The sequence below is a fragment of the Pseudorca crassidens genome, chromosome X, assembly GCF_039906515.1.
Source record: "Pseudorca crassidens isolate mPseCra1 chromosome X, mPseCra1.hap1, whole genome shotgun sequence".
Classification (NCBI taxonomy): domain Eukaryota; kingdom Metazoa; phylum Chordata; class Mammalia; order Artiodactyla; family Delphinidae; genus Pseudorca; species Pseudorca crassidens.
Genome location: NC_090317.1, coordinates 117,546,435 through 117,834,792, shown reverse-complemented (window position 1 = coordinate 117,834,792; position 288,358 = coordinate 117,546,435). Strand labels below are relative to the sequence as shown.

At 42.7% G+C, this 288,358-nt stretch overlaps 3 protein-coding genes and 1 long non-coding RNA gene across 8 annotated transcripts; 2 read left to right on the top strand and 2 right to left on the bottom strand.

Annotated features, from left to right (window-relative positions):
- Nucleotides 1-50,675: 50,675 nt before the first annotated feature.
- Nucleotides 50,676-81,609, top strand: LOC137216966 (pyruvate dehydrogenase E1 component subunit alpha, somatic form, mitochondrial). 3 transcript variants are annotated; one of them, XM_067723091.1, is made up of 12 exons: nucleotides 50,680-50,752; nucleotides 57,652-57,729; nucleotides 71,623-71,682; nucleotides 72,255-72,428; nucleotides 73,222-73,348; nucleotides 74,030-74,121; nucleotides 74,952-75,044; nucleotides 75,861-76,016; nucleotides 76,274-76,345; nucleotides 78,616-78,683; nucleotides 79,838-79,946; nucleotides 80,452-81,609. In XM_067723091.1, the coding sequence occupies exons 2-12, from the start codon at nucleotides 57,721-57,723 to the stop codon at nucleotides 80,614-80,616; spliced, it is 1,125 nt and encodes a 374-aa protein (XP_067579192.1). In that variant the 5' UTR covers nucleotides 50,680-50,752; nucleotides 57,652-57,720; the 3' UTR covers nucleotides 80,617-81,609. The 3 variants fall into 3 exon arrangements, with proteins under 3 accessions (XP_067579194.1, XP_067579192.1, XP_067579191.1); XM_067723093.1 differs by lacking the exon at nucleotides 57,652-57,729 and having other exon boundaries at nucleotides 50,676-50,752; XM_067723090.1 differs by lacking the exons at nucleotides 50,680-50,752; nucleotides 57,652-57,729 and adding an exon at nucleotides 61,342-61,528.
- Nucleotides 81,610-88,372: 6,763 nt separating this feature from the next.
- Nucleotides 88,373-121,205, top strand: PDHA1 (pyruvate dehydrogenase E1 subunit alpha 1). Of its 3 annotated transcripts, XM_067723095.1 has the most exons (12): nucleotides 88,373-88,525; nucleotides 95,424-95,501; nucleotides 111,213-111,272; nucleotides 111,845-112,018; nucleotides 112,812-112,938; nucleotides 113,620-113,711; nucleotides 114,542-114,634; nucleotides 115,451-115,606; nucleotides 115,864-115,935; nucleotides 118,208-118,275; nucleotides 119,430-119,538; nucleotides 120,044-121,205. In XM_067723095.1, exons 2-12 carry the CDS (start codon nucleotides 95,493-95,495, stop codon nucleotides 120,206-120,208), a joined length of 1,125 nt encoding a protein of 374 aa, XP_067579196.1. In that variant the 5' UTR covers nucleotides 88,373-88,525; nucleotides 95,424-95,492; the 3' UTR covers nucleotides 120,209-121,205. The 3 variants fall into 3 exon arrangements, with proteins under 3 accessions (XP_067579196.1, XP_067579197.1, XP_067579195.1); XM_067723096.1 differs by lacking the exon at nucleotides 95,424-95,501 and having other exon boundaries at nucleotides 88,380-88,525; XM_067723094.1 differs by lacking the exons at nucleotides 88,373-88,525; nucleotides 95,424-95,501 and adding an exon at nucleotides 99,140-99,299.
- Nucleotides 120,930-270,148, bottom strand: MAP3K15 (mitogen-activated protein kinase kinase kinase 15). The gene is given in 30 exon segments (XM_067723097.1): nucleotides 120,930-121,422; nucleotides 122,207-122,283; nucleotides 122,365-122,474; nucleotides 123,376-123,488; nucleotides 125,185-125,410; nucleotides 126,354-126,459; nucleotides 127,094-127,279; nucleotides 128,042-128,216; nucleotides 128,653-128,815; nucleotides 129,485-129,668; nucleotides 133,128-133,261; nucleotides 133,264-133,284; nucleotides 144,900-145,005; nucleotides 145,221-145,351; nucleotides 147,332-147,459; nucleotides 149,696-149,829; nucleotides 151,388-151,475; nucleotides 156,727-156,822; nucleotides 159,026-159,075; nucleotides 167,373-167,480; nucleotides 168,940-169,090; nucleotides 172,032-172,191; nucleotides 172,423-172,535; nucleotides 177,461-177,631; nucleotides 214,002-214,108; nucleotides 216,102-216,270; nucleotides 219,758-219,951; nucleotides 235,559-235,582; nucleotides 237,836-237,975; nucleotides 269,684-270,148. Coding segments are annotated over 30 exon segments (4,014 nt in total). The 5' UTR covers nucleotides 270,045-270,148; the 3' UTR covers nucleotides 120,930-121,334.
- Nucleotides 270,149-286,284: 16,136 nt separating this feature from the next.
- LOC137216423 (uncharacterized) lies at nucleotides 286,285-288,099 on the bottom strand. Its single transcript, XR_010939767.1, has 3 exons — nucleotides 287,644-288,099; nucleotides 286,942-287,076; nucleotides 286,285-286,355 (listed from the first exon to the last, which is right to left on the bottom strand). It is a non-coding gene; the product is annotated as an uncharacterized lncRNA (long non-coding RNA).
- Between the last annotated feature and the right edge of the window lie 259 nt (nucleotides 288,100-288,358).

The following is a 288,358-nucleotide window of genomic DNA, read 5'->3' as shown; positions in this document are numbered from 1 at the left end:
TTGCTTGCCCCACTGCACATGGATACCTTTTGTGTCAAAACCTGCTAGAAACCCCTTAGAATGGCTAAAATGAAAATGACTGACAATTCTAAGTGTTGACAAGGCTGTACAGCAATTAGAATTCTCATAAGCTGCTAGTGGGAGTATAGAATGATAAAACAGTTTGGAAAACTGACAGTTTCAATAAATTTTAACACACATGTATCTTTTGACTCAGCAATTCCACTGCTAGATATTTATTCAAGAGAAATGAAAAAACATATGTTCCCGGAAAGATCTGTACAAGAATGATCATAGCAGCCTTAATCATAATGGCCAAAACTTAAAACAGCCATGTGTTTTTCAACAGGAGAATGGATAAACAAATTGAGGTACATCTATACGATAAAATACTACTCAGTATTCATAACATGGGTGAATATTACATTATGCTGAGTGGAAAACACATGGACACAAGAGTACATATTGAACAATTCTGTTTCTATGAAATCCTAGACTAGGCAAAACTCATCTATGGTTATAGGCATAAGAAAGTGAGGTAAGATAAATTTTCTATATCTTTTGCTGGGTGGTGGCTACATGGGTGAATGTAATAGGAAAAAACTCGTTTAGCTATGCACTTACAAACTATGTATTTTATTATATGTAAATTGTATCTCAATTTTTATAATCAGAAAAAGAACCACCCCAAAATATAACCTGCTAGGACACATTTGGACCTTAAAACGAGTCTTTAACCCCCATAGGGGAAAAGGTGGGAATTAATTTTTGGGTTTTGCTGTGTACCAGGCTCTGTGTGAGACCCTTAACATAAAATAAACAGACTTCCCCCTGAAATACTAGGTAATTCCAGGAATCGAATGCAGTTCTGTGACATTTCTTATCAGGCCCTTTCAAGAGTAAGCATTTCAGGCATTTTAATGGCAGATGGAACTTTTAAGGAATTTTCATTTCTAAGTGGACTAATAGTTTTCCCAGTAGTTTATCTTGAAAATGATGGTAATACCCATCCAATTTACTACTACAGTAAAGAAAGTATTTCTACATAAATACCTGATGAATTTTATTTGTCCCAACAAGATTATATTTGTCAGTTGAAGGGTGTAAATTGGGATTGAAATGCTAAATTTACATATGACAACTGTAAGTGTTCCACCAACTTGAAAGCACACCAAACAAAATAATAAATTTTCCTTTGAACCACAACAAATCTTTTAATAAAATTTTATTTCAAGAATATAACAATCCAGGAAAATTCCAGATGTTCATTTTAGAAAGCAAAAACGAAGAATAGAACAGGAATAATCCAGAAAACAGAAGTTGCTCTTCGGGAGACCGAAAAATGAAGTGTTCAGGCAAAGAAAAATGGATTTAGGTTTTCTTAAGAGATAAACAGGGCTTCCCTGGTGGCACAGTGGATGAGAGTCCGCCTGCCAATGCAGGGGACACGGGTTCGTGCCCTGGTCCGGGAACATCCCACATGAGCCTGCACGTCTGGAGCCTGTGCTCCGCAACGGGAGAGGCCACAACACTGAGAGGCCCGCGTACCGCAAAAAAAAAAAAAAAAAAAAAGATAAACAGAAGATGAAAGGCTGTTGGTGAATAGAATCTATTATCACTGTACTTGTTGACTACGCAGATATGACCCTTGGCTCTTTAAATTAGTGCAAAAAGACATTTGTGATTTCAAGGAATTTACTTTTTACTGTCATTCCATATTTATATGATATCTTTTGGAAAGAAATTAACAATTCTTTACTCTCAGCTGCCAGTACTTCTCTTTTGTCCATAAAAGGAAGTCTAAACTTTAAGCTTGCTATTTGAAGTTTTTTATAATCTGACCCAGAGTTATCTAACCTTTATCTCCTACTGCTTTTCTATGCTTGCACTTTGGTCTAGCCAACCCTATTTACTTGATGACTCCAGAGTGACTTACTGATTCTCACCTCCAAATTTTGCTCATGCGATTATTCTTGGTAGGGTGGAAGCAGAAGGAGCATGAATTAAGTTATCATTCCATACTCAGTTACTAATTAGCCATGTTATCCAGTCATTAGCCATGTCTGTAATCTTGGGCAGGTCTCTCAATCTTCCCTAACATCAATTTTCTTATCTCTAATATAAGAGTACTATTATCTACCTCTATTTTGATATTTTAGTACTCTATTTTGAATATTAAATGAGATGGCTGATGTGACTGACACATCATACATAATAAACACTACTTCCCTATCAGGTTTCATCCTCACTTCTGCCTAGAATTCATCACCATCTTGATGCTTTCCTAAATTCTATCCTTCCTTCAGCGTCCAACTGAAGTCCCACATCTGGAAAGCTTGTCAAACCACCCTTTACCACTCAATTGGCCCTTAATACCTTACTGTCCCACATTGCTGAAAACTTCCCAAATTTGATGAAATACATGAATATAAATATCCAAGAAGTTCAAGAAATTTCAAGTAAAATGAACTTAAAGAGACCCACACCAAGGCTAATTAGAACCAGACTTTTGAAAGAGAAAGGAAGAATTTTGAAAGCAGCAAGAGAGAAGTGACTTGTCACATACAAGGGATCCTCAATAAGATTATAAGCAGGTATCGCCTCAGAAACTTTGGAGGCTAGAAGGCAGTAGGCCAATATATTCAAAACGCTGAAAGAAAAAACGGTCAACCAAGAATCCTATACCTGGCAAAGCTTTCCTTCAAAAGTAGGGGAGAAATTAAGACATTTCCATGTAAACAAAAGCTAAGGGAGTTTGTTACTACTACACTTGCCCTGCAAGAAATACTCAAGGGAGTCCGGCAGGGTGAAATGAAAGGACACCGTATAGTAACTCAAAGCTGTATGAAGAAATAAAGATCTCAATAAAGAAAAATACTTGGGCGATTATAAAATCTAGTATTATTGTAACAGTGGTTTCTAACTCCACTTTTTTTTAACATGATTTAAGAGACTAATACGTTTAAGAAAAAACAACTATTGGTCTAAAAATTAGTATTATTGCACTTTGGTTTGTAATTCCAAATTTTGTTTTCTACATAATTTAAGAAAGTAATTCATTTAAAAGAATTATTAATTTATGTTTTGGGGCACACAATGTATAAAGATGTAATTTTGTGACATCAACAACAAAAAGGGGTGGAAACAGCTGTAAAGGAGCAGAGTTTTTTAATGTTATTGAAGTTAAGCTGGTATAAGTTCAAATTAGAGTGTTATAACTTTAGGATGTTACATGCTATTCCCGTAGTAAGTATGAAAAGTACCTATAGAATATACACAAAAGAAAATGAGAAAGGAATTTCAGCATTTCACTACCCCAAAAAATCGACTAAACACAAAAGAAGACAGTAATGCAGGAAATGAGGGAGGAAAAATCTATAAGCCATATAGAAAACAAATAGCAAAATGATAGAAGTCAGTCCGTCTTTATTAGTAATTACTTAAATGTGAATAAATTAAACTCTCCAGTCAAAAGATAGAGATTGGCAGAATGGATAAAAACACATGATCCAACTATACACTGTTTACAAGAGACTCACTTTAAATCCAAAACCACAACTTGAAAGTGAAAGGATGGAAAAAAATATTTCATGGAAATGGTAACCAAAGGAGAGCAAGGGTGGCTATACCAATATCAGATAAAACAGACTTTAAATCAAAGTTTACAAGAGACAAGGACATTATATATTAATAAAAGTTTCAATACAGGAAGAAGATATAATAATTATAAACACACACCTGATGACAGATCAACAAAATATATGAAGCAAAAACTGACAGAATTGAAGGGGGAAATAGACAGTTCTACAGTAATAGTTGGGGACTTCAATACCCCACTCACAATAATGGACAGAACAACCAGACAGATGGTGAATAAGGGAACAGAGGACGTAAAGAACACAATAAACCAACTAGATCTAAAAGACACATACGGGGGCTTCCCTGTTGGCGCAGTGGTTAAGAATCCGCCTGCCAATGCAGGGGGCACAGGTTCGAGCCCTGGTCCGGGAAGATCCCACATGCCGCGGAGCAACTAAGCCCGTGCACCACAGCCACTGAGCCTGCAAGCCACAACTACTGAGCCCACGTGCCGCAACTACTGAAGCCCGCGTGCCCTAGAGCCCGTGCGCCGCAACAAGAGAAGCCACCGCAATGAGAAGCCTGCGCACCACAACAAAAAGCAGCCCCCGCTCATCACAACTAGAGAACACCCGCACGCAGCAACAAAGACCCAACACAGACCAAAAAAAACAAAACACCTAAAACGACAACAACAAAAATTACGTTTCAATAGATTTTTCAAAATAGATATCATATGACGTATTTTCCCCAACTCCAATGGGATGAAGTTAGAAATCAGTTACAGAAGTAAAACTTGAAAATTCACAAGTTTGTGGATATTAAACAATACACTCTTAAACAACCAGTGGAAGACAGAAGAAATCACAAGGGAAAATAGAAAATACTTAGACAAATGAAAACAAACACACAACATACCAAAATTAATAGAATGCAGCAAAAGCACTGCTAAGGGGAAATTTAATTGGAAATGCTTACATTAAAAAGTAAGGTTTTGTGCTCACTTCAGCAGCACATATACTAAAAAAATAAGATATCAAATCAACAACTAGCTTTACAATTTAAAGAACTAGAAAAAGAAAAAGAACAAACTAAATCCAAAGCCAGCAGAAGGAAAGACATAATGAAGATTAGAGCAGAGAAAAATGAAATAGAGAATAGAAAAACAATAGAGAAAATCAATGAAACCAAAAGTTGGTTCTTTGTAAAGACCAACAAAATTGACAAACCTTTAGATAGACAGACTAAGAAAAAAGATTGAAATTACTGAAATTGGAAATGAAAATGGGGACATGTAGTACTGATTCTACAGAAATAAAAACGATTATGATTACTGTGAACAATCAAATGCCAATACATTTGATAATGTAGAAGAAATGGATAAATTCCTAGAAACAAAAAACCTACCAAGACTAAATCACCAGGAAATAGAAAATCTGAATAGACATATAACTAGTAAGGAGATTGAATAAATAATTTAAAAATCTCCTGACAAAGAAAAGCCCTGGACCTGATGGCATCACTGGTGAATCCCACCAAACATTTAAAGAAGAACTAATACCAGTCCTTCTCAAACTTTTCCAGAAAATTGAAGAGGAGCACACACTTCCTAGCTCATTCTATGAGGCTGGCATTACCCTGATACTAAAGCCAGACAAAGACACTACAGGAAAAGAAAACTATAGGCCAGTATCCCTTATGAACAGTGATGCAAAAATCCTCAACCAGGTACTAGCAAACTGAATAGAGCAGCATATTAAAAGGATTATACACCACGACCAGGTGGGATTTATTCCTGGAATGCAAGAAATGGTTTAACATACAGAAACTGATTAATGTAATACACCACGTTAATAGAATGAAGGAAGAAAACCACATGATTATTTCAATTGATGCAGAAAAAGCAATTGACAGATTTCAGCATTTTTCATGACATATTCAACAAACTAGGAATAGAAGGAAACTACATAACAAAAGCCATGCATGAAAACCCCACATCAAACACCATACTCAATGATGAAAGACTCAAAGCTTTTCCTCTAAGATTAGAAACAAGACAAGGATGCCCGCTTTCACCACTTCTATTCAACATAGTACTGGAAGTTCTAGCCAGAGCAGTTAGGCAAGAAAAAGAAATCAAAGGCATCCAAGTTGGAATGGAAGAAGTAAAATTATCTCTGTTATCAGATAATATCTAATATGTAGAAAACACTAAAGATTCCACACACACACACACACACACACACACAAAAACCTGTTAGAGCTAATAAATGAATTGAGCAAAGTAGCAGGATACAAAGTCAACACACAAAAATCAGTTGCATTTCTATATGACAATTAAGGACCTGTCAACTTACTATCAGTCGAATCCACCAAGGTTTGCCGGGAGCGGGGGGAGGTGGTGAGAAGAAAAAAGAAGAGGAATAGGGCAAATTCATACCATATATTTCATGCAAAATCACATCTAATTTTAAATATAAAATTAGCTCCTGTGTGGTCATTATTGAAGGTTAAGGTTATGTAATCCAGAATCCTGGTATAACCCTGGACCACATGTGATTTTTCAGGATCACCATGAACTAGACCTAGCTCCACATGGGGATTTTTGTTTCCAGTCCCATTTCCCTCTCATATCCATGACAGAAATGGATGGCATGACATATATGGCCATTCACTGCCCTGCAAGATTATTTCTATAAAGGTTTCTAGTAGGGTTAACTAACAGTTGTTTTTGGAAGTCTTAGTTGGAGATTGCTGTCACTGTGTCTACCTTGTTAGAAGGGTCAAGTACCCAGAAATGGGTCCTTTGATCCTGCAAGTAAAGGCCACAGACTCTAGCATGGTGTGTATCAGATCAGCTCAGTTCCAGTTTCTGGACCTGACAAGATCATTACTCAAGAAAATGATTTTATATCTGACTTACAGTGATCCAGTGATTGGACCAAGATGGTAGGCTGAACCCACATGCCAGTCTCCCCGCTTCCATCCTCAAAGCTGTTGAAATGACAGAAAAGATACACGCACACAGTTTTAAAAATGATTAATGCATGTCAGTGCTAGAGAATAGGACTCTCTAATCTGAAAGATTTCAAGCAAATGAGTCCAAATAGAAAGCAGAACACAAGAATAAATTAGATATTTTAGAAATGAAAATTTTGGTTGTTAAAATTTTCTGCCCTGCATTTCCTGGTTACTCATAAGAAGTCTTGATAGGGGAAATAAAGGGTCCCAAGCCCTATGTTCCAAGCAACAGGTACCTCGCAGTTAAAAGCACAGAGAATAGCTCTTTATAGATGAAGATAAAGATCAAGTAGAATCATTACCAAAGTTTGGATTTGGAAACTGGCAGTTCTGAAAGAATGAGGCAGGTCTGACCAATTTGCTAGCCCAGCAGGAAACAAGATGTTACTTGTATAGTGCTTGAGTGATTAGCAAATCACACCTTCCTAGCAATGAAAAAAAACATCATGAGATTCCATACAGTCCAAACAAGACTTAAATTATGACAAATGCCAAAACTATATTGGAAGCCTTGAGAGAACCACCTGACTTTTTCATACAGTTAGCAGTCCCTAGGCTTTTCAAGTCTTAGCTGGAAATACTAGAAACAGAATTTTTTCTGGTGTTTTGAAGTTTGCCTACCAAAATCACAGAGTGATTCTGGTGCTTAAAAAAAAAAAAAAAAAGTTTAAATGTGATCCTATAAAACAAAGCAGCGTGTAATGAAATGATTTTAAATAATCTAGTAAATTCATTATCTGCCTGCAATATTTGGCATGATTACAACAAAGCTGCCTTAAAATGCAGGATCTATAAGAGAAATATGGAATGGTCAGGATTCAGAATTATCTAATTTCTTAATGAAGAATAAAAGGGCATTTAGTTGGTTGAGAAACAACAGTTCCTTTGAATTACAAATTAACTCAATATTAGCTTATTGTGGTTTTAGTGTATTTAATATTTCATCACAGTAGGAAGTCTACCAGGCTTGAGACAGGAAATCCGAATTCTAATTTTGGATCTGTTGCTACATACGTCATGACTTTGGACAAATCAGTTAATCTCTCGGAGCCTCAGTTTCCTCATGTGTAATATGGACTGGGCTAAAATATTCTCAAAGGTTTCCAGCCCTAAAATACTGTCGTCCTGTTTCTTCCCTCACTCCCAGACCTTTTTTTTTTTTTGCGGTACGGGGGCCTCTCACTGTTGTGGCCTCTCCCGTTGCAGAGCACAGGCTCCGGACGCGCAGGCTCAGTGGCCATGGCTCACGGGCCCAGCCGCTCCGCGGCACGCGGGATCTTCCCGGACCAGGGCACGAACCCGTGTCCCCTGCATCGGCAGGCGGACTCCCAACCACTGCGCCACCAGGGAAGCCCCTACCCCAGCCCTTTTTGATCCCCATACCTCCCTCCTCTATTTCAGGCTCCCTAAGCTACTCCTGCTGCCTGTACTTTCCCAACTGCCCAGGGTTATTCTCTGTGACATCTGCCCATCCAAGACAACAGCACCTGCCCCTGGCTTCTTCCTCAGGGACACTAATCAAAAATTACTCTCATGTGTCCCAGAGCCATGCTACCTATGGATGTAAACGAGTGAAATAATTCTGAGGATTTGAGCTACCGTGGCCAGGTCAGGGTGGGGGAAGGATCGAGCTCTGCTGCCTATTCCGCACTGCCGTAAGCCTCCTCTTTGAGAATTGAAGCTTGTGTGCTTGCTTCCAACGAGGGTCTATCTGTAAGGAGGGGTCCTGGTGGTTTGAGAGACTAGGGAAGGCGGATGCTTGCCTTGCTTTGAATAAAATCAAAGGGAAAGACTTTCCCAACATGCATAAAAATCATTCTATCCAGCCGCTTCAAATTTTAATTTACATTTATGGGAATGAGACAAAGTATATGCAAATGCGTGTATGTACATAATTGTCCATTATATAGAGTATTATAATACATAATTTATACATCTATACTTACAAAAGCAACTAAACACACAACATAAGTGGTTTCTTTTTTATTTTTGCCTATGGGGGTCTCAGCCAAAACCCTTCTGTGTTTGTCTAATTCCCTCTCTTAGCTTTCTTCTCCCCACTGGGGGCTGGGAAGGGAATTTGCTGGGCAGTGAAGACACCGAGACATTAACAATAAAAATTACTTCATAATCCCATATATTGTCCCTCCTCCCAATTCTCATGAGTCGGTGGGCAGATTTATCCTATAACCCTGCTGCCACGACACCCACCCTGATGTGACCCTGACGCAAGGTTACAAAAGCACCATGTGTGACTTTCCCAAGCTCTCCTGAAACAAAAATCTTCTCCCTCCAAATACCGAATTACCCTGAGTATCTCTCTCCTGGCTGGATTGACATGGTGGTAGCTCTTGAAAATGTAAATGTCAGTGTGTACTTGTGCACGTGTGTGTTTATCATACAGCCTGAGTGATTGCATCTTAAATGCATTTTTTTTTTAAGATTTTTTTTGATGTGGACCATTTTTAAAGTCTTTATTGAATTTGTTACAGTATTGCTTCTGTTTTAATGTTTTGGTTTTTTGGCCGCAAGGCATGTGGGATCTTAGCTCCCCAACCAGGGATCAAACCTGCACCCCCTGCATTGAAAGGCGAAGTCTTAACCCCTGGACTGCCAGGGAGGTCCCTGCATCTTTTCTTTGAACACACTTAAGTGAGAGATGTCTCTGGCATATAGGCTAAAACTTGATTTTCCATTTTAACCAAAACCCTATCTCTCTCCTGTCAGTATCTTGGCCCACGTGGTGTTCTTGCCAAGACAGAAATACTGAGTCGGAGAAAAACCAAAATCAAGGAAATTCTGCGTCGTCTCCTTTGGAACTCTGCCTCCCAACCCCCACCCCCGTGTCTAGACATTGCCGCAGGCTTCCCAGTTACCACCCTTTTTTCCCGCCACATTTCATTAATTGTACGAGTCAAACAATAGCCAATCTGGGAATTATGCACAAGTTCAAATGCTGGAACACGTTACCCTGCGTCGCCTGCCAAATCACACTAAAATTTGGATCAATGAAGGTGCTGAAAGATTTTTCAAGTTTGTCCTGCCTTTCTTCCTGCTTTTGGGGCAGACTTCTAAAAGGACCTGGAGTTAGTGGTTCAAAGAGCACGTCAACAACAGCAGCATGAAACCTGTCTCCTTGTGTCTGTTTTTCATAGCGAAACCAGAGTCTGAAACCCAGTATCTGGGGGCAGGGAAGAAAAAAGGGGAGTGAGGCACAGAGTACACACACCCCGAGATAATTGCATCAGAGTGAAAGAATGAGCACCACACCCCGGGCAGTCAGCTTTCTGGGATCATTTAATCATGCTCTGTACACCTGTGCTATGAGGGCAGTGCAGCTGCAAAGACAAACGCTGTTGGGCTGAGAGGCCAATGTTCCTGTTCCCCCCTAGATTTATCTACTTCCAAATGTCCAAGATTAGCTGCAGAATTTTTGAGGAATGAAGTAAAGCGGAAGCAGGACTGAGTCTGCTGTGTGCTCTTCCAGAGTCAGTCTCGGGGCCAAAGCTTGTCTTCCACGCTCCTCCAACCTGTGCTCGGGCTTCCAGCTGCCCACAGGACCTCAGCAACCCGTGGCCGTGGTGTCCTTCAGATCCTTTGTGCATGGGGTGAGCTGCATAGACAAGGGTCTCCAGTGGCCTCCAGAAGTGCCTTCAGAACTCAGATTCAGCCCCTAAAAACAGCATCAGCTCTGCCCATACCTCCTCCTCCTGGGTTTCCTTGCTTCCAGTACTCCCAGTAGATATTACTAAGAGGCGAGAACATGAACACCTGCAGGAAGCAGAACATCATTCATTTCTTCATGACTGATTTCCCTGGAAATCCTGGAGAAGAAAGAGAAAGCAAGTCGACTGAAGGATTGCTTTAGGCTGAAGTCGGATTCTCATGAAAGTTCAGTCAGGGAGACCTTAGCAGACAATCTCAAAGGCCAGTTCAGACCTGAAATGCTTCAATTCCTTGTCTTCACACCTGATTGGGCTTTGGATGTGGATTGGGAGCAGGATGTAATATACCAGGGCCATGCTGGGCGCCGTATGCAGGTGATGGAGCCTGGCTGCTGAACTCCTTGGGTTCAAAGGACATGGTTGGTTGCTCGTCTCTGCAGAGATTCGGTCTACCTCACAGCTAGAGGCAAAGGCTCAGCATTTGAACAGGAATCCTGGGCTGGTTCTAAGATTGGCCTCGATGATCTCAAACCTACCAGAAGGACCCAGCTGTCTCTTCTCTCTAGGGCAGTTAAACAGAAGAGGGCCTGGGGCTGGCCTGGAACCTCTGAAAGCAACTACCGGCAGTATCCCCTTCCCTCATGGGAGTCCCCTTCGATCTTCACACTCACCTGTTATATCTAATACACTCTGTCTCTTCTTTCAGTGGCTTTTTCTCTCTACAATAGGAAAAGCATGACATTAGTGGGTAAGGACACAATGATGAAGAGAACATGAACTTTGTACCCAAAGACCTCAAAGTCCAGACAGTAACAACCACCCTAAAGTGTGACAAGTCTATAATGGGGGTATGAACAAAGTGCTGTGGGAGCAGAGGAGGAAAATTACTGACTTGATTTGGAAAAGACATCATAGCAAGTCCCTCTCTTCCTACAAGCTCGTACTTATCCTTTGAGATTAATTCACCTGTTACCTCCTCAGTCTCTTCTCCCTTCTATCACTTTCTGAGGCTCCCTCAGCCCTATGCAGAATGAATCCAACCATGGTCCCGCAGCACACCTTTTTTTTTGAAATAATGTCTATCGAGTTATTTGAGTAGGAGGAAATTTCTGCAAGCTAGTTGAAGTGGGAGTCGGGCCCACCAGACGCCTGATGCATGCTGGCTAAGGAGCCTCCTGAGAGAGAAGCTAATCTTGGACACAAAGAACTTGAGCCAGTGGGAAACCTTGGTCCAAGAGCCAAAGGATGGGAAGCAATCCTGAGTACAACATGATGTCTGTCATTCAGATTTCCCTACCTCCAGACTCCCAGTGGAAACTCACAGCTTCAGGAGCTGGAAGGCCATAAATAGAAGCTAGAAGAGTTGCTTCAGTAAGAAGCTTTAAAGGATTCAGATATCAGCTGCATGCTTTGGAAGCCTTCTAACAGACTGAAACACAAAGGGGAGACGGGCATTCTCCCCTTCACTGGACCACAGCTCTGGAACCACAGGAGCTCTGATAAGCCTGGCTGACCAGCAGTGGCTGCTGGCAAAGACCTCAATGCCTAGAGTAGAGAGACAAGCACCCCATGAGACAAGATAGCTCCGTGGGGTAGCGTTTGCCAAATTGTGGGGCCTGATGCATTCGTGGGTCATGAAATTAATTTGGTGGGTCATGACCAGCAGTTTTTTGATAGGCTAGAATAGGATGGAAAGCAGCGTAGTTCCTCACAAGTAGTAAGTTTTACCTAAGTATGTATATATGTATATGCCAGTGTGTGTGCATGTGTGTGAGTATCTGCAGCTATGTCCTGGGTCATTATGTAAAATATACCTCTTCCTGTGGGCCATGGTTTAAATCACAAGGCTTTGTCTGTAGAGCAGAAGTGGTATCTAATAGAGTAGTTATCTTCTGTTTACGTTCTTGAAGATTCCCAGATGTAGTCAAGTAGGGCTTGCAAGGGTTCATTATGGTAGCCACTAGCACATGTGGCTATTTAAATTAATTCAAATTAAAAGTAAAAATTCTGTTCTTGAGTCATACCAGCCACATTTCAGGCACTCAGTAGATACCTGTGGCTAGTGGCTACTGTATTGGACAGTGCATATGTAGAACACTTCCAACATCTCAGAAAGTTCTCGTGGACAGCACTGGCCTTGCTCTAAACCTAGTGGATCAGAATTCTCTGGGATGGGCATGGAAACCTGTATATTTTTAAAGTTCTACAGTGATTGTGAACCGCAGTCAAGGTTGATACCATTCTTGACCCCAGGCAGCAGAAAATACAAATATGGAGCTTGAGAAAGAGGTTAAGCTGGAAATTTTAGATCTGGAAGCCATCAGCGTGTCGACGGTAGTTGAAGCAAAAGGAATGGATGAGCTCACTCCTGGAGATTGGAAAGCAAGAAAAGAGGACCAAGCACAAAACCCTAAGATGGAAGGAAGAAAAACTAATGAAGGAACCTAAGAAGTGGAGGTCAGAGAACTAAGAGGGAACATTAGGAAGCATGTTTTTAAACGCAACCAACAGAATATCCTTGCTCACATCAGCTTAAACAATAAGGAACCTAATTATGTCATGTAACAGGAACTTCGGAACTAGCATGGACTCCAAGCATAGTACATTAGGGCTCCAACTTCACTTCTCTGTAACTTGTCCAGAACAGTGTTGGCTTCCTCCTCAGGCAGGAGGGGAAAAGGCTGCAGAATTTCTCAAAGAAAACATTCGTTGTTCAAGAGAATAGAACCACCCTGATTGGCTTAGACTAATCATATTTCGGTTTGAATGAATATTGAGGTGTCCCTGTGACCATGACAAAAGAAAAGCAATAGAAATGAGTATGAGAAAAGCCAAGGAAGAAAGTAGGGTGCCGAGTAGAGTCACAGTGCTGCCTTGAGGTCAGTGTGTACCTCGCGCATAGCGGAACTGAATGATTTTTAATAAAGCGTATTGTTTGGTGGTTGATCATGATGAATTCACCTTATCCAAGTGGAACCAGCTCAAAATTCTAGCAGGTCACTCAAAAGCAAGAGATCAGGAAGCAAAGAGGATCATAGTAAAAGAGGACAGGAAAAAAGAAGGGAAGGTCAACAGCAAGGAGAATCAAAAAATGCCTTGGGTTGCCGTTAACAACATAGAAGGCATCCCCCACCATAGCCAAGAAAAAAAAGTGAAAATAAATCAGCCAGGGAACATAGATTCCAAAGATACAGAATTAAGAGCAACTGTAACTTGGGACTTAACGGTAAATTTAAAGAACTTCAGTGTTTTGTTGTACTTAGTGTTGTCAAGGCAACCCCATAGCCTTGAGAACTTTGGCAAAGTGCCCCTTGGCCAACAGAGAAACCATCTCTCAGAGGCCTCAGTTGGCCGTTGCCTATTGTGCAGATCTGTTCCTTGATGCTATTCTCAGAACAAATTTTCCAGCAGATGCTAAGTCAATGAAAACACACTGAGAATTGTAAGATAATCTATTTTCTATCTCTTTTCACCTGTACTCAGTTGAGAATACCAGCTCATAGCCGAGGCAATACATTACGGAGGCCAGGGGCTCCTCCACCCGTATTTCATAAAGTACCTGTGGTGCCAGTTTTAGCATTGCAGCTGTAAATAACAAGACCCTAGAGTCGTAGGAAGTGATCTCATCCTCTGACACACATCCAAAGTTTACAGAAGGCTAGTGTGTCCTTATGGATCATTATGTTACTGATGTTGCTGAGCTCACCAAAGCTCACGTGGTCCAGCTTGATTTCCTCAGGGCTCCTCTGTACATGCTCCCCGCCCTTCTCCATCTGAGAATTGCATACACTGTTTCCCAGGGACCAAAACCTGAGAACCATGCACTAGGAAATTTGGTAAGAAGAGGGGGAGCCACATCATCTCCACTGACATAATCAGGTAGTTTCGTTGTTGGGGAAATTTGACAGCAAAGCACACTGGAGGCATGAATTGAGAAAATTCTCCTTCTTAAAATCTGTCAACAGCTTTTCATGGTCTTTGAAATAAGGATCAAATTTCTAACCTGGCTTCCAAAGCCCTCCGGGTCTGCCAGCCCCTCCAGCACATTCCATGCTGCTCCCACTTCTCACTGTCCTCTGTCCTCTGGTTCCTTTTGCCAGAAGAGGCCCAGTTCCCTCTGTTTGGAATCTTCTCTACCTCACACCCAGTCTTGGTTTTTTGTTTTGTTGTTGTCCATGCCCCACGGCAGGCGGGATCCTAGTTCCTGGACCAGGGATCCAACCCCAGCCCCTGCAGTGGAAGCGTGGAGTCTTAGCCACTGGACCGCCACGGAAGTCCCACACCCAGTCTTCATCTAGTTTATTCTTACTAATCCTCAAGGGCTTCCCTGGTGGCGCAGTGGTTGAGAGTCCGCCTGCCGATGCAGGGGACGCGGGTTCGTGCCCCGGTCCAGGAGGATCCCACGTGCCGCGGAGCAGCTGGGCCCGTGGGCCATGGCCGCTGGGCCTGCGCGTCCGGAGCCTGTACTCCGCAATGGGAGAGGCCGCAGCAGTGAGAGGCCCGCGTACAGCAAAAAAAAATAAATAATAATAATCCTCAAAAGCTTAACTCAAACATCACTTTCTCAGAGTAGCCCCCCTCCCTTCCCAGATTAGACTGGGGTTCTCCACTATACCCTTTCCTACTATCTGTATTTTTCTCCTAGGGCATTTACTCAATCGTGTGATTAGTTATCTTGTGTGTTAGCGCACTCACAGTACTATGAGTGTGGTGACCATGCCTGTCTTGTTCACTATCCTCAGCTCTCAGCCCAGACCTGGTACATAGTACCTCAATAAATATCTTGCTAAGCAAATAACCGTGGGAGTGAATTGCCATTCCTTATATTGTTAGCGCTAAGGCGGGGTGATCTGTTATATATCGAAATAGAGCAAAAGTTTTTTCTTACGCTATTTTCTATCCTATTTCTCCCCTTTGTTCAAACACTTTTTAATAACAGTTTTATTGAGATACAATTCACATACCATACAATTCATCCATTTAAAGTGTACAATTCAGTGGCTTTTGGTATATTCACAGTTGTGCAACCAACACCACAATTTTAGAACATTTTCCTCACCCCAGAAGGAAACCCTGTAGCATTAGCAGTCACTCCCCATTTTCTCTCAGCCCTATGCAACCATTAATCTACTTTCTGTCTCTATAGAGTTGCCTGTTTCGGACATTTTATATAAATGAAATCCTACTACATGTGGCCTTTTGATGACTGGCTTCTTCAATTAGCATAATGTTTCAAGGTTGTAGTGCATACTGATACTTCAGTTCATTTTTATCGTCAGATAATATTCCCTTCTATGGATTTACCACACTTTATTCATCAGTTGATGGACATTTGGGTTGTTGCCACTCCTTTTTTTTTTTCCAATACATTTATTTATTTATTTTTGCCTGCGTTGGGTATCTGTTGCTGTTCGTGGGCTTCTCATTGCGGTGGCTTCTCTTGTTGCGGAGCATGGGCTCTAGGTTCATGGGCTTCAGTAGTTGTGGCACATGGGCTCAGTAGTTGTGGCTCACGGGATTAGTGGCTCTGTGGCATGTGGGGTCTTCCAGGACCAGGGCTCGAACCCGTGTCCCCTGCATTGGCAGACAGATTCTTAACCACTGCGCCACCAGGGAAGTCACGGTTGTTTCCACTCTTTAGCTATTATGAGTAATGCTCCTGTAAACATTGATATACAAGTTTCTGTGTGGACATATGTTTTTATTTCTCTTGGTGCATACGCAGGAGTAGAATTTCTGGGTCATATGGGAACACTATGTGTGACCTTTTGAGGAATCGTCAAACTGATTTCTAAAGCAGCAACACCATTTTACATTCCCACCAGAAGTATATGAAAGTTCCAATTGCACCATATCCTCAAAGAACTTGTTAAGATCTGACTTTTTGGTTATAGCCATCCTCATAGGTGTGAAGTGGTATCTTATTGAGGTTTTGATTTGCATTTCCTTGAAAGATAACGATGTTGAGCATCTTTTCATGTACTTATTGGCCATTTGTGTATATTCTTTGGAGAGATGTCTGTTCAGATCCTTTACCCTTTTTTTTTTTTTTGCGGTACGCGGGCCTCTCACTGTTGTGGCCTCTCCCGTTGCGGAGCACAGGCTCCGGACGCGCAGGCTCAGCGGCCATGGCTCACGGGCTCAGTTGCTCCGCGGCATGTGGGATCTTCCTGACAGGGGCACGAACCCATGTCCCCTGCATCGGCAGGCGGACTCTAAACCACTGCGCCACCAGGGAAGCCCTACCCATTTTTAATTGGGTTATTTTTTTATTGTTGAGTTGTAAGAGTTCTTTATGTATTCTAGATGCAAATCTCTTATCAGATATATGACTTGCAAAATTTTTTTCCCATTTTGTGGGTTGTCTTTTCACTGTCTTGATGCTGTTTTTTGAAAAACAAAAGTCCAACTTTGATGGGACCAAAATGATCTACCTTTCTGTTTGTTGCATGTGTCCTCACATGGTGAAAGGGACAAACTGGCTGTCTGTAGCCTGTTTTATAAGCGCACTAACCCTAGGCATGAGGGCTTTGCCTTCACGACCTAATTGTCTCCCAGAAGCCCCACTTCCTAATACCATCACCTTGGGCGTTAGGTTTTCAACATATGAATTTGAAGGGACACACATACTCAGACCATAGCAGCTGTCATTCTATTTAGTCCCCTCTAATACGGATCAGTTCCTCAGCATTTGTGTCTTAAGATGTTGACATTTTAAAAGAATACAGACCTTTTTCTTTTTTTTAATAGAATGTTCCTTAGATTACAGTTATACCTTCCCATCCAGGATACTATAAGTGTTGTGTCCTTCTCAGGGTATCACATCCATCTGATGTCCATCTGACTCTCATTTGTGATGTCACTTCTGATCTCATAGTTGAGGTTTTACCCAATCCTATTTAGTTACTAATATTCTAAAATTTTAACATGTATCTTTCCTCTATTCTAACTGTATATCTTCAAGATTTTTCTCTGTCAATAATTTGATATTTCATCTTGTGTCAATTCTTGTTGTTTCTAATTAATTTATTCAACTTCTAATAATATTGTTCTGGTCCTCAAATTGTTTCCTTAACTTTGACATCTCTCTTTTTAGCCACATCTGCTGTTTTAGCGTTTCATCTTGGTTTTTTGTTTTATTTTCATTTTCTCATTCTCTGTTGCCAGCTGTCTGGACCTTCTGTTTTCTTTGACATGTACAAGTGAATTTTTACCCTCTTCTAACTTACCTAAAAGTCATTTATCTTCCTCATATAGCTCGAGTTTGAGGTCTAAATATGGTATTCTATATACTTTTCTCTATACTGATGATAAGGTCATGGGGTAGAGGTAGATGGTTCAGCTGGAGTTAGGTGCTCCCTTTGTTGGGGGACATGAATTCTCTTTAAATAATTTCTTCTGTGTTTTGCACTAAGAGTTCAGACCTTATGCTTGGAGACATAACCAATTTTTAACATGTTGTATCCTTAGGCTTGGAATTATGCCCCCAATTTTTTTTAACATCTTTATTGGAGTATAATTGCTTTACAATGCTGTGTTAGTTTCTGCTGTATAACAAAGTGAATCAGCTATATATCCCCATATCCCCTCCCTCTTGCGTCTCCCTCCCACCCTCCCTATCCCACCCCTCTAGGTGGTCACAAAGCACCGAGCTGATCTCCCTGTGCAATTATGCCCCCAATTTTGTATGAATCCATAGTAAATGGCACACTCAAGATTTTCTTTTTTTTATCTCTGATGAAACACAGGTCTTTTTGTTGATTTTTCCTAGGGTTTCTTACTTTCTTCATCAATTCACTTCTGTCTAAACTGAGAGTTACTGCTGAGAATTTGGGTTTTTGTCGATCACTGTATTCTCCCCCTGTACCACTTCAGGTGATTGTCAGTGGAGGTGGGAGTGAGGTTAAGAGCAGTGGTGTGGTGGTAAATGTTTGGCAACTGGCTCTCAGAAATAAAAATCCCTGATGTATAGTGTATGCCAATTTCCATAGTATAAATACTCCCACCATAGCCAATTTCAAGCTACCAATATGACATTACTGAATGTGGAATTGGAACACATAGCATTGTATAGCATAGCACATTATACAGTATTTCCACCATATATAAAAGGTACGATAGATGCAAATACCCTCAAGAGCATAAGTAATAATAAAATGAAGTAAAATAATTAGGAAGTGATGTTTTTGAGTATTTGTGAACTTTGTTTTAAATATAATTTACTTAATTGTAAGTTTATATCATTATATAATTTAATTTTTTTAAAGCATTTATTTATTTATTTTTGACTGCTTTGGGTCTTCGTTGCTGCCTGCAGGCTTTCTCTAGGTGCGGCGAGTGGGGGCTACTCTTCGTTGTGGTGCGTGGGCTTCTCATTGAGGTGGCTTCTCTTGTTGCGGAGCACGGGCTCTAGGCGCGCGGGCTTCAGTAGTTGTGGCACATGGGTTCAGTAGTTGTGGCTCACGGGCTCTAGAGCACAGGCTCAGTAGTTATGGCACGATTGGCTTAGTTGCTCCGCAGCATGTGGAATCTTCCTGGACCAGGGCTCGAACCCGTATTCCCTGCATTAGCAGGCGGATTCTTAACCACTGTGCCACCAGGGAAGTCCCATATTATTTAATTTTTAAAATTTGCTCTGTTTAATACCTGGCTTGAAAAAAATCCTTGAAAATTGAGCTATCAGCTCTCGTAAGCCACTGTGAACTTGCTGCAGTACATCACTGAGCCAGAATAAGAGCCCCAATTATCCATTTCTTCCTCTGACCACCATTTCTTTCTTCTCCTTTTTCTTTGGAAAAGAGCAGGTAATACCTCTTTTCTTCTATGATTGATTGCTGTTGGTAAATTTTTGCTATTTTGAAAAAATCCCTTTTTGTTCATATTAACGGAAAGAGATTCTATGATTGGTTTCATCCTGCCACCTTACTCTAGCTCTCTCTCACTAAAAGTTTCTTTGGGTCTTTTTAGGTTTCATGTATTATTTAGAAGAAGATAATAGCATCTTAGACAGTAGCCATAAGTCTTCCTCTAAGTACAGACACTACTAACTAGAGTTGGAAAAACAGTAAGTAAGCACTCTTTTGAGGAAAGTTAACAAAGAAACAATTGTAGAACTACACAATTTCAAATAGATAATATTTGAGGATAATAATAGAAATAATTCACTTTGAAGAAAGACTGATGTTCCAACACATGGCACATAGCTGGCCTCTTATACATTCCTTTGAAAGGAGACTTCAAAGGATCAGGTTTCTTGAGAGGTGTTTCAGTGTACCGAAGAACTTAAGGGAGTTGCTCAAATAGATAATGTATTTCATGTATGTGTGTGTGTGCATGTGTGTGTATATACACATATATAATTTTTTCAAAATTTCATTTCCAGGCATTAAGGGCGTTTTAAAATGATTCCTTATTAAATGATTTCTTACTGAAACAAATCGTAGAATTCTAGTCAATATTTCCAATAATGCAGTTCTTCTTAGCTCTGGCTGGACATTAAAATCACCTGGGGAGATTTTTAAAAACACAGATGCCAGGATCCTACTCCAAAAAATTCTGGTTCAGTTGGTCTAGGGTTGGGCCATGGCATTTAGTATTTTTGAAAAGCTCCGCAGGTGATTCTAATTGGCAGCCAGGGTTGAGAATCCCTGTCATCATGTAACATTTAGTGTCATACTAATACTCTAGAGAATCTACTAAAGTAAATATATTAACCCCCTAAGATGGATGGTAATGAATAGGAAGATTTGTAAAGTTCCTGAAGATGTTTAAAGAAAAACAAGATAATAATCACAATGTTGTCCAGGTCTTTTTTGCTTGTGCCTCCGAATGTTATATAATTGAAAACAACTATGCAATGATTTATGGAGCAAAAGTTTATTAAATGCAATAATACCTTGAAGCTGAAGAGTAAAAAATATTATGTTTTCAGTTTTTCTTTTGGGAGGTCAGGATTGTCCATGATTGGGGTATCAGCATGTCCAATTATTCGTCAGGCTGAGAAAGATATAATGAGCCTTCTATAATAAAATCCCATTGATGTGTTTTAGTTAAGATGGGAGTCATAATGTATCCTTTCTGAGGAAACTATTTCTCAGGAGCACAAATTAAAATCATAAATAAGATCTCTAAAAGATTTAAGCAAATAAACTTCCCCCAAGGGATTGGCTACAAGGGAATTAATTAGGCTTATCAGATGCCATAATTATCTAATCACTGAAACAGGGTCCCTGAGGATCTCTTCTACTTTCTAGCTTACGTTTAATTATTGCATGTATTTAAAATAATATAGATCTTGGACTACCCTGGTGGCGCAGTGGTTAAGAATCCGCCTGCCAATGCAGGGGACATGGGTTTGAGCCCTGGTCCGGGAAGATTCCCCATGCTGCAGAGCAACTAAGCCCGTGCGCCACAACTACTGGGCCTGTGCTCTAGAGCCCATGAGCCACAGCTCCTGAAGCCCATGTGCCACAACTACTGAAGCCCGCGTGCCTAGAGCTGGTGCTCTGCAGCAAGAGAAGCCACCACAATGAGGAACCTGTGCACCGCAATGAAGAGTAGCCTCCTCTCACCACAACTAGAGAAAGCCCGTGTGCAACAACAAAGACCCAACGCAGCCAAAAATAAATAAATAAATTTAAAAGAAAATAATAATATAGATCTTTTTCTCTATGAATTAGGACCTTTTCAGTTGCAAATAACAAATCCAATTAAACTAAAGTTAAGGAGAAAAGGAATTTATTGGTCAAATAACTGAAAAGTCCAGAGGCTGACTTCAGGCAGGGCTTGATTTAGGGGCTCAAACGATGTCATCAGAAATTGGCCTTGCTCTTTCCACCTCTCTCTGTTTTCCCTCTAAGTACACTCCATTCTCAGGTGACTGTCTCCTCATGGTAGGAAGATAGCTGCCAGTAGCTCTAGGCTTTCATACAACTGTTCAGCAACCCCAGCAGAACACCCCTCCATCCCAAGAACTCCAACAAAGACCATGGAACTGAATTGTATTGGCTCAGATTGGCCAGACTTTGGTCATGTGCCTTCCTTAAACCAGTCCCCATATTCAATTGGGTGCATTACTCTCACTGGCCAGGCTTGTGTCACATGTCCATCCCTGGTTGGTACTGGAGTGGGGTCAGCTGTATCTGAATTACAGGGCTGAGGGTGGGGTACAGGGTGGTTACCCAAGGAGAGTCAGATTGTTATCAGAGGATTTGGGGATGGATGCTGAGCAAAGAAAAACAGGCTTGCCACAGTTTAGGAAAACCATTTCAAGTTAAATTTCCCTGCCTCTCTTTCCTCCAATTTCTCATTTACCTGTAGCCAGTGACGTTTTATGGTATCTTAGAAATTATCTCATTTTTCAAAAGTCAAACATATTATCGTATAGCATTTTTGTATAGTGAATAAACCATCTTCTGATAAGAGTTAGGCACTTAAGTAATAAATGCTGTAAGGGTTGTGCTATTAGTAAACTTCAATATATTATTACTTTTTTTTTTTTTTTTTTTGCTTCAACCAACACTATAAGTTATTTGGTATGAGAAATGCAAGTTTTTAAAGAATAAAGTGACATGGCTGAAGACACTGCTCTCTGAACACTCTGGCCACGGAGACAAAAAAGCCCTACGTCCAAGTTTCCCTTGAACCCAAAGCAGATGTCTTGAGATTATTTTCAAACTAAGAGAACCCCTTCTGAATGAAGATATGAAAATATACTCCTTCAGGAACACCATCAGCTTCCACAGTTCTGAAGTGGACTGTTAGAAGTGAGTTAGTGACCAGTATTGAAAAAGTTCATGGTTTGTGTTTTGTTAATCCAGGTTGTCATGGCAACCAACTGGTTCTGCATAAAGCCCGAAGCCAGCGGACTTGTAATGGAATACATTCCTCCGAGTGAGTCAAAGCCTTGTTGAAAAGGAAGCAAGCACACAGTTATGGAAATAAATTATAAACTCCTATGAACTGCTCAGGGTTGAAATAAGCAACTTTTTTTGGAATCACATTTCCCCCTCTTCCTACATATTTGTGATGATAAGTAACTTGGCAATGCTTCATTTCTGATGGGACTGCCCGTCACATCTTTGAGGAGAGGCATAGTAACATGTGACCTGCCTACCTCACAAGGTTTCAGTGAGGATCAGTTGAGAAAGTGTGTGTGAAGGGCTGTGAAAACTTCAATGGACTGCACTAAATGACTAGTGCAGTGGATTAAGAGTCCTTAACATTCAAAAGTGGAAGTTGCAGATATTATTTTAACCCACCCCTGAGCCGTTAGAGGTTACTTCCTATGACACACATACCAATATTTTGTTCAGTCTAAAAACCCGAATGATGAAACTTCCGCTGTTCCCCAGGCATCCTACTCCACCAGAGGGCCAGAAGTTTATGCCAATAGAATATAGTGTTTAATAGCTTGGACTTTGGAGTCAGGCAGACGTGGATTCATATCCCAGCTCTGCTGCTTTGTAGTTACGTGAACCTGGGCATTTACTTCGTCTTCGCATCTCAGATTCTCATCTTCGAAATGGGGGTAATGGTATCTACTTTATAGAGCCGTGAGGAAGATTCAGTACAATAATGTTAATAAAATCCTCTAGCGATTTCTGGCCCAGAATAAGAGGTGAATAAATGTCAGATATTGTCATTAGCTTTATTCCCATTGGGGCATGACCATCGTTACTTTCTTGCTAATCCTTCGATTAGTTGCTACCATATTAAATTCATTTTCCTACTTGATCTAGTCTGTTGCTTTCAGATGCTACTTCAATACTTCCTGCTACTTTAATCCCCACCTTTTGTTATCTCTTTGATTAGGATAAACCACTGACTGGTTTATTTTCAAAAAGTAAATTCCATAATAAAGATTGTTAGCATTTGTAGATACTTATTATCCACTATTATTATTAGCTCTGTTGGGCCCAATTCACCACCATCTTCTTATAGGACCTCATGGGCTCAAAACTGAGAACGTTCTTAAAGTATCAGTAGGATAGCCCGCTTCTGACGGGCTGTATAGTAGGGGTTAGCTGTGACAGCCACACCCTTCCTCGTACCCTCACCTGGCAGGGAGCTGGGCTTGGGTGGTCCACAAAGCCATGTTGCACAACTTTGGCCATGAGTTTCATCCGCTATTTATCCATCACTTGAACAACCTTGTTACATTCCTGCAGTCTGAGCCTATCTGAGCTCTTCATCATTTTAGTGTTGTCAGCCTGAGCAGACCAATTTCTGCTTCTAGGAATGTTCCTTTGAAGAGCAGAAATTTCAACATACTCTCAAGTGCTCTTCAAACTCCAGAATTGCTGAGGCCCTTGAGCTGATTCTTCTAATAGACTCAGAAGAATGGTATTTGGAGCTGCAAATTTGCATAGGTCAGTTTTTCCAAGAAACGTGGTCCTTCTTTTGGATAATTAATTTGGAGAGGTTGGCATTTCCTTCCACCTGGCCACATTTGTTTTCTCCATCTTCTTGGAGACTGACCTTAAAATAGTTTCTCTGGGGGCTACCCTGGTAGCGCAATGGTTGAGAGTCCGCCTGCCAATGCAGGGGACACGGGTTCGTGCCCCGGTCCGGGAGGATCCCACATGCCGCGGAGCGGCTGGGCCCGTGAGCCATGGCCGCTGAGCCTGTGCGTCCGGAGCCTGTGCTCCGCAAAAAAAAAAAAAAAAAAAAAAAAAAAAGGTAGTTTCTCTGTCTCCATCCTTTCAGCATTTTTGTCTATGCTCTTCCAGCTTCTTCATTAATTTTAATACCAGGGTGATTTTTCTTTGCCATAAAAGGCTTTTAGCTTCTTTAATAGCTCTTTGACTCTTTCTGAACCTGCTTCCCCAGCACAGAGTAAGGTTTAACAAAAGGTCTTTGTTTGTTTGTTTGTTTTTAAAACAAGCACACCATGTTCCTTAGTGACAAACAGTGTAAGACACTCTTGGCCTCTTCTTTTACCAGCAAACGTCAGTAGTTGGGGGTGGCTAACAGTAGTCAATTCCCAGAACAGATTTTTTCCTCCTTACTCGAGGACACCTTGAGAACCTCATGTTCAAGCCAGAACTATTTTGGGTGGAAAGGAGATAGGACATCTGATACCTTTGTGTCTGGTAAAATCCTTCCCACCTAGCACTAGCTTCTCATCTCTTCTTTGCAGTTGCTAATGGTTAAGATGCTAGTTCTACTACCCTCTCCTTGGTCTGCACTCTGAACCTCAGACCACTTTCTTTGGAGCTGGGCATCTCTTTAGTTAGAACCACAATCTGAAGAGAAAATGCTTTTGATTAGAGAAGCACTTTTAAAAAAAAGACTCCATGTGCTCCAAAATGATTTTATTCCATCCGACCAACTAGCGTGGTTTCTATTTTGAAAAATGTTGGTTGTAAACATAAAAATGCAATAAACTTGCCATTTTCAAAACACCACAAACTCTAAGGCAATAATATATATATTTTTAAAATGTGATTATTTTACTATAAGCCAGGCTGCTGTTTTGTTTTGTTTTGTTTTTTTAAATTAATTAATTAATTTTTGGTGGTGTTGGGTCTTCTTTGCTGTGCACAGGCTTTCTCTAGTTGCGGTGAGCGGGGGCTACTCTTCATTGCTGTGCGTGGGCTTCTCATTGTGGTGGCTTCTCTTGTTGCGTAGCACGGGCTCGAGGCACGCTGGCTTCAATAGTTGTGGCACATGGGCTCAATAGTTGTGGCTCGTGGGCTCTAGAGCGCAGGTTCAGTGGTTGTGGTGCACGGGCTTAGTTGCTCTGCGGCCATGTGGGATCTTCCCGGACCAGGGATTGAACCTGTGTCCCCAGCGTTGGCAGGCAGATTCTTAACCATTGCGCCACTAGGGAAGTCCCAAGGCAATAATATTTAATGAGCGATTTATATGATATTGGTAAACTAGGGGTACCTAACTTCATTGGAGTGTGGTTTTCATTTTATTTTATTATTATTTTTTAAAATATTTACTTATTTATTTACTTTGCTGCGCCATGTCTTAGTTGCGGCACGCGGGATCTTCAGTCTTCGTTGCGGCATGCGGGATCTTTTAGTTGTGGCATGCGAGATCTTTAGTTGCAGCATGCAGGATCTAGTTCCCTGACCAGGGATTGAACCTGAGCCTCCCGCATTGGGAGCACAGAGTCTTAGCCACTGGACCACCAGGGAAGTCCCTGGAGTGTGGTTTTTATTAATTTATTTAATAAATTTATTTGTCTATTTATTATATTTTTGGCTGCGTTGGGTCTTCGTTGCTGCGTGTGGGCTTTTCTCTAGTTGCAGCGAGCAGGAGCTACTCTTTGTTGTGGTGCATGGGCTTCTCATTGCAGTGGCTTCTCTTGTTGTGGAGCACGGGCTCTAGGTGCTCGGGCTTCAGTAGTTGTGGCACGTGGGCTTCAGTAGTTGTGGCTCATGGGCTCTAGAGCGCAGGCTCAGTAGTTGTGGCGCACAGGCTTAGTTGCTCCGCGGCACGTGGGATCTTCCCGGACCAGGGATCAAACCCATGTCCCCTGCATTGGCAGGTGGATTCTTAACCGCTGCGCCACCACGGAAGTCCCTGGAGTGTGGTTTTTAAATTGCAAAGTTATGAAGATTATTTAGCGCTAATTTCCTTGCTAACAGAGCTGAAATTTTAATGCAGAGAAGGGTTTCTCAACCTTGGCACTATTGACATTTGGGGCTGGATCATTCCTTGTTGGGGAGGTTGTCCTGTGCACTGTGGCGTGTTTAGCAGTATCCCTGGTCTCTCTCCACTAGATGCCAGTAGATTCCTCACTCCAGTGGTAATAATCAAAAATGTCTTTAGACATTGCCAAGTGTCCCCCGGGGGGGCACAATCACCCCTGATTGAGACCACTGATGTAGAAGACCTGGTGGAATAGTTTTTCCCTTGCTTGTTTTTCTGGACTATGAAAATCTTAGAGGCCAATGAAAGATGAGAACACATTAGGTCTTGGAATGTGCTGTTTTGATTCTATTATTATAAAATCCTTAACTTTTCTCAATTGAGATTTTGAGAAAAACAATTAAATTTCCAAATATAGCTGCAATATATAAACATAGGCCCCTGGCACGTCTCACCTCTCTGCTAATGGGTCAACAAGAACAACATTTTTCATGAGGTTTTCCAAGAGTTTGCAGGGCCCCTCTCTGGCCTAGTTCACTGAGGGCCAGGGTAAGACTACTCATTAGCACAGTGACTAATGCACAGGCTTATTAGTTGAAATAGTCAGCGAGGGGAAAAGGAGAGTAATGTTTCCTGTGTACTGTTTTCTTTTTTAAGGCAGAATATGCAGTAGTCTAATGAGTGGCCATATCCAAGTTGGTTTTGCAAATTAGCAAGTTGGGTCTTTGCTGTCCTGTACCTGCTTCCAGACTCATCAGGATTTCCACAGACCCTAAAGTGAAAGGAAAATGGTGGCCTTCCAGGCATTCTCTCTGCTCTGATAACTGCTCCCCTCTTTGCTCCAGGGAAGCAAATGTGAATTAGAATCACCTGGAGAGCTCTCTACCCCACACAGACCCACAAAACATCTCACCCACTCCCCACACCAACAGGGTCCCAGCTGGAAACAGGAGGCACACTTAATTAGGAGTTGAGGAGAGTTTAAGGAAGGGACCCTTTGCAGAGATACGGTCAGGGTTTAGGGAAATCCCAAAGGAGAGCTCCATACGGCAGGGCAAGTAACAGCAGGAAGCCGGTACCACTCCTCACGCAGGAAGGGCAATGAAGAGAGCAGTAACCAGAGGTCGGCAGTGGGAGCAGCCATCTTGTGGGAGCTGTTTCTTCCACCACACAAATCAGCAAGCCAGGTTGACCTGGAGAATAAATCCCCCAACCTCACTCTCCCCCGCCCTCCAGCTTCCTGCCGCTACCTCCCTGTGGCTGAAGCCAACCAGAAAAGGGAGGGCGAGGGAGCCTGGTGATGTAGTCCACACGGGCATAGAGCAGGGTCGGGGTGGATGGAGGATGGATCTGGGGAGCAGACAGAAGATATCCAGCCTGCACTGCCATCACAAGGAACATCAGAAGCCCTTAGAGTGGGCAAAGTTGTCATTTGAAAGTTCTCCCCAGTAATTCCTCTATATCCCCTGGGGTTGAGATCAGCTGCCTTAAAGCGTGATGGGCCTTTTCAAAGCTCTCTAATCTCCTCCAAAGGGTTCCATTGCTGAACCACCCGGAAGTAGACCCAACTTCTACAATCACCATTGCATTCCCTGCCTTTTCCATTGTTCTGATTTCTACACAAATCTGCAGGGAAATCATCTGCCAATCTGTTTTCTCCTCACTTTAGTGTTCGCAACCACTTAAACTCCATGTTGTAATCTTGTATAAAGCAAACATTTCATTTTGCACTGGAGGTCAAGAATAGTCCTAGGGTGCTTCCAGAACAGGATTTGGGGAGTGAGCCTTTCCGAGTGAGAAGCGGGCTGGGCAATGCTAGGAGTTGGGGCTGGGTAGACAAAGCCAAGACTAATGCTCTCACTGTCCATCTGCTTCTTAGAGAAGTGCATCATTAGCATGTGAGCAAACTTCGTGTAAGCTTCTGGGGGTTCTTTTGTTTTTGTTTTTGTTTTTTTTTGACAAGCACGCAAAGTCACACCGTCTTCTGGAAAAGCTGCCATTTCACATTAGTAGCACTACAAAACTGTGAAACCCTAGAGAACAGGAGAATTCCACTTCATATACCCATCTAAATTTGAAAAGTGTCTCCCAAAGCATCTTCATTATTTAGAAATATCAGTGACAATGTGGTTCCTTGCCAGCTAGTAAGACAGTTTTACAGGGCGTGATTTATTACCTAATTTAAATACATCAGTCTTTCCACATAGCAAAATAAGTAAATCTCACAGAGAAAATGGATGTGGGGAACTAGTGTTTGTATCATCAAAACACAATAGAGAAGAACAACGGGGAGGGGTGTATGGATCACCCTTTAGTTCACACTTACATTTACAAAGGTACTTACCTTGCGATGGTTATACCTAGGTGACTCGTTAGTGTCCATAAGTAAAGCATTTATTTGATATGCATATTTGAACTTTACAGCTATTGTATTATGTGTAAAGCAAGAAGCCAAGTTTACCCAACTTCAACACCTTCAATTTTCAAAGAATTGGAACTAACAAATATAGAGAGACCATGGAGATATTGCAGGTTCAGTTCCGGACCGCCACAGTAAAGCGAGTCACATGCCATTTTTAGTTTCTCAGTGCATATAAAAGTTATGTGTACACTACTGTAGTCTATTAAGTGTACAATAGCATTATGTCTAAAAAAAATAATGTACATACCTTAATTAAAAACACGTAGACTAGACTCCTTCTGTTGTCCCTTCAAATGTCAGCAGATGATGACTCTTGGCCTCTGGGATCAAGTGCTATGACATTTGCAGTCATTTTAAGTTTGGGATTTTCGACATCAGCCCTAGAGACATTTTATTTCTTCTGCACCACTGCCACTGTAAGGAAACAGAAAACAGCAATGCCTGAGTTCAGAAGGTGGATTCCCTCAGGTGCAGACAATAGAAGTTGGTGGGGGGGGGTGGGGGGATCACACCCTTCAGTCAGTGGAGGATTTTCTCTAAACCTGAGTAAATCTCCAGTAATCACTATTATAAAGCTGATTATAATTTTCTTTCAATGGAAACAGCCTAAACAGCAATCAACAAGTGATTGGTGAAGTTATACATTTCTAGGCAACCATTAAATATTATTAGGTTTGGACAGCTTTATTGACGTGGAAAGTTGACATAATGTATCATGGAGTGAAAAAAAATGGGAGGTTACACCACAGCATGTTCGTATAGCAAAGAGTATATACACGAGTGTTGGTATTCACAAAGAAATGCCTAATTTTCTTTAAATGGAAACAACCTAAACAACAACTAAATGCAATGCCTGACCGTAGACTGCATCCTGTGCTAGAGGGGAAAAATGCTATAAAAGACATTATTGGGTCAACTGACAAAACTGAAACGCAAATGGTAAATTAAATAAAAATATTGTATCAACATTAAATTTCCTGATGTCGATAACTGTACTATGGTTATTTAAGAGAATATTCTTTTTCTTAGGAAATACACACTGAACGTTTCTCCAAGTTTAAAATGATTTCCAAATAAAGAAAAAAAATTTAAGGCATATTTAAGAAGTTCATAGAACCTCTGTGGGGTGGGGGGACTAGGAATGTTGCCCAAACGGCCAGTGGTGTGCTGCAGCCAAGAGCGGCTACTTCTCAGACGGACCCTGCAGCTCCCACAGGTGGCAGTGGGCACTGGGTGCCCCAAATTCAGCCACTGCTGCCTCCAAAGAAGGTGCCAGAAATTGGGTTCCTCATATCACCTGCTCCTACACATCACTGGCTTTCAGATCCAAGTCTTACCCAGGTGCATCTGGTCGGGGGAAAGTCACTGAACTTTGGGAAAGCAAATGTATGATTTCAATCTTCAAAGAGTCCGCATCCAGGGAGGAAGTTTTCCAAACATAAGGTGGGTGTTCAAAAGATGCCAGGTGGCCACAGATTACACAGATGTTGCCAGGAGAAAAAAGTTATCCTCTAATGAGAATGACTTTTGTGGAGTCACCTAGCCTGTGTCTGAGAAGACTTCCTTGTGCTCATCTGGTCACTTCCTTACAGAAGCAGCTGCCTAAGGCTGGCCCTGACACAGCAGCCATGACCTAGTCACTGTGCACCTCAGATCTATGCCAGAAATGCAGAGAGAGCTCAATGAGACATCACTACATAGCCACCAAAATGGCTAAAGCATAAAAGGAAGGCTGACATACTAAGTGATGCTAAAGATATGGAAGGACTCTCTCACCTCTCTCACACTGTTGGTGAGAGTGTAAACAGGTAAAACCACCATGGAAAAGCAGAATCTATGTACACTCGATGACTGAGCACTCCTAGTATCTAACCAACAGCAATGAGTTCTTACGTCCACCAGAAGACAAGCACAAAGTATTCATGGCATCGTTATTCATAATAGCCCCAAACTGGAAACAACACAAGTGTCCATCAGTAGTAAAATGGGTAAGTATTGCAACATGTGCAAAATGGAATACTACACAGCCATCAGGAAAAGAATGGACTACTCTTCCACACAATAATATGGATGAATCTAGCCAAGAATGTTGAGAAATAAAGGGCAGACGCGAAAAAGCACCTGATCCCGTTTGCACGACGTTCAAGGACAGATAGACAAATATATGACAAAGTGTTAGAACAGCAGTTAACGTGAGGGTGAGAGATACTGAGAAGGGGCATGAGGGAGCCTTTTAGGGTAACAGAAGTGTTCTTTCTGTTGATCTGGGTGGAGATGTTATGGGTGTTCACCCATAAAATTCAAGCTATGGCCTAAGATCTGTGCACTTTACTGTGTGGAAGTTACATCTCAAGTTTTGAAGAAAAAAAGACTACAAAAATAGAATCACAGATTTTTAGAGCTTTAAGAGACCTTTCCTATTAAAAAAAAAGAAAGAATCATCATCTGAGGAGTATGAAGTCTGGTAAAGCTCTGACGTGACTTTGGTGTCACGCTATGATCTGTGCCGGGTTCAGCTGTCGACACCATTTTCCTGACTCTGCCTCACCCCTTTCCATCCCTTCAGGAAAGTAACTTTTTGCAATTAAGCCCTAGGAAACTAGCTGAAAATGGGTGTATGGAACAGTCCTGCATATTTGCACAGTGCTTTGCCATTCACAAAGAATAGGGAACCTCATTTGATCGTTGCAACAACCTTGGCAGGCAGGCAGGGGTGAGCGTTCATCTTCATTACCGCATGAAAGATCTGGAGCTTAGAGAGGTTGAAAGGTCATTTAGACTCAATGCTTCTGACTCCTAATCTAATGCTTTTTAGTGGTGTTCATAAGTGCTGATTACTATACGATAACTAAATACAGCAAGTCATCCTGGATTGGATCCTGGGAAGAAAAAAAATGCTATAAGGGACATTATTGAAAATTTTTTCCTGTAATTTTTATTGGCATATAGTTGATTTACAATGTTGTGTTAGTTTCAGGTGTACAGCAAAGGGATTCAGTTATACATATACATATATCCACTCTTTTTTAGATTCTTTTCCCATATAGGTCACTACAGAGTATTGAGTAGAGTTCCCTGTGCTATACAGTAGGTCCTTATTATCTATTTTATACATACTAGTGTGTATATGTCAATCCCCATCTCCCAATTTATCCCTCCCCCCCATCCCCTGGCAACCATAAGTTTGTTTTAATTTTAGTGAAATTTGAATACAGACTATATGTAGAGAATAATATTGTATCCACTACTTTTAAATTCCTTGATTTTGATAATTATATTGTAGTTTTGTTTTGTTTTGTTTTGCGGCACGCGGACCTCTCACTGTTGTGGCCTCTCCCTCTCTGGGCACAGGCTCCAGACGCGCAGGCTCAGCGGCCATGGCTCACGGGCCCAGCCGCTCCGCGGCATGTGGGATCTTCCCAGACCGGGGCACGTACCCGTGTCCCCTGCATCGGCAGGCAGACTCTCAACCACTGTGCCACCAGGGAAGCCCCTATACTGAAGTTTTATAAGAAAGTTTATAAGAAGTGCATGTGGAAGTACTCAGGGTGAAAGGTCATCAACTGGTCAACAGCATGTCTACAACTTACCCTCAGATGGTTCTTTAAAACTCATATCTATATCTCTATATCTAGAGCGAGCACAAGTGTGTCAAAGTGTTAACAAAACGTGAATATGTTATAGGGAAGAACAAAATCTGACTACGTGTTGGATCTGTTTCTTTTACTTTAACCTGTGCTTCCCATTGCTTTGGTTCACTAAAAGGATACTGTCTATACATAATGGCTGCCTCAGGGAACCCTGTCCCTCTGCCTGAATGTTAAACCGAAGTGCCTTTGTTCAGGGAAGCATCCTGACCCTGTCCACCTGTGAACAGCTGCAAAAAGAAGAAATTAACACATCCCCACCCCGAGGGTGGCCATTCCAGGAGATATTGCAAGACTTATGGCCTTTTTACTTTACTTCCTCACCTCCTCCCCCTCTGTGTTCTATAAAAGAAACTGGCATCCAGTCCCTGATAAGATGGTTCTTTTGAGACACTAGTCCGCCATCTTCTCCCTCTGCCGGCTTTCTGAATAAAGTCATATTCCTTGCCTCAGCACCTCGTCTCCCGATTTATTGGCCTGTCGTGTGGCGAGCAGAGCGAGCTTGGACTCGGTAACAAATGTAGGTGAATGGTGTATAAGGATCTGTTGTACTGTTCTTGCAACTTTTCTGGAGAAATGAAAATTTTTTTCTAAATTAAAAAAATCTTTAAAAATTCAAGAAAAAAATATGTCTTTCAGGTAAAATCAAGTTGTGCCTTCTGTTGTGCACACCCCATTAAACCACGGTCATCTTGGGCAGTGCAGAAGAAAATGACAAAATTGCACCCCTAAAAGATTTATTCATTGCTTCATTTCATCACCACACAAGCAAAATAGCCTTTCTCTGATTAAGTTAGCATAGTCTATGGGACTTCCCTGGCGGTCCAGTGGTTAAGACTCCATGCTTCCAATATAGGGGACACGGGTTCCATCCCTGGTCCAGGAACTGAGATCCCACATGCCATGTGGTGCAGCCCAAAAAAAAAAAAAAAAGCATAGTCTAGTGGTGAACTTAATAGAAGCACTTGCTTTGCTGGGCACAGGTGTAGTTTTCATAGAATACCTTAGAATATTCTATTATAAATCCTTGAGGGAGGGGAAGAGTCTGCAGCCTCCTGATCCTTGCTGCATTTGTTGATGACTCAGGAAAATTGCAAGCCCTTGGTACACTCAGGGACACTGAATCCCAGGAACAGGGGCTCCATGACCCAAATGTGTGTTGGCAGCTCCAGAACTGCTGAACTTGAAAGGGAGCTTGGACCCTGTCCAGTACAGGACAATGGCTGATGACCATGAAGCAACTGCACAGCCTAGAGAAGCCTCAATAATTGAGGTCGAATTTCCGTCCACCCCGGGTGTCCAAAACTGAATTTAAGTAAATAATAAAATGATGTTTTTATATTTGAATTTTTGAACTGAGAGTCATTGCGATTACATTAAGTAACATGTATTAAAACGGAAGCTATGCTAAGCACGTTATAATGACTATCTCATTTTGTCCTCACAACACCTCTATGATTTAGGTAAAATCATTCCTATTTTACAAATAGGGAAACTGAAGTTTAGAGGGGTTAATGACTACTTGCCTGAGGTTACACAGCAAGTAATCGGTGGAGCCAGCTGCCTGGCTCCAGGGCCTAGGCTTTTAGCCTCTCCATCGTGCTTCGAGGTGGCTATTCATTACCCATAGGGCCAGTCCATTGCCGGTAGCAATTCCCACTTTTAACTCCCAGCTTGCAGAATAGGGCCTGTGATTTATTAAAGGAAGATGACACTCTGTGGTGTAACAGAAATGTAAGAAGACTATTCCAGCCCAAGAGAGCACAAGAAAATCATTAATTCCATCCCTTTCAATAGGCAGCCCAACTCTCCACACTGCAGATGACTAAAAGAAGAGCTAATGTGCCCAGGAGGGTGAGACTCTACTGCTAAATGTCCTGGCTGGTTATGCCCTCCTCTCCTGCAAAGAGTGGGGTGCTTCCAAACGACAGTGGTGTTCTCCACTTCCCCCATGGATGTGTAACTTAGGTAAGCCTGTCAAAGTCACACATTGCACCTCATCCAGGGCCTGAAAAGAGCTGGTCCCCCACTAAAGGCAATTTGTGAAACATAATTAATTGCAGATTCCTTCTGGAGCTGCTTAAGCTCCTTGATGTCTCAGATGTGTGGTCAGGATGGAGCTCTCCTTGGCAGCTGGAGAGGAGGTCCAAAGACAGAAACCAAGGACATCACTCAGATTGAGTTTGGCCTTCCCAGGACTTGGTGGGGTGGACTCAGATGCATGAATGGGGCTTTGGGGAGCCTACCCTTCCAGGAGACCCAAACCACACAGATCACAGCAATCCATTGAAAGTAATGTCTTCCTGTTGAGCTGACGGAGCATTAGCGATAGTCTCCATTTGACTCAATGGCACGCTGGGTGGGGAACTGATGCGAAGGGCCTTTTCTCTCAGTAAAAGGGGCAACATGATAAGCAAAGAACATGTCCAGTAACCGAATGGGAAGGTTTCCCCAAGATAACATTTGCTTTCTGTTCAGAGAATCACATAAGCTTTGATTCTGCTACTGTACTGTTTCTAATTATATTTATTATCTCTTATTATCAAATCACGAAACTAGTATGGATAACCGCTATCTATAAATTTAATTCTCCCCCAAACCCTAAGACATGGCTGTCATATATCCCATTTTGCAGATAAGTAACCAAGTTAATGTAAGCCTGAAAGGATTTTAATTTTAATCAAGGTCAAATCAAACTTAGAAGCAGAGAACATCCAACAACATGGGTGAATGTCATAGATATTGAACCGAATGAAAGAAGCCAGATAAGAAAGAACACATACTATATGATTCCACTTATATGATGTTCAAGAACAGGCAATACTAATCTATGGTGACAGAAATCAGAACAGTGGTTACTTCTGGGAGGGTGGTATTGACCTGAAAGGAGTGTAAGGGAGCCTTCAGGGATGCTGGAAACATTCTAGGTCTTGATTTCAGTGGCAGTTGTATACAAATGTACAAATTCATCTAGCTGTGCTTTTATGATTTGAGCACTTTACTATATTTAAATTATCTCCCCAGAAGCGTTCACAATTTATGACAAAGGAGTCAAGAACATACAATGGAGAAAGTATAGTCTCTTCAATAAACGGTGTTGGGAAACCTGGACGGCCACATGCAAAAGAATGAAACTGGACTCCTTTCTTACACCGTACACAAAAGTCAACTCAAAATGGATTACAAACTTGGACGTAAGACCTGAAACCATAAAACTCCTAGAAGAGGGCTTCCCTGGTGGCGCAGTGGTTGAGAGTTCGCCTGCCGATGCAGGGGACACAGGTTCGTGCCCCGGTCCGGGAAGATCCCATGTGCCGTGGAGCGGCTGGGCCCGTGAGCCATGGCCGCTGAGCCTGCGCGTCCGGAGCCTGTGCTCTGCAACGGGAGAGGCCACAACAGTGAGAGGCCCACGTACCACAAAAACAAAAAACTCCTAGAAGAAAACGTGGGGGGTAAGCTCCTTGACATTGGTCTTGGAAATGAGTTTTTGCATCTGACACTAAAGGCAAAGGCAACGGGCTTCCCTGGTGGCGCAGTGGTTAAGAATCCGCCTGCCAATGCAGGGGACATGGGTTCGAGCCCTGATCCGGGAAGATCCCACATGCCGTGGAGCAACTAAGCCCGTGCGCCACAGCTATTGAGCCTGCGCTCTAGAGCCCACGAGCCACAACTACTGAGCCCGAGTGCCACAACTACTGAAGCCTGCGTGCCTAGAGCCCATGCTCTGCAACAAGAGAAGCCACCTAATGAGAAGCCCGCACACCACAAGGAAGAGTAGCCCCTACTCGCCGCACCTAGAGAAAGCCTGCCCGAAGCAACAAAGACCCAGTGCAGGAATGGGAGAAAATATTTGCAAATCATGTATCTGATAAAGGGTTAAGCAAAGCCCTGAACTGACAATCAGCCTTTATTTAGATAGCTGCAAGCAGATAGTTTTTATACCAGTTACCATAAAAATTCAGTTAATCCATACTTGTCCTATTTGTTGACTTCATAACATTGCCCTTAAAAAGAAAAGAACAGGGCTTCCCTGGTGGCACAGTGGTTGAGAATCTGCCTGCTGATGCAGGGGACACGGGTTCGAGCCCTGGTCTGGGAATATCCCACATGCCGCGGAGCAACTGGGCCCATGAGCCACAATTACTGAGCCTGCGCGTGCAATGAAGAGTGGCCCCTGCTTGCCACAACTAGAGAAAGCCCTTGCACAGAAACGAAGACCCAACACAGCCATAAATAAATAAATTAATTAATTAAAAAAGAAAATTTGTATCTTAATAAATGTTAAAAAAAAAAAAAAAAGAAAAAAGAAAAGAACAACAAAATCCAAAAAGTTTTCTAAAGCCTTGAGAAGTTTGCTTTAGTGGTTCCCAAGACTGCTGACTTGTAGACTTGGAACTGTCAATGTTTATTATAGGAAGTTACATTTGTTAGAATATTTGTTCACTTAAAATTGCAGCCTCTGATTGCTATGAATGATCTTATTCAACCTCCTTTGATTACCTAGATCACCATGGCTGTGAACTAATGCTAAATAATCACTCCAAAAAAGACTGTGTATTCCATGGAATTAAGAACATAGTTAAAGGCATTTCTCCTTGAAAGGACACTTAGAAGGCAAATGAAGTGACCAAATGTATTCTCCTAAAACACACAAAAAAATCTTGAAGCTGAGGGGTGAGATAATTACTCCTGGGTTGCATGATTGCCAAATATGAGAAACAGGCTGGAGCTCAGGCCTTCTGGTTCCTGACCTCATCATCTTTCCATTGTCTTGTGGCTCCTTGGATTTTTAAAAAAAATTTTATTGAAATATATTTGATTTACAATGTTGTGTTAGTTTCAGATGTAAAGCAAAGTGATTCATATATATATATATATATTCTTTTTTTTAATATTCTTTTCCATTATAGGTTATTACAAGATATTGAGTTTAGTTCCCTGTGCTATACAGTAGGTCCTTGTTGGTTATCTTTTTTATATATAGTAGCATGTATATTTTAATTGCAAACTCCTAATTTATCCCTCCCCCACTTCCCCTTTGGTAACCATAAATTTGTTTTCGATGTCTGACTGTATTTCTGTTTTTTAAATAGGTTCATTTGTATCATTTTTTTTAGATTCCACATATCAGTGATATCATATATTTGTCTTTCTCTGTCTGGCTTACTTAGTGTGATAATCTGTAGGTCCATCCATGTTGCTGCAAATGGCATTATTTCATTCTTTTTAATGGCTGAGTAATATTCCGTTGTGTATATGTACCACATCTTCTTTATCCATTCATCTGTCAATGGACATTTAGGTTGCTTTTATGTCCTGGCTATTGTAAATAGTGCTGCAGTGAACGTTGGGGTGCATGTATCTTTTCAAATTACGGTTTTCTCCCGGTACATGCCCAGGAGTGGGATTGCAGGATCATAGGTTTGCTCTATTCTTAGATTTTTAAGGAACCTCCATACTGCTCTCCATAGTGGCTGTACCAATTTACATTCCCACCAACAGTGCAAGCGGGTTCCCTTTTCTCCACACCCTCTCCAGCGTTTATTACTTGTAGACTTTTTTGATGATGGCCATTCTGACCGGTGTGAGGTGATACCTCATTGTAGTTTTGAGTTGCATTTCTCTAATAACTAGCAAGGTTGAGCATCTTTTCATGTGCCTTTTGGCCATCTGTATGTCTTCTTTGGAGAAATGTCTATTTAGATCTTCTGTCCATTTTTTTGATTGGGTTGTTTGTTTTTTTGATATTGAGCTGTATGAGCTGTTTGTATATTTTGGAGATTAAGCCCTTGTCAATCCCATCATTTGCAAATATTTCCCCCCATTCTGTAGGTTGTCATTTCATTTTCTTTATGGTTTCCTTTGCTGTGCAAAAGCTTTTAAGTTTCATTAGGTCCCGTTTGTTTATTTTTGTTTTTATTTCCATTACTCTAGAAGATGGATGCCAAAAAACATTGCAGCGACTTCTGTCAAAGAGTGTTCTGCCTATGTTTTCCTCTAAGAGTTTTGTAGTATCTGATCTTACATTTAGGTCTTTAATCCATTTGAGTTTGTTTTTGTATGTGGTGTTAGAGAATGTTCTAATTTCATTCTTTTACACATAGCTGTCCAGCTTTCCCAACACCACTTGCTGAAGAGACTATTTCTCTCCATTGTATACTCTTGCCTCCTTTGTCATAGGTTAATTGATCGTAAGTGCGCGGGCTTATCTCTGGGCTTTCTCTGCTGTTCCTTTGATTTATGTGTCTGTTTTTGTGCCAGTACCGTACTGTCTTGATTACTGAAGCTAAATCTATTTTATATTTAAAATGCAATTGTGCATGGAAAACAGGTCTGCTTCAGTGTAATAAAATTACATATTAACAGAAAAGCATGTCCCTCCCCAAAAAAGTTTCTCGTGTGGAAGTTTAAAAACACATTTTTCATTATTTCTTGGGTTATCCCACTCCGCCCCTGCTCCTACCCAAGACCCCTCCTCTGCAGCTACACAGGACTGGTCTTTGAACACTCCATGCTTTGTCATTCTTCAGTGTGCCTTTGCAAATGCTGGTCCCTCTTACAGGAATAGCCTTTTCACTCCTCCCTACCTGATGAGTTTCTATGGCTCCTTTGATATCTAGTACAATTATCACTTCCTCAGCAAGCCTTCTCCCAAGCACCTCAGGCGGAATTCAGTCCCTCAGCTGGGTTTCCTTGTACCTCTCTGGCTAGTTATTTATTTATGCTTGTCTCTCCACTGAGCTGTGAGCAGCTTGTCAAAGGCAGGGTCTGTGTCATGTTCACTTTTCTGTCTCTAGTGTCCAGCATATTGTAAGTGATCAATAATGTTTGTTGTATGAATAAAATAACTTCTTGAGCTGCCATGTTAACGAAGAATACAATCCTAAAAACAAAAACAAAAAAACACATAATCCTAAATATGCCCACTGTGGAGGGGCCATTATGAACTCTACACATCTGGGGGTACCAGAGCCATCTGGAGAAGCACCATCAGATCCTCAGGGTCCAAAACTCCTGCCCACTCCGTCCTGCTCTGTGATGGCAGGTCATGAAAGGAAGGCTTTCAGTTTCTTAGAGTAGAGCTTCAATGGGCCACATCAATCTTTTATTTTTCTAATATTGACCATCTCCCAAAGCCGACTTTGTATGAATTGAAATACCATGTTCCATCAAAAACTACTCTTCTTGGAGGGTGGACGATAGAAATAAGGGAGAAGGGCTAGGAGGAGAAAATCCCAGCCTTTCTTACAGAACACTTTCCCTACGCCTAACATCCGTGGAGATTAACAGGCTCTCATCTGAAGGTCCTTGCTAGGTTTCTTTGGGTTTTTTTGAATAATTTTTATTGGAGTATAGTTGTTTTACAATGTTGTGTTAGTTTCTACTGTACAGCAAAGTGAATCAGTTATACATATACATATATCCCCTCTTTTTTGGATTTCCTTCCCATTTATGTCACCATAGTGCATTAAGTTCCCTGAGCTATACAGTAGGTTCTCATTAGTTATATACTTTATACATAGTATCAATAGTGTATATATGTCAATCCCAATCTCCCAATTCCTTCCCACCCGCGTTGCTAGGTTTTTGAAAGTAGGAGCTACTGACATTTCACAACTGCAATTTGTCTGAAGATTTACAGTCTCCCATGCCCACCTTCCTGGCATTCAGAAAGCTCAGATGATTCCCATTCTCTGTAGCCCATAAGGCAGAGGGCGGGAAGGTGTTCTGATAGGAAACTCAATGCCAGACCCCTCTGGAGTCAGGAGCCACAATGAGGAAATCAACCCAGGTGGAGTTTTTTAAAGTTCACAAAAATGAGAAAGGGTTCAGAAAACATGACCTTCAAGAAAGGAAAAAAGAGAACCAGACAGGTGTCTTTGCATAACATCATTTCAAATGACTGTGGAAAAACCTCTGAAATAAACAGGTGTTGAGTTAAATGTCTGAGTCTTAAATATACTAAATTATTTTATCAGTCAAGATCCCGGCAGAAAACAACATGCAAACTGGGTAAGTCAAGACATGTTTAATAAAGGGTTTATTCATAAAGGATTGGGGACGCTGGTGGTCCAGTGGTTAAGACTCCATGCTTCCACTGCAGGGGGCATGGATTTGATCCCTGTTCTGGGAACTAAGATCCCACATGCCACGTGGTACAGCCAGAAAAAAAAAGAAGAAAAAGAAAAAAAAAAAGAAAGATTGGGAAAGCATTACAGAATTCCACAGGGAGGAATTCCGCAGGGGGTACTTACACTGACCCCACTCAGCCCCCATCTCTTGCTAGTGTCGTCCACTGGTTGGGCCCAAGAGGAAGCCAGAGAGCAAGGAGGTATATGGATGTAATGCATGCAGGTCAACTCCTGGGCCACGGGATGGGGAAGGATGGAGAAAGCAGAGAGTGGAAACTAGATAATCAGCACCGCAATGAACACACATCTACTGGGACTCAATTCCTCCTCTCCTTCTGCCCAAACCACCTGCTCATTTCCTATACATCTTACAACCCTTTATTTGTGTTTGCTGTCCAGTCTCTGGGTGTCAGTGCCTTTCATGTGCTTTGACCATTTGCTGGTATCTCCCTAAACTTGTTGATTGTGATAACCATAGGCCAGCGTGGCTTGGATGAGGAAGTGACGTTGGAGCCGAGAGAAGAAGGTATCTGTGCAAAGATCTAGGGGAGACCGTTCTATGCAGAAGGAAACAACAAGTGCAAAGTTCAAAAGTTCTGTCCCTCTGAGACAGATGGGAGTTTGGAATGCCTGGGGGACAGAAAATGCATCCCAAGGTCCGGAGCTGAATGCTTAGTTACTTGTCAATTATTAGAATGATCAGACCCTTTATCCCGCACGTAGGCACATGGAGTCTATCATCGGATGGACCTGTTTCATTTGTGAAGTGCAAAGCTTGACTGGGATGTTTCCGGAGCTCACCTCCTACTCTAAGATGGCTAAAATTGTAACTATCACAAACTCCTTGGGGAATTTTCTTGCATTGTTGCCTCTATGTGCATACATGGAATCAGTTAATCACTAAACATTAGTGACGTTAGTTTGTTTGAAAAATACTCGGTGGGCCTCTACTGTGTGTTCACTACGGGCCCAGTGTGGCTGACAGTGTCAGTGCACCAACAGTAATATCTTCGGCACTCACCATCCCCTTGCACACTGACGGCTTTGTCCTGCAAGCGCCTGGCACTCTCCCGCAGGGGCTCTCTCCTGCCATGGGAGCACACCCAGCCTGTGTGCAAGGAAGGCCAGAGTGGCACTGAGTTGTCCCAGGAGCAGCCCTGGGCCATGATGAATGAATGAGAGTGGGAGGGTCAATTCCCCAGCTTCTTCCCCCTCAGGTGGGACAACTCTGAGGTGTGCCGCATACATTCTTCTAGAGCTTCTCGGGTGTGAAGGCCCAGCTGTCCACAGAGGTAGCCTACTCTTGCATTGGCTTCTCTCCATTCCCTGTCTCACCTCCTCACTGCCTGACTGGTGCTTCTCCCAAATAAATGACTTGCACTTGAATCTTATTCTCAGACCAACTTCTGAGGGAGCCCCACCTAAAACAGCTAGTTACAGTGGGCGATACCAAGGAGTGTAAATATTTCCCCAAGCATAAAGAGCTCACCATGTAGTTACTAGTCTTTTATTTTTTTAACTAAGGAGTTACTGGGTTTTTTAAAATAAATAAATTTATTTATTTATTTATGGCTGCATGAGGTCTTTGTTGCTGTGCACGGGCTTTCTTTAGTTGCGTCGAGCGAGGCCTACTCTTGGTTGTGGTGCACGGGCTTCTCATTGAGGTGGCTTCTCTTGTTGCAGAGCACGGGCTCTAGGCACACAGGCTTCAACGGTTGTGGCACATGGGCTCAGTAGTTGTGGCGCATGGGCTTAGTTGCTCTATGGCATGTGGGATCTTCCCAGACCAGGGCTCAAACCTGTGTCCCCTGCATTGGCAGGCGGATTCTTAACCACTGCACCATCAGAGAAGCCCTGTAGTTACTAGTTTTTAAAAGTAGACATTGGAATTCCCTGGCGGTCCAATGGTTAGGACTCCGCCTTTCACTGCCAGGACCTGGGTTCCATCCCTGGCCGTGGAACTAAGATCTCGGAAGTCACGTGGCATGGCCAAAAATAAAATAAAATAAAAGTAAATGTTAAAGCCTTGAAATACAACTTTTGATCTAGCAGTACAACTTCTAAGAATACATCTTATGAAAATTATAGTTGGACAGAAACTTGGACACCAAAATGTTCATCTCTCCTCAAAGCATTGAAAATAATAGATAAAATGAGAAGATGTAAAGGTCCTCTGGTGGGGAAGTGAATAAATAAATAATGGTACATCCATACAACACAATACTATGCAGTCATTAAAAACCACGTTGGAGGACTTCCCTGGTGGCGCAGTGATTGAGAATCTGCCTGCCACTGCAGGGGACACGGGTTCGAGCCCTGGTCTGGGAAGATCCCACATGCCGTGGAGCAACTAGGCCCATAAGCCACAACTACTGAGCCTGAGCGTCTGGAGCCTGTGCTCCACAACAAGAGAGGCCGCGATAGTGAGAGGCCCGCGCACCACGATGAAGAGTGGCCCCCGCTTGCCACAACTAGAGAAAGCCCTCACACAGAAATGAAGACCCAACACAGCAAAAATAAATAAATTAATTAATAAACTCCTACCCCCAACATCGTCAAAAAAAAAAAAACACATTGTAGAATAATACTTAACAACAAGGACATGGTTCATGAGGCACAATTTAAAAAGAGTTACAAAACAATATATCCAGTACATACAATTTTTGTTAATATATGTGCACAGGAAACAAATCCTAGAAAGCTGAAACACCAGAGGATTAACAGTTGCCAGCAGCTTCTTGTCTCTGAGTTTATCTATATTTCCCAAAGTTTCTATAAATAACATGTGCTTTCTTACATAGTCTAAGACAGCATTTTGCAGTCTCAGCACTCTTGACATTTTGGGCTGAATCATTGTTGTGGGTACTGTCCTGTGACAACCAAAAGTTATCTCCAGAAATTGCCACGTGTCTCCTGGGAGCAAAAGCGTTCCTGGTTGAGAACCACTGGTCTAAGAGAATCTCAGATCAGAAAACAATGCTAGTAGTTAATGACCACGAAGTGAAATAAGATTAGTCAAAAGTTGTTTCAGATTTGCATGAGTTTTTTTTTTTTCATTTTGAAGAAACCAATGTCATGTCAGCATTTAACCTAAAGTAATATTTCTTCCAGAACATGGGGCCACTTCCTCAAATGTGTAAAAGAACAGCAAATAAGAGGTTCCACGGCATCATCTGTTCAGTTTCTAAGAAGTTTAGACTCTAAAAAGTTGAAGTTTTGCCAGCCTCATGGGATGTTCGTTTCCCATCTGTCCTGACACTGGACAAAGAACGTGAGATAAACAGAGCCCCCTGAAATGTTCTGTATCAAAGACTTCCTAAGTACTATTATGTTCCGTGATTAACTGTGACTCTACGTATGGCCACAGATGCAACAATACAAGAAAGTTCCCCAAGGGGTTTATGATAGTTACGAGTTAGCCTGAGTGGAGAAGATTCCATCAAGACATGCTCATTGAGCACCTACTGTGTGCCAAGCACTGTTCTAAGGCTCTGAGGATACAGAGGGGAACACGATGCTCGAGGTGCCGACCCTGGAGGGATCCCCCATTCTAGGGAGGGGGAAGATGATAAACACGGGCACACCTATGCCAACAAGCTAATTCTGGGAAGAGAACTAGATCCTGTGGAAGAGAGTCGCTGGGTGGCAGGGAGGGGAGAGGGTGCCTTTACCTGGTGCAGCCTATCTGAGCGGAGTGCAGAGGTGGTGGCATGTGTGCAGAGATCTGGGCCTAGATTGGTGAAAGCCTATCTCCAAAGCCCTGAGCTGGGAATGAGTTGGAGTATTTGAGGGACAGAAAGGGAAGCAGCTGGACCAGAGCAAACAGAAGGTGAGGGAAATGGGGGGAGTGGGAGGCCAGGTCAGGTGACTCCTTTGGAGGTCTTCACGGGAAGTTTGGGTTGCACTTTAGTTGGGAAGGTGCTGGAGGGTGGGAAGCAGGGGAGGGACAAGATCTGGTTTCTGCTTGGGGAAGATCCCCTTGAGCCCCAGCTGGGAATGAACCGGAGCAGGACAAGACGAGCCCTGGGAGCTCTGTTGTTTGAGCTCCGCAGGAGTCCAGGTGAGCCCAACCAGGTTGGAGGGGCGGAGGTGAAGCGCTTGGATTTGGAAGTTGATTCGGGAGAAGAGTTGGCAGCCTGTGTGGGCCTGGCAGCCCCGGTGCCCTGAGCCGGCTATGGGCGAGCAGAGGCCCGAGTGTGGAGCTGGGGTCTTGGCAAAGCGCTTGGGCTGCTTGAAGCTGAAGCTCCAGGGAATGAAGCAGTGACTGATGACAGACAGCAAGCATGGCAGGGCCTTGTAAACCCATTTTTATTTTCAAATAGGCCAACAGCCCGGAGGTAGGGCATTTTGTGACTTCCCTGGGGCCCAGAGCCAAGTGGCTCCAGGAGCTGCTGGCTGTGGAAGCAGCACAGAGCAGAGGCCAAAACACCGCCGGCTTCGGGGGAGATCCTCATATTCTTTCTCGAAGAATCCCCATTCGACGGCTGATGCCTGAAAGTCCACCATTTGCGATGTCTTTTGGGTTTAGGTTTTTAGTTCAGGACAAAATGCAAATTCCCTTCCAAAAGGCAAAGCAGAAGGCAGTGATGGAGACTGGGCCCTGAGGAGCAGTGTGGCCGTGAACTTCAGCGCTGTCAGAAGTCACATGGGGGCTTCCCTGGTGGTGCAGTGGTTAAGAATCTGCCTGCCACTGCAGGGGACACGGATTCGAGCCCTACTCTGGGCAGATCCCACATGCCGCGGAGCAAGTGGGCCCGTGAGCCACAACTACTGAGCCTGCGCGTCTAGAGCCTGAGCTCCACAACAAGAGAGGCCGCGATAGTGAGAGGCCCACGCGCCACGATGAAGAGTGGCCCCCGCTTGCCACAACTAGAGAAAGCCCTCGCACAGAAATGAAGACCCAACACAGCAAAAATAAATAAATTTATTAAAAAAGAAAAAGAAGTCAGATGGGACAGAAGATTTGTTCTGGGTTAGAAATAGCCTTAGGGCTGTGGCACTGAAAGTCCTGACGGTGACGGTGACGGCTGCGTGAGCCGGTTTGGATGGGGTGAGGGGAGCTCAGAGAGGAGGAGGCTGTCATTAAGGCCTGAAAGAGTTGGCGGGAGGGCAGGAAGGCAAATATGGCCACATTTCCTGAGGCCACTCTGGATTTCTGTGTCTGATCGGCAGTTTGGAAGGCCCTTACCTCTTCCTCCCGTGGCTGCTGATCCGGCACAGACTTGGGGCAAAGCAGGAAGTGCTCTCAGGAGGGTGAATCCTGAGGGGACCCTAACAGGAAGCTTTCCCAAGCTCCTCTGGGTGAAAAACGCCAACACTTAATTCAAAAACCAACTTCCAGAGCGTTTACGTGACTGAAATAGTTTCGACAGCTATTGAAAACTCAATCAAAACCATTTTGATAGGCTGTTAGCCTATTTAAAAAGAAAGTTTTCTCACTGAATTTTATCCAAGTAATCTTTGCTGATTTTTCTTCTCTTTTAATTCACTAACTTAAAAAAAACTCTCACCCTTGGAAGGCATTAAAATGAACATCATTGTCATTTCTGTCTCAATTACATTTTCTTCTACATTTCACTCTACCTGTCCAACTGCAGGATAAAGAAGCCCTGGGAATAGAGCTCAAAGAATCTAGATTTTTATTCTATTTATGTTTTCTTCCCTCCTTGTTCCCTGGCCTCTCAGTTTGATTCAGTCTTTCATTTAATAAATATTTATTGAATTCCTATTACGCACCAGCTACTGTAGGAGAGGCTGGAAAGGTAGAAAAGTTAGATATTTGGTCTCTGCCCTTGAGGACCTACTAACGGTGGGAAGAATGTACAAACAAGTAATTAAAAAGCAAAAAACAAGCACTATAATTAAGATATGGCCAAAGCACTTGAAAAGATATGTACTAAATTTTTATTTACACTTTAATTTACTAAGTAAATAAATCCTATGTTTATTGTCACCTATGTCATAATCTTTTTTGCTTAAAAGACAAAAGAATTCCGTTCACTGGAAAGCCAATTTTATCTATTTGTTGTGTTAGAGTGCCATCTAGTGGAAAATGTCTGAAATTACAACGCCAGCTCTTTTTTCTATTTCTTATGTTAGAGTGCCATCGTGTGGAGATATTATGTAATTGCAGAATGAATTTTTATTTTTGTGTTACAGCGCTACCCAGTGGTTTTATCATGTGTTTGCAGAGAATATACTTTTCTTATTACTCAGTTAAGAGTGTCAGCACGTAGAGTTTTTATGTAATTGCACACAGATATGTTCTTCTTATTATTCTGGTGAGAATGTCACTGGGTGGAATTTTCCTGCGGTTGCAGATAAATTTTTCATATTTCTCAGGTTAGAGTGCCACCGAGTGGAATTATCGTGCAATTGCAGAACATGTTTTTCTTACTGCAGGTATCTTCCGCTTTCTGAAAGTTATTCTTACACCACTTTGCTTTTATGAAAGACCTACATTAGTACATAATTTTCAGTAAGCAAAAGAAACCTGAAGAGGATTTTTGCTTTTACCCACACACACAAAAAAGGCATTACTGACTGTACTAATGTTGGTCTTTTGTTAAAGTGGCATAACTCTAACTTTTAAAAAGCGGGGATTGTCTTTGCTTTTCCCCATTTCTGCTTACAAAATGTTTCATAGGAACTTTACCTTCAGATAGCGGGGTGAACCTGTAATAGGGAAAAAAAGAAATACGTGTTCTGCACTTACATGATAATTCCACCAGGTGGCACCCCAGAACGCCATCTGGTGGAAATACCATGTAATTGCAAAACAGTTTTATTGCTGAAGTTAGGGTGCCGCCCAGTAGAATTTTCCTGCAATTGCAGAACAGATATGTTTTCAATTTCTCATGTTAAAGTGTTACCTGGAAAAAAAAGTTTTTATATTCTTGTGAAAGACTGCCACCTAGTGGAATTTGTTCTTTGTTACAAAGTAGGGCAGTGGTCCTCCAACTTGGCATCCGAATCACCTGGAGAACTTTTTAAAACAAAAATTTCCTGTCCCCATGCTCAGAGTTTCTTATTGAGGAGGTTTGGGATAGGGTGTGGGGATTTGCATTTCTAACAAGTTTCCCAGTTTATGTTGATGCTATTTATCTGGGACTGCACTTTGAGAACCACTGAAATACCCACTCCTTAAATGTTAGTTTCACACATAACTGGGATTTTTTTTTCCTGTATAATTTCTAGAATTGTTTCCGTTCTGAAGATCTGTAGGCATTGGAAACCTTTGCTCTCCTGAGTCTTTCCAAAGAACTCAGGATACCTGTTGACTAAATCTACCAGTTGCTTTTGATACCAGTTTTTGCAAACTTATCTAAGCCACTTTACAATGTGGGATGAATTCTGTTTGTTTTCTGTATCCCCCAATCCTAATAGAATAGGCTTTCCCTACATATCTGTTGGATGAATGAATGAATTTAGGCCTTCAGCATTGCCAGGTTGTTAGGATAAATGTGGCAGCTTCCCACAAGTGAAGTAGGAAGACGGTTTGTCAATTTCCTTCTCCACAACTTCACTATTATATTACAATGAAAGAAGCTGCAGACAGAAATCTGTCAAAATCATTTATTCATATGCAGGCACAAATCCTGCCCTACAGCCTGTTCCTAGAAGCAGGCAAGGGCCTGCTCTGGTTTTTTTTTTGTTTTTTTTTTTTTTTTGCTGTACGTGGGCCTCTCACTGCTGTGGCCTCTCTCATCGCGGAGCACAGGCTCCGGACGCGCAGGCTCAGTGGCCATGGCTCACGGGCCCAGCCGTTCCGCGGCATGTGGGATCCTCCCGGACCGGGGCACGAACCCACGTCCCCTGCATCGGCAGGCGGACTCCCTACCACTGCGCCACCAGGGAAGCCCCCTGCTCTGTTTTTTAGGCACTATAACAAGCTCCTTCCTGACGTGTTGATCCATGGCAGAGCCAATGAGACAACAGAGTCTCCGTAAGAGGCGAACACAGGACCGCTAGTCCAAAGGTGTTAGCCCTCTGGCTTGTCAGACGCTTATCCTCCGTTCATGCAAGGGGTGGGTTCCTCATCATTTTAGCTAATCACATGTTTTGAACACCACTCATTTCACCAATTAAAAAGTATTCCTTACACTTTTTAGGTGAATTATTAAGCTCTGGTGCAGATGGAGATAGGATATTTGCAGGTCCTCTAAAACATGGAATCCTTATCAGGGTCCTTCGAATGTTAATCACCTAACCTGCAGCGTGGCTCCCTGATTAGGGTGATTCACAGGTTAACTGACTGCCCCTCTGGTAGAGGAGACTAAAGTTAATTTACAGACACACTTATAGCACTTCATTTATGCAGAATTCTGTGAAAGTAAATTGCAGACAGTATAAATCCAGGAAACCTGAGGTTTTCTTCATGCATTTATTCACTTGCTCTTTATTAAAAGTCTAACATATGGGATTTTAGGCTAAAAGTCAGGAATTCTGAGTTCTGGTCTCAGCTCTGCCACCAACTAGCTGTGTGATCTCAGACAAATTACTTAACCTCTCTGGGCTTTAGTTTGTTCATTTGCAAACAAGAAACCTGAACTAGCCATTACTAAAGCTACCTCCAGCTCTAAAATGTCATGATTCCATTCTTTCAGAAAATGCTAGGACGCATTTGCAATTCCAGTTACCCTCCAGCCTTGCTTGGCCTCCGTGAGGATTAAACCCTGATATCCCAAAGCATCCATTGTATGTAATGAATTAACTTCTCTCTTATACTCCTAGAATAGGAGTTATGTACTCTCTCTGGCAGAATGGAGAAGATAGTCACTCCTATCATGTTCTGTGTTCTGTGGTCCAGATGAGGAACCTGGGGTGAGAATGACTTGCAAAGTCCTCTAAAGGTCATCCAGCACAGAACACCCAATGGGGTGCCACAGATGAGCTACAGGGATGCCAAGATACCAATCTGCTTGCCTTCAGTGGAGGCTGGAAGTCCCGCGGAGGCCCAGGTTGGTGTAAGAGCCGCCTGGCCCATTGATTCCACCGAGCTGCATAAGCAGCACTGTTTTCTCCCTGTGGTGCGACATGAAAAGTGTGGTAATCACGCCTCTGTCGTACAGTGCTCGGAAATGTGCAGTTTAGGCCACGGGAATCATGGTCCTGACCCTTAATGATGCCCGGCGGAGATATAAAACAGAGGTTGCCAAGCTGCTGAGGGGGAGGGCGGGCAAGTCAAGGGGACCTCTCCTCGCTCACTGGGGTGCCGTGTTCCCAATCTTTTCTCACTGTAGCAGACATCCGTCCTGTTTCTGTACAAAACTTGGTGGCTCAACACAGCAAACCTTTATTACTTCCCAGTTTCTGTGGCTTAGGAATCCAGAAGCAGCTGAGCCGGGGGTTGGGGGCTCAGGGTCTCTGGTGAGACTGTGGGCTGGGCTGCAGTCATCTGAGACGGGAGGAGCCGTTCCCAGCTCCCTGGCTTGGCTGCGGGCTCCACGTGGGCCTCCCCACAGGGCTGCTCGCCTGCGGCAGCCGGCTTCTCCCAGAGCCGCTGTGACCCAACAGACGGGAAAAAGCCTAGTGCCTTTATGACCCAGTCTCAGCAGTGACAGACCACGGCTTCCGCTGTGTGCTGACGGTCATACAGACCAACCCTGGGCCAGTGTGCGGGAGCAGGGCTCGAGAGTGTGGCTGCCAGGAGGCGGCGCCACTGGGCCAGCCTGGGGGCCACCGCACCTGTCTCTGCAGACTCGGGTGCTGCAGCCGCCAGGGGAGCCACGTGCGCATCACGGTTGAGAAGCACGTCCTGCCCACTAGGCGTATACCATCCTCTTGCGGGCAGGGAAATCTTGTTGCCCGCTGCTTTCTCCAATTCCTCTCACTTGCCCCTCTTTCAATATTCTTCTCTCCAGAGAAGTCACCACTTTCTCCCCTTTCCAGCCAGACCTCCCAACCCAGGCGCCCCTGTCCCTCACTTCTCTCTCTCTTCCTTTTTTTCTTATCTTCCCTCCACTTTCTTTTTCTTTCTCTTTCTCTCTTGTTTATTCATTTTCCAGAAAGCCCAGGAGGATTTAATTTTCGAAATGATTACCAGGAACCAGCCCAAGAGAAATGATGAAAACAAAAGTACTGTGGCCCTTTGAGACTCGAGTTCTTCTCTCTGAAAATACACTCTTCTTTTAGAGCAGAGGCCTCAAAGCAGCCCAGACGAGCAAAGAGCTTTTCCCAGTGAAATATTTTATTTAAGGCATGGAGGCTCATTTGGGGGAAATGCTGAGATGCGGGAAACTTGCGTCGCCGTGGCGAGTAAGCACAGCTGATTACGTTCCCCGCCCGCCTCCAGGAAAGGATTCACAGGCACCCTTCTATGAGGTAGTCCTCCACTGCGCTCTGTTGCCTTTAGAAAAGTGCAAAATTCCTTTAAATCCAGGCACTCTGGAAACTTCGCAAAGCTGAGACTGATAAATACTGCTCAGGCACAGGATTGAAAGCAGAGTTTGAGCTGCTCCCCTATCAAGCCGCATCAGCATCACCTGGGAGCTCTTGGGAGAGGCAAAGTCGGCCCGGCCCAGGAGACCCGGATGTGAAACCCGGGGGGCGGGACTACCAAGTCCATTGCAAGGAGCCCGCGAGGGAGTTTGGCGCGCGCCAAATTGGTAGAAGCACTGGTTTGAGAAAAGCATGGGACCCTGGCATTAATGGAGGGGAAAAGCGGGGAGACACCAGCAGGTAAGACATAAAAAATAATGGGATGTGACATGCTTAAATTTTCTAGGTATGAAAAGATACATGGGGCTGGCGTTCCCTTGCCTCGGACCGCCCCCCCTGCCCCCGCTTTCCGCTCCATCCCCCCTGCTCAGGCACCAGCACAGTAACGGGAACCAGTCCAGGTTGAGCCTGGGGGGTTGGGGGAGGAAGGGGTTATTTCGTTACCACATTTTGGAGCCAACAAGCTTTTAAACCAGAGAGCCACTGGCTGTGAAGCAATGCTCGAGTGCGCCACTAGGGGTCGCCAGCAAGTTGCCTATTACAGCCCAATGCCAGCTGCTTTTTTTTTTTTTTTTTAGTAGATCTTTATTGGAGTATAATTGCTTCACAATACTGTGTTTCTGTTGTACACCAAAGTGAATCAGCCATATGCATACATATGTCCTCATATCCCCTCCCTCTTGAGCCTCCCTCCCAGCCTCCCTATCCCACCCCTCTAGGTCTTCGCAAGGCACCGAGCTGATCTCCCTGTGCTATGCGGCTGCTTCCCGCTGGCTATTTTACATTCCGTAGTGTATATATGTTGATGCTACTCTCACTTCGCCCCAGCTTCCCCCTACCACCGCGTGTCCTCAAGTCCATTCTCTATGTCTGCATCTTTATTCCTGCCCTGCAACTAGGTTTATCAGTACCATTTTTTAAAATTTAGATTCCATATATATGCGTTAGCATATAGTATTTGTTTTTCTCTTTCTGACTTACTTCACTCTGTATGACAGACTCTAGGTCCATCCACCTCACTACAAATAACTCAATTTCGTTTCTTTTTATGGCTAATATTGCCTTGTATATATGTGCGTCTTCTTTTTCCATTCATCTGTTGATGGACACTTAGGTTGCTTCCGTGTCCTGACTATTGTAAATAGTGCTGCAGTGAACATTGTGGTACATGACTCTTTTTGAATTATGGTTTTCTCAGGATATATCTCAGGGGTTGCTGGGTCGTATGGTAGTTCTATTTTTAGTTTTTTAAGGAATCTCCATACTGTTCCCCATAGTGGCTGTATCAATTTACATTCCCACCAACAGTGCAAAAGGGTTCCCTTTTCTCCACACCCTCTCCAGCACTTATTGTTTGTAGACTTTTTGATGATGACCATTCTGACCGGTGTGAGGTGATGCCTCCTTGTAGTTTTGATTTGCGTTTCTCTAATAATTAGTGATGCTGAGCATCTTTTCATGTGCCTCTTGGCCACCTGTACGTCTTCCTTGGTGAAATGTCTACTTAGGTCTTCCGCCCATTTTTTAACTGGATTGTTTGTTTTTTTGATATTGAGCTCCGTGAGCTGTTTGTATATTTTGGAGATTAATCCTTTGTCTGTTGTTTCATTTGCAAATATTTTCTCCTATTCTGAGGGTTGTCTTTTGGTCTTGTTTATGGTTTCCTTTGCTGTGCAAAAGCAAAGGGAAGCCCTCTATGAGTTTTTTATAGTGTTTGGTCTTACATTTAAGTGTGTAATCCATTTGGAGTTTACCTTTGTGTATGATGTTAGGTAATGTTCTAATTTCATTCTTTTACAATGCCAGCTTTTTATAACAAATAGTTTTAAACACACTCTTTAAAATCCTGAAATGCAATTCATAGATAATAATAGTACCTAACTACACAAATAATTTGTAGACTTTTTAAAAGACTATAATATAACGCAGAAATAAAAGCAAAGTAATGTGTTACAAACTAAGATGTATGCTTGGACGACTACATTAGAGCCACAGTGAAGTGGTTGGATGCTTGCACCTGAACGTAGAATCACTGTGACTATGGCAGCTGCGGGTGTAGACTGAAGTGGGGTGTTAAATCACTCACTTGAATACCAGTAGCAGCATTGCCACTGGCGATACGAGTTTTCTGTAGTTGTAAACAAGTCTTGAAAAACCTGGAACAAAACACATTATTGACACAGTCTTTCCTCAGTTTACTAACTAAATATCTATGTATTACTGGAAGATTCATTCAAAAGCTGTTTTTTATTTCTCTGTAGAATGGAGGTAGGATCTAGTTCCAGATATTATATACAGGTTTTAGATGCAGGATTTCACCTACATAAATGTCCAGAGGAACGTTTGAAAGTCATGTGAGAAATAGAAAATGTTTCCATCGCACAGGGTGTCGGGAATCTAGGTTCAAGGGTATTCCCCCCCATCATTGTGACAACAGACCCCCAGCCGCAGAAGTGTCCATTGTAAGCCGTAGGGAACAGCTCGGCTCCCACTGAGAATCACTTTGAAGGGAGGAGCAAAGGCAAGAGAGGAGAGACTAAGGAAGGCACATCTAGGCTCAGGATGGGCCAAGGACCATAGCCATGTGGCAGATGCAGCGACCTGGGGGCCCACTTGGGCAAGGGCGCGCAGTGCTCTGTTGGCAGTGTGCCAGGGAAACGGCATTCACTTTTTGTCCAAGTCTCACTTTTTAGCCCCTCTGCCACCACCCTTGGAGTCAACAAAATATTTAAACATCTGGAAATCCTTTTTAAAAATAGATATAATGTTCTCTTTGGGCCCCAGGGGGATTCCTGAAAATGGATTTAACGCTTCCTAAGGGGCAAAGAGTATTATGAATCACATCCCTGAAATGTTTGCATATTGTTGGACCCAGCAATTTCACCTCGAGAAATTTGTCCTAAAAGAAATACTAATAGTTTGGATGAGGTGATAGCTACAAATATACTCAAGCATAGTTTATGATTGTAAAACTGGAAAGCCATCTAATTGTGCAACAATGACGGATTAGTGGAATAAATTATAGCTGCAGTGGAATATTAGGAATTACAAGTCAGGTTGTTAAAAATACTTACTCGCCCGTGGGCAGGGGTTACAAACTATTAGGTACCTTCTGACCTCGTTCCTATAAATTCTGTAAATGTGTAAGTGTGTAGCAAAAGTATATTGCTTGGGGGTGATATACTGACACTAACAGCCCTTTGTGTGGCTTGTATGGTTGTAGAATATTTTTGTTTTTTTTGTTTTTGATTTATCTGTAGTTTCCAGAATTTCTATGTGGAACACCTTTCTTTTGTAATAAGAAAAATGCTAGTTATAAAATGATGAGAAACTACTTTAAGAAAGAATCCTATTATAGCTATTTGGTAAAGTCCCTAATTGCCCCTCCCTTGTGTGTGGTAAATCCCGATTTTCGTTTCTTAAAGGTTGGCAAGTTTCTTAAGATTGGCAAGCTTTATCGATGGTTAAGCCAGTTGTGCAGACAGTTGGTGAGGCCTGGTGGATTTTTTTAAAATTAATTTTTATTATTGGAGTATAGTTGATTTACAATGTTGGGTGAGTTTCTGCTCTACAGCATAGTGAATCAGTTATACATATATCCACTCGTTTTTTAGATTATTTTCCCATATAGGCCATTACAGAGTATTGAGTAGTTCTGTGCTGTACAGTAGGTTCTTAATAGTTATCTATTTTATATATGGTAGCGTGTGTATGTCGATCTCAGTCTCCCAATTTATCCCCCCCTTCCCCCCTTGATAACCATGAGTTTGTTTTCTACATCTGTGACTCTATTTCTGTTTTGTAAATAGGTTCATTTGTACCATGGTTCTAGATTCCACATATAGGCGATATCATATGCTATTTGTCTTTCTCTGTCTGACTTACTTCACTCAGTATGACAATCTCTAGGTCCATCCATGTGGCTGCAAATGGCATTATTTCGTTCTTTTTTTTTTTGCGGTACGCAGGCCTCTCACTGCTGTGGCCTCTCCCGTTGCGGAGCACAGGCTCCAGGCGCACAGCCCCAGCGGCCATGGCTCCCGGGCCCAGCCGCTCCGCGGCACGTGGGATCTTCCCGCACCGGGGCACGAACCCGTGTCCCCTGCGTCGGCAGGCGGACTCTCAACCACTGTGCCACCAGGGAAGCCTCGTGGCCTCTCCCTTTTTTATGGTTGAGAAATATTCCATTGTGTATATGTACCACATCTTCTTTATCCATTCTTCTGTCGATGGACATTTAGGTTGCTTCCGTGTCCTGGCTATTGTAAATTGTACTACAGTGAACATAGGGGTGCATGTATCTTTTCGAATTATGGTTTTCTCTGGGTATATGCCCTAGAGTGGGATTGCTGGATCATATGGTAGCGCTAGTTTTAGATTTTTAAGGAACCTCCGTACTGTTCTCCATAGTGGCTGCACCAATTTACATTCCCACCAACAGTGTAGCAGGGTACCCTTTTCTCCACACCCTCTCCACCATTTATTGTTTGTAGATTTTTTAATGATGGCCATTCTGACCGGTGTGAGGTGATGCCTCCTTGTAGTTTTGATTTGCATTTCTCTAATAATAAGTGGTGTTGAGCATCTTTCCATGTGCCCCTTGGCCATCTGTATGTCTTCTTTGGAGAAGTGTCTATTTACATGTTCTACCCATTTTTTTTTTAAAGATTTTTTTGATGAGGACCATTTTTAAAGTCTTAATTCAGTTTGTTACAATATTGCTTCTGTTTTATGTTTTTGTTTTTTTGGCTGCAAGGCATGTGGGATCTTAGCTCCCTGACCAGGCATCAGACCCCTCACCCCCTGCATTGGAAGGCGAAGTCTTAACCACTGGACCGCCAGGGAAGTCCCCCGCCCACTTTTTGTTTGGGTTGTTTGTTTGTTTTTTTAAATTTGAGGTGCATGAGCTGTTTGTATTTTGGAGATTAATCCCTTGTCAGTTGCTTCATTTGCAAATATTTTCTCCCATTCTGTGGGTTGTTTTTTCATTTTGTTTATGGTTTCCTTTGCTGTACAAAAGCTTTTAAGTTTAATTAGATCTCATTTGAGGCCTGGTGGATTTTCATGAGTGGAGAACCTGACCCAGAAAGAAGCTTTGAGCTGCAGGATGAGTTCAAAGGCCGCTGAGCACCCCGATCACACCTGCCATTGGACATCTGCCTTTGTTTAGCCGCGTTGTTCAATTAATGACCTTTGGCTAAGTACTACACTGACAGAGGTTCTTTCTGTTTATGTAGTAGCTCTTGTTGGTGGCCCTAAACAGTAGTTAACTATTGACTATAAAGATAGCAGTCACCTCTTAAACCTGCTGAGTACCCAACCAAATTCTAGTAATAGTGCCTGTTATGGGTCAGGCACTGTTGCGAGTGCTTGACAAATACGAATAAGCTTCATAACAGCCCAATGAGATGAATATTGTCATTCCGTTCTTTTTAAAGATGAGCATGTCCAGGCACTGAGAGATTAGGCAACTTGCCCCAGGTCACACAGCTAGTAAGTGGTTGAGTCAGGATTTGAGACCAGATAGATTCCAGAGTCCAGATGCTATGCTGCCTCTCCACAAGCCTATTATTAGGTTTCCAAAGGCTGCTTCCGTTTGGAAATCAGCCACAGAAAATGACTGACAATAACTTAAGGCCACAGTAATCAGCCACGGTCTGCATGATGGGAGAACAAGGCCAGACTTAGAAGAATGTGCCCTGTGATGCAGTCTGTGGTTTAGTGAAAGCCAACCCAGGGCGACGCAACCACAGATGGAAGAAAAGGTTTGCCCTGCTCTTGTCAGGCCATGCAGAATAGATCAAAGGCAGCACCACAGTTGAACTGCAGATCTGGTGGTCCCAGCATTTCATGCTGAAATTCTCTTCACCTTGAGCACACCCACATTTCAGTAGGGAAGAGTTTAGAATCCTTTTTTTTTTTACATTTCTACATTGGCTATTAGAACGAAATGATCATACCTACCATTATTCACACATCTTACCATGTTTCAGGAAACCCATGCTTCCAAGAAAACACTCTGGCGCCTCTTTTAATGAATTTCCCTTGGGGTCCTGTCATGGGTAGGTACATCTTATCTTCCATATGTACAAAATGCAAAGCTAAAGTTAAAATCCTTCTTTGGCTTCTCACTGTTCTTAGGACGAATGTCTAAATCCTCAGTGAGCCTAAAGCAGGATGATCTACTGTCAATCTTGTTTCCATTTCTCAAAAGCACCTTTGACCTGGGAGTGCGCCGGGCATGCCCTCTTCCTGCCTCAGCTCAGCTGGTTACTCAGTGCAGCTCGGTTAGCAGATCACATCTGAAAGGCTTTTCCTCAGCCTTTCCCGATCACCCCCAGTCCTCCATAACACTCTTTATAATGCAGATGTGCACTATGTGTGTAATTTATCCATTCAATATCCATCCCCTTCTCCCCCAGACCCTAACTCCATGACAGCCATCATGTCCCTGTCACCTACAACTCCAGTGTCTGCTTTACAGGTGTTCAATATGTATTGTGAAATGAACGAGTATTCATAAATGTTTGCAATTGCCTGACATAAGCAAGCCCTTCTGTAGCTTCTATGCCCTGTAGCAAATACCAAAAGGTGAAACGTGGATTTTCTTAAAACAGCTAGAGAGAATTGTTCGACATGTAATCCCTGATGTCTGGCATCTATACTGCTCTTTTTGTAAGGAGTAGAGGGAAGAGTCCAAGGAACCCCTGTTCAGGCACCACCAGGTTAAACAATGATCAGCTCATGGGCCATCTTGTTTCCGCCAGTGTGGCCACCACTGTCACTGGTTTATTTTAAAGCTACTCCCAAGCATCATATCATCTCGACTGTAAAAACTTGAGTGTGTATCTGTGACTCTTTATAAAATTACTTTAATGACATTTGCATGCCTAAGCAATTCTTTAATATCATTACATCCAGTCAGTGTTGAAATTGTCCAAGTTGTCTGATAAACTGTTTTTTTCCAGTTGCTTTTTCTGGAATGCATCCGGGATCCACAGGTGGCATTTGGCTGATAAGTCTCTAAGTCTCGTAACATGTGACAATTCCTGCATCCACTTATTTTTTCTTTTATCTTGCCATTTAAAGACACTAGGCCATCTCTTCCGTAATACTTCTTGCCTTTTTTGATTTTACAGATTCCATCCTGTAAGCTGGTAGGAAGCCTGAAGGCTTGATGGGATTCCAGTGTGATAGGAGGCAAGAACATGCCTCAGGTGAGGAGGCACCTGAGCGTCTCTTGGGGCAGGAGCGTGGGCTGCTGGTTGACCAGATGTTCTCAATTTGATCCTACTTTATAAAGTTCCCCAATGGCAAGATCCATCATCTCCTTGAGGGTTGGAAGATGGGGATATTAAAACTCTAGGATTCCTTGTTAATTAGTGAAAACTTTTCAATAAAGCACTTTCCGGGGGTGGGGGTGGGGAAGGATGGGGAGAAGGGATTGTCAGGGAGTTTGGGATTGACATGCACACACTGCTCTATTTAAAATGGATAACCAGTGGACCTACTATATAGCACAGGGGACGCTGCTCAATGTTATGTGGCAGCCTGGATGGGAGGGGAGTTTGGGGGAGAATGGATACATGCATATGTATGGCCGAGTCCCTTTGCTGTGCATCTGAAACTATCACAACATTGTTAATCGGCTATACTCCAATATAAACTAAAAAGTTAAAAAAAAAAAAACTTTCCCCTATCAGCTATTGGTTTACCTTGAAATTCAGTCTGTATAGGAGAGGGAGGATAAATCCTCAATTCTTTCCCTTTACCAGTTTTCAGAGTAATTACTATTGGGTGGCTCTTTGCTTCTAGGTCTTTCCAGTGGAGACAGTTAGGATGTATATTTTTTAAGGGGAAAATAGTCATGAGTTTATACTGTTATTTCCAATTCAAAATCAGTACCACTAAGCTTCTTTTGCTTTCATTTTATATTTGTGTCTCTTTTGTCTCATGTTGAAAATCTTCGTTCCTAATGACGTCAACATAATTATATATTCATTTTATCTGTGTGTGTGTGTGTGTGTGTGTGTGTGTGTGTGGGGTCTCCAATAACAATGACACTGATAAAACAATTTAAGCCTTTTTTGGGCAGTTCTTTTTTGCTGGCTTTATTACTGTGTTGTTCAGGTCATTCCCTGGGGGGTTAGGTCCACAACTTCGTATATGGTTAAATTCATTTGTTGCATTTTGTCTCCATTTGTATTCCATTTTGTGTTATGGTTATGGAAAACATTTCTGTGGCTCGGAAGTCAGAAGAGCCCCTAGCCATAATCCTTCCAACAGGGAATTCCCTGGTGGTCTAGCGGTTAGGACTCTGCGCTTTCACTGCTGAGGGCCTGGATTCGATCCCTGTTCAGGGAACTAAGATTCCACAAGCCACGCAGCACGGCCAAAAAAATAAAAAAATAATCCTTCCCACAGCATGGAGCCTAGCACATCAAAAACACTCAAATATTCATTGACTTTTATGACCTGTATATATGATTTTTCTAAGTCATCCACTGGGGCGATGGCTCCCACCAAGAAAGCCCAAGGCATGGTAAGGACCATGGTTTGCTCTAAAGTTCAGCTTGATTGAGAGTTTTTAGGGTGCTTTGTAAAGGAAAGGTCAAAAGGCATATTTCAAGATCCCTAATCTAAATCCTCCGGCTTCACCCAGAGAAGCCGGTCATAAACTGGCCAGGCCGGAGTGCTGGAGAGAAGAGTCCCTCATCTCGTTTTACCCAAGCTCTGAAACCCTCCTCTCTTCTTTTCCTTCTTTTTTTTTTTTACATTATTATAGAGACTGTCAAAGTTTATTTTCCTTTAAGAAATGAAATGGATCTTTTTTTATTGAGGTATAATTGACATATTATATTAGTTATAGGTGTACAACATAATGATTCAATATTTGTAGATATTGTGAAATTATCACAATAAGTCTAGTTAACATCCATGACTATACATAATTACACATTTTTTGTCGTGATAACAACTTTTTAAGAGATCTATTCTCTTAGCAACTTTCACATATGCTCTATATTACATCCCCATGACATTTATTTTATAATGAGGAAAAAATTAATCAATAGTCAACCTAAGAAAGAAATGGAAAATTTCATTTGAGCCAACCTGAGGATTATAATCTGGGAGACAGCCTCTCAGAGAGCTCAGAACTGTTCTGAAGAGGTTAGGGGGCAGGGAGGCCAGTATGTCTGTGATTTTAGAGAAGGGGTACGTGCAGTCAAACACACATCTTGGTAGAAGGTTACTGATGTTCATGAGGGAAGAGAGGTCTTAGTTAATGGTTTTAGTGCTTTTCCAAGTATGGGAAGATGCAAGAAACTGGGTTCATAAAATTTTCTCCTGAAAATATCTAACTACCTGAGGGCCAGTTCTGCCAGTTTTCCCAGAGCACAAAAATGCCTCATCTTGTTCTTCACCATGAATTCCTTTTAGGGTATATTTTAGGTCAGTGACTGCAGCGGCTCACAACTTGATTCTTGTAGAACTGGATGGTGGGCAACAGTCTTTATTTTACAAACCCTTCCCTTTCGGTCTTAATTTAGACCAAGGTTTGGGAGGCATTTCGTGACCAATTTGGCCCACAACACTAGGAATGCTCATTCCCAGGTAAGGCCAGGATTTCATTGATAGGACTCTCCATGTGCTGTTAGTGGATTAGGCCCTGTTGACAGTAGCCCAAAGCCTCTGGACCGCCTGTCTTACTGGTCTGTTATGGTTCAGGAAACGGTTCCCTCTTGTTGCTTCTTCCCATAGCTAGAGTTACGCTATTACCATCATTGATCTTAAGAGAACTATATATCAATATTTGGTGAATCATTTCAAGTCACTTAGTCATTGTTATTTTTATCACAGGCTCAGTCACACATCTGGTAATGCAAGAAACAATCATTTTGTAAAATAGGCAGGATATAAACAATATAGCTAGTGACATTAATAAGGTTATATGTAAGTATTTAAGCTAAGAACTTCCATTAGCTGTGGCCCCGTATCTCCCCAGGTCATGTGACCTGGTCTGTTCTGTACCCGTCGCTATCTTTAAGGGAAATGATACATTGGCATTGTACATAAAATTCACCAAAGATGTATGCACATCCAAGGTGAGTGGTGGGTCATCGTGATCCCTTACAGGATTGAGAAAGGAATGTTATCTTCAAAGGGGTTACATGGCTGGCGCTAGAAAAAGAACAATTCATGTTTATGGTTGAGCAGGTATTTCTGCCATTAGGGAGTTCAGGTTAATGCATAAATGCAGATGCACAATGCACACGAGAGGGGAGGCAGGAGGCCCAAACGGGCAGAGTAAAAACAGTTTGTTTACATTTTTCTTGTCTTGCCTTAAAATATGAATTTTATTTCATCAAATCCTAGCTCACAGCAGATAGGGAAGACTTACAACTGTCACATGATCTCTAAAAGAAAAGTTAGCGGCAGAACCATTTATAGAAACCAGGTGTTCTGTCTTTCGGCCTCCCCCAGGGATATTAATCTTCACCATCTTGTGTATTGAGCAAAGGCTTCAAAGTTGCGGCACCGGCAGGGCTGGACGCTCAGTAGGATTGGCCTTGCACGATCGTGCGTGGCTCAGCTGGGGTGCAAAATCCAAGCAGGTCCTTTTCCCGCGGGGCCTGGAGGTGTGGCCTCACTTTCCCACGCAGGCACCCTCAGGTCTCCGGCGCCTCACCTGCCGGCTGCTTGCTGACGGAAAGATCCCTCAGCCTCGCCCTCTGGCTCTGACACCCAATGGGCGGCCGCGGGCCTCAGGTGGGCGGGGCACGCCCTGGGAGCCGTTCTGGTTGGCCCGCGGCCCGGCGAGGCGCGTGACGTTTCCGTCGCGTCGTGCTGGCGTGAAGTGGTAGCGTCCGCTCCGAGAACCTGAAGGAGACTTGGAGGCACCTGGGCCGCGCTGCTTGGGCCGTTGGGAGTCGCCGCTGCCGCCACTGCCCGCACTCCATGAGGAAGATGCTCGCCGCCGTCTCCCGCGTGTTGTTGGGCGTCGCCCAGAAGCCGGTGAGGTGGCGTGAGCGACCCGGGGTGGGGCGCGAGTGGGCCCGAGGCCGGAGGACGCCAGAGGGCAGGACGAGCGGGCTGAGTGGGCCGGGCGGGCCGGGCCTTGTGGAGCCGCGGGCCTTTGTCCTGCGTCCTCGTCGTGCGCTCCGCTCCTGGCCGCGAGGGGAGCGGTGGCTCGGCCCTCGGGCGCCGACTGAGGGAGGGGGAGCTTTACAAGGTCCGTGTGGAGGTCGGGCGCGGCTCCCGGTGCCGGCCTGGTCGGTGCGCTCTGGAAGGGCCCGTTCGTTTACCTCAGAGAAGGGGGCTTTGGGATTCCTCGAGTCTCGAGTTGACCGCCTCTTCCCAGCCCACTCATTTTAAATCTTCCTCTTGACCGGGAACCCGGAGACAGAGTGGCTCCATTCACACTTCAGTTTCACCAGTTACTAGCCCAGTGACCTTGAGTAAGGGGTTTTTGTTTTTTCTTAAAGATCCCCGTGCTCAGTTTCCTCATCTCTAACATGGAGATGAGAGTACTTACCCGTGGGGTTGTTTTTTTTTTTTTTTTTAAATGAGGATGAGAGACGGTGAGGCTTAAACGAGTGACAAATATGTAAACCTTTCCCGGTAGCACCTGGTACATAGTAGGTGCTACCTGTGTTGAACATTGTTATTATCATTTAGGATTTCTGTTGCCTTATTGATTCTCTGTATGGAAGTTCTGTCCATTGATGTGAGTGGGGTGTTAAAGGCTCCTACCAGTACTGTATTCCGGTCAATTTCTCCCTTTATGTCTGTTAGTATTTGTTTTATGTATTTGGGTGCTCCTGTATTAGGTTCATATATGTTGACGGGTGTAAAATCATTATATAGTGTTCTTTATCTTTCTTTATGCTATTTGTTTTAAAGTCTATTTTGTCTGATATGAGTATTGCAACCCCTGCTTTCTTGTCATTTCCGTTTGCATTCCCTCACTTTCAATCTTTGTGTGTCCTTTGTCCTAAAGTGGGTGTCTTGTAGGCAGCATATTTTAGGCTCTTGGTTTTTTTTTAATCCAGTCTGCCACTCTGTGTCTTTTGATTGGAGCATTACTGACATTTAAGATAATTATTGATATGTATGTATTCATTGCCATTTTAAACCTTGTTTTCCAGTTTATTCTATGTTTCCTCTTTGTTCCTTTCTTTTTGTGGTTTGAGGATTTCCTTTTATTTTATGCTTGTGTTTTCTTTCTGGTTTTTGTGAATCTATGTATGTTTTTGACTTGCAGTTGCCCTGTTTTTCAAGTATGTGAACCCCTTCCTGTATCTGTTTGCTTTAGACTGGTAGTCATATAGGCTCAAATGCATTCTAAAAAAACAAATGTACATTTTGTCACTCTCCTTCCCCACATCTTATGATTTTGATGTCTTTTTTTTTTTTTTTTTTTTTGCGGTACGCGGGCCTCTCACTGTTGTGGCCTCTCCCGTTGCGGAGCACAGGCTCCGGACGCGCAGGCTCAGCGGCCATGGCTCAGGGGCCCAGCCGCTCCGCGGCATGTGGGATCTTCCCGGACCGGGGCACGAACCCGTGTCCCCAGCATCGGCAGGCGGACTCTCAACCACTGCGCCACCAGGGAAGCCCTTTATGTCCTTTTGATTACATCTTCATGTTTATTCTTCTGCTGTTCCTTGTGTTTATCATCACTTTCACAAATAGGTTTTTTTGTTTTTGTTTTGATCTGTATAGTGGCTAATTTAAGTGATTTACTTTCCAATTGTGACTTCCTCCTTCCTATATCTTCTTTTCTATATAGAGAAGAACTTGGAGTATTTCTTTTAGGGTAGCTTTAGTACTGCTGAATTCTTTTAGTTTTTGCGTGTCTGAGAAATTCTTTATTTCTTCTCCTATTCTAAATGATCTTGCTGGGTAGCGTATTCTAGGTTGCAGATGTTTCCCTTTCAAGGCTTGAATATATTTTGCCACTCCCTTCTGGCCTGCAGCATTTCTGTAGAGAAATCAGCCGATAGCCTTATGGGGATTCCCTTGTAACTAACCCGTTGTTTTTCACTTGCTGCCTTTAAAATCCTCTCTTTAACTTTTGCCATTTTATTATAATGAAATGTCTTGGTGTAGGTCTGTTTGGTTCATCTTGTTGGGACCCTCTGTGCTTCCTGTATCTGGATATCTGCTTCCTTCTTTAGGCTTGGGAAGTTTTCAGTCATAATTTCTTCAAGTACATTTTCAGTCCCCTTTTCTCTTTCTTCTCCTTCTGGAATCCCTATTATGCGTAGATTGGCACACTTTATATTATCCCATAGGTCTCTTATATTGCTCTCATTTTTTTTCACTTGCCTTTCTGTCTGCTGTTTTGATTGGGTAATTTCCACTATTCTACTTTCGAGGTCACTTATTCTTCCTTCTGCATTATTCATTCTGCTGTTCATTGCCTTTAGCTCAGCTTTCGTCTCAGCAAATGAAGTTTCTAATTTTTCTTGGCTCCTCTTTCTAGTTTCTAGTTTCTTTTTACAGTACTCTGCATTTCTGTCGATAGCCTTTCTTAAGTCCTTCAGTATTTTCATTATCTCCGTTTTGAACTTGGTATCTACTAGACTGAAACCCTAGTTTCATTGTTTGTTCCTTCAGGGGAATTTTCTTGGTCTTTTAACTGAGAGTAGTTCCTCTGCTTCTTCATTTTGCTTATATTTTTTTTACTCTCTGAATTTAGGAGAAACAGTTATCTACTGTAGTCTTGGAGGGCTACTTAAATGCAGGTGCCTCCCTGCGTAGTTTGTGTGGGTTGAATATTTTTTTGGCATGAGGGCTGTTTTTGGTTTGGATTCTTGCCGTCTCTTTCCTCTGCGTGTGCTGGTCGTTATCCCCTTGATAGGGGATGTGCAGGTGCGTGGCCCGCGTGTGCTCCCGGGGAGGGTGGGGGCAGTGGTGGGTGCCCAGTCACGGGACCCTTGGCAGCTGCAGTGGTCTGCATCCGCCTCTGGAGTCCGAGATGGCAGTGGCGGCTCGAGTCCGCCCCCCGGAGCTCGTGTAGGTGGTGCCCTGCTGCCTGAGAGTGCGCGCACGGAGAAAGAAGCTCCTATGGCGGTCCCACCTCTCTCTTCGTGCACCCCCCAACAATGGCCCCTTGCCTTTCTGAAGGGCCCAAGCTTCTTCCCGTATTCCCTCAGTTATAGTGCACCACACTCCAGCCCCCTCAGGCTGTCGTCTCCACGTAGCCAACTCCAGTCCTCTCCCTGGGTCTGACCTCCGAAGCCCAAACCTCAGCACGCAGCCCTTGCCCAGCCCAGTGGAGGAGCTTCTCAAGCTGGGGAGTGCAAGGTCGTGGTACCAACCGTCTGTGTAGGTCTCTCTCCGCTTTGCTTTCCGCAGACCAGTTGCTGCACGCTCCTCCGAGGTTCCGAAGCTCCACCTCTGTCCTGGGTGATATCTCTACCAGTGAGGGGACTTCTCAGGGTGTGGAAACCTTTTCTTTTTCACAGCTCCCTCCCAGGGGCGCAGGTCCCGTCCTGATTGCCTTCTCTCTTTTTTTTTCTTTTTTCTTTTGTCCTGCCCAGTTATGTGGAGATTTTCTTGCCCTCTTGGGTGTCTGAGGTCTTCTGGCAGAGCTCAGTAGATGTTCTGTGAGAACCGTTCCACACGTAGATGTATTTTTGGTGTATTGATACTTGTGGGAGAAGGTGAGCTCCACGTCCTACTCCTCCACCATCTTGATCCAAATCTCCCTCACACTTCTTTTTTTTTGTTTTGTTTTGTTTTATTTTTATTTATTATATTTGTTTATTACTTTTGGCTGCGTTGGGTCTTCGTTGCTGCGTGTGGGCTTTCTCCAGTTGCAGCGAGCGGGGGCTACTCTTCGTTGTGGTGCGCGGGCTTCTCACTGCGGTGGCTTCTCTTGTTGCGGAGCACGGGCTCTAGGCGCACGGGCTTCAGTAGTTGTGGCACACGGGCTCAGTAGTTGTGGCTCGTGGGCTCTAGAGCACAGGCTCAGTAGTTGTGGCGCATGGGCTTAGTTTCTCGTGGCATGTGGGATCTTCCCGGGCCAGGGCTCGAACCCGTGTCCCCTGCACTGGCAGGCAGATTCCTAACCACTGTACCACCGGGGAAGCCCCGAAGCTCAGGTTCTTGATGTCTCATCGCAGAAAGAAGTCAGTGAGAGACAAAGTGATAGGTAAGAAGTGGATTTATTTAGAGAGAAACAGACTCCACAGAGTGTGGGCCATCTCAGAAGGTGAGAAAGGCCCCCCCCCAACTTCTGATACGACTTTTAGCTTAACTTTCGCTTAATGTGGCTCCTTTCACCCATTGTATCAGTGAATCTTACTATTTTTGAGATTCATAGTAATGAAATGGGAGAAAGTATCGAAGTAGCTTTCTGACAGTCAAAATCTTTGACCTTACCTTCTTGCTCTTTATTATGTAGAACTGTCATTGTTTCTTGTTAGGAATTTAGGATGGAGAAAGAGAATTTTTCCTTTTCTTGGTTACTGTTGCTTGCCTGGTTTGGTCGTTAGTTTTCAGTCTCCAAAATGCAGTTTCTGTAGTTGTATCTGGAGATTTATTTTTCAAGACAAGATATATATATTTCTAGCCCCCCAAAACCATTTAACTGTCAAAAATAACATATCCATTTCATGATTGCCGAACATAACGTTTTGTTTGTCACCTCATACTTCTCAACTTTTCTTCTTCCCAAATTTCTCAATTTTTTTCACTTATTCTTAGATGTATTGGACTCTCTCAATCTCTAACTTAACTGAAGCATTTGTCTCTAGCAGTTCAACTTTTTTTCTCCAGCAATGTCATGGTTTTTGTTGGCTTTATTGGATAATGGTATATTGATGGGTGAAGAGATCACTAGATAATAGCTTTCTGCCTGTTGGCTTGTACACTTAGCAGATCAACCTTACCCCTTCTCACCAAGATCAAGACCATTGCTACAGGTTGGATGGTAAGGTAACACACTGTATGAACATATCAAAAGTACTTTTTGTGGGGTCTGAAGAATGCTCTTCAAGTCTGCATGAGAAGAAGTCATATTGGTTTACGTATGCGTGACGTGGCAGAATGTGGCTAAAGTAGTTTTTTAAGGCTCCTGCATACTGTTCTCCATAGTGGCTGTATCAATTTACATTCCCACCAACAGTGCAAGAGAGTTCCCTTTTCTCCACACCCTCTCCAGCATTTGTTGTTTGTAGATTTTCTGATGATGCCCATTCTAACTGGTGTGAGGTGATACCTCATTGTAGTTCTGATTTGCCTTTCTCTAATAATTAGTGAGGTTGAGCAGCTTTTCATGTGCTTCTTGGCCATGTGTATGTCTTCTTTGGAGAAATGTCTGTTTAGGTTTTCTGTCCATTTTTGGGTTGGGTTGTTTGTTTCTTTAATATTGAGCTGCATGAGCTTTTTATATATTTTGGAGATTAATCCTTTGTTGATTCATTTGCAAATATTTTCTCCCATTCTGCGGGTTGTCTTTTCATCTTGTTTGTGGTTTCCTTTGCTGTGCAAAAGCTTTGAAGTTTCATTAGGTCCCATTTGTTTATTTTTGTTTTTATTTCCATTACTCTAGGAGGTGGATCAAAAACGATCTTGCTGTGATTTATGTCAGAGAGTGTTCTTCCTATGTTTTCCTCTAAGAGTTTTATAGTGTCCAGTCTTACATTTAGGTCTCTAATCCATTTTGAGTTTTTTTTTGTGTATGGTGTTAGGGAGTGTTCTGATTTCATTCTTTTACATGTAGCAGTCCAGTTTTCCCAGCACCACTTATCGAAGAGACTATCTTTTCTCCATTGTATATCCTTGCCTCCTTTGTTGTAGATTAATTGACCATAGGTGTGTGGGTTTATCTCTGGGCTTTCTATCTTGTTTCATTGATCTCTGTTTCTGTTTTTGTGCCAGTACCATATTGTCTTGATTACTGTAGCTTTGTAGTATAGTCTGAAGTCAGGGAGTCTGATTCCGCCAGCTCCGTTTTTTTCCCTCAAGACTGCTTTGGCTATTTGGGGTCTTTAGTGTCTCCATACAAATTTTAAGATTTTTTGTTCTAGCTCTTAAAACATGCCATTGGTAATTTGATAGGGATTGCATTGAATCTGTAGATTGCTTTGGATAGTATAGTCATTTTCACAATATTGATTCTTCCAGTCCAAGAACATGGTATATCTCTCCATCTGTTGGTGTCATTTTTAATTTCTTTCATCAGTGTCTTATAATTTTCTGCATACAGGTCTTTTGTCTGCCTAGGTAGGTTTATTCTTAGGTATTTTCGTCCTTTTGTTGCAATGGTAAATGGGAGTGTTTCCTTAATTTCTCTTTCATATTTTTCATCATTAGTGTATAGGAATGCAAGAGATTGCTGTGCATTAATTTTGTATCCTGCTACCTTACCAGATTCATTGATTAGCTCTAGTAGTTTTCTGGTAGCATCTTTAGGATTCTCTATGTATAGTATCATGTCATCTGCAGACAGTGACAGTTTTACTTCTTCTTTTCCAATTTGTATTTGTTTTCTTTCTTTTTCTTTTCTGATTGCTGTGGCTAGGACTTCCAAAACTATGTTGAATAATGGTGGTGAGAGTGGACATCCTTGTCTTGTTCCTGATCTTAGAGGAAATGCTTTCAGTTTTTCACCACTGAGAATGATGTTTGCTGTGGGTTTGTCATATATGGCCTTCATTATGTTGAGGTAGGTTCCCTCTATGCCTACTTTCTGGAGAGTTTTTTTTTTGTTGTTGTTGTTGCTGTGTATGATCCTTTTAATGTGTTGTTGGATCCTATTTGCTAGTATTTTGTTGAGGATCTTTGCATCTATATTCATCAGTGATATTGGTCAGTAATTTTCTTTTTTTGTAGTATCCCTGTCTGGTTTTGGTATCAGGGTGATGGTGGCCTCATAGAATGAGTTTGGGAGTGTTCCTTCCTCGGCAATGTTTTCGAAGAGTTTGAGAAGGATGGGTGTTAGCTCTTCTCTGAATGTTTGATAGAATTCACCTGTAAAGCCATCTGGTCCTGGACTTTTGTTTGTTGGAAGATTTTTAATCACAGTTTCAACTTCATTACTTGTGATTGGTCTGTTCATATTTTCTATTCCTTCCTGGTTCAGTCTTGGAAGGTTATACCTTTCTAAGAATTTGTCCATTTCTTCCAGGTTGTCCATTTTATTGGCGTAGAGTTGCTTGTAGTAGTCTCTTAGGATGCTTTGTATTTCTGCAGTGTCTGTTGTAACTTCTCGTTTTTCATTTCTAATTTTATTGATTTGAGTCCTCTCCCTCTTTTTCTTGATGAGTCTGGCTAATGGTTTATCAGTGTTGTTTATCTTCTCAAAGAACCAGCTTTTAGTTTTATTGATCTTTGCAATTGTTTTCTTTGTTTCTATTTTATTTATTTCTGCTCTGATCTTTATGATTTCTTTCCTTCTGCTAACTTTGGGTTTTGTTTGTTCCTCTTTCTCTAGTTCCTATAGGTGTACGGTTAGATTGTTTATTTGAGATTTTTTCTTGTTTCTTGAGGTAGGCTTGTATAGCTATAAACTTCCCTTTTAGAAATGCTTTTGCTGCATCCCATAGGTTTTGGATCACCGTGTTTTTCATTGTCATTTGTCTCTAGGTATTTTTTGATTTCCTGTTTGATTTCTTCAGTGATCTCTTGGTTTTTTAGTAACGTCTTGTTTAGCCTCCATGTGTTTGTGTTTCTTACGTTTTTTTCCCTGGAATTCATTTCTAGTCTCATAGTGTTGTGGTCAGAAAAGATGCTTGATATGATTTCAGTTTTCTTAAATCTGCTGAGGCTGGACTTGTGACCCAAGATGTGATCTGTCCTGGAGAATGTTCCTTGTGCACTTGAGAAGAAAGTGTAATCTGCTATTTTTGGATGGAATGTCCTATAAATATCAATTAAATCTATCTGGTGTATTGTGTCATTTAAAGCTTCTGTTTCCTTATTTATTTTCATTTTGGATGATCTGTCCATTGGTGTGAGGTGTTAAAGTCCCCCACTGTTGTGTTCCTGTCGATTTCCTCTTTTATAGCTGTTAGCAGTTGCCTTATGTATTGAGGTGCTCCTATGTTGGGTGCATGTATATTTATAATTGTTATATATTTTTCTTGGATTGATCCCTTGATCATTATGTAGTGTCCTTCCTTGTCTCTTGTAATATTATTTTAAAGTCTATTTTGTCTGATATGAGAATTGCTACTCCAGCTTTCTTTTGGTTTCCATTTGCATGGAATATCTTTTTCCATCCTGTCACTTTCAGTCTGTATGTGTCCCTAGGTGTGAAGTGAGTCTCTTGTAGCCAGCACATATATGGGTCTTGTTTTTGTATCCATTCAGCAAGCCTGTGTCTCTTGGTGGGAGCATTTAATCCATTCACGTTTAAGGTAATTATCGATATATATGTTCCTATGACCATTTTCTTAATTGTTTTGGGTTTGTTTTTGTAGGTCCTTTTCTCCCCGTGTGTTTCCCACTTAGAGAAGTTCCTTTAGCATGTGTTGTAGAGCTTGTTTGGTGGTGCTGAATTCTCTTAGCTTTTGCTTGTCTGTAAAGCTTTTGATTTCTCCACCGAATCTGAATGAGATCCGTGCTGGGTAGAGTAATCTTGGTTGTAGGTTCTTCCCTTTCATCACTTTAAATATGTCATTGCACTCCTTCTGGCTTGTAGAGCTTCTGCTGAGAAATCAGCTGTTAACCTTATGGGAGTTCCCTTGTATGTTATTTGTTGTTTTTCCCTTGCTGCTTTCAGTAATTTCTCTTTGTCTTTAATTTTTGCCAATTTGATTACTATGTGTCTCGGCGTGTTTCTCCTTGGGTTTATCCTGTATGGGACTGTCTGCGATTCCTGGACTTGGGTGGCTATTTCCTTTCCCATGTTAGGGAAGTTTTCAACTATAATCTCTTCAAATATTTTCTCTGGTTCTTTCTCTCTCTTCTCCTTCTGGGACCCTTATAATGTGAATGTTGTCATGTTTCATGTTGTCCCAGAGGTCTCTTAGGCTGTCTTCATTTCTTTTCGTTCTTTTTTCTTTAGTCTGTTCCGCAGCCGTGAATTCCACCATTCTGTCTTCCAGGTCACTTATCCGTTCTTCTGCCTCAGTTATTCTGCTATTGATTCTTTCTAGTGTTGTCTTCATTTCAGTTATTGTATTGTTTATCTCTGTTTGTTTGTTCTGTAATACTTCTAGGTCTTTGTTAAACATTTCTTGCATCTTCTCTATGTTCGCCTGCATTCTTTTCCCGAGGTCCTGGATCATCTTCACTATCATTATTCTGAATTCTTTTTCTGGAAGGTTGCCTATCTCCACTTCATGTAGTTGTTTTTCTGGGGTTTTATGTTGTTTCTTCATCTGGTATATAGCCCTCTGCCTTTTCATCTTGTCTATCTTTCTGTGGATGTGGTTTTTGTTCCACAGGCTGCAGGATTGTAGTTGTTCTTGCTTCTGCTGTCTGCCCTCTCAAGAAGCATTTATTTCAAAAAAAAAAAAAGGGAAGGGAGTTGTAGAGAACATCTTCCTTCTGGTGCTCTTCGAATCATAAAACATCCCTCAAATCTTTTGTTTTTTTTAAGTCAGGGAATGCTAAGTATCTTTTCTTTTGTCTTGTACATTTCTCACTAAGGTGTCTATCTCATGCTTTGTGTAGTTTAAAATATTTTTCTTATAGTACCGTTTCATAGAGAAGTGATTTGCCTGAAATAGGAGTTGAATCATAGTTTTATTTGAAGAACTATTCTGAAAGTAAAGCATTAGCTTGCTCAACGTATGTGGTTATGACTAAGAATAGCATAAACATAACCCACGGATTATCTGGTCTCTTCGATTTGGCCATTAACTTCATTACATTTTCACTGTAATTTCTTTGAAAACAAAGTGACTATATAGACGGGTTTCTGCAGTTTGCCTTTAGATGGGGGTACCATCATGTTTCTTTGGCCAAAGCATGGATTCCTTTTGGAGGACAAGATCCCAACACAGTGAACAGAATGGAAGATAAGCCCATGAATGTGTTAGGGCTCTTAGAGTTCTAGGACTGCATCCTGATAACTGATTAATAAGAATAATAACTCAAAAATAACCGACAATAAAAAGCACTGATATACTTGTATATTTTGATCTTTCAAGGCAAGCAGAGTGCTGGTGGCATCCCGTAATTTTGCAAATGATGCTACATTTGAAATTAAGGTAAGAGGTGTTTTGCTTCGTGTTAAATTTTTTTCCACAGGTACACTTTGATATATAGTTTTACCTCTGCAGTACAGCATTTTGATATTCATGTTTTTCACCATTTTATTCCAAATGTTCTAGAATCGAAGATTCAGAGAAGTTAGCAAAAATTAGAATTTACTCCTTTTGTGTAGCAGGTTTTTGGTAGTTTGGAGCAGGAGAGCAAGCTAAAAAGATTGAAGACCTACTCTAAGACTTGAAATGTGGTTTGGTAACATGTTTGAATAAGAAGATTCTTAGAATGCTTGTTTAAAAGTTTGTCTTTCAACCTGTAACTCAGTTGACTTCTAGGGGTTTTCAGTGAAAGTCATCTTAGAAAGACTTCCTTTCTCCAAAACCCCATCTCATTGCACAGTCAGTTTTATGAAGGAATCAGAAGCAATATGCAGCATTTCTGATGTGCTCGCCTGCTGGTTTTCAAGTTCAGTATTTGCTGGTTTTCGATTTAAATATTTCGAGTTAGATCTTAGAGTGGGTTGGCAGTGTTTACATTGTAGTGACTGAGAGATAACTGTCTGATTCCATTTCAGAAATGTGATCTTCACCGGCTGGAAGAGGGCCCTCCTGTCACTACGGTGCTCACCAGGGAGGATGGGCTCAAATACTACAGGATGATGCAGACTGTTCGTCGAATGGAGTTAAAAGCAGATCAGCTATATAAACAGAAAATTATTCGTGGTTTCTGTCACTTGTGTGATGGTCAGGTGGGTGGTAGTTTTGTAGTAAAACTGTGTTACTTAGGAATTGAAGTATGGTGTGTGTTTATCGGCTTTTACCCTGCTTTATCTGTCTGAAGGATTTGAGGCTGGTATTTTAGAATAAACATGAGAATGCTGAGACCTGCTAGGAAGCTTATGCTAAAGAATTGACTCCTGTATCATATTGCTGACTTCCTGTGCCTTTATAGCATTATGATCACCTGTACTGAGTATACTTTTGGGGGAAGGGTTTTTGTTTTGTTTTTTGTTTTGTAGGTTTAGGCCAAGGTTTATGAAATCAAATGCCTACCAGGGACCAGTTAGGTAGAATACATGAGTGAAGGCTGCCAGCTGTATGAAGTATCGAGAAAGGTGACAGGAACTAGTGGTGAAGTGGAACAGACGGGGCCCACCCGCAGGGGTAGTCATAACTGGCTGGTAGTCCAGCCAGTTGGTGCCATGTGGAAATACGGGGCTAATGCTTCCTGTTGCTGATGTCTTCGAGAGAAGACAGACGTCTCTATTTTCATGTGAAATTCCCCAATATTTTAATGTTCACATTTGATTCAGGATTTTTTCACATCACCATACAGGCTTAAAAGAAACGTATCTGTGCATTGCCAGTTTATGGCTCTGGCTTGGGCCTTACCCTCTACTCTGTTTCTGGTGTAAAGTAGAGGTACTTGCTGTTATTAATGAAGAGTTCTACTGGGCCAAATATTTCATAATAGTGTAGGAAACCTTTTAACTAGAAATGGTGTACTGTACTGACTCATTGCCACTTCTTCCTTGAATGCAGGAAGCTTGTTGTGTGGGCCTGGAGGCCGGCATAAACCCCACAGACCATCTGATCACAGCATATCGGGCTCACGGCTTTACGTTTACTCGTGGGCTTTCTGTCCGAGCAATTCTCGCAGAGCTTACAGGTTTGCTATTAATTTACAAAAAGGGGAAATTAAGTTTTCAGATCTCCTATTAAGATGCTAACCGTTTATAAGTTAACATTGAAACCTTTTTGAGGGTTAAAAAAAAAAAAGCTGAAACCAAAAAAACCTCTCCCTTTTGGTGCTCTGGTACCTCTATTGTGCTTTTGAGTAAACTGACCATTTTTTGAGGTTGTCTGGCCTCTCAGGTAAAGGTCAGCTCTATAAAATCAGAATAGTGTTTATCACTCAAGCATGCCAATAGAAATCTAGCAAAGAAAGTAAATTGAGTATAAGTATTTCATTGGGTAGAATCTTCTCAACAGTCCCTTTGTCCCCCTTGACTCTTATGCGAGTGTAGGAGAAATCAGATGTTTGTAACTGGCCAAAAAAAAAAAAAAAGTCTAGGGGACCACACTAACATCTGAAGAAAACTCAGTGATTAGAGAGCTGAAAAAGTTGGAAAGGTCAAGGACATGGGACTGGTCTGACCTTCATTATAAAAGGGCCAGGAGACAAGGAGGACTTGTCTAGGTATTTGCATAGAGGGGGACAGGTGCTTATGTAGTTGAATCGGTTTCTGAGTTCTAATGGTTGAGCCTCTACGTAAATACTCAGGGTGTGTTTTTGTTTGTTTTATATATTTGGTTTTGATGTGTCATGTTTGTGTGGTGCCACTTCTAGGACGAAGAGGAGGTTGTGCTAAAGGAAAAGGAGGATCGATGCATATGTACGCCAAGAACTTCTACGGGGGCAATGGCATCGTGGGAGCTCAGGTAGTTGAGGACTAGCATTGTATGATTTTCTGGATTTGGCCCTGGCCCACATCTGTGCAATATTCTGTACCCCAGACAACTTCCCTCTGAAGTACTTCAGTACTTGGGGGGCACGGTGTGCTTTAAATGACCTCTTGCTTCATACCCTATCATTTAATAAATAGATTTGTACAGTGATTTAAAATGTTTCCTTTTAGGTACTTGTTATGTTTTATAAGTAAGCAAGAGCCTCTAGCAGTAGAACTATACCTTTGCCGTTTAATTGATATTTAATTGCTTTGTCACATCCTCTTGGCCACACCTCTCTCCCTGCTGTAGACAGTGCTGGCACTGGTACCAGACCAGGAGAAGCAGGTGGTCAGGATCTTAAGGGCCTAGTTTGAATCTAAAGCCAGCTTCTGTGGTTATGCCGTCCTCCTTGTTCTCATCAGTTAGTAAATAATGGACAAGGAACAGCAGAAGATCGTATCTAGATTGTTCGGTTTACTTTCTAATATATTAAGGTTCTAGCATCTGGGTTTTTTGGTTTGTTTTTGGTATTTTTTTTAATCCTTGGTTTCTTTTTCTTTTTTTGGCTTTTCAGGATTAGCAGTTGAATCTCTGAATGCATAAATGTTATTGCTAAATGGTTGACATAGAATACGATAGTAGTTATTCGTGTTACTTTGCTAGTTTGTTTATAATATTGGGGGTAGGGTAAGCAGAGACAGGGTTGGGGTAGGGACAGTGTCATTTCTCTCTCACATTCTGGTCAGGAGTTAACATTCAGAGCATTAACTTCTTCCCTCACGGATTTCTGTGGTTCCTTTCTTGGTTGTCCTTAATATTAGGTGCCCCTGGGAGCTGGGATTGCTCTGGCCTGTAAGTATAACGGAAAAGATGAAATCTGTTTGACTTTGTATGGTGATGGCGCTGCTAATCAGGTGAGTATGTGTCTCTTAACACTGCAATAATGATTACAGTGTTATGTCCAAAGTGTTGAATATTCATAGTTCAGTTTGTGGTGAAGTAGTATATTGCTTACTAGTTGAAATGGCCATTTATCTGGCAAGCTAAAATTTGGTTTTGTGGCCACATTAGAGATTTACATCCTGGCATTGTTTCACAAGCGCTTTATATAGGTGTACTCCTAAGAGTACGCTCACCTTTGCTCTACCTCAGTGCTCCACAGACTCTGTGGGGAAGGACTGATTTACATTTTAATCCTTGGCAAACCAGTTCTTAAACCAGTACCGTAATGTACAGACTCATTCCCCTGAATGCCAAGGCGCTGTCAGACTCCTCTCCCTCTTCTGTCGTGGTCTGAGTAATCACCGGTCCGTGGCTGACACCCTGCCAGGCCCTGCTCTGGATGCCGATTCTCAGACACCGGTTCACTCTGGTCATCCAGAGGGTCTCATAGAATTTATAGTGAAGCACACAACTAGGCAGCCGTAGTACATTCTTACATGCCCATCTTTTCCCGTTGTATTCTCCGCTGCTGCCTTGGCCCTACAGAAGCAAGTAGTAGTACTTGGTTTGTCACTTCCTTAGCGGCAAAAGAGGTAATGGGTTTGCTGCGCTGTGCCCCGCTCCCCCCCAAGCGCACACACTCCTTTGCCTCAGAAGCTTAGTTGTGGGTGAGGCGTTTCATCCTATGGAAGCTTTCTCTGCTGGGTAGAGCAGCAGCTGTTGTGGATGATGAAGTCTAGAGAAAAACAGCAAAATGAAACCACTTGAACTTTTATACATACTTCCAGGGTCAGATATTCGAAGCTTACAATATGGCGGCTTTGTGGAAATTGCCTTGTATTTTCATCTGTGAGAATAACCGCTATGGGATGGGAACATCTGTGGAGAGAGCAGCAGCCAGCACTGATTACTACAAGAGAGGCGACTTCATTCCTGGGCTGAGGGTAAGGACACCTGTTGTAGAGCTGGAGCTACACCCTCAGGGCCTGCGGGGCCCAGGCACTCTGTCAAGTGCCCTTGAAAATCTCACAGAGATCAAAGAGTTCTGTTTCCTTAGTGGATGAACAGGTCATGTAAGATGAAAATGGTTTTAGGCAGTTGGATTTATGCTCTGCCCCTTTCCTTTTTATTTTTAAAATGTTATTGAAGTATAGTTGATTTACAATGTTGTGTTTATTTAATCTTTCCCATTTATTAATAGGTAGATGGAATGGATATCCTGTGTGTCCGGGAGGCCACAAGGTTTGCAGCTGCCTATTGTAGAGCTGGAAAGGTAAGATTTTTCTTGTAGGCCTCTAGGCTAGAGATTTCTAATGACACTTACCTGTCTTAAAGTTAAAAGAATGCCCCCTGTGTCTATTGTAGCAATATAGGAGTAGCTGCTAATTGAGGTGTAAAAGATAGAAGCTGGGTCCAGTTAAGCGAATCGGGTCCCTTCATATAAATAACATGGTCTTGATAGCTCACGTCTTGGGAAACATTCCATGTTTGCCCCATTTGGGGTAAATCTTTCCTTGCAGTGCTCCCTCAGCATTCTGCCTCTGTCTTCATTGTGACAATCTGTTTTGCCTTTTGGTTTGGTTAATTATGTGCTTCTAACTCTTCCACCCCCCGCCCCCCGCCATCAATCATAAGCCCCTTGAGTGAACAGACTGGGGACTCCTGCAGTGCCCTGCACAGAACTTTGCTTATGTAAAATAGGCATCCAGTATAAGTTTGTCTTTTGTAAATCAAATAATACGTTTAAATTATGTAGTCTTAGTCTTGCTGTTTCAGTCCTAAGAACCTTGACCCTTCCAGTTATAGCAGTGGAGGGAGAAGGGAACAGTGAGATTGGCCTAAAAAGAGGCTTACATGCCATCTGAGCTGGTGGAAAGATGTTCTTCTCCCTAAATCAGTGTTTCACAGCCCAGAAAGCAGGCCCCTGAGGTTTACCCTTCAGTGACTTCCCTCACGTACGTGTTTGGGCAGTAGTGCAAATAAGATTGGGCTGGCAGTGATGAAAATGGAAGAGAGGGTGAAGAGGGGAGGGAGCTGTAGAACGGTTGAACAAGAAAAAAATGAGATGACTGAGATGGCAGGTTGGTGGCAGTGGGCTCACTGGTCTGTATCAGGACTCTGAGACTAGGGGTCCACGCCCTGGGTGGTGGGTATCATCATCCCCCCCCTCCCAGTTCCTGAAAGAATATGTGGCATCCAACAGTATGTGGAAACAGGATCAGTAGTTTGTAGTGTGTTGACTGTCTCAGCCTGACCAAAGCCTGATCTTGGAATTAGGGGAGGGTCTGGAAAAACCCCTTTATCACCATCCCCTTAGCCTAACCAGCCGTGCTTCCAAATGGCTACGGGATGATTAACAATCAATAGGTGACAGTTATTGAGAGATGATAGGTCAGGCAATGTGCTAAGCACTTAGGTATTACCTTTTTTAATCGGCGCACCTCTGAGCTGGGTTAATTACTGTTTTGTAGATGAAGAAACTGAGGTATGTAGCTACTATAGAGTACAGCCAGAACTGGAACCCAAGCACTTGGATTCCATCTCCCGCCCTCTTTTAACTACTACACCAAACTGCCCAAGGATCCTAGATCCACCCCATCCCCTCTGTTCAAAGTTGTTTTCTAAAAGGGGGCTGGTGTAGCATGAGCAAGCTACCTCGTGGTAGCCGGGCTCTCCCAGTCGCAGGATCAGCACCTGCCAACTTTCTGTTACACAGTAGCTAGATCTCTGTGAAGCAGGATTGGTTGCTGTCCCCTACGAAACACTGCATGAAGTGGGTGTGAGGTAGAAAGTCATCTATCCAGCCTCTCTTCATGTGTGCATGGAAGTGGAGAAGGACGAGAGGACTAGAGGTTTGCTTTTCATCTTACGTTGTTAAGGTTTATGTTAGTGTTTTTCTCTAGCCTTGATCAGAATGCTTATAGATGATTTCCCCTGTGACTGGGGGGGAGGGGGGTGGGCAGAAAGACTAGCATATTAACCGTGAAGATAAATGCCATCCCCGCTTTCTGATAGGCTTTTCTTAATTAAATCTATGCTGTGCTTAAAGAATTATATATCAAATGCAATTCTGGTGAAATAGAACCCATTGACATTACATAAAGAATTGTCTGCCTTTTTGATTCAAAATATGCTGCGGGGGGGGGGGTGGCTTTTATTAATAAGTTCCTGTTAAAAATAAGGAGGATGGGGCTTCCCTGGTGGCACAGTGGTTGAGAGTCCACCTGCCGGTGCAGGGGACGCAGGTTCGTGTCCCGGTCCGGGAGGATCCCACATGCCGCGGAGCGGCTGGGCCTGTGAGCCATGGCCGCTGAGCCTGTGCTCTGCAACGGGATGAGGCCACAGCAGTGAGAGGCCCGAGTACCGCAAAAAAAAAAAAAAAAAAAAAAGAGAATGAAACATGCAATAAATAGGTAATAGAAATGAGAATCAACTAAGAAGAAACTCTTAACTCAGATCTGATGAAGGTATTTGATCCTGAAAGGACGTACATTTGAGGCTGTGGCCATTGTTTCACCTTACCTCCACTTGGTTCTGTTTTAGGGGCCCATACTGATGGAGCTGCAGACTTACCGTTACCATGGGCACAGCATGAGTGATCCTGGAGTCAGGTATGGTCATGGGAAAACTGAGTGTGGTGTCCGAAGTGGATGGGCTTTGAATGGTGCTACTTAGATGAAAAAGCAAAGCATTTCAGTGTGTGTTTGCTTTTGAAGCCAGACACCAGTAGTTGGCTTCATGCATTGATTTAGTAGTTAGTCTGAGCCTGAAAGCCGTGCCTTCCAATAAATTGGTTCCAATATAGAAAGCATTCTGAAAATTCCTCTAGTGTGTACATGCTAGTTAGCATGAGCACCAATAAGAAAACAATTGCAGAGAGGAATTGTTGCATAAAACAGGACTGATGGTAGAGTAGGATACTTGGGGGCATTTACCTTTTGTAGGCATTACTCCAGATTCTCATGGCATATTCCTCTTCTGGCTGGAATGGAGCAAGACCAAGTAGCACGTGGGATATTCCATATGTTGAAATAAATCAGTCAAAAAAAAAGGAGTTTTGTCACCTGGCAACTCCGGCATGTAATGCTGCAGTCCCGGAGTGTGGCATAATTAAGAGTAGATTTAGTCAAAGTAAGCCGTAATAAGTCTTTGAGTATAGAATGAAGGCCTAAGGGAAAATGTTATGAAGAGCAGCTTACATGGAAGAAAGCACTTGGTGTAATTCTGTTCTTAAAAAAATGGTAGAGCCTTTCTTTGCTTTTAGTGTTATTTCAAGTGCTGTAGGACAAGGGTCAGTTGTACAATCAAGAATCGGAAAACCTCCTCTCCAAGTTCTTGCCAGCCACACTGCTCTGTGGTCTTAAGGGAGAAAAGGCAAGGCACATTTTTTTTGTGCTTAGCCTTCTGCTGCCTCAAAGGTTATAGCTATCACCACAGAAAACCATCTCCCCTGCCTCCACCACTACCTTCACGCCCTACCTCTAGATCAAAGTAGCAAATAGAAACTTGGCGCCTGTTGTCAGAATGCCAGAGAAGCCAGGTGAATTGCCATTGTAGAGTTTTCTATAAAGACAGAGCAGCTCTTCCTTACAGAATATTAGGATGAGTTCTTGTATTTTGAAAGTATATAATTCTGCCCTTCTTACGGTGACGTGAGTACTGATGTGCTCCTTCGTCTCAGAAACAGACTGCTGTGTTTCCCAGACTGTCTCTGCTGTGCCGGCACTGTTCTTACCTACTTGTAACTCTGTTTCCCTCCCTCTAGTTACCGTACACGAGAAGAAATTCAGGAAGTTAGAAGTAAGAGTGACCCTATCATGCTTCTCAAGGATAGGATGGTGAACAGCAATCTGGCCAGTGTTGAAGAACTAAAGGTACAGTGACTCTTGATGGTTTAAAAGTAAGTCTGCCTTTGAAGGTTGGCTCTCCTTTTTGAGCAGTTTTTCTCTACACAAGAAGCTGCCACTCGGTAAATTAGGTAAGTAAGTGGGAAAGTACATATTGTATTCGGTTGGCCAAAAATTTTCCGAGCCATGTTGTGGGAAAACCCCGAAGAACTTTTTGGCCAACGCAATATTTTTCACAGGACATTAACCTCCTCCACCATCAGTTCTTCTTTCCTAAAAATATACTGTAGATTTCTAATTCATAAATGTTCCCTCGCCAGGGTATATGTCTTAATGTTGGTATCTGTCCTCCAGAATCCCCCTTCGTGGATCGTTGTGTCATGGTTAACCTAACATTTTCAGTAATAATAGGTATACTGCCAGTACTAGTAGAGAGTTAACAACTAGCAAGAGGTTCCCAGTAGAACAAGTTGGTACCTAAGCTGCTGTCTATTCAAAACATCTCTTGAACTGTAATCTGATTGATTTTTAGGAAATTGATGTTGACGTGAGAAAAGAAATTGAGGATGCTGCCCAGTTTGCTACAGCTGACCCTGAACCACCTTTGGAAGAACTCGGCTATCACATCTACTGCAGCGATCTGCCTTTTGAAGTCCGGGGTGCAAACCAGTGGATCAAGTTTAAGTCCATCAGTTAATGCGAGATGGTACACCTTCAGTTGGGTATTCAGCAGCAACTGTAAGGAATGCTTTGGGTTCTCAACTTTGTTAAAGAGGAAAAAACCCATAGAAAGAAAGTGTAGATTTAGATAGATAGATAGATAGATAGTGTAATTGCATGTGGTTTGTACAGTGTTGCATTAAAAGATACAACGTCTTTTAATGTTATATCTTAAGGATAGTATGGATCTTATTATAAAGGTTATTTTAGTTATATAGGTCTAAAATAGGTAATAAGAGTTTGCTTAACCCTCCTTCAAATTACTTCTTTAAAATAGTTCTATTTGGTTTAGTTGTATACTCGTTTAACAAATACTTTTTTAGTTACTAAAAGGAGAAACAATTCCTTATATGCCTGTCCAACTCTGCCACCTTTTTGTGGGGCGATCATTGTCCTGTCCCTCCCAGTGCCCAGCAGCTTACCTGGTGTACCCTAATGTGCACACACGCCCCCATTTGTGTGCATGTCGGTGCTGAAGCCTGTTCACACTGAACCATCATTTCTCCTTAATAAAACACAATATTTATTATAACCAGGCAGGGGTGGAAGGACAATTCGATTTTTAAATAAGACTACTTCATTTTAAAGGCCAAATAAGTTAGTTTTCTCCATTTATACATTAAGTATAAATATGAAGCTATTTTCTTAATAGTTTTCTATTTACAGTCATATCAAACATTAAATACAAGGCATATTCTTATCAATTTTAAGTGCAATTCCAGTTAATAGTAATGTATGGAATGTGTAATCTAAAACAGTGATTCCCAGCCTTTTTGTTATTTTAAACACCTGTTGTTTCACCTTTCCAGCAGATATTTTTCCATTGAAGTAAATTAAAATTCATTTTTAAGGATTCCCTAATACTCTGGGATGTCAAGACCAGGTTTTACAATCACTGTTTTCACAATACATACAAGTTCTACTCACCTTGAAAACATGTTGATAAATAAAAGGTTAAAATTTTTTCCATAATTCTTTAAAACTTCAAGTTCTTAAATTGTTCATTGAACAAGCGGTGTTTTCCTTGCGTAAGTGCAGCAGAATTCGTGTGTATGTTGTCCGCTCTTTGCTCCCTGTGTCCCCTGGCTTAGCTGATTGATTAAGCCTCATCTTGGGTTGCCGGGGCCCCCTGAGCCTGTCTTCTGTACTGGGAGACTGCAGTCCAGAGCCTGCAGAGGAGACCACCACTACGAAACAAACAGGAGTCTTCTTTAGAGAGTCGTAAGAGAAGACAACTTCAAAGCAACACAGCAGAATACTTCTTTAGGAGCCCTTACGGCAAAAGCTATAGTATATCCTTCCAGACTTGTCTAGATTTGTTGTCTAGTCTTAAAAATGCAGTCCCTAACTTGAAAACTTACTTAACTAAAACAGGAATATGTTCTCTTCACATATGGAGGTGACACTTGTGCCTTAGCAGGAGTGGGACATGGCCCGAGGGGTACTGTACAGGAGTGCTGCTGCATCTGTGCAGAGCAGACTATTTAAGATGACGTGGGGATGAGAAGGCAGGGTGCAAGTTAAAGAAAGAAGGCTTTGGGTGTAGTAGCCCACTAGCATCTCATGTCTCGCTTCACTCCACTCCCAGCCAGGCCTGTCTCTTGACTTTTTCTACTGGGCCTTTAGCTTCTGCCCCCTCTCAGCTTTTCCCCAACTTTAACCTTGAAAAACTCCAGAGTTTGGAGTGAGGTTGGTAGTTTTTTTCCTGACTGAGCCATAGAAAAGGGAGTTAACGTTAATGAAGGGGGGAAAGTTACGTTACCAGCACTTTGTTTTCTACTGCTTCACTTAAAAGCCTAATTACAGGGGCTTCCCTGGTGGCACAGTGGTTGAGAGTCCGCCTGCTGAAGCGGGGGACACGGGTTCGTGCCCCGGTCCGGGAAGATCCCACATGCCGCGGAGCGGCTGGGCCCGTGAGCCACAACTACTGAGCCTGCGCGTCTAGAGCCTGAGCTCCACAACAAGAGAGGCCGCGATAGTGAGAGGCCCACGCGCCGCGATGAAGAGTGGCCCCCACTTGCCACAACTAGAGAAAGCCCTCACACGGAAACAAAGACCCAACACAGCCAAAAATAAATAAATTTATTAAAAAAGAAAAAGAAGTCAGATGGGACAGAAGATTTGTTCTGGGTTAGAAATAGCCTTAGGGCTGTGGCACTGAAAGTCCTGACGGTGACGGTGACGGCTGCGTGAGCCGGTTTGGATGGGGTGAGGGGAGCTCAGAGAGGAGGAAGCCGTCATTAAGGCCTGAAAGAGTTGGCAGGAGGGCAGGAAGGCAAATATGGCCACATTTCCTGAGGCCACTCTGGATTTCTGTGTCTGATCGGCAGTTTGGAAGGCCCTTACCTCTTCCTCCCGTGGCTGCTGATCCGGCACAGACTGGGGGCAAAGCAGGAAATGCTCTCAGGAGGGTGAATCCTGAGGGGACCCTAACAGGAAGCTTTCCCAAGCTCCTCTGGGTGAAAAACGCCAACACTTAATTCAAAAACCAACTTCCAGAGCGTTTACATGACTGAAATAGTTTCGACAGCTATTGAAAACTCAATCAAAACCATTTTGGAAAAAAAAAAAAAAAAACCATTTTGATAGGCTGTTAGCCTATTTAAAAAGAAAGTTTTCTCACTGAATTTTATCCAAGTAATCTTTGCTGATTTTTCTTCTCTTTTAATTCACTAACTTAAAAAAAACTCTCACCCTTGGAAGGTGAGACAAAGGTGAACATCATTGTCATTTCTGTCTCAATTACATTTTCTTCTACATTTCACTCTACCTGTCCAACTGCAGGATGAAGCAGCCCTGGGAATAGGGCTCAAAGAATCTAGATTTTTATTCTATTTATGTTTTCTTCCCTCCTTGTTCCCTGGCCTCTCAGTTTGATTCAGTCTTTCATTTAATAAATATTTATTGAATTCCTATTACGCACCAGCTACTGTAGGAGAGGCTGGAAAGGTAGAAAAGTTAGATATTTGGTCTCTGCCCTTGAGGACCTACTAACGGTGGGAAGAATGTACAAACAAGTAATTAAAAAGCAAAAAACAAGCACTATAATTAAGATATGGCCAAAGCACTTGAAAAGATATGTACTAAATTTTTATTTACACTTTAATTTACTAAGTAAATAAATCCTGTTTATTGTCACCTATGTCATAATCTTTTTTGCTTAAAAGACAAAACAATTCCGTTCACCGGAAAGCCAATTTTATCTATTTGTTGTGTTAGAGCGCCATCCAGTGGGAAATGTCTGGAATTACAACGCCAGCTCTTTTTGTATTTCTTATGTTAGAGTGCCATCGTGTGGAGTTTTATGTAATTGCAGAATGAATTTTTATTTTTGTGTTACAGCGCTACCCAGTGGTTTTATCATGTATTTGCAGAGTATATACTTTTCTTACTACTCAGTTAAGAGTGTCAGCACGTAGAGTTTTTATGTAATCGCACACAGATATGTTCTTCTTATTATTCTGGTGAGAATGTCATTGGGTGGAATTTTCCTGCAATTGCAGATAAAATTTTCATATTTCTCAGGTTAGAGTGCCACCAAGTGGAATTATCGTCCAATTGCAGAACATGTTTTTCTTACTGCAGGTATCTTCCGCTTTCTGAAAGTTATTCTTACACCACTTTGCTTTTATGAAAGACCTACATTAGTACATAATTTTCAGTAAGCAAAAGAAACCTGAAGAGGATTTTTGCTTTTACCCACACACACAAAAAAGGCATTACTGACTGTACTAATGTTGGTCTTTTGTTAAAGTGGCATAACTCTAACTTTTAGAAAGCGGGGATTGTCTTTGCTTTTCCCCATTTCTGCTTACAAAATGTTTCATAGGAACTTTACTTTCAGATAGCGGGGTGAACCTGTAATAGGGAAAAAAAGAAATACGTGTTCTGCACTTACATGATAATTCCACCAGGTGGCACCCCAGAACGCCATCTGGTGGAAATACCATGTAATTGCAAAACAGTTTTATTGCTGAAGTTAGGGTGCCGCCCAGTAGAATTTTCCTGCAATTGCAGAACAGATACGTTTTCAATTTCTCATGTTAAAGTGTTACCTGGCAGGATTATCCAGCAGCTGCAGGAAAAAAAAAGCTTTTATATTCTTGTGAAAGACTGCCACCTAGTGGAATTTGTTCTTTGTTACAAAGTAGGGCAGTGGTCCTCCAACTTGGCATCCGAATCACCTGGAGAACTTTTTAAAACAAAAATTTCCTGTCCCCATGCTCAGAGTTTCTTATTGAGGAGGTTTGGGATAGGGTGTGGGGATTTGCATTTCTAACAAGTTTCCCAGTTTATGTTGATGCTATTTATCTGGGACTGCACTTTGAGAACCACTGAAATACCCACTCCTTAAATGTTAGTTTCACACATAACTGGGATTTTTTTTTCCTGTATAATTTCTAGAATTGTTTCCGTTCTGAAGATCTGTAGGCATTGGAAACCTTTGCTCTCCTGAGTCTTTCCAAAGAACTCAGGATACCTGTTGACTAAATCTACCAGTTGCTTTTGATACCAGTTTTTGCAAAGTTATCTAAGCCACTTTACAATGTGGGATGAATTCTGTTTGTTTTCTGTATCCCCCAATCCTAATAGAATAGGCTCTCCCTACATATCTGTTGGATGAATGAATGAATTTAGGCCTTCAGCATTGCCAGGTTGTTAGGATAAATGTGGCAGCTTCCCACAAGTGAAGTAGGAAGACGGTTTGTCAATTTCCTTCTCCACAACTTCACTATTATATTACAATGAAAGAAGCTGCAGACAGAAATCTGTCAAAATCATTTATTCATATGCAGGCACAAATCCTGCCCTACAGCCTGTTCCTAGAAGCAGGCAAGGGCCTGCTCTGGTTTTTTTTTTGTTTTTTTTTTTTTTTGCTGTACGTGGGCCTCTCAGTGCTGTGGCCTCTCTCATCGCGGAGCACAGGCTCCGGACGCGCAGGCTCAGTGGCCATGGCTCACGGGCCCAGCCGTTCCGCGGCATGTGGGATCCTCCCGGACCGGGGCACGAACCCACGTCCCCTGCATCGGCAGGCGGACTCCCTACCACTGCGCCACCAGGGAAGCCCCCTGCTCTGTTTTTTAGGCACTATAACAAGCTCCTTCCTGACGTGTTGATCCATGGCAGAGCCAATGAGACAACAGAGTCTCCGTAAGAGGCGAACACAGGACCGCTAGTCCAAAGGTGTTAGCCCTCTGGCTTGTCAGACGCTTATCCTCCGTTCATGCAAGGGGTGGGTTCCTCATCATTTTAGCTAATCACATGTTTTGAACACCACTCATTTCACCAATTAAAAAGTATTCCTTACACTTTTTAGGTGAATTATTAAGCTCTGGTGCAGATGGAGATAGGATATTTGCAGGTCCTCTAAAACATGGAATCCTTATCAGGGTCCTTCGAATGTTAATCACCTAACCTGCAGCGTGGCTCCCTGATTAGGGTGATTCACAGGTTAACTGACTGCCCCTCTGGTAGAGGAGACTAAAGTTAATTTACAGACACACTTATAGCACTTCATTTATGCAGAATTCTGTGAAAGTAAATTGCAGACAGTATAAATCCAGGAAACCTGAGGTTTTCTTCATGCATTTATTCACTTGCTCTTTATTAAAAGTCTAACATATGGGATTTTAGGCTAAAAGTCAGGAATTCTGAGTTCTGGTCTCAGCTCTGCCACCAACTAGCTGTGTGATCTCAGACAAATTACTTAACCTCTCTGGGCTTTAGTTTGTTCATTTGCGAACAAGAAACCTGAACTAGCCATTACTAAAGCTACCTCCAGCTCTAAAATGTCATGATTCCATTCTTTCAGAAAATGCTAGGACGCATTTGCAATTCCAGTTACCCTCCAGCCTTGCTTGGCCTCCGTGAGGATTAAACCCTGATATCCCAAAGCATCCATTGTATGTAATGAATTAACTTCTCTCTTATACTCCTAGAATAGGAGTTATGTACTCTCTCTGGCAGAATGGAGAAGATAGTCACTCCCATCATGTTCTGTGTTCTGTGGTCCAGATGAGGAACCTGGGGTGAGAATGACTTGCAAAGTCCTCTAAAGGTCATCCAGCACAGAACACCCAATGGGGTGCCACAGATGAGCTACAGGGATGCCAAGATACCAATCTGCTTGCCTTCAGTGGAGGCTGGAAGTCCCGCGGAGGCCCAGGTTGGTGTAAGAGCCGCCTGGCCCATTGATTCCACCGAGCTGCATAAGCAGCACTGTTTTCTCCCTGTGGTGCGACATGAAAAGTGTGGTAATCACGCCTCTGTCGTACAGTGCTCGGAAATGTGCAGTTTAGGCCACGGGAATCATGGTCCTGACCCTTAATGATGCCCGGCGGAGATATAAAACAGAGGTTGCCAAGCTGCTGAGGGGGAGGGCGGGCAAGTCAAGGGGACCTCTCCTCGCTCACTGGGGTGCCGTGTTCCCAATCTTTTCTCACTGTAGCAGACATCCGTCCTGTTTCTGTACAAAACTTGGTGGCTCAACACAGCAAACCTTTATTACTTCCCAGTTTCTGTGGCTTAGGAATCCAGAAGCAGCTGAGCCGGGGGTTGGGGGCTCAGGGTCTCTGGTGAGACTGTGGGCTGGGCTGCAGTCATCTGAGACGGGAGGAGCCGTTCCCAGCTCCCTGGCTTGGCTGCGGGCTCCACGTGGGCCTCCCCACAGGGCTGCTCGCCTGCGGCAGCCGGCTTCTCCCAGAGCCGCTGTGACCCAACAGACGGGAAAAAGCCTAGTGCCTTTATGACCCAGTCTCAGCAGTGACAGACCACGGCTTCCGCTGTGTGCTGACGGTCATACAGACCAACCCTGGGCCAGTGTGCGGGAGCAGGGCTCGAGAGTGTGGCTGCCAGGAGGCGGCGCCACTGGGCCAGCCTGGGGGCCACCGCACCTGTCTCTGCAGACTCGGGTGCTGCAGCCGCCAGGGGAGCCACGTGCGCATCACGGTTGAGAAGCACGTCCTGCCCACTAGGCGTATACCATCCTCTTGCGGGCAGGGAAATCTTGTTGCCCGCTGCTTTCTCCAATTCCTCTCACTTGCCCCTCTTTCAATATTCTTCTCTCCAGAGAAGTCACCACTTTCTCCCCTTTCCAGCCAGACCTCCCAACCCAGGCGCCCCTGTCCCTCACTTCTCTCTCTCTTCCTTTTTTTCTTATCTTCCCTCCACTTTCTTTTTCTTTCTCTTTCTCTCTTGTTTATTCATTTTCCAGAAAGCCCAGGAGGATTTAATTTTCGAAATGATTACCAGGAACCAGCCCAAGAGAAATGATGAAAACAAAAGTACTGTGGCCCTTTGAGACTCGAGTTCTTCTCTCTGAAAATACACTCTTCTTTTAGAGCAGAGGCCTCAAAGCAGCCCAGACGAGCAAAGAGCTTTTCCCAGTGAAATATTTTATTTAAGGCATGGAGGCTCATTTGGGGGAAATGCTGAGATGCGGGAAACTTGCGTCGCCGTGGCGAGTAAGCACAGCTGATTACGTTCCCCGCCCGCCTCCAGGAAAGGATTCACAGGCACCCTTCTATGAGGTAGTCCTCCACTGCGCTCTGTTGCCTTTAGAAAAGTGCAAAATTCCTTTAAATCCAGGCACTCTGGAAACTTCGCAAAGCTGAGACTGATAAATACTGCTCAGGCACAGGATTGAAAGCAGAGTTTGAGCTGCTCCCCTATCAAGCCGCATCAGCATCACCTGGGAGCTCTTGGGAGAGGCAAAGTCGGCCCGGCCCAGGAGACCCGGATGTGAAACCCGGGGGGCGGGACTACCAAGTCCATTGCAAGGAGCCCGCGAGGGAGTTTGGCGCGCGCTAAATTGGTAGAAGCACTGGTTTGAGAAAAGCATGGGACCCTGGCATTAATGGAGGGGAAAAGCGGGGAGACACCAGCAGGTAAGACATAAAAAATAATGGGATGTGACATGCTTAAATTTTCTAGGTATGAAAAGATACATGGGGCTGGCGTTCCCTTGCCTCGGACCGCCCCCCCTGCCCCCGCTTTCCGCTCCATCCCCCCTGCTCAGGCACCAGCACAGTAACGGGAACCAGTCCAGGTTGAGCCTGGGGGGTTGGGGGAGGAAGGGGTTATTTCGTTACCACATTTTGGAGCCAACAAGCTTTTAAACCAGAGAGCCACTGGCTGTGAAGCAATGCTCGAGTGCGCCACTAGGGGTCGCCAGCAAGTTGCCTATTACAGCCCAATGCCAGCTGCTTTTTTTTTTTTTTTTAGTAGATCTTTATTGGAGTATAATTGCTTCACAATACTGTGTTTCTGTTGTACACCAAAGTGAATCAGCCATATGCATACATATGTCCTCATATCCCCTCCCTCTTGAGCCTCCCTCCCAGCCTCCCTATCCCACCCCTCTAGGTCTTCGCAAGGCACCGAGCTGATCTCCCTGTGCTATGCGGCTGCTTCCCGCTGGCTATTTTACATTCCGTAGTGTATATATGTTGACGCTACTCTCACTTCGCCCCAGCTTCCCCCTACCACCGCGTGTCCTCAAGTCCATTCTCTATGTCTGCATCTTTATTCCTGCCCTGCAACTAGGTTCATCAGTACCATTTTTTAAAATTTAGATTCCATATATATGCGTTAGCATATAGTATTTGTTTTTCTCTTTCTGACTTACTTCACTCTGTATGACAGACTCTAGGTCCATCCACCTCACTACAAATAACTCAATTTCGTTTCTTTTTATGGCTAATATTGCCTTGTATATATGTGCGTCTTCTTTTTCCATTCATCTGTTGATGGACACTTAGGTTGCTTCCGTGTCCTGACTATTGTAAATAGTGCTGCAGTGAACATTGTGGTACATGACTCTTTTTGAATTATGGTTTTCTCAGGATATATCTCAGGGGTTGCTGGGTCGTATGGTAGTTCTATTTTTAGTTTTTTAAGGAATCTCCATACTGTTCCCCATAGTGGCTGTATCAATTTACATTCCCACCAACAGTGCAAAAGGGTTCCCTTTTCTCCACACCCTCTCCAGCACTTATTGTTTGTAGACTTTTTGATGATGACCATTCTGACCGGTGTGAGGTGATGCCTCCTTGTAGTTTTGATTTGCGTTTCTCTAATAATTAGTGATGCTGAGCATCTTTTCATGTGCCTCTTGGCCACCTGTACGTCTTCCTTGGTGAAATGTCTACTTAGGTCTTCCGCCCATTTTTTAACTGGATTGTTTGTTTTTTTGATATTGAGCTCCGTGAGCTGTTTGTATATTTTGGAGATTAATCCTTTGTCTGTTGTTTCATTTGCAAATATTTTCTCCTATTCTGAGGGTTGTCTTTTGGTCTTGTTTATGGTTTCCTTTGCTGTGCAAAAGCAAAGGGAAGCCCTCTATGAGTTTTTTATAGTGTTTGGTCTTACATTTAAGTGTGTAATCCATTTGGAGTTTACCTTTGTGTATGATGTTAGGTAATGTTCTAATTTCATTCTTTTACAATGCCAGCTTTTTATAACAAATAGTTTTAAACACACTCTTTAAAATCCTGAAATGCAATTCATAGATAATAATAGTACCTAACTACACAAATAATTTGTAGACTTTTTAAAAGACTATAATATAACGCAGAAATAAAAGCAAAGTAATGTGTTACAAACTAAGATGTATGCTTGGACGACTACATTAGAGCCACAGTGAAGTGGTTGGATGCTTGCACCTGAACGTAGAATCACTGTGACTATGGCAGCTGCGGGTGTAGACTGAAGTGGGGTGTTAAATCACTCACTTGAATACCAGTAGCAGCATTGCCACTGGCGATACGAGTTTTCTGTAGTTGTAAACAAGTCTTGAAAAACCTGGAACAAAACACATTATTGACACAGTCTTTCCTCAGTTTACTAACTAAATATCTATGTATTACTGGAAGATTCATTCAAAAGCTGTTTTTTATTTCTCTGTAGAATGGAGGTAGGATCTAGTTCCAGATATTATATACAGGTCTTAGATGCAGGATTTCACCTACATAAATGTCCAGAGGAACGTTTGAAAGTCATGTGAGAAATAGAAAATGTTTCCATCGCACAGGGTGTCGGGAATCTAGGTTCAAGGGTATTCCCCCCCATCATTGTGACAACAGACCCCCAGCCGCAGAAGTGTCCATTGTAAGCCATAGGGAACAGCTCGGCTCCCACTGAGAATCACTTTGAAGGGAGGAGCAAAGGCAAGAGAGGAGAGACTAAGGAAGGCACATCTAGGCTCAGGATGGGCCAAGGACCATAGCCATGTGGCAGATGCAGCGACCTGGGGGCCCACTTGGGCAAGGGCGCGCAGTGCTCTGTTGGCAGTGTGCCAGGGAAACGGCATTCACTTTTTGTCCAAGTCTCACTTTTTAGCCCCTCTGCCACCACCCTTGGAGTCAACAAAATATTTAAACATCTGGAAATCCTTTTTAAAAATAGATATAATGTTCTCTTTGGGCCCCAGGGGGATTCCTGAAAATGGATTTAACGCTTCCTAAGGGGCAAAGAGTATTATGAATCACATCCCTGAAATGTTTGCATATTGTTGGACCCAGCAATTTCACCTCGAGAAATTTGTCCTAAAAGAAATACTAATAGTTTGGATGAGGTGATAGCTACAAATATACTCAAGCATAGTTTATGATTGTAAAACTGGAAAGCCATCTAATTGTGCAACAATGACGGATTAGTGGAATAAATTATAGCTGCAGTGGAATATTAGGAATTACAAGTCAGGTTGTTAAAAATACTTACTCGCCCGTGGGCAGGGGTTACAAACTATTAGGTACCTTCTGACCTCGTTCCTATAAATTCTGTAAATGTGTAAGTGTGTAGCAAAAGTATATTGCTTGGGGGTGATATACTGACACTAACAGCCCTTTGTGTGGCTTGTATGGTTGTAGAATATTTTTGTTTTTTTTGTTTTTGATTTATCTGTAGTTTCCAGAATTTCTATGTGGAACACCTTTCTTTTGTAATAAGAAAAATGCTAGTTATAAAATGATGAGAAACTACTTTAAGAAAGAATCCTATTATAGCTATTTGGTAAGGTCCCTAATTGCCCCTCCCTTGTGTGTGGTAAATCCCGATTTTCGTTTCTTAAAGGTTGGCAAGTTTCTTAAGATTGGCAAGCTTTATCGATGGTTAAGCCAGTTGTGCAGACAGTTGGTGAGGCCTGGTGGATTTTTTTAAAATTAATTTTTATTATTGGAGTATAGTTGATTTACAATGTTGGGTGAGTTTCTGCTCTACAGCATAGTGAATCAGTTATACATATATCCACTCGTTTTTTAGATTATTTTCCCATATAGGCCATTACAGAGTATTGAGTAGTTCTGTGCTGTACAGTAGGTTCTTAATAGTTATCTATTTTATATATGGTAGCGTGTGTATGTCGATCTCAGTCTCCCAATTTATCCCCCCCTTCCCCCCTTGATAACCATAAGTTTGTTTTCTACATCTGTGACTCTATTTCTGTTTTGTAAATAGGTTCATTTGTACCATGGTTCTAGATTCCACATATAGGCGATATCATATGCTATTTGTCTTTCTCTGTCTGACTTACTTCACTCAGTATGACAATCTCTAGGTCCATCCATGTGGCTGCAAATGGCATTATTTCGTTCTTTTTTTTTTTGCGGTACGCAGGCCTCTCACTGCTGTGGCCTCTCCCGTTGCGGAGCACAGGCTCCAGGCGCACAGCCCCAGCGGCCATGGCTCCCGGGCCCAGCCGCTCCGCGGCACGTGGGATCTTCCCGCACCGGGGCACGAACCCGTGTCCCCTGCGTCGGCAGGCGGACTCCCAACCACTGTGCCACCAGGGAAGCCTCGTGGCCTCTCCCTTTTTTATGGTTGAGAAATATTCCATTGTGTATATGTACCACATCTTCTTTATCCATTCTTCTGTCGATGGACATTTAGGTTGCTTCCGTGTCCTGGCTATTGTAAATTGTACTACAGTGAACATAGGGGTGCATGTATCTTTTCGAATTATGGTTTTCTCTGGGTATATGCCCTAGAGTGGGATTGCTGGATCATATGGTAGCGCTAGTTTTAGATTTTTAAGGAACCTCCGTACTGTTCTCCATAGTGGCTGCACCAATTTACATTCCCACCAACAGTGTAGCAGGGTACCCTTTTCTCCACACCCTCTCCACCATTTATTGTTTGTAGATTTTTTAATGATGGCCATTCTGACCGGTGTGAGGTGATGCCTCCTTGTAGTTTTGATTTGCATTTCTCTAATAATAAGTGGTGTTGAGCATCTTTCCATGTGCCCCTTGGCCATCTGTATGTCTTCTTTGGAGAAGTGTCTATTTACATGTTCTACCCATTTTTTTTTTAAAGATTTTTTTGATGAGGACCATTTTTAAAGTCTTAATTCAGTTTGTTACAATATTGCTTCTGTTTTATGTTTTTGTTTTTTTGGCTGCAAGGCATGTGGGCTCTTAGCTCCCTGACCAGGCATCAGACCCCTCACCCCCTGCATTGGAAGGCGAAGTCTTAACCACTGGACCGCCAGGGAAGTCCCCCGCCCACTTTTTGTTTGGGTTGTTTGTTTGTTTTTTTAAATTTGAGGTGCATGAGCTGTTTGTATTTTGGAGATTAATCCCTTGTCAGTTGCTTCATTTGCAAATATTTTCTCCCATTCTGTGGGTTGTTTTTTCATTTTGTTTATGGTTTCCTTTGCTGTACAAAAGCTTTTAAGTTTAATTAGATCTCATTTGAGGCCTGGTGGATTTTCATGAGTGGAGAACCTGACCCAGAAAGAAGCTTTGAGCTGCAGGATGAGTTCAAAGGCCGCTGAGCACCCCGATCACACCTGCCATTGGACATCTGCCTTTGTTTAGCCGCGTTGTTCAATTAATGACCTTTGGCTAAGTACTACACTGACAGAGGTTCTTTCTGTTTATGTAGTAGCTCTTGTTGGTGGCCCTAAACAGTAGTTAACTATTGACTATAAAGATAGCAGTCACCTCTTAAACCTGCTGAGTACCCAACCAAATTCTAGTAATAGTGCCTGTTATGGGTCAGGCACTGTTGCGAGTGCTTGACAAATACGAATAAGCTTCATAACAGCCCAATGAGATGAATATTGTCATTCCGTTCTTTTTAAAGATGAGCATGTCCAGGCACTGAGAGATTAGGCAACTTGCCCCAGGTCACACAGCTAGTAAGTGGTTGAGTCAGGATTTGAGACCAGATAGATTCCAGAGTCCAGATGCTATGCTGCCTCTCCACAAGCCTATTATTAGGTTTCCAAAGGCTGCTTCCGTTTGGAAATCAGCCACAGAAAATGACTGACAATAACTTAAGGCCACAGTAATCAGCCACGGTCTGCATGATGGGAGAACAAGGCCAGACTTAGAAGAATGTGCCCTGTGATGCAGTCTGTGGTTTAGTGAAAGCCAACCCAGGGCGACGCAACCACAGATGGAAGAAAAGGTTTGCCCTGCTCTTGTCAGGCCATGCAGAATAGATCAAAGGCAGCACCACAGTTGAACTGCAGATCTGGTGGTCCCAGCATTTCATGCTGAAATTCTCTTCACCTTGAGCACACCCACATTTCAGTAGGGAAGAGTTTAGAATCCTTTTTTTTTTTACATTTCTACATTGGCTATTAGAACGAAATGATCATACCTACCATTATTCACACATCTTACCATGTTTCAGGAAACCCATGCTTCCAAGAAAACACTCTGGCGCCTCTTTTAATGAATTTCCCTTGGGGTCCTGTCATGGGTAGGTACATCTTATCTTCCATATGTACAAAATGCAAAGCTAAAGTTAAAATCCTTCTTTGGCTTCTCACTGTTCTTAGGACGAATGTCTAAATCCTCAGTGAGCCTAAAGCAGGATGATCTACTGTCAATCTTGTTTCCATTTCTCAAAAGCACCTTTGACCTGGGAGTGCGCCGGGCATGCCCTCTTCCTGCCTCAGCTCAGCTGGTTACTCAGTGCAGCTCGGTTAGCAGATCACATCTGAAAGGCTTTTCCTCAGCCTTTCCCGATCACCCCCAGTCCTCCATAACACTCTTTATAATGCAGATGTGCACTATGTGTGTAATTTATCCATTCAATATCCATCCCCTTCTCCCCCAGACCCTAACTCCATGACAGCCATCATGTCCCTGTCACCTACAACTCCAGTGTCTGCTTTACAGGTGTTCAATATGTATTGTGAAATGAACGAGTATTCATAAATGTTTGCAATTGCCTGACATAAGCAAGCCCTTCTGTAGCTTCTATGCCCTGTAGCAAATACCAAAAGGTGAAACGTGGGTTTTCTTAAAACAGCTAGAGAGAATTGTTCGACATGTAATCCCTGATGTCTGGCATCTATACTGCTCTTTTTGTAAGGAGTAGAGGGAAGAGTCCAAGGAACCCCTGTTCAGGCACCACCAGGTTAAACAATGATCAGCTCATGGGCCATCTTGTTTCCGCCAGTGTGGCCACCACTGTCACTGGTTTATTTTAAAGCTACTCCCAAGCATCATATCATCTCGACTGTAAAAACTTGAGTGTGTATCTGTGACTCTTTATAAAATTACTTTAATGACATTTGCATGCCTAAGCAATTCTTTAATATCATTACATCCAGTCAGTGTTGAAATTGTCCAAGTTGTCTGATAAACTGTTTTTTTCCAGTTGCTTTTTCTGGAATGCATCCGGGATCCACAGGTGGCATTTGGCTGATAAGTCTCTAAGTCTCGTAACATGTGACAATTCCTGCATCCACTTATTTTTTCTTTTATCTTGCCATTTAAAGACACTAGGCCATCTCTTCCGTAATACTTCTTGCCTTTTTTGATTTTACAGATTCCATCCTGTAAGCTGGTAGGAAGCCTGAAGGCTTGATGGGATTCCAGTGTGATAGGAGGCAAGAACATGCCTCAGGTGAGGAGGCACCTGAGCGTCTCTTGGGGCAGGAGCGTGGGCTGCTGGTTGACCAGATGTTCTCAATTTGATCCTACTTTATAAAGTTCCCCAATGGCTAGATCCATCATCTCCTTGAGGGTTGGAAGATGGGGATATTAAAACTCTAGGATTCCTTGTTAATTAGTGAAAACTTTTCAATAAAGCACTTTCCGGGGGTGGGGGTGGGGAAGGATGGGGAGAAGGGATTGTCAGGGAGTTTGGGATTGACATGCACACACTGCTCTATTTAAAATGGATAACCAGTGGGCCTACTATATAGCACAGGGGACGCTGCTCAATGTTATGTGGCAGCCTGGATGGGAGGGGAGTTTGGGGGAGAATGGATACATGCATATGTATGGCCGAGTCCCTTTGCTGTGCATCTGAAACTATCACAACATTGTTAATCGGCTATACTCCAATATAAACTAAAAAGTTAAAAAAAAAAAAACTTTCCCCTATCAGCTATTGGTTTACCTTGAAATTCAGTCTGTATAGGAGAGGGAGGATAAATCCTCAATTCTTTCCCTTTACCAGTTTTCAGAGTAATTACTATTGGGTGGCTCTTTGCTTCTAGGTCTTTCCAGTGGAGACAGTTAGGATGTATATTTTTTAAGGGGAAAATAGTCATGAGTTTATACTGTTATTTCCAATTCAAAATCAGTACCACTAAGCTTCTTTTGCTTTCATTTTATATTTGTGTCTCTTTTGTCTCATGTTGAAAATCTTCGTTCCTAATGACGTCAACATAATTATATATTCATTTTATCTGTGTGTGTGTGTGTGTGTGTGTGTGTGTGTGGGGTCTCCAATAACAATGACACTGATAAAACAATTTAAGCCTTTTTTGGGCAGTTCTTTTTTGCTGGCTTTATTACTGTGTTGTTCAGGTCATTCCCTGGGGGGTTAGGTCCACAACTTCGTATATGGTTAAATTCATTTGTTGCATTTTGTCTCCATTTGTATTCCATTTTGTGTTATGGTTATGGAAAACATTTCTGTGGCTCGGAAGTCAGAAGAGCCCCTAGCCATAATCCTTCCAACAGGGAATTCCCTGGTGGTCTAGCGGTTAGGACTCTGCGCTTTCACTGCTGAGGGCCTGGATTCGATCCCTGTTCAGGGAACTAAGATTCCACAAGCCACGCAGCACGGCCAAAAAAATAAAAAAATAATCCTTCCCACAGCATGGAGCCTAGCACATCAAAAACACTCAAATATTCATTGACTTTTATGACCTGTATATATGATTTTTCTAAGTCATCCACTGGGGCGATGGCTCCCACCAAGAAAGCCCAAGGCATGGTAAGGACCATGGTTTGCTCTAAAGTTCAGCTTGATTGAGAGTTTTTAGGGTGCTTTGTAAAGGAAAGGTCAAAAGGCATATTTCAAGATCCCTAATCTAAATCCTCCGGCTTCACCCAGAGAAGCCGGTCATAAACTGGCCAGGCCGGAGTGCTGGAGAGAAGAGTCCCTCATCTCGTTTTACCCAAGCTCTGAAACCCTCCTCTCTTCTTTTCCTTCTTTTTTTTTTTTTACATTATTATAGAGACTGTCAAAGTTTATTTTCCTTTAAGAAATGAAATGGATCTTTTTTTATTGAGGTATAATTGACATATTATATTAGTTATAGGTGTACAACATAATGATTCAATATTTGTAGATATTGTGAAATTATCACAATAAGTCTAGTTAACATCCATGACTATACATAATTACACATTTTTTGTCGTGATAACAACTTTTTAAGAGATCTATTCTCTTAGCAACTTTCACATATGCTCTATATTACATCCCCATGACATTTATTTTATAATGAGGAAAAAATTAATCAATAGTCAACCTAAGAAAGAAATGGAAAATTTCATTTGAGCCAACCTGAGGATTATAATCTGGGAGACAGCCTCTCAGAGAGCTCAGAACTGTTCTGAAGAGGTTAGGGGGCAGGGAGGCCAGTATGTCTGTGATTTTAGAGAAGGGGTACGTGCAGTCAAACACACATCTTGGTAGAAGGTTACTGATGTTCATGAGGGAAGAGAGGTCTTAGTTAATGGTTTTAGTGCTTTTCCAAGTATGGGAAGATGCAAGAAACTGGGTTCATAAAATTTTCTCCTGAAAATATCTAACTACCTGAGGGCCAGTTCTGCCAGTTTTCCCAGAGCACAAAAATGCCTCATCTTGTTCTTCACCATGAATTCCTTTTAGGGTATATTTTAGGTCAGTGACTGCAGCGGCTCACAACTTGATTCTTGTAGAACTGGATGGTGGGCAACATTCTTTATTTTACAAACCCTTCCCTTTCGGTCTTAATTTAGACCAAGGTTTGGGAGGCATTTCGTGACCAATTTGGCCCACAACACTAGGAATGCTCATTCCCAGGTAAGGCCAGGATTTCATTGATAGGACTCTCCATGTGCTGTTAGTGGATTAGGCCCTGTTGACAGTAGCCCAAAGCCTCTGGACCGCCTGTCTTACTGGTCTGTTATGGTTCAGGAAACGGTTCCCTCTTGTTGCTTCTTCCCATAGCTAGAGTTACGCTATTACCATCATTGATCTTAAGAGAACTATATATCAATATTTGGTGAATCATTTCAAGTCACTTAGTCATTGTTATTTTTATCACAGGCTCAGTCACACATCTGGTAATGCAAGAAACAATCATTTTGTAAAATAGGCAGGATATAAACAATATAGCTAGTGACATTAATAAGGTTATATGTAAGTATTTAAGCTAAGAACTTCCATTAGCTGTGGCCCCGTATCTCCCCAGGTCATGTGACCTGGTCTGTTCTGTACCCGTCGCTATCTTTAAGGGAAATGATACATTGGCATTGTACATAAAATTCACCAAAGATGTATGCACATCCAAGGTGAGTGGTGGGTCATCGTGATCCCTTACAGGATTGAGAAAGGAATGTTATCTTCAAAGGGGTTACATGGCTGGCGCTAGAAAAAGAACAATTCATGTTTATGGTTGAGCAGGTATTTCTGCCATTAGGGAGTTCAGGTTAATGCATAAATGCAGATGCACAATGCACACGAGAGGGGAGGCAGGAGGCCCAAACGGGCAGAGTAAAAACAGTTTGTTTACATTTTTCTTGTCTTGCCTTAAAATATGAATTTTATTTCATCAAATCCTAGCTCACAGCAGATAGGGAAGACTTACAACTGTCACATGATCTCTAAAAGAAAAGTTAGCGGCAGAACCATTTATAGAAACCAGGTGTTCTGTCTTTCGGCCTCCCCCAGGGATATTAATCTTCACCATCTTGTGTATTGAGCAAAGGCTTCAAAGTTGCGGCACCGGCAGGGCTGGACGCTCAGTAGGATTGGCCTTGCACGATCGTGCGTGGCTCAGCTGGGGTGCAAAATCCAAGCAGGTCCTTTTCCCGCGGGGCCTGGAGGTGTGGCCTCACTTTCCCACGCAGGCACCCTCAGGTCTCCGGCGCCTCACCTGCCGGCTGCTTGCTGACGGAAAGATCCCTCAGCCTCGCCCTCTGGCTCTGACACCCAATGGGCGGCCGCGGGCCTCAGGTGGGCGGGGCACGCCCTGGGAGCCGTTCTGGTTGGCCCGCGGCCCGGCGAGGCGCGTGACGTTTCCGTCGCGTCGTGCTGGCGTGAAGTGGTAGCGTCCGCTCCGAGAACCTGAAGGAGACTTGGAGGAACCTGGGCCGCGCTGCTTGGGCCGTTGGGAGTCGCCGCTGCCGCCACTGCCCGCACTCCATGAGGAAGATGCTCGCCGCCGTCTCCCGCGTGTTGTTGGGCGTCGCCCAGAAGCCGGTGAGGTGGCGTGAGCGACCCGGGGTGGGGCGCGAGTGGGCCCGAGGCCGGAGGACGCCAGAGGGCAGGACGAGCGGGCTGAGTGGGCCGGGCGGGCCGGGCCTTGTGGAGCCGCGGGCCTTTGTCCTGCGTCCTCGTCGTGCGCTCCGCTCCTGGCCGCGAGGGGAGCGGTGGCTCGGCCCTCGGGCGCCGACTGAGGGAGGGGGAGCTTTACAAGGTCCGTGTGGAGGTCGGGCGCGGCTCCCGGTGCCGGCCTGGTCGGTGCGCTCTGGAAGGGCCCGTTCGTTTACCTCAGAGAAGGGGGCTTTGGGATTCCTCGAGTCTCGAGTTGACCGCCTCTTCCCAGCCCACTCATTTTAAATCTTCCTCTTGACCGGGAACCCGGAGACAGAGTGGCTCCATTCACACTTCAGTTTCACCAGTTACTAGCCCTGTGACCTTGAGTAAGGGGTTTTTGTTTTTTCTTAAAGATCCCCGTGCTCAGTTTCCTCATCTCTAACATGGAGATGAGAGTACTTACCCGTGGGGTTGTTTTTTTTTTTTTTTTTAAATGAGGATGAGAGACGGTGAGGCTTAAACGAGTGACAAATATGTAAACCTTTCCCGGTAGCACCTGGTACATAGTAGGTGCTACCTGTGTTGAACATTGTTATTATCATTTAGGATTTCTGTTGCCTTATTGATTCTCTGTATGGAAGTTCTGTCCATTGATGTGAGTGGGGTGTTAAAGGCTCCTACCAGTACTGTATTCCGGTCAATTTCTCCCTTTATGTCTGTTAGTATTTGTTTTATGTATTTGGGTGCTCCTGTATTAGGTTCATATATGTTGACGGGTGTAAAATCATTATATAGTGTTCTTTATCTTTCTTTATGCTATTTGTTTTAAAGTCTATTTTGTCTGATATGAGTATTGCAACCCCTGCTTTCTTGTCATTTCCGTTTGCATTCCCTCACTTTCAATCTTTGTGTGTCCTTTGTCCTAAAGTGGGTGTCTTGTAGGCAGCATATTTTAGGCTCTTGGTTTTTTTTTAATCCAGTCTGCCACTCTGTGTCTTTTGATTGGAGCATTACTGACATTTAAGATAATTATTGATATGTATGTATTCATTGCCATTTTAAACCTTGTTTTCCAGTTTATTCTATGTTTCCTCTTTGTTCCTTTCTTTTTGTGGTTTGAGGATTTCCTTTTATTTTATGCTTGTGTTTTCTTTCTGGTTTTTGTGAATCTATGTATGTTTTTGACTTGCAGTTGCCCTGTTTTTCAAGTATGTGAACCCCTTCCTGTATCTGTTTGCTTTAGACTGGTAGTCATATAGGCTCAAATGCATTCTAAAAAAACAAATGTACATTTTGTCACTCTCCTTCCCCACATCTTATGATTTTGATGTCTTTTTTTTTTTTTTTTTTTTGCGGTACGCGGGCCTCTCACTGCTGTGGCCTCTCCCGTTGCGGAGCACAGGCTCCGGACGCGCAGGCTCAGCGGCCATGGCTCACGGGCCCAGCCGCTCCGCGGTATGTGAGATCTTCCCGGACCGGGGCACGAACCCGTGTCCCCTGCATCGGCAGGCGGACTCTCAACCACTGCGCCACCAGGGAAGCCCCCCCCCCCCCTTTTTTTTTTTGCGGTACGCGGGCCTCTCACTGTTGTGGCCTCTCCCGTTGCGGAGCACAGGCTCCGGACGCGCAGGCTCAGCGGCCATGGCTCAGGGGCCCAGCCGCTCCGCGGCATGTGGGATCTTCCCGGACCGGGGCACGAACCCGTGTCCCCAGCATCGGCAGGCGGACTCTCAACCACTGCGCCACCAGGGAAGCCCTTTATGTCCTTTTGATTACATCTTCATGTTTATTCTTCTGCTGTTCCTTGTGTTTATCATCACTTTCACAAATAGGTTTTTTTGTTTTTGTTTTGATCTGTATAGTGGCTAATTTAAGTGATTTACTTTCCAATTGTGACTTCCTCCTTCCTATATCTTCTTTTCTATATAGAGAAGAACTTGGAGTATTTCTTTTAGGGTAGCTTTAGTACTGCTGAATTCTTTTAGTTTTTGCGTGTCTGAGAAATTCTTTATTTCTTCTCCTATTCTAAATGATCTTGCTGGGTAGCGTATTCTAGGTTGCAGATGTTTCCCTTTCAAGGCTTGAATATATTTTGCCACTCCCTTCTGGCCTGCAGCATTTCTGTAGAGAAATCAGCCGATAGCCTTATGGGGATTCCCTTGTAACTAACCCGTTGTTTTTCACTTGCTGCCTTTAAAATCCTCTCTTTAACTTTTGCCATTTTATTATAATGAAATGTCTTGGTGTAGGTCTGTTTGGTTCATCTTGTTGGGACCCTCTGTGCTTCCTGTATCTGGATATCTGCTTCCTTCTTTAGGCTTGGGAAGTTTTCAGTCATAATTTCTTCAAGTACATTTTCAGTCCCCTTTTCTCTTTCTTCTCCTTCTGGAATCCCTATTATGCGTAGATTGGCACACTTTATATTATCCCATAGGTCTCTTATATTGCTCTCATTTTTTTTCACTTGCCTTTCTGTCTGCTGTTTTGATTGGGTAATTTCCACTATTCTACTTTCGAGGTCACTTATTCTTCCTTCTGCATTATTCATTCTGCTGTTCATTGCCTTTAGCTCAGCTTTCGTCTCAGCAAATGAAGTTTCTAATTTTTCTTGGCTCCTCTTTCTAGTTTCTAGTTTCTTTTTACAGTACTCTGCATTTCTGTCGATAGCCTTTCTTAAGTCCTTCAGTATTTTCATTATCTCCGTTTTGAACTTGGTATCTACTAGACTGAAACCCTAGTTTCATTGTTTGTTCCTTCAGGGGAATTTTCTTGGTCTTTTAACTGAGAGTAGTTCCTCTGCTTCTTCATTTTGCTTATATTTTTTTTACTCTCTGAATTTAGGAGAAACAGTTATCTACTGTAGTCTTGGAGGGCTACTTAAATGCAGGTGCCTCCCTGCGTAGTTTGTGTGGGTTGAATATTTTTTTGGCATGAGGGCTGTTTTTGGTTTGGATTCTTGCCGTCTCTTTCCTCTGCGTGTGCTGGTCGTTATCCCCTTGATAGGGGATGTGCAGGTGCGTGGCCCGCGTGTGCTCCCGGGGAGGGTGGGGGCAGTGGTGGGTGCCCAGTCACGGGACCCTTGGCAGCTGCAGTGGTCTGCATCCGCCTCTGGAGTCCGAGATGGCAGTGGCGGCTCGAGTCCGCCCCCCGGAGCTCGTGTAGGTGGTGCCCTGCTGCCTGAGAGTGCGCGCACGGAGAAAGAAGCTCCTATGGCGGTCCCACCTCTCTCTTCGTGCACCCCCCAACAATGGCCCCTTGCCTTTCTGAAGGGCCCAAGCTTCTTCCCGTATTCCCTCAGTTATAGTGCACCACACTCCAGCCCCCTCAGGCTGTCGTCTCCACGTAGCCAACTCCAGTCCTCTCCCTGGGTCTGACCTCCGAAGCCCAAACCTCAGCACGCAGCCCTTGCCCAGCCCAGTGGAGGAGCTTCTCAAGCTGGGGAGTGCAAGGTCGTGGTACCAACCGTCTGTGTAGGTCTCTCTCCGCTTTGCTTTCCGCAGACCAGTTGCTGCACGCTCCTCCGAGGTTCCGAAGCTCCACCTCTGTCCTGGGTGATATCTCTACCAGTGAGGGGACTTCTCAGGGTGTGGAAACCTTTTCTTTTTCACAGCTCCCTCCCAGGGGCGCAGGTCCCGTCCTGATTGCCTTCTCTCTTTTTTTTTCTTTTTTCTTTTGTCCTGCCCAGTTATGTGGAGATTTTCTTGCCCTCTTGGGTGTCTGAGGTCTTCTGGCAGAGCTCAGTAGATGTTCTGTGAGAACCGTTCCACACGTAGATGTATTTTTGGTGTATTGATACTTGTGGGAGAAGGTGAGCTCCACGTCCTACTCCTCCACCATCTTGATCCAAATCTCCCTCACACTTCTTTTTTTTTGTTTTGTTTTGTTTTATTTTTATTTATTATATTTGTTTATTACTTTTGGCTGCGTTGGGTCTTCGTTGCTGCGTGTGGGCTTTCTCCAGTTGCAGCGAGCGGGGGCTACTCTTCGTTGTGGTGCGCGGGCTTCTCACTGCGGTGGCTTCTCTTGTTGCGGAGCACGGGCTCTAGGCGCACGGGCTTCAGTAGTTGTGGCACACGGGCTCAGTAGTTGTGGCTCGTGGGCTCTAGAGCACAGGCTCAGTAGTTGTGGCGCATGGGCTTAGTTTCTCGTGGCATGTGGGATCTTCCCGGGCCAGGGCTCGAACCCGTGTCCCCTGCACTGGCAGGCAGATTCCTAACCACTGTACCACCGGGGAAGCCCCGAAGCTCAGGTTCTTGATGTCTCATCGCAGAAAGAAGTCAGTGAGAGACAAAGTGATAGGTAAGAAGTGGATTTATTTAGAGAGAAACAGACTCCACAGAGTGTGGGCCATCTCAGAAGGTGAGAAAGGCCCCCCCCCAACTTCTGATACGACTTTTAGCTTAACTTTCGCTTAATGTGGCTCCTTTCACCCATTGTATCAGTGAATCTTACTATTTTTGAGATTCATAGTAATGAAATGGGAGAAAGTATCGAAGTAGCTTTCTGACAGTCAAAATCTTTGACCTTACCTTCTTGCTCTTTATTATGTAGAACTGTCATTGTTTCTTGTTAGGAATTTAGGATGGAGAAAGAGAATTTTTCCTTTTCTTGGTTACTGTTGCTTGCCTGGTTTGGTCGTTAGTTTTCAGTCTCCAAAATGCAGTTTCTGTAGTTGTATCTGGAGATTTATTTTTCAAGACAAGATATATATATTTCTAGCCCCCCAAAACCATTTAACTGTCAAAAATAACATATCCATTTCATGATTGCCGAACATAACGTTTTGTTTGTCACCTCATACTTCTCAACTTTTCTTCTTCCCAAATTTCTCAATTTTTTTCACTTATTCTTAGATGTATTGGACTCTCTCAATCTCTAACTTAACTGAAGCATTTGTCTCTAGCAGTTCAACTTTTTTTCTCCAGCAATGTCATGGTTTTTGTTGGCTTTATTGGATAATGGTATATTGATGGGTGAAGAGATCACTAGATAATAGCTTTCTGCCTGTTGGCTTGTACACTTAGCAGATCAACCTTACCCCTTCTCACCAAGATCAAGACCATTGCTACAGGTTGGATGGTAAGGTAACACACTGTATGAACATATCAAAAGTACTTTTTGTGGGGTCTGAAGAATGCTCTTCAAGTCTGCATGAGAAGAAGTCATATTGGTTTACGTATGCGTGACGTGGCAGAATGTGGCTAAAGTAGTACAGTCCTCCTAACTGATTAAATGTTTGTGGTCTAACCTGGACCTTAGCCATCACACAGAGTACTATTGCTGTGAGCAGAGTGAAAAGGAAACATTTCTGGCAGCTTTTTACCCGCGCCCCTTCCCCCCACCAAACAGTGACAGCCACCTGAACATCAACAAGGGAGCACTGGGGATTTCCATGGCGGTTCAATGATTAAGATTCTGCGCTTCCAATGCAGGGGGCGCCGGTTTGATCCCTGGTTGGGGAACTAAGATCCCACATGCTGTGCGGCGTGGCCAAAAAAAAAAAAAGGGAGCACTGGGATTCTTCGGCGGCCGTGCGGGTTTGAGGAGGCAGCTCGTGGGGGTGAGGTGCTTAAGGTGAGGTGACACAGACCTTGGAGCCAGATTTGCTGGGTTTGTACCCCAGCCCCAACAGTTAAGTGCTCTATGGTTTGGGCAACTCAGGTAGCATGAATCTCATCAGCACCGAGAGAAAAGCTTCACTGAAAACTCATTGCAGGTCCCACCCCCTCAACTCAGATGGCAACAGTGCAGTCAGAGGCCTGCCCCTCTAAGCCTCAGAATAGGAATTCTGTAGCAATAGGAATTGAGGTTAAAACACAGATGCCACCAATCTGCATACCAAATGGCATGAGTCAATGACACCAGCTCCGAGATCTGTTTTGAGCCCAAGCAATGGTCCAAGTTGCACATAGGTCACCTTGCTTGATCTAACAACAGATCAACCTCAGAGGCATTTTTATCAGAATTTCACCCACTGAAAAAACAGCTGGCTAATCTGGTTTTTTCCCAGTAATAAATGAGAAGCTTTTATTTTATTTTTTTAAAATTTTGAATTTTATTTATTTTTTTATACAGCAGGTTCTTAATTAGTCATCAGTTTTATACACATCAGTGTATACCTGTGAATCCCAATCACCCAATTCATCACACCACCATCCCCACCCCACCGCGGCTTTCCCCCCTTGGTGTCCATACGTTTGTTCTCTACATCTGTGTCTCAACTTCTGCCCTGCAAACCGGTTCATCTGTACCATTTTTCTAGGTTCCACATACATGTGTTAATATACGATACTTGTTTTTCTCTTTCTGACTTACTTCACTCTGTATGACAGTCTCTAGATCCATCCACGTCTCAACAAATGACCCAATTTCATTCCTTTTTATGGCTGAGTAATACTCCGTTGTATATATGTATCACAACTTCTTTATCCATTCGTCTGTTGATGGGCATTTAGGTTGCTTCCATGTCCTGGCTATTGTAAATAGTGCTGCAATGAACACTGGGGTGCATGTGTGTTTCAGAATTATGGTTTCCTCTGGGTATATGCCCAGTACTGGGATTGCTGGATCATATGGTAATTCTATTTTGAGTTTTTTTTTTTTTTGCGGTACGCGGGCCTCTCACTGTTGTGGCCTCTCCCGTTGCGGAGCACAGGCTCCGGACGCACAGGCTCAGCGGCCATGGCTCACGGGCCCAGCCGCTCCGCGGCATGTGGGATCTTCCCAGACCAGGGCACGAACCTGCGTCCCCTGCATCGGCAGGCACACTCTCAACCACTACACCACCAGGGAAGCCCTATTTTTAGTTTTTTAAGGATCCTGCATACTTTTCTCCATAGTGGCTGTATCAATTTACATTCCCACCAACAGTGCAAGAGAGTTCCCTTTTCTGCACACCCTCTCCAGCATTTGTTGTTTGTAGATTTTCTGATGATGCCCATTCTAACTGGTGTGAGGTGATACCTCATTGTAGTTCTGATTTGCCTTTCTCTAATAATTAGTGAGGTTGAGCAGCTTTTCATGTGCTTCTTGGCCATGTGTATGTCTTCTTTGGAAAAATGTCTATTTAGGTCTTCTGTCCATTTTTGGGTTGGGTTGTTTGTTTCTTTAATATTGAGCTGCATGAGCTTTTTATATATTTTGGAGATTAATCCTTTGTTGATTCATTTGCAAATATTTTCTCCCATTCTGCGGGTTGTCTTTTCATCTTGTTTGTGGTTTCCTTTGCTGTGCAAAAGCTTTGAAGTTTCATTAGGTTCCATTTGTTTATTTTTGTTTTTATTTCCATTACTCTAGGAGGTGGATCAAAAACGATCTTGCTGTGATTTATGTCAGAGAGTGTTCTTCCTATGTTTTCCTCTAAGAGTTTTATAGTGTCCAGTCTTACATTTAGGTCTCTAATCCATTTTGAGTTTTTTTTTTTGTTTATGGTGTTAGGGAGTGTTCTGATTTCATTCTTTTACATGTAGGAGTCCAGTTTTCCCAGCACCACTTATTGAAGAGACTATCTTTTCTCCATTGTATATCCTTGCCTCCTTTGTTGTAGATTAATTGACCATAGGTGTGTGGGTTTATCTCTGGGCTTTCTATCTTGTTTCATTGATCTCTGTTTCTGTTTTTGTGCCAGTACCATATTGTCTTGATTACTGTAGCTTTGTAGTATAGTCTGAAGTCAGGGAGTCTGATTCCGCCAGCTCCGTTTTTTTCCCTCAAGACTGCTTTGGCTATTTGGGGTCTTTAGTGTCTCCATACAAATTTTAAGTTTTTTGTTCTAGCTCTTAAAACATGCCATTGGTAATTTGATAGGGATTGCATTGAATCTGTAGATTGCTTTGGGTAGTATAGTCATTTTCACAATATTGATTCTTCCAATCCAAGAACATGGTATATCTCTCCATCTGTTGGTGTCATTTTTAATTTCTTTCATCAGTGTCTTATAATTTTCTGCATACAGGTCTTTTGTCTGCCTAGGTAGGTTTATTCTTAGGTATTTTCGTCCTTTTGTTGCAGTGGTAAATGGGAGTGTTTCCTTAATTTCTCTTTCATATTTTTCATCATTAGTGTATAGGAATGCAAGAGATTGCTGTGCATTAATTTTGTATCCTGCTACTTTACCAGATTCATTGATTAGCTCTAGTAGTTTTCTGGTAGCATCTTTAGGATTCTCTATGTATAGTATCATGTCATCTGCAGACAGTGACAGTTTTACTTCTTCTTTTCCAATTTGTATTTGTTTTCTTTCTTTTTCTTTTCTGATTGCTGTGGCTAGGACTTCCAAAACTATGTTGAATAATGGTGGTGAGAGTGGACATCCTTGTCTTGTTCCTGATCTTAGAGGAAATGCTTTCAGTTTTTCACCACTGAGAATGATGTTTGCTGTGCGTTTGTCATATATGGCCTTTATTATGTTGAGGTAGGTTCCCTCTATGCCTACTTTCTGGAGAGTTTTTTTTTTGTTTGTTTGTTTGTTTTTTTGCTGTGTATGATCCTTTTAATGTGTTGTTGGATCCTATTTGCTAGTATTTTGTTGAGGATCTTTGCATCTATATTCATCAGTGATATTGGTCAGTAATTTTCTTTTTTTGTAGTATCCCTGTCTGGTTTTGGTATCAGGGTGATGGTGGCCTCATAAAATGAGTTTGGGAGTGTTCCTTCCTCGGCAATGTTTTCGAAGAGTTTGAGAAGGATGGGTGTTAGCTCTTCTCTGAATGTTTGATAGAATTCACCTGTAAAGCCATCTGGTCCTGGACTTTTGTTTGTTGGAAGATTTTTAATCACAGTTTCAATTTCATTACTTGTGATTGGTCTGTTCATATTTTCTATTCCTTCCTGGTTCAGTCTTGGAAGGTTATACCTTTCTAAGAATTTGTCCATTTTTTCCAGGTTGTCCATTTTATTGGCGTAGAGTTGCTTGTAGTAGTCTCTTAGGATGCTTTGTATTTCTGCAGTGTCTGTTGTAACTTCTCGTTTTTCATTTCTAATTTTATTGATTTGAGTCCTCTCCCTCTTTTTCTTGATGAGTCTGGCTAATGGTTTATCAGTGTTGTTTATCTTCTCAAAGAACCAGCTTTTAGTTTTATTGATCTTTGCAATTGTTTTCTTTGTTTCTATTTTATTTATTTCTGCTCTGATCTTTATGATTTCTTTCCTTCTGCTAACTTTGGGTTTTGTTTGTTCCTCTTTCTCTAGTTCCTATAGGTGTACGGTTAGATTGTTTATTTGAGATTTTTTCTTGTTTCTTGAGGTAGGCTTGTATAGCTATAAACTTCCCTTTTAGAAATGCTTTTGCTGCATCCCATAGGTTTTGGATCACCGTGTTTTTCATTGTCATTTGTCTCTAGGTATTTTTTGATTTCCTGTTTGATTTCTTCAGTGATCTCTTGGTTTTTTAGTAACGTCTTGTTTAGCCTCCATGTGTTTGTGTTTCTTACGTTTTTTTCCCTGGAATTCATTTCTAGTCTCATAGTGTTGTGGTCAGAAAAGATGCTTGATATGATTTCAGTTTTCTTAAATCTGCTGAGGCTGGACTTGTGACCCAAGATGTGATCTGTCCTGGAGAATGTTCCTTGCGCACTTGAGAAGAAAGTGTAATCTGCTATTTTTGGATGGAATGTCCTATAAATATCAATTAAATCTATCTGGTGTATTGTGTCATTTAAAGCTTCTGTTTCCTTATTTATTTTCATTTTGGATGATCTGTCCATTGGTGTGAGGTGTTAAAGTCCCCCACTGTTGTGTTCCTGTCGATTTCCTCTTTTATAGCTGTTAGCAGTTGCCTTATGTATTGAGGTGCTCCTATGTTGGGTGCATGTATATTTATAATTGTTATATATTTTTCTTGGATTGATCCCTTGATCATTATGTAGTGTCCTTCCTTGTCTCTTGTAATATTATTTTAAAGTCTATTTTGTCTGATATGAGAATTGCTACTCCAGCTTTCTTTTGGTTTCCATTTGCATGGAATATCTTTTTCCATCCTGTCACTTTCAGTCTGTATGTGTCCCTAGGTGTGAAGTGAGTCTCTTGTAGCCAGCATATATATGGGTCTTGTTTTTGTATCCATTCAGCAAGCCTGTGTCTCTTGGTGGGAGCATTTAATCCATTCACGTTTAAGGTAATTATCGATATATATGTTCCTATGACCATTTTCTTAATTGTTTTGGGTTTGTTTTTGTAGGTCCTTTTCTCCCCGTGTGTTTCCCACTTAGAGAAGTTCCTTTAGCATGTGTTGTAGAGCTTGTTTGGTGGTGCTGAATTCTCTTAGCTTTTGCTTGTCTGTAAAGCTTTTGATTTCTCCACCGAATCTGAATGAGATCCGTGCTGGGTAGAGTAATCTTGGTTGTAGGTTCTTCCCTTTCATCACTTTAAATATGTCATTGCACTCCTTCTGGCTTGTAGAGCTTCTGCTGAGAAATCAGCTGTTAACCTTATGGGAGTTCCCTTGTATGTTATTTGTTGTTTTTCCCTTGCTGCTTTCAGTAATTTTTCTTTGTCTTTAATTTTTGCCAATTTGATTACTATGTGTCTCGGCGTGTTTCTCCTTGGGTTTATCCTGTATGGGACTGTCTGCGATTCCTGGACTTGGATGGCTATTTCCTTTCCCATGTTAGGGAAGTTTTCAACTATAATCTCTTCAAATATTTTCTCTGGTTCTTTCTCTCTCTTCTCCTTCTGGGACCCTTATAATGTGAATGTTGTCATGTTTCATGTTGTCCCAGAGGTCTCTTAGGCTGTCTTCATTTCTTTTCGTTCTTTTTTCTTTAGTCTGTTCCGCAGCCGTGAATTCCACCATTCTGTCTTCCAGGTCACTTATCCGTTCTTCTGCCTCAGTTATTCTGCTATTGATTCTTTCTAGTGTTGTCTTCATTTCAGTTATTGTATTGTTTATCTCTGTTTGTTTGTTCTGTAATACTTCTAGGTCTTTGTTAAACATTTCTTGCATCTTCTCTATGTTCGCCTGCATTCTTTTCCCGAGGTCCTGGATCATCTTCACTATCATTATTCTGAATTCTTTTTCTGGAAGGTTGCCTATCTCCACTTCATGTAGTTGTTTTTCTGGGGTTTTATGTTGTTTCTTCATCTGGTATATAGCCCTCTGCCTTTTCATCTTGTCTATCTTTCTGTGGATGTGGTTTTTGTTCCACAGGCTGCAGGATTGTAGTTGTTCTTGCTTCTGCTGTCTGCCCTCTCGAGAAGCATTTATTTCAAAAAAAAAAAAAAAGGGAAGGGAGTTGTAGAGAACATCTTCCTTCTGGTGCTCTTCGAATCATAAAACATCCCTCAAATCTTTTGTTTTTTTTAAGTCAGGGAATGCTAAGTATCTTTTCTTTTGTCTTGTACATTTCTCACTAAGGTGTCTATCTCATGCTTTGTGTAGTTTAAAATATTTTTCTTATAGTACCGTTTCATAGAGAAGTGATTTGCCTGAAATAGGAGTTGAATCATAGTTTTATTTGAAGAACTATTCTGAAAGTAAAGCATTAGCTTGCTCAACGTATGTGGTTATGACTAAGAATAGCATAAACATAACCCACGGATTATCTGGTCTCTTCGATTTGGCCATTAACTTCATTACATTTTCACTGTAATTTCTTTGAAAACAAAGCGACTATATAGACGGGTTTCTGCAGTTTGCCTTTAGATGGGGGTACCATCATGTTTCTTTGGCCAAAGCATGGATTCCTTTTGGAGGACAAGATCCCAACACAGTGAACAGAATGGAAGATAAGCCCATGAATGTGTTAGGGCTCTTAGAGTTCTAGGACTGCATCCTGATAACTGATTAATAAGAATAATAACTCAAAAATAACCGACAATAAAAAGCACTGATATACTTGTATATTTTGATCTTTCAAGGCAAGCAGAGTGCTGGTGGCATCCCGTAATTTTGCAAATGATGCTACATTTGAAATTAAGGTAAGAGGTGTTTTGCTTCGTGTTAAATTTTTTTCCACAGGTACACTTTGATATATAGTTTTACCTCTGCAGTACAGCATTTTGATATTCATGTTTTTCACCATTTTATTCCAAATGTTCTAGAATCGAAGATTCAGAGAAGTTAGCAAAAATTAGAATTTACTCCTTTTGTGTAGCAGGTTTTTGGTAGTTTGGAGCAGGAGAGCAAGCTAAAAAGATTGAAGACCTACTCTAAGACTTGAAATGTGGTTTGGTAACATGTTTGAATAAGAAGATTCTTAGAATGCTTGTTTAAAAGTTTGTCTTTCAACCTGTAACTCAGTTGACTTCTAGGGGTTTTCAGTGAAAGTCATCTTAGAAAGACTTCCTTTCTCCAAAACCCCATCTCATTGCACAGTCAGTTTTATGAAGGAATCAGAAGCAATATGCAGCATTTCTGATGTGCTCGCCTGCTGGTTTTCAAGTTCAGTATTTGCTGGTTTTCGATTTAAATATTTCGAGTTAGATCTTAGAGTGGGTTGGCAGTGTTTACATTGTAGTGACTGAGAGATAACTGTCTGATTCCATTTCAGAAATGTGATCTTCACCGGCTGGAAGAGGGCCCTCCTGTCACTACGGTGCTCACCAGGGAGGATGGGCTCAAATACTACAGGATGATGCAGACTGTTCGTCGAATGGAGTTAAAAGCAGATCAGCTATATAAACAGAAAATTATTCGTGGTTTCTGTCACTTGTGTGATGGTCAGGTGGGTGGTAGTTTTGTAGTAAAACTGTGTTACTTAGGAATTGAAGTATGGTGTGTGTTTATCGGCTTTTACCCTGCTTTATCTGTCTGAAGGATTTGAGGCTGGTATTTTAGAATAAACATGAGAATGCTGAGACCTGCTAGGAAGCTTATGCTAAAGAATTGACTCCTGTATCATATTGCTGACTTCCTGTGCCTTTATAGCATTATGATCACCTGTACTGAGTATACTTTTGGGGGAAGGGTTTTTGTTTTGTTTTTTGTTTTGTAGGTTTAGGCCAAGGTTTATGAAATCAAATGCCTACCAGGGACCAGTTAGGTAGAATACATGAGTGAAGGCTGCCAGCTGTATGAAGTATCGAGAAAGGTGACAGGAACTAGTGGTGAAGTGGAACAGACGGGGCCCACCCGCAGGGGTAGTCATAACTGGCTGGTAGTCCAGCCAGTTGGTGCCATGTGGAAATACGGGGCTAATGCTTCCTGTTGCTGATGTCTTCGAGAGAAGACAGACGTCTCTATTTTCATGTGAAATTCCCCAATATTTTAATGTTCACATTTGATTCAGGATTTTTTCACATCACCATACAGGCTTAAAAGAAACGTATCTGTGCATTGCCAGTTTATGGCTCTGGCTTGGGCCTTACCCTCTACTCTGTTTCTGGTGTAAAGTAGAGGTACTTGCTGTTATTAATGAAGAGTTCTACTGGGCCAAATATTTCATAATAGTGTAGGAAACCTTTTAACTAGAAATGGTGTACTGTACTGACTCATTGCCACTTCTTCCTTGAATGCAGGAAGCTTGTTGTGTGGGCCTGGAGGCCGGCATAAACCCCACAGACCATCTGATCACAGCATATCGGGCTCACGGCTTTACGTTTACTCGTGGGCTTTCTGTCCGAGCAATTCTCGCAGAGCTTACAGGTTTGCTATTAATTTACAAAAAGGGGAAATTAAGTTTTCAGATCTCCTATTAAGATGCTAACCGTTTATAAGTTAACATTGAAACCTTTTTGAGGGTTAAAAAAAAAAAAGCTGAAACCAAAAAAACCTCTCCCTTTTGGTGCTCTGGTACCTCTATTGTGCTTTTGAGTAAACTGACCATTTTTTGAGGTTGTCTGGCCTCTCAGGTAAAGGTCAGCTCTATAAAATCAGAATAGTGTTTATCACTCAAGCATGCCAATAGAAATCTAGCAAAGAAAGTAAATTGAGTATAAGTATTTCATTGGGTAGAATCTTCTCAACAGTCCCTTTGTCCCCCTTGACTCTTATGCGAGTGTAGGAGAAATCAGATGTTTGTAACTGGCCAAAAAAAAAAAAAAAGTCTAGGGGACCACACTAACATCTGAAGAAAACTCAGTGATTAGAGAGCTGAAAAAGTTGGAAAGGTCAAGGACATGGGACTGGTCTGACCTTCATTATAAAAGGGCCAGGAGACAAGGAGGACTTGTCTAGGTATTTGCATAGAGGGGGACAGGTGCTTATGTAGTTGAATCGGTTTCTGAGTTCTAATGGTTGAGCCTCTACGTAAATACTCAGGGTGTGTTTTTGTTTGTTTTATATATTTGGTTTTGATGTGTCATGTTTGTGTGGTGCCACTTCTAGGACGAAGAGGAGGTTGTGCTAAAGGAAAAGGAGGATCGATGCATATGTACGCCAAGAACTTCTACGGGGGCAATGGCATCGTGGGAGCTCAGGTAGTTGAGGACTAGCATTGTATGATTTTCTGGATTTGGCCCTGGCCCACATCTGTGCAATATTCTGTACCCCAGACAACTTCCCTCTGAAGTACTTCAGTACTTGGGGGGCACGGTGTGCTTTAAATGACCTCTTGCTTCATACCCTATCATTTAATAAATAGATTTGTACAGTGATTTAAAATGTTTCCTTTTAGGTACTTGTTATGTTTTATAAGTAAGCAAGAGCCTCTAGCAGTAGAACTATACCTTTGCCGTTTAATTGATATTTAATTGCTTTGTCACATCCTCTTGGCCACACCTCTCTCCCTGCTGTAGACAGTGCTGGCACTGGTACCAGACCAGGAGAAGCAGGTGGTCAGGATCTTAAGGGCCTAGTTTGAATCTAAAGCCAGCTTCTGTGGTTATGCCGTCCTCCTTGTTCTCATCAGTTAGTAAATAATGGACAAGGAACAGCAGAAGATCGTATCTAGATTGTTCGGTTTACTTTCTAATATATTAAGGTTCTAGCATCTGGGTTTTTTGGTTTGTTTTTGGTATTTTTTTTAATCCTTGGTTTCTTTTTCTTTTTTTGGCTTTTCAGGATTAGCAGTTGAATCTCTGAATGCATAAATGTTATTGCTAAATGGTTGACATAGAATACGATAGTAGTTATTCGTGTTACTTTGCTAGTTTGTTTATAATATTGGGGGTAGGGTAAGCAGAGACAGGGTTGGGGTAGGGACAGTGTCATTTCTCTCTCACATTCTGGTCAGGAGTTAACATTCAGAGCATTAACTTCTTCCCTCACGGATTTCTGTGGTTCCTTTCTTGGTTGTCCTTAATATTAGGTGCCCCTGGGAGCTGGGATTGCTCTGGCCTGTAAGTATAACGGAAAAGATGAAATCTGTTTGACTTTGTATGGTGATGGCGCTGCTAATCAGGTGAGTATGTGTCTCTTAACACTGCAATAATGATTACAGTGTTATGTCCAAAGTGTTGAATATTCATAGTTCAGTTTGTGGTGAAGTAGTATATTGCTTACTAGTTGAAATGGCCATTTATCTGGCAAGCTAAAATTTGGTTTTGTGGCCACATTAGAGATTTACATCCTGGCATTGTTTCACAAGCGCTTTATATAGGTGTACTCCTAAGAGTACGCTCACCTTTGCTCTACCTCAGTGCTCCACAGACTCTGTGGGGAAGGACTGATTTACATTTTAATCCTTGGCAAACCAGTTCTTAAACCAGTACCGTAATGTACAGACTCATTCCCCTGAATGCCAAGGCGCTGTCAGACTCCTCTCGCTCTTCTGTCGTGGTCTGAGTAATCACCGGTCCGTGGCTGACACCCTGCCAGGCCCTGCTCTGGATGCCGATTCTCAGACACCGGTTCACTCTGGTCATCCAGAGGGTCTCATAGAATTTATAGTGAAGCACACAACTAGGCAGCCGTAGTACATTCTTACATGCCCATCTTTTCCCGTTGTATTCTCCGCTGCTGCCTTGGCCCTACAGAAGCAAGTAGTAGTACTTGGTTTGTCACTTCCTTAGCGGCAAAAGAGGTGATGGGTTTGCTGCGCTGTGCCCCGCTCCCCCCCAAGCGCACACACTCCTTTGCCTCAGAAGCTTAGTTGTGGGTGAGGCGTTTCATCCTATGGAAGCTTTCTCTGCTGGGTAGAGCAGCAGCTGTTGTGGATGATGAAGTCTAGAGAAAAACAGCAAAATGAAACCACTTGAACTTTTAAACATACTTCCAGGGTCAGATATTCGAAGCTTACAATATGGCGGCTTTGTGGAAATTGCCTTGTATTTTCATCTGTGAGAATAACCGCTATGGGATGGGAACATCTGTGGAGAGAGCAGCAGCCAGCACTGATTACTACAAGAGAGGCGACTTCATTCCTGGGCTGAGGGTAAGGACACCTGTTGTAGAGCTGGAGCTACACCCTCAGGGCCTGCGGGGCCCAGGCACTCTGTCAAGTGCCCTTGAAAATCTCACAGAGATCAAAGAGTTCTGTTTCCTTAGTGGATGAACAGGTCATGTAAGATGAAAATGGTTTTAGGCAGTTGGATTTATGCTCTGCCCCTTTCCTTTTTATTTTTAAAATGTTATTGAAGTATAGTTGATTTACAATGTTGTGTTTATTTAATCTTTCCCATTTATTAATAGGTAGATGGAATGGATATCCTGTGTGTCCGGGAGGCCACAAGGTTTGCAGCTGCCTATTGTAGAGCTGGAAAGGTAAGATTTTTCTTGTAGGCCTCTAGGCTAGAGATTTCTAATGACACTTACCTGTCTTAAAGTTAAAAGAATGCCCCCTGTGTCTATTGTAGCAATATAGGAGTAGCTGCTAATTGAGGTGTAAAAGATAGAAGCTGGGTCCAGTTAAGCGAATCGGGTCCCTTCATATAAATAACATGGTCTTGATAGCTCACGTCTTGGGAAACATTCCATGTTTGCCCCATTTGGGGTAAATCTTTCCTTGCAGTGCTCCCTCAGCATTCTGCCTCTGTCTTCATTGTGACAATCTGTTTTGCCTTTTGGTTTGGTTAATTATGTGCTTCTAACTCTTCCACCCCCCGCCCCCCGCCATCAATCATAAGCCCCTTGAGTGAACAGACTGGGGACTCCTGCAGTGCCCTGCACAGAACTTTGCTTATGTAAAATAGGCATCCAGTATAAGTTTGTCTTTTGTAAATCAAATAATACGTTTAAATTATGTAGTCTTAGTCTTGCTGTTTCAGTCCTAAGAACCTTGACCCTTCCAGTTATAGCAGTGGAGGGAGAAGGGAACAGTGAGATTGGCCTAAAAAGAGGCTTACATGCCATCTGAGCTGGTGGAAAGATGTTCTTCTCCCTAAATCAGTGTTTCACAGCCCAGAAAGCAGGCCCCTGAGGTTTACCCTTCAGTGACTTCCCTCACGTACGTGTTTGGGCAGTAGTGCAAATAAGATTGGGCTGGCAGTGATGAAAATGGAAGAGAGGGTGAAGAGGGGAGGGAGCTGTAGAACGGTTGAACAAGAAAAAAATGAGATGACTGAGATGGCAGGTTGGTGGCAGTGGGCTCACTGGTCTGTATCAGGACTCTGAGACTAGGGGTCCACGCCCTGGGTGGTGGGTATCATCATCCCCCCCCTCCCAGTTCCTGAAAGAATATGTGGCATCCAACAGTATGTGGAAACAGGATCAGTAGTTTGTAGTGTGTTGACTGTCTCAGCCTGACCAAAGCCTGATCTTGGAATTAGGGGAGGGTCTGGAAAAACCCCTTTATCACCATCCCCTTAGCCTAACCAGCCGTGCTTCCAAATGGCTACGGGATGATTAACAATCAATAGGTGACAGTTATTGAGAGATGATAGGTCAGGCAATGTGCTAAGCACTTAGGTATTACCTTTTTTAATCGGCGCACCTCTGAGCTGGGTTAATTACTGTTTTGTAGATGAAGAAACTGAGGTATGTAGCTACTATAGAGTACAGCCAGAACTGGAACCCAAGCACTTGGATTCCATCTCCCGCCCTCTTTTAACTACTACACCAAACTGCCCAAGGATCCTAGATCCACCCCATCCCCTCTGTTCAAAGTTGTTTTCTAAAAGGGGGCTGGTGTAGCATGAGCAAGCTACCTCGTGGTAGCCGGGCTCTCCCAGTCGCAGGATCAGCACCTGCCAACTTTCTGTTACACAGTAGCTAGATCTCTGTGAAGCAGGATTGGTTGCTGTCCCCTACGAAACACTGCATGAAGTGGGTGTGACGTAGAAAGTCATCTATCCAGCCTCTCTTCATGTGTGCATGGAAGTGGAGAAGGACGAGAGGACTAGAGGTTTGCTTTTCATCTTACGTTGTTAAGGTTTATGTTAGTGTTTTTCTCTAGCCTTGATCAGAATGCTTATAGATGATTTCCCCTGTGACTGGGGGGGAGGGGGGTGGGCAGAAAGACTAGCATATTAACCGTGAAGATAAATGCCATCCCCGCTTTCTGATAGGCTTTTCTTAATTAAATCTATGCTGTGCTTAAAGAATTATATATCAAATGCAATTCTGGTGAAATAGAACCCATTGACATTACATAAAGAATTGTCTGCCTTTTTGATTCAAAATATGCTGCGGGGGGGGGGGTGGCTTTTATTAATAAGTTCCTGTTAAAAATAAGGAGGATGGGGCTTCCCTGGTGGCACAGTGGTTGAGAGTCCACCTGCCGGTGCAGGGGACGCAGGTTCGTGTCCCGGTCCGGGAGGATCCCACATGCCGCGGAGCGGCTGGGCCTGTGAGCCATGGCCGCTGAGCCTGTGCTCTGCAACGGGATGAGGCCACAGCAGTGAGAGGCCCGAGTACCGCAAAAAAAAAAAAAAAAAAAAAAAAGAGAATGAAACATGCAATAAATAGGTAATAGAAATGAGAATCAACTAAGAAGAAACTCTTAACTCAGATCTGATGAAGGTATTTGATCCTGAAAGGACGTACATTTGAGGCTGTGGCCATTGTTTCACCTTACCTCCACTTGGTTCTGTTTTAGGGGCCCATACTGATGGAGCTGCAGACTTACCGTTACCATGGGCACAGCATGAGTGATCCTGGAGTCAGGTATGGTCATGGGAAAACTGAGTGTGGTGTCCGAAGTGGATGGGCTTTGAATGGTGCTACTTAGATGAAAAAGCAAAGCATTTCAGTGTGTGTTTGCTTTTGAAGCCAGACACCAGTAGTTGGCTTCATGCATTGATTTAGTAGTTAGTCTGAGCCTGAAAGCCGTGCCTTCCAATAAATTGGTTCCAATATAGAAAGCATTCTGAAAATTCCTCTAGTGTGTACATGCTAGTTAGCATGAGCACCAATAAGAAAACAATTGCAGAGAGGAATTGTTGCATAAAACAGGACTGATGGTAGAGTAGGATACTTGGGGGCATTTACCTTTTGTAGGCATTACTCCAGATTCTCATGGCATAGTCCTCTTCTGGCTGGAATGGAGCAAGACCAAGTAGCACGTGGGATATTCCATATGTTGAAATAAATCAGTCAAAAAAAAAGGAGTTTTGTCACCTGGCAACTCCGGCATGTAATGCTGCAGTCCCGGAGTGTGGCATAATTAAGAGTAGATTTAGTCAAAGTAAGCCGTAATAAGGCTTTGAGTATAGAATGAAGGCCTAAGGGAAAATGTTATGAAGAGCAGCTTACATGGAAGAAAGCACTTGGTGTAATTCTGTTCTTAAAAAAATGGTAGAGCCTTTCTTTGCTTTTAGTGTTATTTCAAGTGCTGTAGGACAAGGGTCAGTTGTACAATCAAGAATCGGAAAACCTCCTCTCCAAGTTCTTGCCAGCCACACTGCTCTGTGGTCTTAAGGGAGAAAAGGCAAGGCACATTTTTTTTGTGCTTAGCCTTCTGCTGCCTCAAAGGTTATAGCTATCACCACGGAAAACCATCTCCCCTGCCTCCACCACTACCTTCACGCCCTACCTCTAGATCAAAGTAGCAAATAGAAACTTGGCGCCTGTTGTCAGAATGCCAGAGAAGCCAGGTGAATTGCCATTGTAGAGTTTTCTATAAAGACAGAGCAGCTCTTCCTTACAGAATATTAGGATGAGTTCTTGTATTTTGAAAGTATATAACTCTGCCCTTCTTACGGTGACGTGAGTACTGATGTGCTCCTTCGTCTCAGAAACAGACTGCTGTGTTTCCCAGACTGTCTCTGCTGTGCCGGCACTGTTCTTACCTACTTGTAACTCTGTTTCCCTCCCTCTAGTTACCGTACACGAGAAGAAATTCAGGAAGTTAGAAGTAAGAGTGACCCTATCATGCTTCTCAAGGATAGGATGGTGAACAGCAATCTGGCCAGTGTTGAAGAACTAAAGGTACAGTGACTCTTGATGGTTTAAAAGTAAGTCTGCCTTTGAAGGTTGGCTCTCCTTTTTGAGCAGTTTTTCTCTACACAAGAAGCTGCCACTCGGTAAATTAGGTAAGTAAGTGGGAAAGTACATATTGTATTCGGTTGGCCAAAAATTTTCCGAGCCATGTTGTGGGAAAACCCCGAAGAACTTTTTGGCCAACGCAATATTTTTCACAGGACATTAACCTCCTCCACCATCAGTTCTTCTTTCCTAAAAATATACTGTAGATTTCTAATTCATAAATGTTCCCTCGCCAGGGTATATGTCTTAATGTTGGTATCTGTCCTCCAGAATCCCCCTTCGTGGATCGTTGTGTCATGGTTAACCTAACATTTTCAGTAATAATAGGTATACTGCCAGTACTAGTAGAGAGTTAACAACTAGCAAGAGGTTCCCAGTAGAACAAGTTGGTACCTAAGCTGCTGTCTATTCAAAACATCTCTTGAACTGTAATCTGATTGATTTTTAGGAAATTGATGTTGACGTGAGAAAAGAAATTGAGGATGCTGCCCAGTTTGCTACAGCTGACCCTGAACCACCTTTGGAAGAACTCGGCTATCACATCTACTGCAGCGATCTGCCTTTTGAAGTCCGGGGTGCAAACCAGTGGATCAAGTTTAAGTCCATCAGTTAATGCGAGATGGTACACCTTCAGTTGGGTATTCAGCAGCAACTGTAAGGAATGCTTTGGGTTCTCAACTTTGTTAAAGAGGAAAAAACCCATAGAAAGAAAGTGTAGATTTAGATAGATAGATAGATAGATAGATAGTGTAATTGCATGTGGTTTGTACAGTGTTGCATTAAAAGATACAACGTCTTTTAATGTTATATCTTAAGGATAGTATGGATCTTATTATAAAGGTTATTTTAGTTATATAGGTCTAAAATAGGTAATAAGAGTTTGCTTAACCCTCCTTCAAATTACTTCTTTAAAATAGTTCTATTTGGTTTAGTTGTATACTCGTTTAACAAATACTTTTTTAGTTACTAAAAGGAGAAACAATTCCTTATATGCCTGTCCAACTCTGCCACCTTTTTGTGGGGCGATCATTGTCCTGTCCCTCCCAGTGCCCAGCAGCTTACCTGGTGTACCCTAATGTGCACACACGCCCCCATTTGTGTGCATGTCGGTGCTGAAGCCTGTTCACACTGAACCATCATTTCTCCTTAATAAAACACAATATTTATTATAACCAGGCAGGGGTGGAAGGACAATTCGATTTTTAAATAAGACTACTTCATTTTAAAGGCCAAATAAGTTAGTTTTCTCCATTTATACATTAAGTATAAATATGAAGCTATTTTCTTAATAGTTTTCTATTTACAGTCATATCAAACATTAAATACAAGGCATATTCTTATCAATTTTAAGTGCAATTCCAGTTAATAGTAATGTATGGAATGTGTAATCTAAAACAGTGATTCCCAGCCTTTTTGTTATTTTAAACACCTGTTGTTTCACCTTTCCAGCAGATATTTTTCCATTGAAGTAAATTAAAATTCATTTTTAAGGATTCCCTAATACTCTGGGATGTCAAGACCAGGTTTTACAATCACTGTTTTCACAATACATACAAGTTCTACTCACCTTGAAAACATGTTGATAAATAAAAGGTTAAAATTTTTTCCATAATTCTTTAAAACTTCAAGTTCTTAAATTGTTCATTGAACAAGCGGTGTTTTCCTTGCGTAAGTGCAGCAGAATTCGTGTGTATGTTGTCCGCTCTTTGCTCCCTGTGTCCCCTGGCTTAGCTGATTGATTAAGCCTCATCTTGGGTTGCCGGGGCCCCCTGAGCCTGTCTTCTGTACTGGGAGACTGCAGTCCAGAGCCTGCAGAGGAGACCACCACTACGAAACAAACAGGAGTCTTCTTTAGAGAGTCGTAAGAGAAGACAACTTCAAAGCAACACAGCAGAATACTTCTTTAGGAGCCCTTACGGCAAAAGCTATAGTATATCCTTCCAGACTTGTCTAGATTTGTTGTCTAGTCTTAAAAATGCAGTCCCTAACTTGAAAACTTACTTAACTAAAACAAACAGGAATATGTTCTCTTCACACATGGAGGTGACACTTGTGCCTTAGCAGGAGTGGGACATGGCCCGAGAGGTACTGTACAGGAGTGCTGCTGCATCTGTGCAGAGCAGACTATTTAAGATGACGTGGGGATGAGAAGGCAGGGTGCAAGTTAAAGAAAGAAGGCTTTGGGTGTAGTAGCCCACTAGCATCTCATGTCTCGCTTCACTCCACTCCCAGCCAGGCCTGTCTCTTGACTTTTTCTACTGGGCCTTTAGCTTCTGCCCCCTCTCAGCTTTTCCCCAACTTTAACCTTGAAAAACTCCAGAGTTTGGAGTGAGGTTGGTAGTTTTTACAGGGGCTTCCCTGGTGGCACAGTGGTTGAGAGTCCGCCTGCTGATGCAGGGGACAGGGGTTCGTGCCCCGCTCCAGGAAGATCCCACATGCCGCGGAGCGGCTGGGCCCGTGAGCCATGGCCGCTGAGCCTGCGCGTCCGGAGCCTGTGCTCCGCAACGGGAGAGGCCGCAGCAGTGAGAGGCCCGCGTACCGCAAAAAAAAAGCCTAATTACACCAAAGAAGTCATTTTCTGTTCCACGAAGTGTTTTGAGGCTATTCTCACCGTAGTCTAAGGTACCTTAGGTCTTCCTTAGTGATATAATTAAGAATATCAGAAAGTGTATAACCTTCTTCAAGAATCTGAAACAAAGATCAAATACATTAAGAGCTAAGCAGCTCTGTAATGATAGCACAGGAATGGTTTGTTGGTTGTAAGTTTACCTTTTCAATTGTTTTCGTATCCGCTCCTTGCAGTTGCAACCAGTCGACAAGCACTTCTTCTGTTCTCTGCCCGTAAGACCGAGGAGGGGAGGCTGAGTTCTCTGTAATCTCTGTAAGGATTAGAAAGTTATGTTGTATACTGATGTGTAACAGCAAAATTCTTCAAGTAACAAGTTGGTTCAAATAAACTATTATTCCAGAATGTGATGTGAAAAGGAAATGGATTAAACCTGGCTCAGCTGCTCTGCTACACACTGTGCAACAGTCCATAGTCCTTGGAGTCACTTTCCAGAGATTAAAAGTGTTCCTTTCCTGTGATACTTCAAACTAATTATCTCCTACTTTAAATGTGTATTCCCATCTTTAAAATGCCTTTTCTAAGAAATCATATCCGTAACTGCACTGGAATTCAAATGAGGAAATAGGTTTTAATACTGAGATTTTTGGCCTCACAGCTTATCCATTCCCCACTCCATATCCATTCCCCACTCCAAGAGGCACCTGTAGCCCTTTTGGGCACCAAATGCATAAGGCTGGTTGACTGAGGTATAATTTATGCCGTAAACCACCCTTTTTAGGTATGCAGTGCTAAGAACTTTGACAAGCAGAGTCACATAGCCACCACCACAATCAAGGTAGAGATATTTCTATCACGCCAGAACGTTCTCGTGGCCTTTTATCATCAATTCCACCCCCCCACCCAGTTCTATTTTCTGTCCCTGTAGTTTTGCCTTTAATAGAATTTCCTATAAACGTTCTACATTTATGGAATCATAATATGTAGCCTTTTGAATCTGGCTTCTCTCACTTGCATAATGCATTTGCGATTCATCTGCTTTTGAATGTACTGATAGTTCCTTTTTATTATTGACCAGTATTCCGGAATTTTACTGGAGTACTTACTGGTCTGATCGAGAATAACCTCAACTGTTTCAAGGCTGACTAGAGTACTAGCCAGATTTTGAATGGTCTCACACACACATAAGTCAGAGCAAGTGGAAAATCACTCACCATTAGATTTGAATTGTAACTACAGGTGATACAATTCTTGAGTTTTCTGTTCTAGGGTTTGCCGTAGAAGATTCTGGTACTCTCTCTCTTTTTGAACTAGGTGTTCCAAAAGTCTGGTTTAAAAAAAAAAAAAGCCATCCTCCAGAGAGAGCGTAATACCATTCAATTCAATTCAAACATTTGTTGAACAATTCAGAGGTTTAAAAAAAATAAAAAAGGCACAATCCCATCGGTCAGTCTAGTTTCTTCAAAGTTGTGTGATCAGGTTTCAGCCTGTACATGAGCACCTTTCTTGTGCTCCCTCCCCTTGTAAACAAAGACCAACGCTCAGGGCGTGGGTATATTTTGCCTCAGAATATGTATCATGAACCAAAAGATAACCTGATGGTGATCAGTAGAACTCAGCCAACTTGTCTCCCTAAGTCAGGTCAAGTCACTGAAACTAGTGGTCAGGTCCTTCCCTCCTCACCAGAGAGTAAGCCAAGGAGATAGAAGCCCTGCTGCTGTTGGAACAGCTAGGGGGAAGTAGGAACTGCAGGAAAGACTCTTGCTGCTTGGAAGGTGAGAGGGACACTACTGCGAACACTTACCCAAGACTGCGCTAAACGCTTCACGGGGCTTGGTCTCACAGACACTACTCAGGACAGATGTGTTACCCTCGTCAGCATCACTCAGGGCCAAAGGTGCCTTCCTGCTGTGCCCAGCAACAGCTAAGGCATCTCCATCCTACAAGGGCAGGCGTGTCTGTAGGAGCTGTGTGTCTGTCAGCCATTCGCAGTCAGGTGCTGGCTGCTGTCTCATTACTAATTCTACTGAGATGGAAGATAACAATATTGACCCTGGAAAGGAATAACCTTTGAACCCATATATAACATTTTATGAATCTGGTGATTATAAACCTTACCAGAAACACATTTTAAAGAAGGGCTAAGTACTACTATCAACTTTCACATTTGTCATTTTTTCAAAACTTAAAAAGAGTTTTGCCACCACTACCAGTTAATTAAAACTGGGCCTTTCTAAAAAGAAATGATTAGATCTGCCTAAAATTAAACTTCAGAGATCCCTAGGGGTGTGTACAACTTTTCTTCCGAAATAGGTATGCCTGACACTGTTTGTCCCCGTTAAATTTTAGCATTCCCAATGACCACTGGGCAACAAGGCATCATTTGGAACCAGTACCAACTAGTTTGCTAAGCCCACTGATGACGTGGTTCCCCAGCGCAAATGGGAATCTTTTTGTTCATTTAACAAATACGTTTTGAACACCTACTATGTGCCTGGAAATAAACAAAAGGGCCCAACTCTTGTGGGAACCTCACGGCAGTGCCAGGGTCCGCTGTCGGGGAAGGTGGTTCACTAATGCCTGCCTAGGGATCATGACAAAACACAAGGGAGAGATTCAAAGAGGACAGGGCAGACTTACTTGGGGTCAGGGTTATGGGATACCTGTCCATCAACGCAGTGCTAACTGACCCCCAACTCAGCTACTTCGGCAGGGGCAGGCCGCAGATGTCCCCCCCGAGTTGCTGGACCCACACACCATGTCAGGGAACCCACCTCGGTAAAGAGACAGAGAAAACTCTGAGATGCTGCTGCCTTTAGTACGGCTTGTGGCAAGGCACTCTACGTCTCTGACTCCTAGCATTAAAAAAAAAAGGGGGGCATCCTTCTAGTCCCCCAGTTGAAGCTGAGAATATCTCCTTGCGCAGTTCCTTGGGGGGTAAAGATGCTTTTCTGAGACCTGGGTGAGGCACTCGACCACTGAGTTGACGGGCTAGTCCAGGTCATTGTCCCACCCCTGCCCACCTGTTGGTCTCCTGCCTGAGCTTGCTCAGCTGGAGGCTCAGATGCTGCTGGTGGAGCTGCTGGGGCTGGGCCTCCTGGGCAACTGCTGAAACGGGCCTGCTCCACCCACACGCCACCTGCGCCTCGCTCCCGCGTGGGTCTGCCGGGGCATAGTCCTCTTCTGCCTCATCCGTGTCCTTTTCCACCCCTTTGGTCCCTGAGCCAGCCTCAAAGTGGGCTCGGAGCTCTGTGGAATCACGGAAGAAAAGGACCACGGTTCAACAAGGCCAGGGCTTGGTGTAGCTTATGTCCCGGGCCAGCAAACGTGGCTGTTCAGAGGCCGGCCAGGCCAATGCGATGCTCCATCAGGGGACTGCTGACTTTATAAAATGGAGAGGAGACTATTTCACTTAGCTCTGCAGTGAAAAGATGGTCCCCACCACTTCACAGATGAGGAAACAGACTTCAAGGTGTTTAGTTAGCCAAGGGCAGTTCTAAAAAGGGACAAGCGGGCTTCCACCCAGGCCTGTGTTTTTACTACAAACACTTTCCTGCTTGGACTGGGGAATAATGAAGTCCTGGGGTTTAACAAGCCACTCCCAGAAGCTGAGCCTGGGCAGAGTGCATTCAGGGGAGCAGGCAGAGGACAGGGAGGGAGCAAAGTAATGAGAGGAAGGGGCAGTGTTAACCGAAGCGCCACATAGCTTCCCTTCCTAGGAAGAAGGCACCGCGGAAGGAGAATCAACTTGGGTATTAAGCTGCTCTAACATTTCAAAAATAGAGCCTATAAAAAGCCAAAGATTTCTGTAGCTGCCACATGATGATTCTGAGAGAGGAGACTGAGCCGTTAAATCGTCAACCAACTAGGAGGCGTTGCTGAGCACACAAGATGACGCACTGTAGGAGCCAGGCCGTCAGGCTCAGTGCTCCTTTGAGATCCTGAGTTTAGTCTACCTGCGGTGCGTGCTCCTCAGTTATGCCTAGGGGCATGTAAAAATACATCACCAGGAGATGTTCTCAGAATCACAGAATCTCGGCCCTAAAGGGGTCTGTGACATCATTTACTTAATTGCAGAGACGTACATAGCCAAGATGGGAAAGGGAAAGCAACAATTGGTGAGTACAGAGGACCTGTCTGACCTTTTCCATAGCCACCTGAAGTTGACCTTGACCAAAAAGAGGGCCCTTACCTGGGATGAGGATGGTGACTGCAGCCTGCACCGCTCGACGGATGATGTTGTCCATCGCAAACATCCAGTGGGGCCTAATTAAGTGGTTCCTCAAAATTTTATTTACCTACAAATCACAAAAATCCAGATTTCTGGTCCATTGTACTTTTAAGAAATAGTTCTTACTAATTCGAATTTGCTTCTACTCTGAGATAAAGGGTTAACCGTGCTGCCCTGAGTTTCTGCCTGACTTATGTTTCTTCTGGACTGAGTCTTCCTTTAAGCTGACCCCAAGTCACACGGGGGTCTAGGGGACAGGTACAGAGATCGGAGCTACTGCACGGGCCTCTTCATTGTTTATTCAACGAACATTTATGAAGCATCTATGAAACCTCAGGCTCTGTGTTGGGGACTTGAGACACAAAGCTAAGCCAGACACGACCTTGGGCCTGGAGGAACTCACACCTGTTCGGGCAGACACATAAGCTTAAACCCCACACCTACCCAGCTGGCAGATGCCACTCGTTCCCAAATCCTATACTCCTGCTCTCCGTGGCCATAATGCAATCAGACCAGTCACTTGTATACACATATTCAGTGTTTAGAAAACTGCTGACACTCGGGATTCAGGCGTAAACAGGTGAGAAGAGATGGAGACTACGGGAGATGATGGTAATCGAACTCCATGGTCTTGGCTGTGAGCCACTTCAGTGGGCTTCCTACCTTCTGGCATGTTCTCTAGGGCCAAATGGAGCACTTACAGCATCCTGAAATCCAAAGAGTACCAGATGAATCTGATTGATGGACGAGCTGTCAAAGTCCAGGTCCACCTTTAGCTTTGATATCGTGGATGCCATCACCCTGTGGTCCGGGCAGCGGATGAAGTCTCTCAGGATCGCAATTATTTGCTTGATGTGGCCGACTGAGAGATGCAACTCTTCCGAACTCTGATCACCAACCCCCCACCCAAAAAAATCAGTCACTGAGTAATTCAGAGAGAGGGAGGGAAAATCCAAGAAGTACTTTGGGCAACTAGATTAACCAGACTGTCCATTTGCTAATGGAACTGCGGATTTTCCAGGCGAGACACGGGCTCTGGTCCTGGAATTTCCTCCATATCCTTCCTGTTAGAGGGTTATGTGGCCCCCTTCTCCTCTCTGGCCCGCAAACAACAGAACTAAGCCCCTCAAGGAATGGTCTGCCATCCTGTTTAACCCCTTGTAAACCACCCTCCACCCCCAACAGGCCTTGTCACAAGGCACAGTTCATAGGGGGCAGTGGCCTCTTGCTAGAAGGACCTTTTCCCATCCAAAATGAGTTAAAACTCAAACATTTCCATCCGTAACCTTTCTTCCTAAAGCGGCTGTTCTCCCAGCTTCTGAGGGCAACTGGTGCAGCTGGGGGTTAACTGGGCTTTGTGCTGTCATTTGGCTTGTTTTCCACCAGGAGGCAGCACTGCCCCATCAGTGCCTGGTTTCACTGCAGTGTTCCGCAAATGCAAAATCAGGCTTCAATGGAGTCTTTTTTTTTTTTTTGTATTTTCTTTTGTTTTGTTGGAAAAGGGAAGGACGTTGGGAAATACTTAGGGTGGTTCTTGTAACTGTGCAAATGTTCTAGGGCAGCAGGAACACCAGTCCCATTTGGACCTCTTCTGGGACCTGGCCTTGGGCGGAGGGCGTGGGATTGCAGCTCCCGCACTCGGCCTGTACCTGGGCCACGCACTCCTGCAGGTTGGAAGCCACCTGGTTCTGCTCCTCCCAGAGGATTCTGTAGAGGACGGCACGGCGCTCGCTGTCCTTGCGCAGCAGGAAGAGGCCCAGGTCGCTGTCCTCCAGGGACGAGGCTGCGCTCCGGTCCTCTGAGGCCGAGCTCGCATCAGGAACACTGCGGACAAACGCAGGCGACAATCCCCCGCCTCCCAGGGACACCGTGGGGGAGGGGCTGAGAGGTGGCTCCGCCGCAGCCCCACCCTCAGGAAGATGCACCAGTGTTAGGGGCGAGGGGAAAGACGGGGAAAGGAGGGAGGGGGAAGGAGGGGGTAAGAGGGAGAGAATAAGGGGTGACAGGGGAGGAGGAGGAAACAGGAGGGAAGGGGAAGGGGAAGCGACGAGGGGGAGGGGAAGAAGAGGAGAGGGGGAGGGGAGGAAGAGGAGGGGGGAGGGGAAGGGACAGAGAGTGACCTCACTGCCCTCCTCTCTCTTACTGTCAGTGGCCGCCCCGGCTGCCCTGCTGATCGTGCAGAAAGGAAGCAAAAGCCCTTCGCGGCCATCTGGTTTACACCTGGGAGGGACTCTGTCCTCCGAGTGGGGGGTGGCCGTACCTGAGCAGGTGGCTGAGCCGATGCGTGGGCGTCTGGGACTTCTGGAAGAACACGTCGGGCTGGGCATCGGAGTGTGGGGAGACCGAGCCATGCTCACTGCTGCTGCTGCCGCCCATCAGCTCTCCCGCCAGGGGCAGGGGCAGCGTGGCGCCCCTGGGACCCTCTGTGCGGGGCAGCCGGGGATGGGGACAGTGAGCCCCAGGCAGCCCCTTGGGCCACGTGACGCACCCAGGGGCCTAAGCCCGCGCTGCTCTAACTGGGGGTGCAAGCGATCACCCAGGGATCCTGGGGAGATGGAGGTTCTGCTTCAGCAGGTCCGGGATGGGCCCAAGACTCCGCATTTCTAACCAGCCCTTCGGACACGCTGAGACAGCGAGTTGCTCTCTGGGTGCAAGATGCTGAGGCACCCTGTCCCAGCTCCCGCCCCATCCACACCGGGACCACTCGTATATCACTGCCCGGTAGGACCTACTGCCCCAGAAGGTGTTGCTTGCTTCGGTGGCCTGCAGGACAGACACCCTTTAACCAAGGTCGGGAGCAGCACAGGGTGACAGGCCAGGCTCCAAAGATGAAGCGCCAGGTTCTGCACCTGGGGAAGACACAAAACCCCAGCCAGGGTACCTCCCACCTCCCTCCCTGGCACAATCCCAAAGGAAAGGCTTTAACGGAGCATTGGGCATGTGAGGTTCATCGCTGTCACCTATGGGGCTCCCTGTGTCTCCGCGTCCCACACCTAATGCACCAGCCCCACCGCTCTTCACAAACATGGGCACCATGTGGGAAGCTCAGCGCTCGGGAGAGCCGTCACCTCTGCCATCCCAGCAGGCCTCACCTGCCGGCTTAAAAGCAATTCGGTTCTTCTGGCCCTTGTTCACCTGCCTTAAGAAACCCTCTTGGAGCAGTCCAGCAGCGGTGACACGTTTGTGGGGGTCAGGCTCAAAACAGGATAAAACGAAGGCTCTAGCTTCCGCTGAAAGGGTTTCTGGAATCTCAGGGTGAATCTTAAACACGCCCACCTGCAATGAAGGCAGAGGTGACCGATGAGACAGTGTGGTCTCGGGCAAATCCAGGTGTACATACCTTCCACACAAAGCTCCTGTATCTGCCATCCTAGGAGGGGCTGATGATGGATTCCAACAATGGCCTCCATGACTGCTATCCATGTCCTAGCCCCGGCTGGCCTCTGGGGACTTTGCTTTGCCCAGTAGATTGTGGGGGAAGTGATACTGGTGGGGGGTTCAGAGCCTAGGCCTTAAGAGGCCTTGGGGCTTCTGCTCTAGTCCTCTCGGAGCTCTGAGATCACTACGCAGGGAGGACGCCCAGGATGAAAGGCCACGTGTGAGAGGCCCTCTGAGAGCATCGCGCCCTGGCCTCTCAGTCTCTACGCCTTCACAGCCCAAACCTCCAACTTCCAGCTGTAAACCACAGGCAGAGCAAACCTGGAGGCTGGTAACTCAGGGCCCAAGCCCTCATCCCCACGGGGTGCAACTGGCTGAGGGAGGCGGCGCTGCCCTTTCCTGTTCAGGCTCCTGCTGCAATTTCTGCTTCAGCTCCACTGCTGGCTAGCTCATCATCGTCCTGCCGCAGGCTCTCTGTGCCTGCGCCCTGTGGGGGAGGAGTTTGGGCTGAGTCGTCACATCTCACTGTGACACGGGAATGCTTCCACGAGTCCGGCTCATCCATCCTGCGTGACCGTTCCCATCAGGGACGGCTCTCCATTCATCTGAGGAGTTGTCATCTTTAAAGTTCGCGGTCTTCTCCTCATCGTCTCCAAGCCCACCCAATGAGCCAGGAGTGGAAGCCATTCTGTCCTCCAGATGCACCCCATTCCCAGCTCCTCGGCAACCATGGGGCTGGCGCGGCCTCCCCTGCCCGCTCAGTGAGACCGGGGCGCTGCCGAGAGCAAACCGCCAGCCTCCGACTTCACAGCCTGAAGTCCCTGCACCAGGGGCGCACCAACCGCTTCTCACACGCTGCTCCTCATGGGCAGGATGGAGAGTTTGGCATTGAGGGGAGGGGGAAATGGGGCATTACTATCCACTGGGCACACATGGCACTTAGATGAATAATTTCCAGCGATCTGCTGTACAGTGCTGGACCTTGACTCAAAAATACTGTTAAGAGGGTAAATCTCATGTTGTGTTCTTACCACAATAACACAACATTTTCAAAAAACGAGTTTTGGATTTTGAGAACACTGAACACTGGATAGAATTCAACCCGCAAGACGTGAAATGCAGGGCACATTCCAGCTGGCACCCCTCGCCTGAGGGGTGGGGATCTAAGGGCACGAGGGGGGTCCAGAGACAAAAACTCAGGACAAGAACTCAGAGAGGAAGGGAGTAGCTTCTCCCCAGGCTCTCAAGAAGAAAAGTGCAAACATGGGCACTACGGTTTTTTTTGTTTTTTTAAAAAATAAATTTATTTATTTTTGGCTGTGTTGGGTCTTCGTTGCTGTGCGTGGCTTTCTCTAGTTGCAGCAAGCGGGGGCTACTCTTCGTTGCGGTGCGCGGGCTTCTGACTGCGGTGGCTTCTCTTGTTGCAGAGCACGGGTTCTAGGCACGCAGGCCTCAGTAGTTGTGGTTCGCGGGCTCTAGAGCACAGGCTCAGTAGTTGTGGCACGCGGGCTTCAGTAGTTGTGGCACGTGGGCTCTAGAGAGCAGGCTCAGTGGTTGTGGCGCACGGGCTTAGTTGCTCCGCGGCATGTGGGATCCTCCCGGACCAGGACTCGAACCCATGTCCCTTGCATTGGCAGGCAGATTCTTAACCATTGCGCCACCAGGGAAGCCCACCAGCTGCTATTTATTCCGAGGCCTGTAACTGAAGCTGCAGGAAGATCTTTGCCAGCCCCAGGTGGCTCCATCCTGGACAGGCATGGAAAGGCTGGAAGGTCACTGCTGCCTGCCAGCCACGGTGTTCAGGGTCTTGTTGGGATTGCAGGTGCCAGGAGACACTCGTCAACTTGAGATCTTGCCTTTAGGGCTATCTCACAGCTGCTGGGAGGGTGGGAAGCTCAGAGAACCTTCTGCAGGGGCTGGGCTGAGGAGTGCACCAAGGCATCAGAGCACAGGGCGTGCAGAACCCGCTGAGCAGGCTGCACCCAGCTCATGGGCAGAGCCCTGCACTCGGGCCTTTGAGTTCCTTCTGCCGAAGAGACTGAGCCAGAGGGCCTGGCAAGGATGCAGGCAGGGAGGCTGTGGGGCTGACAGGCCTGGGAGGCCACCAGGCTTGGTAGAGAAGCAGGAAGAAAGGCCTCTGGAATCACGTTCCATCAGGCTGCTTCCATGTACTGTGACCTTGTCATCCGTAAGCAGTGGCCACTTAGCCTTCTGGGACCCTGCTCTCTTCCTTCTTATCTTTGGGGCAAACAAAAGTGCTCCGCGGAAGGTCAGTGCTGGTAACGACCTCTGAAGGCTACAGCTGCTCTTCAACTTCTCCAAGCGTCCACGGAGCCAGAAGCCACAGACCTGACCTCGGATACACTGGCTGTCCTCGCATCAGCTTCCCTTGGGCTCGCAAGCAACCACGTCCCTTCCCAAGGGAGCATGTCCAGTGTAAAGCCCCACCCATAGGGCCAGTCAGTACCACGTGGGCCTCAACACACGGGTCACCCTTCCTGTCAGCTCTGGGAAGGCTTTTAGAAGGACAAAGGAGACAGCATCTGATACCCAAAGATCCTCCTCTCCAAATCTAGACAGAAAGCTGTCCTCCAAAGACACACCCAACGCGGCCCTTGAGCCTTACCCAGTGTAAGAGCGCGTACAGATTAACGAAGAAGCTTAACTCCCTCAGTTGGAAAGAAAGAAAGAGATACCCCCCACCTTTCTTAGAGCATTCACTTTAGAAAACCTGTCATTCTAAGTTCTGTGTCTCTCTTCGAGATATATGTAAACCTTTTTAAAAGCCAAATAAGCCTCTTGCCAGAAATATCTTTCTCAAGGACCTGGGAGCCATCTCTTTGGAATGCCACCACCGAGGAAGGTAGCGCTCCAATTTCCGGGTTTCTGTGGGAAAGCAGGAGCCTAACTTCAGTGGAGCCTTTTGCTCCAGAACTACGTCCCGTCCTAAAGGTTTGAGAAGTTGATCTTTCCTTTGGGTAAAGCCAATTAGCTAACACAAGTGGTCACTCTAGTTGTCAGGGGAACCTCGGGTGAACTTCTGTGACCAGTGGTGCTGTCTAGTCCTTGCACCTGAGGACTAGTCAGCATTTCTCTTCAGAACACGGATGTAAAGGGCTGCATCTGCTTGGCTAGAGGAAAGGCTGAGTTCCGCTTTCCAGTCTCTTAGCGCTCCACTCTCTTGTGCCTGTGACGCACATCACATTCTGATTTTATGCTTATTCAAAAAGAAAACAAAACAAAACAACCTGTATGCTTTCTCTTCCACCTTTGTGGAGAGGTTTCTGGATTGGGAGATTTTTGATTTGAATTCTCTCTCTCCAACACCAGCAACCTAAACCATCCAACATGTCTTACTTTGAACATGGCTGCCTGCGGTTCACCGAGCTCATGGAACGGAGGCCTGCTGGTGGCCATCTCAATGACGGTGCAGCCCAGGGCCCAGATATCAGCCGGGGCACCATACCCACGAGGTCCTCGATCAATAATCTCGGCGCCATGTACTGCAGAGTGCCTATTGGGAAAAAATACAACAAAGATGGTGGGTACCATATTGTTTAAAAACTAAGTGGACCATTAGTAAACGAGTGTGTGAACTTTAACTCTCGTATTAATGACACACGGGGGCCGGTCTCATGCGTAAATGATGTCACTGCATCTCTTCTTTGACCAGACACATGCAAATGCCTTTCTTTAACACTAGTCAACGTTGACAGAGGATCACTCAGCCCCTCGAAGGATAAATGGGCCCAATCTAATTCAACCAACACATATTAGTGCATGGCAGATACAGGAGGACCAGAATGTAAGAAATGTGGTGCCTGACCTTTAGACACTGCCCAGTGGAGGAGACGTGGCGACGAGGAGGGTGGCGACGAGGAGGGTGGCGACGAGGAGGGTGGCGACGAGGAGGGTGGCAGTGGTGATGGTGAATGTAGGAAGTGCTCTAACAGGTATACACAGAAGGCGCTGAGAACATGGATGGAAAAGTGCTTGATTCTGCCTGGTTTGAGTCAGGGGAAGCTCTAGCTGTGTCAATTTGGGTCTCTGAGAAATAATACCAAGTCAGAATTAGACATACAAGAGATTTACTGCGAGAAGGGGTATGACGGATAAAGGGGGAGGGAGCAGGCTGGGCAGGGGGAGCTGTCAGACTGCAGTGCAGGTCTGACCCCTGCGAAAGGAGCGGGAAGGAAGCATCTTGATGGCAGAGCACCTCTGAGACAGCTTTGGCCAGGCCACCGGGGAGGCCCTGACCCAAAGCTGCCCACTGGAAGAGCGCCACACTGTTTCTAGTACCCTCACCATGCTCGGTCATTGGCCAGGAGCAGGCAGGGCAAAGCATGACCTTGCCATGAACATGGTGGCCAATCCAAACGGGTGGTGGCTGGGCCGCCAGTGAAGTAGACTCCCGCCATGAGGCTCGAAGAGGTGGACAAAGGAACAGGAGAACTTCTGGGCAAGGTGAAGAGCTCGAGCCAAAGCCCGTGGGCGTGAAGTATAGAGTGGACCCAGGAGCGCTGTGTGTTCTGAAGGTTCTGGCTTTGGACTTTCTCCTGTGAATCACGAGCCACCAGGGGCTGCCACAGGGAAGGTGGTGATCAGGGAGGGGAAGGGGTTGCTGGAGAAATGGGGCAGGGAGGTCAATCAAGGGCGCTAAGAGTAAAATCTTTGGTTTCCCTTGAAACTAATCCTGAGGCAAGAGGCAAGGGGAATGTGGAAGCAACAGCAGCAGATGCTACGTGCTGGCAAAGAGGTTTATAATAAACAGCGAACTCAGAAATGATACTGGCCATGGTGTGAATAGAGAACACTGAGGCACAGAGAAATTCCAGTCTCTGCCTCAAGATCACAAAACCAAAGTAGGTTTCCTGAGTCTTGATCAATGCAAATAAAGGGCTCATTGGTTAAAATAAGCTTGGAGATGCTACCTACTACATCCTCCTCCTCTTGAACATCCAATGTCTTACCAGCTTGTTTCTTTCCCATGAGCATTTTAAAGGCTCTAGGACAGCTCCGACCAATAGGATGTTCTGCAATAATGGAAATGTTCTATTCTGTGCAGTTCAGTATGGTAGCCACTAGCCACGTAGCACTGCTGGGCTCTTGAAATGTGGCCGGTGACACTGAAGAAATGAATTTAAATTAAAAAATTTTTAAATTTTATTTCATTCTTCCTAATTTAAAGTTAAATATACATTAGGTTGTATCAGTGAGTGCAAGAAATCAGCAGGGCAAAAATGATGGCTTTGGTCTCCCGAGCTGAAAGCCTGGTGGGCAAGTGTTCGGTTGGCTGCAGGGTTGGGCGAGATGGAGGCTCGTAGCACTTGTTGCAGTGTCAGGAAATCTCAGAGCCCCAGGAAGGGAACTTTCAGTGACACCACATCCCCTACAGGCTCCTACTACAGTGAACAACAGAGAGAGAGGCCTTGGCAGGGAATGTGCCTTCTAACTAACCCATAATTCATTAACTTAGGAAAGACGTGACGCTGTGCTGTTTATTAGGCTGTTATCTCTCAGCTCTGCTATGCTGGGTCCGGGACTGTGCAAACCACATTTCTGCCTTGTCTGCTGCTCCCTGGTGGGTTGGGAGGGGTTGGAGGGAGAGAGCATGCCTGGGCACAAGCGACAGGAAGGAGAGGTTGGTTAGCAAGCGTCACTTTGGACCCTCAGGTGGTTCCAGTAGCAGCGCTTGGCTCATTCCCAGCTTTTTTGTCCCCCCCCCCACTTCCAGAACCGGCCCCCTCAGAGTTACGTGCTCCAGCCCAGTGGCATCCCCCACTGAAAGGTTTGAATCCCACCCTCCCCTTTGCTCCCTCAGGCCCTAGGGATGTAGGCTGCTTTCTGATAACTCAGTCCCAGGAAACAGTTCTTTCAACTAAATTCTCTCTGTAAAAATAACTGGGGTGATTTCAATTTTCCTGCCTGGATCCTAATATAATCTCTAAAAGTTAATTCTTAAAAAAGAAAATAAACTTAGAAAGTTATGCAGCAGTAGAAAATAGCACTAAACCAAATTGCAATGGCTTATTGACCCTGACTGAATAACTGTCCTTAGTACAACTGTTTCACAATTGGAGGATTAGTCTGCTTAATGCTAAATTTGGAGATTTTCTTTATATGGAACCATAGTGAACATCACTCTTTCTAAAGGTAGGGACTTAGCAATGACATCCATATTAGTTATTTACTGCTATATAATAAATTACCCCAAAGAAAAATGGAGCTGGATGAATCAGGCTCCCTGACTTGAGACTATACTACAAAGCTACAGTAATCAAGACAGTATGGTACTGGCACAAAAACAGAAACATAGATCAAGGGAACAGGATAGAAAGCCCAGAGATAAACCCACGCACCTATGGTCAACTAATCTATGACAAAGGAGGCGAGGAAATACAATGGAGAAAAGACAGTCTCTTCAATAAGTGGTGCTGGGAAAACTGGACAGCTACATGTAAAAGAATGAAATAGAACACTCCCTAACACCATCCACAAAAATAAACTCAAAATGGACTAAAGACTTAAATGTAAGGTCAGACACAATAAAACTCTTAGAGGAAAACATAGGCAGAACACTCTTTGACATAAATCGCAACAAGATCTTTTTTGACCCGTATCGTAATGAAAATAAAAACAAAAATAAACAAATGGGGTCTAACTAAACTTAAAAGCTTTCGCACAACAAAGGAAACCATAAACAAAACAAAAAGACAACCCTCAGAATGGGAGAAAATATTTGCAAATGAAGCGACCAACAAGGGATTAATCTCCAAAATATACAAACAGCTCATGCAGCTCAATATCAAAAAAACAAACAACCCAATCAAAAAATGGGCATAAGATCTAAATTGACATTTCTCCAAAGAAGACACACAAATGGCCAACAAACACATGAAAAGATGCTCAACATCACTAATCATTAGAGAAATGCAAATCAAAACTACAATGAGGTATAACCTCACACCGGTCAGAATGGCCATCATCAAGAAGTCTACAAACAATAAATGCTGGAGAGGGTGTGGAGAAAAGGGAACCCTTTTGCACTGTTGGTAGGAATGTACATTGGTACAGCCACTATAGAGAACGGTATGGAGATTCCTTAAAAAACTAACAATAGAACTACCGTATGACCCAGCAATCCCACTCCAGGGCATATACCCAGAGAAAACCATAATTCGAAAAGATACATGCACCCCAATGTTCACTGCAGCACTATTTACAATAGCCAGGACATGGAAGTAACCTAAATGTCCATCAACAGAGGAATGGATAAAGAATATTTGGTACATATATACAATGGAATATTACTCAGCCATAAAAAAGAACAAAATAATGCCATTTGCAGCAACATGATGGGCATAGAGATTGTCATACTGAGTAAAGTTAAGCCAGACAGAGAAAGACAAATATCATATGATATTGCTTATATGCAGAGTTTAAAATAAGGGTACAAATGAACCAAAACAGAAGTAGAGTCACAGATGTAGAAAACAAACTTATGGTTGCCAGGGGATAAGGGGGAGAGGAATAAATTGGGAGATTGGGATCGACATATACACACTACGATATATAAAACAGATAACTAATAAGGACCTACTGTACAGCACAGGGAACTCTATTCAGTACTCTGTAATGGCCTATATGGGAAAAGAATCTAAAAAAAGAGTGGAGATATGTATAACTGATTCACTTTGCTGTACAGGTGGAACTAACACAACATTGTAAATAAACTATACCCCAATAAAAAAAAAAAGTAACTTATTGCATGCTAGGAAAAAAAGAAATTACCCCAAACGTTAGCAGTTTAAAACAACAGTTATGATCTCACACAGTTTCTAATGATTGGAATGTAAGGCTGGTTATGTAACAGCTGGGCCGGGTAGATCTGGCCCAGGGTCTTTCATCAGACTGCAGCCAAGGTGTTGGCTGGGGCTGCAGTCATCTGAAGGCTAGACTGGGGCTGGAGGATTCACTTCCAAGCTCACAGGGGTGTTGGGAAGAGCCTTTGTTTTCTCGCCACATGGGATCCTCCATAAGGCTGCTTAAAATACGGCTTCCCCCAGAGTGTGTAATCCAAGAGAAAGCAAGAGGAAAGCCACACTGCCTTTTCTGACCTAGCCTCCAGGTCACACACCACCACTCTGTCCTAATCTATTCATTAGAAGCAAGTCACTAAGTCCGGGCAGTGTTCAACGGGAAGGGAATACAAACAAGGCTGTGAATACCAGGAGGTGAGGGTCACTGGGGGCCATCTTGGAGGCTTCTGGCCACAACATGTGACTTTCAATTGGCACTCAATGGCTTACAAAGCAGCTCCACGTAGCACTGTCCATCTGACTCTCACAACTCCATAAGCACGGGCAGAAGAGGTATGATGTACTGTTGCTCCCATTTTACATATGGGGAAACCAAGGCTCAGAGAAGCTAGGGAATTCATTCAAGCTAAAGCCCAGGTCTTCTGTCTTCAAAGTTGGAGCTACACACCATGACATCCCTGATCTAAGTAATGGATCCAGGAGAAGCACAACTGAAGAAAAAGCTGCCTGATTAAGAGCAGCTGATGCAAGAACTTCCAAAGCCATAATGTGACTTCTTTCCATGTAACTTTCTTTCCGTATTAGGCCCAGGGCAGTAATAGCGAACTGGGTGCTCCATTTTATTTACTACTGTATTCATAGGGAAACCATCCGGTCACAGCAAGCAGCCAACGATGAGAGACAGATCCCCACAACTATTTCCAAGAGTCAAGGGGCCAACCCGGGGCAGCGTGCACGTTGTGGGTGTACATCAGCTGTACCAAAGACTGGCTTCTGTGGAGAAAACCAAGTGAAGATGCCATGGAGGTGGGGGAGCAAATGAATGGAGAGATCCTGGAAATGTTGCTCGCCTTAAATCTGGCTCTCTTAGGGGTTTCCTATGGTCCCTCAGGTATCTACACGGGTGCAGTGGTGCAGAGTTCAGGACAAGGTGATCAGGAGACCCACAGGCGTCAACCCAGTCCCCTTGGGACATGAAATCCATTGGGGGCTCCTGGACAACGGCCCAAGAAGGATTTTCAAATTAGCAGCAAAGAAAAGACATGACACGGGACGATAATTTAGGAGTTTCGACTGAGGGGCCAAGATATGATCTGGATACCAAGACAAGGGGTGAGAGAGGGACCACAGACGCATGTTTCTACGGCGGTCTCAGATAACTGGTTACACAAGCCGTGGGCCCCCAGCCCAGGGGCCTCCCACCCAGATCAAGGGTTAAAAGGGGTGAGAGAGCAGAGCCTGCGCTGGGAGGTGTACCCTCTCTCATTACAGGTGTTGGGGAGGAGCTGTCCCCAGAAGCGTGTGGGCCCATGGCGACTCAAGCAACTCAACATCCACCCAGGATAAGTGCACTTGAAAGGAGGCCACACATGTTTGCACCTTCTACAGTCCCCTCGAGACAGTGTTAGAGCCCAAAGTTTCCACATTTAATATTAATAAAGTAGCAAAAAGAGAAGTAAGGTGCAGCTTTCCATGCCCCCGGGGTCACCCCAGTTGTCCTGCCCAAGGGATGGGTCTGGAGGGAGGGGCCACCACTTCCTCCCAACCCAGAGCCTGTGAGGGCTCCTCACTGGGCCCACTCAGAGCTCCATATGTATGTGTCCCCTGCAAAGAAGCTGCACAGAGGACTGGTTCCCATGGGAGCAAAAGCAGCTGACAGCAGCAGAGTGGGGACCATATGGTCTGGGAATATCACCGCACCCTCTTGACAGCGGGTAAAAAAGGGACACCAGATGCAAAACCCGTTGCAGAAATATTGCTTTAGTCTCTTGTCTGTTTTTTGGGGTTTTTTGGCCGCGCGGCTTGCGGGATCTTAGTTCTCCAACCAGGGATTGAACCCGGGCCCTTGGCAGTAAAAGTGCCGAGGCCTAACCACTGGACCGCCAGAGAGTTCCCTGCTTTAGGGTCAGTCTGCCTGCCTGTCTGTCTATCTATCTATTTATTTACTTTTGGCTGGGTCGGGTCTTTGTTGCTGCGTGCGGGCTTTCTCTAGTTGCGGCGAGAGGGGGGAATACTCTTCGTTGAGGTGTGCGGGCTTCTCACTGCGGTGGCTTCTCTTGGTGCAGAGCACGGGCTCCAGGTGCGCGGGCTTCAGTAGTTGTGGCACGCGGGCTCAGTAGTTGTCGCTCACGGGCTCTAGAGCGCAGGCTCAGTAGTTGTGGCGCACGGGCTTAGTTGCTCCGCGGCACGTGGGATCTTCCCAGACCAGGGCTCGAACCCGTGTCCCCTGCATCGGCAGGCGGATTCTTAACCACTACGCCACAGGGTCTTTCTTAAAAGGAATCCTGCCCAAAGACAGCCTTCCAGGCCTGGTTCCCTCAGTAGAAAAAGATGGAGGGGTAGTTATAATGTGCAGGGTAAGAGACCAGGGTGAGGGAGCAAGGTGTAGCCAGCCAAAGGAGAGGCCCCTGTCCCGGACACGGGAGTTATATTCAGAGGGGTCCGGCAGCAAAGAGTTAATAGCAACCATCGGCCAGACCCAGAGCACAGGAAGCCAGCTCAGAACAGTGCTAGTCAGGTGACAACTTTCTGCCCCTCTCCTCTCCTGTCCACATCTGGTGAGGAGGGAAAGAGGTGAGGGAGGGAGCAAAGACCGACACCCCGACCAGTGGGGACGGGGAGAGGAGTCCACCCTTTAAATGAGGACGAGCGTGTGGATGAGTACAGGCAGAGCCCGGAGATACTGCAGGTTCGGTTCTAGACCACCATAATAAAGCGAATATGGCAATAAAATGAGTCTGGAGTTTTCCGGTTTCCTAGTGCATGTAAAAGTTATGTTCACACTATACTGTGGTCTATTAAGTGTGCAGTAGCATTATACCTAAAAAAACAACATACAGACCTAAATTAAATAATACTTTATTTCTAGGGACTTCCCTGGTGGCGCAGTGGATAAGCCTCTGTGTTCCCAATGCAGGGGGCCTGGGTTCGATCCCTAGTCAGGGAACTAGATCCCACGTGCATGCCGCAACTAAGAATTCACATGCCACAACTAAGGAGTCTGCGCGCCACAACGAAGGAGCTGGCAAGCCACAACTGAGCTGATGAGCTGCAACTAAGGAGCCCGTGAGCCGCAATGCGGGAGCCTGCCTGCCACAACTAAGAGCCAGTACAACTAAATAAATAATACTTTATTGCTAAAAAGATGCTCACCATCATCTAACAATGCAGGATTGCCACAAACCAATTAGTAAAAAAAAAAAAAAAAAAAAGCACTATCTGCGAAGCGCAACAAAGCAAAGCGCAATTAAACAAGGCACGCCTGTATATCTGCCGGAACCCTTTCAATGACTGGATTCAGACTTCGTTTGCTTCTCAAAGTGCCATTAAGACTTTCCCTTTGTTTCTCCAAAGACGACATACAGATGGCCAACAAACACATGAAAAGATGCTCAACATCACTAATCATTAGAGAAATGCAAATCAAAACTACAGTGAGGTATCACCTCACACCGGTCAGAATGGTCATCATCAAAAAGTCTACAAACAGTAAATGCTGGAGAGCGTGTGGAGAAAAGGGAACCCTTTTCACTGTTGGTAGGAATGTAAATTGATACAGCCACTATGGAGAACAGTATGGAGGTTCCTTTAAAAACTAAAACTAGAACTACCATATGACCCAGCAATTCCACTACTAGGCATATACCCAGAGAAAACCATAATTCAAAAAGACACATGCACCCCAATGTTCATTGCAGCACTATTTACGGTAGCCAGGTCATGGAAGCAACCTAAATGTCCACTGACGGAGGAATGGATAAAGATTTGGTACATATATACAATGCAATATTACTCAGCCAGAAGAAGGAACAAAACTGTGCCACTTGCAGAGACATGGATGGAGCTAGAGACTGTCATACAGAGTGAAGTAAGTCAGAAAGAGAAAAACAAATATCGTATATTAAAGCATATATGAGGAATCTGAAAAAATTGGTATAGACAATCTTATTTACAAAGCAGAAATAGAGACACAGACACAGAGAACAAACGTAATGATACCAAGGGGGAAAGGGGCGGGGTGGGATGAATTAGGAGATTGGGATTGACATATATACACTATTGATACTATGTATAAAATAGATAACTAATGAGAATCTACTGTATAGCACAGGGAACTCGATTCAGTTCTCTGTGGTGACCTAAATGAGAAGGAAATCCGAAAAAGCGGGATATATGTATATATATATAGCTGATTCACTTTGCTGTACAGTACAAACGAATGCAACATTGTAAAGCAACTATAATCCAATAAAAATTTTAAAAAAAGAAATAGGGATTGATAAAATTAAAAAAAAATTCTCTTTGTTATCTAAGTGTGGCTGGAAGAGTCACGGGAAAGGACCATTGCCCTGAGCAGGCGTGGGAGACAAAAATAAAAATAAAAATTACACCTTTTGAGTCTGACAGGCTCAACATGTTAGTTATGCACATAAACTCGATTCTCTCAAAGGCTCCTGCCAGCTTGAATGACCAGTGCAAATTAGTATTTAGTTCACTAATGCAGACTTCAGTTGCACTTGCTATGAGCCAGGTACTGGTTAAAGCACTTCATCAATATTAACTAGTTTAATCCACATAAAAACCCTCTGAAGTGGGTATTATGAGCATCTCTGTTTTATATACTTATGAAGAAACGGAGACGCAGCGAGCTTAAGTGACATGCCCAAGGCCACACGGCTAGCAAGTGGTTGAGCCAGAATTTGAACCAAAGCTGTTCACAGCCACAGATCAGAACAGAGTTCCTGTCCCGAGTTCCATTCCTGGGTATCTACCGGAGAGGGATGGAAACATATCTCCACACAGAAGCTTGTATGTGAATGTTCACGGCGTTATCATTCACTATAGTCAAAAAGGGGAAACAATCCAAATGACCATTAACTGGTAGATGGATAAACAAAATGTGGTCTATCCATACAATGGAATACTATTCAGCCAGAAAAGGAATGAAGTACCGATATACACTATATATAGCACAGGTGAACCTCGGAAAGATTATGTGAAGTGTGGGAAGCTGGATACAAGGGACCACACGTTGTATCATTCTGTTTATAAGAAATCTCCAGAGCAGGAATGTCTATACAGACAGTGGGTCGCTGGTTGCCTGGGGCTGGGGGTGGGCATGGGGTTGACTGCAAGGTGGCACCTTTTGGGGGTGACAGAAATGTTCAAAAATTGGATTGCGGCGAGAGCTGCACAACTTGGAAAATTGACCAGATACCATTGAAATGTGCACTTTAAATGGGTACATGTTACGATATGTGAGTTAAACCTCAATAAAGCTGTTGCAAAACCAAAAGCAAAGGGGGCTGACCCTGGCCGTAATGGCCCTTCCTCCTGTTCTAGCTGGTTTACACCTATGGTGAAAAGCCTTCAGAGGAACACAGGAGGGGAGGACTTCGGGCCAGGAAGTTGTCTGAAGCCTTTGTCTGTCCTTCCAGGCTCCAAAAGCCTCCGGGCATTTGCGTGGCAACGCCCCACTGTGTCCACCCGCACCCAGTCGGACTGTGGCACCAGCAGCTGAGATTTCTTTACAGAACCGCTCTGTTTTGCAAAGAGAAATTATATGCAGGGGAATTTCCTACCCCAAATGACACCCCTTCTTTATTATCCCCCAAACACCCCTGCATTATTTTGCAATGCAAAATTCATGCCTCCTCAAGCCAATTACTTGGGAAAATGTGATACGCAATGATGAATTATACATGCGTTTTCTTTATGATTTTTTTTTCTCCTTGGGGATGGTAATTATGAGATAAATTGTTGGGGGTTTTATGTCTTGAAATAACTCCTTACCATATCAGAGCCCCTCTTGCTACATATTGCTAAGCTAATTGGTGGCTTCCAAAGAGAAGGACAGAAGTCATTTTTAATTAGGCTAGTAAAAAAATATGCCAGTCATACATACATACTCACCGATACATACATGTTGAGATATATATATTTATATCAGAAATAATGAATGAACATTCAATACACTCTTGGGGAGATCCCGGTGGGGTCCTTGGTGTAATAGTTCCCCATTTTGAGGTGCATGTACCTCCTTTGGTGTTACAACTGAGAAGTCATTTCTGATGCATCAAAGTTCTCTTTAGATAGAGAACGAGTCTCTACTGTGGGTGTCCAGTGGCTGACATAACAACTGTCTTGTTGAAGAAAAGTCTTTCAAAGCTGAGACATTATTCACCAAAAGTAAAGGCAAGTCTGTCCACTCTCTAGTTTGGTGTTATAGGGATAGAAAACAATCATCTGTCTTTTATAACTTACATCGGAGCTATAATATGATAAGCGCTGTTTCATAATTCCATCAGGCAAGATCTTTGTGATGCTTTCATTACACCCTAGGGGGAGCACAAACCTTTACTTAATCAAAATCAGTACTTCTCTCCGAGGATCAAAGTTTCTGTTTTGCTTTTAAATGGGAATTACAAAAAGCCATAGGGGGCTTCTGAGCATAATTCTACTCCTTGGTGGTGTACATGGAAAGCTAGCTGGCAATTTTATTCCACTCTCTGAATCCAGTCCCTCTCAACACATAAATGATTCCATCACTGACACATGGAAAAGAAAATTCAATTGCTCAAACCCACGTAGAATACCAAACCCATCTTAGAACACCCTAAAAGAATCAGCCTCTCTTGGAAACATAATCATATTAAAGCACGAGGTACCAGAACTCCCTAAAGTAACAGGCTATTTTTATAAAAGACCAATAAAATGTTCTAATAAGTTGCCTGAGGGATACTGTTATTCAGAATTACCCACGATTCTGAATAATGTGCTACTAACTTAGAAGAGATGCTGCCACTTTGCTGACTGGTTAGAAACCCTCGGAAAACCTCAAGCAGAGCACAACGCCTACTCGAGCTTGGAAGACAAGGAAGAAAGTAAGGCAATCTCGTTGCCACAAATAGCTAAGTGCATCATTATGACAGAGTTCAAACACTTTGAAGTTGGGGACAATACACCGTCCACTTCAACTACCAGTTGTCCAGCGTGCACACAGGTGCTTGGTGAGTAACTTCCAAAGGACTGCAGTTGCAGCAAGCCTAACCCTAGGACGGCGACCCCACGCCAAGCTCTGTCTGCTTACCGGCAAAAGTTTCTGTACATGGATTCACTCCTGCAAGACGTTTAGAGGTGCCGAAATCGGAGATTTTCACCACTCCGCTATAGGTATTCACCAGAACGTTATCACCCTTCAGAAAAGGAAGAACATCAAATGCTTAAAGAAAGATTTAAACAAATTAATGTAAAATAGACTTGGACCTTAAGAAATGGTCATGTGTCTCTAGGAAGACTAGACTCTGCTCAATCCTCTCCCCTCCGTGAGCCCGTCCACCTGCAGACACTCCAGCAGCTCATGTGATCTGAGATGCAAAGTAAAATCTCATTGGCTCAGACAAGCAAGTACCTTTATGTCTCTGTGCACAATCTGGCTTTCGCGGAGATACTTGAGGCCTTCCAGGGTTTGCTTGGTGTAGAACTTGATGGTGGGCTCCTTCATCGGCCCCCATTTTGATCACAAAAGAGCCGAAAGGCTTCCTGGAAATGGACACACACACAAAAAAAAAAAACTCATCAGGGCGATGAAGAGTCAATTATAAGGGTTCAGGGAAATAAAGTGAAGTGACGTTTCTAACCTAATGTAAGCACTCGCGCCCACATCACTGTATCTGGGCTAAATGCAGCATCCTTCCTCCCTCTCTGTTGCCTGTTTCCCAGATGCGCAAGCAGCGTAGTCAGAGAAGGGACGGGGCGTGAACCAGCACATCAGCCTGACCAGAGGTGCAGGGTGGAAAGGAACCCCTTGTGACCCCCGAAACTCAGCCAGGCCACCTTCGGGCTCAGCTCTGTTCAGCTGCACAGAATCAGGAAGAGAGCGCAACAGTGCTCTCTGAACTCTGAAGGGCTGGCCTGACACTGCACGTGCGGCACAAGCGCCTCAGCCATTGGGCTTGGGTCAAAGCCACGCTTTCTACCTCACCCTGAAATCAGAGGTGGACGGGAACAGAGTGAGGGGCCCTTAAGGGAGACAGGGACCCGAATCGGAGGAGGTTGGGGCTCTCTGTCCTCACTGTGAGAAGCTCCTAATGCCAGGTCCCAGGGTCAGGACGGTCTAAACACCCACCCCGCCCCGACCCCAATTATACTATTAAACATTGAACTTTGGGGCCAGAGAAAATCTCCCTTCACTGCCTTCTGACCCTGTGTTTCAGAGATTATTGTCCAGGCCCTCAGCATCAGCTAGTCGCCCTTACACAGGACCCTGCTATGCCTCAGTTTCCCCATCTGTAAAAGGGGAGGTGCACATCTATCTCCAGCTCTGTGGTCATCCTCAAGACCTCACGTCTGGAACACAAATCAGTATTTTCTGCTAGACTATGAGCAGTCTGAGGGAAGAAGACACTGTACGTCATCATAAATGTAACCCTCAAAATCTAGCGCATTGCCTGACTCTTAAGACATATAGTTAGGTTTTTAATGTAATGGCAGGCTCTTAGTAACTATGAGTTGAAAGAATGAATGAATACAGATTTCTAACTCAAGTTTTTATATTTGCATTCAGATTACTATTAATTTTATCATTATTTTCTTAAAATGAGCACTTACTGAGTTCTTGCTCTCTGCCTGGCACCGTTCTGAGAGCTTTACAAACATTATCTCACCCCATCCAATAAGCCACTGAGATAGTGTCATTATGACTCCAATAATTATTACTATTCCAACTATGACAGTATTTATTAATAATCTAATTTTAAAATTCATTTATTCAGTCAGAAAACTGAGGTCACACAGCTTGCAGATGGAGGGACCAGCTCAAACTAGATGGCTGGGGTCTTCCCTAGTGGCACAGTGGTTAAAGACTCTGCGCTCCCAACGCAGGGGGCCCGGGTTTGATCTCTGGTCGGGGAACTAGATCCCACATGCATGCCTCAACTAAGAGTACGCATGCCACAACTAAGGAGCCTGCCTGCCGCAACTAAGACCCAGCACAGCCAAATAAATAAATAAATAAACATTAAAAACAAACAAACAAACAAACAAAAACCAAACTAGACGGCTGGCCCCAGACCTGAGGAACTCCCACCCTCGCACTCTACTGTCTGCCTTTGGGGATCTTGTGGATAAAGCACTGGGGTGCAATTTCACTGTCAACATGTTATTTCACAATGTCATTTAAAAACACCTCCATTTCCTCTTCTCCAAAGCACATTTCAACTCCTAAACTGTGAAGGCCTCAAGGCCAGAGACTATGCTTTATTCACCTCTATGTCTCTAGTGCTCGGCCCAGCAGCTGGCACTCAGTAGATCCTCAATGAATATTTGATGATTGAATTACCAGACCAGGAATAGACTGTTTACGTGACACTGGAAAATCTGAATCCAACTCCTCTGGGAAACAAATAGTCTCCCACACCTCAAATGTGTCATTTTTTAACGGCAGGATGAATAACGATGCTCATATTATATTTTCATCAGTGATTTTCAGGGTATGAGACCAGAAGACCAGTGACTACTCACCCCCAGGCACCTGCTCCATAAATATCTTAATGTAGCCGCCCTCGGAAACAGAGCCCAGCTACTGAACAATATTGCGGTGCTTGAGGTTCTTGTGCAGGGTGATCTCCTCATGCAGAGGCTGAGAGTAACTGGTGAGAAAAACAAAGCCAGTGTCACCTGCCAAATCCCTGGAGCTTGGGGTCCATCTAGCGCACCTCACCAGTACCTGCCCTGCTGCTGGCCATCCCTTCTTTGTGGGAATGTTCTCTCCCCTGGCTCCCATGAGACTATTCAGCTTCCCATGTGTAGAACAGGGGATAATAACACGAAGCACTCAGGGCTGCCGGGGGCCAAAGTGTGTCAAGTTTCTCAGGCACCCAGTGGAGTGCCTGGTGTGTGGCAAGTACCCAGTGAATGGCTGCTGCTGTTACTATGGTTATCGATAGGGCTTGAACTCTCCAACCATCCTTTGTCTCTCTCAACAGCCTCTCTTCCTCTGCTCCCCCATGAAGGGAGCTGTTCCAGAAGGTTCTGTCCTCAGCTGCCTTCTAGTCTCATTCCGCAGGCTCATTCCAGACTACAGCAACAGCCACCTAATGGACCTCCCAGCCTCAGCCTCTGGCCTCTTCAGTCTATTCTCCCCTGGCCACCCTATTTCCCCTTCCTAAAACACACACCCCATCACATCACTTCCCATCCTAAAGTCCACATAAAGACCACATTGTTTAACATGGCACACAAGGACTTTCAAACTCAGGTCAGACTACATCTTGAAAAATGTTTGCCTCATCTCAAGAGCCCCCCCCCCCCACTGCCCTACATCCTACAGTCGAGTCACAACAGACAATTTTTTCTTCTCTCAGTACACTCTGTGCTTAACAGCTCTGCTTCCCCTCAGCATAGAATGCTCTGGCCTCCTCTTCTGCCAGACGAACTCCTACTCATCCCTCAAAGGCCGGCTCAAAGATGATTTATTTTCTCAAACTTGCCACAACTCAACCAAGAAGAGCAATTCATTCCACTCCTATGCTCTACAAACACTCTGTGAACCTCTGTATTATGGCACTTGTCACTTTGCTCTACCAAACCGGGCACACCCTAACATTAGGACAGTATCCTACTCCCCTTTCAGTCTCCAGTGCCAGCCCAGAATCTGGCACAGAGAAGGTACCCAATATCCTAACTTCAGCCTGTAAATTTAGGGAATGGGACAAAACAGTCTCTAAGGTCCCTTCCAGCTCTAAAATCCCAGGAACGACCATGAGCAGTGAAGAGCTGGAACGACTAACACAACCGATTGAAGGAGGTGGTTCAAGCCAGCAATTTTCCCCCAACAAACAACTGCAACGCCTTATCCATCATGAGAATAAGAGACAGAATACTGGAAGAGGAACTCAAGAGACTGGATCCCAGCCTTGTTTCTTGATGTCCTCGGAGAAGTCATTTAACCTTCTTAGCCTTGGAAGAAGTTGGATGAGTTCATTTCAGACCCTGCTTTATAATTCAAATATCATAACACACAATCCCATTAAAAATGAATAGATGAACAAGTGAACGAATGAACGAATGAATGACAAAGGGTCTTACAGCTGCTAGAAATCACTTGTAATCCATCCTTAATAATTCACTGACCACCTGGATGGAGGGCCATTTGCACACAGCCATCAGTGTCCAGCACTGAAGGCAACGCTGCAGATGTGGTCTGAGCACGCCGGTGGAGCACAGAGCTATTATTTCTTATACTGTGGCCATTACTGTACATGTAGCTTCTCTACAAAAACACTTGACAGTCAACACGTTCTTGTTTAGAATTAGGAGGGGCATGAATTCAAAAAGGAATAAACCTTTAGTTAGACTCTTAAAAAGTGTAGGAGAAATAAATTGGTAGTACTTGTGGTTTAAAAAACAATAGCCCAAAATCTATGGGTGAGGTTGAAGGGTAGGGTATTAATAAAATAGTCTGTATAGCAAAAAACTAAAATTTTTCCTTATCACATTTAATTTTCTGTAACGATACATCTGAATAAGTAATAGCCATTTCAAATTGTTACAATGTGAATTAAAACACTGAGTCCTATTTTTAAATATTTGCAAACAAACACCTATGTAAAAATGTAAAACTTTATTTCCTCCTGACGGGTGGAAATAAAACTACAGTCTTCTTTTAAAACGTGACTCTGCAATCCACATGCCTCTAAGTGAAGTTGTTCCATTTTCTCCATCTATTTATAATATGCAGAGCACAAAAGCAGATCACCCTTATTAGAAGAGAATTACAATTTTTTTGATGACATAATGCTTTCATTATGCACCATCAGTGGTGGGCACGGGAGTTGGGGTATGGAGGTGGCAACTGTAGAAGGTGGAAGGCCCGCCCTGACTTGCCTGCTGTCTCTCTCTGGAATTTCTTTGATGGCTCTTCGCACTTGACTGCTCAGATCTCTGCCGGCATACACGATCCCATATGTGCCCTTCCCCAGCACCACTCTCTCACCATTCGCATCGTGGTCATACTCATACTAAGGAAAAGCAACAAGATAAAAAAGCACAGAGCTTGTGGTGGAGAAACCCCATAAAAGCCCAAACATTGTCCTGCAATTTTTAAAAAATTTATGAATAACATTATTTGAGTACCAGGCAGGTCACATTTCTTGGGTTATATACTTTTCATTAAATAATTGCTTTTAAGGGGTAGAGTTGTCAGTTACTCATATAGTCATAACATGATTTTATGAAATAGAATGCAAGAAATTTACAAATACGGCTCATATGTAACTTAGCGGGCTCACCTTTTGGAGAAATCCCCTCACTTTGATGCTGCAATTTAAAACTGCTTCTAAGCATGTCAAGTACCCCAAATAGGTGCCCTCTTACATGATCCCTTATCAACTCGCCAGGAAAGCAACCACCTTCTACAGCCCAGAAAAGAACTGAAGGCAAATAAAACTAAAATTGTCTTAATAGAAAGTACACATGCTGCCCCACTCCTGCTTTTAGAGGTACAGACCTAGCATTAAACACATACTGCAAAGTTCCCCCAATCTTATCATCAAAAATTGTACAGCTGCATTCCAGTTGGTTCTTCTCAATGATTAAAAGAAATGTAACTCTAGACTGAGCAATATTTATTTAAAGCAGAGGCAGCAAGGGATTCTTTCTGTTATTTTCTATGCCCCCTATACCTGCTTACAGAAGTGCACAGAACGCGTGTGCATGTGGACGTGTCCCTTCCCATCCACTTCTAGGGATGCTCACGACAATTAAGGTTACTAGTGGGTCTCATCACTGTCTGATTTAACCAGACATCTGCCTGCTTCATAACAGGCTTTTATCTCCCACCTTCAAAGTGCATCACTCAGTTCGTTTCTACAACAAACTTTGATCCTAAGCTAAGAATTCGAGTACCTGACTCAATTATTAAAATGAATCCCTTTGATATTTTCTGTAAGAAATCTCAAAGAATTAATTTCAGCCCACTTGAAAGTATAGCAAAATCTCACTAAATTACAAGGACCTGAATTAGTGGCAAAAGTCATAATAACTGTGCAAGATTTAAACACGTGCGTAGTGGTGTAGTCATCTGTGGACTACCACTGTGCTGTCCAAAAGAGCTTATGATGACCCTTTCTTAATATTAAGAAATTAATATTAATTTCTTCATATTATCATATTTAATGTATTAAATGCAAGTAGATATAACTAAAGTCATTTTAGGCATAAATGAAAAAGTCTGCTTCTATTTGCCCAACTCTTTCTCTTGTAGTTTCACAAACGTTATTAATTAGCATAGAAAAAGCTTTTCCATCAGTTGTACACAAAAGGGAATTCTAGTCTAGTCCATGTCAAATTTTTCTTACACATTCTGGTTGATAGGATGCCAAAGTAATGAGATTTTTCTATAGAGATGCATTAAATTTAATCTCTGACAGTCATGAATAGTGATGGCTAGCTCGTTCATTAATGAGTATTTTAAAATATACACATAAAGAACTTTCACACAAAAAATGGGACATTTTCTTAAAGCATCAAAGACACAATAAATAACTTTTTCCATGTTCTAGGTCTTCTGTGACTCACCTCTAAGGTATCCCCATCGGTCTCTCCCTCCAGCTCCACTGTACTGCCCACTCCATTGGCTGTCATCTCTTTGACCAAAGAGCAAAACCTAGAACACCAAATGTCACAAAGATGCCGCTGATTATGATCACTCCTATTCCTTTCCTCTAACTTGGCCTTACTACATTAAACTGTGATTAAATAAACCAAGCTTTTACAAGTTATGGAACAATCACTCCACTCCTTGATTTGACATGGTAGTGTACTGGTTATCTAATCTAGTTCAAATACCCATATGATACTTGAATCCCCTCTATACAATATCACCACCAACTGGCTGGCTAATTGATGCGTGAACACCCCCAGTGACAGAGAACTCATTACCTCACAAGGCAGCTCATTCTTTGGCGAACTCAATGACAAATGCTTCACTTATATTGAACTAAGACTTCTTTTATGTGGGTCTCATCCATAGACTGCTTAGAATTAGTCCCTTTCTACATAACTGCCCATTAGAAATGTACATAATTTTATTATATCCCTATAAGTCTTTCCTTCTTGTTCCCTCAACGCTTCCCCCAGGACTTGTTTGTGAGTCACTTCACTAACTTGTAATTCTTCAAAGGTGTCCCTGTATTATTCTTCAAGTCTGGTCCCGGGACCAGCGTTCCAGGGGTGATTTAATTAGTGCTAAGGATAGTGGGATCATCACCTCCCAAGTTGCCAGCACGCTAGCTCTTAGTGAGAAATAAGGTCTTGTATAAGGGGAGAGGTGAGAAGGAAATGTGTAGGACGGCCTCATTGTTCTGTTGACATAGACTAAGCTTAATATCAACTATAACCCATAAATATTTCTCACAAATGCTGCTGGGACACATCAGCCACTCCCTAGACTTGTGTAGTTATTTATTTGCATACAAATGACTTGACTCAGAAGATTTGTATTCAGTATTCTCTCTTAAGGTGGCAGGGAAGAATACTGCATACTTTAAGATAATTTCCAAAAAACACTAGGATGTTCTTTTCTCTAACCCATCCCACCTCTGCTTCTTCTAATTTTTGAAAGCTGGGACATGCAACCGTCAAGCTTCTTAGGAGACATGTGGTATGGATGCAACAGAATAACTAAAATTTAAAAGACAGTATCAATTGTTGTTGAGAATGCGGAGCAACTGGAACTCTCATATGTTGCTGCTGGAAGTGTAAATTGATACAACTACTTTAGTATCAACCAAAGCTGAATAGAAACCTATCCCACAACCTACTAACTCCATTCCTAGGTACATACAGTGCAGAAATCAAGGCATACGTTCACCAAAAGGCATGCACAAGAGGGTTCATAGCAGTTTTATTCATAATGGCCCCAAACTGGAAACAATCCAAATGTTTGATAGAACAGATAAACTGTCATATACATTCACACAATGGAACACTACACAGCGAAAAAAAGCATGAACTAATACAACACGGCTGAATCTCATAGATATTATTTTAAGAGAAACAAGTGAGAAATAAAAGAGTACATACTTTATGAGTCTATTTATTTGAAGTTTAAGAACAGGCAAAACTAACCACTGGTGACAGAAATCAAAATAGTTACATTAGGAGCGGGTTTAACGACTGGGAAGGGGCACAAGGCACCTTCTGGGGTGCTGATATACTTAACACACTCATCTGTATATTACACCTCAATTAAAAACGTATTTAAATGTATGGCAAGAAAAGGCACTGAGGACGGAATGAGAGTCAGAAGGTAAACTCTGTAGTAAAGGGATGTTCTGCTTCATATCTGGCAGCATTTCCCAACTCTAAAATTGAAGATTGTGGCCCAAGGGTGCCCTGGTCTGATATTTAGTCTGATTTCTAAATACGTTGTGATAATGATTGTCTGAGACGCACTGAATTAAACTGTTCTCAAATTACATGATACAAACTCTCTCAACAAACTACGAATAAAGGAATCTTCCTCGACCTGATAAAGGTTATCTATGAAAAACCTACCAGTAACATCATGCTTAATGGTGTAGAACTAGACGCTTTCCTCCTAAGATCAGGAACAAGACAAGGATGTCTGCTCTCGCCACTTCTACTCAACATTATACTGCAGTCTAGTCAGGACAATTAGGCAAGAAAAAGAAAGAAAGACATCCAGTTTGGAAAGGAAGAACTACACCTATCTCTATCTGCAGATGACATGATCTTGTATACAGAACATCCTAAGGAATTCAATAAAAACTGTTAGAACTAATAAATGAGTGCCAGTTTGCAGGATCAATATACAAAAATCGAGTGTATTTCTACACACCAGCAATGAACAATCTGAAAATGAAATTAAGAAAACTCCACTTAGAATAGCAACCAAAAGAATAAAACACATACATATTTAACAAAAAAGTATAAGACTTGTACATTGAAACTCCAAAAATTGTTGAAAGACATTAAAGAAGACCTAAACAAATAGAAAGATATGTTCATGGGACGGAAGACTTAACATGGTTAGGATGGCAAAGCCTCTCAAATTGATCTGCAAATACAAAGCAATCCCTGCCAAAACCCTAGCGGGCTCTTTTGAAGAAACTGACTAGCTGATCCTAAGATTCACGTGGACATGGAAGCACCTGCAATAGTCAAAACAATTATGAAAAACAAGAACCCAGTTGGAAGACTCACATTTCCTGATTTGACAGCTTAGTACAATACTACAGTTATCAAGAAAATGTGGTAACAGCATAAAGGATGGACATATAGATCAACGGAATAGAAGTGAAAGTCCAGAAATAAATGCTTACATTTATGGTCAACTGATTTTCTAAAAAAGTGCCAAGACCATTCAATGGGAGAAGAAATAGTCTTTTCAACAAATGGTGCTGAGACAACCACATATCCACATGCAGAAGAATGAAGTTGGACCCCCTACCTCAGACCATTAAAAAAAAAACAAAACTCAAAATGGATCAGAGACCTAAATATAAGAGCTAAAACTATAAAACTTTGAAGAAAATAACACCAGAGAAAATCTTGGGTTAGGCAAAGCCTTCTTAGATATGACATCAAAAGCACAAGTGAGGGCTTCCCTGGTGGCGCAGTGGTTGAGAGTCCGCCTGCTGATGCAGGGGACATGGGTTCGTGCCCCAGTCCGGGAGGATCCCACATGCCGCGGAGCGGCTGGGCCCGGGAGCCATGGCTGCTGAGCCTGCGCGTCCGGAGCCTGTGCTCCTCAATGGGAGAGGCAACAACAGTGAGAGGCCCACGTACCACAAAAAAAAAAAAAAAAAAAAAAAGCACAAGTGACAAAAGGAAAAACAGATAAATTGGACTGCCACAAAATTTAAAACTTCTGTACTGTAAATGACACCATCAACACAGTAAAAAGATAACCCATAGAATGGGAGGAAGCACTTGCAAATCACACATCTGACAAGGGCCTTGTATCCAAAATATATAAAGAACTCTTAAAACTTATTAACAAAAATACCAATAACCCAATTAAAAATGGGCAAAGTTTGGAGAAACTTGGCAAACATCACTTTTGCCAGGTAAGCCAAGTTAATATCACCATTAATGAGACAAAGATATTGTATGTCTCCCAATGTGATGTACTGAGGACAGGGCATCACTTCTATGGTATTCCTACCCTAAATGCATAACATTAATATAATCATGAGGGAACAGCAAACCAACCCAAATTGAAGGATTATACAAGATAAACTGCCTGTACTCTTTAAAAGCATTAAGTCAAGAAAGACAAAGACTGATGAAGAAATGTTCCAGATAAAAGGGGGCTATACAGACGTGATGGCTAAATGCTAGTATGTAATCCTGGTTTAGACCATGAACCAGAGAAAAAATATCTTTTGTTTCACTGTAAAGGACATTAGTGGGACAATAAGTAAAATTTGGCTAAGGTTTGTAAATTATAGAACCATATCAATCTTAGTTTCCTGATTAGATAATGGTACTGTGATTACATAAGTGAATGTTCTTGTATTTAGGGAAACACGTACTGAAATACCGAGAGGTAATGTAGCATTATGTCTACAACTTACTCTTGAACAGTTCAGAACAAAATAGTCATCTGCATATAGAGAGAATGTAAAACAAATGTGGTAAATGGTTAACAGTAGGGAGTTCTGAGTGAACTTTCTTGTAGGTGTGAATATTTTCCAAAATAAAAAGTTAAAAAAATGTTTTAATTGGGCAAAGGATTTGAGTAGATAGTTCTCCAAAGAAGATATATAAATGGCCAATAAGATCATGAAAAGATCCTCAGTATCTTTAGTCATTAGGGAAATGCAAAACACAACCACAATGAGATTCCCCCTAACACCCACTAGGATGACTACAATCAAAAGGACGGACAGGGCTTCCCTGGTGGCGCAGTGGTTGAGAGTCCGCCTGCCGATGCAGGGGACACGGGTTCGTGCCCCGCTCTGGGAAGCTCCCACATGCCGCGGAGCGGCTGGGCCCGTGAGCCATGGCCACTGAGCCTGCGCGTCTGGAGCCTGTGCTCCGCAACGGGAGAGGCCCGCGTACTGCAAAAAAAAAAAAAAAAGGACGGACGGTAACAAGTATTGCGAGGACGTGGAGAAACTGGAACCCTCATACATGGCTGATGGGAATGTAAATTGGGAAAACACTCTGGCCGTTCCTCAAAGTTAAATAAAGAATTATCATAAGACCCAGTTATTAGGCTCCAAGAGAAATTAAAACATAAGTTCACACAAAAACTTGCATGTGAATGTTTATGGCAGCATTATTCACAATAGCCAGAAAGTGAAAACAAACCAAGTGCCTTTCAAATGATGGACAAATCAAATATATCCATACAATGGAATACTATTCAGCCACAAAAAGGAATGAAATTCTGATACATGTTACAACATGGATGACACTTGAAAACATTATGATAAATGGAGGAAACGAGTCACAAAAGACCATATATTGTATGATTCTATATATATGAAATGTCAAGAATAGGCAAATTCGTAAAGACAGAAAGTAGATTCAGTGGTTGCAGAGGACTGGGATTGGGGGGGTGGGGTTAGGTTGAGAGAAAATGGGGAGTGACTGTTAACGGATACTGTGTTTCTTTTGGGAGTGATGAAAATAATCTAAAATTACATTGTGGTGATGGCTGCAAAACTGTGAATATACTAAAAACAAAAAGATTGAATTCTATACTTTAAAATGAGCAAATTGCATGGTATGTGAGTTATATCTCAATAAACCTGGAAAAATTTTCCATAAGTTAGAACTTCAGGAAACGCAGTATAGCAATTAAATATTTTTCACAACAAAGACCCTTTAAGAGTGATTCACCATAATTAGACTGAAAGTACCTGAATCAGATTAAAACTCACCTACTGCACTAGTCTTCAGTGGAAAAGTAGATTTGAAAGTCATCAGAATTATCATGGACGTAAAGAAAACAACACCGTTCATCAAACTTGGATATGCTGCAAAATTTCAAAACATAAGAATGCCTATTATATATAAATTTGGATATCAATTTAATTTTTTTGAGAAAAATCTAGGAACAGCTTTTCTTCCATCTTACAAATTTGAAAGTTTCATTAATGTTTTAACAAATACCCCCCGCCCACCAAAGTGACTTCTATTTCTCTATGAAATTTAAATAGGAGGGGCATTTATCTTGCTGATGTTTGAGTTTGTATTCATCAACAGACTTTAATATGTATCAAGAACTTACTATATATTCAATGTTAAGCAAAGTGTATGGGCAGCAGGAATGGGAATAAAATATGGTTTCTGTCTTCAAGAGTTTATAAGGTCATTAAAAAGGTATTTGTGAAATAATTTATTGTGATATCAAAGGAATTTCTAGACTTGAAAAATATTAGGACACAGTATTTGTGGCCACACAAGGGAAGTGGAAATAAACGTGGCATTTTAGCTCAAGAAAGGCCTTTAAATGTTATCTGATCCATCCCCACCAAAGGCCTGGATCTGACTCTACAGCTCCTTGAACAGGCAATATTCAGTTTGCCTGGAATATCCAGTGACAGAAAATCATCAGATTCCATCTCCTGATGGATTTCACTGCTGCAAAGTTCTTTACCTGCACTGTGCCAAAGCCTATGCAATGGCCCTCATTTTGCCAGGTACCACTATGCAAAAGGCTAGATTCTATGATTAGCCCTTCAAACAAAGGAAGCCACTTTATCTTGCCCTTTCTAAGTCGTCTCTTCCTGAGATTACAGCTTCTTTGACCATTCCTTACATGTTATGGATTACATGACAAATTACGAGTTGAAACAGCAGAAGTACAGGGTGATTTAAAATGAATTAAAACTAGCTTATACATGAGTAACTTTTCAAAACCAATCTTTAAAGGAACTACCACAGTTAGTTGGATAGCCTTGGGAATGTTCAACACATGCTCTTCATGTCACATTGGTTCCAGGGTCTGATTCACCCCAGGCCCTTTGCACATCCCTGTTGATGACTAAAATGGCAGCAAGAGGTATCTCTATGAGAAGGTACAAACAGAAGGTTCTTGACTACATGTTACCATACAACTTAGTTTCTGGGTAGTACATGTTTGAAAATGTTTAACACCTTTTGAATTATATTTTCTGAGCAGTATTATTCAAATATGCTACTCCGTTCTTAAATGATTTCTCTCCCTTTAAAAGTGATGTAAACATTACTCCGATTTAAACACTGATGTGTCTAGGAAAGGATCATGCTGCATCTGGGGGTAACAGGGATTCATTCATTGGCCTGTGGTCTGAGAATCAGAGAAAAGACATGGAGTTCTAGTCCAAGCCCTTAATATGATGGAAACTATGAAGATACTGAGACCTGGAGAGGCTGAATGATTTGCTCAAGGTCAAACAGCAAAAGAGGGATTAGAACTCATATCTACTCCAGAGTTCCTCCCACCCTTGGGTGTGCTGGCAGGGTCGGACTCAGAGAGCAGCCACACAATTCAGGCCCAAATGGTCAGCGCTCCTGAACCAAATAGCAAGTGGCAGACCTCTCCTGGGAATACACCACCTTACTCACCTGCCAATGCCCTCGGCTCCATTACTCTGCCCAGGAGATCCCAGCCAAGTATCATTACCAAGTAACTCCCAGCTTCAGTTCTGGGGGTCCCTGAGCACCTGAACATCATTGGCTCAAAGAAGAAACACTTTCTCTTTCTACACACATAACTTCTTGTTTTAAAAAAGTTTGACGGGGCTTCCCTGGAGGCGCAGTGGTTGAGAGTCCGCCTGCCGATGCAGGGGACACGGGTTCGTGCCCCGGTCCGGGAAGCTCCCACATGCCGTGGAGCGGCTGGGACCGTGAGCCATGGCCGCTGGGCTTGTGCGTCCGGAGCCTGTGCTCCGAAAGGGGAGAGGCCACAACAGTGAGAGGCCCGCGTACAGCAAAAAAAAAAAAAAAAAAAGTTTGAGACAAGAGAGTTTCGTCTGTTGGATACAAAAACAGCTACTCTGCTATAACAAGCCGAAAAGCCTTACTAGCAGCACATGATGAACAAGCTCGGGCAGGGCAACAAGAGAGAAAATAGTCTGTTTTGGATTCTGTTAAAAATGAGAACACCACGTATTATAAATAAGTACAAACAAAGTGATAAAAACAACATCATTATTTGTATTAAAACAATAATTACATCTTCTCTTATGTTCTAACCTTATTCCTCTAATGGAAGAGGCTGTAAAATTCCATTCATGAATTTGTTTCTGCAGGTATCAAGGACAAAAGTCAGTGGCTTGATGTTTTCCATGCAAAGAATCATTTTTGCTTTCATTCTATGGTCAATTGCTTCTGCTATTTTTTACTTTCAATAGAATTTAGCAGTTAAAGCAAGATATTTCACATAACTTGGAACACCAGAAACATTTTCTAACCTATTGTAAAAATTCATTTGTATCTCTTATCCAGTTTAGAACAAATGATCTAAATATGAAATAGAAACAACAGGCATACAGTACATACACAGTGAGCAGCCTTTCATCTTCTGTCAACGTATCAGGAAAACTCTAAGATGAGTTTGGGAACAGCCCACCCAACTTGAATGACCCACAAAAATGTTTGGAGAGGCAAGAATGTGGCAGACACCAGTCAGTGTTCACCAATCTTCATTTCTTTTTCTCCCTGGGCACATAACTAGACTACATTTCCCAGCCTCCTGTGCAGTTAGGTGGGGTCATTCGATGGAGTTCTGACCAATGGGATGTGAACAAGAGTGATGTGCTCCACCTGTGGGCTTGGCTCATTAGAAACCTCCACAGCAATCCTCTCCTCTACATTCTCTTTCCCCATCCACTACCAGATGGAATGCGGACCCTGCCAACCTGGACATGACATGAGACATAGATGAACTTTTATCATCATAGATAAACTGATATTTGGGGGTTGTTTGTTTTAGCGTCTAGTCTACCATGACTAATACAAAGACTAACTGGGATTTCAATCTGTACAAGATGCACTTAAAAAATACATATATAACTCTGTCCTCTCCCTCCACCACCATCCCTTGCCCTTAAACTATGAACAAAGCTAAGCCTCACAAGGAGTGTCTGAATCCCCAGTTTTAGAAGAGCCATAGGCTACAATACCAATACATTACAACAACAGAGAATAATTTTAAATAAGCAAATACATTAGGTTAGCCTGAGGAATGCCATAAATGACCAGCTAAGCCTCCCAGAGAAGTGTGAGAGCCAAATAACTGAGCGTATGGCTCAGAACAGCCACAAGCGATCGGGTGACAAGTTTCCTGCCATCCTGGAGCAATGACAACAGGCACAGTTGGGAGGATCGTTCCCAATGGGAGAGGATCCACCCAGACATGTTGATGAAACACCTATTATGCACTAGGCAACATACCAGCAGGGACATGGCAGAGAATGACAAAACCCCTGCCCTCATGGGGCTTACAATCGAGTGAGGGAAGATAGGTAATAAATCAAATAGTAAGTGAAGAGCATGGTGGAGGGTGAAAAGTGCTATGAACACAAATAACACAGCAAAGAGCATTAGGTGGGGCAGGAAGTCATGAGTTTTCAAGCAGAAAGCTAAAGGGGGTGAGGGAGTGAGCCATGCAGATAACTGGGGGACCAGTTCCAGGCAGAGGAAACAGCAAGTGCAAAGGCCCTGAGGCAGCAGTGTGCTTTGCATGTTTGGGGACCAGCAAGGAGGGGAGTGAGATGGGAGTGGAGTGAGTGAAGGGGGAGTGGGAGAGAAGGTTAGGGAGATCATGCAGGCCTTTGGAGGCCATCATCAGGACTTTAAGCCTCCCCTCTGTGTGAGAATCACTGAGAGCTGTGAAAGATGAAAGTGGATGAAAACATGAAAGCTATCACATCAGACCCATCTTTATAGAAAGACTGAGTATATTTCAGAGGAGGGATGTGTTCCAAGTCACTGAAAGAGGGTAGTGGTGGAGAACAGGAGTCTGCTTTGGATTCAGGTACAGAAATATCAATGAGGGCAGATTCGAGAGAGCCTGAAAGAGGCTGTATGTATATAGAAAGCTCAACCACACAAGTTTTCAAGTAGGTTTACTCTAGGGTACCTTTAGGGAACTTCTCGATTTGGGAGGAAGCTTTACTGGTTAAGAAGTAAACCACACGGAGGGACTTCCCTGGCAGTCCAGTGGTTAAGACTCTGCACTTCCACTGCAGGGGGCACGGGTTTGATCCTTGGTCAGGGAACTAAGATCCTACATGCTGTGTGGTGAGGCCAAAAAAAATTAATAAAATTAAATCTAAAAAAATTTTTTAAAAAAGAAGTAAACCACACGGAGCTCCCCTCCGCTTTCCCTTTACATCATAATCAATAGGCATTGGGTGGGGGGTTCCTGCTTCATAGGTCCTACAGATATACAAATATAGAAGTCGTGCATGGGCTTGCAGAGAAGCTGGGGAGACACTTTGGAAAACGGATAAATAAGCGATAGGATGTACTTTGCACATGATGCAGACAACTGGGTAGCGAACAGACATTCAATGGAAGGACAGAAGGCGGGAAAGGGTGGTTAGAGATACCTCTGCAAAAGTTAGGACTTGGGTAATTGGAAGAACGAATTCCAGGGAGGGAGAAGGATGAGAACAGAAGTGCAGACGTGAACTCCTGCAGGGCCAGCTCAGGGGACTGTGAGATGACAGATGAAGGTCTGGCTGGGGCTGAGGGTCGGGGAGCAAGAGGAGAAGGAGGGAGGAGAAGGAGGACAGGGTTATATAGGGGCTCGATACGTAATAAAAGACTTTGAGTTTTACCTGCAAAGTCACAGGATCCAATAATGATTGGGGAATATCAAGAGGGCCACTACAAGTGTTTTTTAAATCATTACTAAACTTTTAAGCTGAAATTCGGCATGCATTCAGAAAAGGCTACAGTAATCATCTCAATCAATTTCCACAAAATGAAAAGCCACTGTAACCAGCATCTAAACCAAGAGAGAACGTTAGCAGCAGCCCAGAAGATTCGCTCAGATCCCCTGTTCCCAGCCACTCCTGTCGACCCAAAGGCAACTGCTATTCTGACGTGTCCCACTGTGGAGAGTGTTGCCTGTTCTGGAATATTATACAAATGGAACCGCGAAGTCTGTGCTCTCCTGTGTCTGCAAGGGGAGTTTTTCATGAGCTATCTGGTGGTGTCCGGGCGGGTCAATCAGGAAAGCTGTGACTGTTCTCCTCCTGTCCCGAGCCTCCTGTAAGGCAGCATTCTAATCTTTCCTGAGAGGGGATATTTCACCAAATCATGATGAGGAAACAGATTCAAGATTTTAGCTTTCCACAGTGCCAGAAGCCCCCAGTAACAGTGCATTGGAAGCAGAGCCGGGGTGGGCTCTGGAGAAATGGGCCGGGAAGTCAGAGGGAGGGGACTCCTTCAGGATCCCCTAGGTGCTGACTCAGCCTCTGCCCTCCTACCCCCAGGATGCAGACTTTCAGGGAGGGGGGATTTTTGTGTTAAAAACATAGACTTTTTTTTTTGGTTGTTGTTAAAAGCATAGACTTTTTGTGTGAGATGTTCCAGTCGCTAATATAAGCATAAAAGGCACCTCCCAAAGAGCTTTCCAAAACCAGCAGCCCTACCCGTATGGATAGCAATGGTGGCCACAGTGCACCTGTTGGTGACTTTGGGGCCCACGAGAAGCTGAGGGAGAAACACTGCATTTGCGCCTGCTCTGTGCAGCCTCTCCGCATCGCTGTGCTGGGCGAGCTCGCACCAGCTTGGGAGGCCAGTTGTGCACGTCTCTTCCTAACCCTGTGCTCGGTGACCTGATGTTGCTTGCGTGAAACTGGCCATGACGGGAGTATTTACACCACAGAAATCAGTAAACACTACATATCGGCCCTCTGCTCCCATATCCCCTGGAGAGCTGGTGGTTAAACACTGACCAGCGTACGTTTCTGAATCCCCGGCTGATGAAGCAGACCTTAATCTAATGTTACAGCGGCGCTGTCTGCAGGTGAACGTGTGCCTGTGTGATTGCTTCCCACCACCACAGCACACCGGGAAGAACTGCAAGTCTGTGCAGAGAAGTTATCATTTCACTCCAGGCTAATCTGCTTGCTTCCACAACCTGCAGAATTTTTAAAATGTAAATGAAGGCAAAAGCAAAGCCTTCCTCTCAAAGAAAAAAAGGCAATTTATATTTCTCTCAGACACTTGCTCTGACAACTACCAAGCACTGTGCAAAACATTTCCTCAGTCAAGGAAAACTAGCATTTGCTGCTTATAGAGTTCTTTCTATTTCTTATTACAGACTACATACACAAAGTAACACATTTACAACTAGTGAGATACTATATGTACCGATGGAAATTCCCATTAAAGACCTGCAACCATTATAGATTTGTAGAATTCCATGAGAACAAAACCATTTTGCTCTAAAAGTATGAAGAGTCACTTTAGTAGGATTAGTTTCTTCCACAACTACTTGTCAAAATATGAGGTGTTCACACCAGTCAGAATGGCCATCATCAAAAAATCTACAAACAATAAATGCTGGAGAGGGTGTGGAGAAAAGGGAACCCTCTTGCACTGTTGGTGGGAATGTACATTGATACAGCCACTATGGAGAACAGTACGGAGGTTCCTTATAAAACTAAAAACAGAACTACCATACGACCCAGCAATCCCACTACTGGGCATATACCCTGAGAAAACCATAATTCAAAAAGACACATGCACCCCAATGTTCACTGCAGCACTATTTACAATAGCCAGGTCATGGAAGCAACCTAAATGTCCATCAACAGAGGAATAGATAAAGAAGATGTGGTACATATATACAATGGAATATTACTCAGCCATAAAATGAACAAAATAATGCCATTTGCAGCAACATGGATGGACCTAGAGGTTGTCATACTGAGTGAAGTAAGTCAGACACAGAAAGACAAATATATGATATCGCTTACATGTGGAATCTAAAAAAAAAAAGAAAAAGGCTACAAATGAACTTATCTACAAAACAGAAACAGAGTTACAGATGTAAAAAATAAACTTATGGTTACTGGGGGGTAACGGGGGGAGGGATAAATTGGGAGACTGGGATTGACACATACCCACTACTATATATAAAATGGATAACTGATAAGGACCTACTATATAGCACAGGGAACTCTACTCAATACTTTATAATGGCCTATATGGGAAAAGAATCTAAAAAAGAGTGGATATATGTATAACAGATTCACTTTGCTGTACACCTGAAACTAACACAACATTGTAAACCAACTATACCCCAATAAAAATTAAAAAACAATGGGGCTTCCCTGGTGGCACAGTGGTTGAGAGTCTGCCTGCCAATGCAGGGAACACGGGTTCGAGCCCTGGTCTGGGAAGATCCCACATGCTGCGGAGCAACTGGGCCCTTGAGCCACAACTACTGAGCCTGCGCGTCTGGAGCCTGTGCTCCGCAACAAGAGAGGCCGAGATAGTGAGAGGCCCGCGCACCGCGATGAGGAGTGGCCCCCACTCACCGCAACTAGAGAAAGCCCTTGCGCAGAAACGAAGAACCAACACAGCGAAAAAAAATAAATAAATTTATAAAAAAAGAAGAAATATGAAAAAATTGAGATGACATAGATCAATTTAAAAAAAATTAAAAATGAGGTGTTTCGTTACATCTATCAGTGGAATAGTGAGGTTACAGAATAGAATTTTGAAAATTCTCTTGCATCACAGTGGCATCAATGACACAAAAAACGTAAGCAAGGTTGGCCTCTACTACAAGAATCCCAACACTGAGGACAGGGTGCTTCATGGCAGTGGTACCTGGAGGGGGGAACATAAGCAGGGCTTTGGGGGGTGGGGGCCTGCTAATGTTCCCTTCCCTGGGTTGCACTGGTTACTTACGTGTGTTCACTTGATAAAAAATCCATCAAACTGTACATTTATGAGTTATGCACTTTTCTGTGTTATACTTAAAAGGTTAAAAAAGAAACCAAAGAGGCAAATTTAATAGAAGATACATGCATTCTTCAAATGAGATATATCTGTATGAACACCATGTATGTATCTTATTCTAGCTTCTTCTCTTTTGCTCAAATATTTAAAGCACACAGTGCAGGAAAAATATCCCAGCACATTACGGCAGCTCATCTTCACTAATGGCTATTGACTCTCTTATCAATGAGGAGAAGGTTGCTTCGCTGTTAAATATTAGACAAGGTTACTGGCTTACATTTGTGTTATAGACTTAATGTTTGTGTCTCCACAAATTCATATGTTGGAGCCCTAACCCCCAGTGTGATGGTATTTGGAGATGGTGGCCTTTGACAGGTGATTAGGTCACCAGGGTGGAGCCCTCGTGATGGGATTAGTACCCTATATAAGAAGAGACAGGAGAGAGTTCTCTATCTCTTTCCATTATGGGAGAAGAGGGCAAGAAGACCACCATCTGCAAACCAGGAAGAGGGTTCTCACCAGAACCTGACCATGCAGGCACCCTGATCTCAGACTTTCCAGCCTCCAGGACTGTGAGAAATAAATTTCTGTTGTTTGAGCCAGGGGTCCCCAAACCCTGGGCTGCAGACCAGTACCCGTCTGCGGACCAGTACCAGTCTGCGGCCTGTTAGGAATCCAGCTGCACAGCAGGAGATGAGCCGAGAGTGGGCGAGTGGGCGAGTGGGCGGGCGGGTGGGTGAGCGACCGAAGCTTCATCTGCCGCTCCCCATCGCTCACATTACCGCCTGAATCATCCCCCCCGCCCCCAGATCTGTGGAAAAACTGTCTTCCACAAAACCGGTCCCTGGTGCCAAAAAGGTTGGGGACCGCTGGTTTAAGCCACGCAGTCTGTGGTATTCTGTTACAGCAGCTCAAGCAGACTAAGGCAACTGGAAATATCATTCATGACTATATATTTTTCATATGTACCTTTATTGAAGTATAACTGATATAGAAAGAACTGCACCTATTTAATGTGCATAATTTGATGAGTTTGGACACACGCCAGCACTTGTGATACCATCACCACAATCAAGGTACTAGATATATCCAACACCTTCCAAAGTGTCCTTGTGTCCCTTGGGTTTTGTTTTTATTTGTGTGTGTGGTAAGAACAAATATGGTATTTACCCTCTTAACAAATGTGAAGTGCAAAATCCCATATTGTTAACTATAGGCACTGTGCTGTACAGCAGCTCTCTATGACCTATTTATCTAGCATAACTGAAACTTTATACCCATTGAACAATGGAAAGTTGTTGTATCATGACTATTTCTGATAAAGATTTTCCAATATGATTCTGAGCCTCTCCTTATTCTCTGATGTTGTATTTTATTTTTGAAGATATTGCTTATTTTTACCTGATTAAGACATAATTGCTCACGCTCGTTTCCAGGGGGAAAAAAATCCTTCTTTGCCAAGTTGATGGCAGAACTCTCCCCACACTCCATGAAAACACAGACATAGCAAATAGATCTAATGTACTTGTCAAAGGTGCTACCTATTTTTATTACTACAAAATATTTTATTAAAGAAAAAATCTGATGAAGTACTTTAGACAAATACAGATGAAAATATAGCTGTTACCACAAAACGTGAGGCCTGGCCCAGCATTTGCGTAATATCTTTAATGGGCAATGAAAATGTTTCCACTCCTATATTGCTGGTGTGAGTATAAATTAGAATAGTACAAATTTGCCAGTAGCTATCGAATTTTAAACATATGTAGTCTTGAAGCCAGCAGGTCCAATTCTGGGACTCTTTGCTCCTGAAACATCTACACGCACGTGGTATGGTGTAACCACCAGGATGTGCACTGGCGTGTTTACCATCAGCTAGAATGCAAAACTGAAACCTAAATGTGCATTAGCAGGACAGTAGTAAAATAAATTATGGCTCATCCATACCCAGAAATGCACCACCATGATATGGGAATATAGGGAACATCGCATTTTAAAAATCCGGTGGATCAGTGTGTGCTATGTGAAAAACTGTCCACGATGTATGGATCGTTTAAAAAGAGTAAGTTGCAAAATAACAAATCTCACCATATGATCTCACATTAATGAAAATGCTTCTTCCCCCTATACATATGTATATTATATATATAATGGATACATGTATACACACATTATACATATATAACTGAGCTTAGAGAAAGGTATAGATGGACATCCATCAAATCATTGGTGATGGGAATACATACCAAGTTTGGGGGATTTGGAGGGACTTGCACTTTATTCCTTATCCACTTCCTTCATGGTTTAACTCATTTTTTTCCACAAGTTTATATTCATTCGTATATAAATACATATATATACACACACGTATATATACACATATGTATATACACACGTAGCTATACATATAATACAAATATATATATTTGGAAAACCCTGCTTCCTTTCCTCCATCTGTGATTACACTCTCTCATATAGTCCTGTAACTCAGAAGTTAGGCATGGGTGCCTGTTCTTTCAAGTACTACAATATAGTTGACTCTCCTACTTCAAAACTGAATTTTTCATTAAATAATACAGAATAAAGAGAGAGCTGTTTATGATTGTTTTCTTACCATTTCCATGGGTGAGACGTGCCACAGAGAAGCTGTCCTCTCCTCAGCTTCACTGTTTATAGAGACATACGAAGGCTGGAAGACTTTGGTTGGTTCCATCACCAGAACCTAAAAGAACAGATTTCTGTAATGCGTGGGAACATGCCACATAGGTTATCTTGCCCAGTGAGGACGTGGGAAGTTCTGGACTCCGCAGATCCTCTACGTGTACCTACTATGCAGCAACCCTGCTCTAGGACCGGTGGATACGGCGGCCCACAATCCCTTCCCTATGGGAGGTCTATGCTCTGATGGGGCAGATAGTATAACTAACAGATAAGGATATGCAGTAAGGTAATATACAGACCTCTGAAGAAAATAAGGCAGAATAATGGTGAGGAAGGGGTGGGGGACACTTCTTTAAACAGAGGGGCCAAGAAAGGCTTGCCTGAGGACGTCACAGAGAAGAAAGAGGAAGGCTACACTTTTTGAGAGAAATTAGGAAGTAAACTTGAGGATCCACAGGTAGGTACCCAAGTCTGCAAAAAATGCAAGAGGATGAAGAGTGAGGTGACAGTCCATCAGTCATATTTTATTTTGCTGGGGGAGAGGGAGGGAAGGAAGGAAGGAGAGAAGGACGGAGAGATGAAGAGGAACGGGGTGAAAAAGGGGGAGAGAGAGAGAGGGAGAATGAATTTCCAAAGCAAATAAAGCAACATGTTTATTGCTAAGCTGGGTAGAGATAACATGAGGGTCTGTTCCATTATTTTTTTTGTACCTTTCAGTAGGTTTGAAATATTTCATAATTCACAGAAGATTTAAAAACTTATTGCCCAGGCACAAAATCGTTATCATAATCATTTCAAACAACATAATCTTTTATTCGATGTTTCATGAAATTCTGAACACTGAATGTTCACAAAATCTTATGACATAAACACGAAACACAATTATCTGAAGTTCAGTTTCTGGGATGCTTAGATGTCTTACTCATGACTCCTTATAAGATGATCATAAAATTGAAACAAAAACTCAATGAAAAGCTAAAAGCGGTTTTGCTTTTCAATGACGTTTTAAAAAGTAATTAGTGGCATTGGAGGCAAACCAAAGCTCAACAGGAAACAGCTGTGAATTCGAAAATTTTACTATTAGTGTTGCATTGTTGTGGAACCAAGTTTCTCCTTCTCAGCACTATGCACATTTTGGGGCTGGATAATTTTGTGTTGGGGGCAGGAGACTGTCCTGTGCATTGTCGGAGGTTTAGTGGCATCCTTGGCCTCCACCCCACTAGATGCCAGTAGCAACACCTTTCCCACAGTTGTGACAACCAGAATGTCTCCAGACGTTGCCAAACGGCCTCTGGGGGACAAAAATCACTCCTAGTTGAGAACCACTATTTTAGAGGATATAGCCAGCTTTTTCTAGTGAGTTGATCGCTCGCTGGCTGATTCTACGTAAGACTGATGGATCTCTTAACATTTTCAATTACTCTAAGGGTTTCTTCCTTTCAGAGTATTCAGTAATTAGATAGTACCAACCCCAGTTTCTTTTTTTTTAATCTTAAAAAAATGGATTTAGCATCTCTTACTGGAAATCTGAGTCCATTAGTAACTTCATTTGTTGCCTCAAAAATTATATCTAACCAGAAGTTCAGCCGTTCTTGCCTGGGTGAATGTTCAATAATGGGTTTCTTGAAGCGCTGAATTAATAACAAGTTCTGAACTAATGATCACAGGTACCTGGAAAAATCATGAGCACCAATAAATTAATTCCCAAAGAAACGGAATTCAATTCTACTTCCTTTAAAAGAAGGTTCCCAAAAGCCTTATTTCTTAAATTCATAGTGTGTAGCAAGTGCTTCTTAATAATTTGGCAGCCACATACTTAATTAAAAGAAACCCAAAGGGGGCAAAATAAGCTTGTCCAACAAACATACAACAAGGCTTTTACGAACACTGGGCTAAACCTCAGTTTTGGTACATTGTGTTCAAAGAGACTGGCAAGCATTTGCTATCTTAATTAACAAGAGCAAGTGGTTTGAAGTTCAAAGCAACTGCAAAATGAAAAAATTTCAAACTCAGTGTCTTCTTTTCTAACTACCCTTTTTATTTTGAGGTAATTATAGATTTACATAGTTATAAGAAACAATACAGAGAGATCCCACGTGCCCTTGGTTTATCGCAACGGTAACATTATGTAAAATTCTAGAATAATATCACAATCAGGATACTGACATTGATACAGTCAAGACAGAAAATACTTCCATCCACAAGGATCCCTCAGGTTTCCCTTCTATAGCTACACCAACTTCCTTCGCATCCCCATCCCCTCTTTGACCTCTGGCAATCACTAATATTAAACTCAATGTACTTTCTGTTTAAAAAAATTAGATCTGACCTGGTAGATTTTGAATTTATAAGGTCTTCAATCTCACCACACCTTTACTATCTTTAGGCAAACTGAACTCTTTGAAAACACAGTTGCCAGGCAGTGGTGGTCACATCCTCTCTGGTAGTGAATGGGGTTGGTGGGGAGGTGTTTCTGCTGATAGTATCAGAGTATTATTTTGCCCTTTGAGGATAAGGTCTGGAGCTATCCTGGGAAGGCAGATCAGCTAGGCTCTGACTGACTTGCTTGGGTACTGTGTAGTAAAGGATTAATTCAGCAGGACTGGGTTGCCCAAGTATACATTCCAAAGAAAGGTCTGGCCCTTGAGTGGCTTCTGAGAGATCACTTCTAAGCCCTTGGGATATCCTGCCTGATAAGAGTCTCTGTCTACCTGGGGCCTTGCGCCAGGCCAGCTAGTTTACGCTAACAGTATGATTCATGGTGGGGACCCTGGGCCATGCTGTATCAGTGTGATCTCCAGAGAGGCTGGGGACTCAGTGACTAAGGTCGGCTACATGGGTGCTTCACGCCTACATAATTGACCCCCAATAAAAACCCTGGACACCAAGGCTTGGTGAGCTTCCCTGGGTGACAATAATTTGTACATGTTGTCATATATCATTGCTGGGAGAATTAAGCACTGTCCATGACTCCACTGGGAGAGGACAACTGGAAGCTTATGCCTGGTCTCTCCTGAGTTCTGCCCTACGTGCCTTTTGCCTTTGCTGCTTTTAATCTATATACTCTCACTGCAATAAACCATAACCATGAGTAGAACAGCTTTTCTGAGTTCTGTGAGTTCTTCTAGCAAATCGTGAACCTCAGGGTGGTCTTGAACCCACAACAATAGGTACCAACACTGTAAGTCACTCCAGGTTCTGATGTAATAGGAATGTATTCAAGCCTCAGGTCTCCTCTCCAGAGTCAGCTCTGTCTGGCTCAGATGCAACAATGCACCTTAAAATTAGAATTCTGCGAACAGCAGCCACTCCAGGAGGGCTGGAAGCTCAGCCTGCCTCTGTGTTCTCTCAGCCTCAGAAAACTTTCAAGAGGTTAATAGGGTTTTGGGGTCAAATTTATGTCCTCCAGATGGGAAAGAAGTACAGTCAAACTAGATAGGAATGCTGAGATGCCTACCCCTGAGAGTCCAGATTGGCCCACTGAGCTGAGAAATAGAAGGGGACAGACGAATACGGATCGTTAAAAGTAAAAAATCTTAAATTATGTAAGTAATCCAGATGCATTTTATACAAATCAGAAAATAAGAGTTAAAAAAGCAGGTTACAAACTTCTTAATCTGCTACCTCCCTGAGACAGCCACCGTCAATATGTTGGAGCAAATCCATGACTCATCATTTTTTCATTATACAAATATCTACTGAGACTCTATTACGAAACTATAGCAATCAATAATATAACCACAACTCTAATGGAGCTTAACGTCTATTGGGAAGTCAGCTATTGCCCAACCCTCCCAGACCCTCCTCTGAGTCACATATGAAACAGAGGTTTTTAATTAAAATGAGTCCATATAAAGCAGTAGCTCTCAAAGTGTGGTCCCCAGACTAAGGTCAGCTTGTAATTTCTAAATGCAAATTCTCAGGCCCCACCCTAGACCCTTTGAACCAGAAATCTGAAGGGTTAGGCCCAGCAATCTGTGTTTTAATCAACACAGGTGGTTCTGATAATGTCCAAGTCTGAGCACTGATATAGAAAAATATACCCTGCCTCTGGCTTTTCATATTCAATGATAAACCATGAACACATTTCCATGTCTCCAAGTATTCCTTCTTGTACATTTTAATGGCTGTATAATGTGCTAACCTAGGGCCACTGCTGGGCCACCATTTTCTCGACCATATCTATAATTGGTGTTTCAGTTCCAGTTTTCATTTGTGATGAAAATCATTTTCTTGGTGTACTTTTAGCTTTACTATCTGCTTTCTCACAAATGCACAATATGTACTGATACCCAAGAACGTTCTGCTCTTGAGGACCTATGTGGTCTGAAAAGATTAATAGGGCTGAGAGTTTTGTCTTGGAGACAGCATGTAGGGATACATTGTGTGTGGGGGTGTCTGTCTGTCTGTCTTTCCCTCCCGTCACATAAAACCAAGCAAGGCCTCAAGAGTTGCTCTTTCTGCCCTAACTTTGCTTTAATGAAGAAGTCAGAAGGAAAAACGTAGCAATTGTTATTATTTTTGGCATTCACACCTTTTCCTCCTGGGGGAAACCTTTCAGAACAAGATCAGATATTGACATGGGTGATGAAAACACATAGACCTGACTCACCAGACTGGAGGTTTCAGTTTGAACAACCTCTCTGCTGCCTGGACAGCTTTCCCAACATCACTGGCCAACATGCTGACGTTGAAGATATGACCCACATCCCAGTAATCGTTCATTTTCTCCAAGCTCCCTTTTCTTCCCAACAAACTGTTCAGCCGGACACCTTAAGAATTTGAATTTTAGATAAAGTTATGAAAAGTCTTCCTAGTTTCCACCATATTATGGAAGCCTTTAGAGGAGAAAATGGGCATTTTATTTGGGCTACTGCCTCAGGTGTGCTATCATACAGTAACTGTTCCTTTTGAAATATAATGTTGGTCATTTGGACGTAATTTTTAATGCTGAACTTGTGTTACCAAAGCATATCAACATCTGCAGTCATAAACAGCTTTACCTATCTTCCTAAGCTCCATGGAAGTTTCAAATTGCTGTCCAGCAACTATCAGCAAAACTGCAAGGTTGATTCCTGAATAAAGAGATGGCTAGAGCTCAAACCCTTTGCAATACCTGTAATTACAGAACCATCAAATTCCTATTATATCATTTTATTATGGTAGAGGGAAAAAGTGCAAATACTAGCACAAACCAACCTTCTCATGAAAATTTGTACTACTCTAATTTATTGTTTCACAGCTCTCCTCCAGCCGCCCATGTTTACTAACAGCCACATGTAGCAGTCAGATAGCTTCTTAAAAATGTCATAATAGGGACTTCCCTGGTGGTCTAGTGGGTAAGACTCCACGCTCCCAATGCAGGGGGCCCGGGTGTGATCCCTGGTTGGGGAACTAGATCCCGCATGCTGCAACTAAGAAGCCCGCATCCCGCAACTAAAGATCTGGCGTGCCGCAACGAAGATACAGCACAGCCAAAATAAATAAATACATACATAAATATTTTTTAAAATGTCATAATAGCAACACAGAAACTAACACTACAGAGTCTTAAAATCTTTCTTCAGAGGGTTTAGAGTTTTAAAATAAAAGCCATGATCATCGTATAAAGTAAGGAAACTATATTAAAGGGTACAAAAGAAATTTAAAACCTATTATAATTCTACTACCAAAAGTAGAACACAATTTGATGTCCACATATCATTTTTAAAGTTATACTCCATTTGCACATTGAGCATTTTTTATTTCATGGAAATCACAACAGGTATAGGCTTTTTCTCTGCAGGCAGTCTGTTTGCTTATATCATGAAATGGAATTATTTTTTCATGTATGAAGCAGTACTGCCAAAATCCTGGATTGCAAAGAGCAGTGGCATATAAAGTGAGAGAAGGGGGCTTCCCTGGTGGCGCAATGGTTAAGAATCCACCAGCCAATACAGAGGACACAGGTTCGAGCCCTGGTCTGGGAAGATCCCACATGCCACAAAGCAACTAAGCCCGTGCACCACAACTACTGAGCCTGTGCTCTAGAGGCCGTGAGCCACAACTACTGAAGCCCGCGCACCACAACTACTGAAGCCCACGTGCCTAGAACCCATTCTCTGCAACAAGAGAAGCCACCGCAATGAGAAGCCCGTGCACCGCAACGAAGAGTAGCCCCCGCTTGCCACAACTAGAGAAAGCCCGTGTGCAACGAAGACCCAATGCAGCCAAAAATAAAATAAAATAAATAAATTTATTAAAAAAATAATAAAGTGAGAGAAGGGGCAGGGATCTATTACATTAGGATAAAAAACAAGATCCAAAACTGTGAATACCATTTTTATACCAAAAGGTTAACCATGCCATTTTTAATTCTCTTATTTATTCTTTTTTCTACGCATAAAAATTTTCTTTCTCTTCCATGAGTGAGTATGAACATCATGATCAGGAAAAAAAGAATTTGATCAATGAAGTAATGATGTAAAAATTTCTTTTTGTACACCAGGCCTGATTTTATCAGTCGTGTGACAACGGGAGGATCAAACACCAACAAAACATAAAATTGTGGAAGGGAGAACTTATCAGTTAAATCTGACCATAAATCATAAACTCAATTAAAATCTGATTTTATGAGCTTTGGGGCATGATACAAGTACCCTCAGAGGGACTAGAGGATATCAAGAAAGTCACTCCAACCCTAGTCAACAGAATTCCAATAAAATTGAAACCTCTCCCCCACTCCCCCGGGTATATCTTGGGGATTTTAAATTCCATATCCTACTGTATTTGATTTTTCTTTTACTATGAAAAGTTATCTGGGAAGAGGGCAGAGAGGGTGACTTCTCTGTGCTTCTTATTCACAAATGAAACAGGCCCAGCTTGGGGACAGACAAGTCTTGAACTCAGAGTCGGGACTGCAGTCCCAGGTTTGTGTCTGACCAGCCCCGCGACCTTGAACCAGCCCCTGCCTCTCTGAGCTGCATGTTGCACATCTCTGAGAGCAAGGTGACCCTCACGGTCTCACCGGAGCCATCATGCCCTGACCAGAAGACTCTGCTTTATCTGCTCCTGTATCCACTGCCACGACCTTCTCAAGTGCATGCAAAAGGCTCCTCTGACTTCCTTGAAGGAGCCACTGGCAGTAATTTCCTGACCTGGAGGTTCAATTCTTGGCCACGACGCTGGGAACACAGCTTCCTATTTTGGCTGTACCAAACTTTAATTTCCCTTCCTTTCCCTTCCCTTCAACACCCTGAGTGATTTCTCTTGAGCATACAGTGCACGGGTGCTACTGGGGATTAACTAAGAGTAAAACAAGGTCCCCGCCCTCTAAGAACCTATACCATGATGGAAGTGATAATATCTACACACAATTAGTGAAAATACTAATTTTTCACGAGTGTGGTAACCTAAAACCACACAAACCCAAGTCTAGAGGGACTCACAGAAGACAGAGAGGCTTGAGATGTGGCATGAAGATGGACAGAATTATAACAATAGTGATTTAGAAAGGGAACCCCAGGCACAGAAAATGGCAGGAGAAGAGATGGGAGTTTGGGGAGCTCCTAAGGAACTTCAGTTTACTTGGACATATATCAGATAGTGGGAAACAGGGCTAGGGGTAGGTTGGAGAAAGTCTGCAAAGCGCCTAGAATGGGGATCTAAGAGTTTGAAGTTTTATTTAATAAGGAGTGGAGAGCCATTTTGGATCTTTGAGCTTTAGGAGGAGTAAGCTGTTAATCTATGAAGGACAGATTTTAGAGACACCAAGCAGAGAGCCTACTTGGGATACCGTTAGAACATTCCTGGCAAGAGACTAAAAAAAAAAAAAAAATGGCGCCGATTTGGGGTGGTGGTGATGGGAAAGGATGGGTAGGGAGTGAGGGAAGGCTCACAGAAGGACTGGAATTGGGAACTGACTGTATGTGGAGATAAGTGAGTGAAAGTTATCAAACATTAACCAAAAGTGTATGCTTAGAAGGCTAAAGAATGGTTGTAAGAAAGCAAGACAATGGAAGCCATCCCTTGTGGAGAAGAGGAAACGACTTCAGCCTTAGACATGTTGAGTCTTAAATACCAGCACCATCTTGAGGTAGAACAGGTGGGCAAAGAGAGGGGTGATGTGGGGCCAAAGCTTAGGATAGAGGGTGGACTGGAGATCAACTAAAGGTTCCAAGGTGTGGGAGTGACTGGGATCACCAGGGGAAAGTAGAGATGGAGAGAAGAGGGAAGAGGACAAAGTCCAACGTGTATGGAAGGAAAACAAAGACGAGGCGGGAGAGGGGGAGAGGAAGCAGTTAGAATTAAATGAGAATTAAATGAAATGAATTAAATGCAGCAGCGATACCACGAGCTCTGGTGATGGAGAGGGATGGTGTAGGCTGCTGGCTCTACCTTTACAATATATCCAGGTTCTGACACCTCATCATTTTCATCACTACTACCCTGGTTCAAGTCCCCATCAGCTCTTCTCTGAATTTCTGCAGTAGTCTCCTAACTGTTCCCTGCTTCTGCCCTCACCCATGTGATAGATTATTTAATAACCACAAAGCCCTCCCATCCCACTATGCACACACATTTGCCATGTCTCCCACCCACAGGCTGGAGTCTATTTCTCCACCCCTTTGAATCTGGGCTGACCATGTGATTCGCTCTGACCAAGAACATGTGGCAGAACTGACCCTGTGTGAGTTCCTGAGCCTTCAGAGGCTTTCTGGCTTCCACATCCACTCTCTGAGAATGCTGCCCACCAGGTAAGAAAGCTGGTCTACCAGGATTAGAACTACCCGTTAGAGAATGGAGGCTCACCACCAACAGCCAGCACCAGCTGTCACGTGTGTATGAGGCCATTTTAGACCTTCCAGCCCTGCTGATTCTCCAGATGACTACAACTTTAGGAGTGAGCACAGCACTTACGGAGTGGAACCACCAGAGGAACTGCCTGGGCAATCCACAGAATCATGAGAGATCATAAATCATTGTTTTAAGCCACTAAGTTTTGGAGATGCTTGGGGTTTTTTTTTTTTTTTGGTTTGTTTTTTTGGCCAAGCTGTGTGGCTTGCAGGATCTTAGTTACCCGACCAGGGACTGAACCCGGGGCTTTGGTAGTGAGAGTGCAGAGCCCTAACCACTGGACCGCCAGGGAATTCCCAGGAGATGCTTGTTATGCAGTAAATGATAGCTGACACACCCCCTAAAATGTATTCATAACAGTGAGAGTACTCTGGTTAAAATGCATGTCAGATCTTGTCACTCCTCTGCTCAGAATATTCCAGCACTGTATCATCTCACCCAGAGTAAAAGGGTCTTCTGCTCTCCCATTTCCTGCCACTCTTCCCCTTGCTCCTGCCTCACCATCCTTGAGCATGCTCAGCATGCTTCCTCCTCAGGGTTTTTGCCCTTGTTATCCCCTCCTTGTGGAACACAGTTATCTGCAAGGCTCATGCCCTCATCACCTCTACATCTTTATTCACCTTCACTGACCATCCTATATAAAACTGTAGACAACTCCCAGTCCTCCTTTCCCTCGTCCCTGATTAACTTTTCCCCCTCACCAGCAGCTGACATCCTATATATTTTACTGTATTTGTTTGTCTGACTTTCCTTACCAGCAATGCAAGGTCCATGAGGGCATGGATTCGTATCTCCTGTGTCTTTATCCCCACCATCTAGAAAGTTTCTGGCATGCAGTAAACCCTCAAAAAACATTTGTTGAATAAATGAATGAATAAGTAATGAACGGCTCACTGAGAAGATAATGCTACGACGATGGTGGAACAAGGTTCTGGAAGGAGTAGCTGGGAAGGAGTGTGCTGAGCCTCCTCGCCCTGATAAATGAGTGAACTTGTGGAAAGAATGTCACCAGTAGAAAAGCCTGTTTCTAACGGTTTCCTTTTGGAAAAAGGAATCTGGAAATTCCCAGACCACATTTATGGCATTTTTTTCACTGCCAGCAAACAGGCAGACACACATATGTAGGGAAAAGACCTGGATCCTTAGCCTGTGCAATTCTATTCTTTGCAAAGAGGCACATGCTACTGACTAGGGCTGAGGGTTTACCACTCAATGGCGTTGTCTCGGCTGGCATCATCTTTGCAGTCCGAATCCAAGAAGATGTCCTTGTATATCCTCCCGCAGAGGCAGAACATGTCGGGGGCCGGGTGGTCACAGCTCTGCAGAACCTGGAGCATGACCTGCAGAGCCTTCTCACGATCGCCTGTGCTGTTTCTTCTGAAAGATTCATGTGATAAGACGACAAATGTCTGAATCAAGACACGGGAGTATATATGCATTCACTCTGTGAAAGGCTGGTGCTTTAGCAGGAAAAAGATCTAAATTATATTTCATTTTTCATATTTAAATGAAAGAACTGCTTAAGATCCACACCAGTAAGTCTCATTCAATCATACTCTGTCCTACCTGATCCTTCCTCTTTAAATTAGACCTAGACTGTAGATAAAAGCATATGCAGACCAATGTATTTGGAAAGACAGAAAAAAAATAATATGGCAGCCTCCTGTCATTGGATGGGAGAGTAAGGATTTCAGAAGCTAAGCCTGAATCATGAGGATGAGACAGTTTGACACAAGGTTCTTTTGGAAAAGCGGCAGGTCCCCAAATTCAGAAAGACAAGATGAATTTAGAAATGTATCCTGGCATTTCTTGACCTGAAATGCCTTGTCATCTTCAAACGGGGAAGGACTCCAGTAATTCCTGTTATACCCATCGGAATACAAAATTATTTATATATTCATAAATCACAGTCTTCTTTATTATTTCATTATATGGTAAAATTTTCATTTTATGTACAGGAAATGGATTCCTTAGACAGTTGTTAAAAGAATTTTTTGCCACAAAATAACTTGAGTTTGCGGCTGTGAAATATTAACAGTGTTCCTGTGAAGGTTTGGAAGCACAGGTCCATCAGAAGTGAGGACTGATTAAATCAACTATGGCTAATGATATTCATATTCATATTATAATATAAAATATTAAACATTATAAAAAGAAATGAAACAACATCTATGTAATACTGCTGTGGAGAGATCTCCAGAATATCCTGTTAAGACAAGAAAGCAAGACGTTGAAAACTGTGCACAGAATGCTACCTTTTTATTAAGAAAAGGGGGGGATGTGAATAAACATATGCATCTGCTTTCATTCTTTCAAAATGGAAGATAAAACAAAAGGTAACAAAAATGGCTACTGATAGGTGGAGGGAAAAAACATGATGAAGGGGACAGGGACAGATAGAGGTTACACTTCTTGGAATTTGAAACTATTGATACATAAGATTTTTACATAATTATAAAAGAAAATGAAATAATTTTTAAAATGTTGCCTAAAGACACTGTTTGCCAATGAACATACCGTCTGAATTTGCAGCTGGGGCAAAACAAAACAAATGAACCTGTGCATCCGGTTGATGGCTTTACCCACAAAAGAGAGAAACTAATTTATCACATGGCTTAAAAACACAGCAATTCGACTGTATTTTCCTAAGAGGATATAACCTAAGGAAAAAAATATAAATGCAAAGAAATCTTAAAGTTTCCAGTAATCATACTGTTAGTGATAATACTAATACTGGTATTTTGAAAATGCTATATATTTACAGTATAGAATACAACAAACAATGATGTTAACTTAATATCATGAGGAACCAGATTTTTCAGCATAAGAGATACAAATACAAAATCACAGAAGTAAAAATCCTGTAGTCCTCAATTTGAATTGGGACATCAGTATGAATTCATGAGGTGGTTTCCCCAGCACTGTCTACCAAAAAGGCCAACTCAGTAGCAATGACAACCTCCAAGCCCTGACTGGGGTCTGTAAACATTATCTCTCACTAAAGAAACCAGGACTCCTTGAAAGAATCATTGATTCCAGATATGTCTAAGATGATCCTGGTACATCTTAACACACAAAGAAGCAAAGAAGCTACTAAACTCATATCAAAGACTCAGGAGCCAACCGGAATCAGTTTTTGGCCAAAGACGGGACAATTTGAGCATTAAGAAGAACAATAACTATAAAGCATTGAAACACATCAACTATCACTAAAATTATGAGTTCATAATGATCTTATAAAACCTCACTGGTCACTCTTGGAGGATGCTAACAAACGAATTCATTGTTTTTGAAAACTGATCAAGGCAAAATTAAGCATATAGCTTCCTTTTCCCATACAAACTGTACACCAGGGTAACCAAGTCACTGATGAGTGAAAATTTCTCTTTATAAAGTATTTGTGCTAATAACTCAGGAATTAATTATAAAATTCAAATATCACTATTTTACAACCCCTAATGAAATAACGGATCTAGGCAATGATCGCAAGGGCCACTAACATCACAAAAAGAGAAAAAACAGATAAAGTATACAATCAACTATTAAGTATTCTTTAAAAACAAATCAAACCGATCTAAATAGATATTTCTCCAAAGACATATGGATGGCCAAAAAGCACAGGAAAAGATGCTCAACATCACTAATTATTAGAGAAATGCGAATCAAAACTACAATGAGGTATCACCTCACACGTGTCAGAATGGCCATCATCAAGAAGTCTACAAACAAATGCTGGAGAGGGTGTGGAGAAAAGGGAACCCTCTTACACTGTTGGTGGGAATGTAAATTGGTATAGCCACTATGGAGAACAGTATGCAGGTTCCTTAAAAAACTAAAAATAGAGTTATCCTATGATCCTGCAATCCCACTCCTGGGCATATATCCGGAGAAAGCCGTAATTCAAAAAGATACATGCACCCCAATGTTCATTGCAGCACCATTTACAATAGCCAAGATGTGGAAGCAACCTAAATGTCCACTGACAGAGGAATGGATAAAGAAGATGTGGTACATATATATGATGGAATATTACTCAGCCAGAAAAAGAAATAATGCCATTTGCAGCAACATGGATGGACCTAGAGATTATCATACTAAGTGAAATAAGTCGGACAGAGAAAGACAAATATATGATATCGCTCATATGTGGAATATAATTTTAAAAAATGATACAAACGAACTTATTTACAAAACAGAAGCAGACTTACAGATCTTGAAATCAACCTTATGGTTACCAAAGGGGAAACATGGGGCAGGGAGGGATAAATAAGCATTTGGGATTAACAAACACACACTACTATATATAAGATAGATAACCAACAAGGACTACTGTATAGCACAGGGAACTCTGCTCAATATTCTGTAGTAACCTATATGGGAAAAGAATCTGAAAAAGAATGGATATATGTATAACTGAATCACTTTGCTGTACACCTGAAACTAACACAATATTGTAAATCAACTATACTCCAATATAAAATAAAAATTAAATTAAAAAAATCAAACCAGAATCTGAAATAAGCCTCCAGATTTAACTACCAACTTACGGGGATTGGTGGGGGGGGGGGGATTTACTAAATTACACCACAGGGATATGATCAGCAAAATCCAGAGATTTGGAAATTCTACAGGACAAATGGCTTCCCTAACAAATAAATTATAAGGAAAAGAAAAAATAAGAGAAGGAGGAAAGTTGATATGACTTAAGAGTCATATCAACCAAACGCAATGTGTACACTTTGTCTGGATCATGTCAAACCAAGCCACTGTTAAAAAAAAAAAAGAGAGACAGACAGACACACACACAATTTGGAAAATTTGAACACTGATATTAAGGAATTATTGTCAATTTTTAGGTATGATAACATAATCATGATTATGGTTTTTTTTGTGTGTGTGTGTGTGTTTTTTTTTTTGCGGCACGCGGGCCTCTCACCGCTGCGGCCTCTCCCGTTGCGGAGCACAGGCTCCGGACGCGCAGGCCCAGCGGCCATGGCTCACGGGCCCAGCCGCTCCGCGGCATGTGGGATCCTCCCGGACCAGGGCACGAACCCGCATCCCCCGCATCGGCAGGTGGACTTCCAACCACTGCGCCACCAGGGAAGCCCATGATTATGTTTTACAAAAGTCCTTAACCTTTAGGGACACATACCGAAATATCTAGAGTTGAAATGGCATGTCTTTGTTTCATAATTAACCCAGTGTTGCAGTAGAGGGAGTGGGTGCGAGTGAGCGGGAAACAAAACTGGCTTGTGATGATAATTACTGAAGTGGATATGGGATAAACGGGGGTTTGTTATATTATTCCTTACTTTTGAATGTATTTGAAATTTATATAATAAAAAAAAGAAAAGGTACTCATCCTGACTCAACAATTCTACTTCTGGAATCTATAATATAGAAATAATTATACACACACACACACACACACACACACACACTCTCTCTCTCAAGAATTTTTGAACAAATGTTTATCATGGCATTGTTCAGAACTGAAAAACTGGAGACGATCCAAATGTCCATTAACGTAAGAGTGGTAAAATATATTTTGTAACAACCGAACTATGGAATATCATGCAACCCTTGCAAAGAGGCAAATCTGTATGAAATTATATAGAAGAACGTCCATAATAGTTCATGGGAAAAATAATTGCTGAACTAAATGAATAGCACGATCCCACCCTTTGCAGTAAACTCTATTTACATATCAGTTTATGTGCAGAGACAAAAGTCTGGAAGGATACACATTAAGTTGTTCAAAAAATCATTGTTGAGATTTGTACAAGGTGTTCTTGTGTTTATTTTACTAATAACTATTCTAATAAGGGGATTATTCTTTTTAATTTCTTGGCAATTGTACAACAGGCTCTTTTTTGCTTTCTTTCCTGAGGACCTGTACCTGAAAAGACTACTACGTCATCCAAGAAGACAGATTAGTACCTGAAACAGCCTTTCTCAACTGGGGTCCTGCTAGAGAATCAAGCCCTAGAGAAAACTGATTATTTGAGTGACTATTTTCTCCATTCTCCCAAGGATGGTACACAGCTAGCCCCATTAAGGATGAATAAGAGAGCTCATTCAATTGATACAATGAAGGCCTTAGGGCATTAGGGCTTAATTCTCTTGCAGAACCCAACCTGGGCTGAGAAGGGCTAATCCAGACACTCGGCATCCTTCTGGAAGCCTGCAATAATTAAGCCTCTATTTCAACTCAGACTTTTTCTATTTTCTACCTTGGTCTTGTTCTAATACATTGGATCCTTCCTCTCTTTGGCCACAGAATCCAACTTTACCAGCCTACGAACAACACCTGTTGATAAACAGCTCACCCATGATGTTCTTTAATTTTTAAAAGTCAACAGCTACCAACTCAGCTCAAATTTACTAAAGCATTTAAATAATTTCTAGAGTCTGTGGCGAGAAAATGAAGAAGATTAAAACTTTAATGAGGTACAAAATTTCTATACCTGTTATGAGCCAACTTTTGAGGTGCGAAATATTCAGAATTCTGAAAAGATGTACTTAACTCTTTTAAATGCTTAATTATTGATCTGAGTTCAGGTTTGTTTGATTTTCTTTAGACCAATTACATCAAGATTTCCCCTGAATTTTTTCATTAACTTGAAACTTACTCTTGTTACTCAAAATAAAAGGTCTTTTGAGGATAAACAAAACAAAAAATCAAACATTTGCAAAGAGTGAAAAGCAAAGGATTTTCAGCTTAATAGCCACTTTGAGACAGGTGCTAAACAGCTAATCCCTTTAGTGGTTAATAATCAGTTTTCAGATCTGCTTATAATTTTCAGATCCCAAAGTATCCAAGAACAAGCCTATAGATAAATACTCCTGTGTGTAATTACTCCAGCCACATCCGTTTCTGATAATAAGGGCATTTCACAATTTAAGAGAGGAAGTTAACTAAGACAGTGGGGTCTCAACCTTGCCTGCGTATTAGAATGACCTGGGGAGCTTTAAAAACCTTGGTGTCCAGGCTGTACCTCAGACCAATTAAATTAATCTCCAGAGATGGGATTCAGGCATCAGTGTCTAATCCTGGACATTCTGATTCAGTAGGTCTGCATCATTGCTAAAACCACTGATCAATTCTCAACCCTTCTCTTCTCTGACCTAGCAACAGCATTCGACAGTTGAGCACTCCATCCTCCTTGGACCACCTCCTTTATTCAGCTTGCAGGATACCATACTTTCCTGGTTTTCCTTCTACTTCAGTCTAATTTCCTGGTTCCTAGCCACCCCTCTGATCTTTCAACACTGGAGTGTCCCCAGACACAAGGCTTGGACTTTTCCTCTTCATGAGAAACTACATCAGATCCCTTGGTGATATCATCCAGTATCATGATTTTTCAAACCATCTATATTCTGATGACACCCGCATTTCTATCTGCAGCCTAGAGTGCTCCCCTAAACTCCAGACTTACATATCCACTGCCTTCTTGGCATCTCGCTTGCATGTCTAATACCTCGAACTTAACATGTCCAAAATGAAACTCTTGACTGTCCTGTCAAACCTATTCTTCTCACAGTCTTTTCCATCTTATTAATAATGGCCAATCCATTCTTCCCATTATTCATGCCAAAAACTTTGGAGTCATGCTTCATTCCTCTAACACCCTTTGTTCAATCAACAAAACCTGTTGGCTTTTATTTTAAACCATATCCAAAACTGGCCTATTCCTCATGAAATCCACAAGGACCACCCTGGTCCAAGTCACCACCATTTTCTGCGTCCACCCTTGCCCTTCTATAATCTATTTTCAACACAGCAGTCCAAGTGATCCTGCTAAACTCTAAGTCAGATCATGTCTCTCAAAACTCTCCACACAAATCATATATGTGATAAGAGGTTAACATCCCAAATATATAAAGAACCCATACAACTCAACAGCAAGAAAAAAGAACCTCAAAATCTGATTTAAAAATGGGCGGAGGATCTAACAAACATTTTTCCAAAGAAGGCATGCAGATAGCTAACAGGTACATGAAAAGATGCTCAACATCATTAGTCATCAGGGAAATACAAAAACAATGTGATATTACCTCACACCTGTTAGAATGCCTATCATCAAAAAGACAAGAGACAACAAGTATTAATGAGGATATGGAGAAGAGGGAAATCTTGTGTACTGTTGGTGGGAATATAAATTGGTACAGCCATTATGGAAAACAGTATGGAGGTTCCCCCAAAATTAAAAATAGAACTACCCTATGATCCAACAATTCCACTTCTGGGCATTTATCCAAAGGAAACAAAAATACTAATTCAAAAAGATATCCACACCCCCATGTTCATTGCAGCATTATTTACAATAGCCAAGACATGGAAAAACCTAAGTGTCCATAGATAGATAAATTGGATAAAGAAAATGCAGTGTGTGTGTGTGTGTGTGTGTGTGTGTACACACACACACACATGTTCACAATGAACTATTATTCAGCTATAAAAAAGAAAGGAATCTTGTCATTTGCAACAACATGGATGGACCATGAGGGCATCATGCTAAGTGAAGTAAGCCGGATAGAATAGAGAAAGGAAAATACTGTATAATCTCACTTATATGTGGAAGCTAAAAACAAAAACAAAACTGAATTCACAGGTATAAAGAAAAGACTGGTGTGCCAGAGGGAGGGGGTGGGAGGTGGGCAAAATGGGTGAAGTGGGTCAAGAGTACAAACTTCCAATTATAAAATAAATAAGTCTTGGGGACGAAATGTACAGCATGATGATTATAACTAATAATACTGTATTTGTACATTTGCAAATTGTTGAGAGATCGTAAAAGTTCTCATGAGAAAAAATTTTTTCAACTATGTGAGGTGATGTATGCTAACTAGAATTACAATATATACATATACTGAATCATTATGCTGTACACCTGAAACTAATATTAAATATTATATGCCAATTACACCTCAAAAAAAAATCCCTCCAGTGGCTCCCATCTCAGAGCAAATGCCAATTCTCTTATAATGCACTACAAGGTTCAAGGTTCTATAAGATACGGTTTCTAGTTATTTCTCCAACCTCATCTCTTCTTTTTTTTTTTTTTTTTGCGGTACGTGGGCCTCTCACTGTTGTGGTCTCTCCCGTTGCGAAGCACATGCTCCGGACGCGCAGGCTCAGCGGCCATGGCTCACGGGCCCAGCTGCTCCGCGGCGTGTGGGATCTTCCCGGACCGGGGAACGAACGCGTGTCCCCTGCATCGGCAGGCAGACCCTCAACCACTGCGCCACCAGGGAAGCCCCCAACCTCATCTCTTAACATCCACCCCTCTCCCCGCACCATCAGCTACTCTGCTCCAGCTGCACAAGCCGCTCTGATGTTTCACGTGCTGATCCCTCTACCTGGAATGCTCTTCCCCCACGTTTACATGGTATGTTCCTTCATCTCTTTTTGATCTTTTCTCCAAGTTACTCTCTAGTAAGTGAGGTCATTTCTGAGCATTCAACTTATAATCGCAATCTCCCTGTCCCACTAGCCTTCCTTATCACCCTAACCCGTTTTAATAATTTTACTAATTTTTAAATTATCTCTCCGCATTTGAGAATATAAGCTCTAAGATGGAAGGATTTTGTTGTCTGGTCTGTTTTCTGCTGTGCCCCAGTGCTTAGAACTGAATCTGCTCAAAAAAAAAAAAAGTCTATTAAATGAATGACAAACTGAGCAGGACTAAATGTACTGACATGGAAAGATCTCCAAGCACTGATTGCTAAGTGAACAAAGAAAATAACAAAACATATCCTGTATGGTCTTGTATTTGAAAAACCCTGCAGTATGACATAGTTTAATAGTATGTAAACGCACACATAATTGTCTGAAAGGACATACACCAAACTGACAAGAGAGGTTACTTCTGGAATATGAGTGGGATCAGAGATTAGAGTTACAAGGCACAACTACTTCAAATGTCTTTTTCTTCGATTTTTCACGAGAATATATAAACATATTCATATATTATTTACACAATAAAATGCACAGAGTAAAAACAGAATACTGGACTGGGAATCATATAAAGCTAGATTCTGGTTATTTTCACACAGGTACTACCCATCTGAATTTGGAGCAAGTTACTTGCCCTTTCTGTGCCCCAGTTCTTCACTTGGAAAGTATGTTTGACTTTGCTTACCTCACAAGGTTACTGTGAGCTACAGGTCTGCCAGAGCACTGATCTGTCACTAACCATCCTGTCTGCCTATCCATCTTTTCTATACTGTGTGTCTACGAGACAAAGTTCATAAGGTGGGAGAGAGAGTTCCAAAAAAACCTTTCTTCTAAGCCAGCCCTAAGAATTAACAAGCAAAAGGTCTCATTAGGCCAGTGTCCTTCCTAAAACAAACTGTTTCTTAGGTTGCCCATCAAAAACCTTTTAAGAGACTTCCGCTTCCAATTAGGATGAAGAAGAATGTGAAAGGCCTTCAACTCCTTTGGTAACAATAAAAATCCAGACAATACAAAAATTATACTGAATGGAAGGAAGAACTTCCTTGATTAAATGAATTCTAGAGAAAAATGAACCTTTCAGAGGTGAGCAGAGAGCCACGATAGTTTCCATATTTGGGTGCCTTGTCTAGGTACTAATGAATGGAAGAGAGAGCCTTTCATAGAGAAACTTCACAAGGACAAGGAGAAAACCAGCCAAGCTTTGAACAATATTATGGGTTGATGGGACGGAATGGGATCTGGAAGGGTCCTCAAGCAAACACAGATCACTTAGTATAATAATTCTCTTGCCTCACACCCACCCCCTGAATTTTGCCAAGGAAACCACAGTGAAGGAAAGGCTCAGAAGTAGAAGGATACAACACAAATTGTCACGGAACTCAGATTTGGGGCCCTGCGAAAACTGAACCTAAAGATTTCAGAAATATCAGCAAAAACCTCCTCTGCTCAAATATTGACAGGATCAAAAAGGCAGCAGAGGGGCAAGAGGTTGGGGTTTGGGCTAATCACAAGTAAACTAAGTCTAACTAAAAGGAGGGCCCAGGAGGATCTTCAAGACTGCGGAGGAGTAAGACGTGGAGATCACCTTCCTCCCCACAAATACTCAGAAACACATCGACATGTGGAACAACTCCTACAGAACACCTACTGAACGCTGGCAGAAGACCTCAGACCTCCCAAAAGGCAAGAAACTCCCCAAGTACCTGGGTAGGGCAAAAGAAAAACGAATAAACAGAGACAGAAGAATAGGGCCGGTACCTGCACCAGTGGGAGGGAGCTGTGAAGGAGGAAAAGTTTCCACACACTAGGAAGCCCCTTCGCGGGCGGAGACTGCGGGTGGCGGAGTGGGGGAGCTTCGGTGCCGCGGAGGACTGCACAGCAACAGGGGTGCGGAGGGCAAAGCAGGGAGATTCCGGCACAGAGCGTCGGTGCCGACCGGCACTCACCAGCCCGAGAGGCTTGTCTGCTCACCCGCCGGGGCGGGCGGGGGCTGGGAGCTGAGGCTCGGGCTTCGGTCGGAGCGCAGGGAGAGGACTGGGGTTGGCGGCGTGAACACAGCCTGCAGGGGGTTAGTGCGCCACGGCTGGCCGGGAGGGAGTCCGGGAAAAAGTCTGGAGCTGCCGAAGAGGCAAGAGACTTTTTCTTGCCTTTGTTTCCTGGTGCGTGAGGAGAGGGGATTCAGAGCGCCGCTTAAAGGAGCTCCAGAGACGGGCGCGAGCCACGGCTGCCAGCACGGACCCCAGAGACGGGCTTGAGACGCTAAGGCTGCTGCTGCCGCTACCAAGAAGCCTGTGTGCGAGCACAGCTCACTCTCCACACCTCCCCTCCCGGGAGCCTGTGCAGCCCGCCACTGCCAGGGTCCCATGATCCAGGGACAACTTCCCTGGGAGAACGCACGGCGCGCCTCAGGTTGGTGCAACGTCACGTCGGCCTCTGCCGCCGCAGGCTCGCCCCGCATCCGTACCCCTCCCTCCCCCCAGCCTGAGTGAGCCAGAGCCCCCGAATCCACTGCTGCTTTAACCCCGTCCTGTCTGAACAAAGAACAGACGCCCTCAGGCGACCTACACGCAGAGGCGGGGCCAAATCCAAAGCTGAACCCCGGGAGCTGTGCAAACAAAGACAAAGGGAAATCTCTGCCAGCAGCCTCAGGAGCAGCGGATTAAAGCTCCACAATCAACTTGATGTACCCTGCATCTGTGGAATACCTGAATAGACAACGAATCATCCCAAACTGAGGAGGTGGACTTTGGGAACAACGATATATATATATTTTTCCCTTTTTCTCTTTTTGTGAGTGTGTATGTGTATGATTCTGTGTGTGATTTTGTCTGTATAGCTTTGCTTTTACCATCTGTCCTAGGGTTCTGTCTTTTTTTTTCACTTAAAAATTTTTTTCTTAATAATTATTTTTTATTTTAATAACTTTATTTTATCTTCTTCTTTCTTCCTTTTTTTTCTCCCTTTAATTCTGAGCCGTGTGGAGGTCAGGCTCTTGGTGCTCCAGACAAGTGTCAGGGCTGTGCCACTGAGGTGGGAGAGCTGAGTTCAGGACACTGGTCCACAAGAGACCTCCCAGCTCCATGTAATATCAAACGGTGAAAATCTCCCAGAGATTTCCATCTAAACACCAAGACCCAGCTTCACACAACGAACAGCAAGCTACAGTGCTGGACACCCTATGCCAAACAACTAGCAAGACAGGAACACAACCCCATCCATTAGCAGAGAGGCTGCCTAAAATCATAATAAGGCCACAGACACACCAAAACACACCACCAGATGTGGACCTGCCCAGCAGAAAGACAAGATCCAGCCTCATCCACCAGAACACAGGCACTAGTCCCCTCCACCAGGACCCTACACAACCCACTGAACCAACCTTAGCCACTGGGGACAGTCACCAAAAACAATGGGAACTACGAACCTGCAGACTGCGAAAAGGAGACCCCAAAACACAGCAGTGAAGCAAAATGAGAAGACAGAGAAACACACAGCAGATGAAGGAGCAATGCAAAAATCCACCAGACCTAACAAATGAAGAGGAAATAGGCAGTCTACGTGAAAAAGAAATCAGAATAATGAGTGTAAAGATGATCCAAAATCTTGGAAACAGAATGGAGAAAATACAAGAAACGTTTAACAAGGATCTAGAAGAACGAAAAAGCAAACAAACAGTGATGAACAACACAATAAATGAAATTAAAAATTCTCTAGAAGGGATCAATAGTAGAATAACTGAGGCAGAAGAATGGATAAGTGACCTGGAAGATAAAATAGTAGAAATAACTACTGCAGAGCAGAATAAAGAAAAAAGAATGAAAAGAATTGAGGACAGTCTCGGAGACCTCTGGGACAACATTAAACGCACCAACATTCGAATTATAGGGGTCCCAGAAGAAGAAGAGAAAAAGAAAGGGACTGAGAAAATATTTGAAGAGATTATAGTTGGAAACTTCCCTAATATGGGAAAGGAAATAGTTAAATCAAGTCCAGGAAGCACAGAGTCCCATAGAAGATAAATCCAAGGAGAAACATGCCAAGACACATATTAATCAAACTATCAAAAATTAAATACAAAGAAAAAATATTAAAAGCAGCAAGGGAAAAACAACAAATAACACATAAGGGAATCCCCATAAGATTAACAGCTGATCTTTCAGCAGAAACTCTACAAGCCAGAAAGGAGTGGCAGGACATATTTAAAGTGATGAAGGAGAAAAACCTGCAACCAAGATTACTCTACCCAGCAAGGATCTCATTCAGATTTGATGGAGAAATTAAAACCTTTACAGACAAGCAAAAGCTGAGAGAGTTCAGCACCACCAAACCAGCTTTACAACAAATGCTAAAGGATCTTCTCTAGGCAAGAAACACAAGAGAAGGAAAAGACCTACAACAACAAACCCAAAACAATTAAGAAAATGGGAATAGGAACATACATATCAATAATTACTGTAAACGTAAATGGATTAAATGCTCCAACCAAAGACATAGATTGGCTGAATGGATACAAAAACAAGACCCATATTTATGCTGTCTACAAGAGACCCACTTCAAACCCCAAAGTTAGCAGAAGTAAAGAAATCATAAAGATCAGATCAGAAATAAATGAAAAACAAATGAAGGAAATGATAGCAAAGATTAATAAAACTAAAAGCTGGTTCTTTGAGATGATAAACAAAATTGATAAACCATTAGCCAGACTTATCAAAAAAAAAGGGAGAAGACTCAAATCAATAGAATTAGAAATGAAAAAGGAGAAGTAACAGCTGACACTGTAGAAATACAAAGGATCATGAGAGATTACTACAAGCAGCTATACGCCAATAAAATGGACAACCTGGAAGAAATGGACAAATTCTTAGAAATGCGCAACGTTCCAAGACTGAACCAGGAATAAATAGAAAATATGAACAGACCAATCACAAGCACTGAAATTGAAACTGTGATTAAAACTCTTCCAACAAACAAAAGCCCAGGACCCGACGGCTTCACAGGCGAATTCTATGAAACATTTAGAGAAGAGCTAACACCTATCCTTCTCAAACTCTTTTAAAATATAGCAGAGGGAGGAACACTCCCAAACTCATTCTACCAGGCCACCATCACTCTGATACCAAAACCAGACAAAGATGTCACAAAGAAAGAAAACTACAGGCCAATATCACTGATGAACATAGATGCAAAAATCCTCAACAAAATACTAGCAAACAGAATCCAACAGCACATTAAAAGGATCATACACCATGATCAAGTGGGGTTTATCCCAGGAGTGCAAGGATTCTTCAACATATGCAAATCAAACAACGTGATACACCATAGTAACAAATTGAAGGAGAAAAACCATATGATCATCTGAATAGATGCAGAAAAAGCTTGTGACAAAATTCAGCACCCATTTATGATAAAAACCCTTCAGAAAGTAGGCACAGAGGGAACTTTCCTCAACATAATAAAGGCCATATATGACAAAGCCACAGCAAACATCGTCCTCAATGGTGAAAAACTGAAACCATTTCCACTAAGATCAGGAACAAGACAAGGCTACCCACTCTCACCAGTATTATTCAACATAGTTTTGCAAGTTTTAGCCACAGCAATCAGAGAAGAAAAAGAAATAAAAGGTTATTCAAATTGGAAAAGAAGAAGTAAAGCTGTCACTGTTTGCAGATGACACGATACTACACATAGAGAATCCTAAAAATGCTACTAGAAAACTACTAGAGCTAATCAATGAATTTGGTAAAGTAGCAGGATACAAAGTTAATGCACAGAAATCTCTGGCATTCCTACACACTAATGATGAGAAATCTGAAAGTGAAATTAAGAAAACCCTCCCATTTACCACTGCAACAAAAAGAATAAAGTATCTAGGAATAAACTTACCTAAGGAGACAAAAGACCTGTATGCATAAAATTATGACACTGATGAAAGAAATTAAAGATGATACAAACAGATGGAGAGATATACCATGTTCTTGGATTGGAAGAATCAACACTGTGAAAATGACTCTACTACCCAAAACAATCTACAGATTCAATGCAATCCCTGTCAAACTACCAATGGCATTTTTCACAGAACTAGAACAAAAAAAATTCACAATTTGTATGGAAACACAAAAGACCCCGAATAGCCAAAGCAATCTTGAGAAAGAAAAACAGAGCTGGAGGAATCTGGCTCCCTGACTTCAGACTATACTACAAAGCTACAGTAATGAAGACAGCATGATACTGGCACAGAAACAGAAATATACATCAATGGAACAGGATAGAAAGCCCAGAGATAAACCCACGCACATATGGTCACCTTATCTTTGATAAAGGAGGCAAGAATATACAATGGAGAAAAGACAGCCTCTTCAATAAGTGGTGCTGGGAAAACTGGACAGCTACATGTAAAAGAATGAAATTAGAACACTCCCTAACACCATGCACAAAAGTAAAGTCAAAATGGATTAAAGACCTAAATGTAAGGCCAGACACCATCAAACTCTTAGTGGAAAACATAGGCAGAACACTATGACATAAATCACAGCAAGATCCTTTTTAACCCACCTCCTAGAGAAATGGAAATAAAAACAAAAATAAACAAATGGGTCCTAATGAAACTTGAAAGCTTTTACACAGCAAAGGAAACCATAAACAAGACCAAAAGACAACCCTCAGAATGGGAGAAAATATTTGCAAATGAAGCAACTGACAAAGGATTAATCTCCAAAATTTACAAGCAGCTCATGGAGCTCAATATCAAAAACACAACCCAATCCAAAAATGGGCAGAAGACCTAAACAGACATTTCTCCAAAGAAGATATACAGATTGCCAACAAACACATGAAAGAATGCTCAACATCATTCATCATTAGAGAAATGCAAATCAAAACAACAATGAGATATCCTCTCACACTGGTCAGAATGGCCATCATCAAAAAATCTACAAACAATAAATGCTGGAGAGGGTGTGGAGAAAAGGGAACCCTCTTGCACTGTTGGTGGGAATGTAAATTGATATAGTCACCATGGAGACCAGTATGGAGGTTCCTTAAGAAACTAAAAATAGAACTACCATACGACCCAGCAATCCCACTACTGGGCATATACCCTGAGAAAACCATAATTCAAAAAGAGTCATGTACCACAATGTTCACTGCAGCTCTATTTACAACAGTCAGGACATGGAAGCAACCTAAATGCCCATCAACAGATGAATGGATAAAGAAGATGTGGCACATATATACAATGGAATATTACTCAGCCATAAAAAGGAATGAAACTGGGTTATTTGTAGTGAGGTGGATGGACCTAGAGTCTGTCATACAGAGTGAAGTAAGTCAGAAAGAGAAAAACAAATACCGTATGCTAACACCTATATATGGAACCTAAGGAAAAAAATGGTCATGAAGAACTTAGGGGCAAGACGGGAATAAAGACGCAGACCTACTAGAGAATGGACTTGAGCAGATGGGGAGAGGGAAGGGTAAGCTGGGACAAAGTGAGAGAGTGGCATGGACATATATACGCTACCAAACGTAAAATAGCTAGCTAGTGGGAAGCAGCTGCATAGCACAGGGAGGTCAGCTCGGTGCTGTGTGACCACCTAGAGGGGTGGGATAGGGAGGGTGGGAGGGAGGGAGGCACAAGAGGGAAGAGATATGGGGACATATGATATATGTATAACTGATTCACTTTGTTATAAAGCAGAAACTAACACACCATTGTAAAGCAATTATACTCCAATAAAGATGTTTAAAAAAAAGAAAAAAGGAGGGTCCATTCCCAACCCAGCTATCCTTTAGGAGAAATATGAAAAAAATCAGTCATACATGCTCATTGCCATACCTAAGAAAGGGCTCAGATATTCAGGATAACAAACAAAACAAACTGAAATTATACTTCAGTCTCCACTGTTCTTGTAGATAAAATGTCCAGAATACAGTAAAATTTTGAGATATGCATAGAGGCAAGAAAATGTGGCCCATGATCAACATAAAACAAGCAGAAGAACCAGATTCAGAAATGACTATTACTGAATTTAGCAGAAAAGAACTTTAAAACTACTGTAAATATACTGTTTCTATAAATATAATGTATGTGTATGTGTATTTTGTAAGAGAAATGGAAACTCTCAAAAAACAAATGAAGTTCTAGAACTGAAAAATTCAAAAATACAAAAAAAAATCACTGAGTGGGCATAACATCAGATTTGGACACTACAAAAGAAAGGATCAGTGAACTGAAATACAGGACAATCGAAATTATCCAAATGGGGCTGGATGGTGAGGCAAAGTGACTAAGAAAGAGCAAAAGAGAACTTCTGGAGATAAACCATTCTATATCTTGACTGTGGGGGTGTAACTTGGGTATATCTATTTGGCCAAAGTCATAAAATTGCACACTTCAAATGGGTGCATTTTATTGTATGCATCAATAAGTTATACCTTAATAAAGTTGACTTAAAAATACATAGAGGGGCTTCCCTGGTGGCACAGTGGTTGAGAGTCCACATGCCAACACAGGGGACACGGGTTCGAATACTGGGCTGGGAAGATCCCACATGTTGCGGAGCAACTAAGCCCGCATGCCACAACTACTGAGCCTGAGCTCTAGAGCCCATGAGCCACAACTACTGAAGCCCGTGTGCCTAGAGCCTGTGTTCCACAACAAGAGAAACCACTGCAATGAGAAGCCCGCAAAGTCTGCGCACTGCAGAGAAGAGTGGCCCCCCCCACTCGCTGCAATTAGAGAAAGCAAAGACGCAGCAACAAAGACCCAGTGCAGCCAAAAATAAATAAATAAAATAAATTTATATAAAAAATACATAGAAACTGAGTAGTGTTTCTGAAAGTTGTGTCCTGCAGGCCAATCACTGGTCTGTTTGCCCTGAGATACACTCCTCTTTACCCTGCTCTGCTCTCCATCACAGGGGTGCTGACTCCTCTAGGCTGCTTCCCAGGCTCCCAAGTCAGCTGATTACCAGCAATGAGCAGCCAGTAGGAGGCACTGGTGGACGAGTAGTTGGAGGAGGGGAGGAAGCCGGGGCACCTTCTCCCTCTTCTTGTGTTCTGTATGGTGGCTTTAGCAACCAGCTGCATCTCTTCTTTACACCTAGCTCCCAACATGCTGACTCACAATAGTTCCAGGTGATCCTGGCCCCTGGGTTCTGGTAAAATCACCTCTCTCCTGTGTCCCTCCAGCCAAGGGACAGATGGTAGCTGCTTCCTGCTGATGCTAATTTCTGAGCCACCTCAGTTCCCTGTTTGCCTTCACAGCTCTTCCATCACTTGTGTAACCAGTTTCCTGCATTATGTTTCCTCTATTTTAAATACTTAGAGTAGTTTCTGTTTCCTGATTGGATATTGACAGATACACACTTGCTGCAAGAAAGCAGATGCCCTACTCCAGCCAGATGCCTCATATTTACATAAGGAGAAGGAACGGTTAGAGGCAATCTGTGTTTTAGTGTGAGCAATGCCCAGAGCCAGAGAAACATATGAACCAGAAGGGTTGTTTTCATGCCCTACAAATAGGACCTAGTTATGTATCAGGGCAGAACCACTATTAAATCATCCCACCCTTGCTCCCACCATCCCAACCTTTCTCAGTTTCCTGGGACCACAAAATGGTATCTGTGAAGATTACTCTCCATAGTGTGGGCTGGCAGGCCCTGATGTGGAGCTGGGCATTTCTCAGGCTGGCTTTCCCATTCTCACAAAGGCAACAGGAGCTGAAGAGTGTTCCTGCCCGAACTTTGGTTCTGCTCTCTGATACGCTCCCAGGGATCTCCACACAGATGGAGCCAGTTAAACTCTATTCCTTATTTGCAAGTTGTAGTAGAGACTAGGATGTGTTCACTGAACCCCATCTACTTTTTTCCCCCCTGGGCACTCAGCCAGAGCACATTTCCCAACTTCCCTTGCAGGTAGGTTGGGCCATGAGACTGGATTTTGGTCAACGAAATGTGCTAAGGAGTAACAAACATCACTTCCTGACCAGACTCATACAAATCTCCCTGGTACAGTCAAAAAGTGGAAACAACCCAAATGTCCATCAACTGATGAATGAATAAATAAAATGTGGTCCATCAGGACAATGGAATATTAGTCAGCCATAAAAAAGGAAGAAGTACTGACACATGCTACAACATGGATGAACCTTGAAAACATTTTGCTAAGTGAAAGAAGTCAGTCACAAAAGATCACATATTATATGATTCCATTTATATGAAGTGTCCAAAATAGGCAAATTCAGAGGCAGAAAATAGATGAGTGGTTTCCTAGGGCTAGGGAGTGAGGTGGGGGAATAGGGAGCAACTGCTAATGGATTGCCAAAATAGATTAGGGGCTTTTTAGGGCTGGGGAGAGAGGTTAGTGGAAAACGGGGGGGAGGGGTGGCTGGTAATAGGTTCACGGTTTTGGGGGCAGGGATGATGGAAATGCTCTAAAATTGATTATTGTGATGCTTATACAACTCTGAGAATATATTAAAAACCACTGACTTGTACACTTTAAATGGGTGAATTGTATGGTATGTGAATTATATCTCAATAAAGCTGTTACAAAACACACAAAACACCCCTGGCAATTCACCACGCTCTCTCTTGTCGTTTGTCTGAAAGGAGATCTCAGGAACTAAGAGAGGGAAGAACGTGAAGATGCAAAGAGACTAGATTATCAAGCAATCACCTCAAGAAGAGACTGCCCAACGAGGATACACCCACCTTGGAATGCTGCGTAAGTGGAAAAAAACCAACTTTATGTTAAGTCGCTGAAACTGTGACGCCATTTGTTATAGCAGTTACCCTACCCTGACTAATACCAAGTCAACAACACTAAGAAGGCACGGGTTTCCTCAGTGAGAAAGATCAACTCCCCACTGACTCTGCATCCAAACTTGCTTGACAGACACCTGGGATCCCCCACTACGAAGACTTCCATCACCACTGACCCTGACCTAGAGTATGCAGCCCTACAGTTTTCTGAATTCCCTGCTTTGGGCCCTGCCTTACTTCAGTGGTTATCTTTGAATGGTGGTACTACCAGTAATTGTGTTTTTATATTTATCTGTATACACTGAATATGTATGATTTAGTTGTCTTTGTTTTTACGCATACAGAGAAAAAATACAGTAGATCTGCTTTCTACTACCAAACCCTGAACTGTAGCACCCAGGTACTCATTATATGGCTCTCCTCCAACTATATGCCACAGCTGTGATCATTTAGCCATTTATTCTTTCATCCACTCAATAAAACTTACTGAGCACCTACTATGTGGTATGGGGTAGACAATGGCCTAGTATACCATGGCCCCTGCTCCCCTCTGGCTCACAATCTAGGGGGAGGGAATGATAAATATTAAACATGTAAACACAGATAAGTGAGTGCTACGAAGGAAAAGAGCAAGTGCTGTGAGAATGAATAATAGCATCGTTTTTAGATGTGGTATTCTTTGCAATATCAACCTCTCTCAGAAAGGGACATTTAAACTAGGCCTTGAAGTGCCATTTGGGACAATGTGGATAGACCTAGAGGGTATTATGATAAGTAAAAGAAGTCAGAGAAAGACAAATCCTGTATGATTTCACTTGTATGTGGAATCTAAGAAAACAAATCAACAAACATAACCAAACAGATAGAGACTCACAGATACAGAGAACAAACAGGTGGTTTCCAGCGGGGAGGGGATGAGTGAACTAGGTGAGGGAGATTAAGAGGTACAAACTTCCAGTTCCAAAATAAACGAGTCACGGGGATGAAATGTACAGCATGGGGAAGAGTCAATAACTCTGTAATATCTTTGTACGGGGACAGATGGTAACTAGATTTATCATGCTGACCATTTTGTAACAGAGAAATATTGAATCACTATGTTGTGCACCTGAAACTAACAGTGTTGTAGGGTCAGTTATACTTCAATTTAAAAAACATGTAGACACGGTGGAAACGCATCAAAATGCTAATGGAGGTTATCTCTGGGGGCTGGGGATTATGGGTGATTGCTATTCTTTATGCTTTTATGCATTTCTAGTTGTCTGCAATGCACATGTATTGCCTGTAAAAGTAGAAAGAAGACAATAAATGTAAAAACTAAATAAAAGATAAAGGTCAATAAGCAAACAAACAAGACGCTGAAGAATACACAGACTCAGTTAGGTAACAATGAGCATTCCAGACCGAGGAAACAGCTTGTGCAAACACGCACAGGGGAGAACAGTGTGCTGCTCTTAAGAGCGGAAGGCAGGTGAGGATGGCTCTAGGGCAGTGAACTAGGAGGCGCAGGACGGGAGGCAAGGCAGGGCCAGGCCTCCCCGTCAAGGGACCTCTACCCAGCAGAACTGAGAAGTCAGTCACTAAGTTCCACGTGTTACTCCAAATGGCTTTCCAGATCCTAGCTCTTCCCAAGAAGCCTTCCCCAAATACCATCACTGAAGATGACACAACACTGGGGGCTGGGATTCTTTGCTGGGAAATAGAAGGGAAATTAACATTTATCCAGCATCTCCTATGTCCCAGGAACTGTGATAAGTTTTTTTTTACTTACGATATTCTTATTTAATTCTTAAAACCATCTCATTAATTCCCATTAACCTCATTTCTTCCACAGTGGTTCAGTCCATGGTTTTGTGGGCTGTAAACAGCAGAATCGTTTTGAAATATTTCTCAAACCACTCCAAAGTTAAATGCTCTCTAGACAACCAACTCCTAGTCAGCTAAGAGCTATGGGCAACATATATACAATGGAATATTACTCAGCCAAAACAAAGAAAACAGAAACAGACTCAGATTTCGAAAACAAAATGCAGGGGGAGGGATAAATTAGGAGTTTGCGATTAACACACACACACTACTATATATAAAATAGATAACCAATAGGGACCTACTGTATAGGACAGACAGGGAATTCTACTCAATATTCTGTGATAACCTATATAAGAATCTGAAAAAGAATGAATATATGTATATGTATAACTGAATCACTTTGCTGTACACCTGAAACTAATACGACATCGTAAATCAACTATACTCCAATACCACTTTGAAAAAAGAGCTATGGGCAACTTTTTGGCTAAATTATGAGTAGTTTTTCTTATTTACTTTAAATAGCCATAATTTCTACAGACTAAGCCAGTAAGTCACCTCACATTTGCTATGTTGACTCCTCTGCAATCTTCCCCCACTCCAGGAGTTATGATGTGATGATCTGATATATGTATGCACTGTGAAATGATTACCACAAGTTAGTTAACACATCCATCATCTCACATGGTTACTTTTTTGTGTGGTGGGAACACTTAAGATCTACTCTCTTAGCAAATTTCAAGTATACAATACAGTATTACCAACTGTATACTCACCATGCTGTACATTACTTTCCCAGAACTCATTCATCTTATAACTAAAGTTTGTACCCTTTGACCAACATCTCCCCATTTTTCCCTATCCACCAGCCCCTGGCAATCCCCATTCTACAATCTGGTTCTATAAGCTTGAAAATTTTAGATTCTGCATATAAATGAGATCATACAATATTTGTCTTCCTTTGTCTGGCTTATTTTACTTGGCATAATGTCCTCCAGGTACATCCATGTTTTTGCAAATGGCAGGATTTCCTTCTTTTTTACAGCTGAATAATATTTCATTGCATACACACACACACACACACACACACACACACACACACACACACACACACACACACACACCACATTTTCTTTAGCCATCTGTTGACCGACACTTTGGTTGTCTCCATACCTTGGCTATTGTGAATAATGCTGCAATGAACAGGGGAGTGCAGATATCTCTTCGAGATACTGATTTCATTTCCTTTGGATATATACCCAGAAGTGGGGTTGCTGGACCATATGGTAGTTCTATTTTTAATTTTTTGAAAAACCTCCACACTGTTTTTCATAATGGCTGAACCAATTTACATTCCCACCAACAGTGTACAAGTGTTCCCCTTTCTCCACACTCTCACCAACACTTACCTGTGAGTTCTTTATATATTTTGAATATGAACTGCTTATCAGATATCTGATTTGCAAATATTTTCTCCCACTCAGTAGGTTGCTTTTTCATTTTGTTGATGGTTCTTTTGCTGTACAGAAGCATTTGAATCTGATGTAGTCCCAACTGTTTATTTTGCTTTTATTGTTTATGTTGCTTTTGTTGCCTGTGCTTTTGATGTCACAGCCAAAAAAAATCAGTGTCGAGGACAATGTCAATGAGTTTTTCCCTATGTTTTCTTCTAGAAGTTTTATGGTTTAACGTCTTAGATATAAATCTATAATCTATTTCAAGTTAATTTTTGCATATGGTATAAGATAGGATCCAATTTTATTCTTTTGCATGTGAATATCCAGTTTTGCCAACACCATTTATTGAAAAGACTATCTTTTCTCCGTTATGTATTCCTGGTGCCGTCAAAGATTAGTTGACTGTGTGTGTGTGGACTTATCTCTGGGCTCTCTATTCTTTCCACTGGTCTATGTGTCTGTATCATTTTGCCAGTATCATATCGTTTTGATTACTATAGCTTTGTAATACATGTAGTTTGAAATCAGGAAGTATGATACAGCTTTGTTCTTCTTTCTCAAGATTGCTTTGGCTATTTGGGGGTCTTGCGAGGTTCTACACAAATTTTAGGATTTTTTTTCTATTTCTGTGGAAAATGCACAGAATTTTGATAGACATTCTGTAATCTTTTTATATCACACTAAGTAACCTCCCCATTTGAATTAAGAAGTAAAAGGAGAGGATAAACGAAGAAGGAACTGAACTTTTATTAACAGCCATCTAGCTGCCAGGGGCTGTGCAGGCCACCTGCATGTGGTGTATCTCATTTAATCCACACCATAGGGATCTCCAACCTGGTTTACAGATGAGCAAACTCAGGCTTAAGGAGTTTAATTACCTTGTCAACATCATATTGCTGGTAAGTGATTCAAACATCAAAGCATATGCTCTTTTCACAACCAGAATGACTCCCTATAAAGCAGTGGTCTCACGCAAGGCTGATTTTGTCCCTAGGGGACACCTGGCAATGTCTGTAGACACTTCTGGTTGTCACAACTTGGGGGTCAGGTTGCTACTGGCACCTAGGGCGGAAAGACTGGGAGGTTGCTAAACTTCCTACAATACATAAGATGGCCTCCCAAACAGAGAATTACGCAGCTCTAGTTGGCACTAGTGCAAAGTTGAAAAACCGGTTATAATCAACTCTGAATTTTACTAAACACTATTCTTTTTTCTACAAATATTGTTTCTACTCAAACAAACCCTGTCTCACTCAAAATCATCACCTCAGAGGACCATTACTCATCCCAGCGATGTTCTCGTGCTAACAGCACTTTTATCAACATTGCTTTATGAAACTTCTTCCTGTAAACTATCTTCCTTGGCGGCACATCTCTGTATTTTCCTAGTAGTTTTGATATGTGGAAATGGTCAAAAGTTTTCTCTTAAACTTGGTAAAAATACGGGTAACCAAGCTACACAGTAATAGTCACAGCCTCAGCCACAGCCAAACACCTGCTTCCTGCCAGGATTACTCCCTGGAAAGCTTACTGCAAGGTAGATGTTAGTATCCCATTTCACGTATGAGGAAGGTATGGCTTCAGGAGATTTAGTGGCTTGACCATGGCCATAAGACTTAAGTATAGGAGCTGGAAGTCAAACCCAAGTCCGTTTGCCTTCAAAGCCCACAGTAATGATACTGATTTCCTATATACCGTGTTAGCTTACTCTTAAAGCAATCCTGAAAGGAAAAAATCCCCCCCAATGATACAATGATATTCTGAATAATGGCAGCATTGTCCAAGGCAGAGCACTGCAGCATGATTAATATGAAGAGAACAAGTTCACCTGTCTGTATAAGTTCAAGTATGTAATACATACACACGTGATTACATTTTGAAATCACACGTTAACTTGAGTCACCCCTAACGAGCTCTCTCCTTTAGCACAAAGCCCTTCCACTGACACACAACTAAGTCAGTAAATGAAGGAAGGACAAAAGAAAGGGAACTGAAGCAGGAATTTGACAGAAAAGGTAGATAACATAGGCTCAGAGAGGCCAGCGGGGAGGAAGGAGGACAGATGGAAGTGGTAAGTTCTTTGGATAAATATGTTTCAAAAGGAAAATATGTATTATTGGCCAGGCCACTGCTCAGAAGATAATAAGATGGTCCACTTCTCAAAAAAAAAGCAACTGGTCTTTTGGTATAAAAAGTGTTTATTATGAAAGTGGCTTCAATATTCAGCTACTGTCTGATGCTCTCAACATACATGAAAAAGTAGGACATACAACAGTATGGCCCTACAATTCCAAGAGGCCCATGGCGTATTTTAGTTGCCCATCGGGCAAACAAAATATAAGCTAAAGCTTTCTGGGAAGAGTTTCACTGATTATGCCATGATATGATTAAATTAGTGTATGTAGAGCACTGTGCTAAAATTGGGGAGCTCTGGTCCCAGAGCTCTTATTGACCAGCTATTTTATTTTGGGCCTTTGCCTTTCTTTCTTCCCCCTCTCTAAAATAAAGGATTTAGACTACATCAGGGGTCCCCAACCCCCAGGCCGTGGACCAGTACCGGTCCTTGGCCTGGTAGGAACCGGGCCACACAGCAGGAGGTGAGCGGTGGACGAGTGAGTGGAGCTTCATCTGCCGCTCCCCACCGCTCACATTACCGCCTGAACCGTCACCCTTCCCCACCGCCTCCCTGGTTCATTGAAAAACTGTCTTCCATGAAACCGGTCCCTGGTGCCAAAAAGGGTGGGGACCGCTGGACTACATGATTCCTTGTAAATTCACAGATTTTGTGCTTCTCCTCACTGCCAGGAAAACAATCACCACAAATATGTATCCTTCTTCTGCAACATGGTTTTAGGTAGCTGAAGGCAAATAAACTATAAAAGTAGGGCTTTGTAAACCAGACAAAGTATCACATTATACTGCTTCTATGTGGAATCTAAAAAAATGATACAAACCAACTTATTTACAAAACACAAATAGACCCACAGACACAGAAAACAAATTTATGGTTACCACAGGGAAAAGGTGGGGAGGGATAAATTAGGGAGTTTGGGATTAACAGATACACAGTACTATATATAAATTAGATAAACAACAAGGACCTACTGAATAGCACAGGGAACTATACTCAATATTTTATAATAACCCATAATGGAAAAGAATCTGAGAAAGAATATATATATGGATATACATATACATATATACATGTATATGTATATATATATATACACATAGATATGTGTGTGTATATATACATATATATGTATGTAAAATCACTATGCTGTACACCTGAAACTGACACAACATTGTAAACCAACTATACTTCAATTAAAAAAAATAGAAAAAAAGTAGGGTGATGTCATCATTTTCCTACTCTTTACAAACATGTAATAAAAAATGGCTATTTAGATAAATATATGGCGAGATCACACAGTGAATATAAACAAAAGAAACCAAAACAAAAGGAGGCTGGTGGTTACTGCAGAGACAACAAGCTCTCACCGTCCCTCCACCTGAGCAATGACCTGGCTGGGCACCCCAGAGGCCAAGGATGAGCTGACTGCTGTAGGTTCTGTAACAAGCCTGCAGACCCTTTGGTGTGGGCTGGATTCAGTAACTTTCATCTAATATTCCCCCACACACACGTTTCTAGGGCCCACAGAGTATCTTCCTCTCTCCATCACTCCCCTTAACTCACTTACAGAGAGACACATCATATTCCAATAAATGTGTCACACATTCAGTTTCCCTTCCACTGCTGAGTAATTCAATGAGTTCAATTTTGCCAGGGCTGGCAGTCTGGACCCAAAGATGCAGGGAGTAGAATATGAGTACACTCCTGCTTTGAGACAGGCGAGTTTTGTTATTTTTAAACCCAGGACTTTGATTCTGTTATTCTTCTTCCAGGCCATGCCTCTGCCTGCTGCCTGGATCCCTGGTCAGGATCTTCTGGCTGCATTAGCATATCTAATAAAATCCTGTCTGTAAAAGTAACAGCAACTAAAAACTGTTCATAAAGGTTCCATGCCATTGGGAGGCAAGCAATTTAACAGCTCAGTGGAAACCTGAAGTAGCTTTGAATGGGCTTCTAAGGCAGTGAAAGGGAACCTATCAGGAAAAGATGCCGACTCAAGGCAGCTTTCCTAATACAGGGAGCCCTTGCCTAATACAGGAAGGGTCAAATCATTCATTACTGTCAACTTTTAGTAACACTGATGGCCATCATTTGTTCCACTTCCTAAGAGTTAATGGTCAACTGTAATGCAGGAAAATTCATTATTTGCCCATCACTATATTCCCCTTTACAGAAACACGGTATCTCCATAAACTCTCAAAACTGCACCTAATGTGAAATCCTACTGTGACTCTGCTGACAGCTGGCCAAATTATACCTAAAGCAAAGATGTGAAATTCAGGATCAGATTCCATGTATAAGTGAAGCAAATATTTCAATTCTACTGAAAATCCCTCGTTGGTTGGAGAAAATGAGGTTCTTGGCACTGAGGAGGCCAACTTCAATATACATATTTGTGGTGACTGTTCTCCTGGCAGTGAAGAGAAGGACTGTCTAATAGGGAGCCAGCAGACTAGAAGGAAAACACCCATCATCAGAAAGGTGTCTATCTGGCAAGCAATCCCAGCCATTCTGCTTCCAAATGGGAAACATGTACCCTCTAGGAATCACTTCATCCTGCCACACCCGGTTCTCTTAGATACTGATTTTCCATTTCAAAATATGTTTTATTCTTTCATTACTTTGAGTGGATGGTAATCAGATAATTTCGTTCTGCTTGACAACCATTATCTCTGCTTGGTCCGGGAAAAGACTTGGTGATGAGCACTTTAAAAAGCCCTCTTAGTTTTAATTTAATGAACCATTTTTTAAAATAGCACTTAAAGTGTGCCAGGCATTCTTCCAGAAACTTCACCAGTGATAAGTCATTAATCCTTGTTAAGTCAAGGACCGACCAAGTATAACTTAAGTATAAATAAAAGCAGAACCCACTACTCTGGGGGAAGAGAGTTACAAAACTTTTTTTTTTCAGGCTTAAGGAAGATGCCCTTCCCAATGTTCCCTGCCTTGAGATGCTGAGTTTAAAGACTGCTGCGGAGAGAGAAGGCACATTTTCATAGAGACCATGAACCCCTCCGCCAAAAAGAATCCAAATCCCGACTACCACTATTTGCCAGTATCTAGTACAGCAGGACACAAGCACGTGCTACGTACCCAACAGAAATGTGTCCGTATGTGTGCAAAAATCATGCACAAGAATGCTCACAGCAGGACTGTTCTTAGTATCCCCAAACTGGAAACAACCTACAGGTCTATCAGCAGTAAAATGGATAAATCACTTGTGGCATATCCACACAATGAAATATTCCACAGCAAGGAGAAAGAATGAACTAGTGACACATCCAACAGCATGGACGAATCTCACAAACACAATACTGAGTGAAGGAAGCCAGACACAAAACAGTACGTACTGTGTGATTGCATTTATACGAAGTTGAAGGACAGGAAAAACTCATCTATGGAGACAGAGGTTACAATATATGAATAACGGCTGCCCATGGAGGGGTGGGGACTACCTGCAGAGGGGCACAAAAGTACTTTCTGGGGGGGGTTGGAAATGTTGTATATTTTGATAGGGGTGTTGTTTACATGTGTAGATCTATTAAAACTCATCAATTTGTATAAAGAGCTACGCATTTCACTGTCTGTGCATTTTACACACTTCAATACAAAAGAGAGATGTAGCCTCATATGCATCACAAGAAACCCGAAGCCATGGGCTTCTGTGTTGCTGCTGCCGGGCAGGTGCTGCCAGTGGCAGGTCCACAATCTATAGCTTAACCCAGCTGCTGAAGCAAAGAAAAGCCTCTGAGAAATCAGACCCAAAAGTCCTCTAACTCGGGTTACCGTCGACCCTCACTATATTCATTCCCTGAGGAAGATGTTGGCCATGGAAGGTTGATAAGAAGGTGCCGGAACTCTTTGGTTCTCAAGCCGTGTTTGAATATCCTCCCAGAGTTTTTTGCCATGTGATTCAAATATGACCAATTCCTAGCCCCAGCAGAGGACAGGCCCAGTGGGAAGTGTATTTGGGCGTGGTTCTCACCATGTTCACCTAATGCCACCCCTCCTCCTGTATCTTACTGGGGAGGAAGAGTGACTGTAGGACTAAGACATTTAGGCAGCTCAGATTTTGTGAAACTGGATGTGTCCGACTCCTAGTTATCCTCCAAATCCATAGTAGCCGAGTTTGAACGGGCACATGGCCACCCAGCTAGCGACTACATTTCCCAGCTTCCCTTACAGCTAGATAGGGATCATGTGACTATGTTCTCACCAATACAATGTCAGTGGAAGTGGCATGTGCCAATTCTACTTGCTTTAAAGGAAGCTGCTTGCCCTGGGCTTCTACTCTTTACTCCTTTCATTAGGCTGGAACACAGAGTAGCAGTGACCTAGCTTCAACTGGAAGAGGACAACACTCCTGGGAATGAAAGAGCTACAAAATGGTCAGAAGCTAGGTCCCTGAACAACTCCTGGGGCAGTACTATGCCACTAGCCTGGCCCACTCACCTCTAGACTGCTATGTAAAAGAGAAATTTCAATCTGATTTACATCACTGCATCTGGGGGCTCTTTACTACAGCATCTTAGCTGACACCCCTAGCAATAAGCTTTTGAGGTTCATGGTCTCCAGGCAGGAATTTCCAAGTCTCACATACCCTACCTGGCCCAGTAATTTGTACTCCAAAGTTCAGATTATACTAGTACATAAAGACAGCACCCTCTTTCCCCATCATACAACGTTAATCCTATTGTTAAACCTGCCCCCACCCACCCAGCCTACAAGACACTCTCAGCTCCTTACTTGTGTACACAAGGTCCTTTCAAGACACGGTCCCACCCTCCACACTCTGCTCACTGCAGACATTTACTTCACCTACATCTCATGTTCTGGATGTTCCCAGAAGGCAAAATGCACATGAAGAACTATCTGCTCACACTTCTGGCCAAGTGGAACGGCCTTTTCACCACTCCCATCCCACATTCTATCCCGCCCATGAGGCAATTTTTTACTAAATCATAAAAACCCAGCCCCAGGGCTCCCCTGGTGGCACAGTGGTTAAGAGTCCTCCTGCCTATGCAGGGGACACGGGTTCGATCCCTGGCCCGGGAAGATCCCACATGCCATGGAGCAACTAAGCTTGTGCGCCACAACTACTGAGCCTGTGCGCCTAGAGCCCGCAAGCCACAACTACTGAAGCCCGTGTGCCCAGAGCCTGTGCTCTGCAACAGGAGAAGCCACTGCAATAAGAAGCCCATGCACCACAATGAAGAGTGGCCCCCGTTCACCACAACGAGAGAAGGCCCACACACAGCAACGAAGAGCCAGTACAGCCAAAAATTTTAAAAACCAAATAAATTAATTAATTAAAAAAAAAACCAAGCCAGCCCCACCCAGGTGTCCGCTCCTCTGATGAGATGGGGCTGGGAGATGCTCTCCTCAGCTCCTTGCCTGGGTGGGCAAGTCAGGCTCTAGGGCCAACAGAAATCCTCGTTTAAGGGTCCCACCGAGTTCCCCGGTCAGAGTGCGGCAGCTGAGCAGAGCGGCTGCTTGGGACTACTGCTCGGGCGCTGCAGAAAGCCTTCTTGGAATGTGACATGTTATCACTTTGGGACCGTTAGCTAGCTGCTCCTGACGTGGCCACATGAAGGCTCAGACTGTCCTAGTCTCTGAACTGAAGAGAACCAACACTGTTAGCATCTCTCTCATCACCATGAATGCAAGGTATTTCAATGAAGAGTATCAGGAGGACATCTACAAATCCCAGACCAGCATGTGCAAGCTCTGAGGAATGCTGGAATAACCCAATGTATGTGGGTGACCGTTGGAGACAGCTGAGACAGAGCTACAAAAGGGCAGTGGCTGACACCCAACTCATAGCCCACGTTCTCCAGCCGTGTGGCTGACAGGGTCTTGGTGCTTCGGCCGGCTGTCAGGCCTGAGCTTCTGAGGTGGGAGAGCCGAATTCAGGACATTGGTCCACCAGAGACCTCCCGGCCCCATCTAATATCAATCAGAAAGAGCTCTCACCAACTTCCCCGTCTCAACCCTAAGACCCAGCTCCACTCAATGACCAGGGAGCTACAGTGCTGGACAGCCCATGCCAAACAACTAGCAAGACAGGAACACAACCCCACTGATTAGCAGAGAGGCTGCCTAAAATCACAGTAAGTTCACAGACACCCCAAAACACACCACCGGACGTGGTCCTGCCCACCAGAAAGACAAGATCCAACCTCATCCACCAGAACACAGGCACCAGTCCCCTCCACCAGGAAGCCTACACAACCCACTGAACCAACCTTACGCACTGGGGGCAGACATCAAAAACAAGGGTAACTACGAACCTGCAGCCTGCAAAACGGAGACCCCAAACACAGTAAGTTAAGTAAAACGAGAAGACAGAGAAACACACAGCAGATGAAGGAGCAAGGCAAAAACCCACCAGACCTAACAAATGAAGAGGAAATAGGCAGTCTACCTGAAAAAGAATTCAGAGTAATGATAGTAAAGATGATCCAAAATCTTGGAAATAGAATGGAGAAAATACAAGAAACGTTTAACAAGGATCTAGAAGAACTAAAGAGCACACAGTGATGAACAACACAATAAATGAAATTAAAAATTCTCTAGAAGGGATCAACAGCAGAATAACTGAGGCAGAAGAATGGATAAGTGACCTGGAAGATAAAATAGTGGAAAAAACTACTGCAGAGCAGAATAAAGAGAAAAGAATGAAAAGAATTGAGGACAGTCTCAGAGACCTCTGGGACAACATGAAACTCACCAACATTCGAATTACAGGGGTCCCAGAAGAAGAAAAGAAAAAGAAAGGGTCTGAGAAAATATTTGAGGAGATTATACTTGAATACTTCCCTAATATGGGAAAGGAAACAGTCAATCAAGTCCAGGAAGCACAGAGTCCCATACAGTATAAATCCAAGGAGAAACTCGCCAAGACACATTAATCAACTATCAAAAATTAAATACAGGACTTCCCTGGTGGTGCAGTGGTTAAGAATCTGCCTGCCAATGCAGGGGACACGGGTTCGAGCCCTGGTCCGGGAAGATCCCACATGCCGCAGAGCAACTAACCCCCACGTGCCACAACTACTGAGCCTGTGCTCTAGACCCTGCAAGCCAAAACTACTGAGCCAGTGTGCTGCAACTACTGAAGCCCGCGTGCCTAGAGCCCGTGCTCCACAACAAGAGAAGCCACAACAATGAGAAGCCCGCGCACAGCAACGAAGTGTAGCCCCTGCTTGGCGCAACTAGAGAAAGCCTGCATGCAGCAATGAAGACCCAACGCAGCCAAAAATAAATTTTAAATAATAATAATTAAATAAAAAGAAAAAATATTAAAAGCAGCAACAAAAAGCAACAAATAACATACAGGGGAATCCCCATAATGTTAACAGCTGATCTTTCAACAGAAACTCTGCAAGCCAGAAGGGAGTGACAGAACATTCTTAAAGTGATGAAAGGGAAAAACCTACAACCAAGATAACTCTACCCAGCAAGGATCTCATTCAGATTTGACAGAGAAATTAAAACCTTTACAGACAAGCAAAAGTTTAGAGAATTCATCCCCACTAAACCAGCTTTACAACAAATGCTAAAGGAAGTTCTCTAGGCAGGAAACACAAGAGAAGGAAAAGACCTACAATAACAAACCCAAAACAATTAAGAAAATGGTCATAGGAACATATCGACAATTACCTTAAATGTAAAAGGATTAAATGCTCTAACCAAAAGACACAGACTGGCTGAATGGATACAAAAACAAGACCCATATATGTGCTGTCTACAAGAGACCCACTTCAGACCTAGGGACACATACAGACTGAAAGTGAGGGGATGGAAAAAGATATTCCATGCAAATGGAAATCAAAAGAAAGCTGGAGTAGCAATTCTCATATCAGACAAAACAGACTTTAAAGACTATTACAAGAGACAAAGAAGGACACTACATAATGATCAAGGGATCAATCCAAGAAGAAGATATAACAATTGTAAATATTGATGCACCCAACATAGGAGCACCTCAATACTTAAGGCAAATGCTAACAGCCATAAAAGTGGAAATCGACAGGAACACAGTAACAGTAGGGGACTCTAACACCCCACTTTCACCAATGGACAGATCATCCAAAATGAAAATAAATAAGGAAACACAAGCTTTAAATGACACATTAAACAAGATGGACTTAACTGATATTTATAGGACATTCCATCCAAAAACAACAGAATACACTTTCTTCTCAACTACTCATGGAACATTCTCCAGGACAGACCATATCCTGGGTCACAAATCAAGCCTTGGTAAATTTAAGAAAATTGAAATCATATCAAGTACCTTTTCCAACCACAATGCTATAAGACTAGATATCAATTACAGGAAAAGAAGTGTAAAAAAACACAAACATATGGAGGCTAAAAACTACGCTACTAAATGAACAAGAGATCACTGAAGAAATCAAAAAGGAAATCAAAAAATGCCTAGAAACAAATGACAATGAAAACACGATGACCCAAAACCTATGGCAGGCAGCAAAAGCAATTCTAAGAGGGAAGTTTATAGCAATACAATCCTACCTTAAGAAACAAGAAACATCTCAAATAAACAAGTAACCTTACACCTAAAGAAATCAGAGAAAGAAGAAAAAAAGAAACACAAAGTTAGCAGAAGGAAAGAAATCATAAAGATTAGATCAGAAATAAATGAAAAACAAATGAAGGAAACGATGGCAAAGATCAATAAAATTAAAAGCTGGTTCTTTGAGAAAATAAACAAAATTAATAAACCATTAGCTAGACTCATCAAGAAAAAAAGGGAGAAAACTCAAATCAATAGAATTAGAAATGAAAAAGGAGAAGTAACAACTGACACTGCAAAAATACAAAGGATCATGAGAGATTACTACAAGCAACTATATGCCAATAAAATGGACTACCTGGAAAAAATGGACAAACTCTTAGAAAAGCACAACCTTCCGAGACTGAACCAGGAAGAATCAGAAAATACGAACAGACCAATCAGAAGCATTGAAATTGAAACTGTGATTAAAAACCTTCCAACAAACAAAACCCCAGGACCCGATGGCTTCAAAGGCGAATTCTATGAAACATTTAGAGAAGAGGTAACACCTATCCTTCTCAAACTCTTCCAAAATATAGCAGAGGGAGGAACACTGCCAAACTCATTCTATGAGGCCACCATCACCCTCATACCAAAACCAGACAATGATGTCACAAAAAATGAAAACTACAGGCCAATATCACTGAGGAACATAGATGCAAATATCCTCAACAAAATACTAGTGAACAGAATCCAACAGCACATTAAAAGGATCATACACCATGATTAAGTGGGTTTTACCCCAGGAATGCAAGGATTCTTCAATAAACGCAAATCCATCAATGTGATAAACCATGTTAACAAACTGAAGGAGAAAAACCATATGATCATCTCAATAGATGCAGAGAAAGCTTTTGACAAAATTCAACACCCACATATGATAAAACCCTCCAGAAAGTAGGCATAGAGGGAACTTACCTCAACATAATAAAGGCCATATACGACAAACCCACAGCCAACATCGTTCTCAATGGTGAAAAACTGAAAACATTTCCACTGAGATCAGGAACAAGACAAGGTTGCCCACTCTCACCACTATTATTCAGCATAGTTTTGGAAGTTTTGGCCACAGCAATCAGAGAAGAAAAAGAAATAAAAGGAATCCAAATTGGAAAAGAAGAAGTAAAACTGTCACTGTTTGCAGATGACCTGATATGATACACAGAGAATCCTAAAGATGCTACCAGAAAACAACTAGAGCTAATCAATGAATTTGGTAGACTAGCAGGATAAAAAATTAATGCACAGAAATCTCTTGCATTCTATACACTAATGATGAAAAATCTGAAAGAGAAATTAAGGCAACACTCCCATTTACCATTGCAAAAAATAAAATACCTAGGAATAAACCTACCTAAGGAGACAAAAGACCTGTGGGGAGAAAATTATAAGAAACTGATGAAAGAAATTAAAGATGATACAAATAGATGGAGAGATATACCATGTTCTTGGATTGGAATTACCAACATTGTGAAAATGACTTTACTACCCAAAGCAATCTACAGATTCAATGCAATCCCTATCAAACTACCAATGGCATTTTTCACAGAACTAGAACAAAAAATTTCACAATTTGTATGGAAACACAAAAGACCCCGAATAGTCAAAGCAATCTTGAGAAGGAAAAATGGAGCTGGAGGAATCAGGCTCCTGGACTTCAGACTATACTACAAAGCTACAGTAATCAAGACAGTATGATACTGGCACAAAAACAGAAATACAGATCCATGGAACAGGACAGAAAGCCCAGAGATAAACCCACGCACATATGGTCACCTTATCTTTGACAAAGGAGGCAAGAATATACAAAGGAGAAAAGACAGCCTCTTAAATAAGTGGTGTTGGGAAAACTGGACAGCTACATGTAAAAGACTGAAATTAGAACACTTACTAACACCATCCACAAAAATAAATTCAAAACGGATTAAAGGCCTAAATGTAAGACCGGACACTATAAAACTCTTAGAGGAAAACATAGGCAGAACACTCTATGACATAAATCACAGCTAGATCCTTTTTGACCCACCTCCTAGAGAAAGGGAAATAAAAACAAAAATAAACACATGGGACCTAATGAAACTTCAAAGCTTTCTGCACAGCAAAGGAAACCATAAACAAGACGAAAAGACAACCCTCAGAATGGGAGAAAATATTTGCAAATGAAGCAACTGACAAAGGATTAATCTCCAAAATATACAAGCAGCACATGCAGCTCAATATCAAAAAAATAAACCACCCAATCCCCAAATGGGCAGAAGACCTAAATAGACATTTCTCCAGAGAAAATATACAGATTGCCAACAAACACATGAAAGGATGTTCAACATCACTAATCATTAGAGAAATGCAAATCAAAACTACAATGAGGTATCACCCCACACCAGTCAGAATGGCCATCATCAAAACGTCTACAAACAATAAATGCTGGAGAGAGTGTGGAGAAAAGGCAACCCTCTTGCACTGTTGGTGGGATGTAAACTGATACAGCCACTATGGAGAACAGTATGGAGGTTCGTTAAAAAACAAAAAATAGAACTACCATATGACCCAGCAATCCCACTACTGGGCATATACCCTGAGAAAACCATAATTCAAAAAGAGTCATGTACCACAATGTTCACTGCAGCTCTATTTACAACAGTCAGGACATGGAAGCAACCTAAATGCCCATCAACAGATGAATGGATAAAGAAGATGTGGCACATATATACAATGGAATATTACTCAGCCATAAAAAGGAATGAAACTGGGTTATTTGTAGTGAGGTGGATGGACCTAGAGTCTGTCATACAGAGTGAAGTAAGTCAGAAAGAGAAAAACAAATACCGTATGCTAACACCTATATATGGAACCTAAGGAAAAAAATGGTCATGAAGAACTTAGGGGCAAGACGGGAATAAAGACGCAGACATGGAGACTGGACTTGAGGACACGGGGAGGGGGAAGGGTAAGCTGGGACAAGGTGAGAGAGTGGCATGAAGTTATATACACTACCAAATGTAGAATGCATGGCTGGTGGGAAGCAGCCGCACAGCACAGGGAGATCAGCTCGGTGCTTGGTGACCGCCTAGAGGGGTGGGATAGGGAGGGTGGGAGGGAGACGCAAGAGGGAGGAGATATGGGGATATGTGTGTAACTATGGCTGATTCACTTTGTTATACAGCAGAAGCTCACGCACCACTGTAGAGCAATTATACTCCAATAAAGATGTTGGGGGAAAAAAACCCAGCCCCAAAGACCCCAGAGAAGCTTCTTTAAAACCCCAAAGCAAAATGCCTTCCTCCCTCTATTATGCTTTGATATTCATTAAGATATTTATCATTCTGAGCTGTAGGTGTTTAGTTACATGTCTGATCTCAGAGCTAGAATATATGTTCCAAAGACAAAGTCCCTGAAGGTTAAGATCATGCCTTGTCCATTTTCTTAACTTTAGCACTCAGCTCATGATCTGGCTCATACTCAATGAGGGCTGAATGAAAGAAGGAGACAATTTAACAGCTGGCATATTTCAAAACTCTATACGCACATTATCACTCTTACCTATTCAGTGCAAATGCATAGTGGAACTTAATGTTATGCTGGTCAGCCAAATCACACGTCGGCAGCATTTCCAGTGTTTCTACCAGCTTCACCATTGCATCACAGTCCTGTTGGCAAGAGGTCTCAAGGTGAGAAAGGCAGGAAACACAGCTCTTTGCAGGTTTTTCTGAACAGTTACGAACATGAGACCGCCTCAGCATTTAAATACAAGCCTTTCCCTACAGGCAACATTTAGTGACGTTAAAGCCCTTAAAAGCATAGCAGTGAGATTAAAAACAACAAGGTGGATGAGAGAGAAGACAGAGAAAGAATCCCTGCTATCAGAGGTCACAAAAGGACCGAGGAAAGGAAGTTAGATTCAAAGACGATAAAACAAAACAAATGAGCCCAGCAGCCAGGAAAAGCTACCACGTTTTGAGTGGAGGAGAGTTAACACCAGCAGGGCTGTGGGTTAAAATGAACGGGACATAAACATGTACGAAATCTTACAGTTATTTGCCATGTAAAGGGGGGGAACACCCCAATCCTTCCTATTTTGTCAGAAACAATCACATTCATCTAAACCAGAATTTCTCAACCTTGGCACTACTGACATTTGGGGGCTGGATCATTCTTTATGGTGGGGGCTCTGCTGTGTATCGTGGGATGTTAAGTGGCATCTATGGCCTTGACCCACTAGATGCCAGGAGCACTTCCCCCTCCCTCCTCGAGTTGTGACAACCAAGTATGTCTCCAGATACTGCCACATGTCCCCCGCTTGAGAACCACAGCTCTAAACTGCAATAATTACCCAGGGAGAAATTGCTACTGTGTTTGTCTGAGCTGTGTCCCCTCTGAGCAGTGCCATCTGCTACCATTTCAGTCGGGCTTACAATCGTTCCGGGCCAACTCGCTGACAGCCAGCCACAGTTAGCAGATGAGGACTTCCCACTGAAATCTCACGTCTGTTTTGTGGCTTTACACCTCAATGCTGCTACCCAGGGATAGGGAAGGCAGAGTATTGCAAGAAGCTTCTAGCTCACCCTTGAGCCCAAGAGTCCCACCAACGGAAGGTTATAAAGAGGAGAGATGCGTGAAAGCAAGGGCAGAAGGAAGCCAGCAACTCAACAGAAGAAAAACTTCAAAAAAGGTCATTCCCATTCTCTTGTTCCATGGGGCATAATTTAACCATCATAATTCCTAATAGCATCTGCTATTAAAATCAATTAGATGCATCTGTTTATCACCAGGGGCACGAGTTCCTTAAGTGGTTGACTCTGTTCTTGGTTCAGGTTGTAAATGGAAGCCTCTCTCGTTCAGATTTGAAGACCCGTGGCCAACAACCTCCAATATGGCTTTGTAGAGTTCTGCAGATTACGTACATCGCCCTGTGCTCCTCCAAAGGAAAGGAAGGCAAGACATCCTTAGAAATGGCTCCACAGCATTAAACTTGGAGGGAGGAAACGACTGATTTCCTCCATGGTATCATATTCTACAAACCCTGTCTCAAGAACTCTCCAGAAGCCTCTGTCACCTGTCTTAGAAAAAACCCCGGCATTCCCTGGGTCCTGGACTTGCCTCTCCTACTCCTGCTGTCCCTTCCACTAATAGGTAGTGGTAAACAAAGAATGAAGTGACAAAGGCCTAAAGGAAGTAGCAGAGGAGTTAAGAGCAAAGAGGACAGAGCCGGTTGCCTCAGTTTGAACCTTGACTTTGCCAACTGCTGTGTGACCTTAGGCAAGTTACTTAACTTCTCTGTACTTCATGTTCCTCATTTGTAAAATGGAGATAATCCAAGTGTATACCCCATAGGCTTATGAAGAGAATTAAGTGAATTAGGACTTGCAAAGGGCTTGGAACAACGCCTAACACAAAGTGCATATAAACTGTTCAGTTCTAATTCCTTTTATTAAGCAGTACTGTTTCTGAGATTTTGCTGGAGTGGCCTTCTTCAATATTTCCACCACAACAGATATGCGAGGTGACCTATGACCTAGCCACATCCCTATTTTGTCTGTAAAACAGTTACCTAACCATACACCTAGTGTAAGAGTACTTCATATGAGAAATTCCTCATGTCAAGGAAGAAGTGTGATAGCCTCAGACAAGCATATTTCATACCTGGATATCACGATAGGACAGCAGTAAATTAATGACGATGTCTGAGGTCAGAACCTCGGTATTGTCCGTGCGGAGCTTGATGCGAGTCAGCTCCTTTGCCAGTGCGTCACCCCGGTATTTCTCTCTGGCTCTCCGGATGTCATTTAACAAGGTTTCTTTGTAATAAGCACTGGAGAGGAAAACAAGAAAACCTCCAGTCGCATCGATGTGCATCCAGGACTGTGTTGCCCTTAGCAGCTCAAACAAACTTGGTTCTCGTTGACAGGACTTAGGCTAACACATGGGGGTCTCGCCCAGACCTCAGACTCCCTGCATCCCCAAACAGGAGACACGTCCTACTTGTGAGTGACATTCTGCAAAAACTCACCACTAAACAGTAACAAAGAAATATCAGTTCATTATGACCTTGAAAATATTTTCAAACTTGACCCCGTATGTATCTGGATGACCCACAGGACTTGCTACCCACCCCAGCCCATCCCCCTCTCTCTGGTATTTTCAAACACAAAGAAGACAAGAAAGTACCTTACTTGAATAGTAATTTCCCCCACGATTAAGAGATTTTTCACAAAGCTGAACAAAACTCCAAAGCCACGAAACAGAGTAAAATGAGAACTTCTTTAAAATGTATCTATCAGGTGTCCCCAGCTAGTAATCACAAAGCTTTTTGCAGCTGGTCGAGAGCCAGAACCTGGATGTGTCCACGAGCAATCCGAGAAGCCGTGCCTGGACGCTTACGAGCAACCTCGGCCTTTTACCCCCTACTCCCCTTGTCATTTTTGACAGCCAGAGTCTTTTCTGTAAGCAAATATAAGATGTAAAACTTTCTTCATGTGAGCATCTAGATAATAATAGGGGTGTATGACAACATTTCGAGCAGTTTAATTCCACACTGGAATGTCTCACCATAGCCCCTCAAAGAACCAATGCTAGTATCTGGTATTTGGTTTAAAATCTTTAAAAATGACCGAATTTGGTATACAGAGGCCAACTTACAATGACCATAGACTGACTTAAATATGTTGTCTACACTCCAAGTAATTTTTTTTTATGGAGACTGGGCATTGCCAAGCTGTAATACTGTCAACCCATTAAGCAGCTGAAATGTTTTAACTGGAGACAGTAAAATTAGGCTGTTTATTAAAAAGAATAGGTTCAGTAAGTAACACTCTTCAGAGAATGAAAAACAACACCTAACAAATGTCACTTTTAATAGTTATAAAACTATGTCAAAAAAAGTGTTTAGCATACACAGCCTGGTCCAATGCTTATAATAAGATCTCAATGAACATTTCAGGAATTCAGTGATGTCCCACAGAAAGTGCTCTGATAAAATTATCAGTGCATTGCTTTAATTTTTATTTCCTTATTTGTCTATTGCTTGTTACCCCAATGATAAGCAAATGAGCAGATTCTGCTAATGTTTAAAATTCTATGATTAATCAAATGAGTCAGTAAGTTGGGTGACAGCCATTGTCCATTTGCTGGACTATAAAGGCATCAAAGCTGTTAAAGTATTATTAGTTCAGCCTGACAAGTAAAAATTTATACTTTAGTTTAGACTTGTTTTCAAGGGTAATTCTGAAAAATAGTTTTAATAAACTAAGAAACCTAATAAGAATGGTAACTTGTAAGTAAATGAACAAAACACTGAATTAAGTATGGCTTGGAGACATCATATATGTAATAAATTTGCAGCCATTTCTGCCTCTGGTAACCAGGGAAGATGCTGCTCATCAATGTGGACTTAGAAATGGCTTCAGGGACTTCCCTGGTGGTGCAGTGGTTAATAATCTGCCTGCCAATGCAGGGGACACGGGTTCGAGCCCTGGTCTTGGAAGATCCCACATGCCACGGATCAACTAAGCCTGCCCACCACAACTACTGAGCCCTCACACCACAACTACTGAAGCCCGCGTGCCTAGAGCCCATGCTCCACAACAAGAGAAGCCACTGCAATGAGAAGCCCGCACACTGCAATGAAAAGTAGCCCCCGCTCGCCGCGACAAGAGAAAGCCCGTGCACAGCAACAAAGACCCAATGCAGCCAAAAATAAATAACTAAATTAATTAATTTTTAAAAAGATTAAAAAAAAAAGAAATAGCTTCAAACCCCTTTTCCTCACAGGGCTCTGGGTAGCCTTCATCAATCTATCAAAGTTGGCATTTGAGCTGAAAATTTATCTGCCATCCCTGTTACAGATGTTTTAAACCATAAGCACCATTTACCCTCTCACTAACCCTTGCCAGGTATCTGGTAGTTCAAGGAGTGGAATCAGCTAAAAGGTATTTCAAGTTCTCTGAAATTAAACCAAATCAAAAGAGTTGTTTTCCTCCTGAAACATACATGAAGTGAATGAGAAACAAACTTGAATAGCCTTCTTGCAAAGACCTTGCTCATCTAGGAGACTCAAGCTAGCCTACTTCCTTGTCAGACCTGAAAAGATGATACTGAGAGAGTTCTCTCCCTGAGCTTCACTAAAATGTTCACTGTGCAATAAGACAATAGTTACCAATAGTTACCAAGGGGGGACTGAAAGAGGCTTTCCAGGGATGTGCTGCAAAAGGTCTCCCATTTGCTTTCTATGTTGGCATGTGGTCACATATGTCTGGGTTTCCAGTCTTCTTTTCCCATTACAATCTGTAGCAGAAACTCTGTGTCCAGAGGAGAGGTGACAGGATAGAAAAAGAGAACAGACTGTTAACAAGTGTGCACCTCACACCAACCCTACAGTAGTAACGCTCCACAGTTTGGGGAGCCACAATGCAAGCCACAGGGACGTGTGGTCCGTTACATTTCAAGTCAGTCCTGCCAGTGCTTCGGATTTTCATTTGTTTTGGAAGGACAAATCCTTCTTGAGATGTAACTTTCAGGAATAAATCCTTTAAATTGGCCACAGGCAAGAAAAAAACCCCCAAAACTGGATCCTTTGGTTAAGTAGAATAATTTTTCTGCCTTCACGTTTTAGAACAGGGATGTTTTAAGGACTGGTTTCTTGAGCACTGAGGCTCAAAGAGGTGAGCTAACTGTTCCAAGGCTACACTGTGAAGAATCGCCTGGGCTAGGATTCAAACCCAAACCTGTCAACTCTTGAATCACTACTCCACACTTTCTCCGACATAAATCTACCAAGAACACGTCACAGGACACACTGAGGTCAGGATGGCTTCAGCTTGACTCAGTACATCCCCACTTTTACAGCACAAGGACTTATGGTTGGAATGACTTTGCTGACGCATTTTAACAACCTTAACAGCTGATGGGTAGTAGGGAGGAAATCACGTTCAGAAATGACCTTGAAACACAGAATCTCAGAGCTGAAAGAGCATGAAAGAAAATCAGTGACTTAAGTTCCTTATTTTCTAGATGAGAAAACAGCTACAGAAAAGTTATTTGTCAAGGTCACACTGGGAGATGGAGCCAAACACAAGCTCAACCCTGACATCATCTCCAGTTTTATTCTCTTTTGGTTACACCTCAACGGCCCAACTTAGTGAGATAGTAAGGAACACTGGATTCAGGGATGACTTCAAAATAATTGGTCGGGGTTCCCCACTCTCTGGGCACTAAGGTCTCTTGAAGTTACATCACCTCCATGGACGTGAAAGGAAAATTTTGGCAAAGCTCCCAGCGTTTTGACGGTTGATGGGAATTACCATGAGGTCACATGGATGTCCTTGAGGGGGCTAGTAAACCTGTCCACCAGGGGCACACACAGCGGACCCAGGATGGTGTCCCAGTTGGGCTGCATGTACTCCGAGGCACGTCTCTGGGCGTCACTCTCACAGCAAAAATAATCAGCGCATGGTGTCATGATGTACAGGATGAAATAATAATTTCCACTAGATGCCTGGGAAAAAGAAACAAAAATGTTTCACGAAATAATTGATGCAGAAGCACAGCTGTGGACTTGGGCAGGTGGAACCTTGGTGGGACAGGAAAGGAGACAATGTCTGACGATGAACGACTTGCACAATATGACTATGAATCTATCATACGCAAAACAGGAAACCACTCAATTTCACAAGCTCTAACACGTGGACATACGACAAAAATTTGGTTTCAAATGCTGAACTGATCTGTATATGTTTCTGAACTTCATCAGCAAAGATTTTAGGGTTTTAAGTCTCAGAAATTACATCATTTCATTACATCTCCCCCCCAAATCAGAGGGAACTTCAGCCCAATGATAACCAAGGATTACAATGTAAAGGCTTATTTTCTTTCTTTCAGCATAGGTGGAAAAGCCTTGTTATTTGATAATTTAACCACAGGTGAACTATTTATAAACTTCGTTGAGTAAAAACTGTTTTGCTGGAAGCAGATATTACTAAATATGATTAGTCTCAGAGATGTTTTGAAAAAAGAGGATCTGTTTAAAAATTTTTATATTGTCAAACAATACTCAAGTAAAACAGTATGTTTTTTCTATGGAATAATCATGCTTCATAGTCAAATTGTAATCCTTTGTAAAGCATAAACACCACCTTTAAATAGCATTAAGCCCATGCTCAGTTTTTAGCAGATTTGGTGGACTAAAATATGTTTTTATATGACATTCTTCTATCATAGTCAATATTTTGTCTATACTGTCATAAAAAGCAACTAGGTTAAAATTTCAGACTCTCTAATTCCTTTATCTTCACTAAGTTTTAAAGAACTTACACGGTGCCAGAAATAATTCATCTGACTTCTTCCCTTTAATTTTTTCAACTAAGGGAGTTATCTAGGAATTTTGGCATAACGCAGACATAACCTTGGGAAGTACACTTTCGCCAAGAATGAGAAGTCAAAGAAGCAACACAGTTTCATCTAAATTAAAAAGAAATTCATTCATCACAGAGACAACTGTCAGAATGCTACAACCTCAGATCAAACAGAAGTCTTGGGAAAACTTTCCACATTGGGGAACTAGCTTGGAACAAATATGTGACAGACATTTTAAAGTTTTCCTTTTGAATAAGATTTGCTTACACAAGGACAGGTGGCATTCTTATTTCTATCTAAATTCAAAATACAAATAATTGTCCTGCAATTATCTCCCTCTTTTGTACCTTCTAGAGCATCTGTAGTCCTGTCACGACATGTCTTTAGGCCCTAAAATAATTCGTTAAGCAAAAATGACTAGTGATGCCCCACTCAACCATATTTGAGACGGTCAGCAAACTTTTTCTGTTAAAGGCCAGATGGTAAATATTTCTGGTTTTGTGGGCCATATAATTTCTACTGCAACTACTCGACTCTGCTGTTACAGCATGAAAGCAGCTGCAGACAACATGTAAACACGAGCACGGCTGTGTCCCAATAAAACTTTTATTTATGGGCACAAATTTGAATTTCATATTTTCATATGTCCTGAAGTATTCATCTTCTGATTTTTTCCAAGCACTTAAAACTGTAAAAGCCAATGTGAGCTCACAGGTCATCCCAAAACAGGTGGTGGGCCAACCCTTGTCTAACACTAAGCTTCCTGATGTTTCATGATTCCTGATAATAGGTTTGATGAGAGTACTTACCCTGCTACAAAACAGCAGCTGGATGCTGTCCCCGTGGACACTAGATATTGGGGTTAAACACCTCAAACTACAAATGTCAGTCTGTTACAAAGAGAAGTAGCAAAATTTTTGGTGTGTTGGTGATAACTGGGGAATGGGAGGAACAAAGACCCTTCCCCCTCTAGTAATATCTTCAAATTCTCAAAGACAGGTTCAAATTGCCCAGCAAAGTAAGGTTTTGGTAGGTTAGAGACGAATTTCTCCATCATCTATAACAAGAAAGCCACGTTGCTAAAGTTAATTAAATTAAATGCCATTTATACACTCAGAAGTTAAATTGCTTGTTCTTCTACCTGAAATTGGTCGAGTTACGGTAAAAGATTTCCTAGTTCAGACTAAGAGGGAGAAAAGAGCTGTGTGAATCAGTGAAGTCCAGAAGGTGAAAAAAAAAAAAAATCCTTGAAGAAATAGAGTTTGCTATTTTCAAAAAGTTAGAGCTAGGGGGCTTCCCTGGTGGCGCAGTGGTTGGGAGTCCGCCTGCTGATGCAGGGGACACGGGTTCGTGCCCCAGTCCGGGAGGATCCCACATGCCGCGGAGCAGCTGGGCCCGTGGGCCATGGCCGCTGGGCCTGCGCGTCCCGAGCCTGTGCTCCGTGATGGGAGAGGCCACAGCAGTGAGAGGCCCGCGTACTGCAAAAAAAAAAAAAAAAGATAAAAAAGTTAGAGCTAGCCTCAGGTGTGTTGAGCTCCTCAGATCCCCTCCCCAGAAAAACAAACATAACTGGTAACACATATTTTTTAAAAACCATTTAAAGTCTCTATAAGTTGTCTTAAGAACATAAAGCAAATGGAGAAACGTTTACTCGAGAAAATCGAGTAAATCTTGATAAGAAGACTGAGACTCTAGTATTTGAGCTATAACCTGCTCTTCCCCTACCCTCGAGCCCAGAGTGACAATTCTACTCTGGATGGGTATAGCCAAGAAGATGGGACCCCCTCCCACCCTCAGCTTCAAGTCTCGGGTGGCAGTTTCTCCCTGGGAAGGCTAGGCCACCAGCATCCTCATTCACCACAGCCCTGTCCTGTAGAAGCTCTATCCCAGGCAAGCATGGCCAAGAGGACCAGGGCTCCATTTCTCCACCGCGTTCCCACTTGTATGGCAGAAGCTCTGTCTTAGGTGAAACAGGCCAAGAATACTGGGCCCTGATCATCTATGTCCCAGCTCACATAGGGTAAAGGTTCCATGCCAAGAGAGGCAAGCTGAGAAGATCAGGGACTGCTACCCTTGCCCAGCACCCCACTCATAGCAGGGTATCACTCTGAGAGGGGCAGGCTGCTACTCCCCGCTCCCCAGCTCTGGAGCAGTGGTGCAGAGGCTCTGCCTAGGGTAGAGGCATGCTGTAAGAAAAGAGAGCTTTGCAGCTCTCCCTAAGGGGACTGACTTTATGTGAAACATAGCATGGAGAAGTTCAAACCTACAGGCACTGTCAAAGACAATGGAGATTTTTATGGCAAGAAATTAAGAGGAGGCTGGTAGCTCCATGATAGCAATGGGTGAAAGGTAGACAAGCCAGAAGTTTAACAAAGAGAAACAGGGGAAGAGAGAGTTATGAAAGGCTTCCTGCGGTCAGAGTGAATCTTAAAGACCAGCTTTAAAAACTACCCCTGCAAAGAAGCCCAATGTTAATGATATTAGACTGTGGAACATTTATGTCTCCGGTGATTGGCAAAAACAATAAAGCAATCAGCTAACAATTAGGGGAGACTAACAACTGGATGTAATATCAATAGAGGAAGATCAGTCAGAAACTTAACAGGGAAACTGGGGAAAGATATAGTCAAAGAGAGCCCAGCTATAACCACTGTCATCCCCAGGTGGGGATAGGAGGGTGAGGGTAGCTGTGTGCATGTTCAAGGCTGCACCTTCTGAGGAGTGACATCAGAGGCTGCACACTGGAGGAAATAGGCTTCACTGAACTAGTCCAGCAAAGTCACTGAACAAATAAACCAGCAAACAGGAACAAGTTCCAGAGGCAGGAGGGAGAAAAGTCAGTATCCAGAGTTGCTACATTATCTAAAATGTCTAGTTTTCAGCAACAAAAAATACAAAACATGCAAAGAAACAGGACAGTGTGATCTGTATACAGGAGAAACAGCAGGCACCAAGTAACTGCCTTTGAAAGGACCCCCTGGGTCCTTTTGGACTTTGGAGACAAAGACTTGAAAACTGCTATTATAGATATGTTCAAAGAACTAAGGGAAACCACACTTAACAAATTAAAGGTATAACTACCATGCATCATCAAATACAGAATATCAATGAAGAATCAGGAATTACCAAAGAAGAAGCAAATGGAAATTCTGGACTTAAAAAGCATAATAACCAAAATTAAAAATCCACTGAAGGGGCCCCCAACAGGAAATTTAAGTGGAAGAAACAATCAGTAAACTTGTAGACAGATCAATAGGGATTATGCAAACTGAAGAACAGAGAGAAAAAAGAATGAAGAAAAGTGAACAGAGCCTCAAAGAAATGTGGGACACCATCAAGTGCACCAACAAACACAACTCACAATGGGAGTCCTGAAAGGAGAGGAAAGCAGCAGAAAAATACTGAAAGAAATCATTGCTGAAAACTTCACAAATTTGATTAAATGAATCTACATATCCAAGAAGTTAAATAAATTCCAAGTAGGATAAACTCAAAGAGATCCACACCCAGATACACTGTAGTCAAAATTGTGAAAGACAAAGTCTCGAAAACAGCAAGAGAAACAAGTGTCTTACCGTGTACAAGGGCAATCCAATAAAAAACATCTGACTTTTCATCAGAAACAGTGAACGCTAGAAGGCAGTAGGACGACATATTCAAAGTGATGAGAGAAAAAAAAGTGAACTAAAAATCTTATATCTAGCAAAACTATCTTTTAAAAATGAAGACGAGGGACTTCCCTGGCGGTCCAGTGGTTAAGACTCCGCACTCCCACTGCAAGGGGCACGGGTTTGATCCCTGGTTGGGGAAATAAGATCCTGCCCGCCGTGTGGCGCACCCTTAAAAAAAAATCAATCTAAAAATAAAGGTGAATCTAACGTCACTCAAAGTATACAAAGTCTCTAGAGAAAATTTCAACACCCTAATAAAGGATCTGAAAGAAAATCTGAGGGGAAATAAAGACATTTTCAGGTAAACAAAAACTGAGATAATTTGTTCCTAGCAGACCTGTCTTACAAAAAATATTAAAGGAAGCTATTCAGGCTGAAAGCAAGTGACACCAGACAGTAATTTTAATTCACATGATAAAAACAAAGTATGCAGTATAGTTAGTTATACAGGTAATTGTAAGAGACAACATAGTTGCTAATTTCTTCTTTCTTAACTGGTTTGAAAGACAATTGCATAAGATGATGTATATAATCATATGTTGGGGCCTGTAACATATAGATATGTAATATATTTGACACTAGAAGTACAAAAGATGTAGGTGGAAACAAAGCTGTATTGGAATAAGGAAATAGCACCATTTGGTAACTTGAATCCACAGAAACAAATGAAAAGAATCAGAAATGGTAAACAAACAGGTTAGTGTAACTATAAGTACTTATTTTCCTTTCTTCTCTCAGCTTTGTTAAAAGATATTATACAGAGTAATAATTCTAACAAAAATACATACAAAGATTACAGCTAAATAAACCTGAGTATCCATAAGAAGTAGGTAAGTTGAAGGTGCAGGAATCCAACCTATTTGGATAGAATTGTTACAGGTTTTAAAACTATTTCCAAAACAACTATTTCTGCTGAAATCTTGACAGTCTTCCTTTAGCAAACCTATTCTACCCAAATAGCACAAAAGTTAACTTTGCCCCAGTCCTGCTCTAATCCTCAATAATGAGGTGTGAAAAAATAAGATTTTGACAAATATATGCTCTGTGCTGTCACAGGTTATGGCTCAAGTGGGCAGAGCAGCAGTGGTGGAGGCTGGTGAAAGCCTGCCCACAGCTGGAGCGGATCTGATCCTCTGAGCAAACATTTAGTCTCAGTTTGAGAAAATAAGGAGAAAGAAAGGGAACGCATGAACTCTAAAAACAACTGAACAAGTTTAACGAACAGGACTGAGGAGACAGCAGGTATCTGGAGCCTTGGGAAAGTAAAAATACTTCCTTTGAGAAAATCTTTCATAAAGTGTATATAGAAGTTTAAGAAATTTTACAGAAGGAAATTGGGGCTCATGATTACATTTTAAAAAGCAATTCATAAACTTCCAAATGAAAGCACAGGCTCTTGAGTGCAGTACTTTTGTTCTTACAAAGAATAGGCCCAAACACCTTCAAATGATGGAACACATTCAGACTTTTGTTGGTGGGGGAGACGCAAAATTAAAAAGAAAAACATTGATTAGCATAACACATGCTCAATAGCAAACCAGGCTTGGATATTTGTAATTGTTACATTTATAAATGGAAACATCTAGGAATCCAGCTCATTAAAACAAATTTAACAAAGGCAGCTTAGTTTCCTACATAAAGGGGCATTAGAACCAGTATGCTAGGCACATAACTATGTAAACCCTTATTCCAAACACCCTTCAAGTATTTCCAAAAGGATGATTCTGATACAGTAAGCGAAGTCAGAGAGCAGAGTAAAAGCCACTGGTCTCTGACACTATGAGGGTAGGGAGTAGAGGAACCTGTCCTCTGAAGTTTTTAGTTCTAAACTTAGCAACTGAGATTTCCCAAACTACTACCATCTACAAATATCACCACAATGAACAGTTCATCCCGTAGCATCACTAGGTTAAATAATAGGTATCTTTAAAAAAGCTCTCATTACAAAAGTATGGTTATAAAAATGCCATAATTTTTAATGCCTGCCTAATATACCAACTGGTGAATAATGTACTTCATCATTCTATCATTTAACTTTGTTTTGAAATTTTTCTTACTATACACTGAGATGAACACCTTTGCATATGGTATAGGTGCATATTTACACTGTGGTCTTTTCCTAAGAATAGCTTCCCAGGAGTGAGACTACTAGAGCAAGTTTAAGGTTCCTGAGATGTGTGGCCAAGTTGCTGCCAAAAAGGATGGAGCAGCTTATACTCCCACTGGTAGTACACGAAGGCACTTCAATTTCACCACTGTCTCAGGAGAGCTGGGTAGTGGGTTTTTTTTTTTCACATTTGCTAAGTTAGGTAAAAAAGAAGTAACTTATGATTATTGAAATAGGAAGTCAGTATCATATCAGCTCAAGTGTAGCAAGATAGTGGACAATTTGTATAGCCAAAGATTGAATCCCAACTCTGCTCCATACTAGATGACGACCTTGGAAAATGTACTTATCCACCTAAACTTCAGTTTTCTCATGTTTAAAATGAAGACAATAATACTGTCAATTTCTTTAAGTGATAGAGGCTTAAAGACGGTCATGGCACATAGTGGACATCCAATAAAAGTACTAGCTATGTTAGATAGTTCTAGACCAGACCAGACCGGGAATTCTGAACCCGGAGCCCATTAATTCTTGGGGGTCTGTGAACTTGAATGAGAAAAAAAAATTCCACCTCTGTCATCATTTGCCTTTAATTAAAATGCAACACAGTCTTCGATCAGGAATGTAGGTAACCCATTCTTGTTTTAGCAGGACATGGGACTTTGTTACTAATAGAAGTCACAGAATTTTTCATGTCATATTACAGTTCCTACAGAGATCTCAAAATAACTTTTATACTTATCACTACTCCAAAATTATGACAGTTTTTAGACTTGCTGCTTCATTTTATTATTTGAGACATCAGTAAAGGAGGACATAGATTACAATATACAACTTTAAAAATATTTTTGATAACCATATTTCAGTATAAATATAGTCATACTGAAATATAGTTGGTCTCCTTTGTAATCCTTTGTATTTATTTAAGCACTTTAAGATACATTCTGAGAAGGGGTCCATAGGCTCCTCCAGACTGACAAAGGAGTCCCAGGCCCCCAAAATTTAAAAAACCCTGTTCTGGACTCCAAGCAGATGTTTCACATAGAACAGCCTACCTGTAGCCCTAAAACATCAGAGATTCTTCAGTGGGCTTCATATACGAACATTTCCATGATAATAGTGTGAGTCCCATCCATAAACAACTGTCTGGATTCTCCAGGACAGCCCAGGAGAGCAGAGCATGTTGGGGTCCCAACCTAATTGCCCATCAGGTTCAACCATGGCCACTAAACAAGAACACATGGGACGCACCCCCCAGCAGGCTCCTCTGCAGGCACCCTGTGCAGGAAGGCCAGCGGCCCAGGAAGGCCAGCACAGAAACACAAGTGAAGGGGCCTCATTACACCAGCACTTAGTTTTGTTTATGGCTAGCAGCAGCTCACATAGTTGGTCAAAAACAGCACAAGTTTTATAAATTAATTCTTTGGAGCAAATAAAATGTGTACGAATTTATCCCAACCAACTCATGATGAGACTTTCAGCTTGACCTTCCAGGGAACATTTTAAAAGTAATGATACAAACATTTAATCAGTCAACAAATGGCTTACTCAAAAGAAGGGGGAAAAATCTAAGGCAGATGGAAGGTGGTTTAATACTACCCATGAGGTAAGCTGATTTCTGAGCACTTATGGAAGAATGCATACCTTGATTGCTGGCAGATTCAAGCTTTGGAGCTTAAATCTTGTAATACAAATGGACTGCAAATCCTTAGTGAAAACTAGAATTTAAACAGCATAGAAAATTGTTCCCAAGAAAACTTAGGGAGCAAATGCGCAAACCTAAGACAATTAAAAAATTATTTAACGTAACCATGTCTGACACAGTCAATTTATTAAGGAAGAAAATCTAGGTCAGGTATCACTCTAAAACAAAATGATTACAAGGTACAATTCTTTGTCTAGTCAGTTAAAGGAGAATTTTTAAAAATCAGCATGCTTGCATATCAGGGAAATGCATTTTTTTTAAGATCAATGCAAATAGCATTCTACATTGCTATCTTTCTATACTGGCCTGGTCATAAGAGGAACAAATGCATATACAGAAGCTGAGTAACAATTTCAGTTGGATAATCAGACTACTGTGCCACTGAAAGGTGAATGAAGATACCCCTGCTGGAAACATACCATGTAGCACCAACTGAGCTATTCCAAGAGTCCATCTGCTTTGTTCAAATAACAGAATAGCTATCATAAAGTCAGAGAATTATTTCAGAGCTGGCACAAATCACAGTAATCACCTTATTAATAACCATCTCATTTTATAAGGGAGGAAACCGATTCCCAGCAAGGTTAACCAACTGGCCCACAGATGACCACAGAGCCAGGCAAATCTCATGTCCTCCCCCTCCCTTCCTAGACTTCTTGTCACTGTCATTCCAGCTTAATTCTGAAATATCCTTAAATAGACACGGACATGACATACAAAACAAAATGCCCAACACCAACAGATGAGTGAATGGAGAAGTTTATGGTATGTGAATTACATCTTAAAGAAAATAAATGGGTATCATGGGACACTAAAGACTTATTCAGTTAGTAGGCAGAATTAAATATTTCTATCTCAGTTCTGACATTGGCCCTGTGAAATGTGACATTACTCCTGTGATATTCAAGAGGTACAGAGAAAGTTTTATGGTTCACACCTCCAGAGTACTCCAACTTATTTATTTATTCAGAGTACTCCAATTTAAAAGAGAACACAGACCACAGGCATGAAGGGGAAAAAAAGACAAAAGACTTGAACAGAGAACTTAAGATGAGGTAGAAATAAAAAACAGCTATACAAATGAAATAAATATTCAAAGGGCAGAAATTTTTACATAAATCACATTCAGTGCGTAAAATAAAATTCTCCATCTACTATGAGAGCTAGCCTTCTTGTTTGAAATTGAGTCTTCATAATAAAAGTGGTAGAAATTCTGATTCTGAATTCAGAAAACCCAAAGGATATGGAAAGTAGAAAAGAAATTTATTGCCTTTTTACCAAAGTGTCCCTAAGCAATCGACATCATCCTTGGTAATTCTGGATCCCAAGCCAAAAAAACCTGAAGAACTGAGGAAGGCAAGAGGGAAGGACCAGGAGAAATTCTGTTATTCTAAACTTGAGGCCTCAGTGTGCTTGTAAGCCAGGTAAAAGACTTCCAGTATTGTAGACAATACCCCCAATACTGCCAATGTCTGTTTCTCAAAGAATTTTCACTTCACTGGGATCATAGAGGTAACTATTTTGATGGGAACAATGAGCTTCTTTCAAATCTCACTGGCTTTCCAGAGGAAAAAATAATCACCTAGTCCAGAGGTCAAGAACCAGATTAGTTTTTTAATAAGGTGTTTTTTAGTAACATGATCCTAGCTTGGAAATTTAACTCTGCTTTTAAAAAACCATCTCTGATCTCTAGCTTTAGGACATGACAAATGAAAGTAAGGTCTAGTTTACTTTGAACAATTTCTTCTAGAAGTATTGGGTGGAAAACCTCATCTTCTGCTAGTAATTTTCCTGGGGAACAAGGAAGGTTTATGTTCCCATGCTTCCTCTCTGGTGAGGCTACGCACAGCTTCCAAATAATTTCCCACCAATTCAAAGGAAAAAATTATTTCTGTGCATCTCAGCTTTCGAGGTACATGCTTAGTCTTGGGGTATATACGATTTACATATTTCTCCAGTAAAATGGTTATAAGCTGGTGGACACTCAGGCGTACACCCACATCCCCCCTTCAAGGAAGGACGTGCTGCCCCAGCTACCAGGAGCATTGCAGCTCTCACCCCTGCTGTCAGCCCCTTCTGGAACTGCCTCAGCTGCAGAGAGCACTTCACTCAATGTCACTCTCCTTCCAGTGAGGGATGGATACAGGAGAATAAAGGCTTGGCCATCCCATCCCAACTCAGAACTACTCCAAAAGGTCATTCCAGCTCAGAGCTCCCCAGGGGGGATTGGCCAAGGCTGCCACTGAGCCTGCATCCCAGATGGATTTCTCTCTCTTCCCAGTCCTGCTTCCTGCTCTCCTCTCCCTCAGAGGTGATCCCAAGGGCACTCCTCAATAAATCTGTTCACTAAACTCAGTCTCAGAGTCTACTTCCTGGAGGGAATCAACCTGCAAAATATAACGTAACTTTGAAAGTATGGTTATATTTACAAAGGAAAATTAAAACAAACAAAGAATACCTGTGGACTATGTACAATAATAACAAACTACCAGGAAGTTCCAAGGTTTAATAGATAAAGTAGTCTCTTGGGGTTGGCTACATTTTCACTCGTTTTCATAAAGCCTATATTTTCACTCTTGTTTTTGATTGTTCATCATATAAATATGTCTTCTGAAGTGATAAAATGCTGATAGGGTCTATCTTTGTTATCTCTAAAGCAGCAGAAGATAGCCTAAGAATGAAAATGGATGAAAATAATATATGAAGTCATTTTTATGGATCTCTGATCAAAAACTGAATTACATTTTAACTCAAATACTGAATTACGAAGCAAAATATGATGTGTTAAAGATTTCTGTGAAAGGTATTTCTTTTTAAAGTTTTTTAAAAAATATTTACTTATTAGTTTATTTATTTTGGTTGTGCTGGGTCTTAGTTGCAGCAGGTGGGCTCCTTAGTTGCAACACATGGACATGGACTCCTTAGTTGCGGTATGTGAACTCTTAGTTGCAGCATGCATGTGGGATCTAGTTCCCTGACCAGGGATCGAACCTGGGCCCCCTGAATTGGGAGCGTGGAATCTTAACCACTGCGCCACGAGGGAAGTCCCAAAAGGTATTTTTTAAAAACAAATCTTGAAAAGGAAATTAAGAAAACAGTTTCATTTACAAGAATATCCAAAAGAATAAAATATCCAGGAATAAATTTAACTGAGAAGGTAAAAGACTTGTACACAGAAAGCTATAAAACACTGCTGAAAGAAATTAAAGGGGACCTAAATAAATGGAAAGACACCCTGTGTTTTTGGATTGGAAGACTTAATATTGTTAAGTCTTAAAGTGATAAACAGATACAACGCAATCCCTATCAAAATTCCAATGGCCTGTTTTGTAGAAATGGAAAAGTTGATTCTCAAATTCATATGGAACTGCAAGTGGCCCCAGATGGCCAAAACTGTGTTGAAAAAGAAGAACAAAGTTGGGGGAATCAGATTTCCTAATTTCAAAATGTACTATAAAGGTACAGTAGTCAAAACAGCGTGGTACTGGCATAAAGGTAAACATACAAGTCAATGGAATAGAATTTCAAGTCCAGAAACAAACCCTTACATTTATGATCAGTTGGTTCTGACAAAGGTGCCAAGAAAATTCAATGGGGAAGGAATAGTCTTTTTTTTTTTTTTTTTGTGGTATGCGGGCCTCTCACTGCTGTGGCCTCTCCCGTTGCAGAGCACAGGCTCTGGACGCGCAGGTTCAGCGGCCATGGCTCACGGGCCCAGCCGCTCCGCGGCATGTGGGATCTTCCCAGACCGGGGCACGAACCCATGCCCCCTGCATCGGCAGGCAGACTCTCAACCACTGCACCACCAGGAAAGCCCAGGAATAGTCTTTTTAAGAAATGGTGCTGGGACATCTGGATAGCCACATGCAAAAGAAAGAAGCTGGACCCCTACCTCACACCAGACACAAAAATTACCTCAAAATGGGTCAGAGAAATAAATGTAAGAGCCAAAACTATAGAACTTTAAAAGGAAACATAAGAGTAAATTCTTCATGACCTTGGGTTAGGCTAAGAGTTCTTAGATACAACACCAAAAGCATGAGCCATAAAAGAAGTAATTGATAAAGTCTCTGATAAGAGCCTTGCTTCCAGAATATACAAAGAACTCTACAGCTCCACAGTAAGACTAAAAAATCCAACTAAAAATAAGCAAAAGACTTGAATAGACATTTCACCAAAAAAAGACTAAGAATGGCTAATACGCACATGAGAAGGTGCTCAACATCATTACCCACTAGGGAAATACAAAACGACAATAGGATACCACTCCATACTCACTAAAATTGATATAATAAAAAGACAGACAATACCAAGTATTGATGATGATGTGAAGAAGCCAGACCTCTCATTGCTGATGGAAATGTAAAACAGTACAGCCACCTTGAACATTATTTTCATAGTTTCTTACAAAGTCAAACATATATTTACTATATGATCCAGCAATTCCGTTCCTAGGTATCTACCCAAGAGGAATGAAGACATATTTGCAACACAAAGACTTGTACTTGAATGTTTATAGCAACATTATGAATAATAACCAAAAAGTGGAGACAATCCAAATGTCCATCAACTGGGGAATATATAAATACAACGTGTAATATCCATACACTAGAGTACTTTTCAGCAATAAAAAAGAACTACTGATACTTGCTACATCATGGGTGAACCTCACAAACATCATGCTAAGTGAAAGAAAGTAGATGCAGAAGACCACATTATTGTATCCTTCCATTTCTATGAAAAGTCCTGAAAAGGTAAATCTGTAACACATAAAGCAAATTAGTGGTTTCTTGGGGCTGGGATGGGAACAGGCATTGTCTGGAAACAAGTATATTTTGGGGTGATGAAAATGCTCTAAAACTGGGTTGTAGTGATGGCTGCACAACTCTTAAAAATCACTGACTTGTGTGTACACAGGTGCATTTTACGGTATGTCAATTATACCTAAATAAAGAGTTTAAAAAACCCCCCTGGAACACGAGGCTATGAGCATCAGCTGAAAAAGAGGTGAGCGCAAAAGGTGATACTGCATTGCCGAAGAACAGAAGGGCCGAGAAGGGCTGCAGGTCTGGTCCAGCCCAAAGCCTAGAGATTGGCTTCCCATACTTTACATCCCTGCAAAGCAACTGCTCCTAGAAATGGCAACAAATGTAGCCATCTGTGATGGCTACTTTTGTGTGTCAACTTGACCGGCCACAGGGTGCCCAGATTAAACATTATTTCTGGGTGTGTCTGGGAGGGTGCCTCTGAATGAGATTAGCATCTGGGTCAGTGGGCTCAGTCAAGTAGACCGCCCTCCCCACTGTGGGTGGGCACCACCCAATCCACCGAGGCCTGACCAGGACACAAGGCAGAGGAAGGAGGAATTTGCCCTCTTTCTCTTGCCTAACTGCTTGATCTGGGACACCTCATCTCATCTTCTCTGATCTATCTACACCATTGGCTCCCCTGGTTCTCAGGCCTTTGGACTTAAACCGAATTACACCACTGGCTTTCCTGGGTCTGCAGCCTGCGGATGGTAGACTGTTGGGCTTCTCAGCCTCCATAATTACATGAGGTAATTCCTCATAATAAATATCTCTATCTCCCTCTTTCTATATCTCCAATTGGCTCTGTTTCTCTAGAGCAGGGGTCCCCAACCCCTGGGCCGCGGACCGGTACCAGTCCATGGCCTGTTAGGAACCAGGCAGCCACGCAGGTGAGCGGCAGGCAAGCGAGTGAAGCTTCGTCTGCCGCTCCCCACCGCTCCCCACCGCTCCCCATCGCTCGCATTACTGCCTGAACCATTACTCACATTACCACCTGAACCACCACCCCTGCCCCGGTCTGTGGAAAAACTGTCTTCCACGAAACCAGTCCCTGGTGCCAAAAAGGTTGGGGAACTGCTACTCTATAGAACCCTGGCTAATACACTATCCCTCTACCAAATGAAGCCGAGTTCCATTCATTTTACTGCCGAGGGCACTGAGGACTGGGGTGGGGGATGGAATGACTGCCTGAAGTTACTAAGAGACAGAGCCGGGACTACACCCTGTGCCTCCCAGCCTCAGGCCCAATCTCCTTTGACTGGATTCCTGTCTCCAAGAAGGAGGTAATTTAAGAAATCAAGATCTAGAAAGAACAGGAAAGAGCCCATAAGTGGGCAGTATTAGCATGTAAATGGGACAAAATGAAGCGACAAATCTTCCCATTTCTTTTCCAAAGAAAACCACCTTGATGCCTTATTTTCAGGTCAGCTTATTAAACCCACACTCCAGTGGTAATGACATAAGCTGTATTTGTTTTCTTCCTAGAATTTCATCCTCGGGCTTGGAGGAGGAGAGTTAAGGCTTCCACCTCTGGCAGGGAGCCCTGCCTGGGTCCTGGGGAAGCCTGGACCCCCGCGGCTGCAGGGTGGGACCTTCTGTGGAGGGGGGGGCGTCACACCACGCTCCGGCTCCCCTGCGGAGGGCGCTTTCGGGAGACCTCTACCTCCTGGGCCCTTTTCTCCCTCTCCCTCTGGGAACTCCAACTGGAAAGAGGCAAGAGGCTCTGCTCTTCTAGAAGGGTCAGTGGCTGAGGGCCAAAGGAAAGGGAAGAAAGAACTGTCCTTAGTCTAGGTCACAATTTCTCGGAGGATGGGCAGGTTTTTTTTGGGGGGGGGGGCATTCAAAGGTACAGGATAACCGTGGCACTATTTCCAAGGACATGATCTTATTTGAATGTTTTTAGGGTGGGGCAGGGTTTCATGATACAAGTCAAACCAAAACGGTGTCATCACTATGTCACTGCAGGAACTTTTCAGTCAAATCAGGAGACTCAAGAACATAAATGGAAAGAAGTGGAATTCCATCCGCTTCTTTTCAGCTCGTGGCAGGGAACTCTGGGCTAGGCTCCAAACTTAACTCCGGTATGAGTTCATGTCTCTTTGTTGTGAGGGAAACTTTGGTGGGAAGTATGGAGGCACTGGCTCCAGCAGAAAGAACCCTGGTGGTCCATAGGAACACCGACCCAGCTCAGAAGACAGCTGGGTGGTTGCAGGCTCAAAGTCCTAGTGTGTAATGAAGAAAAAGTACACCTGCCTGACCTTGCCCTCTGCCCTGCACCCTGGGCAGCTGAGTGGGGCTGATCCAGCTGGCAGCTTGAGGGGCAGGGGTTTCTAGGTGCCCCCCTTAGAAACACAACCAACAGGTACAATTAAACATCACTTGGCTATCTGTGGGATTTTCAGGCAAGCATTTTATATGTTTACATTCACAAAGTTAAAAATCTGAAATACAATACTTACTGTGTTTTTTTGAGTTACTATATCCTGAAAAGAAAAGATAGGATCAATATAGCTTTTTTCCAAAACAGTTAATTTCCATAAGCACTAGTAAGCACTCTGTCCCCATGCCATCAACTGGCACCCATTTTAGAGCAAGAGTTAATCATTGGAAACCTCCCCCTGTAAAAAGCTTCAAAATGAATGGGTCTCTAAGAAATGTAAAATTCATGTTCTAAGGAAAATTTATCATGATTGGTTAGCTTTGGAATTCCTGGGGGACATATATGGTTATAAGGATTTTCCCATAGCAATGGCAATGCTTCTGTCCAAAGATATTTTGAGATTCAAGTTCAGGGCTCTGAATGCCCTGCACCTCGCCTTCTCAGTGACAGCAGTGAAGCGCATGGGCAGCCCATGGTAACGTTGGGCCTGGAGCCATTTCTTGAGTCATCAGTGTGAAGGCTGCAGGCCACACCCCGCCCAAGTCAGTCTTCCTACAGAATGGGTGTTGCTGATAGGATTCCTGACACCTCACTATAGGTATTATATTTATATATATTCACTATAGGAATTTTCAAACTCAAACTCAATGACAACAATTTTAGTCGGTTAACTTAGCATAATGGTTATGCAGCCCTTGACTGTATCATTTATGCGCTGCAAGCCATTTGCTGAAAAAAGAAAACATAATTAAACAGCTGTCCCCGTAAAATGTGTTTTACGTGTTCTGAGATTTCTATTTTCTGACAAGTGCAGATCGCTTCTTCTGGTGTCAGATATAACTGAGTACCCATTTCTGTTTTAGGAAGTATTCCATATCATTAAAAATTAAAACTTATCTAGGTCATGGGACTTTCCAGAGGAGTTCACTAACGCACAAATGAGAAAAAAAATTTATTGAATTGGGAAAAAATACATTCTAGTTTCATGTTTCTCATCAAAATACAGCTTAATAATCTACCCTTTCACATCTTCTAATTCTAAACATTTCTAAGCATAACCACTTTAGTGAATATCAGTAAAAGAAAAAAATCTAAATATCTAAAGTAATTTAGATTGGTTTATAGCCTTTTGGGAAACTATTTTACAACGTAAAGTATAATAGCAAAACAGTTTCTTCTTCCACTGTCACACGAATGACTCTTAAAATACAGCACTGTGCTAGGATGAAAGAGGACACACCTATATAAGGTGTATGTGATATATTAACACATAAAGGTTACACATCTGAGATAGGTAGTATTTCTACCAGGAAATAATCCCCAATTGTTACAGAACCCAGAAACATCTGGTTAATATCAGACCTTAAGAAACACAAACAAAAACGTCCAATTTGCCATCACAAAATTGTGTCATTTATATACTAGTGACTTTTAATGCTAAGGCAGCTGAACATTTAGAAATGACGTCCATGAAAGCTAACTCTGAACCACTGGTTCTCACCTCTGGCTGCACATTTGGGAGGTTAAAAAAAAATCCCCTAGAGATTGAGACATAATTGATCTTGGTGTGGCCTGGGTACTGGGATATTTACAAACCCCCCAAATGATTCTAAAGTGCAGTCAAGGTTGAGTAACACTGCTGTAAACAAACTAATCTTTTATTCCTGAAATGATTTAACATAGACCAGGATTTCCTGACTAATGTTAAGATATTAAGCAATATTAATATTAGCTAAATTTTGTAACAACTCACATCTGACCTTCACATTTTACAAACAGGAGCATTTTAAAAAGTACTGTTATCCAAAAAAGCTTGTATCAAATTTGCAAAATACATTTAAAAATTCTCAATAATTACTGAACTGTGTATGAACACACAAATTTTCAGTTTTGCTTGGCTTTAAACTGGGGAGAAAAAATGACAGATTAAATACTGATTACATTTGTGCTAAACGTTTCTACCCATTTTGGTAACTGTTAAGCATCTTCCTATTATTATCCAAGTTGAGATTTTTTTTTTTTTAATGTGCAGGTTTGGATCAAATTGCCCAATAGTGGATTCAAAGTGCTGTGTTTGCTTCAACAGAAACTAACAGGAGTTTTTGCCTTCACCTCCCCACTGAGCTTAGAAATATTCAAGTTGCCTGCAAACGCACATCTCTAGCACATACGCTCACACAGAAGCCGGGAAGTCACCTGTGTGAGCTAGAACCTGGGGGTGGGAAGGAAGGAACTGCACGAGCAAATCTTTCTTGTTTTTCTCCAACCTCCTCTGCTACAGGTACATTTCAAATGAACACACAATACTGCTTTCCCAAAACAAAGTATTCAGGAGAAGGTGAACAATACTCTTTACCTTCAATGAAAGAGCAGTGTCAGCATCGGTGTCGTGGTACAGGATCACATTATTGGCCATGTCAAAGCTTTCACGGACTCCAAGATGGTAGAAGAGGGAAGGCTGTCTGGAGACATTGCTCATGTCCACCACGGCAACATCTGAGATGAACAAGGAGGGGACAAGGTCGGGGGAGAGAGAGGTCATCTACTTAATCTACTTTGTGATGATCGCCAACGGGGAGCTGCTGCAATTTGTATTTCTATCATCAGCCTTTCAGGTAAAGCAGAAGTAAGGAATGATTTGATTAAAATTACCCCCATGAACTGCAGAAGAAAAGCTGAACAGGAATAAAAACTAAAAACCAAAAAACTCTTCCTTCTTCAAAGTGCTGAGAACATAGTCTCACTTAAAAATTGCTGGTGGATTTATTTTAAATGTTATTTTTATTAGGAAATTTATCTTACCCAAAAAATGTATTTAGCTTATATATAAAGTATTAAGTATAATGAAATAAAAGACCATGCACCCACCATGCAGCCCAAGACACAAAGCGCTATCTGTACTGTCAGAGCTCCATACGCCTCCTCGTAATCACATCTCTCCCTCCTGCCCAGAGAACGCCTCCATCCTGATCTCTGCATTTATCAGTTCCCTGCATATATCTGTATATGCATATTATATATTATTATAATTATGAATTCCTAAACAGCATATTGTTTAGTTTTGTATGTCTTTGAACTTTATATAAATAGTATCATACTGTATATATTCTCTGACTTGCTGGTTTTTGGTGTGAAACAACCAACTTGTATGTCTAGCTCTAAGTTCATGCATTTTCACTTCAGCACATGATTTCTTCTTTTCCTATTTCAAACTGTTGTAATGAACATTCCCGCACCACGCTCCTGGTTCATATGTCACCATCAACTGGACGGCACAGATCACATGCCCGTGGAGTTGTGTCCTAGACAGACTTTAATCAAAGAGGGGTGGGATAGGGAGGGTGGGAGGGAGGGAGACGCAAGAGGGAAGAGATATGCAAACATACGGATATGTATAACTGAGTCACTTTGTTATAAAGCAGAAACTAACACACCATTGTAAAGCAATTATACTCCAATGAAGATGTAAAAAACAAAACAAAACAGAGGGGCAACACAGAGCATCAATAAAGAACAAACTTAAATTTGCCTAGTAGCACTGGACACCATTTCAAGTCTAGTTATTTTCAAGAGAGTATCAGAGCTCCAAGTTTGACTGGACTTTGTCCACGATGTACAGCAGAAATTTGGGGAAATAGTGCCCAAACTTATGCTTGTGCTGCTCTGGCCTCACAGGAAGTTACTGAAAATCCCAATGAAACAGAGCAGAGGCGAGGTGAATAGGGACGTGAAGACACAAAAAGGCAGAGAGATGCTACCTCGGCACCAGGCACCGCTGGGAGACCTGAGACCGAGCCCTGGCAAGTCCTGGGTGGGCCTTTTTATTCCCTAATTTATGGGTTGTCTGCTCCACGCCAGGCACTGTGCTTGGTGCCAGGGACAGAAGTGTGAACAAGGCATAATCCCTTTCCTCAAAACCATGCTTGATACAACGGAGGCGACGGGAAGGAAGCAGTGGTTAGAATCAGGGTAAGGAAGGCTAAGATGAGGGGAACAGTGACAGAGGCACCCCTGGGGGGGGCACCGAACCCACACTCGGCTGGAGGGCAGTCAGGGAAGGCTGAAAGCATGTGACCTGTCTGGAGCCTGAGGGTCCATGTGAGGCAGGAAAACTGGGGAGAGGATGGGCGGATGGAAAGGGAGGGAAAAAGCATTGTAGGAAGAGAAGGCAGCAGGTGCAAGCCAGCGGTCAGGGGCGTGTACATGTTGGGGCCACTGCAAATCATTTCACAGGACCAGGACACCTAAGAAGATGAACCTGGAAGGGTTAGTAGGTGCCAGACAGGTGAAGGCGTCTGAAGGCCATGGTAGGGGGGCTGGACACTAGCTTGAGACAATGGGAAACCTATGGAAGGCTGTGGGGTTTCTTTTGGTTTTTTTATTTTCATTATGGAAAATTACAAACATATATGTAAAAGTAAACAGAATAGTATAATGGAACCCCTGTAGCCCCACTTCCCTCAACAATTATCAACTCAGCCAGCCTTGTTTCATCTCTACTGCCAACCACACCATCCCCTTCCATATAATTTTGAGACAAATCCCCGGTACCCTATAATTTCGTCTCCAAATACTTATGTTTCGTTAAAAGAACTCGAAGAAAAAAACAACAACAACAAGTAACCATAGCATCAATGTCTCATCATTATTTTTAAAAAAATAATCATGAAGGGCTTAAACAGCAGACTATCATATCCAAATTCACCCTTTAGAGGTTATTGCTCAAGAAAGGACAAATGTATATACTGAGGAAACACTTTTTACAACCCAGCCTGGTTAATTTATCTCAAATGGATACCTGGTGCCCAGAGTCATCTGCTCAGCTTTGAAACCACACTGCAGCTGAATAAATGAGACGTTCTGCCCACATGAGTTTTCCCTGGACTCTATTACCTTCTCAAATGAAAAAGAATGTGTTTCCTACTGATGTTATTAGGAAATGGCAACACAGATGCTAATTCCAAGGCCGTGGGGACTTCTATAATTAGTTAACAAAGGACAGGAAGCAAATGGAGGAAGACAAAGGAGAGTGGTGGGAAGGGGCAGAGCAGGGATGAAGGACCGCAGCCCCCAATCATACAGACCATTTTCACAGGAAACCTGCAACTTGGTGGAGTAGCTTGTAGCCAAGTAGATTAAATTTTAATCTGGTGACGTGAGTTCCTGCTTTCCTCTGCCCTCGCAATGTTCTGTGCTGAGACCTGTACGCTCGCCTCACCACGTCCGCTAAGGAGCCCCTCCGTGGCTCCACCAAGGGTTGGGATGGAGATTTTTCTTGGTGCCTCATTAAAACAGGACAGACTGAAGCAAGATGGCTACTGAGTGACTCAGGGGGAAATGCTGGACGCGTGCTGGATTCCAGCCCTGAGGAGGACAGCACGGGACTTTATCACGCTACCTCACAAAGGAAATCCTATTCAAAAGGCATGGTTGGGCAAAGCTTTGGCACAGTGACCTGCTACGGAAAAAAGGGCAGAAACAAAGACATGTTTGCTGGAAAATGGGCAAGATAGTTTCACGTCATCTTACTTAATCTTTGCAACGACACTCTGAGTACTCCCCAATCCCGGAGCACGCAAGGGCCGCTGTGCCTGCACGCCCATACCAGGGGGATGATGGCCAGCACACGCCGAGGGAAGAGGCAGCAAGCATCCAAGCTAGTAACAGCCACTCAGTTCCGGAAAGAGGGTGGAGGAGCCCGACTTGAGCTCGTCTTCTCTCACAACACCACCAAAACCACAAGTAACTGCTGAACAACCATTGACAAAAAAGACTGGAAGCTACCAAAAAAGACTTTTTACACTCAAAGACAAAAAAGAAGCCACAGTGAGATGGTAGGAGGGCACTTTCGGAAAATAATCAAATCCCATACCCACCAGATGGACAACCCACAAACTGGAAGATAATTATATCGCAGAGGTCCTCCCATAAGAGTGAGAGTCCTGAGCCTCTGAGTGAGGTCTCAGAGACCTCTGGGACAACACTAAATGCACCAACATTTGCATCATAGGTGTCCCAGAAGGAATAGAGAGAAAGGGCCTGAGAAAATATATGAAGAGATTATAGCCGAAAACTTCCCTAACATGAGAAAGAAAACATTCAACTTAAGTCCAGGAAGTGGAGAGAGTCCCATACAAGACAAACCAAGGAGGAACACACCAACACACATATTAATCAAACTGACAAAAATTAAAGACAAAGAAAAAATATTAAAAGCAAGAAGGGAAAAGTGGGCTTCCCTGGTGGCGCAGTGGTTGAGAGTCTGCCTGCCGATGCAGGGGACATAGGTTCGTGCCCCGGTCTGGGAAGATCCCACATGCCATGGAGCGGCTAAGCCCATGAGCCATGGCCGCTGAGCCTGCGCGTCCGGAGCCTGTGCTCCGCAACTGGAGAGGCCACAACAGTGAGAGGCCCGTGTACAGCAAAAAAAAAAAGAAGAAGGAAAAAGTGACAAGTAACATACAAGGGAATCCCCATAAGGGTATCAGCTGATTTTTCAGCAGAAACTCTGCAGGCCAGAAGGGAATGGCACGATATATTTAAAGTGATGAAAGGGAAAAACCTACAACCAAGAATATTCTACCCAGCAAGGCTCTCATTCAGATTCAATGGACAAATCAAAAGTTTTACAGACAAGCAAAAGCTAAGAGAATTCAGCACCACCAAACCAGCTTTACAACAAATTCTAAAGGAACTTCTCTAGGTGGAAAAAAAAAAAAAGGCCAAAACGAGAATCAAGAAAATTACAAAGGGGCTTCCCTGGTGGCACAGTGGTTGAGAGTTCGCCTGCCAAAGCAGGGGACACGGGTTCGTGCCCCGGTCCGGGAGGATCCCGCATGCAGCGGAGCGGCTGGGCCCGTGAGCCATGGCCGCTGGGCCTGTGACTCCAGAGCCTGTGCTCTGCAACGGGAGAGGCCACGACAGTGAGAGGCCTGCATACCGCAAAAAAAAAAAAAAAAAAAGAAAAGAAAATTACAAATGGTAAAGCTCACCAATAAAGGCAAACATAAAGTAAAGGTAGGAAATCATCCCCACACAAATATGATATCAAAACCAGCAATCATAAGAAGAGGAGAGTACAAATGCAGGATATTGGAAGTGCACTTGAAATTAAGAGACCAGCAACTTAAAACGATCTTGTACATATACACACTGCTATATCAAAACCTCATGGGAGGGACTTCCCTGGTGGTCCAGTTGGTAAGACTCCGCACTCCCAATGCAGGGGGCCAGGCCTCGATCCCTGGTCAGGGAACTAGATCCCACAGGCATGATGCAACGAAGAGTCCACATACCGCAACTAAAGACCCTGCATGCCACAAATAAGACCTGGTGCAGCCTAAATAAATAAATAAATATTAAAAAAAATAAACCTCAGGGGAACCACAAACCAAAAATCTACAATAGGTACACATACAAAAAAGAAAAAGCAATCTAAACACAACACTAAAGACAGACATCAAATCACAAGAGAACAAAAGACGAAGGGAAGAAAAAAAAGACCTAAAATGAACAAAATGGCAGTAAGAACATTCCTATTGATAATTACCTTAACCGTAAATGGATTAAATGCTCCAACCAAAAGACACAGACTGGCTGAATGGATACAAAAACAAGACCCGTATATATGCTGTCTACAAGAGACCCACTTCAGATCTAGGGACACATACAGACTGAAACTGAGGGGACGGAAAAAGGTATTCCACGCAAATGGAAATCAAAAGAAAGCTGGAGTAGCAATACTCATATCAGATGAAATAGACTTTAAAATAAAGAATGCTACAAGAGACAAAGAAAGACACTAAACAATGATCAAGGGATCAATCCAGGAAGATAGCAACTGTAAATATATATGCACCCAACACAGGAGTACCTCAATATGTAAGGCAAATGCTAACAGCCATAAAGGAGAAACCAACAGTAACACAATGGTGGGGGACTTTAACACCTCACTTTCATCAATGGACAGATCATCCAGACAGAAAATCAACAAGGAAGCACAGGCCTTAAATGATATGTTAGACCAGATGGATTTAATTGATATTTATAGAGCATTCCATCCAAAAGCAGGAGTATACACTTTTTTCTCAAGTACACATGGAATATTCTCCAGGACAGATCACATGCTGGGCCACAAATCAAGCCTCAGTAAATTTAAGGAAACAGAAATCATATCAAGTATCTTTTCCGAGCACAATGCTTTGAAATTAGAAATCAATTACAGGACAAAAACTGTAAAAATACAACACATGGAGGCTAAACAATATGCCACTAAACAACCAATGGATCACTGAACAAAGAGGAATTCGAAAACTACCTAGAGACAAATGACAACGAGAACACAACAGTCCAAAACCTATGGGATGCAGCAAAAGCAGTTCTAAGAGGGAAGTTTACAGCGATACAAGCCTACCTTAGGAAACAAGAAAAACCTCAAATAAACGACCTAACCTTACACATAAAGCAACTAAAGAAAGAAGAAAAAACAAAACCCAAAGTTAGTAGAAGGAAAGAAATCATAAAGATCAGAGCAGAAATAAATGAAATAGAGATGAAGAAAACAATAGAAAAGATCAATGAAACTAAAATGTGGTTCTTTGAGAAGACAAACAAAATTGACAAACCTTTAGCCAGACTCATCAAGAAAAAAAGAGAACTCAAATCAATAAAATTAGAAATGAAAAAGGAAAAGTTACAACTGACACCACAGAAATACAAAGGATCATAAGAGACTACTACAAACAACTATATGCCAATAAAATGGGTAACCTAGAAGAAACTGACAAATTCCTAGAAAGATACAACCTTCCAAGACTGAACCAGGAAGAAACAGAAAATATGAACAGACCAATCACAAGTACTGAAATTTAAACAGTGATTTAAAAGCTTCCAAAAGGGACTTCCCTGGTGGTCCAGTGGTATAGAATCCTCCTTCCAATGCAGGGCATGGGGATTTGATCCCTGGTCGGGGAACTAAGATCCCACATGCTGCAGGGCTACTAAGCCTGGGCACCACAACTACTGAGCTAGCGTGCCTCAACAACACACCCCACGTGCTGCAAACTACAACAGCCCACGCACCCTGCAGCCCGCGTGCCGCAACTAGAGAGAGAAAACCTGCACTCCACAACTAGAGAGAAGCCCGCACGCCACAATGAAGAGCACACACCACAACGAAAGATCCCGTACGCCTCAACTAAGACCCGACGCAGCCAAAAATAATAAAGAAAATAAAACAAAAAAAATAAAAGCTTCCAACAAGCAAAAGTCCAAGACCAGATGGCGTCACAGGTGAATTCTATCAAACATTTAGAGAAGAGTTAACAGCTATCCTTGCAAAACTCTTCCAAAAAACTGCAGAGAAAGGAACTCTGCTCATTCTATGAGGCAACCATCACCTGGATACCAAAACCAGACAAAGATACCACAAGAAAAAAAAATTACAGGCCAATATCACTGATGAACACAGATGCAGAAATACTCAACAAGATACTACCAAACCGAATCCAACAATACATTAAAAGGATCATACACTATGACCAAGTGGGATTAATCCCAGGGATGCAAGGATTCCTCAATATCCTCAAATCAATCAGTGCGATACACCACATTAACAAACTGAAGAATATACGGCTTCAAGATGGCAGAAGAGTAAGACGCGGAGATCACTGTCCTCCCCACAAATACATCAGAAATACATCTACGTGTGGAACAACTCCTACAGAACACCTACTGAACACTGGCAGAAGACCTCAGACCTCCCAAAAGGCAAGAAACTCCCCACGTACCTGAGTAGGGCAAAAGAAAAAACAGAGAAAAAAGAATAGGGATGGGACCTGCACCAGTGGGAGGGAGCTGTGAAGGAGGAAAGGTTTCCACGCACTAGGAAGGCCCTTCGCGGCCGGTAACTGTGGGTGGCGGAGGGGGAAGCTTTGGAGCCACGGAGGAGAGCACAGCAACAGGGGTGCAGGGGGCAAAACAGGGAGATTCCCGCACAGAGGATCGGTGCCGACCGGCACTCACCAGCCCTGCTCACCCGCTGGGGTGGGCAGGGAGCTGAGCCTCGGGCTTCGGAGGTCGGATCCCAGGGAGAGGACTGAGGTTGGCGGCGTGAACACAGCCTGAAGGGGGCTAGTGCGCCACAGCTAGCCGGGAGGGAGTCCGGGAAAAAGTCTGGAGCTGCCAAAGAGGCAAGAGACTTTTTCTTGACTGTTTCCTGGTGCGCGAGGAGAGGGGATTCAGAGCACAGCTTAAAGGAGCTCCAGAGATGGGCGCAAGCCACGGCTATGAGCACCGACCCCAGAGACGGGCATGAGACGCCAAGGCTGCTGCTGCCGCCACCAAGAAGCCTGTGTGCGAGCACAGGTCACTCTCCACACCTCCCCTCCCGGGAGCCTGTGCAGCCCGCCACTGCCAGGGTCCCGTGATCCAGGGACAACTCCCCCGGGAGAACGCACAGCGCGCCTCAGGCTGGTGCAACATCACGCCGGCCTCTGCCGCCGCAGGCTCGCCCCGCACTACGTGCCCCTCCCTCCCACCGGCCTGAGTGAGCCAGAGCCCCCAAACCGTTAACCCCGTCCTGTCTGAACAAAGAACAGATGCCCTCAGGTGACCTACATGCAGAGGCGGGGCCAAACCCAAAGCTGAACCCCGGGAGCTGTGCGAACAAAGAAGAGAAAGGGAAATCTCTCCCAGCAGCCTCAGAAGCAGCGGATTAAAGCTCCACAGTCAACTTGATGTACCCTGCATCTGTGGAATACCTGAATAGACAACCAATCATCCCAAATTCAAGAGGTGGACTTTGGGAGCAACGATATATATATATTTTCCCCTTTTTCTCTTTTTGTGAGTGTGTATATGTATGCTTCTGTGTGTGATTTTGTCTGTATAGCTTTGCTTTTACCATTTGTCCTAGGGTTCTGTCGGTCCATTTTTGTTTGTTTTTTAGTACAGTTTTTAGCACTTGTTCTCATTGGTGGATTTGTTTTTTGGTTTGGTTGCTCTCTTCTTTCTTTTTTTAATTACCTAAAATTTTTTTTTTACTATTTTTTATTTTAATAACTTTATTTTACTTTATTTTATTTTACTTTATTTTTTTCTTTCGTTCTTTCATTTTTTTCCTCCCTATTATTCTGAGCTGTGTGGAGAACAGGCTCTTGGTGCTCTAGCAAGGTGTCAAGGGCTGTGCCTCTGAGGTGGGAGAGCCAAGTTCAGGACACTGGTCCACAAAAGACCTCCCAGTTCCACGTAATATCAAATGGTGAAAATCTCTGAGAGATCTCCATCTCAACGCCAACACCCAGCTTCACTCAACAAACAGCAAGCTACAGTGCTGGACACCCTATGCCAAACAACTAGCAAGACAGGAACACAGCCCCATCCATTAGCAGAGAGGCTGCCTAAAATCATAATAAGGCCACAGGCACCCCAAAACACAACACCAGACGTGGACCTGCCCACCAGAAAGACAAGATCCAGCCTCACCCAACAGAACACAGGCACTAGTCCCCTCCACCAGAAAGCCTACACAACCCACTGAACCAACCTTAGCCACTGGGGGCAGACACCAAAAACAATGGGAACTACGAACCTGCAGCCTGCGAAAAGGAGATCCCAAACACAGTAAGATAAAAAAATGAGAAGACAGAAACACACAGCAGATGAAGGAGCAATGCAAAAACCCACCAGACCTAACAAATGAAGAGGAAGTAGGCAGTCTACCTGAAGAAGAATTCAGAATAATGACCGTAAAGATGATCCAAAATCTTGGAAACAGAATAGAGAAAACACAAGAAACGTTTAACAAGGACCTAGAAGAACTAAAGAGCAAACAAACAGTGATGAACGACACAATAAATGAAATGAAAAATACTCTAGATGGGATCAATAGCAGAATAACTGAGGCAGAAGAACGGATAAGTGACCTGGAAGATAAAATAGTGGAAATAACTACTGCAGAGAAGAATAAAGAAAAAAGAATGAAAAGAATTGAGGACAGTCTCAGAGACCTCTGGGACAACATTAAACACACCAAAATTCGAATTATAGGGGTTCCAGAAGAAGAGAAAAAGAAAGGGACTGAGAAAATATTTGAAGAGATTATAGTTGAAAACTTCCCTAATAAGGGAAAGGAAATAGTTTATCATAGTCCAGGAAGCACAGAGAGTCCCATACAGGATAAATCCAAGAAGAAACACGCCAAGACACATATTAATCAAACTATCAAAAATTAAATACAAAGAAAAAATATTAAAAGCAGCAAGGGAAAAACAACAAATAACACACAAGGGAATCCCCATAAGATTAACAGCTGATCTTTCAGCAGAAACTCCGCAAGCCTGAAGGGACTGGCAGGACATAGTTAAAGTGATGAAGGAGAAAAACCTACAACCAAGATTACTCTACCCAGCAAGGTTCTCATTCACATTTGACCTTTACAGACAAGCAAAATCTAAGAGAATTCAGCACCACCAAACCGGCTTTACAACAAATGCTAAAGGAACTTCTCTAGGCAGGAAACACAAGAGAAGGAAAAGACCTACAGTACCAAACCCAAAACAATTAAGAAAATGGGAATAGGAACATACATATCAATAATTACCTTAAATGTAAATGAATTAAATGCTCCAAACAAAAGACACAGACTGGCTGAATGGATACAAAAACAAGACCCATGTATATGCTATCTACAAGAGACCCACTTCAGACCTAGGGACACATACAGACTGAAAGTGAGGGGATGGAAAAAGATATTCCATGCAAATGGAAACCAAAAGAAAGCTGGAGTAGCAATTCTCCTATCAGACAAAATAGACTTTAAAACAAAGACTATTACAAGAGACAGGATGGACATTACATAATGATTAAGGGATCAATCCAAGAAGAAGATATAACAATTGTAAATTTTGATGCACCCAACATAGGAGCACCTCAATACATAAGGTAAATGCTAATAGCCATAAAAGGGGATACTGACAGGAACACAAACACAGTAATGGACTTTAACACTCCACTTTCACCAACGGACAGACCATCCAAAATGGAAGTAAATAAGGAAACACAAGCTTTAAATGATACATTAAACAAGATGGACTTAATTGATATTTATAGGACATTCCATCCAAAAACAACAGAATACACATTCTTCAAAAGTGCTCATGAAACAGTCTCCACGACAGATCATATTGTGGGTCAGAAAATCAAGCCTTGGTAAATTTAAGAAAATTGAAATCGTATCAAGTATGTTTTCGGACCACAACGCTATGAGACTAGATATCAATTACAGGAAAACATCTGTAAAATATACAAACACATGGAGGCTAAACAATACACTACTTAATAACTAAGAGATCACTGAAGAAATCAAAGAGCGAATCAAAAAATACCTAGAAATGACAATGAAAACACGACGACCCAAAACCTATGGGATGCAGCAAAAGCAGTTCTAAGAGGGAAGTTTATAGCAATACAATCCTACCTTAAGAAACAAGAAACATCTCAAATAAACAACCTAACCTTACACCTAAAGCAATTAGAGAAAGAAGAACAAAAAACCCCCAAAGTTAGCAGAAGGAAAGAAATCATAAAGATCACATCAGAAATAAATGAAAAAGAAATGAAGGAAACGATAGCAAAGATCAGTAAAACTAAAAGCTGGTTCTTTGAGAAGATAAACAAAATTGATAAACCATTAGCTAGACTCAGCAAGAAAAAGGGAGAAGACTCACATCAATAGAATTAGAAATAAAAAAGGAGAAGTAACAACTGACACTGCAGAAATACAAAGGATCATGAGAGATTACTAGAAACAACTATATGCCAATGAAATGGACAACCTGGAAGAAATGGACAAATTCTTAGAAATGAACAAACTTCTGAGACTGAACCAGGAAGAAATAGAAAATATGAACAGACCAAACACAACCACTGAAATTGAAACTGTGATTAAAAATCTTCCAACAAACAAAAGCCTAGGACCAGATGGCTTCGCAGGCAAATTCTATCAAACATTTATAGAAGAGCTAACACCTATCCTCTCAAACTCTTCCAAAATGTAGCAGAGGGAGGAACACTCCCAGACTCCTTCTATGAGGCCACCATCACCCTCATACCAAAACCAAAGATGTCACAAAGAAAGAAAACTACAGGCCAATATCACTGATGAACATAGATGCAAAAATCCTCCACAAAATACTAGCAAACAGAATCCAACAGCACATTAAAAGGATCATACACCATGATCAAGTGGAGTTTATCACAGGGATGCAAGGATTCTTCAATATATGCAAATCAATCAATGTGATACACCATATTAACAAATTGAAGGAGAAAAACCATATGATCATCTCAAAAGGTGCAGAGAAAGCTTTTGACGAAATTCAACACCCATTTATGATAAAAACCCTCCAGAAAGTAGGCATAGAGGGAACTTACCTCAATATAATAAAGGCCATATATGACAAACCCACAGCCAACATCGTCCTCAATGGTGAAAAACTGCAACCATTTCCACTACGATCAGGAACAAGACAAGGTTGCCCACTCTCACCACTCTTATTCAACATAGTTTTGGAAGTTCCAGCCACAGCAATCAGAGAAGAAAAAGAAATAAAAGGAATCCAAATCGGAAAAGAAAAAGTAAAGCTGTCACTGCAGATGACATGATACTATACATAGAGAATCCTAAGGATGCTACCAGAAAACTACAAGAGCTGATCAATGAATTTGGTAAAGTAGCAGGATACAAAGTTAATGCACAGAAATCTCTGGCATTCCTATACACTAAGGATGAAAAATCCTGATGAGAAATTAAGAAAATACTCCCATTTACCATTGCAACAAAAAGAATAAAATATCTAGGTATAAACCTACCTAAGGAGACAAAAGACCTGTATGCAGAAAATTATAAGACACCAATGAAAGAAATTAAAGATGATACAAATAGATGGAGAGATATACCATGTTCTTGGATTGGAAGAATCAACATTGTGAAAATGACTCTACTACCCAAAGCAATCTACAAATTCAATGCAATCCTTATCAAACTACCACTGGCATTTTTCACAGAACTAGAACAAAAAGTTTCACAATTTGTATGGAAACACAAAAGACCTCAAATAGCCAAAGCAATCTTGAGAAAGAAAAACGGAGCTGGAGGAATCATGCTCCCTGACTTCTGACTACGAAGCTACATTAATCAAGACAGTACGGTACTGGCACAAAAACGGAAAGATAGATCAATGGAACAGGATAGAAAGCCCAGAGATAAACCCACGCACATATGGTCAACTAATGTATGACAAACGAGGCAGGAACATACAATGGAGAAAAGACAATCTCTTCAATAAGTGGTGCTGGGAAAACTGGACAGCTACATGTAAAGGCATGAAATTAGAACATGCTCTAACACCATACACAAAAATAAACAAAATGGATCAAAGACCTAAATGTACGGCTGGACACAATAAAACTCTTAGAGGAAAACAGAGGCAGAACACTCTCTGACATAAATCTAAGCAATATGTTTTTTGAACCACCTCCTAGAGTACTGAAAATAAAAACAAAAATAAACAAATGGGACCGAATTAAACTTAAAGGCTTCTGTACAGCAAAGGAAACCATATTCAAAATGAAAAGACAACCCACAGAATGGGAGAAAATATCTGCAAACAAAGCGACAGACAAGGGATTAATCTCCACAATATACAAACAGCTCATGCAGCTCTATGTCAAAAAAAAAAAAAAAAATCAGAAAATGGGCAGAAGATCTAAATAGACATTTCTCCAAAGAAGATATACAGATGGCCAAAAACCACGTGTAAAGATGCTCAACATCACTGATTTTCAGAGAAATGCAAATCAAAACTACAATGAGATATATCACACCTCAGACTGGTCAGAGTGGCCATCATCAAAAGGTCTACAAACAATAAATGCTGGAGAGGGTGTGGAGAAAAGGGAACCCTCCTACATTGTTGGTAGGAATGTAAACTGGTAAAACCACTATGGAGAAGAGTATGGAGATTCCTTAAAAACCTAAAAATAGAACTACCATATGATCCAGCAATCCCACTCCTGGGCATATATCCGGAGAAAACCATAATTCAAAAAGATACACACACCCCAATGTTCACTGCAGCACTATTTACAATGGTCAAGACATGGAAGCAACCTAAATGTCCACTGACAGACGAATGGATAAAGAAGATGTGGTAGTGGGCTCCCCTGGTGGCACAATGGTTAAGAATCCACCTGCCAATGCAGGGGACACGGGTTTGAGCCTTGGTCCTGGAAGATCCCACATGCCGCAGAGCAACTAAGCCCATGCACCACAACTACTGAGCCTGCACTCTAGAGCCCGTGTGCCACAACTACTGAAGCCCTCGTGCCTAGAGTCCGTGCTCCTCAACAAGAGAAGCCACCACAATGAGAAGCTCACGCACCTCAACGAAGAGTAGGCCCTGCTCGTTGCAACTAGAGAAAGCCCTTGCACAGCAACGAAGACCCAATGCAGCCAAAAATTAAAAAGATGTGGTACATATATACAATGGAATGTTACCGCGCCATGAAAAATAATGAAATAATGCCATTTGCAGCAACATGGATGGACCTAGAGATCATCATACTAAGTGAGGAAAGAGAAAGGCAAACAGCATATGGTATCACTCATATGTGGAATCTAATTTTTAAAAATGATACAAATGAACTTTTTTACAAAACAGAAACAGACTCACAGATCTTGAAATCAAACTTACGGTTACAAAAGGGGAAACATGGGGGAAATGATTAATTAAGAGATTGAGATTAACATATACATGCTACTATATCTATAAAACAGATAACCAACAAGGACCTACTGTATAGCACAGGAAACTCTACTCAATATTCTGTGATAACTGATGTGAGAAAAGAATCTGAAAAAGAATTGATATATGTATAACTGAATCACTTTGCTGTACACTTAAAATTAACACAACATTGTAAATCAACTATACTTCAATAAAATTTTTTAAAAAACAGGACAGATTGATATTGCCACTCAAAAAAAAAATTCCAAGTAACTCACGTTCAATTGTAAAAACACCTCAAACCCAAAGTTGACCTTTTTGCCCGACATTTGTCACTCGGGCCAACTGACTGAGTTTGCTTGCAGAATTTCTACCACAATATTTGACCAGCTTACTTTTAGAACTTTTAAGACACTAAGTTAGTAGATTATAAATGATAAATATGATAAAATGCCAGATTGGAATTTTTATTATATATGCAGAATTGATGGGTTTTTTTCCCTAAAGGGACTATAAATTTCCTAAAAGCTTTAATCATCACAGCAGTCACTTGCTCTGCCATTTACAAAACACTTCCATAGACATCTTGGTTGAATTTTAGAACCACCCTGTGAGGCAGGCAGCATTGGTAACTGGCTCTACTTTGCAGGTGGGGAAATGAAGCAGAGAGAGAGTAACAGATTCGCCCAAGGTCACACAGCTAGGGCATGGCAGAGTCCTGTGCTGCCCAGGGCCCAGATGACGCTTACTACTTATTGGACTCACTTTCTGAAATTGAGCCACCAAGGGGAGGGAGGGGCAAAACAGTTTATTTATCAATCTTAGGCAAACAGATCACAGAAAAAAAGGAAGAGGTCAAATTCAGATTTTCATTGACAAATGCACCCTGTGCTCTAATTACCTTCTAGTTCCCTCTGACGTAGGCCAGTCTCAGGGGAAAAGCCTGCATAAACTAAACCATCCTCCGTGACCGTGGACCCCACATACACCCTCTACCTATCTTGGCTGAACAAACCTTAAGAAGCGATATGCCATCAGGGACTGCAAAAAGCCAAGGTTCAAATCTATTCTTAGCAGGAAAGTATCTGAATTTAAAAGCAAAGTGCCCTTCAAACAAACAATTTAAGAATAAATTATAATGATCTCACTACATGTTTATATAAAACAAGAAAGACGGATGATGTATAGGATTTTAGTTCATTAAAAACTTTTGAACATTATTTTATTGAAATGTCTTAAAAGGAGTAAGTAAAACTTACTAAGTTTTACTTAGTAAGTAAAGTAAACTTTTACTTAGTAAGTAAGTAAACTTTCTACTGTGGTTTAAAAGTATCTGATTTCCGGGCTTCCCTGGTGGCGCAGTGGTTGGGAGTCCACCTGCCGATGCAGGGGACACGGGTCTGTGCCCCAGTCCGGGAAGATCCCACATGCCGCGGAGCGGCTGGGCCCGTGAGCCATGGCCGCTGAGCCGGCGCGCCGGAGCCTGTGCTCCGCAACGGGAGAGGCCACAACGGTGAGAGGCCCGCGTACCGCAAAAAAAAAAAAAAAAAGAAAAAAAGAAGTATCTGATTTCCAAAGCAAAGCATTCGTCAGTGAAACGATATGATGGCAAATGACTTACCATATAGTAATCCTGAGACTGTACTGGCTCATGCCGGTCCTTAAATATATTCCAGGTTATCTGTAAGCCTATCTTGCTCCCAGCGGAAAATAAGAAATAATGAATATAAGTAAGGTTGGCTGTGCCTAAATGAAAACAACTAGATTTTAGAACAATTTTCCTGCTACAGACATTGTAAAAAAAAAAAAAAAAATCTGATTGGATTTATGGCAACACTGGCCACCTAAAAGCCACCTAAAAACAACAGAGCCTAGATTTACTGGACAGGAGGCACCTCTAGTAACTCCTACCAGAATTTAGATCTTACTTCATCCACTGCTGCTCAATTCCAACATACTTGAGGGCAGGTCAATGGAAAGAATCTGTGAAGTGGAGGAGACAGCCTACGAATTCAGCGTCAGGAAGTCAACAAATCCTTACCAAGTGCCACGTGGGATGGGTACTAGTTGCTTGGAGTATTAAGTTTCAACTGGGAGTGGGGTTGGGGGAGAGTGGGGACGTCAGTAAACTATATCCTGTCCCCCATATTTTGCTTTCTAGTATCCTTTTTTTGGTAAGAATGACCTAAAAATAAATCATTTTTATACTTTATAAGTACAATTGAGATATGTCCATTTACCAGTTTTTTCAAAAGAAAGATGCCATATATAAGCAAACTATGTTTACTCACAGAGGTGAATGGATTCACTGGGCTTAATTTCAGACCACTCACAGTGAAGTATCTGTGATATAAAGTATAGCATAATTTAAGTCACGTATATGTTGCTCTTCCACTAACAAGAGAAAAAAACTGTGTAGCATTATGCTGCAAACTAGGGTGCATTCGTCACTTCAAATGGCAACAGTGTCGCCATCATCATCCGTGATGCCACACTTCACAGTTTCGCCTCCGGGCTCCCTGGGAGCCTCTGACTATACTACCTCATACTTTCACCTTCGGCAGCTTCCTTCCACTCTTTTATAAAGGGATCTGCTTTGACATGACTCTCTTTGGCAAACTTTTTGCGACATATTTCTTAAAGGCTTTTCTAAGCAGCAGCTAATGACCTCCTCTTCCAAAAGTTCTGTGTCATACATCACCTTCAAGATGTGGGCAGCTTTAGAGAAGGAGAACTTGATGTACTGCTACTGCACACTGTGATGAGGGTAATGCTGAGCTTTCCTGTTTATACTGGCAAAATTGTAGGAAATTTCTTAATTTGTTCTCTTAATCGTCTCATTAAAATGACCACCAGTCAACACAAGAGGACCCTTGGCTTTTACATCTACTTCAACGATACCCTCTTTCTTTTTAACAGAATCAACTGCTCCTTCAAGGTCATCACTAGGTGCCGGGCCTTTTGCTGAGTTTTCACCCATTCTGCGCTCTAAGCTTCCCAAGTGGTGTGCATCCCCACAGCCTGTGGAGGGCAACTGAGTTCATTTGGTGGTGGTGATGGTGGTGACTCGTTGCTAGATATGGGGCCATTTTTCTTTCTCTTTAAGCCTTCTAATTTCCTTTTTTCCCCCCATGTACTCGTTTCCTTTTTCTTAGGTGGTTCTTTGAGAATGAATATGCAGCCCTTATGATCTGCATCAAGCATGCCTCACTAGCCACAGGCTTTACAAAAATTACTTAGCAAGAACAAGTATTTTGGATGCAAGGTTTTCATTCTCAAGACAGAGAACACGTTTTTTAATGAACCCACCCACCAAGTCTTGAAACTTTAGCCTTGTGAGATCCAACGACAATCCAATGGTCATTCTAAACATCAAAATGGTCTTTGCTCCCAGCTCACAACCAATTGTGAGGGATACACTGGAGGCCAATCAAGCACCTTTATCATGTCAACCATCTCCTTTTGTTCCATTTTTTCTATTTCTTTTGCCCCCCAACCTTAACAGTCACACAGAGTATCAGGTATGGACAGAACTGGTCTGATACAATGCAGCTGGCATTGAGGCTATTTTTGCTTACTGGTAAGCTTGGTAAGATGCAGAGATATTTTATCATATTCTGGTTACTACTGCTGCATGAAAAAATCACCTCAAAATTTAATGGTACAAGTTTGAGTTCTGGTTCCAAGTTAAGATGGAATAAATACATCCCACCCTGTCTTCTCCATGAATGCAGCTATAAAAACTAGACAGAGTGGATGGAATAGCTATTTTAGGAGTGTGAAAAGTAAGTGGTAGCAAGCAGCCTAGAGAAGACGACTAGATTTCAGAGAACCACCAAATCGACAGCCAGTTCCACATTTTCCCCCAGTCTCCCCCAGCCTGGCCTAAAGGCAGCCTGAAACCCAGAACTGGGCGTTAGGTGCGGACACAGAGAGCATCAGGAGAAACCCTCTAGAAAAAGGCAGGAAAGGGGCCTCCTAATGCTCAGAGAGAGTGAGGGAATTCTCTACGTCTTCCTCTTCCTTGTCCTCTTGTACCCCCAGGCCCCCTGCAATCCCGCAGTGGTGACAGCAGAGACAGTCAGTGGCAGAGCGGGCCCACAGGTGCCTGGAACTCCGAGAGGGGAATCTTTTGCTCTAGTTGAAGGAGCTGTGGTCCCAAGGGTGGTGGCGGTGAATCTCCATTGCTTTTTTTTCTCCTTCTGAATGCCTGGCCTCAGACATGGGCCCAGTTGTGGGAAGTGTGAGGCCGAATGGAATAACTGGCCGCAGGACTGAAAAGGCAGCCCCAGTTAACCAGAGAAATCACAAAGCTGAAGAGCACTAAAAGGGCTTTGAAGTCAGAACTGACACAACTGAAACGGACCTTGGCAACTTGAAACAACTAGGCCGACTGCCTGCTAAAGCAAAAATATCAACAGACTCCATAGGATATAAACAAGGGCCAGAATCTCATAAAATAATATTCAAAATGCTCAGGATAGGCTCCTCAATTACTTGGCATTCAAAGACGCAGGAAAATGTCAACTCACATGAGAAAAGACAATGGACAGACTCCAATGACAAGATGACCCAGACATGAGAATTATCTGACAATGACTTTAAAGCAGTTATTATAAAAAGTCTCCAAGAAGTGAGGGTAAACACTCCTGAAAAGAATGGAAAAAATAGAAAGTCTTAACAACTAAAGAGCCAAATGAAACTTTTAGGAACGAAAATTTTAATAAGCAAAAGAAAAAACTCACTAGAGGGGCTCACAAGAAGAATGGAGATGACAGAGGGTCAGTGAAATTAAAGACGGTTCAATGGAAATGATCCAGTCTGAACAACAGAAAAAAGACAAAGGGTTTAGGCCCAAATGCAGAAAGATCTCCTAGGGACTTCCCTGGTGGCACAGTGGTTAGGAATCCGCCTGCCAATGCAGGGGACACGGGTTTGAGCCCAGGTCCGGGAAGATCCCACATGCCGCAGAGCAACTAAGCCCGTGCACCACAACTACTGAGCCTGTGCTCTAGAGCCTGTGCTCCGCAAATGAGAGAAGCCACCGCAATAAGAGGCCCATGCACTGCAACGAAGGGTAGCCCCCGCTCGCCGCAACTAGAGAAAGCCGGCACACAGCAATGAATACCCAATGCAGCCAAAAATAAATAAATAAATTTATTTAAATAAAAAAGAAAGATCTCCTAGAAATCAAGACCCTCTCCCAAAGACCCATAAACCAATAGGAAAAAAGGGGGGAGGGTTATAGATAGATAGCGCTCAGAAAAAAAGGGAAATATGCTCAACTTTGCTCAGAGTAAGAGAAATACAAACTAAAACTAATTGAGATATCATCCCTCAACCATCAGGTTAACAAGAGTCTAAAATATTGGCAACCTATTTTATTACTGAGGCTGTAAAGAAAGATAATGGTATAACCCACAGATAGGAACCTGACACTGTTTACCAAAATTACAGGTGCATTTATTCTTTAATTCACAAATACCACTTTGGGCTACCTAGTCACAAATACACCCATACATGTATTAAATGGCCCATGTATGAAGTTATTCATCGCAGCTTAGTAGCAAAAAACTATACATCCAGGTGTCCCGTAAAAAAGGTATTGGTAGAATAAACAATGATACATCCACCCAATGAAGTACTATTCAGCTATAAAGAAGAATAAGGAAGATTCCCATATTCTGATTTGGAAACGTGTCCTGGCTAAACTGTATTTGGTCTGGTACCTTTTAAGTAAGAAAGGGAGAATAAGAATGCCAGACAGTACATATTTTCGGCTCTGTGGGCCACACAGTCTCCACCATTGTAGCCCCAAAGTGGCCACAGGAGAATGGATGCGTTCCAATAAAACTTTAGTTACAAAATAAAGGCAGCCAGCTTGCAGGTTGTAGCTTGCTGACAACGGACATAAAGAAACACTGAAAGGATAAATAAGAAACTAAAAAAACTTAGAGGAAACAGCACAGATGGGATAAAAACAGATAAATTGGACTTCAAAATTAAAAACTCATGCGTTAAAGAACAGCATCAAGAAAGTTAAAAGATAAATCACCGAACGGGAGAAATATTTGCAAATCGTATATCTGACAAGGGATTATGTCTCCAGATTATATAAAGGATTCTTACAGCTCAACAAGATGTCAAATAGCCCAACTGAAAAAAAGGACAAAGGATTTGAATAGACATTTCTGCAAAGATATACAAATGGTCAATAAACACATGAAAAGACATTCAACATCCTTAGTCATCAAGGAAATTCAAGTCAAAACCAAAATGAGATAGCACTTCAAACCTACTAGGATGGCTATAATTTAAAAAAGAAAGACAGAAAATAACAAGTGTTGGTGAGGATGTGGTGAAATTGGAACGCTCACACATTGCTGATGGGAATGTAAAATGGTGCAGCTGCTTTGGAAAATTTTTCTGGAAAGGAGTTCCTCAAAAGGTTAAATATAAGGTGGATGCAACCCAAGTGTCCATCAATGGATGAATGGATAAACAAAATGTGGTCTATCCATACAGCAGAATATTATTCAGCCTTAAAAAGGAAGGAAATTCTGACACATGCTACAACATGGATGAACTTTGAGGACATTATGCTAAATGAAAAAAGCCAGCCACACACACACCCAGAACACTGTACGATTCCACTTACAAAACGTACCTAGAGTAGTCAAACTCAGAGACAGAAAGTAGAATGGTGGTTACTGGTAGCTGGGGGAAGGGCAGAGTGGGGAATCGCGGTTTAATGGGTACAGAGTTCTCGTTTTGTAAGATGAAAGAGTTCTGGAGACTGGTTACACAACAATATGAATGTACCACACTACTGAAAGGCACACTTAGAAACAGTTAAGATGGTAAATTTTATGATGTGTTTCTTTATCACAATAAAAAACTTGTAAGAGAACATTAGAGTTACCATATGACCCAGAAATCCCACTGCTAGGTGTATACCCAAGAGAAATGCAAACACAAGTCCACACAAAAACTTGTAGCATTATTCACAACAGCCCAAACTGAAAATAAGCCCATCAACGGAAGGATGGAAAAATACAATGTGGTGTATCCATACAACAAAATACTATTCAGCAATAAAATGTAATGAAGTACCGATACATACCACAACATGGATGAATCTTGAAAACACATTAAGTGAAAGAAGACAGTCACAACGAACCAGCATTACACGATTCCATTTATATTGAATAAACAAATCTCTAGAGACAGATAGTTGTTACTCCTGGCCAGGCTGGCAAACAGAAGCGATCATACTCTGAGGTGCTGTCGGCATTCACTTGTCTTTTTTGATCCACGTGCTGGGTTACATGGTGTGTACAGTTTGTGAAAAGTCACAGAGCAGTACACAAGACTGTACCCTTTCCTGTATATATGCTATACCTCAATTAGAAGGAAAAATCAAGAGCTCATCACAAAGCGGGGTTTTGTGCCTTCTCACCTCCTTTCTGCAGCACAGGACCAGGAATGGAGTTAGCATGGATCTCCAACCTCAAAACTTAGGGGAAAAAAATTTTTTTTAACCAACTGCAGAACTATAACACGACCCTACAACAGGATGATCGTCCAAAGGATGTGAGCCCCCAGTCTTTACTATTTCACAGAGCACATTTCCTTCCATACTGAGGTTCTGGTGTGTTTATTGCTGGGAGCAAAAGGAAGGCAAAGACATGGGGGACTGACATTTACTGAGCACTTACTAAGTTCAGGGCACTTGCTTGAATCTCTACCTAAAGGTTTGTTAAATGGGGGTCAGAGATGTTAAGTAAGTTATCCAGGGTCACACAGCCTATAAATGACAGGGCAGAAATTAAAACCTGATCCGTAAAGCCAATGTCCTTTCCCCTCTGCCACTCGTATTGCTGGGCGCAGTGGGATACAACGATGGAACACATGTTGGTAAAGTTTCATCACGGATCTGTTTTGTCACTTTTTACTCCAGAAGGCAGAAAGGCAATTTGCCTAAAGGACAACCTGCATTTCATACACGTTCCTGGATGGTGAGATGAAAGAGAGGCAGCCATGGTCCTGCCAGCTAGACTCCAAGTCCTGGGAGTACTCATCCAGGGGCAAGACCCATCTCCCGGATGTTTAAAGCAAGGTGTCAGGCTTGGTTTATCCAAAGTCACCTGTGTCAAACTGAATTTGAGATGAATCACAGCCCTCAATGTAAAAGCTAAAACTATAAAGCTTTCAGAAGAACACGTAGAAGAGGAGCCTCAAAACCACAACCTGGACGTAGGCAAAGATTTCTTAGACAGGACACAGAAGGCAAACTTAACAGGAAAAGAGCCTAAATTAGATTTAATCAAAGTTAAAATTTTCTGCTCATCAAATGTCACAAGTAGATGAATAAGCAAGCCACAGTCTGGGAGCAAATGTTCACAAAATATACTTCCGACAAAGCACTTGAATCCGGAATACATAAAGAACTCTTCTAATTCAATAAGATGACAACCCAACTAAACGGGTAAATGGCTTGAACAGACATCTCACAAAGGAAGGTGTCTGCATGGCTAAACAGCACATGAAAAGGTGCTCAACATCACTGATCATCAGGGAAAGGTGACTTAAAACCATAATGAGAAACCACCACACCCCCCAACTAGCAGGGCCAAAATAGAAAAGCTCAGTAATACAAAGTGCTGGTGAGGGTACGAAGCCACGGGAACTCTTGGTGCACCGGTGCTAGGAATATAAAATGGTACCACTTTGAAAAAAAGTTTCATCACGGATCTGTTTTGTCACTTTTTACTCCAGAAGGCAGAAAGGCAATTTGCCTAAAGGACAACCTGCATTTCATACACGTTCCTGGATGGTGAGATGAAAGAGAGGCAGCCATGGTCCTGCCAGCTAGACTCCAAGTCCTGGGAGTACTCATCCAGGGGCAAGACCCATCTCCCGGATGTTTAAAGCAAGGTGTCAGGCTTGGTTTATCCAAAGTCACCTGTGTCAAACTGAATTTGAGATGAATCACAGCCCTCAATGTAAAAGCTAAAACTATAAAGCTTTCAGAAGAACACGTAGAAGAGGAGCCTCAAAACCACAACCTGGACGTAGGCAAAGATTTCTTAGACAGGACACAGAAGGCAAACTTAACAGGAAAAGAGCCTAAATTAGATTTAATCAAAGTTAAAATTTTCTGCTCATCAAATGTCACAAGTAGATGAATAAGCAAGCCACAGTCTGGGAGCAAATGTTCACAAAATATACTTCCGACAAAGCACTTGAATCCGGAATACATAAAGAACTCTTCTAATTCAATAAGATGACAACCCAACTAAACGGGTAAATGGCTTGAACAGACATCTCACAAAGGAAGGTGTCTGCATGGCTAAACAGCACATGAAAAGGTGCTCAACATCACTGATCATCAGGGAAAGGTGACTTAAAACCATAATGAGAAACCACCACACCCCCCAACTAGCAGGGCCAAAATAGAAAAGCTCAGTAATACAAAGTGCTGGTGAGGGTACGAAGCCACGGGAACTCTTGGTGCACCGGTGCTAGGAATATAAAATGGTACCACTTTGAAAAAAAGTTTGGAAGTTGCTTTAATAGTTTAACATACACCTACCCTTTGATCCAGCCATTCCACTCCGAGGTATTTACCCGAGAGGAATAAAAAACATTTGCCATTAAAAAGACCTACATACAAATGTTCACAGTAGCTTGATTTATAATAGCCCCAAACTGGGAACAACCCAAACGTCCTTCAACAGGAGAATAGCTAAACCAACTGTGATATATTCACGCAATGGAATAGTACTTGGCATTAAAAAGGAACAAGCTACTGGTAACAGCAACAGTACGGATGAATCTCAAAAAAGTCACGCTGAGTGAAGGAAGCCCGACACTGAAGAGTACACACTGCCTGAGTCCATTTACACAAAACTCTAGAAAAGGCAAATCTAACCTAAGCATAAGAGTCATCGCCCGGGGCCAGGAATGGGAGTGGAAAGGGGAACGAGTGGGAGGGGACATAAGGCAACTTTCTGGGCAGATGGAAACTATATTGTGATAGGATTTGCTTACCTAGGTTTAGCCGTTTCTCAAGGTTGTACAACTAAGATTTGTGCATTTCAATGTATATACATTTTTATACTAACAATGTTGAAACGTATAATCAAGTACGGGGTGGGGAGAGGTCAAGAAGGAATAAAGATGGCAGAATATTAATAATTGTTGAAGCTGCGTAATGCACATGCTTGAAATTTTCCATAATAAAAAAATTGAAGAAAAAAATCATTTACATCGAATGCTCGCGCTCTCCCCCTGCCCCTCCGTGTCCAGTTCTGCCTGGCCGCTGGGCTGCCCTCCCGCAGCCCCAGCTCCTGAGTGAACTCTGCTTCCTGCCAAGGTCTGCCGCTTGACTCCTTTCTGCTCTACAACTCCCCACCGCCAACCAAGCCCCTATAACCGCCAGGCATTTTTGGCAAGCCCTGTCACACCCAATAGCTCAAAACCTGTTCAAGGGACTGGGAAACAACAAGCTTTCCAGCTTGCTTTTCAAGAGTTCAGTCCTCTCCCGCCTACACTGTCTGACCAGGATTTAAACAGCACCTATCTCAAAGCCTGATACTTAGAAGGCTTTAAAAGATAGTTTATGGCTTGTATTCCAAAAATACGTCTGTAAGTTGACAACTGGGAACTGAACATGCATTTTCCTGCATAACAAATAATATACAGCCAGTAATGCAGTGGTCCAGTCCACAAGTATCTATCTACCCACTGTATGCACTCAAGGCTCCAACAGCAATGCCTCAATTCAATGCTACAGGTGCAATGCTTCTCTCATCAGTCAGTTCACATGACTAAAAGTTGAGGAAAGTTCCAGGCTCAATGCTGAGTCAGTAGCAGTAAAAGTGGTTCAAAAGGAAGGAGGCTCCGGGAAGGGCCCCTCTGAGCAAGCCAGAAGCCACGTGCAGCAGAGGACAGCTGAGGTCCGGCCAGCGGCTCGTGTGCACGGGTCCCTGGGTGTACAGTCATTGTTGCCTGAGCCGGCTGGTGGGGAGAGAGGAAAAGTGGGAGAAGGCTTCTGACTTACAGCCCCATCTTTAATCTCCTATTGCACTTGCTTGAAATAAAATCACATTTATATTATAGAAAATAAACATTATAGAACATGTGGACAAACAACAAGAACCAGTCTGCCCAGCACACAATCCAAACCACTGTTTCCATTCCAGTGTGGCCGGTGTGAGCTCTTCTAGTCTCTTCTATTAGATATGTACCACCCAGAAATGTGTCGTTACGATGTACCTTATTTTTTAATAAAATCACAATCGCACTATGCCTGGCCACCATTTTCACCTTGGTTTCTATAGGAAACCACATTCTGATTTCCTTTTGAGGGTGCCCAACAAATTTTGCTTCATTTCGACAGGAGAAACCAAGTGTCATCTGTGTCCACTGAGAGTTATTCTAAAAAGGAGCTGGATACATATTCCTAGGAAACACTCAAAGTGTAGCAAAGAAAAGTGCATCTGGTTCCCTGCCATTGAAGAGTTCACTGTCTGGCAGAAGATCAACCATTAAATCAATAATTATTTAATCGCAATTGTGTTACTTGCTAGGAAAGAAAACCACAGTGTGTGTACAACTGACGGGGGGCGGGAGAAGTTCGTGAAGGCTTCTGTGAAGACCTGAGATGTGAAGGCTGAAGGAGCTTTGGGCAGAGGAGGACTGCCAGGTGGTGGAGGGTGCCAGGATACGGTGGCTTCTAAGCAGATGACATGGACTGGAATGCACCGAGATTGGCCCAACCTTGAAAGACCAGTTACAAAGCTGCTGACAGTAAGCTGGGCGAGAGAAGCCAATGCTTGGACCAAGATGGTGGCAGGCATTTCTAGCAGAACGCACAGCACGCTATATTAGTCAGGGTGAGCTAGGCTGTGCTGCCACATCAGACAAATCCCCCAAATTCCAGGGGCTTCACTGCCATCTTGAACACACAACCTTCAAGTCTGCCATGACAGAGGCAAACTTCCCTGGTAGAGAGAAGGGAAGCAGGTTTGAAAACCATTTGGAAGCAACAGGCTGGATTTGGCCATGAGGGACAGGGTGGAGTCAAGAATGACTCCTAGGTTTCTGACTTGAACTGCTAAATCGATGATTTCACTCATCAAAGTTTACTTACATAAGGGAAGGCAATGTCTAATATTGCCCTTACATTCTGCTGGAACTACTGATAGATTTGGCCAGTCTCCTGACCATGTATAGGTGGCACACCAAACGTGCATTCTACGACCACCACAGCCATGTGTCCACAGGACTGTCTTCCTTGGAACTTCGTGCATTTTCCAGAATGGTGAGGAAAGGGTATGCACCAAATTATTAGAGGTCTTAAGACACCTTTAAGTCGCTCTCGCTCTCTCTTTTCTTTTCTAATATTTATTTATTTATTGGGCTGTGCCGGGTCTTAGCTGCAGCATGCGGAACCTTTTCAGTTGCAGCATGCGGGATCTAGTTCCCTGACCAGGGACTGAACCCGGGCCCCCTGCATTCGGAGTGTGGATTCTTAGCCACTGGACCACCGGGGAAGACCCTACGTCTCTTTCTTAAGCAGGAGCCAATGCACCTGTGGATTAAGCCCATTAAAGTCAGCTGAGAGATACATTCAGGCATTTCTAGCAGAACGCACAGCAAGCTATATTAGTCAGGATGAGCTACGCGATGCTGCCACATCAGACAAATCCCCCAAATTCCAGGGGCTTAACTGCCATCTTGAACACACAACCTTCAAGTTTGCCATGACAGAGGCAAAGAGAGATGGAGGCGGCGTATCATCTAACTCTCAGTCGCTTTCAAAGTGACACTTGTTGATGCTGCTCACATTTCATTGGCCAGCACTCGTCAAAAGAACCCCAGCTAACTGCAAGGGAGATTAGGCAATGTGGAAGACTCTACGGAAGCCTGGTGGGCACGCTCTATGCCACATAACGCATCAAGCGAACGAAGAATCCATGAATAACATCATAGAAGGTGAAGCGAGACACAACCCACATGAAGGGCAGAGAATGGAACTAGAGCTGGCCTTATTTTAAACCATTATATATCCTTTTTTGTTGCAAAAATCCCAATCTTACTGTTGGCTAAAAACTAACAGAATCACTCCAGTGTCATTTAATACAAAAGGAAAAAATTACCTAGCCTCCAAAACCAGTGAAACCAGGGAAGAAGCTAGAATGTCTCCTCCCATGGCTGGTATGAACCTGATAGCCCAAGCATTTCCATTCCATTTTCTTGGCCCACAGCAGCATAGTGAGGGGCCCCACGATTGGCATATATTTTTTACCAGTGACAGTCCATTACATGAGATGACACATGACCTGACTTTCTCTTGGAAAGGCATGCCCTAGGAGACAACTTTCTAGCAGTTGGGCTATATTTTCATAACCCAAGTTGCACTCTCTTACCACTATAAAAACCACCCCCAGGGCTTCCCTGGTGGTGCAGTGGTTGAGAGTCCGCCTGCCGATGTAGGGGACACGGGTTCGTGCCCCGGTCCGGGAAGTTCCCACATGCCGCGGAGCGGCTGGGCCCGTGAGCCATGGCCACTGAGCCTGCGCGTCCGGAGCCTGTGCTCCGCAACGGGAGAGGCCACAACAGCGAGAGGCCTGCGTAACGCAAAAAAAAAGAAAAGAAAAGAAAAAAAAACCACCCCCAAGTCTTAGGAGCCTGACTAAATAAAAGCTTCTCTCTTGCGTATGCAAAATCCAAAGTGGATGATCCTGGTCCTACAGCTATCCTCAAAAGAGTGGTTCAGGGATCCAGGTACCTTCCATCATGTGCTACTGCCATCTTCTACAGCCAGCCTCCAAGGGCCCCACGGAGACCACAGAAAGGGATGAGAGAGTACGAGAAGATCTACAGATATGCCAACGCCTTGGCCCAAAGTGACAGACATGACTAATACTCACATTTCATTGGCCAGAACTAGTTATATGGCCCACATAGACTCAAAGGGTGCTGGAAAATGTAGTCCCTGCTTCCCAGCAACAAGTAGGAGAATCAACCTCCTGACCACCTAGCTACCTCTGCCACTTTGTATCCTCCAAATGACTCTTGCCAGAAAAGGGGAATCATCAGGACACAGCAAAGTCAAGTAACTAACCTGGAGACTGATGTCTTGGTCTTTTAATCAATGTTCAGGAAATGCAAGGATTTCCTGCTGCAGGTGGCAATACCTCCCAACGTTTAAAATCACTGTGAACATAGCTGAAGAAAAAAATCAGAAGCAGGGCCCCCGAGTCAGGAAAGTAGCATGTATGTGAGGCTCAGAGAGGAGGGAGGGCAGGCAGAGTCAGGCACATCAGGTATGGGAAGCTCACCTGAGTCCCAGGTCCTGATCAAAGGGGCCGTTCTTGTCACTGGAGCAGTTAATAGCTAACTCAATAACCACAATAAATGTATTCAACTACAGCATCCTGGGAGAACAGTTTCTGTGGTCAAGATGTTTGGGAAAGCATGAGACAGAGTTACCCAGGTTTCCTTCCTGTAGGATGTCCGAGTTTTCCATACATTCACAAGCACTGAGAACCTCCAGGAGGGAGACACAGCACGCACCCGAGGAAGCTGCTCTGTGCAAACACACCCAACACACACAGTACATTAGCTAAAGTCGTGACTATGAATTCTGTTCAAGTAGAGAAATGGGCACCTCAACAAAAGGCGCCAAGGCATATTCAGAAAAGGCGGTTTCTTCTAAAAAACAAAAAAAGAGAGACATGTTTTGTTCTCCAAATCCTAGAAGTAACCGAGTGATGGACCCTCACTTGCTGAATTTGATAGCTTTACTGAATTTGAGACTCTCATCTTTGAGGATGGATGCTGGATGTTAAAAACAAACAAACAAACAAACAAACAAAAAACCCAAAAGAAACAAACAAAAAGCCAGGTCCTTCTATGGGCCAAAGGCACACAGAGATGAGCGCCACCTCTGCTAAAAGTAAAAAGAACGTCCCTCAAAAAATTAAACATAGAATTACCGTTTGACACAGTAATTCCACGTCCCGGTATACACCCAAAAATGTGAAAGCAGAGACTTGAACAGAAATTTATCCACCATGGTCATTACAGCATTATTCACCATAGCCTAAGACATCACGCTAAGTGAAATAAGTCAGTCACAGAAAGACAAATACTGTATGATTCCACTCATATGAGGCATCTAGAGGAGTCAAATTCACAGAGACAGAGGGTAGGACAGTGGGTAGCAGGGGCTGGGGGAGTGAGGAGTGGCAAGTTATTAAGGAGTACAGAGATTCTGTTTGGGATGATGAAAAAGTTCTGGAAATGGAGAGTGGGGATGACTGCACAGCAGTGCGACTGTACTTAATGACTCTGAAATCCACACTTAAAAATGGTTTCAACGGCAAATTTTATATTACGTACACTTTACCATAATTTTTTTTTTAAAAAAAAGCCAATGAGCTGCTCGTCAGCCCTCATGGCTTACGGCGGTTTTCTTTCACAACAGCGCCCATGTGCCCCCTTGCATGGGTTGATAGCTCTCCTGCAGCCCATCAAATCACCCAGGCACCGGTGACACATAACCTCCCATTCAGACCCTCAAAGGACCACATAAAACTGCACAAGGAGATGGAAAACACGATCCAACCCAGCCTTGACTCATTATGACAACAGGAGATGGGAAGTGCTTAAATTTCACATCTACGATCCCCCCGCCCGCCCGAAACACACCTGGGACAGTTCAACAGTTCTTGGAGAGCAAGGTTGTAGAACTTCTACAAAAAAGCCAAAGTGACAGATTTATATCTTTTTGGTGGAGACACCAAAAAGCTGTGAATGGCAGAGATCAGGAAGCCGAGGTGGGGGCGTGGTGTCTGTTTAAATCCGTGAACCGACTTCTTGGAGTTTCGTATATTGTTTGTCAAACCTATGAAAAGAACTTACTGGTTATGATGATGTACTGAAAAACGATTTATTCAAGACCAGGCCAAGGTCAACCAACGGAGGTACATACTGCAGCTGAAAATTCTAGGCAATGAGGACCCAGAACGAAGGCTTGTTTTACACACACACACACACACACAGAGAGAGAGAGAAGCAAAGCCACTGCACGCCAAGTTTCAGAGTCCGCACCAGCAGGCAAGAGGCTACAGCTGTGCCTAATGGCCAAATGGACATTTAACCATTCAAAGAGTCTGTTCAAACTCCATTTTCAGCAGAGAATGAACAGAAGTCGAGAAAACCGAGTGGTTCCAGGTGAAATGGGCTCCTGAACAACTTTTCTAAAAAAGATGTTGCACTGAAGAGTCTACTCTGAGTAGTCAGAAACATCCAGGGAGTGTTTTCAAAGGCCCACCAGCCACTTGTTTAAACAAGCTTGTTAAACAGCTTCCAGCTGGGGAGGATTTGCTCTGCAGAAAACAGATCCCGGCAAAGAATGGATGGTAATAAAGCTAGCTTACCATCTCATCAGCACGGTGTGGCCGCCGCCATTTACCTTCTCACAAGCTTTTGGGATTAGGGCAGGCATGTTACTCCTGTTTGACCAGTGGAGAAACCAAGGCACAGGGTCTCCCAGGTGAACTACTGTCCCACAATGCTTGTGAATATCACCCAAGTGCCAGAGGCTTGTCACATAGCTTCCAAAGGTTCGGTAAGGAAAACAGCCAAGCAACAATCAGTTCCACACCTGGAGGAACTCGTGCCAATCAAAAGTACTGATTTAAGGCTGGGTTCTTCTGGCACACTTATTACAGTGAGCTGAGTGTCCCGTTCCGGCAACGGAGGAGATCCTGAAGCCGGGAATGTTTGTGCACTACAGGATAAAATATATCTGTCACACTGGTAGTAGAGCACAGCCCCACTGTCAATCTGTGTTAAGTGTGCAAAAGAACACCGGGGCATTTCTAAGAGACGCCCCCTTCCCCCGTCCCCCACTGTAATAGACCATTACCCACCCTTGACTGCAAAATGGAATCATGTGGGAAGCATTCGACAATCCTGAGGCCTCAGATTCTGATGTCATTGGTCTGGGATATAGTCTGGGCATTACGAGTTTGAAAAGCTCCCACAGGTGATTCTAACGTGTAGCCAGGGTTGGGACCCACAGGAGTGAGAAACTAACAGTTGAATAACTAGTGGAGGGCGGGGAACTCAGCCTCGACTGGGTTACAGGCTGTTTCTTGGATCATCTGACGTTTAAGAAAACTGAAGAATAAAGAACTATGAATGCCAGGGGCCTCTGTTTTCTTACCTGTAAAGGGTACAAGGCTACCTACTCTGCCCTCCCCAAAAGGTGGGGCGGTCCTGTAAAAAGAGTCAGCTGGTGCTAGTATGGGAAGGAAGAGATGGTGCTTCGGTGGCGTGGGCGAAGATAAGGAAAACTGGGAGGAATGGGGTGGGGGCGAAAGGGGACACCGCCTCACCTGCGTCGTAGAAGGCGTCGAGCACGGCTGTCTCCCCAAAGTCGAGCTCCCCGAAGGGCACGAAGGTGAGGTGGGCGCCCTCGGCCTCGCAGGCCCGCAGCAAGCACCGCCGCGCCCCCGCCTCGGGGCCGCCGGCCGCGCCACCCTGGGGGCTCTCGCTGCGCACGTACACGGCCCGCAGAGCCCGCCGCGGCCCGCCCCCGCCCTCGCCTCCAGCCCCCTCGCCCTTGGCCGGCCCCTCGGGCTCCAGCGGCCACGCCGGCCCCGCCGCGCCCTCGTCCCCCGGCGGCAGCGGGCACTGTGCGGACTCGGCCGCCACCCCAAGCTCCCCAGCCGGGGGAGCCCCGCCGCCGCTCTCCATGTGGCGTCCCTGCGCGCCATTCCTTGTCCCACCTCCGCGCGAGTGGCCGGCGGCGGTGGCACCTGCTCCTGCGACGCGGGAAGGGAGCTGGGGAAGCCAGCGCCCGCCGGTGGCCCCGCGACGGGCAGGCGACGGCGGGGCCCCTCGGCTACATGCAGAAGCTCCAGCCCCGCAGCCCCCGAGCGCCCTTTGAAGGCTCGGGAGGGAGGGGCGGGGTCTTCGGACGTCAGGGCGAGCGGAGGGCGGGGGGAGGTCCGGGAAGGGCGGCGGGGCAGGAGCCCGCCGGGCGCCCCCTGCCGCCTCCCCCGGGCAGCGCCCTAAGAAGGGCGGATTCACGAATTTCAGGGTTTTGCTGTTGTTGCCGTCCCTCCAGCCTTAGGAGTCCCATTTTTTTCCCTCAAAACAATTTGAGGCTTTTCAAGCAGAGTAAAAGCTCTTTCAAAGCGCCAGCTGGATGTAAATCTTCAATTCCAAACTAAATACAGATGTAGTGTTAACCCAGAATCGAGATAAGATGCTTATTTAAAATACCTCTGAGTTTGTACTCCTTGTCCCCAGTTGCCAAGAGCATGGCCCTCCTGAGCTCATGCCCTGGAGACCCGCTTGTCCTGACTTTCACTGTGACCTTGACAAAAGCACCGTGATGCACCAGCATCAAATTTTGTTGGCCTGGAAAATACACTCCAAGTAGCCTGCCTGCCGGATCTAAGAAATGCTGTGAACCCAAAGGGCTCTTTACTCTGGATCTTACCCACCTCACGATTTTAGGCCCAAGTATTAAAAAGTAGTATTACCACTGCAGGTAGTACTTGTATTTATTTAAAAGGTAGGATGCACTGGACGTTGTCACAAGGTTTTGGGGTTTTGGTGGTTTTCTTTTCTTTCTGCGGTACGCGGGCCTCTCACTGTTGTGGCCTCTCCCGTTGCAGAGCACAGGCTCCGGACGCGCAGGCTCAGCGGCCATGGCTCACGGGCCCAGCCGCTCCGCGGCATGTGGGATCTCCCCGGACCGGGGCACGAACCCGTGTCCCCTGCATCGGCAGGCGGACTCTCAACCACTGCGCCGCCAAGGAAGCCCGTTTTCATTTTTAATAATAGTTTTATTGAGATATAACTCACAAACCATCCAATTAACCCATTTAAATAGTTTAGTTTATCCGTGGAGTTGAGCAGCCATCATCATACTGTTTTAGAACATTTTCATCACCCCCCAGAAAACCCCAGTACCCATCAACAACAGTCTCTCTCCACCTCCCACAACACCCCTCAGCCCCAGGCAACCACCAATCTACTTACTGTCTCTATAGATTTGGCTGTTCTGGACATTTCCTATAAATGGAATCATACAATGTGTGGATAGAGGTTTTCATTTGTTCTGGGTGTATACCTAGGAATGGGATTTCTGGGTCATATGGCAACTTTATGTTTAAGCTTTGGAGAAGCTACCACTGCTTTCCAATGTAGCTCCACCATTTTAGATTTCCACCAGCAGTGTACAAGCATGCCAACTTCTCCACACTCTCACCAACACTTGTTATTGTCTTTTTGATTATAGCCATCCTAGTGGGAGTGAAGTGATAGCTCACTGGGATTTTGATTTGCGTTTCTCTTAAAGACTAATGACGTTGAGCATTTTGTCGTGCGCTTATCCTCTATTTGCATAATTTCTTTGGAGAAAAGTCCATTCAGACCCCCTTTACCCTTTTAAAAACAGGGTATTTGTCTTTTTATTATTGAATTGCAAAAGCTCTTTATATATTACAGATACAAGGCCCTTATCAGATATGTGATTTGCAAATACTTTCTCCTCTTCTGTGGGCTGTCTTTTTACTTTCTTGATGGTGTCCTTTGCAGCATATCACAAGCCATTTTGACACAAGCAGGATAGGACTTACCTTATAAAACAACAATTTGCCTTCTCTTCATGTTTCAGCAATAATATAGTCCATCCCTCTACCTCACCCCCAAAAGAAAGCAGAAACCGCCAGCATAAATCTTTGGAGAAATTCTAATTCCTGTCCTGGTAGAAATTAGCAATTTCACAAGTGATATCAATGTGCAACCTCTTTTGTAGCCAATGAATGGAAAATGGGCTCTGAGGAAATCTGAAAAAACACACAGGCCAGAATTAGGAAGAGGGAATCTAGAGAAAACTTCCAACACTTCTAAGATTTTTTTTAAACGTACGATGCTATAAAAGGACACATTTTCTTTGTAACCTTGTAATGCATAATAATAATTTTCCTAATATGGCTGTTCATCTGAGATTATTTCAATGACTGGCACAGCCTTCAGAAGGGCAGAGATGCCCACTTCACAATTGCTTGCCAATGTCTTGCTGTTGCCCGCACTTCAATCTTCCTATGTTTCTTCCAGCTCTCACTAGGCCCTGCTGACTAAGTGAGACTCATAGGAGGTGTGAATTCTGGCTTGAATAATATCTTTCTTTAAACACAACCCCTGCCGAGTAAAGAACCTGGCTAGCAGGTGCCTTCCTCGCAGTTGGCATGCACAGCCCACCTTCTCATTGTTTCTAGTAATTCGCACACCTGAAACATGTCCCAGTCCCTTCTCCCAATGTCCTTCCTACCTCCCCTGCCCCAGCCCCACTGATGAGAAAATTGCAAAATGCTGGGTTAGTCTTTTCCTTTTAGTTGAACAATTGTTTGCTCTTACCTCTGCCTTGCCCCTTACTAAGTGCACATCCTGGAAAACACTTTGCCCCAGTGCAGAGATGTCATTTGGACTGGCACATGGAATTGAAGAAGAGAGTAGAGGCACTGTAGCTAAAGGGTAAGATTAAATCTAGGTGTTCTTCTCATTTCCTCCATTTTATTTTAGGTTGGTTAGTCATACCAGTTGTGGTCCCACTAGTTAGTTCTTTGACTCACACTGTAAACACTGTAAATATTTTAGTTACCACTTGAGTGGCAATTTCATTACTTTTTTCCTAAGAAAATACAGTGTACCCAAGGGCCAAGCAAATAGTGACAAAAGGGAAACAACCAGGTTGCACAATAGTATATGTATTTGGAAAAACTCTAACATATGTCGTAATTCAACAAGGATTTCTTGAGCATCTATTGTGTGTCAGGCACTGTCCTTGGTGCAGAGGTTATCATAGTGAACAAGACAGCCAAAGTCCCTGCCATTATGTTATAAGTAGATAGACAGATATGTCTATAGACAGATATACCTGTGTATAGATGCTATAAATATTGTATGGACATAGATTATTATAATCTGCCATAAAGTACAAGAAAAACAAACAGGGTGGATGAAACTCATAAGAAGCATTAAGCATAGATTATATGTAAAATACTAGTTTATGAAATATAGGTGAAACTCATAGCATGTTTTTTTAAAAAAATTATTTATTTTTGGCTGCATTGGGTCTTCGTTGCCGCACGCGGGCTTTCTCTAGTTGCGTTGAGTGGGGGCTACTCTTTGTTGTGGTGCGTGGGCTTCTCAATGCGATGGCTTCTCTTGTTGCAGAGCACGGGCTCTAGGTGCGTGGGCTTCAGTAGTTGTGGTGCACGGGTTCAGTACTTGTGGCTTGCGGGCTCTAGAGCGCAGGCTCAGTAGTTGTGGCGCACAGGCTTAGCTGCTCCGCGGCATGTGGATCTTCCCGGACCAGGGCTCAAGCCCGTGTCCCCTGCATTGGCAGGCGGATTCTTAACCACTGCACCACCAGGGAAGTCCCCATAGCATGTTTTAATTATACACCATGAGTGAGCAAGTAGATTGTGAGAAAAAGGTGGACTTCATAAGATTTAGTTAAAACAATAAGTTATTTCCCTCTACGACGTGTTGCAGATGGAATATATGATGGAACAAACAAGACTATCACTTACAAATAGATAGGAATGGAAAGACCAAGTCATTAGGTATGAGCATGCAATCTCTGAACTCACAGTTATGTCACCCCTAAATCAACCACCCATTCTGGTCTCACATTTGCCCTCTATCTTCTTGAAGGTATAGAATAGAGTTATAATAACTGTTTTAATATCCTTGTTTATGAATACTATTATCTGTTTTATTACTGGATCTTTTCGTATTGGTTGATTTTTCTCCTCATTGTGGGTCATTTTTTTCCTGCTTCTTTGCATGCCTGGTAATTTTTTATTAGATGCCACACACTGTGAATTTTACCTTAATGAGTACTGTGTATTTTTGTATTCCTATAAATATTCTTGAGCTTTGTTCTGGGACACAGTTATTTGGCAATAGTTTGATCCTTCTGAGGCCTCCTTTTAAGCTTTGTTTTAAATGGGATCAGAGCAGCCTTTAGGCTAGGGGTAATTAATCCCTACTACTGAGGCAATGCCTCTCTGAATATTCTACGCAATGTCTTGGGGTTTATGAAGTTTTTCCATTCTGGCCAGTGGAAACAGAAACTATCTGGGCCCTGTGGGACCTCCAAGGATTGTTCCCTCTAATCCGTTCAGGTAGTTCTTTCCCCAGCCTTGAGTATTTTCTCTACACACAGGTGCTGGTCTGTACTCTACTGAAGATTCCCGATCTACACACCTCTGGAACTCTGTGCAGCCTTCTCCTCCCCAGTACTCAAACTGTGGCCTCGTTGGCATTCCAGCTCCATAACCTCAACTTCGAATGAAAACTGGGCTCCCCTCGGCTTCCCTTTCTCTGTTCTATGGCCTGGAAACTCTCTCAGGCCCGTAAACTGGGAAATTGCAGGGCTCTATTTGTTTCCCCTTTCTCTGAGATCTCCGTCCTGTGTTGCGCTCCTTATATGATTTTTGCAACTTTTTCTGGAAAAGTCTAAAATTCTTTTAAGATGAGAAGACTTAAAAGTTTCAACATTAAAAAGAAAAGCATTTCTCCCTTCTCCACTCTAGGCCCGCTCCAGGCTGCCCACTTGCAGCAGGAAAAGGAGGAGCGGTGTCGGCTTCTCCCCTCTTCCGCCATACCGGCCACCTCTCCAAGATGCGGGTGTGTAGGGAGAGGAGCTAAGGCAACCCCACTTATGGGCTGCTCATGCTGGGACCATACCCGGTCCAGGGGAAATGCATACCCTTCACTGCACACTTGTCTTCCATGTCCTGACAACTTCTTGGGAACATACGTAGCAGGCCATCTTTGAGTCCTTTCCCTAGGCTCATGGTGAGTAGTAGGCAACTCTCCAACACCCCCATTGGCAGAGAGGAACTCACCAGCACACCAATCTCTCTCCAAAACACTCTTCTAATTTCCAACTCTCTTTTCTGGGAATGCCCAGCCTCACTGTGAAAATGAGTATTTTGTTTCTGGTACGAGACCTTCCAGAGCGCTCTTTTCTATCTGCCATCAACTTTCTGCTGCCAGTAACATTCCAGATGATACCTGCTTCATCAGCCTAGGGCCTGGAGTGAAGATGATGATAACATGAACCAAAGCCCCCACTTGACTTAAAATGGACATTGAAGAAGAACTTGAAAGAGATAAGGGTGTTAGCCATGCAGATATGTACAGGAAGAGCATTGCAGGCAGAGGCAAGGGCCAGTGCAAAGGCCCTAAGGCATCCTAGCATGCTCAAGCAACAGCAAGGCCAGAATCTCTAGATATTTAGAATCCCATCATCTCATTTTTTAAACATAACTAGTTTCTAGAAAGTTCTTCCATATATTTAAATGAAATCTTCTCTTATAACTACCGCCCATTTATTCTTTTTTTAAAATTTTTATTTATTTAATTAATTTATTTTATTTTTGGCTGATTTGTGTCTTCGTTGCCGTGCGCGGGCTTTCTCTAGTTGTGGCGAGCGGGGGCTACTCTTCGTTGTGGTGCGCAGGCTTCTCATTGCAGTGGCTTCTCTTGTTGTGGAGCACAGGCTCTAGGCACGCGGGCTTCAGTAGTTGTGGCACGTGGGCTCAGTAGTTATGGCTCGAAGGCTCTAGAGCGCAGGCTCAGTAGTTGTGGTGCACGGGCCTGGCCGCTCAGTGGCATGTGGGATCTTCCCGGACCAGGGCTCAAACCCGTGTCCCCTGCATTGGTAGGCGGATTCTTAACCACTGCATCACCAGGCAAGCCCCCACCCATTTATTCTAATTTAATTCTCCTTCCACATGGCAGCTTTCCAAGTACTGCCCTCAGGTTTCTCCCACCTCCCACACCCTTCGATCATTTCTCCATGACACAATATCCAGGCTACTCACCACCTTGATGATTCTCCTCAGGAAGAGTCCCTATTTGTCTATATTGCTGTTCTGTGTGTACAAAAGACTTTTTTAAAATTAAACTTTATTTTGAGATGATTGTAGAAATCATACAGAGATCTGGTGTACCCTTTAATCAGTTTGCCCCAATGGTAACATCTTGCCAAACTGTAGTACGCTATCAAGGATACTGATATCAAGATATCAGGATATTGACGTTAAGACAGTCAACATACAGAACAGTTTCATCACCACAAGGATCCCTCCTGCTGCCCTTTGACTGCCACACCCATCTCCCTTCTCACCCCTCATCCCTAACTGCTGGCAACCACTAATCTGATCTCCATTTCTATAATTTTGTCATTTCAAGAATTGTTATATAAATGGAACCACAGAATGTGTAACCTTTAAGGATTGTCTTTTTTCACCCAGCACAATTCCCCTGGGATTCATCCAAACTGTTGCATCCGTAATGCTTTCCAATCATTGCTGAGCACTATTCCATGGCATAGATGCACGGCAGCTTCTTTAATCACGCACCCATTGAAGGACACCTGGGTTGTTTCCAGTCCTGGGTTATTATGAATAAAGCTGCGATGAACATTCATGTACAGGTTTCTGTGTGAACGTAAGTTTTCATTTCTCTGGGATAAATGCCCAGGAGTGCAAATTCTAGGTCATATGGTAGTTGCCTGTTTAATTTTTTAAGAAACTGCCACATTGTTTTCCGGAGTGGCTGCACCGTTTTACACTCCCACCAGCAATGTACAAGTGATCCAGTTTCTCCACATCCTTACTAGTATTTGGTGTTGTCACTGTAAAAAATTTTCGCCATTTTGATAAGTGCGTAGTAATATCTCACTGTGGTTTTAATTTGCATTTTTCCAACGGATAATGATGTTTAACATCTTTTCATGTGCTTTTCTGCCATTTGTTTATCTTCTTTGGTGAACATTTGTTCATATCTTGTGCCCATTTTCTAACTGGAATGTTTGGTTTTTTACTGTTGAGTTTTGAGTGTTTTCTATATATTCTAGATAGCAATTCTTTGTCAGATATGGGGGTTGCAAATATTTCTCTCCCAGTGTGTAGCTTGTCTTATTATCCTCTTTAATAGACAGAGCAAAAGCTTTTAATCTTTTTAAAAAATTCTTTTCCATTATGGTTTATTACAGGATACTGAGTATAATTCCCTGTGCTATACAATAGGACCTTGTTGTTTATCCACACTATATATAATAGTTTGGATCTGCTAGTCCCAAACTCCCAATCCAATCCTCCCTCTCCCCACCTCCCCCTTGGCAACCACAAGCCTGTTCTCTACGTCTGTGAGTCTGTTTCTGTTTCGTAGACAAAAGCTTTCAATCTTGATGAGGCCCAATTTATCAGTTTTTCCATTTATGGATGGTGCTTTTGATTTCAAGTTAAAGAACTCTTTCCCTAGACCTAGGGCTCAAAGATTTTCTCCTCTTTTTTTCTAAAAGTTTCATAGTTTTACATTTAAAATCCATTTTGACTCCCTCACCCTGCGTTCTTCTAAAAGGTGCTCGTCCTTCCTGTGTTTACGCCTCTCCAAACCAGACTCCCTAGAGCCCTCAAGCACTCTCCATATGACTAGGCTTCAAATTACTTATGCACGATATCCAACTCGGCGTGTATCAAGAATGATTCATCATAGCCCTGTTAAGTAGGTTGCCCCAAACCTGATCCGTATCTGCAGGTTGAATCAGACTGGAAGCAAGAATACCTTGGCATTCCCACTTGAATCACTAGAAAATATTAGAGACTGGGACTTATACCATTGGCACTCCTGAGGCCTTTGGACTCAGACTGGAACGACACCGCTGGCTTCCTGAGTCTCCAGCTCCCAGGCCACAGATGGTTGAACTTCTCAGTATCCATAATCAGCCGTGTGGCTGACAGGGTCTTGGTGCTCTGGCCTGCTGTCAGGCCTGAGCCGCTGAGGTGGGACAGCTGAGTTCAGGACACTGGACCACCAGAGACCTCCCGGCCTCACGTAATATCAGTTGGCAAGAGCTCTCCCAGAGATCTCCGTCTCAATGCTAAGACCCAGCTCCACTCAACGGCCAGCAAGCTCCGGTGATGGACGCCACATGCCAAACAACTAGCAAGACAGGAACACAACCCCACCCATTAGCAAAGAGGCTGCCTAAAATCATACTAAGTTCACAGAAACCCCAAAACACACCACCGGACACGGCCCTGCCCACCAGAAAGACAAGATCCAGCCCCACCACCCATCAGAACACAGTCACCAGTGCCCTCCACCAGGAAACCTACACAAGCCACTGAACCAACCTCACCCACTGGGGGCAGACACCAAAAACAACGGGAACTATGAACATGTAGCCTGCGAAAGGGAGACCTCAAACACAGTAAGTTAAGTTAAAAAAAATGAGAAGACACAGAAATACACAGCAGATGAAGGAGCAAGGTAAAAACCCACCAGGCCAAACAAATGAAGAGGAAATAGGCAGTCTACCAGAGAAAGAATTCAGAGCAATGATAGTAAAGATGATCGAAAATCTTGGAAATAGAATGGAGAAAATACAAGAAACGTTTAACAAGGAAATAGAAGAACTAAAGACTAAGCAAACAATGATGAACAACACAATAAATGAAATGAAAAATTCTCTAGAAGGGATCAATAGCAGAACAACTGAGGCAGAAGGATGGATAAGTGACCTGGAAGATAAAATAGTAGAAATAACTACTGCAGAGCAGAATAAACAAAAAAGAATGAAAAGAACTGAGGACAGTCTCAGAGACCTCAGGGACAACATTAAATGCACCAACATTCGAATTATAGGGGTCCCAGAAGAAGAAGACAAAAAGAAAGGGTCTGAGAAAATATTTGAAGAGACAATAGTCGAAAATTTCCCTAACATGGGAAAGGAAACAGTCAATCAAGTCCAGGAAGCACAGCGAGTCCCATACAGGATAAATCCAAGGAGAAACACACCAAAACACATATTATATAAAACTATCAATAATTAAATACAAAGAAAAAATATTAAAAGCAGAAAGGGAAAAGCAACAAATGACATACAAGGGAATCTCTATAAGGTTAAAAGTTGATCTTTCAGTGGAAACTGTGCAAGCCAGAAGGGAGTGGCAGGACATTTAAAGTGATGAAAAGGAAAAACCTACAACCAAGATTACTCTACCCAGCAAGGATGTCATTCAGATTCGATGGAGAAATTAAAACCTTTACAGACAAGGAAAGTTAAGAGAATTCAGCACCACCAAACCGGCTTTACAACAAATGCTAAAGGAACTTCTCTAGGCAGGAAACACAAGAGAAGGAAAAAACCTACAGTAACAAACCCAAAACAATTAAGAAAATGGGAATAGGAACGTACATATCGACAATTACCTTAAATGTAAATGGATTAAATGCTCTAACCAAAAGACACAGACTGGCTGAATGGATACAAAAACAAGACCCGTATATATGCTGTCTACAAGAGACCGACTTCAGACCTAGGGACACATACAGACTGAAAGTGAGGGGATGGAAAAAGATATTCCATGCAAATGAAAATCAAAAGAAAGCTGGAGTAGCATTTCTCATATCAGACAAAACAGACTTTAAAATAAAGACTATTACAAGAGACAAAGAAGGACACTACATAATGATCAAGGGATCAATCCAAGAAGATATAAGAATTGTAAATATTGATGCACCCAACATAGGAGCACCTCAATACATAAGGTAAAAGCTAACAGCCATAAAAGGGGAAATCAACAGTAACACAATAATAGTAGGGGACTTTAAAACCCCACTTGCACCAATGGACAGATCACCCAAAATGAAAATAAATAAGGAAACACAAGCTTTAAATCACACATTAAACAAGATGGACTTTAACTGATATTTATAGGACATTCCATCCAAAAACAACAGAATACACTTTCTTCTCAAGTGCTCATGGAACATTCTCCAGGATAGACCATATCTTGGGTAACAAATCAAGCCTTGGTAAATTTAAGAAAACTGAAATTGTATGAAGTATCTTTTCCGACCACAGTGCTATGAGACTAGATATCAGTTACGGGGAAAAAAACTGTAAAAGATACGAACACATGGAGGCTAAACAATATGCTACTAACTAACCAAGAGATCACTGAAGGAGTCAAAGAGGAAGTCAAAAAATGCTTAGAAACAAATGACAATGAAAACATGTTGACCCAAAACCTATGGGAGTCAGCAAAAGCAGTTCTAAGAGGGAAGTTTATAGCAATACAATCCTACCACAAGATACTAGAAACATCTCAAATAAACAACCTAAACTTACACCTAAAGCAAATAGAGAAAGAAGAACAAAATAACCCGAAAGTTAGCAGAATGAAAGAAATCATAAAAATCAGAACAGAAATAAATGAAAAAGATATGAAGGAAATGATAGCAAGGATCAATAAAACTAGAAGCTGGTTCTTTGAGAAGATAAACAAAGTTGATAAACCATTAGCCAGACTCATGAAGAAAAAAAGGGTGAATACTCAAATCAACAGAATAAGAAATGAAAAAGGAGAAATAACAACTGACACTGCAGAAATACAAAGGATCATGAGAGATTACTACAAGCAACTCTATGCCAATAAAATGGACTACCTGGAAGAAATGGACAAATTCGTAGAAAAGCACAACCTTCGGAGACTGAACCAGGAAGAAATAGAAAAATATAAACAGACCAATCACAAGCACTGAAATTGAAACTGGGATTTAAAATCTTCCAACATACAAGAGCCCAGGACCCGATGGCTTCACAGGCGAATTCTATGAACCATTTAGAGAAAAGCTAACACCTACCCTTCTCAAACTCTTTCAAAATATAGCAGAGGGAGGAACACTTCCAAACTCATTCTACGAGGCCACCATCACCCTGATACCAAAACCAGACAAAGATGTCACAAAGAAAGAAAACTACAGGCCAATATCACTGATGAACATAGATGCAAAAATCCTCAACAAAATACTAGCAAACAGAATCCAACTGCACATTAAAAGGATCACACACCATGATCAAGTGGGGTTTATCCCAGGAATGCAAGGATTCTTCAATATACGCAAATCAATCAACGTGATACACCATATTAACAAATTGAAGGAGAAAAACCATATGATCATCTCAATAGATGCAGAAAAAGCTTTTGAGAAAATTCAACACCCATTTATGAAAAACACCCTCCAGAAAGTAGGCATAGAGGGAACTTACCTCAACATAATAAAAGCCATATATGACAAACCCACAGCCAACATCATTCTCAATGGTGAAAAACTGAAACCATTTCCACTAAGATCAGGAACAAGACAAGGTTGCCCACTCTCATCACTATTATTCAACATAGTTTTGGAAGTTTTGGCCACAGCAATCAGAGAAGAAGAAGAAATAAAAGGAATCCAAATTGGAAAAGAATTAAAACTGTCACTGTTTGCCGATGACATGATACTATACATAGAGAATCCTAAAGATGCTACCAGAAAACTACTAGAGCTAATCAATGAATTTGGTAATGTAGCAGGATACAAAATTAATGCACAGAAATCTCTTGCATTCCTATACATTAATGATGAAAAATATGAAAGAGAAATTAAGGAAACACTCCCATTTATCACCGCAACAAAAAGAATAAAATATCTAGGAATAAACCTACCTAAGGAGACAAAAGACCTGTATGCAGAAAACTATAAGACACTGATGAAAGAAATTAAAGATGATACAAACAGATAGAGATATATACCATGTTCTTGGATTGGAAGAATCAACATTGTGAAAATGACTATACTACCCAAAGCAATCTACAGATTCAATGGAATCCCTATCAAACTACCAATGGCATTTTTCACAGAACTAGAACAAAAAATATCACAATTTGTATGGAAACACAAAAGACCCCGAATAGCCAAAGCAATCTTGAGAAAGAAAAAAGGAGCTGGAGGAATCAGGCTCCCTGATTTCAGGCTATACTACAAAACTACGGTAATCAAGACAGTATGGTACTGGCACAAAGACAGAAATATAGATCAATGGAACGGGATAGAAAGCCCAGAGATAAACCCATGCACATATGGTCACCTTATCTTTGATAAAGGAGGCAAGAATATACAATGGAGAAAAGACAGCCTTTTCAATAAGTGGTGCTGGGAAAACTGGACAGCTACATGTAAAAGAACGAAATTAGAACACTTCCTAACACCATCCACAAAAGTAAACTCAAAATGGATTAAAGACTTAAATGTAAGGCCAAACACCATCAAACTCTTAGAGGAAAACATAGGCAGAACACTCTATGACATAAATCACAGCAAGATCCTTTTTGACCCACCTCCTAGAGAAATGGAAATAAAAACAAAAAATAAACAAATGGGACCTAATGAAACTTCAAAGCTTTTGCGCAGCAAAGGAAACCATAAACAAGATGAAAAGAGAACCCTCAGAATGGGAGAAAATAGTTGCCAACGAATCAACTGACAAAGGATTAACCTGCAAAATATACAAGCAGCTCATGCAGCTCAATATCAAAAAAACAAACAGCCCAATCCAAAAATGGGCAGAAGACCTAAATAGACATTTCTCCAAAAAAGACATACAGATGGCGAAGAAGCACATGAAAAGCTGCTCAACATCACTAATTATTAGAGAAATGCAAATCGAAACTACAATGAGCTATCACCTCACACCAGTTAGATTGGGCATCATCAGAAAATCTACAAACAACAACTGCTGGAGAGCGTGTGGAGAAAGGGGAACCCTCTTGCACTGTTGGTGGGAATGTACATTGATACAGCCATTATGGAGACCAGTATGGAGGTTCCTTAAAAAAGTAAAAATAGAACTACCATACGACACAGCAATCCCACCTCTGGGCATATACCCTGAGAAAACCATAATTCAAAAAGAGTCAAGTACCGCAATGTTCACTGCAGCACTATTTACCATAGCCAGGACATGGAAGCAACAAAAGTGTCCATCAACAGATGAATGGATAAAGAAGATGTGGCACATATATACAATGGAATATTACTCAGCCATAAAAAGAAACAAAACTGAGTTATTTGTAGTGAGGTGGATGGACCTAGAGTCTGTCATACAGAGTGAAGTAAGTCAGAAAGAGAAAAACAAATACAGTATTCTAACACATATATATGGAATCTAAAAAAAAAAAAAAAAGGTTCTGAAGAACCTAGGGGCAGGACAGGAATAAAGACTCACATGTAGAGAATGGACCTGAGGACACGGGGAGGGGGAAGGGTAAGCTGGGGCAAAGTGAGAGAGTGGCATGGGCATATATACACTACCAAATGTAAAACAGCTAGCTAGTGGGAAGCAGCCGCATAGCACAGGGAGATCAGCTAGGTGCTTTGTGACCACCTAGAAGGGTGGGATAGGGAGGTTGGGAGGGAGACACAAGAGGGAGGGGATATGGGGATATCTGTATATGCATAGCTGATTCACTTTTTTATACAGCAGAAACTAACACACCATTGTAAAGCAATTATACTCCAATAAAGATGTTAAAAAAAAAAAAGATCCACAGGGGGGAAAAAAAAACTTTAAATATTTGATAGAATTCTCCAGTGAAACCATTTTGAACTGGAGATTTCTTTTTCAGAGCTTCAGAATTACAAGTTCATTTTTTCCAAAGGTTATAGGATTGTTACAATTGTCTATTTTATTTTGGTTGAGTTTTGTTTGTGTTTTTTGAGAAATTGGTCCATTTCTTCTAATATGTTGAATTTATGATCATAAACTTGTTCCTAGTATTCCCTTATTATCCTTTGAATGGCTACAGGATCTGTAATGATGTTCCCTGTTGCATTCTTGATTTGGTGATTTGTGCCTTCTCTATTTATCTCTGTCAGTCCTGCTATTTATTTAAGTAAATATAAATATTTAAGTCTGCTGATTAACCAAAGACATTCTTCATTTCTGTTACTGTGTTTCTGACTTCCAGCCACTTGAATCTTTCTTATAGTTTCTGTCTCTGCTGAAGTTACCTATCTGATCTTGCAAGTTGTCTACTTTTTTCTTTAGAGCCTTTAACATAGTGATCATAATTATTCTAAATTCATTCTCTGATACTTCCAATAGCTGTGTCATATCTGTGTCTGGTTCCGATGATTGCTTTGTCTCTTCAGACTGAATTTTCTTGCCTTTTGGAATGTCTTGTAATTTTTTGTTGAAAGCCAGACATTTTGTATAAGGCAGCAGATACTGTGGTACTGTTGAGGTTTGTTGTCTCTATGGACATCAGAGACACAGAACTCCTCTAGTGATCTTTTTTGGTCCCCTCTCTTGGTTTTGGGGCTTCCCTTTGTGCTGTTCCCAAGACTGTCTACCTCTTGCAGCTCTCCCTGCTGTAACCCACTGTTGTTATTCCTGGAGATTTGCTAGTGTGCTAGTGGGGCATGGTGGAGAGGTGTCTCTAATATGCTAAGCCTCAGTTTCATCAAAAGTGCTTCTGTCCCTCCTCCAGGGATAAAGTTTTCCTTCTCTTTCCCCAGATGCAGTGGGTATCCAACGGCATTCTCAACCAACAGCCTTGAGGCCCTTTTCCCTGAAGATTAAATCTTTTTAGGTGAGATGGGAATTGAGGCTGAGTGGAATTGATTCCTCCAGCTGCAATGGCATTTCACCGGTGTCCACCGGTGTCCGTAGACCATGTCCACCCCCTGTAGGATAAAGCCTTTTTCTCCTTAAGGGATAAGGATCTGACTGGAATTCTCAGTGATTCCTGAGCCAGTACTTCCAGCCTGCACCATGAATTTTCTCTGGATTTTCCCTGATCCTCCCTGTAAGAGCCAGGAGGGGTTCTTAGAGGAAATGTCTGCAAAAAGGTTTAACCCCTCTCCCCAGGAGCATCATACTCTCAAGCTAGTCCACACTAAGCCTCAAGCAATTTGCTAATTCTTCTAGGTTTATATTCTTTTCCATTTCCATAGTATCTGATGGCTTCTGTCCCTGGTAAGCAAATGCTCAGGTCCTGTGTCTCAAAAAAAGTGCCTGTCTCTCTCCAGAGTTTGAAATGGCTGTTTGCTCTGAAAACTCAGTTCTCTTTTACTTTCCGGTCTGTCCAGCTTTTTTCTTGTTGTAAGCACGGGAAGGACATCCTGCAGCTCTCTGTGTCTCTGAGCTGAAACTGGAAGCCCTAATCAACCATATTTGACCTACAAATGTCAATTCCATATGGTTTAACCTAACAGACCATGGCATAGTTTCTGGACAGTGCACCTTGTTTTGCTGCAGCCAAAGTCTAACTAGAGATTTCCGGAAAAGATTGCTATGGGTTATTCTACACACAATTCATCGAGAGTGAGATGATCCCCCCATGACAGTGGTCCTCAAACTTGAGCATGCATAAGAATCATCAGGAGGACTTCTTAAAACACAGATCGCTGGGTCCTTCTCCAGAGTTTCTAAATCAGAAGGTCTAGGTCAGGGCCCAAGAATTTCCATTTCTACCACTTCCCGGTTGGTGATGCTACTACTGCTCTTTTGGGGATCACACCCCAAGAACCCTATGGCATGTCTCAGAGGCTCAGGGCTCATCTACATGTCCTACTTATTCATCACTTTGAGGGCAAATGGTCAGCTCTGAGGGGCTCTCATCTGACTTCAGAGAAGTGTCAGGAGTAAAGGATCAGGAATATGCTCACCCTTGAATTCATTCTTTCTCCAGAGTGAAGCTAAGTAAAAAATAATGTTTTACGTCTTAAAACAGAGGTAGCCACGGTTTTCTAATAGTCGATGAAAGGCTTAGCGTTAATGGTGTATAGACCATGTGAATTTGTTCTAAGATCCATGGTGACGTAAGCACACTCCTTTGGGTCCAGGTGTTGGCTAAGACTCAGGTACAAGTAAAGCGCCTCAAGGCTTTCTTCATAACTGTTTTCTTATGTCATGAATCCCCAAGAACGCTACAGTTTTGTGCTTAGAGTTTTAGTAAAGGTAAAACTACACTGCTCAAATTTATAGAATAAATTCCATTTGGCATCAGGCACAATTACCAATTCATCTATTCAATCAATAAACATGTATCAAGTGCTTAGTATGCACCTGGCAATGTTTTAGGCGTTGGGGACATAGCAGTGAAGAAAATAAAGTCACTATCTCATGGCGGCTTCATTCTAGGGAGAGGAGACAGAAAACAGACAGGTAAGTAGGTGGTGTGTGTGTGTGTGTGTGTGTGTGTGTGTAAGTGAATGAAACAGACTCTCCTATGGGACAGTCTGAGGGAAGATGGAGGCTAACGTTGCTCTTGTATTTAGTGGGTTAGGGATGGCCTCTGTGATGAGGTGACATTTGAGCAGTGACTAGCCAGAAGGAAGAGACCCAGACTTGATACCCATGGAGGTTTAGGCAACTACAACTTCAGTGGCGGATGGGTGGTTAGTCACTTTTTTATACTAACGTTAATTCAATTATGTTTATCATCAGGCAAAAACTATTCTTGTTAAAAATCTCAGGTAACTCACACTCCACTTCTCAGAATTGTCTTAAGGATAAATTGGAAATGTGGACATAGATTTATGCCCAAAGATGCTCGTCATAGCTTTATAAAATAAAAAAAGTTGGAATTTACCAAGAATGCCCTTCTTTCCCTGACCTCCCCACACTCAAGGCTCCCTTGGGCACTTCTGCTCTGCAGTTCCAAAGCCCCTGGACTTCCCTCTGTGGTCATGCTTTCTTCCTGTGGAAGACTTGCCTGCTTACCTGTCTATTTTCTCCCATTTGAGCTCCCTGAGGACAGGGTCTACGCTGCATTCAGCACCCATCACGGGGTCCGGCACATCGTTAAGCACTCAATACGTGTTCCAGAAAAGACTGGTTAAATGCTCTCTGGCATATCTAGAGACAGAGTATTATGCAGCCATTACAAATCATGTTTTTGAAAAAAAAGCAATGCCAAAGAAATGAGGATACCAAGTATAAAAACCAGACTATAAAACTATAGACACAGAATGACCTCCATTACGAGACTCCAAAATTATTAAAGGCTGCATCTGAATGACATTCGGACAATTACTGCCTTTCTATTTTTTTAAATTCAAAGCATTTCACATCTCTTTTTATTCTCTAAATTAATCTCACTGCCCAGACCATGCAGACATATTGGCCAGGAACTGCCCCCGCCCAACCACAAGAAGGCCAGAGGGTACAATCCTACCAGGTCCCTGTGGTGGACAGGTGGAAATATTAATCTGCCTTTCTCTTTATCATTTTTATTTTCCACTTTGGGTATAATAATAGCTTCATAATCAGAAAAAAAGTAAGTTAGTTAAAAATACTCAAGGTGACTGACTGGGTTCTACATTTGAACCTACAGTCATCACTCTGGTCCTTTAAACCTTAGAGGATTCGTTGGTAGGATTCTTGTCAACAGGCCCCTCCTTAGCATGTGTTGTCCTCCATTACCTTGAAGCTTCTCGTGCTCCGCTTGGCCTCCCCATTTTGTCTTCCTCATCACCCCTTGCCAGATTCTCAGCACTAGATGTGTCCCTTTAAAACTGGGGCATTTATCTTTCCGGGCCTTAAGTTCCCTCTGAGACTTCTCTGTCTCTCTTCATTCCAGATTCACTTCCTCCAAGGAGACTGCCCTGATTGAGAATAAATAAGAATGTTTCACGAGAGCCTCCTGGGGCCAAGGCAGGGGGGCAGGTGGGTATTTCATACAAGGGTCCCAGTTCATCTACCTCCTGTCAGCATTCAACAGCAGAGCTTCAGCCCCAGGCAAGTTCCTGGTCCTCTCAGATTAGGCCCCAAACTAAGAAACCCTCATGAAGCTTGAAGAGAATCCTCTCCCTTTCTCCTAAGACATCTCTGTTTTTCTCCTGGGGAATAACCTTGGAAATGCTATTGACTTCTTTGTGGTTTTTCTTTTTAGTTTTAAAAATTGGTTTGAAAACCCTTTAAAACTTAAAAAAAAATTAACAAATAATGAAGTTTTGCATTTCCAGGGCGCTTTCTCATCAAAGCGCTCAAAGTTTGCCAACAAATCTTGGTTTCTTGGAGAACTGGTCATATTCTATAGGGGTGAGAGAGAAGGGAAGCATTCACGACTTAAATGACATTGTTTATCTGTATAATTTAATTAAACGTGTTGCCATTTAAAGAGAACTGCCCCATGAAA

Coding starts and splice junctions, on each gene's coding strand:
- LOC137216966 (XM_067723090.1), top strand. CDS start 61,472: ATGAGGAAGATGCTCGCCGCCGTCTCCCGCGTGTTGTTGGGCGTCGCC. Junction 74,122..74,951: donor ATGGCATCGTGGGAGCTCAG/GTAGTTGAGGAC, acceptor CCTTAATATTAG/GTGCCCCTGGGAGCTGGGAT. Junction 76,346..78,615: donor CCTATTGTAGAGCTGGAAAG/GTAAGATTTTTC, acceptor GTTCTGTTTTAG/GGGCCCATACTGATGGAGCT.
- PDHA1 (XM_067723094.1), top strand. CDS start 99,243: ATGAGGAAGATGCTCGCCGCCGTCTCCCGCGTGTTGTTGGGCGTCGCC. Junction 113,712..114,541: donor ATGGCATCGTGGGAGCTCAG/GTAGTTGAGGAC, acceptor CCTTAATATTAG/GTGCCCCTGGGAGCTGGGAT. Junction 119,539..120,043: donor CCAGTGTTGAAGAACTAAAG/GTACAGTGACTC, acceptor ATTGATTTTTAG/GAAATTGATGTTGACGTGAG.